The following is a 260,965-nucleotide window of genomic DNA, read 5'->3' on the forward strand; positions in this document are numbered from 1 at the left end:
GCCACCCAATCACCCAAGCTACATCCCCTTGTTCTTCTCTGTGCCTCACGCACTTACCACTCACTGACATCACAGCATGTGTGTGTGTGTGTGTGTGTGTGTGTGTGTGTGTGTGTCTGTGCACGGGGCTCTCCTCCTTCCCCATTGGAATGTACAACCCACGCACTTAGGGGCTTGTCATATTTCCTGCCATAGCTAAAAACCGTGCCTGGAACTGTAGGTTCTCCATACATATTTGTGTGATGAATGGATCAGTCTGGTGGGGGATAGATGAGTGCGTGATGAGGGCACAAGAGACGAACAAGTGACCGTCAGGAAGGCCTGGGGCAGGGTGCTGCAGCCAGAGTGGTCTGGGAAGTCCCAGAGGCCATCAGCAGCTAGGATACATCCAGCCCGCCATTTCCAAAACAGTTCAAGGGTGATGGAAGACTGTGATCAGAGACAAAGAAGGCTGCCGACAGAGGCCAGACTACCTCTGGTGCAGGACAGTGCGAGGTGGGCGTCAGGATGAACACAGTGAAGCCGCTCGGGGCCTATGCTGAAAATTGCCTATTTCTGTCTTAACAATGCTTGTCACAGAACGTCAGGGAGAAGGGGAGACTGGGCAGCAGCCGGGTCAGCTCTCCTGCCGCAGAGCCTAGGAAACCGAGTCTCAGAGAGAGCAAATGACTTTTTTTTTCCTTATGATGAAGTAAGTTGGTGGCCGAGCCCATTGTGACAGATTTTTAGACCCTCTTGGCCTCTCAGTCGCTTGAAGGATTCGGTCCTATGGACACGCCTCCTTTCTGACGAAGACTGAAAAACTTTCACACCAACTGCTGCTGAGAGGAAACGTGGCCATTAAAGAAGCCTCGTCATATTTAAATTTAAGGCAAACCTCCTGATTTGTCAGGAGACAGAGGATTTTCTAACTCTTTTTAAAAAATAGGTTTTGCAAATATCATGAGGGTTGGGACCACACTTGTGTGATTCACATTGCTTTCCAGGCGCCTGGCACATGGTGAAGACGCAGTCATTAGGGTTCACTTAATTGGTTAGGAAGACTGGAAAGCCATTGCTCTGCAGGAAGAGGGCTGGGCATTTTCTCCATTTTGCGTCCATATGTGGGAAGACGCAGGGAGGAATCTCAGACTGGCCATGGCAGCGTTAGGATGAGAAACCAAGGGATGTCCCCAGCTCAAAAACTTCGGTGATGGATTAAAACACAACTTCACCACTCAGCACTCACGATGTTTGTCTCGATTTAGAGCGTAAGAATTGCTGGTGTGAAACCTGGCAATTATTCATACCCTGGTAGAGTTCTACCCAAGCGGGTCTGTCACAAGAATTGGCCTACGAAATCTTCAATTACGAAATTATCGACATTTTCCAACTGCCATCAATATTAGCGAGAAAGCTACCTTGTTCTTAAGAGTTTGCCTCTTTCTAAACTTGCTTCTTAAGACTTCAGTTTACTTATAAATGGTTTCAATAAAGAGTTCTGTTCACTTCCAGCATGTGGGCGTTGGTCACGTGTAACAAAGGACCGCCATTTCCACACGCCCTAAGAGCAGTTCACTTCTTCTAGGACATGAACAAACTTCCTACAAGCGGAGGCAGCAAATCTAAATATAGACCCAGACAGTGAATAGCCCAGTGGAAACTGAGGACAGCACCACCCACAGAGCCAGGCCAGACAGACCTCCTTCCTGGGCCATTCCTGAAGGTTCTAATCTGCTCTTCCTCTGGCCTTAATGTTCTCCACAGGGCAAGGACTTGAGACGCAAAGGGAATATGCCAGCCTAAAGCCCAGCAATCCTCTCCGAACCACACTCTGGTCACCTGTGCGGGCCTCTGCCCAGGGGTCCTTCTCCCAAGACCGGCCCAAACCACTTTACTGGCATGCACACACCTAGACTTGAGGGGTGGCCAGACTTGGCTTTAGGAGGTGGGGCGGCCCCATGAACACACACAGAGGCTCCCAGGCTCAGGCTGGAGATGGGAGCCGGAGAACAGAGGGGTGGGGGAGGCAAGAACCAAGGAGTTTTCCCCATTCCAGTATATTCTGGCACAGAACTCCAAAGAGTCTAAAGTTCTAAGTTAAGGGGTGCCTGGGTGGCTCGGTCGGTTAGGCATCTGACTTGGGCTCAGGTCATGATCTCACTGCTCATGAGTTCAAGCCCCGCGTCAGGTTCTGTGCTGACAGCTCAGAGCCTGGGGCCTGCTTCAGATTCTGTCTCCGTCTCTCTACCCTGCCTCTGCTTGTGCTCTGTCTCTCTCTTCTCTCTCTCTCAAATATAAAATTAAAAAAAAAAAAAAATTAAAGTTCTAAGTTAAAAGCTGATCTTCCAGGTTGTTATAAAGGGTTTTTTTTTTGTTTGTTTTTTGGGTTTGTGTGTGTGTGTTTTGGTCGAGGAAGGAGGAAAGAACACACACTGTAACTTGGTTTTTGGGGTTCTGTTGGTTGGTTGGTTTTTTATAACTTTTGAATACACTAGATGGACTCCTCCTTCAAGCCCCAGTGATATTAGGACTGGGCTTGGATCAAAAGCCACTTCTCTCCATCGAGTTCTTGAGGCCACAGCTTTGAAGTACAAAGCCTGCAAAGGCTGGGGGTGGGATTGCAGTGCCCAAATCCCAAACAAGCAACCCCATTGCCACAGGGTTCACCCCAGCAGAGGCTTCCCCGAATTCGAGCTTCCAGCATCCCCCTGTCAGAAGGAAAAAGAGTTTCCTAGGGAATACGGTGAGCTGCCAAGGTCACCGGGCTTAAGTCAGCCATTCCCAAAGTGGGAAAAGAAGAAGGTTAGATCAGAGAATTTGGGTGGGGAGAAGGGAGGACGATCGTAGGGACTTTAGAAAGGCCCCAAGAGGTTACGCTCTTTGGAGTGTGATTCCCTGCAAGGCTCGTAAGACTTTTGAGAGCTGGGGAAGGAAGAAGCAGAGATGATCTGGGTTTTCCTGAACCTTAGAGCCAGTGCGCAAAGGAGTGGAGTTTGGCTCTACGTCAGCTACCGGCAGGGGTGTCTGGGTCCAGAGGAGTTCTCAGAGCCGTAGAGAAAGACAAGGAGACAGGGCACTTACAACACACGGAGCCGGCTTCTCCAGGGGGCACTGTGCCTGGGGCCCACGCTGTTTGGGGGACCCCTCAGAAGTGCTTTTATTTTCCTTTCCTTAAAACTCATAACACAAAAATCAGTATAGTAAGAATAAGTATGCATGCAATCGTGAATTCAGCCTGAATTCTATTTGTCTTTATACCAATGTGGTCATATAATTTGTAATGTTTTTCTACACAGGAGCCCACAAGGGCAAGGTGCTTCAGGCCCCTTAGAAATCAAAGCGGGGCTCCCAACAGCAAAGGCCTCGAGGGGGCTGCTGCCCCTGGGGAGACATGGCTCAGGTCTGAGGACCTCTTCGGCATTGGCCAACAGCACCAGAGCTGGGAGCAGAGCCGTGGAGGGTAGAATGAAGGGGCACAAAATACTTGGCCAGCAGACGGGCACACAGCAAGAATCAGCAACTACTGAGAATTACTGGCCACCGTTCACGTCCCCTGGCGCCCAAGAGATAGCTGACTGGGCTGGTTAAGATCATAGGCTTGAAATGACAAGTCCAGATGCCAATCCCTGCTTTGTATCTCACCCAAGGTGTGACTTTGGGCAAGAACCTCAGTTTCTCAAACTGTCAAACGTGAATACTACCTTCAGAGGGACTACAGAGCCCCACACATAATAGCTGCTCAGCGAGCGCTAACGATGGACGCTGGCATTTTCGGGGTCTGATGAGACGCAGGTCCCCAGAGGGTCAGCGAAATATCTCCCTGCGCCCCCACCAGTCTCTCCCTCCTATCTTCAATCAGCCATTCAAATTCTTGTTTGTGAAAAGGTAGACAAGAATCTCAAGGGCAAAGTAAGACAGCGGGCTTAGGGGGAAGTGGTTGTAAGGACAGTAACAACAGCATCAGCTCAGTATCTACGAGGTCTGAAAAGCACACAGTGAGGTGTATCAAATCAATACATTGTACGCCTTAAGCTACACATTGCTGTATGTCATTCTATCCCAGTTTCTTAAAAAACACACAAAGTCAGGTCTCCGGAATCGTCTGGACAGCTTCCCACCCCAGGATTGGAGAGGAAAGAGAAGGAAACAGTTGAGACCCCACTCGGAGAGAGCCTGTGAAGGTCTCCCCTCTAGCAACCTGGGGGTTTGTAATTCCGTGCACTCGCCAGATGGGTTGGCTCCTCTCCCTGCTTGCGAGCCCCCTATCTCCAGGTTAGACTAGCGAGAAACCCCAGGGACCCCCGGAGATCTTCTTGCTTTTATGGTTTCTAGGGAAGGGGGGACTTGGCAGCCCCTTCCTCTCTCCCTGAACAATTAGAGCAATTTACACAAATATGTCCCAGAAATGGTGTCGAAGCCAAAGAAACTTTCTGGAGATCTGAAATCCCCATTGGCCTCTGTCCTTTCCTACCATTCTTCATTCATCTGACTTGCACTGCAGGGCTGCTGTCTACCGAAGACCCTCTTAGCAGGAAATTAATTCAGAGAGACCATTTTTCAAACCTTTTTTTTTTTTTTTTTTTAATAACGGCTGATTTTTTTTACCTTTTTATGTTAGGGTAAAACAAAAAACAGCTACAATCCAGACCAACAACCTGTCTTCTAAAAAAAAAAAAAAAAAAAAAAAAAAAAAAAAAAAAAACTTTATTTGGACTAAAATCAACCAAATGCTTTGTTTTTAATTTCCCAAACCAAACAACATGTGCAGATCTAGGATCTACGTTTCATTACCCTTCTTCCAACCAGCTCATCCCTGACGCAGAACACAGTAAAACCAAACAAACAGGAGAGAAGGGTGTGGGCAGAACAAGGCTCATTCCTTCCGGGCCCAGCTGCCTGATTCCATCAGGCCAAGCCTGAGACTTTTGTGGTCCAGCCCATGGTTGATTATGACTTGGAGGCTGACAAGGGAGCACAGGCATCTGCAGAAGCTAGAAATCTCTGATGGCTGCCCCAAATCATTTCAAAGAAAAATCATGCCATGAGGTTATTAAAGCATCCATCAGTAGCATCGGGGCTGTGTGTAAAGAACCTCCGAATCATGTATCAAAAGATCCCAGCCTTAGAAATCCAGCAAATCATTGTGAAGACTTAAAGCCCCTTGACCAGCAGATCAACAGGGCAAGACTCCCCCTAGCCAGGGCTGGAATTGAGGGGTCCAGCCCCCCCCCCACTACTTTCTTCCATCACCCCAGCTAAGACCCCCAAGCAGCCAAGGGGAAGTTCTGGGTCTCACTCACCATGCTTCCATGTGAAATATCAGAAATCAGCAGAACCGCACTGGCTCCCCCACCCACCCTCTCCCACCCACAATCGCTAATGAACTCAGCTGAAAGTTTCCAAAGAATTTCACTTTGGGGCCAAGCCCAGAGATGGAAACTTTTAGCCTGGGAAGGGAATTTAGCAGGAAGCAGAGCAAGTGAAAACAGAAGGCAGAAGGAGGAGGTTATGAGAGAGGCATCACCGCCTCTGCACATGCAGCCCGCAAGGCCCGGCACCACGCCTGGCCCGACCTGCAATTTCCCCCCCAAGTGAGGCATCCCAGCTGCCGTGGGAATGGTGCCTTGGCAGGTAGGTGCTGGCCTCCTATCCCTGGGGCCAATATACTGGAGGCGGTCTCTGGTCTTTGTCCCCTGTACCTGGCCAACTCATCCTCCACCTTGCACCCTACTTTCAGAGATACCCCTGAGAGCTCTGAGCTGGGGACTTGCTCTGGGGACTAACCACGCCTGACCTAACGTGGAGGTCATCGGAGGGCTGCAGGAGAGGGTGCCATGGGGTCTACAGGGCCTCCTTCTGGCCCCAGAGGAGGCACTCAAATGACCAAGGCAAGAAGCCCCTGTCTAAGTGGGGAAGGTGGAGACAGGATGGCAATGTCTCCGAATAGACTTAGGCACCTCCCTGTCGCAAAATGCTTCTCTGAAGGTGGGGCCCCACACCACCTGCCAGGGCCGCTGGCAGAGCTAAGCGGAAGAATGCACGTGAAGCTCTCAGCTGGGTCTTGACACCACCAATTGACCACTGACTACCAGAGCGAAAGCCTCCGAAGCAGGGCACCATCTGGCTCTGCACCCCCAGTGCCCGGCACTCTACCAAGCATACAGTGGTGCCTAATTAATACTAGATGGATGGCCAGTCACACACTGGGACCGAGGTGGAGTGCTGCAGGACCCAGGAGGGCCACACACACACACACACGTCACCAGCAGCCAGGCCCTGGTTCCTGAAAGGTGGGAGAGATACGCATCTCTGTGACACGGAAGCTGCTTCCTACCAACGCTGGAGAGCCCAGCGAACTGAGGGGTCCCCCAGGGAGGCTGACCAGGGCAGAGGGTTAAAAGCAATAGGTGCGCCAGTTAAGAGTTCACTGTCAAGCCCAGTTCCAGAAGCCAGGCTGAAGTCAGAAGCCTCTCTTCCAGGCACACTCTGATTTGCATCACGAGGAGAGCTTAGAAATAAAGACCCCAGTGGGAGAGCTCTGGGGCCACTGCGGGTACAACCCGTCCTGTGGCCAGGAAGTGGTGTGTGTGCACGAGGGCAGAACACAGCGGGCGGAGCTTGTCATCATCAGTATGGCTCGTGGATACAAGTACGGTCTCCGTTTTACATACAAGGAAACTGAGGCACACAAGTTCAGTCACTTAACCAAGTTCCCATGGCTGCTGGGTAGCAGTTTGGATGTGAGCCCACCCCACCTCTCTGCCCCAGAGTTTAGGACCCTCATTACCACACTCTTCTGCCCTAAGAGGTAGAGAGTTTAGCTCTGGGAGTTAAATGGATTCAGTTGTCTGCCACTGCCTTAGCCAGGAGGGCGTCCTGGAGGAGGCAGGCCTGATGAGTCCTGAGAAAGCAGATGCAGGGCACTAAGCAATTCAGGAAGGAACAGGCTTCCCAGAGCAGGACCCTCGGAGACAGTGGCCAAGTGGGGATCAGGCAGCCCGTGAGCACCTTTGGGGTGAGAGGTAACAAACACCAGGACGCCCCCCAAATATCACTCACAAGCTTGTCCTGGTGCCTAGAATCATCCCTTTTAAAAACCAACGCAAAAGAAACTTGCATTCCTTACCAGTACCCTGGGATCTGAGAAGAGAGGAGAGGGTCGCACTTAGCCATCAGTCTGGTCCACAGACCTCAGAGGTGTCCACTGCCCCGGCCGGGCCCCCCGAGTCCTCGCACTCGGGCCCCGACCTGCTTGTCCTGCATCGTGGTCGCCGCCTCCCCCACTTCCCATGGACCAGCCACCAAGTAAGGGTGAACCCATGTGCCTCAACTCCATGAGCCCTTGCCCTCGCCCATCTATCCCATCAGCCTGAGTTGAAAACTCGTACACGTCCTGCAAAGCCCAGCTCAAATGTCACCATCCAGCTTCAGGCAGACTTTCTAAATTCCCCTGGGCTCCCCACCCCCCAAACTCGGTTCTCAGGACAAGAACAAGCCCTTAATGGGACGCACTACAATTATCATTTACGTATCTATCCCCTGCCCCCAACGTCCCTCCAGGAAGACTAAGCCACCCTTATGCCCCACAGAGGGTCTGGAAAGGCAAATCTGCTATTATTATTAGTGATGTATGTATTTTTATGTCTGCCTTTTTGACCGTGGTAAAATACAGAAAACATAAAATTTACCATTTTGACTATTTGTAAGTGTAGCATTCGTTGGAATCAAGTCCATTCACAATATTGTGCAACTGTCACCACTATGCGTCTCCAGAAACTTTCTCGTCATCCCAAACTAAAACACCCTGCGCCTTCAACAATAAACCCCTCACCCTGCCCCCGCTGAGGCCCTGGTAACCACCCTTCTCCTTTCTGTCTCTGAATCTGACTACCCTGGGGACCTCATCTAAATGGGACCCCACGGTATGTCCTTTGGTGTCTGGCCTGTTTCATGAAATAAAGCACCTTCAAGGGTCGTCACATTGTGGCCCGTGTCAGAATCTCACTCTTCTTAAGGCTGAATAACTTCGATTTGTATGGAAAATTGCAGGAAGATTGTTCCCGACAATATTTATCAATATGATACATTTCGTTCATCCGCCGATGACACTTGCTCCCACCTCCCGCCACGGTGAGCACAGATGGCCGCTGTGAACACGGGCATGCAAATAGAAAGGTGATTTATTATTTTTTTTTAACATTTATTTATGTTTGAGAAGAGAGAGACAGAGCATGAGAAAGAGGGAGGACGCAGAATCTGAAACAGGCTCCAGGCTCTGAGCTGTCATCAGAGAGCCCGATGGGGGCTCGAACTCATGGACGCGAGATCATGACCCCAGCCGAAGTCGGGCGCGCAACCGACTGATCCACCCAGGCGCCCCTAGAAAGGCGATTTTTGAGGGGGATGAGAAAGGACTGTGGGGTTCAAGGGTCAGGCTAGGGAAGGGGCACCGGAGGGCGGGGGAGAAGCCGCAGCTGCCCCCTGCTGCCTCGTGTCTCCCCTTTGCCAGGCGGGAGGAGGCGGCTGGGACGGCTCACGTGTCCGACACGTGCACAGGCACAGGAGAAAACCTGCCGTGTGGCTTCCCTGCGAGAGCCGCCCGTGCCCTCCCCGCATCCTCAGGTCGCCTTCCGCACAAATACTGTTAACGTGCCCATTCACGGGAAAAAGAAAACAAGGCCCGGGGTGGGGTTGAAGAGGTGTGCCGGCATCACCAGCTTAGCAAGAGACAGAGCCAGGATCAGAACCCGGAAATCCTGCTTTGGGTCTGTGCTGGAGACCCCGACCAGGGAGCTCTTCGCCCCGGGGGTCGGGGGAAGGCAGGGCAAAATGCTCTCATGCCTTGATCTGCCTCAACATCTTCCCCAAACGGAGAGGAGGAAGGATTGGAAGTCTAAGCATTTGGGAGGAATGTGGTGGAGAGGTGTCTGGCCCGCCTGGCTGGGGTCTTGGACTCAGAAGATGAGGGGCCCACGAGGGGGCCACAGGGGGTGGCTAGCCCCCAGAGGAGAAAGGGTGTAATTCTGAGGCCAGCGGGACTCCTGGAAGGGGAGCCTTCTTGGCAGCCGGGTTTCCGTGGGCCCCACTTGCCTCGGGAACCACAAAGCCAAAATGTAAAGGAATCTATTTTCTAAGGAAAACAATACTTATACATTCTGAGTAATTTCCCGTGGAACTAGGAAAAATAAACTACAACACCCCCAAATGGTTTTTTGCTTACAAATGGTTTCAAGCAAGAAGAAGTGGCAGGAGAAAATATAGGGTCAGGGGAAATGCTCTGCTGGTTCCAAACCTCAGAAACAGCCCGGAGGCTTGAGGGGGCTGGAGGGATGAGGAGGAGTGGGGAGGGGTGGGGGTGAGGAGGGCTGGGGTGTGGTAGGGGTGAGGAGGGCTGGGAGGTGACGGGGGGTGAGGAGGGCTGGGGGGTGACGGGGGTGAGGAGGGCTGGGGGGTTGACGGGGGTGAGGAGGGCTGGGGGGTGACGGGGGTGAGGAGGTCTGGGGGGTGACGGAGGTGAGGAGGGCTGGGGGGGGTGAACGGGGGTGAGGAGGGGCTGGGGGGTGACGGGGGTGAGGAGGGCTGGGGGGTGACGGGGGTGAGGAGGGCTGGGGGCTGACGGGGGTGAGGAGGGCTGGGGGCTGACGGGGGTGAGGAGGTGCTGGGCGGGTGACAGGGGTGAGGAGGGCTGGGGGGTGACGGGGGTGAGGAGGGCTGGGGGCTGACGGGGGTGAGGAGGGCTGGGGGGGTGACGGGGGTGAGGAGGGCTGGGGGGTGACGGGGTGTGAGGCGGGCTGGGGGCTGACGGGGGTGAGGAGGGCTGGGGGGTGACCAGGGTGAGGAGGGCTGGGGAAGGAACTGGAAAGAAGGAGAGGACCGTGAGGGCTAGGGTTACAGGACAGCCAACATGGGGGTGAGGCGCCCAGACCCAGAGGCCTGCTGGCTCCTCTCCTAAGACCTCCTTGCCTCCCCTCAGAGGACTCAAGAGCCATATGTCCCACATGGAAGGGGATTTGGTAGCTAGAGGGCGATCGTGGAGCCACAAACAGCATAATCTTCGGGCCAGGGCCAGGGGTCAGTGCAGTGAGCGCCGACAGAGGTGCAGCAGGGTTAAGGTGAAAGCTGGATCACGGGGCCACAGACTGGATGGTCAGGGAAGAGGAAGCTCGGGAGGGCAGGGGGGGGCCAAGGAAGGACAGCTACGTGAGGGGCTGAGATGACAAGCATCACTCCGTGGAAACCGTGAAGGTGGACACGGGTGGGTAGAGGACAGTCTGACTGTGAACAGTCACTCCGCTTTCCCGGGCTTCGTTCCGTCTCCCCAGTAAGACAATGGGTACACTCTGATTTCTCACATCCCTTCCGTACAATTCCAAATTTGACAGGGAGACAATTAGTGGGGGAAGATTTACAGAACCGGGGACCCAGAGGATGGGTACTTGAGAGCCAAGAGAACTTGGAACAGCTAACAGTCCATTTGCACTACAAATCAGACCCAGAGGGATCCTGCTGATTGATAGGGGTCGGGTTATTGACAGTTTGATGGCTCCAGCCTTCTGAGCGGCCGGCCTGCATTTGGTCTAGCAGAGGAGTCATACTGTGTCGGGGTTTCCAGGTCTCCATCCCGCCCAGGGGCAGCCTCAAAGTTTGTGTGTCCCTGGCCAGCAGCGACCTGCCTGCTCCATTTATGAAGCACTTCATGGATGACAAACCCCCTGCCTCTCCTACCTCAATGGACCCTCACAGGGATGAATCCTCATTCCCATTTGGCATATGAGGAAACTGAGGCTCAGAGCAGCCACATGCCTAGCAGAGCCAGGAATGGGCCCATGGCTCCTGCCCCCTTCCCAGAAAAGGTGGCCTGGGGGGGGGGGCGGTATCATTGTCCCAAATCGTACAGTGGCAAGGGGTGCGATGCCATGGGCAGAGATCCATCGTATCCTCTGCGTATCTCCCAACCCTTCCCCAGGGCCCACTGGAAGGTGCTGGAGACAGGAGACTCTGTGGCAAGAACACCTGACTGGGACCCAGAAGCCTATCTCCAAGGCTTCCTGCCCGTGGGCAAGTCATTTCGCCAGCCTGAGCCTCGGTTTCCTCATCTACAAAAAAAGAAATTGCACCCGGTTAGCAGTTTGCGATACTTTAGAGTCAGATCTTGGCTTCTCCCCACATGAATCTTACTCTAAACCCCAACCTAAAAACAGAAAAGGCAGGACCGTGAGTCAGACCAGAGGCCTTGGCAGGGCTAGCTGCTTATCAACCCCCCATCCATCCACTGAGTCCCTCCACTGCACCAAAAACAATGCAGAGCACAATTGGAAACCCACTTTGTCCTTCTCCACAGAGCCACTAAGGGACAGAATTTCTTGAAGCTCAATCTGGATCTCTTCTCTCGTCTTATGTTTCCTAAATGGCTCACCCACCATCAAATGGCGGTCAATTCCCAAAATTTATTTTTATTTTATTTTTATTATTTTTATTTTATTTTTATTTTAGAGAGAGAGTGCGTGTGCACGTGTGTGCACAGGGGAGAGGGGCAGAGGGAGAGAGAGAAAGAATCTCAAGCAGGCTCCACACTCAGCAAGGAGCCAACACGAGGCTTGATCCCAGGACCCCAGGATCATGACCTGAGCCAAAAATCGAGAGTCCGATGCCCAACCAATTGAGCCACCCAGGGGCCGCTCAACTCTCAAATTTTTATTTCAAGCCACAATAATGCCTACCCAACACCTACCCTTAGCTGTCGGTATTAATTGTCTATTGCTATGTTATCTCACACAGTTTCTGCAAGGCAGGAATCCAAGAGCAGCATAGCTGGAGGTTCTGGCTCGGGGTCTCTCGTGAAGTGGCAGGCAACATGTCAGTGGGCTTGCAGTCCTCTCAAGACTGACTGGAGCTGGGAGATCCACTTCCAATATGGCGCACTCACACGGCTGTTGGCTGGAGGCCTCGGTTCCTTGCCACATAGACCTTCATGACATGGCAGCAACTTCCCCCACAGCGAGTGACCCAAGGGAAAGTAGCAACATGGAAGCCACAATGCTTCTTATGACCTGGCCTTGAAGTTCCAGAACATCACCATCATTGTAGTCTGTTTAGAAGAAGCAGGTTACTGAATCTGGCCCGCAATGGGGGGGGTGTGTGCTCCTGGTTCGCTCCGTGGGCACCAGTTGCTCTACAAGGAACCAGGCCAGTGGACCGGGTTTGGGGGAGGAGTGCACAAGTCTGTTCTTGGACAGTGTAGCGGTTTTAAATTGGTCCGCAGATTCTCTCATATTCCTCTCTTCAAGAGGTGGAGATTGATGCTCCCTTAGAACACACCTCTCAGTCTGATTACTTCATCCATCCTTCTCTCTCCCGCTGGACGCTAAGCTCCATTCGAGCAGAGACCACACCTGCTTTGACTCGCCGCTGTTCGCACGACTCCTGAGCCAGTGCCTGACACAGGGGTGGTTTTCAGTGTTCGTAGAACCAATACCTGAAATGTTCTCTCAGGTACTTGCAGCGAGGGTTCTGTGACCCAGCAACTAGCTGACAGAAAAGGGTCTGCCCTCCACAGCTTGCTTCATCCTTCCTCGGCCACCCTGAAGGTGCCGACTCATCGAGTTGCCTCCTTGGGTGGACCACCCCTCACAGCCTGCAGCCTGTGTAAGCGTAAACAGATATTGGATCCCTTGTGGGAGCACCAGGAGGGGGCCTGGCCGCCTCACTCTAGGGTGGACTGCGGATCTCCCCACCTCTGAGAAAGTGATGATGGCTTTCACCCCTAGCTTCCCCGGGTGCCTGGGAAAGGCATATATTTGCCTGGCTTGCTCAAGGTTAGAGCTCCTGGTGCCCCAACCCCCAGGCTTCTCCTCAGCAGCCCTCCCTAAAGTTGGGATCAACCTTCACTATTCTCTCTGCTTTCTCTAGTCATAGGCCTCAATGTGTTCCCTCTGGTGGGATGACCCAACATCTCCCCTGAAATACCCCTCGCAAGCATTTCTAGGACCCCAGAGGCGATTTGGAAGAGATTTTTAGCTCTTTCCCTAGGATGCAGTGTTCCTTTCCTTATATCCCTGTGCTCAAATTACTTATTCATTCAACAAACTTTTTTTTTTTTTTTTTTTTTTTTTTTTGAGACCCTAATCTGCACTTGTCTCTATTTTATATAATGATGTCGAGGCAATGAAGGAAACAGACAGGAGCACTTGTTTCCATCGTGAATCCCAAAGCGTCTCAACCATTATTGTCTCCTTTCAAGTTCAGTTCCTGTTCTAGCTACCGTTCCCCACGGCTTCCCTCCAGGGAAGAAGCAACTGTGCCCCCTTGGGCTTTTCTAATATCTCCATTGTTTTCTTTCCCCCCTTCCTGGCCCCTCCCCCTCTTCCTAGGTCAGATTCGCTAGTCAGCACTTCTACCCTTTTACCCCAGAGGAACAGCTGTCCGTCCCCTCTCCAGTAACCCACCCCCCTTTTGTTTTGTCTCATCGGCATGGCTCGCCTGTGCTGCCCTCCACGAGGATTTTCTCCTCCCTAGAGGCTGCTTCTGGAGTCCGCAATGACAGGGAGCAGAGCCTTTCCCAGTCTGCTGCCAGCCCTCAGCAGAGCTTGGCCTGGGGCCTGTGCAAGCATCTCAGGAGACGAAAATCAACTTTCCTGGACCCAGCCCCTGGCTTTCCAGCGAGAGCCCACAATCTCCACAAGCCGCTGGCATACCTTCTGGAAGGACATATGGGATGGTAAAAAGGACTGTGTATGTCCCCACAGCCTGCAGGCTCCACAGGGGACCACAGGGTACGGCCTGGCCCTTCCCGTAGGAGTGGACCTGTACATTCGTTTTACCTCTGTTTTGCCGTACGAACACGGTCCATGCCTGACCTGGGCCGACGTTCGGCCTTTGGGACCCCTGACTCCCAGGGCAGCTACAATGTCACATATCATGATGACATGTGCCGTTGATTCTTCCCTGCCCAGCAGGGGACTGTCCCATAAGGCCTGACCTGTCAGGATCACATGGGCCCAGCATGGACAGGAAGATATCGTGCAGCATCCCCCTCCCTCTTATGCACACTCAGAAAGAGTCACCTACCCTCATGGGCCAGCAACCAGGCAGATGCCATCGTCCAGGTGAATGGACCGCTGGGGCCAGCCTCACCTGAGTCTGTACTCTCTTGGTCCTCTGCACTATGCTCGGGGCCGTCCGGACCTAGTTTTGGACCATCACCAGCATCTAGCCGCCCTCTGCAGAGGCTGAGACCTCATTTGGGTAGAGAGGACAAGCTGGCCAGAGAAGAGAGGTTCTCTGGGTCAGTCACAAGAACGCCCTGCAAGCGAACAAATTAGGACAAGGTGAAGAAGATCTCAGTGGGCCTCTGATGCTGGGGCAGCAAACCTGACCCCTTGCAAGCGAGGCTGTGAAGGATGCATCTTCCCTTCCCAGTTAGATCAGTTTTTAACATCCTTCCAAGCATCTCCTTCCCCAGTTAGATCAGTTTTTAACAAGGGAACATGGGTTAGCTCCGGTGCAAACCAGCTCTGAGCTCCAGCCCAGGGTGATCCAGAAATGGAAGCTGAGGAGAGAACAGTGGCTTTAGGAGACCAGTCACACTGAGAAGAGAAAGGGAGCGATAAGTAGGGACATTGCATTGAACTTGGGAACCGAGAGAAGCCTCTGAGTGGAAGCTATGGGGGCAGAAATCACAAGTAAATGATGATGGCTAGAGCATGGGAGGTGTTTCCCAAGGAGGCAGAGCGGGATTTAAGAGGAGCAGGCAGGCAGGCATCATCTTTCCTGGAGGTCAGTGCCAAAGAGAGCACCACCCACACAGAGGACAGAGTGACTCCCAGCGCCCAGATTGCAGACAGAGCACAGGGATGGTAGAGTCCTATTCTGCCCAGAACAGAGAAGGTTCCACCATGGAAATGCCAGGAAGGGGTGAAGACTAGCTTAGGAGAAGAAAGGATCCAGCCAGCCCCTCTGCTTTTGCCCATACAGTACAGGTCTTAAGCCTCAGCAGCCCTCAACCCCCAGAGACAGGCCCCATGGTACCTCCCAGAATAAGAGCCCTTACATAAAGAGCAGAGGCAAGTGGAAAGGATCTGGGGACATGTCTCAGAATGACCTCCCTCATCCGTAACAGTGAGGGGTGGACCGAGATCACATTCTGGCCTCCCCTCGTGTATTTCATCTAGGATGCTCTATTCATTGTTTCTTCTAGTGGGGGTTCCATTTCAACTTTCATTTAAAGAAAACATAACACAGCTAATGCGAATCTCTGGACCCAGTGATGCCCAAAGACCCTTCCAGCTCTGATGTGTGCCATCCTCCCCTCTGCTGCCCCCTCCTGAGCATCCCCAGGTCTTGGAAGCAAAAAGTTGATGAGCCAAGCTCCTCCAAGGTCAGCCGGCTAGCCCTCCCCTATGCATTCGTCATCTGTGATGTGGGTGCCAGTCCCTCGTGTCGGCAGCTGGGGGCATTCCTACAAGGGGAGTACCCGCCAGCCAGGAGGGCCTTTCAAGACACCCGGGAGAGACACTGGCCGCTGAGGCTCTTGGGAGCACAACCGGATGCGCTTGACACAATCCCGGAGCCAAGTTTAGCCTGCTCCAGCAGCAGATGCCCCTGATCACGAGGCCCAGCCGGTCCCCAGTGACTGGGGGAGGACAGCTTCCATTTCTGTTTGGACTGTCAAAGTGAGGGGCTTGGTTAGCAGGCACTCTAATCCCATTAGATACCCCAGGGAAGAGGTTTTTTCTGGACAAATAATCCTCAGAAGTGCTCCCACTGTATCAACTCTCTTGAAGCCTCCCACTTCCCCTCGCAGGCACACGAAGCTTTGAAGATCCCCATCAAATGAGGCTCATGCAGGTGACTGTGACCTCCTCCTGCTCACCACGGGACCCTCACTAAGGCTGCACAGATAATGGAGACAATACACAAAAAGCCCTCTCAAAGACAAATGCCCAGACAAGGGTGGAGGTGCAAATCCAAAGATGGAGAAAAAAGAGTTCACCTTCAGGGACTCCCGACTGCCTGCACCTGCGATATAGTCTCGGTGGCAGGTGTCTGGGCTGCAGCCAGGGGCGGGGCTCAGAGGCCAGAAGCGGCAGGTGCCTGAGTGTTATGGCGGAAAAGGTTTCTTGAGGTCAATGAGCATATATATGGTCAGGCTGGGTCTCCTTGGTGAGCAGCGTGGACTCCCCTCCCTCCTCTAATTCTGGCCTCATTCAACCTTTTCGAAGCCTCCAAGTCCAGAAGCCTGCCCCGTCCCCACCAAGGCAGGTGGCAGAAACTTCCCAGGCTCCCGTCCCAGCATCGTCCTCACCCAGGCCAAGCCGCTCACATGAATCAAGAGGGAGATGATGGTGTACCTGTTTCGTCTGTGAGGATTCCTCCTTCGCGAGGCAAGGGCCCCTGCCGTCCTCAGTTTATGGATCAAAATACCATGCAGGGGCATTTCTGGCCTGCCCCGCCAGGTGGGAGAGCCCTCCTTCCTGTCACCTTCCTCTTCCTTTCCCAGAACACTACTTTATGTGATGATGCTTGTCTCCTTGGTAACGGTTGGCACTCCCCCTTTCTCTCTCCCTCTCCGTCTCTCAGTGTCTCTCTCTCTCTCTTTCCCTTTAATTCAGTGCGCCCTCTCACGGTGAGGCGAGCATCTAAGAGGTCTTCTGTCCCTGGTGCTAAAGCTGTGCCCTAGGATGTTAATAAGTGTTTCGTGACAAGTGTCCCAGGTCCCTAGCCTGGTGTTTGGGAGGCTCTGGGCCAAGAGGAGCTGAGCAGAGACACTCAGTGGTCGTGCACGCGGGCTCTGCAGACAGAAGGCTGTGCGGCCCCAGGCTCCTGACGCCCCTGCTTGGGCCTTTATGTTGTTAGTCTTGTGAAATGGACATTGCAAGTCTGTCGTGCACATTAAGTGAGATGCATAGAAAGTCACTTAGCGTGGAGCACTCACATTAGCTCTTTTGTTTGTTTCAATTTTTTTTTTCAACGTTTATTTATTTTTGGGACAGAGAGAGACAGAGCATGAACGGGGGAGGGGCAGAGAGAGAGGGAGACACAGAATCGGAAACAGGCTCCAGGCTCTGAGCCATCAGCGCAGAGCCTGACGCGGGGCTCGAACTCACGGACCGCGAGATCGTGACCTGGCTGAAGTCGGACGCTTAACCGACTGCGCCACCCAGGTGCCCCTCACCATTAGCTCTTAATGTCCTTCTGATTCGAGGCAAGCGGAGGCCTCCAGGCTCCCTAGAAAAATGGGCAGTACCACGGGCAAACACCCCCCGCCTTTGTGGTCCGGCAAAGACAGTGAGGAATGGTGGGAACTTCAGGCAGGAGAGAGGGGAGCGCAGCCCCGTCACCGGGCTGACGGGACACACGTCGGGGCGGATCCTCACTACCCCATTTTACAGATGAAGAAGCTGGGGAAAGAACCAAAGCTTTTCACCAGCTGGGCTCTGAGCCCCAAACCCAGTGACCTGGCCACTTCCGCAGAATAACTTGCAAGTTTAGCATAAATCCCTCGGTTGGGGGGGGGGGTGGTGCTGGGAATGGTGACTGGAGAAGGAATCAGGAGGGGTCGGGGAACACCCCCTCCACTCACCTGACCCCCAGCAAGTCTCTGCCTGGGTGCCAGGCCTCCATGCTGACCAGTCCCATGATTCCCCCAGCTTCGGGTTTTTTCCAAATTCTGCCTTCTCCCCTCTCCCTCCCCCTGGAAAGCCATCTCAGGCAGGCCTCTCCCAAGCCTCTGTTCACAAAATTATAAGCTTCCTTTGTCCCCAGCCTCCTCTGGTTACAATAATACTCGTCGGCTCTCTGGAGCTTTCAGGGACATGGAAAATGTGACTTCACCCCTCAAGGATTTTCTGCTTTAACAAAATGGCACTGGGGAAAGAAAAAGAACGTCTCTGTCCATCCTTGATAGGGAAGGCACCAGAGCTCCCACTGCCCAGCCCAGAGTTAGGACCAGAAGCCCCAGAGGGTCCGGCAGAGACGGACGAGGGACCCTCGCTTCCCCCACAAGCTGGGTGGGCTGATCAGGGGAAACAGGGTGGGACGGGCTCGCTGCAGAGAAGTGTGGAAAGCAGGAAACTGAACTCATCCTGCCTTGCATTCCTCATCTGCCTAATTGATTCTTTCTGCACTCCGTTATTTATTCAGTTCTAGGTGCTTCAAGTGAGGTGGCTCTGGGCTCCAGCCACCCAGGCTGGGTGTCCGGGCCCTGCCACTTGCTAGCTTTTTTACTTTGGGTAAGGGACTTCACCTCTCTCAGCCTCATCTGTAAAATGAGACAACACAGCACTGGCCGTTGCACAGATTAATGAGATAATATGCTCGGAGGGCTTATAAGCATGCCAGCAGATTGTAAGTACTCAGTGACTGGTGGCTATTCATGTGTCTTTCATTCCTGAACCTTTCCCACTAGAACCGATGTGCCAGTGCTGGACTGAGCAGTACCTTCTCCAGGCACCTGCAGTCTGGAGACCTCGCCTTGGCCTCTTGAGGCCATGCCCGTGGGATTGGGCCTCGAGCAATGGGGAGGTGTCGATAGGTAGGCTGGCAGCTAAGGAGAAGGGCTCAGTGCGCATTCGCTGTGGACAAGTTGTGTAGGGGATCCGGAAGACTCAGAACTAGCAATTATAAATCGTTTCTACAATTTGAGGGATGCAAAATATGTCATTTTAAAAATGTCTTTGAATCAAGGTCGAGCTGTCTCTGAGCTCCCATACCACCTGGAGGCAGGGAATTCAGTCTCAGTGAGACACCTGCCCAGCCTCTCTCTCACCACCATCATGAGAAGGGAAGCACGAGGGGTCACTGGCCACTTGTCCCCAACGGTTACTGCTGAGAGCCCGTTCCAAGGCCACAACTGCCCCCAGGATCCCAGGGCTCTGAGGTTTCTGAGCCACCGAGTGCCAGGGAAACCCCGATCCCAAAACACATCAGGCAGTCCACCCGAGGTCCTGTCCACCCTGGGCACAGCCAGGTGAGAGGGCATAGGTCCACAGGGACTCTACCCTCAGAGGGATCACCTCTCAAAGAACTCTAGCCTCCAGAAAAAAATAATAGAATAGAATGAATAGAATAGAATAGAATAGAATAGAATAGAATAGAATAGAATTAAGTTAAATTAAATTAAGTTAAAAAGTGCCAGAAAAGACTGGTATGTGTAAGCCCTCCCGGCACTCGCCCTGCAACAGAGGCTCCCACAGGAGCAGGCTGTCTGACATGGGAGCTGGGGACAGTGCAGGGAAAAATACAAGAACAGAAAACAAACCCCCCCTTCCTCACACAGATGGATGACATGGCCCCACCTGCAAAGAGGGGCTTCCAGGGGACACACCCTCTGCACCCCTGCAAGCCCCGCCCCTTTACCGCAGGCAAGCCATGGTGGTGATACCTCAGGGCAAAAGGAGCGCTCCAGGAAGCTAAATCGTGCTCCCCTGAGCTTTCCTGATGCCTGCACTCTCGCTGTCCCCTATGCACAGGTGTCCTGGAAAGATCTGCCACGTGGGATCGTTGGCTTATCGCTGTGACCTCGCGGACATCAGGGTGACAGCAGACTAAGTGTTTGGGAAGCCGCGCGGATCTGGGAAAGGAATCTGGAATTTATTTAGGATCTACTATGTACCGGGTGGTCTCACAAACATCCTCCCTATTCGATACAACTGCACAAAATGAGTGCTGTCCCTGCCTGGTGATGAGAAGGAAACAAAGGTCCCACAGGGAGAAGAGTCAAGGTCACAGAGTTGTCCCAGCGGCTCTGAGAAGTAGTGATGGGGCCAGATTCCCACAGGTGAGCAGAGAAGCACCATCCAGGGTCCCTGGTGCCTTTGCACGGGACCCACAACTCAGATCATTTCGAGAGAAACCTTCGCTGAAATGAAAATTCAGATTTTAAAAATGCAATTAAAGCATTGTTGTTGGTAGCAGAAAATAAAACCTCTCCATTTTGCCCCACCTGGCCCCCACCTCAATCACTGGCCTGGAATCTTTTTGATTGTTTGTTTAGTTTTATTTATTTTTGAGACAGGGAACGTGAGCGAGCCAGGGAGGGGCAGAGAGAGAGAGGGAGAGAGAGAATCCCAAGCAGGCTCCAGCACCGTCAGCACAGAGCCTGACCCTGGCTCATCTCAGGACCGAGTTCAGGATCAAGAGCTCCTGAACCCAGATCTAGAGTTTAACGCTCACCTGACTGAGCCCACCTGGGCCCCCCCCCCCCCCCCGTGCCTAGAATTTTAATTCTTTTAAATGAGCATAGAAATATCTAAAGAGATGACCCAACAGTGCTGAGACACAAAGGACCAGACTGTCCAAAATGGAAAGGCCCCTCATTGTCCAATGAAAAAACTGAGGTCCAGGTGACAGGAACGACCTGCCCGGGGTCGGGCACTTGAGCACACATCTGGCCACGGCTGCGCGCACGCGCGGCGCACACACACACACACACACACACACATGCAGGCCTGCCCAGCGCACACCGGTGCCTCGACCGCACGTACACACGCAGGTCCCGCTCCTCGAGCCCACCCCTCACCCCCCAGGGCCGCTGTTCTGCTCACATGTTGGTAAAGACTGCCCCTGGTGGGCATCGGAGTCATTTCACACCTGCAGGCTGGCATCCTGAGTTCGTTTTAGGTCCTCCTTCTAAGAAAGCCCCAGTTTGCTCTGCGACTGGACTCGCACCAGTGTGGTCCGGGGTCCCTCAGGGCCAGAGAAAGATAAAGCAGAGACTTGGTGCTGCAGTCAGGGTGCCCAGGAGGCTGATTCTGAGGTGGAGAGGGGCAAGCAGGAAGTTTATGGGGAGCATTCTAGGGACCAGCGTCTGGACTGGAGAGGGTACCAGCGGGCGGGTGACCCGTAGGAGCTGACCCCACAGGAGCACTGAAGCTGGAATGGCCCCTCATCCAGATTTACCAGACTTTAGCAACATAAAAATAAAGAATATAGGCTGCTCATCTAAACTGAATTTCAGATATACGGTGAATAATTTTTAAGCTAGTGCCCCATGCAGAGGGTGTCTGGGCAAGAGGGGTGCAAGTTAAAGGCAGGAGCGAAGCAGATTGGTTATGCAGTGAGAGGGGATAAATAGGGAATACACTGAGAATAATGGGAGCCACGTTTCTCACTAGGAAATATGGAAAAGGAGAAAATGGGAATAAACGCTGGGGAAGTAGATATATTGGTGTGAGCTCAGCTTTCAATGTAAGGAGATACAAAGTGGATACCGATGTAAATGTGTGTGTGTTTGGCTATAGATATGTTTGAATATATACATGTATATATATATATATATATACACATATAGCTTGAATATTGTTAACTATTTTGGATGGAAGAGGCTAGAAGACTGACAGCTATGTTTCCCAATGTCCCTTGCAGCTAGCGCCTTCCATGTGATTTACACTCTGCCAACCGGGTGCACTCGAGGTTTTTCCAAGCAGACGTGGGGTTGTTACCGCTGGTGCTGCTTCGGGCTGGTGCACACGGCAGCGGAAGGGCCGGAATAGTCTGTGCGCAGCATCAGCAGAAGCCAGGTTCCCAGTGACCAGCTTCAGGGGCGCCCAGGCGGGGCTGGGAGCTGCCCTCCTGCCGCTGATGGGTTCAGAGCAGGTCTGCGTGGTTCTAGAACCACCAGCAGCCGGGGCTTCCCCGAGACAGCTTCCTCCTCCTGGCAATGGGAATTGGCCCATGTCGTTCTGGCGGTGATAGCTCCTTGACTGTGACAGTCACAGAACCCCCGAGGACGGTTTCTAAAGCGGTTCCTGAAATTTAAGCGAGAGTCCTGTTTTTCCAGCCCTCCTCATAAATGTTGAATTCATGTAGTAAATTCTTCCACACTCAAACTACCTAGGGTGGCTTTGGTCCTGCATCAGAACCCTGACCGTGTGGTTGTGTCTATGTCAACCCTGGACATAGACATGTAGCTGTAGAACCAGCTTATGAAGAAGCCGCTGGAGAGAATGGGAAGACTACAAACTTGGTGATATACAGGGGACAAAGTTATTGACCAAGATTCACTGTTTTGTTTTCCTCTTCTTCCTGGGCAGCTACCCCCCTCCTCCCCGCAATAAAGTATGTCCCCGGGTCTGCGTTCCAGCCGATGGCATGTGTGACTTGATGTGTGCAAACTCCGGGCCTGGCCCCTAGGCATCGCCCGGGTTTGCTCGTTATTCTGTCCAGCCGGTTGAGAAGCAGATGATTACCATGGAAGTCCCCGTGACATGTCGTTGGATCCATAAAGCGTCCATCAGACCAAATCAATGAATTGCCTGCCAACCTAGTCATCTCCCCGCCGCTGCTCTGTGAGCAGTAAGTACACCTTTACCGAGTTCAAGACATGTTTGTCTCAGCATCTAGTATTTCTCTAACAAGTGTGGTAAGTAAAAGCACACGTGAGAAAAGATGAACGCGAAAGGGGAAAACTTGTCGAAGGAAATGGGCCTGACAGTCCTCAACTTACAAAACGAGGGAATCAAGATACATGTTTACAAGTTACAGAGCAAAAGTAAAGATGCATCTTATATAAAGTTCCAAAAAAGACAAAGGAAGGACTAAAGGTAATGATATTGGTAAGAGGTGCAGGGCAAAGGGAGGGGATTCTATGAGTTAGTTCTCAGCTGCAGAAAATGACTGGATAATCTCTAAAACAATAATCAAGAAACAGGAATATATTACAGAAGAGGGAACCACAAGCAAAATTTTAAGACGGAAACATAGGGGCACCTGGGTGGCCCCATCAGTGAAGCATCCGACTCTTGATTTCAGCTCAGGTCATGATCTCAGGGTTCGTGGGATCAAGCCCCAGGTGGGGCTCCGTGCTAACATTGCAGAGCCTACTTGGGATTCTCTCTCTCCCTCTCTCTCTGCCGCCCCCCTCTCAAAAAAAGTAAAATTAAAAATAAAAAACAAAATAAAGAATAAAACAGAAACGTAAAGCTCCATCTGGAAAATGGACTTGGGATTAGGACGAATGGAGCGGGGCTCCTGGGCCAGCTTCGTGGGGGTGTGAACCAGAGTGGGGGCAGAGCCCATGCTTGTTCCACATTCTGCCGTCAATGTCATGAAATCTCAATTCTCTATGAGTTTGTCTTTGAACTTGTGTTTTGTAAGTGGAGTCCAACGGGCCTAGGGAGCGTGCCCTTGAGCAGAGAAGAGGCAGCAATAAACTTGTCCACTAGCCTTTGCTGCCCATACACACACAGCTGTGGGCAACGCCCAGTAGGCCCAGATTCCGTGGCTGGCACTCTGCCCGGGATTTCAGCAGGATTCCATGTGAGTACAAGGCGAGCTTGTTGTAGGTACCACTGGTAAGACGGGCACTGATAGCCCCGAGAGGCCACACCTTCCATTTGAACCAGACCTTGCTTTCAACCCAGAAAAAAGGAATAGTGTTCTAATAAAACACACACACCAAGGAACCGACCACATTTCTTCTCATTACCTGTTACTTTTCCTGTATAAGCCAACCAGTCATGCTGAAAAATTATGATAGAGAAAAGAGAGATGAGACCATTGAGAGCATTCTTCATTTCTGGTCACTGTGTCTTCTATTCCTGGCATTTCCATTAGATTTTTTCCTATAGTTTCCATCTCACTTTTGAAATTACCCATCTGTTCGTCCATGCAACAAGTTTGGATGATCTCAGAAACATATTGCTAAGTGACAGTAGCCAAACTCAAAAGGCCACTTGCTTTACACTTCCATTGACAGAGCATTCTGGAAGAGGCAAAACTATAAAGACAGAAATAGATCCCTGGTTCCCAGGTACTGGGGGTAATAGAGGCATTAACCGCAAAGAGAGCAGGGATCTTTGGGGGGTGTGCGGGGGGTGATGGAATAGTGTGTGTTTTTTTTTAACAAAAAGTGTATAGGTTAGTGAAAAACCTCATAGACCTGTAGACTTATAATAGTGAATTTTGCTATATACCAATTATGTGTCAATAAACATTATTTTAAACACACACACACACACACACACACACACACACACACACATCTGCCATTACAGGTATCCCAGGGGAGCTGACATTTAAGAAGGTGTCCATATGAATGCTGGTGAAGGAGAGCATGGGAACTCTCTGGCACTATTGGTTAGGAGTGCGGATCCCTGCAATAACTTAGGGAAATTGTCTGACGATACCAACTGAACCTGAACATAGGCATACACCGTGACCGTAGGCCGTTCTGTTAATAGGCTTCTACCCAAAAAGAGATTCATAAGAAATGAACCCCAAGAGACAAGTACAAAAATGCATATAGAGCTTTATTTACAGTAGCCAAAGGTGGGGAAAGCACCCTATGATTGATAATTTATTGAGCTCCACATTTACACACACTTGTGTGTTGTACACTTTTCCAAGTGTATTTGTGTTTCTCTGTACTTTATGAGAAGGCAGTCCGCCGCAAGGCATGCAAAGCCTTCCGTGCTCCACCCCACCCGCCTCCGCAGCCTGATCTGCCTGCCCCAGCTGTGCTCATGCACCGAGCACTGATTCCCCGTGCAGATGCGCCACGGCCTGTCTGCCTCCAAGCCTTCATCCACTCTGTTCCGCTGCCTGGATATTCTTCCACATGTCTGACTCGCACACCCCTCATCTGCACGGAAATCTCCACTTACATTTCAAACCCAAGTCAGATAGTACCTCCTTCCAGAAACCTTCTTTCAACTCCCACTGCACACAAGCCTCCCCCTGCAAGGCCGATTGGGCACCTCTACTGTACTTTCTCATAACCTTCTATGCCTTCGGTCGGGCTTATCAACCCCCGCACCATTGACATTTGGGCTGATACTTTTTGTCCTGAGGGTCTGTCTTGAGTGTGTTAGGATTTTTTTCCTTTTAGCGTCCCTCGCCTCTCCCCACTGGATACCAGGAGAAGGGGTCCACCCTCGACTGTGACAGCGGTCACCTGGGCAGTCACCGCTGGCTGAGAACCACTGCTCATGGGCTTTAGAGAAATAATAATACCTCCTCTTCCCACACCCGATTCAGAAACAATCGCTGACCCGAAGTCAGGAAGACGAAGATCAAACGTTACTGACAAAGCTGATTGGAGAATGTGACTTCAGGCCCGTGGCCGCCATAAACTTGCTCATATGTCACTCGAAATGAGACCACCCCCCCCCATCCCAGAGCTGAGCTGTGTTGGACAACCACGGGGCCCCCGCACACAGATGCCCAGCCACACGGGACATGTCCAACATCCTAGCAGTGTGCCAGCCCTGAGGGGGCAGAGACAGGTAGACGAGCGCCCTTTCTCCTCCCAGACCCCCTGACCTGATGAGTCCCTCCTCCTGACATGAAAAAGACAGAGGGGTAAGGAGAGAGGCCAGGATATCACTCGGAAACCGCCCTATAGAGAAATGGTTATGCCCCTGACCCCGTGTCCCCCCCATCCCGGAGAAGGCTGCGCGATGGTCAGCTGGTCTCGTCGCCTGGGTCCTGCATAGATGGAGGCCATGGTCCAGGTCTGCGTCCTCGGCGCCTAACATGGGGCCTGGTTTATGCGGACAGCTCACCACGTGCCCCGTTGTCCTTCTAATACTTGCCACTCCTGCTGTTGTAATGTGCCTGGGCCCTTTAGAGCCCCAAATTCACTCTTGAGAAAACCACTCATAGCACTGAAGCCTGAAAGCCACCACCGTCTCTCATGAGCCCTACTCCTGGACATCTCTCGCAAAGGGAGCCTGCCACATAGGAGGAACTCAAAAGTGTTTCAACCTTGACATCCAGCTGGCTGCCTGGAGCCCTTTCTCCAGCCTTGGCCTCATAATACCACCACCATGGCCACAAGGGGGCAACATCCCCCTTCCAATGCCTCTACAGCCTAAAATCAACCCTTTCCCCAGGACCAGGGGAGGCAGGAAGAGAAAGAATGCCCACTTCCCCTCCTAAAGGAGGGAGGGGATTCTGGACCAGATGACTGGCCTCGTGGCCACAGCTGGATGTCCAATGGACTCAGATTCTAACCATGATGTCCTTGGCCGTGAGCTGCTTCTCTGCGGCTTCTCTCTCCCTCCGTCCCTGGATTGCTCTGAGACTTTCTCCTGTTAAGCCCAGGAGCATGCCCAGCCCCTCCAGAGTCAGGGCAAGTGACCCCTCCAGTCCTGTCTCGGGGCCTTCCCAGCTCTGGCTGGAAAGGAAGGCCCCACGTTGACCCTCAGTCTTCTCACCACACCCACCTCCTCTCCCAGGGTGTCACTGCTGCCCTCTGCGGTCCTGTTTCCCTGTGCCACCCATGGCCAGGCCCTGGATTCTCCCCCAAACGCAGACTACATCTGGCCTTCTCAGACTCTTGGCGATGCTTCTAGGTTCTCAATCATTGGACCTTTGGACCAGCCATGCTCTAAGAGGTCAAGTGACCTACGGAAAGTCCCTTCCCCTCTTTGACCTCAGCTGTCTTGCTTACAAAGGGCACATTGAAATGAGGGATCACCAGCTCTCATGAGCCCTGAGCCCTCTTCTCTCTAGGCCTGTCCCTTGATGCTTCCCTCACTACCTCCATCTCTCCTGTCTTGTTCTTCTCTGGTCTCACAAGGACTTCTGCCTTCTCCGGACCCTACCCTCGGTAGGCTCCTGCCTCCACCCCATCTATACCTTCCTGGATAAGTCTTTGGAAACAGACAGATGTGAGTTCAAATCCTTAGATCGGCTCTTGATTGAATTATCACTTCTCTGGGCCTTGGTTTGTTTATCTGTGAAATGGGGATGATAATGGCCACCTGGCTGAATTTACTATAAATGAGATCCTATGTACCTCACACATTGCAGGCAGCCAATAAATAAACTTCCCTCGCAATAGTCCATGTCAACATCAAACTAGACATCCTCCATAAAGGACCGCTGATATGTATGTAGCTTTATCATTACTGTCCTGTGTTACAAACAAGGAAACTGAAGCACAGACTGGTCAAATAACTGGCCTGGAATCGGGGGCTGGGCAGGAGCAGAGCGGACCGGAAGGACTTTCGGGCTCCCTCTCCCCCCTTACCCCACCATGTGCTTTGCCCCCCTGTTCCACGTGCAGGTTGTCAAAATTGTTGTCTCATCTTTGTTTTTCAGCTGGGGTATCAGCTTCAGTCCTGCCTCTGCCAAGTTGCCCCCATCACTCCTTTTCGGGGGGGGGGGGGGAAAGAGGTCTATTCAACTTCTTCATTTTTATTTTTTGTCAGATTCAGCTTCTCTTTCATAAAGACCTGGGACAGGTGGGTGAGACCGGTGGCCTGGGAGTCTTCGAGGGAAAGGTGGATGTTCACACTCAGTCTCATGGGGGGGGTCCCTGACTTTGAGAGGAGGGAAGTGAATTACCAAGTCCAGGGAATGCAGGCACCTGCATTCCTGGTTCCTAGACCAGGGCCCTGAGAACAGGAAGCAGCTGTTTTCCACCTCCGTAGGAGCCGGACCCTCCAGAAACCTGCTCGCACTGAAGGCCGAGGCACAAGCGTGAGCAGAAAGAAGCTACAGAGTGTCGGGTCATTCCTAAGGACAAGTGGGAACCAAACTCTTCATTGCTTGCCTAGGAGAGACCCCGGCCCGGCCTGCCAGCTTGGCGAGGGAGAACAGCAGGCCGGCGGCAGGGCGATGGGCTGACCAGCCTTGCAGACCCAGAGAGTCGGCTCATGCAGGGCTGTGATAGGTACCCAGAGACATCGTCTGGCCCAGAGACCCATGTTAGAGAAAAGGACACAGAGATTTCAGAGGGGAATTCTCCTGGCCAGCCCCAGTGTACCCAGATCTCCTGGCTGCTAGGTCAGTGCCCCTCCACCGAGCCACACACTGTGGCCTCAGTAGCCTCAGGGCCTCAGTTCCTGCCACCACGGGCCACCTGCAGGATCTCGGCCCCATCCCCAAGCAGGTCCTTAAGAAGATCTGGGGGGGCACCTGAATGGCTCAGGGGCAGCTGGGTGGCTCGGTCGGTTAAGCGTCCGACTTCAGCTCAGGTCATGATCTCAGTCGGTGAGTTCGAGCCCCACATCAGGCTCTGTGCTGACAGCCTGGAGCCTGCTTCGGATTCTGTGTCTCCCTCTCTCTCTGCCCCTCCCCTGCTCACAGAGCTGTCTCTCTCTCTCTATGTCAAACATAAATAAATATTTTTTAAAAAAATTTTTAATAAATAAATCAATAAAAAGAAGATCGAGACCAGCTCTGATCTGCCAGGAAGGGTGATTAATGATGAAACCTCCAGGGGCCTCCAGATCTATGTCCCCGCCACTGCCCTGGAGCTTTTAATAAACAGTCTGCATCTAAGTGCCCAGCTACTCTCGGCTTCCAGCTCTCAGTTAACTGGGCCTCTCAGGCCCTTGGAAGCTGGCTCAGCCTGTGGCCTCAGTGACGCGGCCAAGAGTGCCTGCAGTACCCCTATTGGCCGCTGGAGGGAGCCTTAGGCCAGGGACTCCACTGGGAAGCCGGCCACGGTCAGACCCTAAGGCTGGAGGAGAAAAGTTCAGATCACAGAATCGCAGCCCCTTCTGGACTTCCAGAGCCCCCCTTCGCCCCCCACGCATGCCTAGGCCCCTCCTGTTTTCTGAGGTCCCTGGTCCATCCACCGGGAAAGACCACAGCGGGTAGTTGCAGCCGGTCTACCGGCCCCCTTAAGGGGGGGGGGGGGGGGGCCGAGGGGAGGCTCCCTGGGGAACAGAGAAAGAGCAATGAGATGGGCAGTGAGGGGGACTGAACCGAAGGGAACCGGGAAGGCAGCGGGAAAGAGCAGCTAGGAAGGGGATGAACGAGAAAAGAAGGAAGGGAGAGAGGGCCCTGAGGGGGGAAACTTGAGATGTGACATCTCCCTGGGCCTCCTCCCGCCTGGCCCTGCAGAGCCCGGACACCCTGCTCTGGCGTCCGCCTCGTGCACCTGCTGCCAGCCTCCTCAATACCAATCCAGGCTTTGGGTTATCAGCGCTCCGGGAGCAGGGAGTGGAGAGGAAGAAGTGCGGGGAGAGGCTGTAATGCGAAGCGAAGACACAAAGGCAGCCGGCTCTCACCTGATTTTCACCTCCCTTATCTCCACTTGGGATAGAGTCCGGCTGGTTCTAGTCCTCTGAAGGAGCGTCATTCAGAGAAGGCTTCTCCCTCCCCAGCTGACATCTGCTGATACTGCTGCGGGAGAGATCGAGATTAGGTGTCAGCTCCTTCTGCCAGGCTACCCCAAGGAGGCTTCGGATTTCCAGGACAAATCACCTCCTTTCCCGGCCTCTGCCCTGTGCTAAGCAGGTGGAAGCTAGGCCAACCTGAAAGCAGGTGGACCACCTGAGAGCAGAGAGCAAAGCCCAGGACAAGAAGCGAATTACAGTGGGTAGCAGTCAGGGTTTTTGAAAGAGCTGCCCGCACCTGCTGTCTCTCTCCACCTCCTGGTCACTCATGGAGTCACCAGTTCTGGGATTATCCTGCGCCCTTTTGAGTCAGACACCATGCTAAGCCACTTGCCCAACCCTGTGCCCCCACGCTCTGCGGTCACTCTTTCCCCAAGGGAAGAAACAAGGCCTCACGGTCTAATTCAATGACCTTCCAGGGCTCATGTGACTTGATCCGAAGGGGGATGGCTGGACTGTTGATCAGCCATTTCTCCCTAGAAACTCTCGCCCCTTTGCCTACTAACACATGAGATCTTCCTCCCGTTCTGAGACCTCCGTCCTCTTCACGGGACCCTCTTCCTCTGCTTCCTCCCCACACACCCATGTGCCCCGGTCCCACTCATGACCCTCCTCTCTCTACGATGCCTTTAGATCAGCATGAATCTCACCCCACAAATGCATGACAATCTTTTCACGACTCAGATTATCTCCTCCATCACATAACCCTGTCCGCTAAAGTAGCAAGGAACTTCGGGGCGCCCAGTACTTGAACCTTAGGTAGGGCCGCGGCATCATCTGGCCTGCGTGGCCCCAGTGAGGCTGCTCTCTGCAGTTTCTGAACCACACCTGAGACACAGGGACCTCTGTCCTGCTGCCCTGGTCCTTGTCCTCTGTACTGAGACGCAGGACCGTCCTCCTCCTGCATCTTGTCACCTCGCTGGAGGTACTGTCTAGAAGTTCATACAGTCACCCACCCCAGACCCGGGCCCTTTCTTTTCTCCTTTCTCTGGTTCAAGGAGGAGCTTGGACTGCCCCACCTTAAGTCACATACTCGCCCCTGGACCACCCTGCTGTATAACTGGGAGGAAGCAGTCAGAGTACCCCAATGCACAGACATGACTACTGGGGGTCACCCCCGTATGTCATGGCCTTCCCAGGAAAGAGGACCACTGAGCCGTGCAGCTACCCCACATGATATCACAGTAAATTCAGGACCTTGACCCTTCACTTCTAAGTGCCCGGTGAACGTTTCCACCCGGAAGTCCCCCAGCTACTTCCCTCAACGCATCCAGCCCCAAACTCCTCACCTGTCCCTCAACTCTGTGTTATCCTTCTAACCATACTTCACCGCCCCTGCATTGGATCTGTGTTTGTTTTCCAGGTCTAGCCATTGAGCATGCCCAGTGTGGCCCCAGAAAGAAGCATAGTGTAGGCCCTCACCTCCTGCTTCTGGAGCCACAGAGGGGGTCTCCTTCCCACCGGCCCTGGAGTGTGAGCCAGAAACCAGCAGCTACGCCCCACACCCACTCTCCTCGTCTTCCTTTACTAATGAGTCCCCAGAACTCATTGGACAGCATCAAAGTAATATCTCCCAGCAGCTCCTTGAGGTCAGGTGATGGTCTGGGCGGTGGCAATCTGAGCAGAAACCATGTATACAATGCAAACAATGGACTGTGTCCTTAAAGAGAAGGACATGCTCTGCTCTTCCTCTGTCTCTGCTTTCCACTAACTGGAATGCAGCTGCAATGGCAGGAGCTGGAGCCACCTTTCTGGACCACGTATAACAAAACTGAAGGACCTGTATTTCCTCGGCAACTTCATCAGTAGAGCTTCAGTATGAGTTGGAGCCTTTACCTCGGGGCGGGGTGGGGGGGACTCCTAGCACATTTAAGTGTTTGGCAATGTGGAATCTGTTATAGAAGCTGAGTCAATGTCCTAAGGGATCTTGAATCCATTTCTGTAGCATTTTCCAGCTTTGAGATCTTGGGCAAACTAATCTCCCAAGCTTTAGTGTCCTTACCCACATATAACCTGTCTCCCGGGGTCGTTTTATAAATAAGTTAGATAACATCGACTATATTCTAACATATAGCTGGCATTCAACAGATGTTGGAACAGACAGCCCAGTCATCTTTGCAAAACGCTAATCTGTTCCCACCGCTCTCACGATGGAGAATTTTCAAAACCGTCTACTGTTCTTACAACAAACACCAAACCCTTCACGTGACCAGGTGCGCCCTGCCAAACTCACCCACCCTCTTCTAGTCCAACCTCCTGACCCTCCCCACCCCCCATCAGCTCCCTTGGGCTACACTGACCTTGCAGTTGCCTCACTCTTTCCACAAACATGAAGAGACGGCCTCCCACATGCCCGACACTGTGCCGGGGCTCCAGGTACGGAGCTGGGTCCTTGCTCTTAAGGACTTCATAGTCTAGTGAGGGGGGCAGTGGGGAGGGAATCAAGTAAGTAGATAATAGACAGAGCCGACATTATTGAGTACTTACTGTTTGCCGAGTGCTGTCCTAAAATGTTTGTACAGGTGGAGACTCTCAATTCCTACACCAACCCCCGAAGTCGGATAACACCACTATCATCCCACCCTGGCAGATGTGGAAACAGAGGCAGAGCGAGGTCAAGCCACGTGCTCAGGGTCACACAGCCAGTAGGAACGGAGCAGAATCTGAACCGTGACACCACAGCCTGTGCGCTTAACCCCTTTTCTATCTGGCCTTCCACTGAATATGAAATTAAAACCGCAAAACACGCTGCCCAGAGGAGGCACGTGAGGTTCAGGCAGACTATGTCCCTCCTGCCCCTGGACCTTGGCATGTGCTGTTCCCTCTGCCTGAAATATCTTTTCTCTCCTTTTTACCCAATCGACTCCTGCTCACTCTGTGGACCCTAACGTCACTTCCTGGGGGACCCCGTCTGTGCTCTCCCCAGACCATCAGAATCTGTTTACAAACTTACTGCATGATGTGCCTGTCCTCTGGGGCACTTGTCACGCTGTAATTATATATTAGCTGCTTCTTTATGTTCCCCCCACTCTCCCTTCCGTGCTGTCATTAGACCCAGGTGCTGCAAGAGAAGCAAACACACCAGTATTGCTCAATGCCAAGCACAATGCCTGCACATAGTAGGTACTCAATAAATATCTGGTGAATTCATTGACTGATTGACTTACCCTGAGGTCTCCACCAGCTCTAGAGCTCTGTGTCTGTGAGGTTTTCTCCTTCTCTCCCTGGTGGTCTCCTGCCCTCCTCGAGGACCCCTGCCCCACGCAGCCTCTGCTCCTGATGTCCCCAACCAGCCCGAGTCCCCTGAGGGAGGAGTGATGGTGCTCCAGGTCAGATTCTACTCATGCAGGATACGAGGCTGGGGGAGGCCAGGGGCCGATGACCTTGCAAGCACTCCCTGGTTTTTCAGGACCAACCCAGGAGTCAGGGAATGGAACGGGGGCTGAGAGGAGGGGTCCAGAGCCCGGACATCCTGTCTCGATGACCAGAGATGATCTTTAAACCCCATAAAAGCCGGAGCCGTGGAGGCGGCCGTACCACCCCCACCGCAGGCATGTGGTCTGGAGTCAGGAGCCAGCTAGATCAATATCGTTGGGGAGGCTCTCAGCTACGAGTCCTTTCTGCAGCCAAGCGTCTCCCGAGGCCTGAGGAATCGTGTGGAGGAGGCCAGAGGCACAGGAAGAGGAACGCAGATGCATATTCCTTAAGGCCCTACAGCCCGGCAGCAGACTCTAGTTCATCTGCACACCCGCCCCTCGGGGTAGGCGCTCTCCCCATTTTACAGATGAGGAAACTGGGGGCCCAGAGAGGGAAAAAAAACTTTCCCGAAGTCCTAGCAAAGCCAGAACCACGCCCAGCCATGCCTGCTTCGGAGACCCGCGCTCCCTTGACAGGTTACACTGGACGAGGCTCATCTCTAGTCCCAAGGCCTGGCCTGGTCTTCCCAGATGCCCAGATCCGGCTGGAAGAGAGGCCTTTCCTAGGCTGTGCCCGAGGCCACATCTGGGATGGAGGCAGTCCACACTCCAGCACTTGCAGAGACGGGAGCTCACTTGTCCCAGAGCACACTTGCCAGTAGCTCCTCCCCACTCTGGGCTCCCAGCAGCCCCCACCTGTGACAGTGCGGGCTCCCTTGTCCCCGGGAGGCCACAGGACACAGCCCAGCCAGCATCCCGGCCTCCCCGCATCTCCACTGCTCCAAGCCAAGCTGTGCCAGTCCCAAGGCTCCTCGAGGCTCCTCGAGGCTGCAGCCCACTGGCCCTTTCCACCCACTACTGCTTGCCCATGTCCCGCGTCCACTGTGCACCGGGCCCCTGGCCTGACCTGTGGAACTCAGGGGGGTACGGGTGCTGTCCCTCTCCTCTGACTGTGCCACTCTGCTAATTAGCACAGCCAGGGGTCAGCTCGCTGTGGGAGCAGCCCTGCCCCCTTGCTGGCCTGATACCCCTGGGACGGAGTCTCCACACCAGAAGGTGAGCGGGAAGGAGGTCGCAAAGGAGACACTGTGCAGCCCAACAGGCTAGGTCTCCTGTGTGTGCGTGTGTGTGCGTGTATGTGGGTGTGTGCATGCACCCCACCCCCCCACACACACACAGGTGCATTTGGTCCCACACCTACTGTCCATTGTTTAGAACCAGCTATATCCTTTCCATACTTTGAGTTGCTTAGAAACTCCTGAGACGAATAGTCATTTTCGCCAATGAATGAGGAAAATCCAGTTCTTTAAAAGAGGAAGGCAGAATGTTATGCCCATGAGGAGACATTTCAGAGCCGCTGGACTGGATTTCCCAGGCCCTTCCCTTCCCACTCACATCCAGAGGGCCTGGGCATGGCCCTGGAGAGAGACTAAGAACAGCTTCTCCTTCAAAGAGTTCTGCCTCAGGCTGGTTGGGGGCTGGGGCAGGAGGAGGGACATTTGGGCTCAGCTCCCAAGGGGACAAGGGGGCACATGGGGAAGGGGGCCACGGGGACATCCAAGCCAATCCAGAGAGGACTTCTTCCTACTCTGGCCCTCCTCTGGGCCGTTCTCCGGGGCAGGTGCCTCTGTCTGTCTTTCTGTCTGTGGGCACACACACCTGCCACAGAGGATTCCGCACGAAGAAAGGTCTTCCACAGTGGTTCTGGAGAGAGGTGAAAAATTCCAGTGCCCCCGCTGGACCTCAGACGGATTCACTTGGAATCTCAGGGTGTGACCCAGGCTTCGGGACTTTTCAGCCAAGTTTGAGGCCAACTGAGAGACTCCTCTTCTCTGGCCCCCAACCCCATCCCTCTGCCCCTCCTGCCCTTCCGCTGATGTTCCTGCCTCTTCCACGGCTGGACTCGGCCCACGCTCGGAACACCTGGAACAACCAGGGTACTGAGTTCCAGGCCCGGGCCCCGCCCCTTCCTAGCCCCGGCCAGGGCCAGGCTGCAGAGACACCACACTCCGGTCAGCGGGACGGGACTGCGAGGTGACGCCTAGGACCGCTGGTCTCCACCGGAGACCCAGACAAGAGCGGTCACCATCCTAACGGCTCGGGTGGTGCTGAGGCAAGCCGTGCACGGAGCATCTCGGCCCCTGGGTTTGAGTCCCAGCTGTGTGACACTCAGCCGGGCTGCTCAGACTTCGGTGCATGTGCGGATTTCTTGAGGGTCTTGTTAGCATGCAGATTCTGATCTGCAGGTCTGGGGTGGTGACCAAGGTTATGCCTTTCTAATAAGCTCCCGGGTGATGCCGATGCTGACAGTGCAGGGGCCACACTCGCATAAGGAATGAAGAGTCGTCAGTGTAATAAGGGGTATGAGGAGCGCTCGCCTCCCTACCCCAGACCCTCCTGCTGCAGCCCCAGTCCAGTTCCTCCTCCCCAGGGCCGGCCCCCACCCTGCCCCCGTTTGGTCCCCTCAAAGTCAGGCAGGCTCAGCATGTCCCTCTCCTCTGTCTCTCTCATCCCCTGCCCCAGGCCCAGCCTAAAGTAACCACTTCCCTCCAGAGCGGGGTGGCATCAGAGGGTGCCCTCCTTGCTCACACATCTGGAGCCCTGGTCCCCTCCGTGGGAAGCCAGCCAGACCACCCAGCCCCCCCGAGCTCCCCGTCGGACCATCACTCATCAGAGTCTGTCTTTCCCTCCTAAACAAAACCCCAACAGCAGCGGAAGAGAGATGTGAGCTAAGAAATGCATGGACTTTTTAAGGTTCACAGCCCAGCTCCGCCAATTATCAGCTTTGTGATTTTGTGCAATCTCTCAACGTTTTTGAAGCTCGGTTTCTTTCTCTGTAAACTGAGGACAAGGACGGCCCTTATCTCACTGGGTGCAGGTGCATGAGAAAACACACATACGTGCTCAATGCCGTCTCTGGCACTTAGCAGGTTTGCTACATGATCTGCCTCTCAGAAGCTACATGACCTCTCACAGCCTTGCTCTCCTTGTCACTCTGACGTCACGACACCTACCTGCTGTCCCCATGGACCAGAATGTTCCAGAAGCAGTCCTGTGAACCAGCTCCAGGTAAACGGGTTGGTTCAGAGTTAGTCATTATGACCCAAGCAGGGTCTATCAGAGCCTAAGAGCATTCATCCCAGCATCTAATACTTGCTTGAAATATTGGGAGAAAAGAGCTCTCTACAGGGGCTGCTGCACTGGAAGGATGCAAACTGGTAGCACCGAGTGGCCATATCCTGGAGCATCTGTGGGGCCACCCCAGGGATAGAGGCTGTCTAAAAATTGAGCCAACTCAGAACCAAGTGATGCAGCTAAATTCCCCATTCCACCGTTCGAGCTGCTGGACCAGTGGTGCCTCACTTCTTGGTCACGTGGGCCAATACATTCTTTCTTTTTTTTTTTCTTAAACCAGTTTGAGGGGCGCCTGGGTGGCTCCGTGGGTTAAGCGTCCGACTTCGGCTCAGGTCGTGATCTCACCGTTCATGAGTTCGAGCCCCGCGTCCGGGCTCTGTGCTGACAGCTCGGAGCCTGGAGCCTGCTTTGAATTCTGTGTCTCCCTCTCTGTCTGCCCCTGCCCCATTCTTGCTCTGTCTCTCTCCATCTCTCAAAAACGAATACACGTTAAAAAATTAAATAAAAAAAAAACAGTTTGAGTTTCTCTCCTAACTGAAAGAACCCAGATGAAAAACTCAGTGGCAATCAGAACCAAGACCTAGACGGTGGGGACGCTGCTGGGAGAATTACAGGTGAGCCGTATGCCAGAGGCATCCCTGAAGCCCACCCCATACCCGGAGCCTGGGTGAGGCCCCCTTCATGCTCACCAAGACGCAGCAGACCCCTTCCCAAAAAACACAGTTAGATAAAGGCACAGACTTTTTCTTTCGCTTTACCATTTATAAAGCCATACAATGGGTCGCCAAGAAACAAAGCAGCTGTACAGGGGCGGGCCAGCATTGGTGTAAAATACATTCATATCCAGGGCAAGGAGCACAGGTCAGGGTTTATACAAGGTGGCGGAGGTTATAGGCACGATGATACAAAATAGAAAGGATATTTCCATCTATATAAATACACAGCCAGGGGACGGGGAGGATGCCAAGTTATTGTTTCTCCTGCAGAGGGCCTGGGAGGCGGGGAGGGGGTGGCAAGGAATTTCTTACATTTGTTTCGAATGGTGTGTCGGAGGGAAGAGAGAAAATGGGGAAACATGGTGTGCACACACACACATGTGCTCAGTCTCATGCACAAACCGAACATGGACACAGAGGAGAGTCTCAAACTGTTTAACACTGATTAGAAAACAAACTGGGGACATTCCTCTGCAATTACCTCACTGCTGAGAAGAGCCCTGGTGTGGGAAATAAACGGAAGTCCTCAAACATGCTGGGCGTCTGAGGACAGAGGAGTCGGGAGGGAGCACCCCGTGTAGCCAGTCCTCACCAACAATACTGACAATCTAGCGATCGGGGCCCTCCTGATTCCTTTCACTGCTGGGTGATACTGACCCTGACATCCCATCGCTCATTCGCTGCCTTTGACCCTAACCCCGTGTTCCCTAGAGACCAGCAAAATATGTACACATATACACCCACACTTGCACACGCACGTGTATGCATCCGCCCCGTGTAACGCCAGCCAGGAGCTCCAGTCTCAGGACCCTGGGGCCTGGGCCTGGGTGAAGAGTGGCTCTGGGACTCTGCCCCCAACCTCTCCAAGGAACCCAAGTGTGAGGAGACGTAGGGGTGGGAGGCAGCCCTTGGACGGGGCATGGACCCACTTGACCTCCCCCAATCCTGAAGTTGAGACAGTCCGAAGAAGTGGGGGAGAGCCAGGAGGCAGGGACGGTGAGCAAATGCCCCGGGCCTATCCCTGTTCTGCTTACAGACACCTCCACACCCCCTGGATGGCAGGGGAGCCTCCCTGACCTCGGCTGTGGCGCATCAGAGTACCCCCCCTCCTGAGTGCCCTTTATAAGGATCACGCTTGTCCAGCTGGCTGCTGCCTCCTACAGGTCACACGGCCACCAGGCCCCGCCACCCCTATCCTGCCAGCCTCTGACACACCCAGGGAGTCCTCGAACCCACGGGAGAAGGAATCCACACATTTTTAGAGTTGCTAGGGAGAGACTCCGACAAAGATAGGGGTCAAAAGTCCCTTCCCTAGCCTAGGACACAGTGTATTGGCCCCCAAACACCTGGCTAGATAAGGGGACCAGGGTGCCAAGACTGCAGGGCGGGAGCATTGCAGTCACCCCTGGAGGTTGACCAGACAGCTCACTTCCTTCCTATTTCCCCTCTGGGGTCACCTCTCCATTGTTCCCATGCCCTGCCCTGTCCTCCTGTTCCACGGGTGAGGAGCCACCTGGACCTCTCCCTGAATCAGACAGATGTCAACTCCCTGCCCTCTTCCCTCCAGACACATTGCAGGCCAGCCCCAGGCCCCAGGCCGGCTTCAGACGCCTGGCTGGAGCGGGGGGCCGAGGCCTGAGCCTGCCTGGCGTCTGTGTCACTGTTTCGCCGCCTCTCCTGTTCTTCCTTGCCAACTTCCCCCAGACCCTTGCCCTGCCAGCCTGTTTCAAGACCAGACAGCATTCTCCTGGCTGACACACAGATTCAACAATAACAGCAAAAAGGGTTGAGGGGGAAGGAGGAGAGGAAAGGATAGACATTCACACAATAATAACAATAATTATTAAAAGTGCTTTCTCTTAAAGGAAATCTTTGGCAAGAATATACCGCAGCGCTGTGGGGTGTGTGTGTGTGTGTGTGCGTGCGTGTGTGTGCGTGCACGCATGGGTACAGAGACCTAACCTGTGAGACATGGGAGAGCCACGGTGTGCTCCCAACCAGCGTCTGACCCAAAGGTAGGGCCGCCTGGAGACGGGGGTACCCTTCGCTATCATTCTTCTGGAAACCCACTCCTTCCAGAGGGACGTGAGGGAGTGAGCTGATCAGCTTCCCAGGATGCCCGGTCCTTCCCAGGGTCACACTAGGCTCAGGCCTGAGCGGGGCGGGCTGGCCATGCCTGGGAGGTGGGAGCTGCTGGTGGGCAGTGGGAACGCACGTGTGACGGCCCGGGGCTGGCGGCCGAAGGGTCTACCACTCGACCTGGCCTCAAGCAGAGACAGGACATCCAGGCCAGGAGGGGAGAGTCCTGGGGCCAGGTCCAGCAGGAGATTGAGATATTTACAAAGGAAGTGGGCAAGGGATATCTCCTATCTGGGAAGAGAGTCGGGGTATGTAGGGAATGAGGAGGGGGGAGATCTGGGTATCTGGCTTGAATGCCTCAGAAGGAAGAGCACTTTGGAGGAACCTCGGCCGCCAAGTGCAAGGTTGTAATCTTCAGGAAGCGAGGGCCTGCTCCCTACCTTCAGACACTCTCCAACTCCCTGAAACAGAACGTCCACACAGATACAGCTTCTTGGAGGAGAAAAAACGCAAAAGACACACCTGTCACGCACATCTGTCACACACACCCTTGTCCCCCGCAGGTTCATCCACTTGTTCAGGCCCACAGTGAGGGGGGCAGCTCCCCTCATCTCTGGGAGCTGACTGCTGTGCCCCGGGCTTGCCAGAAAACAAGGGGGTGAAGGGAATGGACGTGTGCACCCCCTTCTCACTGAGCCCCAGATGGAGTCTAGGGAAGGCCAACAGTAGGGCCAGGAGACCCCTGATGGCTCCAAGGATAAAGGCCCCCTACAGTTCAGACCTCACTTATACATAAAAAAGGGACGGGAATTGGTTTATGCCCGGGAAGGCAATAAAGCGATATGGGAAAACAATAAATACTTCTTGTCAATTTACCTATTCTTTTTTTTAACCTTTTCTTATATTTTATTAGCTTACAGATTCTGTCAGTATGTCTCACATATATATTATATATATTTATATATCAGTACAATGCCTCTCTCTAGGGAACCCCATAGGCTTAAGAAGCCATTCAATAATGGAATCCCGGTGAATTTTCTACTCTGGCTGAGTGCTTGGGTGGTGGTCTGGGGGGTTCCCAATTGCCCAGATGGACTCTCAGCCCTCTGACCTAAATGCATTCCCTTGCCCCTCTGCTCCACGGGCAGCTTGGCTCTGCTGGGGAAACCATGGCAGGAGGGGGAACAGCGAGGCTTTGGCATTGTAGGTAGGCCATGTAGATGCACAGGAAGCGGCCCCAGGAGCTCTGCCAAGGGCAGCCCGGGCAGCCCAGTAAAAATCAGACCCAGAATCACCTGCAGAGGGGGCGACGAAAGGCCACCGGGTGTCTCCCCCGGGGCCTCACAGAGCAGGTTCCCCAGGACGAGCTCCAACAAAGAGACCCTGAAGGACAAACCAGGGCAGGAAGGCTTGATCCCCGACACCCAAAAAGGCATCAAACAGGTAAGCAAATCTGAAGAAAGGCTGGTCTGGGGCACAAAACGCAAGAATGGGCTGAGGGCTCAGACTGGCCCGAGCCACCTGCCCATACCTGCTGCTGGGCCACACGCCTCTGAGAAGACCCCCAGAGCTCAACCAGCAACCCCCTTGAGGGATCTCCTCCCCAAGACTATGCACACGCACGTCTGCACCTCCCGAACCAAGCGTCCAGCCTCCCTGTGGGGGCAGACCAGGGCTAAGGCTGCAGGGCGGCCAGCCCCACTCCTGCGGGGGTCTTTGCTGGGAAGGTGCTGGCAGCACCCAGGGCCGCTAGAGAGCAAGCGTGGGGACCGAGAGAGAGTCTGCGACCCCGTGATCTTGGGTACTCTTGCTGCCCTGTCACGCCCAACTCTCACCTTCTTTGGACAGTATGCACATGCGTGTGCAAATACACGGGGCACGCACAAGTCTATGTATTTATAAGTCTGGCTGAGAGGCACATGGAAATCAATACGTGAAGATGTGGGTGTGGACACAGTATATACCCCATACAGACACCCACATAGACTGTACATCGGAGGCAGAGTCCAGAGACCTCAGGAACCTCAGGTCTACGGTACTCTCACAGGCAAAAGTTCTGCCACTTGGTGCCCATGCTGGCTCTTTTTGGTTTGCCAATCTACCCCAGAGGTGGCCAGAAAAGGATTCTCTCAATTTGATTTCTCCTTGCAAAGCGGTCGGGTTAGGGAGACAGCTTTTCCATTTACTCCCAAAATATAGATCCTCAAGGAGTTGGTCTGTCTCCTCTGAGGAGCCCCGGCCTCTTGGAAGGGGGAGGGGGGTCAGGTGGACCTGGTTAGCGGTGGAGGCTTTGGAGGCTCTGCGGTATCCATCCACCCAGGGGAATCCAAGTTATCCTCCCCCATCTTTTTCTTTCTCTAGCTCTCTCTCTCTCCCCCCCTTCCCCTCTGCAATTCACTTCCCCCTCCCCACGTTGCACTTTCTTCTCTCCTTCTCCAAAATTGGCCCAAAGTCCTCCTTCTGGATTCAAGGGTGGTCAGGATTCATGAGTCCCCGCCCCACATGCCCCGTCCCCACTGCCATGGCCCCGGGCGAGGGGTGGCGTTCATCTCTTCTGGCCGGCACTCAGCATGACCTTGGAGACAAAGTTGACGATGGCGGAGGCGGGCTGGTTGGGGTCAAGCTCAGCGAAGAGGTGGCAGGCATTGTCGGTGGTGCTGCCCTGCTTCCGGGCCACGAAGCCGAAGAGCCTGCAGGGGCAGGAGAAGGGGGTGACAGGAGTGAAGCGGACCCCAGGCCTTGGAGAGCTGCCCCCGTGAGCGAGCTCTCCTCAGGTTGAAGTCTCTCGCCACTCTTCCCGCCTCTCCCAGCACATGAGGACTGGGGCACAGGGCACAGGAGAGAGGGTTCCTCTCTCCCTTCCGCCCCGCACCCCAAAGCCAGGTCCTGGAGATAACAGGGTCATTGGTTTTAGGTAGACAGAGATCCCCCTTTGAGAGGCAGGGGGAGGCGGAGCTGGAGGCAAATGACAAGACTGGACACTAAAAGGCAGGGAGGAGACCGAAAATAAAATGGGGACATTCCTAGGCGAGCTTCTCTCGGTCCTTCCCAGCCCTGCCCCTTCCTGACTGTTCACACAACACAGAAGCACATGAATAAAACGCTGTCTGCCTGTCAAAGCACTTGGCCTCAGACACCAGGAGGGGGTCAGGGAGACAAAAGGACAAGGGGTCACCACCACCCCCCACACACACACTTCTCCTGGGCTCCAGAGAACGGGAGGGGACAGAGGACCCCACACCTGTTCCTCCCTACCCCCCACTCCCTGCACCAGGGCTGGAATGACCTGGCATTCTCTGTGCAAAACAGAGTTAAAAATATGAGCAGAGAACAGAATGTGAGCCCAGGTCCCCTCCCAGTCGGCACATTGCTAATTAGAGCGAGATGGGGAAATCGGGACAGCTGGAGATTCCGATGGAAACCCCTCTCCCCAGGACTGGACCACAACAGCTAAAATTAGCAAAGTTGGGTCCTGCTTGCCACCGACCGCACGTATACACACACACACACACACACACACACACACACACACACACACTGGGCTTCCTACAGCTTTGCTCTCCCCAATTCTGTTTCAGGGTCTGGGAACAGCTGGACCAGAGTCTGGGGTAATGGCCTGCCCAAGTGAAGGGGTAGCCTGGGTCCACGGACCAATCCCCAGGACCTCCTTTCCAGGCTGGCTCAGTCTCCTCGGTGCAGTGGAAGGCAGTAAGGGCGGACAGAGGGAGCGGCTCCAAGCTGCCGCATGACAGCGAGCCAGCCCCGGCTGCCTGGTTCTGCCGGGGTGGAGAGCCAGCCAACCTCACCAGCCTAAACAGGGCCCGCCTGCCCTCCCCTACTGTTTACTTCAGCTCCGTGGCTCCCAGGGCCAGTTCAACAACTGCCAAGTCCTTTCTCTGCTTGGGGCAGTGGATCCAGGCAGGAAACCTCAGCCCCGGGGCAGGGAGGGGCACTTGCAAGAACCTGAGAACAAGTGTCTCCTTAAACGTGGGGCCTGAGGCGCCTTGCGCACCCCTCCTTCGTCTGAGACAGGCTCCCTGGGGCTCCGCCTGGCCCAGCAAGGCCGTGTCAGCAGGAAGCTCAGCACAAAACCAGCTCCGGAATGAAGAGAATGACTTCCAGGCCTGGGACCAGCCCACTTCTGTCCCTGACCCATCTCCCCACGGTGGGGCCCAGTGCTGAATGAGCACGAGCTCCCTTAAACACCAAGTTCTGGCCTGCCTGGCTGGGGTCCGAGACTGAGAGACCCAACGACCCTGGGAACTCAAAGAAGGCTGAAGTAGGTACAAGGCAAGCTTCAAGAAGGCTGGACACCTGCGTGCTCCTTTCAGCTAATTCTTTATGTGACCTCGGGCAAGGAGAGGTGCTCCCGAGGGCGTTCACGGTGCTGACTGCCTACTGCTCAGCTCCATTCATTCCTGACCCAGGGGGCCTCACCGTGCTTCCTCCTCACTCCCCCCCTGCTTGCCTCCATCCTCGAATTTCTTCATTCGGCAAATATTTATCACCCCTCCCATACCACGAAGGCAGTCCTGCCCTCGGAGGCTTGCCATCGGTGTGGCCCTGCCTCCCTGTCCCCTGGAAATTGTCTCCTACTCCCACACCCATTTCTACCTGTGCAAAATGTGCTGTCTTTTAAGACCCATTTGAAAGTTTTAGTTCTTTCCCCAAACCTTCCCAAATCTCTCCCTGCCTAGATGTGCTCTTTTTCGTGCTTGGTACCCTTCATGTGTCGCTACAACATCAGTTTTAATTTTCTTTTAACAGGGAAAGTTCTCCTTGTCTAAAGCAATCTTACATGAAGTCCAAATACATGAAGGTGACAGCAGGATTTATGGCCATGAACGTATCGATTCAACAGCAAAACATTAACCTATTATAAAGTCAATGAGGGAGAAAAATTGGGGCTGCTTGCATGAACCATACAAAGTCAAATGTGGAATTGCAGACCATAGGCCAGCTTCACTACTCAGATTATTCCTATACCCTGTTTAGGTTTTGTGAAACTGAGAAAACGCTGATCCATACTGGTCAATAACTGCCTCTCAGGCCAGGGTTTCTCCTTCCTTCATAATGGCTCAGTTGCAACCGGAGGACCCTAGGGTTCCTGGGAACATGGTTTGAAAACCACTCCAGCACGTCAGGGCTGTTTATGCACTTGTCTTATCCACTGGGCCAATATCAGGCCTCCTGAGGGCAGAGTCAGCCTCCTGGTCCGTCTGAATGATCCTGGGGCCGAGTGCCCTGCAGACACGTGGGAAATGCTGAAGGGGTGAAGAATCAGCCAAAAGGTCCTAGGTCCATCCCAGAAGAAATGTGGACTTTCTGGGCTCCCGACTTCTGATGAAGAGGTGGAGCCCAGCCATAGGATCCACAGAAACCCACCAAAAGAGCAAGAGTAGGAATCAAGGAAGCCAGGACTGGGGCAGAAAGATCATTTGAACAAGCCTTGCCCCATGACCACTGCCTCCAGTAGAATTCCCAGCTTTCTGTCCACTTTCTCAGATCTCTGCTGGTCTGGTCCTGGGAGAGGGAAGGTGAGGAGACTGGAGGCTGGGCCTCTGGCCTTGAGGCAAGAGAAGGCAAAAGACCTGGCTGCCTGGCCAAGCTTTCCTCCAAAGCTGAGTAACCTGAGCACAAAGGCCTCTGTTGCCCTTTGCCTACCCCTGGTCCCAGATTCTAACCACCAACCCCCCACCCCCCCGGCCCAGGGAGCAGCCAACTGGCGTCGGGGGAGAAGCCACACTTACTTAGCAGGGGCACCTCCTTCTGTCTTCATCCACCTGTGGAGACAAAGATACCACAGTGTAAACCACTACAACTCCTCCCCCCAGAACGCAGCCCTGCGCATGCCCAGACCTGCAGGGGGAAAGCAAGGGAAACCCCGTTCCAGGGGGGTGGCAGCCTCCAAAGACCACGCAGGGGGAGGCATTCAGGGTGGAGAGAACACTGTGGCCTGCCTCCCAAAGAGCTCTCCCGAGTGTGAAGAGGAGAAGCGGATTCAAGGTCAAGGATGTGGCACGGGGCATGGAAGCAAGCATTTGAGTCCCTGGGAGGGGCTCCAAATTTGTGGTGGGAAAAACTCAAAAAAGTACCCAACGCAATTACTGACAGTCTCACAGGCACAGGCGGATCTTCCAGTTGAACTGTGAATACACACCCACATGCACACCCACGCCCACACATGCCCCCACACAGACTTCAGTGCTGTGAAGGTGGGTGCGAGAGGAGGCGACTACAAGAGACTTACTTTCTCTCCTGTGGATCCAGGTCACAGAAGGTGACAGTGTTGAGGGGGTAGTGTCGTCTGAAGAAGAGCCTGTGGCACAGATACCAGATAAACAGAGAATGAGTATCCACGTGACCACCCTTTGCCACTTTCCACTTGCAGGCCTCAGGCTACCCTCTGCAGCTGTCATGGGTTAACCCAGCCTCTCCCTTATGAGCAAGGTGGCCTGGGCTGCTCATCTTGGCAATGCATAGGGACATAAATGTGTCACTGAAGCATGTCCCAAATGCTAGTGACTAGGAAAAGAAGGAAGAAACTGGTACTGAAGGATGATCAATGAGGGGATGTGACAGAGGAAGGAAAGAAGCTGGAGGAAGAGCACAAGAGCAAGGGCTCTGCTCTAGAAATCAGGCACTTTTATGAGTTGTGTTTCTGGCTGTATACCCTATGCAAGCATATTTGTAGGAGGGAAGACAGATGGATGGATGGATGGATGGATGGATGGATGGATGGATGGATGGATTGGTGGGTGGGTGGAAGATTGGACAGGTGGGTGGATGACAGGTGGACAGACGGAGGCACAGGTTGGTAGGTGGACGGGTGGACAGAAGAGTTCAAGGTACAAATGGTAAGTGGGTGGGTAAGTAGACTGACAGATGGGGCACAGTGGGGAGAGCCCAGTACGGAAGCAAGTAGAAGAGTCTTACTTTCTCTGGTTGTCAGTCAGTGTGATTCCCTGGGCAGAAACTTTGAAGTGAACGATGGTGGCAGCTGGTGTGGGGTCAGCAGCCAGAGTCTCAGAAGTGGCTTTGGAGATGGCCTGTGGCCCAGTGAGTGATTCCATGTCCACAGAGTTGACGAAGAGCACGTTGCAGGCTGGAATAAACCCACCCAAAGAGAAGTCACGGGGACTGGAGTGGGTGGGGATTACCTCCCAGCTCAGCTCTTCGGGGGAGGAGTAGCTGAATGTTAGGCCAGCCTCAGGCCAAGGCATCCGCACAGAGAATCGCGGACTGCCCAGAGATAACTGGGTCTGCAGGACGGGACAGGGCAGGCAGAAGGAAAGGCCTGGGCGGGCATCCTGTCTGGGGTGGCCACTTACCTGCCCCTTGCTTCAGCAGGTCAGTGGTTGAGTTGGCAGGGCCTGAGCTATCTTTCGATTCATCTGTGGGGTCTGAGACAAAAATTTAATTCAGCTGGTAATTAAAACTCTAGAGCTGGAAAGAAGCACAGGTTCGGCTGGGCCTCAGGCAAGCTCTGCAAATACTTTGTGCAATTGATACCGCTTTTCGTAACAGGCCCTGGCAATAGGCACGTGTGTGTCCAGTCTGAACATTCAGTGAGGACTGTCGATAGTTAGCACGTGGGTTGAGAGCTCTGGAATCCAACAGTGTGGGGTGCAGACCCTCACCCCAGCACCTGCCAAGTACCTATAAAATGGAGATTGTGATGACAGTACCCATTGTGCTGGGTTTTTGAGATGTTCCATATACACTGTTAGCCCAGTGCTTGGCATAAAGCAGGACTTCAAGCGGCAACTGACATCTCTGTTGTCATTTTGCATTGATGTGTCTTTGTGTAGATCGATGAATGTCCCAATTCACTAAAGCACTAATACAGCGCAGTCGTGATTTCGATATTACTGAGAACGGAGTATTGCCTGTACCAGTGTTTCTCAGGCTTTGGAGTGCAGGCTGATTAAAACACAGGTTGCTGAGCCCCACTGGAGGGCTTGAGAATATCTGCATTTTTAACAAGTTCTCAGGGTGCCGATGCCACTGGTCTGGGAACCATACTTTGAGAAGCACTGGTTTATATAATGTAAACGTCAAACCGTTTTGTAATTGCTCAACTACTTTCATAAATTTCATAGAACTATAATTTAGTTGGTGTCTCAACTTTGTGCTTAATAATGCTACTTAAGTTGTACTTGAACTTTTAAATTAATAATGTTGGCCAATTATTAGTAGCAATTCAATGAAATGAGTTGGATTCACAGAAATTGTGAAATAATATTAGGGGTTTTGTGTATGGGCATAACCCCAAGAGCTCCAAGAGGAACTGGAAGAAAGTCCCAGAGACACTTCTGAATATCCTATTGTTAAACAGAGAGGATGGGGACCAGGTACCCAGTTTCCAGTTCCTAGACCTCAAGGTCAGGGCTGAGCATAATTTCCCTTGGGTGGGCCCTGATTCATGGGGCTGGGCAACAGAAGCCTGTGCGGTGACGAGTCTTGGGGGTCCATCCGCCATCCTCCAAAGCTGGAGCTCTTCTCTGAGAGAAGCTGGGCCTGGTGTCTCACTCAATGTCCTATATGTCCTGAGGCTCATGGGTTCCATTTGTACTTCCCACAGTCAAGAGGCCTTGCTCTTCCCATCAGCTCTACATCCCCTCAGTCAGAGAACACCCTGTCAGCCAAGCAGACTAAAACTCCAGGGACATCTTGGCCCTGTTTTCTTCCCACGCCATGAGGAACCTAGTCACTCTTCCTCTGTGTGTGCTCCCTGCTCTTTATTCACACCAACCTCCCACACGTGGGTGCCCCATGACCTAAATCTGCCCTCCCCTCCCCCTTCCTTCAGCCCTGCCCACTGATGCCCATCTCATCCTCCAGACACAGTCCTCCCCATAACTGACTCCTACTTCTAGTGCCTCCCCCCTGGGCTTATTCTGAGGATTCGCAAAAAAATTTCTTAAAGGCACCAGAGAATTTTCCAGAACAATCTGGAAAGTCAATTATGTGTGTTCCTGGAGTTAAGTTTTTTTTTAAGAACTTTTCCTTCTTTTTTTAATAGGAGATTTAAAAAAAAAAAAAAAAAGGAGGGTAGCTTTGAATTTCCCTAGATTGGCAAAATGACCCAGGTCCTCAATGCTGGCCCATGTTCTGGAGCGGCTGGCAGAGCAGACACAAACAGCAGCCCAGCTCAAAGATGTACTTGGAGAGCAAGGAGTCTCACGTTCCTACCTCGGTTTGGAATGACCAGCTTACAGGGCAGAGCCAGTGGGATGATGGAATGCTGGTAGACCAGGGCAGAGAGAGACCCTGCAGGGGGAGACAGCATGTCAGGAGCAGTGTCACTGGGAGCAGGCCCGGGCACCGAGGAGCCCAACCACCCAGCCCACTATCCATCATCTTCAGCTTCTTTATTACCCACCTCTCCCTCATCCCACAATGAAGCTGAAAATCCACTCCCTCCTTGTTAGCAATATCTAAGGGAGAAGGTTCCAGCGGCTCGCTCTAAGCAGCCATAAGGTGTCCTTTCTAGAAAGTTCCTCCCAACATTTCTCCTAAGTCCCTCTGGCTACTGGGGCCCTCTCAGGACAGTGCAGCAGAAGTATCAGAGAAATCGTGGGATCAAATCCCAGCTCAGTCACTTATTAGCTATGTGTTCTTGGGTAAGTCTAACTTCTACAAACCTCCGTTTCCTCATGTGTAAATGGGACCATAACACCTCCCATGCAGGATTGTTATGAGACCAGAAGTAATGTAAGGTTCCCAGACAGTAACTTTCATATAGTAGATGGTCAATAAAGGCAGTTGTTACAGCTGTTATTCAAATTCTAATGATAATGCATTTCGGTGGGGTGAGACAAATGCAGAAAGGAATTTGGCAGAGTGAATCAGCCACAGTACAGAGGACAGGAGGCCACTGTTCATTTCCTCTGCTGCGTCTATGACAAGGGGGACCTGGGACAGCCTGAGACACTCTAGGCAGGTGGACTGTGGAGACGGGGTTGGGAAACAGCTCACCGAAGTTTGGCTCATTGGGGCATCCCTTGAGCTTGACTCCTCTGGGGCCAGTCTCTATCAGGAAATGTCTCACCAGCTCGTGGGTCATGTCCCCTGGAATAAAGAGAAAGACATGAGGTTTGAGCACTTCTCATGGGGCCCTCCTACCACTTGCTAACATCACTTCATCCCTTCCCCACACGCAGCTCTGTGGCGGGAGAAAGGATTGGAAAGATATGGAGACCACCGCTCAAGGAAACACAACCAGAGTTCCAATAATCCTGCTTCCCTGTCCTCTGACCCCAACCATCACCAGGCCCAAGACTCATTCTTCCAAAGAGTCTGACTCAGCAGGCACCAGCTCCCCCAAGAACTATAGGTCTGTCCAGCCCTGAGTCCTTCTGGCACCTCAGGCTTGGAGGAGGCTGTGCTGGTCCAGAGCCTGGCTCGAGAGGAGGGTGTTACCTTTTTTATTCTGCTGCACGACGGTCGGAGGAGGAGATGACACCTTCATGGCCAGCCCGTAGGCCCCTCGGAAGGAGTGGCTGTCGCGGATGATGAAGGCCCCTGGCTCCTGGTCCTTAAGGAGAGCGATGGCTGGGATTGGAAGGGATGAGGGGACCAGAGCAAATAAGAAATGGATGGCACGGGCCTTGCTTAAGACTCATCGGGTCTACCGAATCTCGCTCCTAAGTTAGAATTTAAACACCCCTAAGGGTCCTCCTATGCTAAAGTTGGCGAACATCCTCTATAAATAGCCAGGTAGTAACTATTTCAGGCTTCACAGGTCATGCCGTCTCTATTGCAAACTACTCGTCTCTACCATTGCAACACAAAAGCAGCCACAAACAATACATAAGCAAAGAGATACAGTGTGTTCCACCGAAACTGCATTTACAGAAAGAGGTCCGGGCCCTGGGCCATAGTCTCCAAAACCTGCCTAACATCCACACAGATCTTCCCTGGGAGCCCGGTGGGCCTCACTCCACCCCCACAACCACAGCTTTGTTTTGCCTGTAAAATGTGCAAAACTCTCCACATCACATAGCTAAGATTTGTTCTATGACCTTGGCTGGCCTTTTACCTTGCTTGGAAAATCATGACTTTGCTACCTTTTTTTTTTAACGTTTTATTTTTATTTTTGAGACAGAGAGAGACAGAGCTTGAGCGGGGAAGGGGCAGAGAGAGAGGGAGACACAGAATCTGAAGCAGGCTGCAGGCTCTGAGCTGTTAGCACAGAGCCCAACACAAGGCTTGCACTCACAAACCATGAGATCATGGCCTGAGCCGAAGTCGGACACTTAACCGATTGAGCCACCCAGGCACCCTGAGACTTTGCTACTTTTAAGCACCCTTTGTAGGTCTACAAACCATGCTTCCGCTCCCCACAGTTCACCGCAAGGAGGTGCCTCTTACTGTCTGAACTTGATCCCAGCCCCCCTCTGTGTCCACCCTGTCCTGCAAAAAGGAGTAAGTCTTCCCAGGAAGACATGGTGGGCTGCAGCCAGCTGTGACCTCTGATGGACCACAGGACCCTCGGTGCCACCTAGGACTCACCCTGCTCTCTGGAGATCTCAGGCTTGTACCAATACTTGGAAGTGTCCTGGACGAACTTCACTTTAGCCCGTGTCTCGGGGCTGTTGTCTAAGAGAGACGGAGAGAAAAAAACAGTGTTATGGGTTGAAATGTGTCCCCTAAAAAGGTAGGTTGGAGCCCTAACCCCAGGTACCTGTGAATGTGACCTTATGTGGAAATAGGTCTCCTCAGGTGGATACAAGTTAAGATGAGGTCATGCTGGATCAGAGCAGGCCCCAATCCAATATGACCGGTGTTCATCTCAGAAGAGGAGAGACACAGAGACCATGGGGACAGTTGTGAAGATGAAGGCAGAGGCTGGGGGGACACATCCACAAGCCAGGGGACACCAAGGATGTGCCAGCAACCACGAGAAGCTAAGAAGTAAGCCTAGAACACATTCTCCCGCGAGCCTCCAGAAGGAGCCTGCGAACACCTTGATTTTGGACTTCTAGCCTCCAGCCCATGAGAGACTAAATTGTTCTCTTAAGCCACCAAGTCTGTGGCACTTTGTTACGGCAGCCGTAGGAAACTAACACAGAAAGGCAGTGTCCTCAACACCATCAGAGCCCTGCTGGAAGGGGCCTCGAGTGGCTTGCCCATCCTTCCCCTGTCTCCTGCCAGCCACTGTGCATCGCAGAGCTGCTCTCCGATGGAAAAGCCTGGCACAGCATTCTCACTGAGCTGAGGAAAGCCCTCCCTCCACCCCACCCTCTCTTCTCTCCAGAAGATCCGGACCAAACCCTTCCTGCAGCTTCCCTTCCACAGGCTAACGCACCCCACCTGCTAGCCTCTTTCTCCACTGGCTGAATTTCCCGACTTTGTCATAGCAACCTTGCAGTTGAGGGAAGAAAGCTACATTTCCATCACTTCTCCCCAAGCCCCTCCTCATGCCCTATATGAAGAGCCCGTGTTCTCCATCATATTCACATACAAAAAAAATCAGTCCTGCCCTGGAACAGAGGAGGAGGTGGCTTAGAGGCCATCTACTGTGAGTCACATACCCCACTTCCCTGGCAAACGACCCCCACCCAGACCCTTTGCAGACCAGAGATGCTTTACAGAGCATTAGGTTCTGGAAGATGCTCAGGGAGAGCACCCAGGATAACCGCTCAACTTTACAAACGAGGGAAGTGAGGTTGAGAGAGGGAGAGGGACCCGCCCAAATCACACAGGTGTGATCCGTGTGCGGCCGTGCATGAGCTTCAGCAAAGCCGGGTCGGCAGAAACCAGACTCCAGTGAAAATGCTCAGCCCTCGGCCTCAGCCCCCAGTGCACGTGGCCGCCAGATACGTTAACAGTGATGTGCACACAGTGGGATCAAAAGGTGGGGACTGAGTGCTGTGGGCAGGCCACAGGGATGGCAGTCCGGGTTGGGAAGGCAGATTCTCAAAGTTATGCTAAATCATAAATGTGGAAACACGAGAAGACAACTCCAATAATGCTTTGAGAGCATGAGTTTTATGGCCAATGGGCCTAGATCGGAAGCCATTTACTAACTGTGTGACCCTGGACAAATGACGGAGTCTCTCTAAGCCTCACTTTGTTCATGCATAAAATGGGGGTAATAATACCTACTTTGCCAGGCGGCCGCGAGGATTAAAGAGCTAGCGAATGGCTCAGAGCCTGGCACACAGCACGTGCTCAGTGAGTGGCAGAAGCTAAGCTGATAGTGATGATAATCATAACAGTAACACTATCATTATCCTCCTCCTCCTCCCCCTCCCCCTCCTCCTGCTCCTCATGGGCACCCACATCCTCATCACTGCCCCCGCACTTACTTTGAGGCCACCTCGAACTCCCATTATACAGACAAGGAAACTGAGGCCAAGAAGTCAGTGAGCCGCCCCTGGTTGTGTGCCAAACAGCTGTCAGCACAGAGATGGACACAGACATCCTACCCAGTGGGCCATGTGCCACGGCAGAGGCGGGGGCGGAAGGAGGGGCTCACCTGGCATGGAGTACTTGGAGAAGTCGGGCAAAGTGTGGGAGAAGGAGACGGTGCTGCCCCCGCTGGGGCTGGACATGCCGCTGGCCACGGGCGAGGAGGACACCTTCCCGTTGACAGTGGCATAGTTGGGGAGGCTGCCTGCTCGGTCTCCCACGGACATCCTCCGCTTCTCGGGCAGGGCTGGCGTCGGGCTCCCTTGCCGGAAGGCTGCCGGATCCGGCGACGGGGAGGTGACGGGGCTGCTGAGGCCCGGGTAGTAGGCAGGGGACACAGGGAAGGAGGGCGTAGAGGGAGCCTGGTAACCAGAGGCACTGCTCTGCCGGGACAGCGTGGGTCTCCGGTCCTCGGGGGTGGAATAGCCGCCATAGGCCGTGTGCCGGTCCAAGCTGGGGCTGCCGGGAATCACGGATCCAGGCCCTCCCAGGTGCCGGCCCGGGCTGGGGCTTCCAGGGCTGGCTACTGCATTGCCGTGGAGACCGGAGGCCAGGTTGCCTTGGTGGGCCCCAGGGTGCCGGCCCAGACTGGGGCTTCCCGGAGTAGTGGCCACACTGCCGTGGAGGCCTGAAACCTGGTGGGCCCCGGGGTGCCGGCCCAGGCTGGGGCTTCCTGGGGTGGTCGCTGTACTGCTCTGGGGGCTGGAGACTGCACTACCATGGTAACCAGTTCCCGCTGGACCCATCACCTGGCGGTGGCTCAAACTGGGGCTACTGGGGGCAGCCATGCTGGGGTTGATGGCCCGGCGGCCGAAGCCAGGACTGGGGGGGGTGTTGGTGCCCACTGTCCTGTGGCGCGCCTGAGGGCTCCCAGGCACCGTGTGGACGCCGGCCACGGTGAACTGAGCCCGCGCCTGGCTTTCTGGGGAGCTGAACTGCTGTAGTGAGTAGTCGGGGCTGCTGTAGCTGCTGCCCACGGTCGGGAGAGGAGAAGAGCTCTGGGAGCTTCTCTGGGCCGAAGGGCTAGGCTGTCCCAGGCTGCCGGAACGGAAGCCGGAACCCAGCAAAGGCTGGGTAGGTGTCCGGGGACCCTGGTCGCTGCTTTCCCCTGAGGGGAAACTCCCCACTGAAGTGCTGGAAAGAGAGGGGGCAGGTTGAGATGTCAAGATGGCATTTCATGAAGGCCAGGCTTGCAGGGAGCACTCAGCCCTCCCCCCCCACCACCTCCGCTAGCGGCAACACTAGGAGCCCCACTGGCATGAGCCAGAATGTCACCGCTTTTGCACATCACCCTATGGAACCATCAGAAGAAGAGACAGAGGCTCGGAGAGGTTAGGCAATAAGCTCACGACCACATAGCTTGTAAAAGACCAGGCTTCCAACTCAGTCGCATCTGATTCTGAAGCCCATGTTTTCCCCACTGCCCCTTGTTGACTCCTCAACCAGAAGGCAAAGCAAGGGGTCTCCCCTATGGAAACTGCAGATGGCTGTCCCCATGTCACCTCCAGCACCACAGACACTGAACACCAGGGTGGGGTCAAACCACCCGGCTCCTGTTCCTACCAGGAGTATCCCTGCCTTGACTCACTTTTCCCAGGATGCCACTAGCAACTTTGAACACTGAGAGTGCTAGACCTGGGCTCTCATTCCCAGATAGCTGCAAAAGGCAAAGACACCACATCTCAGAGCAGGACAGTTCAGCTTATTGTAAGGTCTGCTTTCCAGCTGTTGGATCTGGCCACTAATACAGCAAGCTGCCTTGCGTGGTAATGAGACCCCCGTCATTAGCAGCATTTAAGCAGAAGATGACCAACCTCTTGAATGTTGTGGTGGGAATTTCCTCCATCGGGAGGTTACAGTAGATGAGCACAAAGGTTGCTCCCAATTCTAAGACTCTGGAAAGTTCAGTTCAGAGGGGACTGTACCTGGCAGACAGCCACAATCACAGGCTCTCCTCCAAGGTTAAGGGCAACCTGGATCGTGCTTGTTAAAGTTTCCTCATGTGGGAAACAAGGGGGCTGGATCAGATAACCCTGATTCCTTCCAGACCCAAACTCCTATCCATTGTTGATATGGCGGGAGAGGCCAAGGTTGACAGGGACCCTGCATCAGCTGTAGCTGCAGGGAGGTGGCAGGTAGGCTCTGCTCTAAGAGCCCCTGGGTGGGGGGTGAGGTAGGGGTTGGGAGGGTGTCCTTACACAAGAATATGGGCCAACCTGGAACTACAGACTGGAGGGAGTCTCGAGGCCAGGCTGAGGCCAGGATAAGCTCAGGTCCCCGGCTGAAGTGAGGTGGGGGGCCAGGCAAGAGCCAAGGGCAAGAAGCAGGTCACGGGCCAGGCCAAGAAAAAGTCTACCTCAGATCCCAGAAGTGGCTAGAGTGGAATGCCATTCCTGGTACGGAATAACATGGCCTCTGAGGAATGGAGGGAGTGTCCGGCTGAGCAGGGTGGGGTCGGGGGGACTGACATGGAGTTCTGGAAGATTAACCCCACAGGAGAAACACTAGCTTCCTGAGCCCTGAAAAGAGCCAACTCTACAGCAGGAGGAATTTGAGTGAGAAACAGTGAAAACTTCCTGATGTCAGGGCTCCCTGGACATGAGCGGGGAGGGGCTGGCTAGGTTAGGAAATGTCCTTTCCTTGAAAGGAAGAATGCACCTTCTGGCTCGGAGCAGATTTCCCAAGAAGTGGAGCCGTCTGCCTGTCAAGAGGCTGGGGAGGGGGCAAGGTGGATTGAGGGTGCACGCTTGGCTTGAGGTTCCAGAATTCTTAGAAGAGCAGAAGAACGCAGCCTCTGCTCACCCGGCCACCCACACCCTGACCTGGGAGGGGGCGCGCCGTGCGGGACCAACAGAGGGCGGAGGGCCTCCAGCAAACTCAGCCACCGGGGCCTGGCCAGTGATAGTAGCAGGACATGGTTGGAGAGTTTCGAGGCCTTCTAGGAGCCCAGGCTAGGGAAGGGGGTGGACGTGCAAAGGGACGCCCAGCAGCCGTCTCCCGTCCCGGGGCAGCCTAGTCTAGTCCGTAACCCCCGTGCCCGGCACCTTACGCCCTGCCCAAGCTCACCCCGGGCTCCCTGTCCTGTGTCAGGTCACGCTCTCCCTGTTGCCAAGCCCACACCCACTCCCCCAGCTGAGCAGCGTCTCACTTTACCCCCCACAAGGGGGCTTCCCCTTCAGAGCCCTCCCCTGCCTGATTCCAGGCTTTCCTCTCTGTCTCACCCACCTCGAATGCCAGGCACCCTCCACCAACACGGCCCTCCTCACCTGCCACTGTGTGCCCTCAGCCCCCCGCACCAACACGTCCGCACCCCAGTCCTCCACCCTGGCTGTGCTGTCCTTCTAGAGTGCCCTCTCCCTCCCCCTCCCCCTTTCAACACCTGCTCACCCTCCTGGCCTCACCACAAATACCTCCAGCCCCCAGAAACCCTCTCTGCACCCCTACCCAGAAACGGTAGCCTCCTGCTGGGAGCTCCAGACACGTACATGTCTGCTTTGGGCACGTCCGACTGTCATCCTGTGACAGGCGGGCACCTAAATGCAGGTCCAGGAGAGACATGGGCTCTAGAGCCAGACGCCTTTGGTCTGAATCCTATTTCCACTACTGTTTAGCCTGCAGGACCTTGAGCAAGCTACTTGGCCTCCCTGTGCCTCAGTTTCCCCTTCTGAAAAGTAGGATCCTAAGAGTAGCATTTAGCAAAGCGCCTGGCACACTGGAAGACTCACTAGATAGTGGGTGCTGTCGTTAGGTTTTAAAGTTGGGGGAAGGACTGGTTTACCACGGTGCATGGTGGTGCACGTCCGGCACAGTTTTCTGGATGGTGGCATTGAATTCAGCCTGGGAATTACAGTTCACCCATCCTCATGCTCCACGATATTTGGCACCTGGGATGCTCTCCCAATGCACCCTGGGGGGCTGGTGTCCAAGGTGCAGCCATCTGGACGTGATTTCTACCCACCCACGCTCCAGGCAGATCCAGGCCTGGACCCTCCTCCCCACTTACCTGTCAGCACTGAGGATGGGGCTGCTGGTGGAGAGGGGGCTGGGGGAGACAAAGGAGCTTCCCAGGGTCCCGTTCCTCAGGGGCATCTCGTGGCTATAGGCCTGGGCAGGTGGGGCGCTAAAGCTCTTGGGCTCCGGGTCCTGAGTTCGGGGCCCAGCCACTGCCGTCCTCACCACCGACTCCACGTAGCTCCGGGGCTCTGGAAAGGGCCAGAAGAGACACTGAGGTCCACGAGGGTGCAGTGTAGACCCCTCCCAACCTGTCAGGGAACCCAACAGCATTTCCCCAGACTGTGGGGACAGCTCCCAAAGGACAGCCAAGCATGCAAAGGGCACTCCTCGGGCTCCGGCCTACCCACACTCCCCCTCTTCCCAGTGTCTTGGAGAAGCTGTGAGAGCCCCCACAGAGCCTTTAACCAGGGCCTCGCTCACAGAAGCTTCCCAGAAACGGACCCCAGCTTTGCCGCTGAACACAGCCATCGTAGAATCTTCCCTCCTAGAGCTAGGACACCTGTCTATAGCTGGCACCCCTTTTAGCGGCTTCTTTCCTTCAAAGACCCTTCTACCCAACCTCCAGGCCCTTCAAGGTCCCCCTGGCACCACTGGAGTCTGGGCTCTACAGTGAACCCAGAGCTCCAGCCCAGCCTTGCCCACATTCGGGACAGAGCCAGGGTTCACATGGGCTCCACCCACGCCCAGAATCCACAAACAGGCTTGCCGGCCTAGCAACAGGCCCGCGCTGGTGAGTCACGCCCAGCCCCTTCCCTGCCAAGACACACCCACCCACCTTGCCTGACACACTTAGCATTCCTCCCGAGACCGACATGACTATCCCTGTCTGGTGTTTAGCAGAGTCTCAGAATCTGGGGGGTTGTGGGACAAGTGCCAGCAAGGCCGTTCTACAGGTGAGGGCGCTGAGGCCTGGGGAGAGCGATCAATGTGTCCGGAGGTGCGGCCCGGAGCCAGATCTCCTGACCCCCAGCTGGCGTTTGTCTGACCCTCCTCCCAGACCTCTGAGGCCAGGCCTGAAACTAACTCCGTGCTACGCAGGGAGAAGAAGCAGGGCACTCGGCCTCTCCAGGGACATGAGCAGGGACGGATGATGTTCCTTCCACCTCCACACCTGGCACGATCCCGTCTCCCCCAAGAGGGACATGATCAGAACACAGGCTCACACACTACCCACAATCGGGGCATCTGCTGAAATCAGCCTGAGAAAGTGAAGAACCAGAGAATCTGTGCTGCCTTGGGTCAGCCAGGCCCCTGGAGCTTTCGCGGGCCAGGACTGTGTGACAGCAGATGGGCGGAGGGCAAGATGTCTTCAGAGGGTCAAGCATGGGGTGTTGTATTCCAGGTACGGAGCACAGGGTGATACAGCCACCTCGGTGTCCCGAAGCTGGAGTCCATACAGGCAGAGGTAAGCAAGGCCTACCCAAAAGCCCACCTCCACCAGCCAGGCCACCCAGCCATGTCACAGAAGCCCCAGGCCTCTGTCACTCCAAAGACATTGGTTCTGGGCCGACCATGCCCGAGGACCTGCTGGAGCCAGGAGACGCTACAGAGACCCTCTGGCCCAGTGCAGGCACGCGCTTTTGTAAAAGGTTCGATAGTAAATCGTTTAGACCATTTAGTAAATGGTCTCTGTGGCAACTACTCAATTCTGCATTTGTAGCACAAAGTCATAGACAATTCGTGAACAAAACAGCATGGCCGTATGGCAATAAAACTTTCTTTACAAAAACAGGCAATGGGCCAGATGTGGCCATAGTTTACTGACCCCTGATCTCACCCGTCTCCTCAGCCCAGAGAAGTGGGGTGATTTGCCCCAGAACACACAGCCAATCAATGGCCATAGGTACTAGCACTGTGGTCTCCTGATTCTCAACGCCGGCTCCCGGTAGCCTAGAGAAGGGCCAGAGCCCCACGGGGACACCAAGAGCTGGCTGTGACCCAGTACTCCAGCATGTCAGCCAGAACTATTAATAATAATAACAATGGCAATTACATGAGCAAAGGAGGAGAATGTAAGTCCCTCACCCCGTCACAGGGGACTGAGGGACACAGCTGGCCTAGGAAAACAGGCGGTCTGACCTGGAGCTGCCCTCCCACCCACTGCACACACACTGGCCAGCTAAAGTCCGGGAGCCAGTCGTTTCATGTGTCTTTAGTCTTGGGGGGCGGGGGGAATAGCTGTGTCCTGGGGTAACCCATCAGGGCAGAGGAACCATGCAACACGGAGCCCACAGAAATGGCAATGGAGACGCAAAGCCAGAGTCTACTCTCCCCTCCCATCCCTCGCCATTCTGGGTCACTCTCTGAAAACTACTCTTGTACCTTTCCAGGCTCCTGGCTTCACCCGGGTGCCCACAGTCCTCAGCACCCCTTTTCTCTCACTGGAAGACAAGGACATCCATCCGTCCCCTGGCCACCCTGGGATCCTTGCTGATCTACACTTGCAGTGCCCCCCAACCCCCTTGCATACAGTGTACCCTCGCCCAGGGTACAACCTCCAAATGGAAACAGTGGGGCTGGGGACTGAGTTCTCTTCTTCATGAAGGAAGGAGAGGAAGAAAGCCATTCCCCCTTACTCCAGCCTTCAGCTCCCTCTTGCTCTCAGCCTCACTGATTTTGCAGTTCCTAGAAACAACATGCAGTTCCCTCCCACCCCAGGGCCTTTGTACATGCTTTTTCTCTACATCAAATGCTTTCCTCACCTCCCAGTTTCACCAAGTTAATGTCACTCACCCTCACATCTTACTTCTTCAACCAACGTCAAGTTCTTGGCTATAAGGTCTCATAAACTGTATCCCTTCCCTTTGGAGTGCCATCTCAATGCGTAACTTCAAGTAACCTAATTCTGTCTCCTGATCACGTATATGCTCCATGAGATTAGGAATCACAGTACTGCGTATCAGTATATTCCCAGAGCCTGGCACAGTGACTGGCATGTAATAGGGACGTGAAATATGGAATCAATGAATCAAAGAATGAGAGAATACATGTAAAGCACTTAGCACAGTGCCTTGAGAGCAGATCCCCCTAAAATCTGCTCTTCCTCTAGCCGAGTAATTCTGCCTCTGATCATTTTTCCTCACAGGCATCTTTCTCTGAATTTCCCACCAAAGTTTCAGCAGGGAGATCAAGCAGAGCTTCGGAGGGTCAGCAAACAATGTGCTTTGGTCTGACCAGGGAGGTGGTACATGAGTCAGGGAAAATGGAACTGGCCGGGAGCCTCGCTCCCTGGCCCTCTCCCACCCCGCACCCCAGGCCACGACAGCAATTCTGACCCCCACGCTGGAATCCCAGGGCTCAGTGTCTGGAGGCAGGAGGGGGGCTCTGAAATAGCCCCTTGACTAGGAGACAGGAGACCTGTAAGTCCAGTCTGGGCCCTCCTGCCTCCTAACTGGGGCCTTGGGCCGAAGCCCCAGATCCTCACTCACAACACAGGCCTCCGTCCCACATCTGTGGAAACAATGGGTCCAGCAGAGGTGATCCCCAAGAACCATCCCCTCCAAACTCTGTGGCTCCCAGACGCACAAAGGAGGGTCAGAGGACTCGGGGCCTTGAAGTCCGAGAGTCATTTGTGCGGTAAAATGGGCAGTTCAGTTCTGCTGAGACTCACTTCTCTGAAGTGTCACCCCAAAGTGGGAAACACAACATCCAGCACCTATCAGCCTGTGGGATAATCCCCCCCTCAGAGCCTCCCACTGGAGAGGGCTTGTGGGTGCTCCTGGGCCCCAGCATTTCTGGACTCCTGTCCCATCCCCACTGCCCTGTCAGGAGCTAGGAGCCAGCAGCCGGCCTAGGGGAAAGCCCTTCCCCACCCCCGACTCCCGTAGGAGGCTGGGGAGAAGGGCAGCCAAGAGCACGCTGTGGCCCCCCCAACTTGGGGCCTGTTGCTGGTGGCCACCTCGTTCTGCAACCCCCAGGCAGCCTGGGGCTGCTGCCCAAACTCTGGCTGGTGTCCAGTGTGCAGATTCAGAGGGGCACAGCTCATGCCCACTTTGGGGGTGGGAAATCAAGGCGGTGAGTGCAAAGGAAAGAGGCAGGTGGGATTCAGAAAAGCAGATAAAGCCTTTAAAGAAAGCAGGCCACACGGAACGAGGGCCCGAGTAGGAAGTCAGAACATTTAACATGTCAGAGCTGGAAGGGACCTCAGTGCCCACCTCATCCAAGCCCCCCTGGTGGAGACGGGGACCCTGATGCCCAGAGTCACACACAGACGGCCTCGGCCGGCACCCCCTTCATTTCACCTGATGCTCTTGAATCGTCACTTGAATCCTGTTCCTAATAAGTTAAAGGTCTCCAACCAGATTGTGTCCCGCCTCTGCTTATGTCCCCTCCTATGTCCCCTGCTCTGCTTCGTGTACAACACAGAATTCATCTAAACTGAGGGTTAAGCTGGGACACAGACATGCTAACCCCTTGAAACTGTCAAAATTATGTGCACGGTGTCCCGATGCATTTGTGTGGGAGGAGATCCATAGCTGTCATGAAATCCCCAGAGGCATCCAAGATTCCAGAAAGCAGACTCCCTACCCACCATCTGTGGTAGCAAGGGCTTCAAGGGGGCAACTCTCAGCTCTAAGACTGCTGAGAAACCTGCTCTGAGCTATGCACGTGGGGCACGCCCCAGGAAGTGGGATAACGTGTGTCCCTTCACCCTCTGAGGGGGCTGTCCGCACCACAGGCAAGCTAGAGGAAGTGTCACTGGGGGAGGAAGGGGCAGGGGTGGAGGGGGGGTGGATCATCGCGAGGTGGCACCACACTGGCACCCGGAGCTGGCTACGCCTGAACCTGTGCCCAGCTCCTCGGTCAGAACTCGGGGCAGCGTCCAGGGGGACAGCTCATCACCAGGGGGTGGGGACCAGAAAGCTATGTACCTGGTCATCTGAGACCCATCAGAAAAGAGAACTGCCCCCGAGCCAGCCCAACCAAGCCCCTCGTGAACAGCCACTGCCAGACTCAGAGAGAGTGAAGCGGCCACCAGCAAAGCCACACTTACCTTTGGGAAGCTCTGTCACCACCTTCCCCTCATCCTCCTCTGAGGGAAGATGAGAGGAGAGGTAGCAGGAAGGAGAGGCAGGAAAGAGAGGCAGATGATGAGGAGGTGAGGAAGAGCAGAAAGGAGAGAGAGAGACCGATTAACAGGGATTATTTCCTGAAAGAGAATTCACTGAGAAAGAGGTGGTAGGAAAGCAGGGGTGAGGCCAGGGCGGAAGAGCCCAGGGTGAGGGGTAAGATCCACCCTGACAGGACCCTGAGGGCTCAGGGTACACAGTTCAAGGACAGCCTCGCTCCCAAGGACAAAGCCGGCCCCTCTCACGGCCCCTGCCCCCCCGGCTTACATCTCGAGCAGAAGTGCGCTGGCCGGTGAGAGGCAGCCCCAGCCCCTCTGCTCCCTGGTGACTCAGTGTCCCTGGCCATGCAGACACCTCCAAGTGGGAGGCTGTGCCGGCCGTGTGGGTCACACATGTGTGTCATTGCCCTCCTACCTGGCTGGATCAGTCTTCTGGTGACTAAGGAGAAAAAGCAAAGTTGGCCCCAAGAGCCCCAGCCCAGCCCTAAAGCCAGAGTCTAGGGAACAACCTTCTGGGCTCTGCCTGTGCAGAATGGCCACTCAGGGACCAGGGCCCTCCACTCTCCCCTTCCCCACAGGGAGGAAAGGAGCTGGGGCACGCGATAAGGAAGTAGGAGGTGTGAACTGGGAGTGTGTGTACGTGTGTGTGTGTGTGTGTGTGTGTGTGTGTGTGCGTGTGTGTATTTCCAAGTACACAGTGCCTGAACACTGGGGGATGGCAGAGCCAGGCTTCTGGCAGAGAAGGAAACTGAGGCCAAGCCTCCAAATCCCCCCGTCGGAGGACCCCGGGAGTGGCACTGACCCCATGAAGACTATAAAGGGACCTACCTGCCTCCACCCCTGCACAGGGAACCCCCACTCAGACCTGACAGTGTGGGCACAAAGCCAGGTTGCCATCTTGTTTCCAGAAGGGTCCTGAGAACCCATCACCTCGGGGCATTTTCTGATTAGATCCTGAGGCCCCGCCCAGGACCACAGGGGTCCTCAGATGCTGACTCACTCCTTTGGCCTCCCCCCCCCCCCACCTTCCATGCCCAGTCACTCACCACCGGTAGGGTGCAACAGGATGTCCGCTGGGTTGTGGGGTTTCAGGCCAAGAGCCGACAGGGGTGTCTTGGCCAGACCTGGAGGGGAGCGCACTGTGCCAGAAAGAAGAAAGGAGACATGGCGAGTGAGCCTCGGGGCGAGAGAGGTGTGGGGAGAGGAAAAGGGGCAGGAGTATGGACACCCATAAGTGAGGGCATGTCGGTGAGGGGTGGGCAACAGGAGGGGGTGCAGAAGAACCAGCTTCAGTCCCAGAAGTCGCTGCCACTGCCCTTTCCTGTCTCTGTGTTCCTCCACAGCTCCAAGGGTAGACAAAGTCAAGAAATGGAGCTGCCCCTCAGCCTGGCCCTCAACCTCAAGAAAGTAATTTCTTGACCTCAGTTGCATCGCCGTGATCCCCTTGAATCGCCACGGCTCACGACATACACACAGGCTTCTCTGGCTTTCTCTGACTTCCTCCATACTATACTCTCCCTTCCCTCATCCTCTTGTCCCCCCCCCCCCCTGCACAGTCTTTCTATACCACGCATTTCAATGGACTTAGAGAACTAAAGGAAATGGGATATCAAGACGGCACATCCTGTAAAGGACAGAGGGAGGAAAGGGATCCCGGGCAGAGCCGCACCCACCCTGAGACCCCAGGGCAGCCCTCGGCCAACCACGTTGCTTGCAAGCCCCAGGAAGAGAGAATTTCTCAGTGTGAGGCTCTCTGTACCCCCAAATCCCAGCGTCCGGGAAGAGGGAGAAGCCCCATCGCCACCATCCTTGGCCAAGAGCACTGACTCCCTGCGCAAACCCCAGGGCCCTTCGCAGCTGCCCATCTGGGTTAGAAGTGTCATGGAACACACAAGGTCAGAGAGGGCTGTCAGCCGTTTTCCCATCAGCCAAGGACGTGGCCAGTGTCCGAGCTGAACTGCAGGGCAGTGGTTATGCCCAGCCACGAGATCTCTCCTCGGTGGCAGTAGCTGCCTCTCCTAACACACCTCTGAGAAGAAGCAAAGAAGTCTCCTAGCCCGGCCACGGGAAGCGTGCAGAGGCCACAGGCCCTGAGGACACGGAGCTGCACGGATCGGCCAGGGCCCAAGCCTGCCTGCCACACGCCGTTGGCCTCAACAGACCAGCGGCCACCCTCCGATGCCTAGCACACCCACAGCAGCTCTGGGCCCCCCCCCCCAACAATCCTTTTCCCAAAAGGCAGAGAGACCTACAGGAAACAAAAGCTACAAGCTCTCAATGCAAGCGACATACATAAGTTGCTGGTGCACAGGTGGCTGCGTACATGGGTGCACACAGGAACAGTGGGAACTCGCAGGGGTCCAGGTGGGGGGCAGAGTCTATCCTCACACCATCCTTAGGTGTCGATTAGACAAATACAGCACAGGAGACAAATGTGTACAAACATACACATCTGGGTAGTGAGGCAGATCTAGGTTTGCAGGTCTCTCTCCTTACGTGCACACACACACACACACACACACTCACACACACACACTTTTGGTTTCTACCACCCTCCAGCACCCCCCCTTACTGAAAATGGTGTCTTGCAAGAGATATTTATGAAGCACTTATTAATGTTTGTCAAACGAATGAATTTGAACATGATTAGTTACGGAGGATTGAGCCCAGCTTCAGAGACCACTGCCCATGGAATGGGCACGAAGCATCTCCAGCCCACAGGTGTGCATGTGTGGGCCCAGCTGGCGTAGCAGAGGCACAGGTGGCCCAGCGACCCAAGGTAAAGAGGACAAGAGGCAGGGGGAGGTTTCTCCTGGCTCCACCTCAAGCATCTCCAGCTGCCTCGTCACTCATGCCCCAGTCCCCAGGCATCTGGCTCTTCTGCTGAGGCAGACGAGTGGGTGGCCCTGAAGCCAGGCAAGGCTTTTGCTTCCCAACAGAGAAATTCCTCGCATTTCTCCGCCCCTGTCCTCTCTCCCAACCCTGTGCACCGATGAAACCTCGGACTTACTCTCCCCGCTGGGACACCAGGGCTGGCGAGGGCAGGGCGAGAAGAATGGGAACAGGCACACGGGACAAAACCTAAATCGAGCTCAGCCCAGATGGCTTCCATCCCAAACAGAGTGATGACCAAGATCCTGGCTGATTGGACCAACCGCGAATTGGAGCAGGGGTGAAGGCAGAGGGCTGAGACCAGGGAGAGCGATTCCACGGAGTCACAAAAGGCCACAGAGCTGCCTCTTGAGCAGACCGCCCTGGGCCCGCACTGTCCACGAGGGGAGCCCTGAGGCACACACGTGGCTTTAGAGCACCTGCGCGGTGTGGCCAATCTGAATCGAGATGTGCTGCACGTGTAACACACACGCCCGATTTCAAACACTCACTGTGAAATAAGAAGGCAACACATCTCTTTGTATGACAGGTCTTTGGGGTTAAATAAAACCTGTTACTGAAAGGGATTTCATTGGCCTCTTTTTACATTTTTTAAAAAAGATTGTAACAGACCCCGTTAATATTTTTATCTTGAGGGGCGCCTGGGTGGCTCAGTCGGTTAAGCATCCGACTTCGGCTCAGGTCATGATCTCGCGGTCCGTGAGTTCGAGCCCCGCGTCGGGCTCTGTGCTGACAGCTCAGAGCCTGGAGCCTGTTTCAGATTCTGTGTCTCCCTCTCTCTGACCCTCCCCTGTTCATGCTCTGTCTTTCTCTGTCTCAAAAATAAATTAACGTTAAAAAAAATTAAAAAAAATTATTTTTACCTTGATCTACCTATTGAAACGATAATATTTTAGATATTTGGGGTTAAATAGAAAAATATTAAAATGTACTCCTCCGGTTTCCTATTATGTCTTTCAAGGCGGCTGCTAGAAAATGTCTCATCACAAACGTGACTCGTGTCCTGTTTTCCTTGGACGTGAGCTACTGCTCACGACTTGGGCCTCCTGCCTGTCCCAGATGACAGCCAACACTAGTTGTGCTGGCACCGTGGCGGGGGACTGGTGCCACGTTCCTCCCCTCCTCAGGACAGCCAGCCACCAGGAGAACATGCCACCAGTTCTGTTATCACCCTCCTCCCCTCCCCGGTCTCTCCCTCCTCTGCTGCCCCGAGCCTGCCACAGACCCCCCCTGAGTCCTTCTCAGTATTGTCCTATCACTGCTGTCCCACAGCTGCCCTCTTCCAGCTCCTCCTGCCTCTTCTATGCCACCCCTGCACTCAGACGGGTCTTCTGTTTGGTTGGAAATGCCTGTGTCCTTGGGGGATTTTGCCTCTCCAGTGAGTGCATCAGGAGGTACAAACTAAATGCTCCTGCCTGGAGACCGAGGATGGATGAGATGGGGACTCTGCCAGGCTGAGTGTTCTGGGCCTTTCTTTCCTTGATGGAAACTAAGTAGGTTGCCCGAAACGGAACAGGTGCCTGGATGTAGACATAAATGGGCATCAGGAGCAAGTAGGTCAAAGGGTATCTCAGGGACACATCGGCAAGTCACAGTCGCTTTAGGAATTGGGGGAGGCGGGGGGGATGTTGCACACGGGATGCAAAAACTCTCAACAGTTAGGAAAAATCTAGACGGTGGGAGGCCGGGGACCCCACAGAAGGTCAGCAGGATCCCAAGCCTGTGGCTGCTGCATCCGTACATGTGTGCGCGTGGACAACGGAAGGAAGAGACTGGGGCAGGATGGTGAAGTGAAATGAGTGGCAGATCCTGGCCACGCCCAGCATTGCCAGCACCTCCCCCCACACCGGGGTGCTTACTCAGGCCAGGGCTGAGAGAGGGGCTTGAGGGGACCCAGGGAAGACAGACTCAGTGAGGAGCTCTTACCCCCGCTGGGTGGTGGGCTGGTCGGGGAGGCTCCCTCCATCTCCTCAAAGGCTTCCTTGTAGCTGTGCAGATGGGGCTGCAAGAGAAGAACAGGGCAGGTAGAGGGGATGCCCACTGGCGGCCATACCCTGCAATCAGGGGCTTCCCAAGTAACCGGCCCACTAGTCCCCTCGTCAGCCCGACCACCCACCCCTCCTCAGGCAAGCACAAAGGTCAAAGGGAGATGGCCACCAATTTCTTCATCACTGCTCTTTGCAAAACCGTGGAAATCGGCTCTTTGCAAAACCGTGGGTCAGCATGGGTGGAAATGAGGGGCACCTGCCTTGGAAATACTCCACAACGGGGCCAAAGACAAGGGGCTGGGATGGGGGACACGGGTCCAGAAGGCAGTCAGGAGAGAAAAGATGTCCAAGAGCCATTTATATCCAGAGTAACTCACTAGCCTGGATTGTATCCAACACGGGCCACTCGTATCAGGATCTTCCAAGATGCACGTCTACAATGCATATTCCTCAGCCCTGTCCCAGCCTTAATACGCTGGAATCTACTGCCTCCAACTACTGAAATGTCTCAGAAGTGCAAACATTTTGACACAGAAATTAGATATCCCAAGAAAACTCTATACCTAGAAAGAATTCAACGACACTCTTGTCAGTCTCTATGATCGGGTTCGGAGTGTAGAGACTGGGGTCATCTGTGTCATACCCAGGATCCTTACCACCCTGCTAAGGGGCGCCCTTTAGGAGTCAAAGGGGGAACTTCAACCTCAGTGTTGATGTAAGAAGTGGGAGCATACAAGTTATTTAGGGAGGGAAATGCCAGCTTCCACATGCCAGAGAAGAGACATAGGGTGAGAACTGAGTTTACTGACAGGAGAGTGTCACTCAGGTGACTATTGGGCCCCTGGATAGTTCAGGTGGGCTCCACTACCCTCTCTGGCCACAGGACACAGCCCAAGGACTCACCTCTTTGGGCCGCCCTCCAGGATTGAGGGCGATGGTGAGAGCCAGCTCGGGGGAGACGCACTGGACAGGGGAACGGACCCCAGGGCTACGGGGAGACGCAGGTTCTGGAGACTGGTTCTCATACTGTCCATCGCTGGCTGCCCGCCTCCGGAGAGGGGCTGGGGGCTCTGCAGGCTGCTTCTCCCGAGCCTGCACCCCTGGGAAGAATGCAGGGCATAGAAGGCAATGAGCATATTAGGCGAGAAAGGATCGATGAGGCCTGATCCCCCCAGAGAAGGCGGTGCACCTTAGCCAGGGGCCACACTGGAGCTGGGCCTGTCTCCCCTGAGTACTCCCCACAAGCTCCCTCCGCCCGCACCCCAGGCTCTCTCTGCAGGGCGGGGGAGCTGCTAAGGTTGGGCTGGCCTTCACTGGGAATCGCTACCCTGCACGGGGCTGGGGCCCAAAGCACAAGGGCTGATACAAGAAACAGATGTCAACTCTTTGCAAACCCTGGAGGCACAGGGCCAGAGCTTCCAGGGAAATGAGGGAAGGTGGAAGGAGGAGAGACAGTCTCCAAGGTGACCGCGTCAACCGACAAGCAACATCAGGCCCGTGGGGAAGAAATTTGGAAAGAGCCAATAACGCATCATCTTGCAAATGGTGCTCCCGAGGAGAAACAAAGAAATGACTCAAGTCTTATCGTGCAGTCCCCAGCCCCAGCTGGCCCCTAGAATATCGCCGGTCTTCTCTGGGGTTCCCCACCCTTCCTCCCATGCATCTCTGAAACCTCTCGCCAACTTCCCTTCCGCCGGCCCCTCATCTACTCACCCCTTTCCTCGCCCCAAAGATGGTGAGCTTCCCACCCTCCCCCTCCCAGCAGAACAGCAGGCAGAGGGGCTGAAGTCATGAGCTCCATCTGCTTTTCTGTATCCCCTCCGTTCCACAGGCCCGGGCACGTTGGGAGCCTCGCCCTCCTTCCTTCCCACTCCGTCTTCCCACAGCTGGGCTGAGGCACGGAACCCATTGCCTCATGGAGCTGGCTCCAGAATCCTCGAAAACTTACTCCCCAGGTCCCGGAGGCCAAGACCCAGCCTGAGGACAGGCTTCTTGTCTTCGTTATCTTGTGTGAGGGAACTTTCAGCTCTGCCTTCACCACTTCCCAGGAGGGCAGGTGAAGTGAGAGGAAATGCCGGGATATACCAAAGGTCACGTAGGACGCTGGCCCCACTCACCTCATGTCAGCACATCTGGGAACGCTGTCCCACTGCACACCACTCACGCACACGCACACACGCACGCGTGCCCACCGCTGGCCACCAGAAATGTGCCAGCGCAGCCAAGCAGAAATCACCCTCCTGCAGACCGAATCGTCTACCATCCACAGTGGCGTCGGCGTGCCCCCAGGTGCCCCACCCCAGCTCCGGCCTGGCTCAGCCACTAAGGCTGCCATGAGAAGCACTTGCTGGGAAGCCTTCCTACTTGTCGTGAGCAGCAAGATGCCGAGGCCAAACTAGGGCCAGACACACACTCTCTCCCTCACACACACACACACAGTCACTCATGTCCCATTACTGGGGGCCCATCCAGAGAGCAGCAGGACTGGCATAATTTACAAAGGCACAGCGGTACCCAGATGGCGTGGGGTCCGCTTTGGGCTCCTCATTGCCCAGAGGCAGCCTCCCCGTTACCTCCACCAAGACAAAAGAGCCCCTTGATGGGGACAGTGATCCAGACTCCCAAACGGCTCTCCTTAAAGCAAAAAAGCCGTCACCTTAAAATGCCCTTATTTTCAGAATAGAAGCATGGGGGTCACATAGCCCTAACTAGGGTCTGAGCATCAGCCCGGGTCAAAGGTGCAGGCAGACCCTGAAAGGGCTGAGCAGAGCCCGGGGACCCCGCAGCAAACCCCAGGCTCCCAGCCCTCAGAGAAGCAGCAGCATCGAATGCCACTTCACAACTGAGGGTGCGCCTGCCTTCACCCCGCTTCTCCCACCTCTGCTGAGCCCCTTCCTCCCCTGGCCTCCTGGGCAGCCTCATCTAGAGCTGCTGCTCATTTCATTCCTGGCAAAAACATTAGAAAGAAACAGACATAGCCATTGATTTTCTAATAATAATTGTGACAAAGGAGGCCCATTTGAGAAAGGCTCTAGGGGTTTGGAACGAAGTTCAGCCCCAAGGTTAAAAGAAGTGCATTAGGGCCGGTTGTCAGTTCCGGCTCACCCAGCCCAGCAGCCTCTTTCTGGCAGGTCCCCGTGTCTTTGCAAGGGGTGGCCTGTTTGGGGATCTGATGTCTGCCCTTGAAAAGTGGGTCTGTTTTAATCCGAGGCCCTGAATCTCCCAGAGGGACAGAGAAAAATCTCCCCGGTTTGCTCAGAGCATCCTCCATGTCTAGGTGCCCCATATGGTGGCCACAAATGGTGGCCACCTCGCAGAGGAGAGGCCAGACTACTGGAGGGGCTTCCCAAATGTGGAGACATGAGGCCCTGGCACAAGGCAGTCAGACATCTGAGAACGATCACACCTCCTCGAGTCCTAAGGCAGGGGGATGGACAGGATGACCTCCAAAGAGCCAGGAGTCTGCAGAAGGGGGAAGACCCCGCATTCCACTCCCATGGGGACAGCCCCTCCCCCCGCAGTGTGCCCCATGGCACCAGTGGCCGGCCAGGGCTCTCGCATTCTTTGAACACAGTATCTCACTGTTGTCCCCCTTGGCAGGCTCAGATATGCCCCGGAGTGCTGGAGAGCGTGTCCCCTCTCTCTTGTCCTTCTCTATGGGAGGGGAGACAGGGCATGGCCGGGGGGGAGGGAAGAGAGTCCTACTGTTCCTCAGCCAAGCTGGGACAGCTGGACACAAGCTTACAGCCAGTGTCAGAGAGAGAACACCCCTCCCTCGTGTCCCGCAGACTGACCCATCATAAAAATACGCTTGCTCCCCACTCCCCTCCTTCCCCCCACCACCCTCAACCCCAAGACTTTCTCAGTCTCTTGAGCCTGTTCCCAGTCTGTCAGGGCCTCTGTCTCCCTACACACACACAGGCGCGCACACATACTCTCTCTCTCTCTCTCTCTCACACACACACACACACACACACACACACACACACACACTGCAAGTCTGGGCGCTGTAGCCCTAACACACATCAACACACCCGCTCTGGCCGAGCACAGCCACCCACCACCCGAGTCCCATGGACAAATGCCCTGGTGTCAGGCTTCATCACATGTCTCCTCTGCTGCCCCCGGACTGGCCACTTCCACCCCCACAGACCCAGCTCTTCTTTCCAGCCTTCCGATTTCCAAAAGACTGGATTCCTCAGCTCCAGGTGACGGGGCTGGGTGTCCGACGGCATGCCTGGGGCTCCGAAAGCCAGGGTATCCGGGAGGCCACCTGCTGGGCCAGGGCACCAGAAAGCCACACGGCGATCACACTAGCAGCCCCAGGGCAAGCCATGCCAGCTCCCCTCGGGACAGGCCCCCCACCCCACAACTGCCCCCATCCCCCGGGCCCAACTGAACACTCCCCACCACTGGGCCGAGAAAGGGTGAAGGGAGGGGAGAGGGGGCGGACAGGGGGCATTCTGCTAGAGCCATCTCCCTGTTATCCACGGACTGGGAAGAGGAGGGGCTGTACAAGCACCAGATCCCGCCAGTGGGAGCCAACAATCCCCACTGTCCCCTAAGCCTCTTCCCGGAACTGCAGCCTTCTTAACCTGGGCCTCCGGGCTTCGAGGCTCAGGGCACTGATAACAAGATTCCCTCCATAGAGCTAAAAGACTATGGGCCTTTACGTCTGAGAGAGGCCAGGGGCAGACGTTAGTGGGCATCATCGAGCAGACACAGACCCTTGATAAAGGGTCCACCATACTGGAGGACATCAAGCCACCAATGTAAAATACACATGGCAGGGCTATGATCTCTCCATTTTTCACATTAGGCAATTGAGCCCTGAGTAATTAAGAGACCTGCCCAGGGTCACAGAGATGGGTCACAGGCAGAGCCAGGACCACACCCAGGGCTTCTGACATTTGGCCACGGGTCCTAGGATCCGAGATTCAGGATGAGGTCAGAGGGCGTGCTGTATCCCCAGAGAGTAGTGTGCTCTAGAGTGGACAGAGCACAGATGTTCGCTCTTTGTCGTGAGCCTGGTGGCCCACGCAAAGCACAGCCTAGCTCCTACCGAGGCCCTGGCCCAGCAGCCTGAGTGGTCTGGCCAGGGTAGCCAGAGAGCTGGGCTGTCCTCACCCTTACTGAGCACACTCACGCGGTGGCCTGCGTGTCCACCAGGAGCCTGTAAGTTCATCTAGTCACCCCAGACCCTGTTCCCAGCAGATAAGGCCAAGGCAAAAGGCATCAGGCCTGTGTCCATGCAGAAGTGGGAGCACTCGCTCATGCAGAAAGGAGGGGGAGAGAGTGTGGAGAGAGGGAGGAGAGAGAAGTGGGTGGGGGGGGCAGTAAGGGGCTGGCAAAGAGAATGGGAAGAGATGGAAAGAAGAGAACAGAAGAGGGAAGGGAGAAAGGTAAAGGGGAATGGAAAAATGAGGACAGAGGACTAGACTGGGCAGAAGTTTGGAAGAAGCGGCCCATGGAGCAGAGAGGAAGAGAAGCTGAGAGCCATAGTGAGGGCCGCAGACTTATCAGGGGGAAGGGGCAGAGGTGGACCAACCAGAGAGGGAGGAAGATCGGAGCCGGTGGAGAGGAGGCAGCTGGAAGCTCGTGTGCCCGATGCTCTGCAGCTTGGCGTTGTATGCTGCCCACCCCCACCCCGGGGAGCCGGCAGGGAGGGGGTGAGCGGGAGAGGATGACACCAGGCAAGGAAGGCACCACACCCACAGCACAGGGGGCAGGTGGACACGGGACACACGGAGAACGCAAGGGACAAGGCATTAAACAAGACGAAACAAAACAAAAACAAAGAGAAAATCAAGATTAGTTGGTGTTCTGAGTCTAGGATCTGACCACACGCTGGAGGGAGGTGGGAGGGTGTCAGACAAGAAGAGAGGGTCTTGCTTCTCCAACGGCCAGGCGGACCTCCCGCTGTCGGCAGGGACGCCACAGCTCTTTCTTTTCTAACCCCAGCACGGGGCGAGCAGGTGCCAGCCAGAGACCAGGAGACTACAGTCCTGTCGGCCCACACCTCACCCGCCCTCACCATCGGCCTGGCCCCATCCCAGGACCTGTTTCCTCTCATGGTCACCTGCCTCTTCCTGGCCTCAGCTGTGATCCTACCAGCCTGGCCCAAGGGCCACACTCCCTAGCCTCCTAGCATCCCTCTGCCCTTCACCTTTCCCTCACACGTACCTTAGGTAACCTTCTTCCCCGGAGCCCCTTACATTTCTACTGCCGCCCAAAGCTGCTGGGCACCACCAAAAAGTCGTTAAAATGAGCCCACCTGAATGCACTAGAAAGACCTACTATGTCATCCTTTAATCCACCGTCACTGACCTCCTGACACCTCAGGGGCCGCACAGGGAACCAGGCTCCTTCACCAACCCTCTGCTTCACAAGCTGCTCCACACCAGTTTCTTGGCCACTTCGTCTTCATTCCTCGCACCGTCACATGTGGGAGGCTCTGGGACTCAGTCCTAGGACCTCTTCTGTATCCATGCTCACCCCTAGGTGCCACATGCAACGCCACACTTCACGTGACATCACATACTGGCATCATAACACCCGCATTTTTAAACTCCAACCTCTCCCCTTGGTGGTTTCGAGAGCATCCCAAATCGATCACGGCCAAACTCACACTTAGGACACTCCCCCCAAGCCCGCTCTTCCCACGCCTTATCCATCTCAGGAAAGAGCAACTCCACCCTTTAGTTGCTCAGACCCAAAACCCTAGAGCGGTCCTTGACTTGTTCACATCCCACCTCTAGCCTTGATGGCTCCACCTTCAAAACTGTCTACAACCTGAGCACTTCTCACCATCTCCACAGCCACCTCCCTGATCAATAGCGGCAGCCTCCTCACCGGTCTCCTCCCTTCCATCCTGGCCACACCGATCCTTCTAGAGCAAGTCGGATGATGTCACTGCTCTGCACACAGCACACAGAGTACCAAAGTTCTCACGATCACGTACAAGGCCCACTGCAAGCCGGCCCCCACTCCCATCACCTCTCTGACTGCATGCCCCGCTAGGCTCCTCGCATCAGGCACACCCCCACCTCAGGGCCTTTGCACCTGCTGTTCCATCTGCGCATTCCCTCGTGGCCCGGTGAAGCCTCCTCTGATCCTACGTAAAGTGCAACCACCCATCTACCCTCTAGCCCTCACTGACGCTTGACTGCTTTAACTTATCTCTATGGCACTTATCAGCAATCTGACATATTATACATGTGTTTGCTTATTTGTTTTTTGGCCATCTCCCCCATGAAGGCAAGGATTTTTACCTGCTTTGTTTACCTCCATTTTCCCAGAGCCTAGACTAACACAGACTAGGGATTTGTGCTCAATGAATGACTGAATGGGCCTCGATGCCATCTCCTATTTCCATGATGAAATGTAAATGTTGGGTTCTCAATTTGAGGTCCCAAAGCTTGATACAGGTATTTCCCTATATCTGTATTCATCCGTTATTCTTGCTTCACAAAGAGGTATCTCACTTCCTGCTTGAGCCTAAATCATCCACCTGGGCTCCTGGGCCTATATCCCCTCTTACCTCCTTAGAGACCTTATTCTAGCAACTTCTTTCTTTCTCTTACATTCTTTTTCTTATTTCTTTTCCCTCCATATTCAACCTCTGTTTCTCCTCTAAAAACATTCTCATGCCTCTTAGATTTACAAAAAGAAAAAAAGGAAAAAACAGGCTCTCAATATCTTGCTACTCTCTTTGGCTACTGTCGTCTTCCCTTTTATCACACAGCCACTTGAAAGAATAGTTGACATCCTGTCTGTACTCTCCCTGCACTCGCTCCTCACTCCTGCAGTCTGCTTTCTGTCACTCTCTACATGCCTTTGAAAATCCCTGGGGCCACCTAAGTGGCACGCCCAGTGAACTTCTCCCAATCCTCTTCCTCGTGATCCCTCTGCAGTGACACTGCAAACCCCCCACCCCTCCCCCTGGAAACTCTCTACCGTCTTCACTTCTGTGGTGACCCACTGTCCCTGTCTTCTCTCACTGTCCTGAACATTCTGTCTCAGTCCCCTTCCTCTCTCTTCTCCTCAGGGCCATTTCGTCCTACTTTTCTCTCCATGCCCCCTGACACAGAGATCTCATCCACGCCCAAAGCTGTGACCTACATCTTTGCGAGGATGACTCCAAAATCAGTAGTTCTTTCCACTCTTTCAAGCTCCAGTTCCAAATGTTTAGCTGCTTTCCATACATCTCTCCCACCTGCAGGCTCACCGTCACCTCCAGACTCAACACAGGGAACACTGGCGTCTCCGTCTCACACAAAATCCACTTGTCCTCCTAACTCTGGGCTGGTTAGTGGAACTAGCATTCTGCCCCTATTCGTGGAGCCTCAGAATAATCGTTGATATCTTCCTCTCCTTCACCCACTACATCCAATCAACTTGTAAATGCATTGGTTCTACTCCCGCGGCGTCCTTGACACTTTTCTTTTTCATCTCCACGGTCAGCACCTTAATGCAATCCCCCAACCCAGTCTACCTAATAAGCAACTACACCTCCTTAACTCAAACAAAGTCTCCTCTTTTGCACCCTTCCTGCCCAGATTCACCAGCTACATCTTCCTAAATTACAGCTTTGATCATGGCTTTCTCCCGACTAAACACAGTCATGGGTTCCTACATTGCCACCAGGTAAGATTCAAGCTCCTTGGTCTGGTATTTTAAGACCAACCAGAGGCAGGCCCCAGGCTACCTTTCTTGGCCTCTCACACTACCTAAATTGCTCTCAACCTACTATATCCATCAAACACTTCTGCCTTCGTGTCTTCACTAAAAACCCTCTCTCTCCTATGACCCCACCCACTTTCAAACTCCCACTCATCTTCCAAGGCTCTATCTAAAACCCACATGTAACTCACTCCTCCATCTCCCCAGCTGATACTGATCTTTCCTTTTTCTTCATTCCCACAGAACTTTCCCCATGTCTCACTTATTAGGGATGACTTCATTTTAAAGTTCTAGTTCTTTTTCCCCTGACTAAACTCCAGACTCCTTTAAGGATAAGATTCACACCTGATTTCCAGCATGCACTGAAATCTCTACCTCTAGAGACATCTGAGATCAGTCCAGTCACATAATCAGGATCATACGGTAACATGAACTCGACAACTCTGGCTTCTATCTCTTTTTCCTGCCTTCTTGCACTGGCTAGGGTATCCAATACAATGTTAAATGATAGCAGTGATACTAGGCATGTTTATTTTGTTCCTAGTGTAACAGGAATGCTTCTAACCTTTCACACGCAAGTGTGATGCATGCTACAGGCTTCTGGTGCCTACCCTTCATCAGGTTAAGAAAACTACCCCTATGGTCACTGAGATCCAAGCTTAAATAAGATAGGAGGACCTGTCCGATCAAAGTGGAATGAGCCAGGGATATAGTATTAAGGTACAGAGGAGGTATTGAGCCTAGGGAAGAAAAGGCAGACCTGTGGGAGACAAGCCAGGAAAAACCAGATCAGGTTCATGGCCATGAAGAGGCTCTCCCTCGGGTCTAAGCTTCCTGAGTTACTCACGCTGAAGCTTACGTTCCAGCTCCTGGCAGAAGAATGTACAAGAAGCAGCAAGAAGCGGTCCTGGTCTATTCCCTGACTCCCATACTGTTGCACGCGATGATCCTGACAGTGCATCTGTACCTACACAAGCACGTCAGACACTCTGCAAGGCAAACAGGACCCGCTGACATAGGAAATACTTCCATGGCAGGGCATGAACCAAAGAGGTCCCTTCATGGCCCTGGGGACCAAATAAATCTGTCCTCTCTATGCATCTCATCCCTTCTCTGACTGAGGTAGAGAAGATGAAATTAGGGCTGGAGACAGAGATGCTGTACCAACGACGTCTCTTCCTTCCTGTGACTCCTTGGCAGCCAAAGCCTGAGCAGCTAAGGATATGGATGTTGACAGTCAAAACCTCAGAAGCCGGTAGGAGAGAAAAGGCTGAGGGGAGATGCACTATAAGATGAACACACTTCTGGAGCCATTCAGGTATGGCTTCCTTTAGAGCAAGCTCCAGGAGAACTACACAGAAGGGTTTTCTGGTGGGGTGGGGGGAGAGAATTCACTCTGTTTCCCCAGAGAATCTGCCCCCCAGATCCTGCCTATCATTAGGCTAGAGGGTTACCATTCATCGGGCCACCTCAACTCTGTAAAATATTAAGAGGGCCACATCCCTCTCCTTTGACCAAAATCTGTGACAAAGAAGCCAGGGCCCAGATGTGGGACAAAGCAAAAGACGGCAGCTCCCTGTGGACCACTCCATAAAGCATTTCACGTCTAGAGCTATAGAGCTACTCATCCCGTGTTTGACTCCCCACTAAAAGCAATGATGTTCTCGTGGGCCAGCTCTCTAGGCGAGGTGAGACCCTGATTACCAACTTCCATGGTGTAAACACTTTCATGACGGCCAATTTGAAGTTGCTGATAGCGGAAGTGGGGACTGTGCTCTGCTCTGAAGTACAGCAGGGCATCTATGCCCCACACCCCAATCCTGAACCCAACCCAATAGCCAGCTGGCCTGCCCTCAGCTACTTCCCCAAGCTCACTGTCCATCCCCAGGGAGGGTGTCTCCTCTCTCCTACAGCTGGCACGGTGACTCAGCTTCCCCTAAATTTAGGGAAAAGGGTGGAGGGCAGAGTCAGCCTCCCAGGCTCCTCTTCTTCTCCCTGAACTCCCACCACCCTGTCAGCTGAGGGGCTTGGCACAAGGTCCCCTAGCCCCAGTCTCTAGTCCATCCCCTCCCGGCCTTACCTCCACAATGAAAAACACCCCCAGGATTTCCCACCCAGTGTGGCTGCCCCCATGGAATGGTCATAGGCTTAGGCCATTAAGAAGGAAGGGAGACCTTCTGGTCCCTCCCAACATGGCTCTGCACACTCGGCCATTTCTTGCCTTTATCTCCCCAGTGAGCTCTCTGGTCACCCCATTCTCTCTCCTCTCTCCAGGAAGATGAGCCCATTCTCTGATAGGAAACAGAGTTTGGTTCCTCAGTGCCTGCTTCTCATACAGAGCAGGTCCAAAAGCCAGGACTAACAGGACAGTTGAACAAGAAGGGGACCTTGGCCTCCCCACCAAAATGAGACATATCTTGAAAGGACCCACCAGGGTTGAACACTTGGGTAGAGTCCAAGGCCTTTAGGACACCCTTTCTATCTTTGTTATGCCTCTGAGTCTACAGAGGCCTCCCTCCAGCCTTCTCCACACCTTCCCCCTGGGAACTGAAGTCTGAGGACAGCAGGCAGTTGCAGAAAGCATCTTCCCTCTGCATAGAGAATCTGTACTCCAGCCCCAAAGTCACCACTTCCAAGAAGCTTTCCCTGATTGCCCTAGGTGGTAAGCCTTGCTTTCCCTCCAGCTCTGGGGCTTTGGTCCCCACCTCTGTCACAGCACACTTTACATTCCTGCGTAGCTGTCCCTTAACTAGACGGTAAACTCCCTGAAGGCAGGAACTGAAAGACACTGATCTTTGAATCTCAATGCCTGGCTTACAGCCTAACAGACAACGAATGCAGGAAGGGACGGCTAGGACGAGGCTCCTGACAGCCTCTCCTCCAGGTCCAAGCGGCACCTGCCAAGGGGCGACGGCTATGCCTACACCTCCTCCCCGCAGCGAGACCAACCAAGACCAAAGAGGGAAGGGGAGGGGATTCCTAGACTGATGGCCCACGAGGCTCTTACCTGCTACCCGGTGGGCCACCAGCCCCTCCAGGTTCAGTGGCTCCTCTTCTGGAGTGCGGGAGGGGTCTGAAGTCACCTCCTTTGGTGGGAGCTGAGGCTGAGCAGTGAGGCCAGGGAGAGAGGCTGGGGGCTGCTGAGGCCCTGGAGGGCTATGGGTAGTTGGAAGGAAGGCAGACGAGGAGGAGGAGGCTGGGCTCTTTGGACGGAAACTCTGGTTGGGCCCACCTGGACACGGCTGATAATCGTAAGGTGAGTAAGCCCTGCCAGGAGGGAAGGACTCCAGGGAAGCCCGTGGGGCCGGCTCAGGGGCTCCCAAGGAATGCCCACTGGGGATGTAGCCAGATCTGGACTGGGTCAGTGGATGGGGCTGACAGGAGGAGCCGGAGAGAGGCTGGGAGGACAGCGGGGAAGCCCCTGGCCAGGCCCCTGGGACACTCTGGGACTTGTGCAGGGGGGCGGCGGCCGTCGGTTCCAAATCCAGCATGAGCATGTTGAGTGTTTCGATGGACTGCTCGATCTCCTGCTGGGAGGCTGCTCTTGGGAACTCAGGGAGGCCGGGGACGGGGGTCTCTGCCAGCGGCTGGGGGCTGGGCCTGCTGGGCCCGAGACTCTCCAAGTAGGCTCTATCCTGCTGGCGAGGAGGGGGACGAGGCTGCTGCTGCTGTTGCTGCTGCTGCTGCCAGGAATTCAGGCCCCTCTGCACAGCCTCCCGGCTGCTGCCCCCACGGGCCGGAGCTGGGGGCAACTGGGGCTCGGTTTCTGGAAAGGACTGAGAGCGGAACATACCGCTGGGGTCATGGCCATAGTGGGAGGTGGTCATTGGCTGCGGCCAGGCTGGGTGGGGCCCCTCCCGCTGGTAGCCGGCTAAACCCTCCTGTGCGGAGTAGGAGGGCCGCATGGGGGCCGTGTGGCCAGCGTGGGCAGGCACCGACCGGCTGGCGGACTCATAGGCGTAGCCCCCACCGTTGACCATAGGTTCCGCGGGATAGGGCTTGTCCAGACCGTTGGTCAGTGAGGACAGGGCCTCTGGGTAGCCCCCCTCGCTGGTGTTGGTGACCCCATCCAGGGAGGACAGTGTGCCCATGCTGCCCACGCTGTGCCCATCCTGGTTGGGCAACTCGTCATCCAGGATGTCCGTCTCCCGCTCAGATGCCAAGGCCCCACCGTTGACGTGAACCTGGGCCGGGACGACATGGCGGCCAGGGGAGGGCACGGCAGGGCCCCCCGCTGGGCGGGACCGGAGATGCTGGGTATGGTACATGGCGCCTTGCTTCTCTCTCTCTACGCCGAAGCCGCTGAGCAGACGGTCCAGCTCCCGCTTCTCCTCAGGACTCAGGGCAGCAGGGGCACTGGAGGGGCCAGGGGCAGGCTCATCGGTCTTGTCTGTCTTGGTGGAGGCTGTGGAGTTGCCAGAGTCACTGCTCACGGAGAGGGTGTGCTCTACGTGGTTAGGGGTGGCCGACAGGACAGGACGCGTGGCATTGACGGCTCCGGTGCTGCCGTGCAGGGAGTCCTTCTTCTTCACCTTGGCATACAGGCTCCCGTCCAGAGGCCCCTGAGTGTGTCCCACCACCTCTGTAAGAGAGCCGCGGAGGGAACAACAATCAGCAGACGTCAGTGGGAGGCAATGACATCTCCTCCCCGAGGAAAGGAGCCAAGAGCTTCCGTTCCCTAGACCCTAAAATCTCCTCACACCACCCGAGATAGAGCTGAGGTCAGAGGATATAGGGGAGGAGGACAAAGGGACCCCTACCCCGGGCTCTTGGGCCCCAACACCCAGCTTCAGGGCCAAACAGCGAAGTCTAAGACTGGCTGGGGTGCTCTGGGAGCAAGATGCCCCAGTCCAAAGCCTGGCTCTGGTATCTCCCCAGCTTCCCAAAGACCTGGAGGTACTGGGTCAAGATGGAGTTCAGCCAAGCCAGCACTCCCCGTGCTTTCCCTCTGAATGCTGGGCTCATGGGCTTCTGGAAAGGGGGTTCAGGGGCCAGGGTGGCATGGGAAACATCTTAGGAATCCAGAACACAAAAGGAGATGTTCTCATCCAGGAAGGGTGTCCCCTGTGTCATTTTGTCTGCACACAGCTCTGGCGACCCCATGAGCAATACTTTCTCTGAAAGGAAAGAGTGAGCACTGGGTGGCTCAGGGCCAAAGGGCTGACTCAGGAACGAAGAACTTCCCCACCCAGAGGGACTCGGTGATTTCACACCCTGTACAGTCAGCAGCCCAGCTTCCAGCCCCGACGCACACACACACACACACACACACACACACACACGCGCGCGCACACACATACACACACGCACACACGCACAAGCACCTCCCCTCCCCTCACTCCGAGGCAGGCCCCCAGCTGGCAAGAAAAGAAAGTCCCCTCCCAAAAACTGCACAAACTCCAGCCAGACACCAACAGTCACACACACACCAACCACACACGGGAAAACCAGACACAAAGACACCCAGAGACACACACACACCAGCTCATAATCACCCAAGTCGAACACCCAGCAGCCAAATCAAACGTCCTGGTGTGCTCTTGAGGTACACGAGACAGGTGACCTCGAGACGCCAATCACCTTGCTAGGCACCTTTACACGCACATTATTTCTAATCCTGTGAGTCAGCGAGTTTTACACCTACTTTAGGGATGGGAGAAACTGAGGTTCACAGAAGTGAAACCATTTATCTGCAGATACACGGTATCTGGTAAAGCGAGGATTTAAAATCAGAGATTTAAAATCACTTAAAAGTCAATTAAAATGCAACTAAATTAAAAGCAAAATTGAAATCAGAACGTCAAAGACCATGCAATTTCTATTATTCCACATTCTCGTACCACACACACACACACACACACACACACACACACACAGAGTAAAATAAACACATAAAAGGCAGCAATACCCAAAAATAAATACTTAAATTTAAAGCCACAATCATTCCAGAAAATACAAGCTCCTACCATGCCCAAGGATAGGCCCTCAGGCCAGAAGTGGCAGCCTCTAAAAATAAACACTCATACAGAAGCCCACGGCCAAAAACAAGTGATCAGACAACCACAAAACAGGGACATCCTGATCAACACACACACACACACAAACCACAGGCCAACCAAATGACGTCACCGGGAGCAGGCACAGAGATGCCGGCAAGGCACACACCCCCCGGGGGCTGGATGCTCTGCCCATTCACTTGACTCTCCAGAACCATCTATCTGTCCCCAGTTTTCCCTGGGGCTTTGGGATGCCGGCCGGCAGCAGGCCCCAAGTGATAGGGGGCCAGAGTATGGCCACAGCCCTAGGCTCACAGGGATGGGGCTGGTCTGAATCAGACATAGGTCTGCATCTCCAGCGGTCTGCTCCCTGTGCCAGGTCCCCTAATAGTTGTTAAGATGCAGATACAAGCATGGCTGCCTCTTCTAAGTGGCCTGTCACCGTCCATAAGGTGTCGAAGCTACTAAAGGAGAGAGGCTGTCCTTCGTGCCATGTCCTCTAAAGAACTGGGCTCCTTGCTACACCAAATAAGAGACCCCAGCTGACTGCTTCCCTAGCCGGAAGCATTGCCGACAAGGGCTCTCCTCCACTCAGACTTCCGAGGGTGGTGCCGTGAGAGTGGGCCCCTCGCAGCAGTCAGAGGAGGCTGGAGGGCTGTCCTTCCTTCTCTCTGTGCCTGGAAAGCTGCTGGCACCAGAGAAACAGGCCCATTCCGGGGCCCTGGCCCCACTCTGCAGCTCACACTGCGAGACGCCAGGTGCCTTCCGGGCCAGGGAGCTCCTGCATCCCCTGCACCTCCTAATCCCCCAAGCCCATGCTCATGTGGTCTGGGAAGCGGGGGGGACAGCAAAGCAAAGGGTGGTGTGTCCAGTACGCTCCCCATCTGCACTTAGGGTCGAGGAGAACCGCTGGGTGCAAACCAGTGCGAACCTGTAAGTATCCTTTCCTTCTGGGAGAAAGTGGACCCACTCCTGCATCTCACTCGGGTTCATAAAAGAAGAGCTTTTGGCAAGAGAGCTAAGAGAGCGTTCCCGGAGGCAGGGAGGAAGAATTCACACTAATTACCACTACCTGATATCTCGTCCCTTTTGGCCCCTTCATTGATTCTGACAACGTCAAAATTAAGCTCATTCTGCCATGTAATCTACCCCCAAGGGGTCCACTGTTTGCAGCAACATCAGGAACAGTAACTGCCAGGCCACTGAGGCTGAGTAAGAAAATGGAAGAAGTAAAAATTGTTGAACTAAATCTTTTTTGCAAAGTAACAAACGGAAATGTCTATTGCTGTCTTCCAAAAAGGAGCCAGCTGCTTCTGACCACCCAGTGCTGGCTACATGTTCCGGGCTCTTCTGCACCTTCACTGGTCTTCCTTTTCACATCAGGGGGAGATAGTGAGGACACCCCAGACCCATCCCAGGTCTGTCTAGTCCCTGTGAGGGTTCACTGAAACCCCAGCGTGTCAGCATGACCCCAGCGGAGGCACGCACCCCCGTTCCTTCTAAAGGAGATAAAGTGCTCCCCGCACCCCACACCGGTACGCACATGCCCATCATTCCCTTCTGCCCATCCACCGTGGCCGCGTTAAGTGCTATTTAGCAGGACCACAAGAAGCCGGAACATAGCGCTGGTTTCAATCTATTAAGGCAGGAAGGGCAAAAGAGAGAGGCAAGCAGAGTAAGGAGGAGGGTGAAACAGAGAGCCAGAGAAGAGGGGCTTTAGAAAGGTGGGGGGGAGATGGCTTTGAGGCTCTAAACCTGAGGGGCCACCAGATTCAACTCACAGTCCCAGAAGCCTCCAGGGGCATGACCAGTTCAGGGAAATCCTCTCAGTTGAGAGGGTGCTGGGCATCCAGGGGCAGGGAGCAGGGGGCAGAGGAAGAACCTGCCTGGTCGGTGGGGCCGTGGGGACAGGAGGAACCTGTCACCGGCATGGGTGACGGTGGAACAGAAAGCTAAACTTCAGGGGAAACGCGAGTTACAAGCAGCCCGGAGTGGAGAGCTCCCAGCCCCAAGGCCAAGCCAGCCAGAACGTCCTGTCTCATGGGCCTTCTCCCTGGCCATTGCTCTAGGGAAGCCGAGAAGCCTGCAGTCCTTTCAAGGCCCCACTTGCTTTGTCTGACTACATCTCCTGGCTCTCCCCAGCAGCTGCTCCGAACCCGCACTCCACCCTCGACGCTGAGCTTGATTGCACCAAGAGGCCCTTATTCCACAGCGGCCGTACTCCAGATGTGTGAGTCACGCTTTTGGAAAGCCCTGAGGAAAATCCCCAGCTGACTTGGATGTGGACCTACTCCCTAGGCTCCTGCCAGCAGGCCGCGGAGGTGTGTGCGGTGCTAGAAGGCACGGCACAGGCCAGGATGCAGGGAAGGAGGGACGCATCCATCCCATACGCTTCAACCAGAATGAAAGAAACACGGGTGCAAAGGTGATATGGGTTTAGGGCAGGTGTTTCCCAATTTTGATGTTCATAAGCATCTCCTCCAGGGATTGGTTAAAAACATGTAGATTCTGGGGCCCCACCCCCAAAGATTTTCACTCATAGGTCTGGGGTGAGGCCAAAGAGCAGTGTTTTAGCTCTCCCAAGGTTCTGGGGCTCACACAGGTGGATAACATCTTGGGAAATCCTGATCTCGGTGGTCAGCACTTTGGACTCTGAGATTAAGGATCCTCACTTCTCTTACTAATGTCTAGTGGAGAAATTTTCTTGTTTAGATGTCAGGACAGATGGCCTGACCATAAAGAATAAAAGGTGCCAGGGACACCGGGGTGGCTCAGTAGGTTAAGCGTCCGACATCGGCTTGGGTCATGATCTCGCGGTCCGTGAGTTCGAGCCCCACATCGGGCTCTGTGCTGACAGCTCGGAGCCTGGAGCCTGTTTCAGATTCTGTGTCTCCCTCCCTCTCTCTGACCCTCCCCCATTCATGCTGTGTCCCTCTCTGTCCCAAAAATAAATAAATGTTAAAAAAATTTTTTTTTAAATAGCAAAAGGTGCCAGGCTGATCGAGTGCAAGAAAGAAGTTTCCTTTAGTGATGATTCAGTGAGGAGCGACCCCTCCTTGTCTAACCTGCAGACCTGTTTTGAATAGTGAATGATTTATTAAGGTTTTCAGGATGGGGCCTTTCATGATAAAAAGTCTTTTGGGTCCACATCCAGCAGAATAGCAATTCATTAAAATATATTGCCCAGAGCAGTGATGACCAACCCTTGTGGAAGAAAATCAATGCCGTGCCAATAGGAAGAGGCACCGTGCCCACCGTGGACACAGGTAGCTCAGAGGCAGACCGGGGCCCCCGCAGACCCAAAGGGAATCTCAGCTCCTTACACACGGGAGGGGAGCATCAAAGGCCATGTGTGTCCAAGAAGCAGGTGAGCTTTGGGGCACCCGGGTGGCTCAATTGGTTAAGCGTCCAACTCTTGGTTTCGGCTCAGGTCATGATCATGATCTCACGGTTCGTGTGATCGAGCCCCATGTTGAGTTCTGTGCTGGCAGTACGGAGTTCTCTTGGGATTCTCTCCCTCTCCCTGCCCTTCCCCTGCTTGTGCGTGCATGCTCTCTAAATAAATAAATAAATAAGAAGTAGGTGAGCTCTGACAAGGGCTGAGGCTAGGCCAAGAAGCAGCCTGGAGAGCAAGCTCTGGATGTGTTAACCCGTTAGCCACAGACTCTCCCTCAGCCATGGAGGGAGCCAGGCTGGGGCTAGGACCAGGGCTATTGAGAAGCAACAGTGTAAGAGCCAGAGGAGGGGGCTAGGTAGCAGGGAGGCCACAGAGATACGGTTCTGGAGAGAAGGAAGAGGAGATGTACCCCTTCCCACCCCACCTTTGTGCCAGATACACCCCGTTACTCCAAAGGATGGTCCCCATCTTAATGGCAAGTCAGCTTGCATCAACCATTTAACCACACAGAGCCCAGCCTCCAAGCCTGGCGAGCGAAGATTCAGATGCTCACTTGAAGTTTTGCTGAGTGACGAGACTCAGGAGCTACGTACCATAAGCTAGAACTGGGACATCCGGACACTATTCTCCTCTCTCTCTATTCCTCTTTACCTATTTTAACAGCTTCCATCACCCACAGAGTAAAGCCCAACCCACCACTGCTGGACTGCCAGACCTCTTCTCATCTGGCCCTTGTCTGCCTTTTGAAGCCTCACCTTCACTGTCCTCAATACTCCAAATACCCTTCAACGCACTCAATATTCATATGCTCTTTCCTCCTCTGGGCCTTGTACATGCTGTTCCTTCTCCTGTAAGATCCTTCCTTGCTTTTCTTCCCCAAAGCTCCCAACTTCCCTGGAAAACCCCTTTCTCCTCCTTCAGGTTCAGTCTGAACTGCTTTGTGACACATTCCTCAACCTAACCCTTTTCCCACAGCCCTCCAGACTGAGATTAACCTCTTCTCTGTTCCTGTTGCCTTTTTCAGACAACTACTCTAACACCAACCTCCCTATTGCTATCCATGTGTGTCCTCCCACTAAGGTGAGGGCTCCTGGAGAAAAAGCCTTTGTCTCTCCCCACACACACCCCGGTCCAGTGCCTGGTTCCCAGAAGGTACCCTTCACAATATGTTCTACGTGAACAGTGCCTCTTGGACTTTAAGGCCTAACCTGCATGGCTATTAGGACAGCTCTACAGGATGCAGTGCCTGGCACACATTATACGTTTCCTAAATGCTTCTTGCGTTATATTAAATAATCCAAAAACTTTTATATAGTCCTGTCGGCTACCGGGACACTCTTCTTCCACTGCCACCCAGGGACGAGAAAAATCAGAGGTTCAAGGTGGACCCAAGCTTCTGCCTAAGGGAAGAAGAAAGAGAACAGCACGAGAGAGGAGTGTTTACGTGGTTATTAGCACTGGCTGGGCACGGTGGAGGTGCCTGCAAGCTGGCTGAGCCAGAGCTGGACCCATGGTGTCTCTCAGAGGGCTCCACGGCCATACTCCAGTCCAGTGGACGTTAGCTTTCTTAGGTAAGGACCCTTGGGGATAGCTGATGAAAGCCGAGACTAATTTCCAAAAAAAATGCACAAGCACAAACGTCGCACCTAATTTCAGGGGGTCAACAGACCCCTCCAAGTCCATCTATGACTCTTAAATTTAGATGTATGCATCGAACAGGGTGCTGCTTCTGGGGATCCCTCTCTGGCACCCGGGATTCCGCCAAGAATGCCAGGCTCTACGAGAGACAGGAGAGCGCACCGAAAGGAAAATCTTCTGGTTGGGGGAGCGCAGAGGGGGTCTAGCCCAGAGCAGCCCACTGAGTTGCGACCTGCCCGAGGAAGGCAAGGGTGAGGAGAGGATGGTGATGGACAGGGGCATGCAGAACCTCAGGCCCATGGCCCAGGCACGACCTGGGGTCCTCCTGAGACACCCTAGCAACAGTGGCAGGGATCTCCGGTGCCCCTGTCTGTGACAGCCTTAGCCTCCACCCATGCTGACCTCCCATCCCACAGCCAGCCGGGGACTGAGGCAGCCCTTTGTTCCTCCCAGCTGCAGAGAGCTCTGGAACATCTCCAGATGGGAACGGGCTTCCTCGGGGACTCTGAAGGTCAGCAGAATTAGGGTTGAAGAGGAGCACGCAACTCTCTGGAGGGGAAGCGCACAGAGGAGACACTGCCTCTGAGATGGCAGAGAACAGGCAACAGGTGCAGCCCAAGAGACTTAGGTCCACATTGGGAGGTGTCCACAGAGGAGCACGGGCCCTTAGGCCCCGTGGGCAGGGACAGACGAGTCCACGCATGGCAAACAGACACCTGTCTCTCTTCTTGTTTCATAGCACTTGGAGGGAACCCACTACGTTTTCCGAGACTGGACAAAAGATCAGTAAGATTCCTCTCAAGGCTGCTGTCAATCTTTTCACAGGTGGCTCTGTGCCCTGTACAAGCGACCTCACCAGAGATACCCACAAACCCGCCTCTGTGGACCCAGGGAGGGTGGGTGGCCACCTCCGTCATTCCACTGAGACAAGAAAGAAAGAAGGCCCAATGTCCAAGTGGAGGCCTGGTCTCAACTTCACCCTGTGGGCCTTGAAGGTGGAGAAAGTCAGCAGTCAAAGAGAAATTGGAAAGACAGCCCCTCCCATGGGCTGCTCCAGGAAGTTAGCGGAGCCAAGAGAGCTTTTTAAACGTCATGAGGTTTTAAGCTAAAGGGTCTTAGGGGATCAGTTACTCCACTGCCCACCCCTCAGTTTTCAGGAGGCAATGACACTCAGCAGGCTCAGCGAATCCCTCCCCCTCTCCCTCAAGGTCACCCAGCACAGAGAAGTTCGGCGCTCGTTCTCCTAACGGCCTTCAAGGTGAAGATGGCTGAAGTCTGGGGAGGGCAGGGGGACTCCATTCATGGCTGCACACCAAGAACCTCACAATATAATATACGGGGCTTCATCAAGCGATGATGATAGATGTGTCCCCAGGCCTTCCTCAGGAAGGACCCGTGGCACTTTCACAGATACTATCTTACTTGAATTCCTCCAGAGAGAGGGAGTAGGGACAGAAAACTCAACCGTGACCTTTATTTCAGACCCGAGGGACCGGGGCCTGGATGATGTGTGACCTGCCGAGGTCCCACAAAGGCCCACGCCTGTGGGGCAAACGTGAACTCTCAGGGCCAGCCGCTTGACTCCAGCCTGGCCTTCAGCTCCCACGCCAGGCACTATAAGCAGAGCCTGGCGCCCCCACTCCCTGCCCTCGGCCTATCCGGGCACCAGATATCACAGGCGCTCGGGACAGTAAAAATAGCACCCGAGCCCACAACAACCGAAGTCCTTCTGCCAGGCCAGGGCGTCCGCCTGGACACTCAGGGATCCCTGGCCAGGAGGATGGTCGAGCCAATACAGGCCCTGCCAAAGTTGGGGGAAAGCCATGAATGGGAGCCCACGGGCGGCCAGCGGGGGAGTGGTCAGCACGGGGGGGTGCCACAAAGCCCCGACCACAGAATGGGGGCGGGGGTGTCCTGAATAAAACATCCCACTGGGAATGTTTCGGGAGCTAGCCATGCCTCCAGTACATTCCCTCCACCCACCACCCCATTCTCATCCTCTGTGAGCGAGGCCAGCTCAGACACTCTGCCCCCCACCAACTCAGCCACCCCTCAGACCTGAGGCGGCGGCTTTCACTCGTCCCGGGGCAGCAAGTCCAAGAGGGAGGTGGCCACCTCCAAAGGCAGCGCGGCGGGCCACAGCCCCACACCGCCCCACGCGCTTCCCTGGTCCGGGTCCACGGCAGATCCCGGTCCACGAGCACAGAAGCCCCCCCCCCCACCTCCAGGTCCTACAGGGAGCGCCACGCAGGGACACACACAACTGCCCAGCAGACACTTACCCTCTGGACGGAGAGGGAGAGAGGGGAGGAGAAATAACCACTCCGATCTGATCTCTGCTCCTTGTGCCTCAAGTTTCAAATAAGTCCTCCATGGCTGCAGCCCCAAGGCTGTCTGTGTCCTGCTCGGGGCTCCCTCAGACTGTCAGGGGTGGGAGGAGCCAGTGCCGCCTGCCTGCCCGGTCCACACGCACCACCCCTCCCTCCACTCGCTCCCTCGCTCTCTCCCCCTCTCGGCCAGCTCTGCCTCGCTCTGGCTTGTAGGAAGCCAGTGGGATAAAACTCTGTCTGTAATTTCAGCCAGCTGGGTCCCCAGGGCTTCACTTATCATCCTGTAGCTATGCAGCTCTTGAATGACATCACAGTGGCTTCCCAAGCCCTCCACACGGAGCGAGGAGCGGCGGCCAGCAGCCCGGCCCAGCTCAGCCCCAGTCCCAAACCCATCGTGGCCCCAGTGCCCAGCGAAGTGGGAAGAGCGAGCCCGGGAGCAGAGCAGCCGGGATGCTAGGGGGAGAGAGGGAAGGGCCAGAGCTCCTACGATGGTATTGAGATTTATTTCTCCAAATTTTTCCACATTTTTTTCCATTCTCAGCAAATGAAAGGCAGAACAGATGACAACAATTTTCCAGCTGCTGAACAATAAGGTGGAAATCTTTTTTTTTTTTTTTTTTCCCCCTCCCTCTCCCCCTCCTTCCCCCCAGCGGGGCAGAGTCTAGGAACCAGGACACTTCCTTGGCTTATAAAGGGGAAGAGGAAAAAAAACACAAGCCCCTGTTCTTCCCAGAGGTGACAATAGTTCTGAGGAGAGGAACTGAGGTGTCACCCAGGCCGGTCTCTGGGAGGGGGGACAGGAGCCCCAAAGTTACATTTCAGTGCGAAGCTTTGGATTCTGGCTCAGCGAACTGGACGATTTATGAGGCCCAACTTTGGGAAGGCCAGTGGGCATCTGGCCCAGGACACTGATCCACCAAGGCCACCTAAGATGCCTCCAATTGACTAGCTCTCAGTATTCAGCTTGTTGCAATCTAGAAAGATCATGAAGGGTGGAGAGAATAACTTTTCAGAGCATCAGTGACATCCACATTCAACCCCAAGCACCCAGATCTGAAGCAGGCCCCTCAGCCAAAACCACGAGAGTGCCCGAAAGTCCCACCATCATCCTGGCGTGCCCCCAAAAGTGCCAGAAAGTCCTGGTGTCCCTGACAGCAGGACACCAAACCTTAACTCTTATTTGCACCACGTTGGTGACTTATTTGCACATCAAGGGGATGTCCCAACTCTCAGAGTTGGTAAGAGATGGCCTGGGGGCTGCAGCCAGGCCATGGGGGCTTCAGGGTCTGTTGTCTCCTTGAAGACCCCAGTTAGTTTGCAATCCCAGCATGCTTCTGCATCACCCCACCCCAGTGCCCAGACCTTTCACAAGTCTGGCGCCACAGGCAGGCTCGGGAGGGAAGAGGCAGGCGCCTGGGCTGATACCTCAACCCTGGCCCCCTCCCCATTGCCAGCATCACTCTCTGGCTGCCTCTTTCTGAGACTAAACAAGGAAAATAGGAGGAAGAACAAACGTGGTACCAAATGCCCTGTACGCTGGTCTTGCCCTGTCTAACTGCATCTACAGGGATGAGACGGGATAGGCCCCTAGCCCAGTAACACAGACTTCACGGACACCATTACGAATGGGGAGGGGAGAAGTGAATTTCCACGCCTCAGGCTCCAAACTGGAGGCAGGACAACTTGGAATTTTCCCAGTGCCGGGTTGTTGGAAGACCACCATCTTGGACAAACTACTGCAATTACCCTCCTACCTCCACAGAGCCTTCTAGAACTAACCAACAAGCCCCAAGCTCCTGAAAGGGTTAAGGTTACCCAGTCCATGGACGTTCCTACCCAAACCCCACCCACAACAGTGTTAACCTAGATTTTATTTGTGTAGGACCTTCTTGTTTATCTGTACTTGTGAATCCTACCAACATCATTTTTATATAATTTTGCAACTTTTAAAATAAACTTCATATGGGGCACCTGGGCAGCTCAGTCGGTCGAGCATCTGACTCTTGATTTCGGCTCAGGTCACGATCCCAGGTTTGTGGGATCAAGTCCCGCATCTGGGTCCACACTGAGCATTAAGCCTACTTGGGATTCTCTCTCTCTCCCTCTGCCCCTCTCCCCTGCTTGTGCACGTGCACGCTGTCTCTCAAATTAAATAAGTAAATAATTAATTACAAACCTAATTTAAGCTCAAGTAGTTCTAAGCATCAATACCTATAGATACATACCGTATAAAATCTATACCTTTTTTTCCTAACAAGCATTAAAATAAATGCACCTAAAATCGTTTCATATATAATTGTCAACCTGGCCAACATAACCACACTTTGGAAACCACCGCACAAGTCCCTAGAAGTCACAACCGGATCCTACGGTTCTGTGCTACCTCCAGGGACCGGCTGCACCAGAAGCCCTGGGAGTTTTATAAAAACCCTGAACCCCTGGCCCCACCCCAGACCTTCAGAGGCAGAATTGTGAGAGGTGGGGCCTAGGGAATCTGAATTGTGAAACGCTCCCCAGCTGAGAACGCTAGGCCGCCAGGTTTGGGAAAAACTGGTCCTCGCTCTGTTTAACTATTTTCAGCTATGGGGAATCTTACTATCCCCCCAAAATGCCCACTTCATCTTTAGATGGCTGTAACGGGTAGATTTTAGCACCCTGTTTTTTCCACTAACTGGCCTTGTCGTGCCCGATGGCAAATTTCTGCCACACGAGAGCTCTGCAGATACTAAACATGGTGCACATGTCCTCCTAAGTCTCTCCTCTGACAGGCAGTCTCTCCCCAGAACCCAGCCTGGAATCCCTGCGCCCGCCGTACCATTACCTCCCTTTGCTTGACATCCGAGCACCCGTGTGAGTGGTTTTATCACTGGGAAGCAAGGGTCCCACAAACAACGCATGTAACTCTCTGACCTATATAGCGCCATACGTCTATCACCTCCCACATTCTGGAAACCACACCTTTAATAATGAAGCCTAATGTTATACCCAGGCCTTCTTGCTCATGTCACTTCAGAATCTGCCATGAACAGTGGCTAAGAACACAGGCTTAGGGGTCAAGCAGACACTGGTTTGAATCCAGACACTACCACTTACTAGCTTAGTGCAACCCTGGGCTGATTACTTAATTTTTCTGAGCAAAATGGAGTATATTAATATTTTGATCTCAGAAGGTACTGCAAAGACCGATGCAGTGCGCATACAGCACTCGGCACAGCACAGAACACACAGAGATGCTCTATATGAGGCAACCCCATATACACAACCACAACTATGACACCTGCTTCCTCCTCCCCCTTCCCTAACCCAGCTCCACCCTGAGCGGCACCTCAGTGACCCTAGTGCCCCAGGCCCAGATGCAGTATGCCTGATGCTTAAGCTTCAGGGCATATCATTTGGCCTGTCCTTTCCCTGCTCCAAAATCATGGCATCAAATGAAACAGTGATGCTGTTCAGCTAATTAAGTACCAAGACCGTCCAGTTTGGTTACTGCCAACAGCGCCTCTCCCGCCTCCAGAAATGGCTTCTCCATAGGACCATGAGGGAGGAGGAGGAAGGAGGGGCAGGCAAGACTTCGGCTGCCTTCACACAAATAGGAAAGTGCTTCCTGGAGAACTGGGCAGGGGAATGGTCGATCTGGTTTGAAAAAGGATAGACTCAGTTTTACCATGCATTCTATTTAGGAAAAAACAAACATTCTTTTCCTTCATGTAAACTGCAGAATAGAGCTACAGCAAAAATCTTTCTGGACAGGGGGTGGGGGAAGCTAAGCTAGAGATGTGAAAGCACTGTTCCTGCTTCCAAGGCGGCTGCGTGTCCCCTGCCCCCTGAGACAGTCCTGGGCAGGGCAGCTTCATGAAATATAAGATCTAGAGCAAGGATGTGACCTGGTGACCTTCTGGAGACCCTCAGACGCTCAGTAGTACTTGAGACCCCAGATTTGCCACATGAGGCCCGGCTGAGGGCAGCCAGCCTGGATGAGCCCTAGTGGTGGTCAACCCAGAGGACATCCTGAGCTCTTCACCCCCCCGCCTCCCCCCACACACCCCTGTGGTCCACCAGACGCAGGGTAAGGAAGTTTCCCACTGCTGCATTTTGGGTCAGTGCTGGAGCAGAGACTACCACCCAGGGCTCCCGGTCCCCAGAAGGAAATCCTCTCCACCACCAGAGAAGAGTCACACACGATGAGGGAGATGCCCCAAAGGGCACTGGGGTCCCTGTTATGTAAGAACCTCAAAGGTCGGGGCTCCTGGGCGGCTCAGTCGGTTAAGCATCCGGCTTCGGCTCAGGTCATGATCTCGCGGTTCGTGAGTTCAAGCCCCGCGTCGGGCTCTGTGCTGACAGTTCAGAGCCTGGCGCCTGTTTCAGATTCTGTGTCTCCCTCTCTCTCTCTGACCCTCCCCCGTTCATGTTCTGTCTCTCTCTGTCTCAAAAATAAATAAACATTACGAACAATATTAAAAAAAAAAAAAAGAACCTCAAAGGTCTCTGGGTCCCGCCACGCAAACAGAGTGGAATAGTCGAGGGCAATTCTACAGCTGAGAAAGACCATCCAAATGCACATCTACCAAATGCTTCATCCCCTGCAGACGCACAGCTGGGCCAGCTGGACAAGGTAGGGCCTCTCACTCACACTGAGGGTTCTCCAGGGGGCCTCCCGCAGCCCCCTTCCTGCCCCGTGCTTTCTTTTCATTGCCAGGTGTGGAAGATCTTTCCCAACCTGGATTTTTTTTTTGGGGGGGGGAGTATTTTGTTTTTTGTTTTTTGTTTTTTTGCTCGTTTTCCTAAGGAACAAAATGGCTGGGGTTTTGGTTTCCGAGCAGCCAATCTGGGAACGGAAACAAGAAGCAGAAAAGAGTGTCCCCAGTGAAGGGCTGCTTCACACCCTACGAGCAGGAGAGGTAAGGTCCCAGAGACAAGGGGCTGAGGGGACAGCTAGGCCAGTGGTCCTCCCCCAGGGGATGTGCCCCCCAGGGAACAGTTAGCAATGTCTGGAAATATTGTGGGGTTGTCACATCTAGAAGAAATACCATTGGCATCTGGTGGATGGAGATGCCGCTAAACACCTACAATGCATGGGTCAGGGCCCAGCAACAAGCAATTACCCAGTCCAGACTGAGGGTGTGAGAAACAGAGCTCAGGACTGTGACTCACGAGTCCTGGTTTCCGGTCCCAGCTGGGCCACTAACTCGCCACTTGACCTTGGGCAAGTCATTTCCTTTTCCTGGGCCTCTGTTTCCAAAGTGGTAAAATGAGAGAGAAGAACAAGATGACCTCTGAACTCTAAAGCTTCTCGTCCTACGCGGAACAGGCACGGGGAGGAGAAAGGCACAGGCATGCCAAGCGTCAAGTTGTCGAAGCTCAGGTGGGCAACGGAGGAGCACAGGGAGGGGCCTGCTGCCTGGGTGGGGGATGAACTCATGTCCACACACCTCCACAGCACCTCCTCCTGCCTGCCAGCCCAGGGGAGATGCAAAGCAGGGCTGACTAGAAGCTCAGGGACATGGGGGCAGGGCAGGCTCTGGGCGCCCTTCACACGGCCCCAGCCTTCCAGGGTCTCTAAGTCCCCCCACCCAGAAAGGCAGCAGACAGCGCCAGCCTCAGGATAGTATTCCCTGAGACGAGGGCAGGGGCCGGTGCGCCAGAGGGTCACTCAGGGAGGGAATCGTCAAGTCCCAGGCAGATGTCTGAGTTGGACAAGTGTCAGAGACATACCCACACACCTCTTCCTGCCTCTCCCCACTCTTACAGTCTCCCTAGAGAAGGATGGAGGGAAATGGGGAGGGGGCCATGGAACCAGAGGAGCCAAGAAGAATGGGAGAGTGCCACAGAATGGAGACCACAAATTATTTACTGTGTGTCTGCCCTTCAATGGATACTCACACATTTGCTTCCACAAATGCCCTTCAAGGGAGATACTATCATTCCCATCTTCCCAGTAAAGAGACTGAGGTTTGGAAGTTGTATCTTGCTCAAGATCACATTGCCAGTGTGATTCTGCGGGGCTCATGTTCTGCTTCCCAGAGGGGAGGAAGGAAGGAGAGGGAAGGGCAAAGGGTGAGGGCTGCGGGGGTCCACCAGGAAGAAAGGAGTGGAAAGTGACAACCGCGATGCTGGTTCGGAACGACCTGCTTAACCCTGACATCCAAGTGAGAGCCATCAACATGGTCCCCTGGGGCGTTTATGCATTTACCCTAAAGATGCTTCCGGGGCTCAAAGCATTTCTGGAAACTTGTAGGCAACTGTTTCAGGACTGGTTCAAAATTCACAAAAACGAACCCATCTCTGCACTTAAGGGTCAGTCCCCATCCTTAACACCAAACAAGCCCATGAAGTACCACACGTAACTACTGGTTATCAGACTGGCCATGCAGTTGTATCATTAGAGCCCCCATCACCACTGTGCGGTGTGCCGTGGGGTAGAGGTCTACGTGGGTCCATGAATGAGTGGTGGGTGTATGCTGAGTGGGAGATATTTGTGGTTCTCTGCACGAGTGGTGAGTATACAGAGAGGAGTCTATGCAGTTCCATGCATGCGTGGGTGTGGGTATGGGTGTGGGTGGCAAACCTGGTTGGGGCTCTGCTTTTTTTTCCAAATAAGTGAAAGGAGGCTCATATAGGCATCTCCATGGCGGTCTGCCAGGCAGCGAGTGCAAGCTCCACCCACTGGGCAGGTGTGGGCCAGAAATGAGCACTCCCTGCTGCAGAGGGACAAGCTGGACGTGCCCTCCCCCACCCCCGCCACCAGCCGACAGAAGCTACGACACCATAGGGCACAAGCCTGGACAGGACACAGAAGGCAGGGCACCACCCCCAGGCTTCTTTCTCTCTTTGTGTCACATGACAAGCACCTGCCTGCTTCTGGAAATTTCTCAAGTCCTGTACACACAGAGGGGGGGCAGGGAGGCAGGAAGGGAAGTGAAAAGATCCGAGCAGCTTTGAGCTTTCATATCAAAATCTGATCTCACTGCCCCTGGAGAAGGTGGAGAACAGACATCAAAGAACACCTGGCTGCTGACAATTTTTAAAGCCATCAGTGCAGTCCAGGGTGAAGTCTCCAACTAGCACCAGGGTATTGACGAGCTGTAAAGATGTGAAGACTTGGTCAGTCGGTCGGGGATAAGAAAGGCAGTCAGAGCTCCTGGCGCCCACCCACTGACAGCTCTTCAGCTGCTTCCCAGAAAAAGGGAGCCCCGCCCACAGCCTGGATAAAGTGCCCAGGGGATGGACAGGCTCTGGCCCTCGAGGGTGGGACAGCAGTCCAGCAGCTCTGTCATCCGACGCCGGATGCCCCGTGTCCCTGCCGGAGAGTCCTGTACTTGCAAATAATGCTTGAGCACAGAAAAGGAGGGGCAGGAGTAAAGGGGGTTTGGGGCAAGACTCCAGAGTCCCTCTTGCACTCAGAACCTTGTTGGGGCTCTGTCCGAGCGCTCTAGAAGCTGCCTTGTTTCCCCATGTCCGTGCACCATGGTCACTCACCCCATCTAGGCAGATGTGTGGGGTGGAAGGAATCTCAGAGAAAATCCAGTCCTGCCACCAGTTCCCCTTTCTCATCTCCCTCAAAGGCAAGTCGGTTCTCCTGGATGTCAGACCTCTACCTGTCGTGCGGCAGCTAAAACCCACTCTCTCCAATTCTGTCCTACATCCCTAACTGGCCACTGCACAATACACAGTCCTAGAGAAAGGCTGTCCAGCAGCAACAGCAGTAGACTGGGAGTCAAGGGGCCAGAGTACTAAAGAGCGATCCTACATGGGCCTCCGTGTACTCTTCTATGCCATGGGAAAGCACAACCAGATGATCTCTGAACTCCTGGCCCAAAGCTAGGTGCTCAAAGATCCAACTGGGCCAGATACTGAGCCTGATTCTCCTCTCCTACTTGGTCCTGCCTGAGTAGCTCTGGGCTCCAAGCTCATCCGAGGCTATCTATGCGGCAGCCATAGGGCCCCTGGGGGCTAGGACAGAAACAGTGACTTACCGGAAATCTAGAAATACACGCCAGGCTGCAGAGATGCTGAGGGCCATGCTGGGCAATAAAGAGGCTGATTTATTTTCATCAGCGAAATGCCGAAACCCAATCCCTGGAGCGAGCCGACCCAGCAGACAGCAGTGGGGAGCCCCCCACCTGGAGCAGAATGAGCTGGACCGCAGCATGCCAGGTCTCGCCACCGGGGCCGATGATGGGAGGGGACAGAAGGGGAGGCCAGCTTAGCCAATGTGGCTCCCAGTCCCTCGGGCTGGCCTCTTCCAACCCTGCTGCTGGCCTGCAAGGGTCTCCAAAATGCAGATGCAGCAATGGCACAGCCAGGCAAGCAGGCTTTCCATTTTAACTCAGCCCCTCGTTTTCAGGAGTCTCAAACCCCAGGCTGCTAAGTCCACACGCCCGCTGGCATCAGGCACGGGGTAGGGGGCAGGGGGGGCACAGCTCCTCAGACCATTGCCCTTGTGAAGCCATAGTGAGAAATGGCGGGCATCAGAATCCAGCTCTATCCCTACCTGGTTGTGCAAACACTGGCAGGTTACTTAACCTCTCTGTGCCTGTTTGCTCATCTGAGAAATAGGAACAAGAATAACCATCTCACAGGAGGGTCATGAGGAGTAAAGGAAATAATGGGCACCTAATAGCATCCCACGCATGGAGGGTGTGCATAGAAGGGAGAGGTGGACTTTCCTCCTAGTCCCTAAGCAAATTGCTGGCGGGGAGCGTCAACTAACACAACCTGTACAGAGGCCAAGTTGGCCCTTTCAAAATTATGTATGCATCTAATCTTCACCCAGCAATCCCAGTTCTACAGATAGAACTGCACAAATAAAAATGGTGTAGGGACAAAGTTATTCACTGAAGCAGTTTTGACAACAGCAAAAGCCTGGAAACAACTGTCCACATTACTTAAATACAGTTAAATAAAATACCAGTTAAATAAAACATAGTACATGCATACGGTGGAATCATATGCACCTGAAAAAAGATATAAAGGTTCTTTACGTGCTACTATGGCAGGGTCCCCATGACACATCACTAGATGAAAAAGCTTAGGCTACAAGCCAAATCCTTGCAATGGCTACCAGACTCCAAATGATCTGGTCCCCATTACCTCTGACCTCTCTGCCTATTACAGTCTTCACTGCAATGACACTGGCCTCTTTGATAATTCCCAAGCCTTCGTCTCAGGCAAGCTGCTGCCTCAGGACCTTTGCACTTGCTGGTCATCTGCTGGCAACGCTCTTCCTCAGATATTTTGTTGACTAACTCTCTCACCTCCTTCAAGTCTTTGTTCACATGTCTCCTCCTCAGTGAAGTTTCAGCTGACCAGCTTTTTAAAAAATTTCAACTCACCACTCAACTCCACCCCCATTCTCAACCACCGTTATTCTGCTCTATTTTCTCCCAGAGTGTTTATCACCTTCTAGCACGCTCTCTCATTTACTTATAATGTCTTTAAAACTTTCTTTCTCACTGCCTGTCTTCTCCCACTAGAATGTAATCACGACAAGGGCAAGGATCTTGGTTTTGCCCAGTTATATCTTCAGTGTCTAGAATAGTGATGGCACGTAGACACTCAGTGAATATTTGTTGACTGAATGAGTGAGTGTCACTGAGGATAGTCCACGTACCAAAGAACAGACGTGATTTGTTTTTTTCCTTTTTTTCTTCTTCATCAGTGGAGCAGACTCAAGGTTACCCTTACAACCACGTCATTCTCGCTCCCCTGCACTGTTTTCTCAAACGGAAGACAACAAAGCAAGTTCACAGCCACGCCAGCAGTCGCCATAACCCACAGCCTGGGCACCGCTGAGGATTGGTGCCAGGGAGGCAGGACCCGTAGAGGTGAAGATCCGGAAAAGACCCTGGGAGCTAGGCCTGGCTCTGTCCCAGTTACCAGTGTGACCTCCACCTATCCCCCAACCCCAGGGCAAAGAACACCCATGGGAATGGAGCCTGGTGTTTGGATGGTGCCGGGGAAAAGGTCCGGCCACCCACGCCTGGTGCAGTGTGGTGGGAAGAACGCCGGAACTGCAGCCAGAGGCCCAGGTTCCAGGTCCAGTTCAACAACTGGGATCATTGAAAAATGAACGGACTTGCACTCAGGGAAGCATTTTACAGAGCACCACCCAAGGTCAGGTAGTGGTATCGGTGACAACAGACATGAACTGCCGACTTACTACATATAGGCACAGAGCTAGACGCCCATAGATTATCTCAATAAATTCTCAGCCCCACGGGAGAGGTACTGTCCTTGTCCCCATTTTACAGGTGAGAACCCTGAGGCTCAGAAAGGCTAAATGATTTGTCCAAGGTCAACAGAAGGCAAGAGGGGCTCATCTGCTGCAGGATTGTGTGCTGTCTTTTCTCTGAATCTCCTGGACTGTTCTCCCCTCCTGGACTCTAGGATATGGCTCCCTCGGTGTTCCCCCAAACCCTCCACCTCCACCCTCTCCAACATTCCTTCTTTCACCAGCTCCAGCATCACACTAGCATCCCACCCACCCACCCCAGGACCAGAGCAGTGATGAGAGGGAGGTCAGTCAGATTCTACGACTTTTCTTTCCCTCCACTAGCTACACTTTGAGCAGTGTTGTTATGCCGCTTCTAGATTTGATAACGATTCTGCTTTCAATGCCGCATACCCCTTCCAGACCCAGGGCAAACACAGCCCCTCTACAGAGCCGTCCCCCAGAAGCTGCTGCTCTCCTGAGAAGCCAGGACCCCCGGCCGAGATCCTTCTCCATCTGGCTGTGGGACACAGGGGATGGTTCCGCACCCCCTCCCGCCCTCGTCTGCAGACAATTCCAGGACACAACATTCCACGCCCAGGCCAGCTCAGCACCTGCCACCTAGGAGGTGATCCATAAGTATCTGGGCAAAGAAAGGAAACAGAAATGGAAGGGAGAGAAGGAAGAAGGGAGGGAGAGAAAGAGGGATGATGGTGAAAAGTAGCTGCAGCTGTAGGAAAAAATATTTGATTCATGGGAGCTTAAGTTTCTTTCCTTGGACATGGTCAGAGTCGGCATCTTGGGGTCTTGCCAGGTCCAGCTAACTCGCGCTTGTCTACAAGTGTGGCAGGAGAGGAAGAGGGGAGGGTGGCTGACAGGGGCAGAGTGCTCTCCTCTTGCCCTGCCTGGAGCTTGATATTTGAGCACCACAGGAGGGCAGACGTGCAGCTCAGGCCACTGGCCGGGAGCTCCGGTCCGCTCTGAGTGTGGCTCCGGCCGCCTCCCAGCCTCCACCCGATGGCAGCGATTACAGAGGCCCAAAATCACATTCCCTCAGGAGGGTATTGGTTTACTGAATGTTCCACGGGCAGACACTACTCTCCTAGCCTGCCAGCTGCCTTGCGGAGCAGGGCCAGCTAAGGGTCCAAGGGCATTGGGACAAGCCCCGCCTCGCCCCACAAAGCAGGTGGCCGGCAGATGCTGGGTCAGTGGTGTCATCTTCTTACCCACAAGGTCAGGCCAACCTTCCGTCTGGATTCTCAGCACCCTGACTGTGGCAGGAAGTCAGGAGAGAGGACTCCCCTCACTTGGGGGAAGAGAAGGTCCTAGATCCTCCTCAAGAAGCCATCCCATCCTGCCTCTGTCCTTATGTCAGGCCATCCCACCCTGAGACCCATTTCCCTTGTTTCTTGACATCTCTGCCCAAAGGAGCCCACAGGACAAGAACCTGACCTCCCTACTCTAGCTGATCTGTGCTCTCACAGTCGGGAAGCTCCGCCACCAGGTGGCTAAGTCATTCCCTTCCTGCTGCAGACTAAGCTTTTGGTCCTATGTGACATGACAGAACACAGACAGAAGATTTCTGTGGCATCTTTGGGCTTCTGCCTCTCTGCCCGTCCCTGCCCCCCACCCCCCGAAATCACAGACCTGAAGGGCTGCCTTCTCCAGCAGCCAGGTTGACATTTCCCAACAAAAATCAGTCTGGCAGGCTCTTGGTTAGAGGATCACCCCCTTAAAACCCTCTGCTCAGAGGTATGGGGCAGATTATCACTCCAGGATCCTTGGAACCTTTTCGTGAATCCGTTGGGACCGCCTGTAGTTTTGCACTCCTCTCTTCCTGGTTCTTCCCACATCTTACCCAAAAGTTCAGAAAGCAAGGATGCCAAACCCGATGCAAGTATGTCAAGGGCAGATATTCACCATGACGTATAAGTGTGTGCACAGGGTGGGCGCAGGGGTTATTTCCCCCTCTGCCAAACTGCCTCCTTCCCAACTCAAAGGGGCCACCTTTTGGAAGACAGTGTTACCCGCCCTCATCCTGCCTGGCCTCGGGGAGATGAAGGGACGGACACAGGGCCATGTGGGTGGCTGAGGCAGCTGAGAGGCAGAGCTCTCTGCCATCCAGGGATCTGAGACTTGGCCTCCCTCTCTATGCAATGGGGCAGATTTTCTAGGCCAGTTCAAGCACCATCTCTAGGGCTGGAAAGAAATCAGACCAAGCAGCCTAAAGTATTTCAGGCTACCAATGAATTCTCTTTTAGATCAAGATCATTAAGTGATAGGAAGCAGTATCGATCCCTGACTCTGGCTCCAGACCCCCACGTTGGAATCCTGCCTCCACCATTTACTCAGGACATTATCTCGAACAAGGCCTTCAACCTCTCTGCAACAGCCTCAGTTTCCTCATCTAGAAAATGGGAACCCTAGTTGCAACCAGATGTTAACAAGTAAGTATTGGGATCTCAGCTGTGACAGAGGCCCCAGGAAAATGAACACCCCATTCCAAAAGTAAAGCAGGAGATCACCACACAAGGATTGCGGGGACACATCACTGACATCAAGAAAGTGAAGAGACGGGGCAACTGGGTGGCTCAGTCAGTTAAGTGTCGGACTTCGGCTCAGGGTCATGACTGCCCAATTCATGGGTTCAAGCCCCATGTCGGGCTCTGTGCTGACAGCTGGGAGCCTGGAGCCCGCTTCACATTCTGTGTCTCCCTCTCTCTCTCTGCCCCTCCCCGGCTTGCGCTATGTCTCTCTCTCTCAAAAATAAACAAACATTAAACAAAAAAAAGAAAGAAAGAGAGAAAGTGAAGAGACAACCTGCAGAATGGGAGAAAAATACTTGCAAATCACATCTCTGATAAGGGACCTGTCTTCAGAATATATAAAGAACTTATAACTCAACAGCAAATGTATAAAAAAAATGATTTTTTTAAATGTGCAAAGTATGTGACTAGACATCTCTCTAAAATAAGATATACAGTGGCCAGTTAACATGTGAAAAGATGTTCAACATCATTAATTATTAGGGAAAGGCAAGCCAAAACCACAGTGAGGTAACACTTCACATCCACTAGGATGGCTAAGACCCCAAAGAAAATAGCAAGCGTTGCTGACGAGGTGGAGAAACGGTAATCCTCAGACACTGGCTGCGAGGAATATAAAAAATGGTGCAGCCACTTTGGAAAACAGCCTGATGGGTCCTGCAGTGAGGAGACATATTTTGCCCATATGACCCAGCAAGTTCACCCCCTTGGGATCTACCCAAGAAAAAGTGAAAGTCCATGCAAAAACTTATCTATGAATGTCCACAGCAGTGTTCTTTAAAATATCCAAAAAGTGCAGGGGGGGGGGGGTGGAGGCCTGGGTGGCTCATCAGTTAAGTGTCCAACTTCAACTCAGGTCATGATCTTACGGTTAGTGAGTTTAAGCCCCATGTCGGGCTCTGTGCTGATAGCTGGGGCCTGGAGCCTGCTTTGGATTCTGTGTCTCCCTCTCTCTCTAACCCTCACACTCTCTCAGTCTCTCTCTTTCTCTCTCTCTCTCTCTCAAAAATAAGTAAATAAACATTTAAAAATTTACACAAAAAATAAAATATCCAAAAAGTGGACACAAAGAAAATATTCATCAACTGAGGTATGTATGAACAAAATGTGGTATGGCCATAAATGGAGTATCTTTCAGCAATAAAAATGAAGCAATGACCCCACTACAACCTAGATGAGCCCTGAAAATATTACGCTGAGTGAAAGGCCACGTGCTGTATAATTCCATTTCCAGGAAATATGCTGTATAGACAGATCTATAGAGACGGAAAGGAGGCAAAGGCTGGGGAGAGACATGGGGGGTGACTGCCAACGGCAAGGGGTAATGCAAACGTTCCACGATTAGATTAGGGAGATGGTTGTGCAACCCCAAATATACTAAAACTCACTGGACTGCACACTTTAAACAGGTGAAGTGCCTGTACTAAGTTATATCAATCAGTATCTTACATTAGAAATATATTAGCTGTCGTATTTTTATAAGAGACAAAGAGGGCTGAGAACTGTTCTGTGGCTCTAAACTACCTCCCACACCTACGCTTCACGGAGGAAAAGGATCAGGAAGTGGGAGATTCCAAGAAGAATTTTGGAGAGTGTTGTTTTGCTGTCAGGGGCTTTTCCCTCCTTTCGGTGAGTCTCCCGGAGCACAGAGAACGTGAGAGGCAGAGCCTGGCTGGGGCCAAAAGTCTGAAGGATGAGAGGCAGGGCTGGGGAAGAGACAGAGGGGCTGCCTTGGCCACCCCCATCCCAGGCTTGGCTGAGGCCAACTGCACTTAAGGGCTCCCGTGGGCCCAGGGGAGGGAGGGCTAGCCTGGGGCGGGGCGGGGGGGGGGGGGGCAGTGTGCTTCAGCTCCTGTCGGAGAGGGCCACCTGTTGGGCTGAACTGACATCAACACCAGGAGGAGACTGCAGGGACAAGGGACACGTGGGCCCAGAAGGGTTGTGAGAGTCTGCTAGAGCTGCGGTCGCCCACCTGAAGGAAACAGAGTGAGTGACTTATGGGGAGTTTAACAGGGGCCCCCAAAACACCCACAAAAGTGCTGCAGGAGAGAAACAGCAATCTACGCCTCCAGAATCTCCCATCAGCAAAGAGCTCAGGAATCATTATCCGTGCCTGTCTCAACACAGAGCGTGTGCAGCCTCACAACGGTACCTGGGGGACAGAAACGCCTTCCCGATTCCTTCCCTCCTTTCCTCTCTTCCCATAAGTCAGGAAAACAGGGAAAACCTAGTGATCTTCCCCCCCACCCCAAAGCTGGTGCCAGGCAAGAGCCAACAAGGGGGAAGAACTGGCGGCCTCAGGCCAAGTCCACTGGTGCTGGGCACATTTAGGGCCGACCAGAGGACCTTTCATTCCGTGAAAGTGGCTAGAAAAGGCACAAGGCTGGCCCTAATATCACTCGGGGACAGGGAAAGCACAGGACAGATTTAAGGGCTGTGGCACCCAAGGTGGCTTTATAACCACACTCTACAAGTTCTGCATAGTAGTCCCAGAACAGTAGTACCTACCGGGGAAGAGTAACCAAGAGAACATGGAGCTGGTGATGCCTGGCTCAGGGCAGGTACCAAGGCTAGCCGTCACCCAGTCATTTGCACGGCATCATTATCATCATCAGGGATACAGAGCCAAAGTCCCCTTCAGAACCCACCCTCCTCAATTCACTGATAAGGGAACTGAGAACCAGAGAGGAGAAGTAACTTTTGCGAAGTCAGAGGCAAGTCTCCTGACTCCCACGAGTGGGGTTCCTAGAACAGAGCCAGCTACAGGTGGTTCCCAGAGAGTAGAGGAGTCAGAGGGACGTGGAAATTTTCTCAAGAAGAAAGGGCGCATATATAATCAAAATCACCTCTCTGCCTTCTCTCCTCCAGTAATGCAATGATAACGATAGTAATAGTAACAGTAACAGACACAAATTACTGCCAGCATAGAACATACTAGGCACTCCATATTTCACTGGGCATGGGGCTTCAGGACTCAGGCCAAACAGCTAATGGGGCTTCTGGAGGCTGTGAAATATATATTACCTCACTGAATCTTAACAACAATCCTATGAGGAAAGAAAGTACTGTTATTGTACCCATTTTATAGGTAAGACATTTGGGTCTCAGGGAAGTAAAGCGTCTTGACCGAGGAACATTATAAACAGAGCTTAGAACCAGATCTTCTGATTCTAGATCCCACAGACTTAATCCCTATAGTAGGTATTAATCTTTTCAACGTTATTTCCACTTTCCATCTTCCATGCACCATTTCTCTGCCCCCTTTGAAGTTAGGCTTGGGTGTGTGGTTTGCTTTGGCCAGTGAAATGTCAGGCTTGGGTGTGTGGCTTGCTTTGGCCAATGAATGTCAGCAGAAGGAATATGTGTCATGTCCAGGCAGAAGCACTGTGGACATTACAGTGTCCACTACCCACTGGTATAGCAATGATGGAAACATCGATGGGATGAAGCCACCACCAGCCTGCAGTAAATAAGATACATGAACAGATTGCCATCCCACACTGGACATGCAGCATGAGCAAGAAATATGCTTTTGTTGGGGTAAGAATTTGGGGCTATTTGTTACCCAGCATAACCAAGCCTCTCCTGACTAACATAACCACTGCTGAGCTCCCCACTCCAAGTTCATGAGGTGGGAAGGTCTGAGAGGGAAGCTCAGCAGGTCCATCTTAGCTCCTCACAAGTCACAGAAACAATGATTGAGCTCAAAGAAACAGAAAGAACCACTCCTTCAATCCCTTCATTTCAAAGGAAACAAGGGAGAGCTAAAGAAAAGGAGTTACCAAGGGCACCCAGAACACAAATCCCCTGCCTCCCAGGCCAATGTCTACCCAGGCCTGTCTGTCTCTCTCTCCATGTTCCTTGCCTGTTGCTCTCTCCTTCTCACTCTCTGTTTGCTATGTCTCCCTCTCTCCCTCTTTCCTCTCTCTCAAAAAAAACAAAAAAAATCAGAGAATTCTTGGACAAGCCCAGTTCAGGTGAAGTCACCACAGACTAGGGACTCATGGCTGCCATCAGGAGGCTCTTCCCCAGCTCAGTCAACAGAGCTTGAAGAGACTCTGGGTGTCCTACAGTCACAGAGTGCCTCTCCTCACAGGTCCTCAGAGGGCTGAGATGCTTGGGCACAAAACCATACCCTCAGTGCCCCTGGCTCTGGGCAGGGGGGTGGGGGAATTGCCCACAGAAACAAAAGAGGGACTGATGGGCACCATGGAGGAACAACCCAGAAGAGGGGTGGTCACCAGCCCCCCCTTGCCATCTGCCGCCAGGCCAGGGGGCCTATCGTGTTCTCCATTTGGCCCTGAGCCATCTGCTACCTTGCCCAGCACGCACCCCCATTACCCAATACCCTCTTAAGTTGTGAGGGACTCTAAACAACTCAATGTCCAAGGGGGTTAGGAAACAGGAGAAGTAAATGGAGACAGTGAGGCAGCTCAGGCCTGGCCAACCTCTGGGCCTCTTAGAGGTGGAAGGCAGCCCACAGCGCATGGTATGGAACTCGCTTCCGAGAAGGCTCGCCCTGGAACACTCCGGAGGAATTTGGAGACCGCTCTGTGCAGCATAGGCAAAAATACAGCCCCACTCCCACCCACAGGGAGCTGGGATCTGGGCATGGGGCTTCAGAACTCGGGCCAAACAGCTAATGGGGCTTCTGGAGGCTGTGAAACGTGGTGTCAGCCAGAGCGCTGAGCTGGCAGGTTTCCGACCAAACCAGAGTAAGACAGAGACAGCCTGCTAGGAGGAGGCCGGTGGGGGGCTAGATCACTCTCCACTTCACCACCCTGGACCTTCTCTCCCTCCCCACTCAGGACCAAGGCTCCAGGCATCTGACTGCGGGCAACCCAGAAAACTCCTTCCTAGGTGTTACAGGCTGAAGTGTTTGCTCCCAAAATTCTTACGTTTAAGCTCTAACCCCCAGTACCTCAGAACGTGGCTGTATTTGGAGATAGGGCCTCTAAATAGGTAATTGAGTTAAAATGAGGTCCTATGAGTGGGCCCTAATCCAATCTGACTGGTGTCCTTATAAAGAAGAGGTCAGGACACAGACACAGAGGGAAGAAGTCAGCCATCTACGAGCTCAGGAGGAACCAATGCTGTTGACGCTTTATTCTCAGGCTTCTGGCCTCCAGAACTGCGAAAAAATAAATGTCTGTTGTTTAAGCCACACAGTCTGTGGTATTTCACTGTGGCCGCCCAAGCAGCCTCAGACACCAGGCCGTTGTGTTCACCAGAGGGAGCTACTCCCAAAGTAAGGAGTCCTGGAGACGGAGGGGCTCCCCCGCTCCCCAGCCACATGTCCCAAGGCCTGGGACCTTCTCTGATCAGAGAGTTCTTGATATTAAGCTTCCATTTGATTCTTCACCTTTTATCCCTTCCCCTTCCTTCTGGCCTAAGCGCAGGAGAGCATTACCGGTCCCTGAGTATCCATGGTCCCCATGACCTCGGTCCACCACACAAAGGCAACTCTCCTTGTCCCCTCAATTTCGGGCTTGTCCAAAGTGAAATGGCTTCCCTGGGTGGCAGTGAGCTCTCTGCCATCTAAAGGTGTGAGAAGTTCGGGGCGTCTGTGGGGCGCCTGGGGGGCTCGGTCAGTTAAGCATCCGACTTTGGGTCAAGTCATGATCTCGCAGTTTATGGGTTCCAACCCCACCTCGGGCTCTGTGCTGACAGATCCTGTTTCAGATTCTCTCTCTCTCTCTCTCTCTTTCTCTCTCAAAAATAAACATTAAAAAATTGTTTAGTAAATATAAAAAAATAATAAAGGTGTGTGAAGTTGGACAAGCACCCCAAGGACCACCCTGAATTAGGGGGCACGGGGCGCTGAATAAGCTAAGCTCCAAGGGAGGTGGAAAGGGACGGAGTCAGACCCCTGGATTCAAATAGCAACCCTGTGTCCCATCTCATGATGCCCCACGACACGACCACATTGGTGTATTCCTTGGAGCAACGGAGTCAGTACAGCAGGATATGAGGTCACGCAGATGGGGGTTCTACAAGTGAGAATTTCCTCCCCCTCTGGCAGGTCCCCACCCTTCTCAAGCCTCAGTTTCCTCACTGTGGCAGCACAGCATCAGATAGGCTCCATGACTGGCCTGGGCCACCCCAGCCTGGAAGGTCAGCCTACAGAGAACAGAAGTTCCATGGATTTTCTTCCCTTGTTTTGCTGCTGAGATTGATCAGCGATGTCCTGAGGGAGTGGAAAGTGGACCTGGGAACTGGTAGGGGGGAGGTGGGGGGTGCCGGCACCAAGGACACAGAGCAGGTCATGGAGGGTCATGTCAGGGTCTCCTGCGGGAGCAGGAGGGGCAGGGGGAGCAGGGCTGACTGCCTTCACTGCAGGGAGGGGGCGAGGAACAGCCCAGGCCAGAGGTCATCTCTCTCTGTTCCCCAGCACCTGACTCAGCGTCCCCTGCCTTTCCCCCTGAGCCACCCAACGGGCTCCAGAGGGACTGGTCTGGCCTTTCCTCCCTCACTGGGCCTGAAATAGAAGAGGCGTGCCACTTCTAGAAATGGCCTCATCTCACCTTGGACACGCTACCCTCTACCTATTTTTGAGAGGCCACCCCTCACCAGAGGCATTCCAGTGTGAGCAGCCCCACACCCTGCTGGAGGGCGGGGTAGGGACATCCTAGGACATGCCTCAGCTATTCTCTGTACGGAAGTCCTGCTAAGCACCTGCCGGGGGGCCCAACGGTCTCCCAGGTGCTGTGCCTCATGTACCACTGCATCCAATCCCTCCCTCATCCTGGGAGTCATGACAGGGCTCATCTGGTCTGCACAGGGGTGAGAGGTGGGGACCAAGGGAGCAGATTCCCCCAAGCCCGGTGGCGACCCAGGGAGTGCCATAGGACCTGGTGCCTACCAAAATAGCACAGCGGTTGGCGTTCCACACCCAGATCCGCTCTTTACCAGCGAGGCAACCTTAGGCAGGTTACTGAACCCCTCTGTGCCCCGGTTTCCCTATCCAGGCACCATTACGGTGCCATTTCACAGGGTGGCTGTGACCATGACATGAAATGGTCACTATCAAGGGCTGGGCACCACGACTGTCACATGGCAAAGCCAGAACGAGCTCCTAAGGCCAAGGAGTCTTCCCCCTTAGCCTTGTCTGCAGATGTCTCAGGTGCGGGCCACAGTCACCACTGACATGTCAGAGACACGTGAGGAGCCACAACAGGCAGCCTCCGAAGCTCTTACTCCCCAAAAGTTGCTCAAAATGACTTGTCGACTGAATCCCCCTTTTACAGCAGAGCAAACCAAGGCCCTGGCATCTTGTCAAAGGATTTGAACCCAGGTAGTCTGTCTCCAGAGGCCACATTCTGAACCCTTACGCTAAACTGCCTTTCGTGAAAATGGCTAGGAAAAGCCAATGGCACGAGTCCTGTTACGATCCCAAGTCTGTAAACGAAGAAACAAAGACCATAGGAAGGCTAGGTAATTCGACCAAGGGCAGGCAGCTCCAGAGGGGAGACCTGGGACCTGGACCAGACCCGGGCAGTCAGGCCTGAAGCACACAGGCTCACCCACACTGCTGAGACACCTCGGGCTTTGCCTGCCACTCCCAGGCCGCGACTTCCTCAGAGAACAGGCAGAGCCACCTTGGTACTAACCCTAACCCACAGAGCCCATGCCCCCAGCCCAAGGACCACTCCAGGGGACACCCAGACACCTCCCAGGCTCCAGCCTGAGCCATCTCTTGGGCACCCCAGAGTCTTGGGGGTTAGGTGTCCTTACGCCAGCTAGTACATGGGGAAACTGAGGCACAGGGACTTGCCCACAACTAGGGAGACAGGCCCAAGCCTCCTACTTCTCTCTCTTGATCAAGAAAATTAGCCAGAAGAAAATGCTTTTACCTTAGGGCCCCAGAATCTAGAATCTTCCAGGAGTGCCCCCAGCCAGGAAGAAAAGCAGGATAGGAATAATGATGACCGCTCCCACCTTATGGCTGGTTCCGGTTGGCTCTGCTTTCCCTGTGGGGGATGCAGCCCAGTGGCAGTGGGGAGCACACGATTGGACAGGCAGGGTCAGCCCCGCTGACCACCCCAACTGTGCAGCTCCCGGACCAGGCCAACCGTAGTCAGGCCAGGCTAGGCCAGGCCAAGGGAGAGGATAGCAGAGCCTCGAACTGCTTCCCTAGCCTTCCCTTCCCACCCTCCAGGCACAGGGCCAGCTTCTCAGCCTCTAGACAGGAGTCCCTCTGTCCCTGCAGGATGAGCTGACCTTTAACTGGCCAAAAGGTCCCACTGGTTCCATCCCCCTGCCTGGGGGAGCGGATGAGGAGAGAGGAGGGAGGCAAGGGGTGGAGAAGAGCCCCTAGCTCCCTCACCCTCTCCTTCCTCCTCTTTCCTGCCTCTCACGGCTGCGGTCTCCCTCCACCGGGCCATCCGCCTTCCCTCGCAGCGACTGTGTCCCCACCCTGGCCTTCCACAGCCTCTCCTTCTTTCTCCGTAATTATTTTACCTTTTGTTTGCCTGGCACTTTACTAAATGCTTTTACATTTACCATTGCATTGAATCCACACCAGGGAGAAATAGGGAGACATTGAAAATACCTTCAAATTGCCAAGTGTTCTTGTTAAAAATGCAAACATCTCCAGAATGATGAACAATTAGGCTGGCAGCCTTTGGTACCTCAGAACTAATTCATTTCATCCTCTGCCTTCTCCCCAGCCACTCGGCACAGCAGATGGTGTTGGGGCAGTGGGGAGGCGTGCTTTGGACATCGCCTCAGCCCAGTGGGGTGTCTGGGCCCCTCGGGGGAGGAAGGGAGTGGGAACTAAGGGAGGCAAGAGGAGGAGCCATGGACCTGGCAGTGTTGCCTGTAAACAACATGCTCTCCTCAAGCCCTGGGTTCTAGCCCCACGGCCACCCTCGTCCCACTCACTCTGAAATCTATCACTCACTGTGGTATCTCTAAGGTCAGAGAGATCATCTGTTTTCAAGAAAAGACCTAAAAGAATTTCAGAGTGGATTCAACAAATCCAAAATCCTGGAGAAAAAGGTGGGAGGAGGCAGGGGGAAGGCGGGAGGAGGCAGGGGGGTACAGAGAGTCAGGAGCAGGTCAGGGGCCCAGCAGGCCTGGCTCCCCCAGCCCAGCTCTGCCACAGGGCCCAGAGTCCCCAAGATGGCACAGCCTCACCCTAGGACCAGTTGCAGCTGGGAGAAGCCCAGAGGCTGGGAGCTGGTGTCTTTGAAAGGACATATCCCAGGCCGTGGAGGTAAATCGGGAGACCCTTCCTTCAAGGGAGTCCTAGTTATCCCCAAATGAAAACGGGGGAATGAGCCAACAGTCCTAAGGATGCTTCCAGATCTGCCATGCTGCGGTCCCAGGACCAAATCAGAAACGCAAGTCCATGCCAACCCCCAGACAGGCGTCTCAAGGGCTCCTGGGCTCCAGGCATGCCCCCTGTTGGAGGCCCCACCCACCGCACATATTCAAATGAACCACACAAATAAATACAGTCCATATATAACTCTCAGGGACTGAACTTGAGTCGCAGTTGACCGTCTGACATAATGTTAGGTTTTGCATTAATTTCAACTGCAGCTTACTTTTCAAATTTTGGAGCCTATTGGTTTCATTTCCAGCTCTTCGACATTTTCGTTGGCTGTTGATGAAAGCTTGTAGGTCCTGCATGCTGTGTCTACATTCCTAGTGCTCTGACCCCGGGGAACTCAGGCAGTGAGCCTGGAGAAATCTAACAGCAGGTTGAAAAGAAATCTAACAAATGCAGTGTTTGCTGCACAGGAGTTCTCTCAAGCTCCACTCAAGGCCACCTCCTCTGAGGAGCCCTCTCAGGCCACTCCAGCTGTCTAGAATCCCTCCCCTGCCAGTCTCAGAGCACTCACTGCTCACCGTAGATGGGACTCATTTAACAACAGCGATACACTCTCGTGTGGCTGTTTGGCTGCATTCTTTAGCTCTGTCTTCATTATCTATGCTCTGTCTTATCTTCTCCCACTGAACTGTGAGCTCTCCAAGGTGCCCTGGACCTCTCCTCTGCCTCCTCTTTGAACCCAGTATGGCGTTCACAGCCAACCAAGAGAGCCAAGGCCATGTGAGCAGGGGCAGTGTTGTTTGGAGAGGAGCTAGAAGCCACTGCTGTCACCTACCCTCCATGCCATCCTCTCGATGCCCATTGAAGTTGTCATAGGAATCCCAGCGGATGAGGGGGTCAGAGGTGTTATAGTCCACGGACACACTCGGCCCATTCTCCAGGTGTTCCATGCCTGAGAGGAATGGGGCGGGAGGGCAGTGAAGAGAAAAAAAAAAAAAAATCAGCAGCTAGAAAAACAGAGGAAGTCAACAGCTTCCCCAGGGATGCTCCCTAACGGACTTCTTATTTTCTTAACCATAGTGGGTGGGACCAGTAGCTTAAATTGGACAGAGAACCCAGGAGTCTGGTTTCTTGCATTCTTGAAAAGGCTCATACCAGGTCGTAGGGGTAAATCAGGACGGAACACTGAGGAATGAAGTTCCCCCCTTCCCAGGGAGAAAGCTGGAGAGCCCTCTGGCTGGGTGTCTGTCTCGTCCTATTCTGCGTCTCTAGGGTCCCTGGGTCAGTGCCAGGGGGCCAGAAAGCCTGCCCCTGGATTCAAGGGGAGTGTGGAAGAGGTTTGTGACGAGCAGCATGGGGCCAAGGACATCAGGGAAATCACAGCCATGATACTCAGAAGACACTAGGTCATTCTAGCCAACCCCCCTCCTCCCACTTAAGATGCCCTCCACTCCAGGCAGAAATCCAAGGGGAGAAGCAGTCTCTCCCACACATCCACAGAAGGGGAAGAGCGCACGAGCCCCAAGTCCTGCCTCCTAGGGCAAGTCCCTTTCCTTTCCTCTTGGCAGTCTTTTCTAGAATCTACCCAGAGTCCCACTGTCTGTAACCTAATTTCGTCTCGTCCTCATTCTGTTCTCAAACAGGATGGAGAACAACTGGCCTCCACATATAACCAGTCTAAAGGCTTAATGGCTATTATTAAAGTGGCCTTCTCATCTTCAGGTTGAACCACCTCGGGCCTCATAAATACTTCTCGTCCATCTAGCTCCTCTGCATGGCCCCCAGCCACTCCCTCCATCCACCACAGCCCTCAACCTCTGAATATAACAGGATGGTGACCTAATGGGACAAGAACAGTTTACCCAACCCAGCACCTCTTGGTCGGCTTTTTTATTTTTATTCTCCAAAGATTAAGTCATTGGTTCATGTTTAGCTGAGGGTCCACTCTAATACCCAGATCCTTTACTGCTGGCCTGCCTTGTAGCCATAGTAACTTGACAATTGTAGGGCAGATGGGGTGGAGAGAGGACAGGTTAGGATGAAAGCAAGGGCATGGAAAAAATGAATTCTAACAAGCTAATACCTTGAATTTTCTCTGGTCCATAAGAAAATACAAATTCCACTTTGCCATATTCTGGAAATCGATCATCTGAAAAGGGAGAAGAAAAGACAAAAAGGGGCAGTGAATTCCCCAAAAGGACTCAAATTTTAATCTTTCTAGACAAGATTAACATAATGTGCACATGCAGGGTTGATAATACCACATACATACGTAATGAAATGAGCCTCTTTAGCCCTAGTCCTACTTGCCTGAGATAACCATGCCCAACCATTTCTATTTCTTGTTCCACTAACAGTTACCTCTAAGACTCTAAATAATAGACTCTATTTTTATGCCACTATCTCTCAATTTACCGATTTCAAGTAATCTCCACTGATTCACCATTATGAAAATGATTAATTTGGCCCGCTAATATCACTCCTATCTCCCTTCTTATTAAGTCAATTCTTATTATTATTATTATTATTATTATTATTATTATTACTATTTATTCTGATTGCCTTTGAAACTTTAGATCCTAAGCTAAACCTCTATTTCTTGATCTGTTCATTTTCAACGGTGTCTCCTGACCCCCTACATGTAAGAGGAGAAAATTTGCACCACTCCCCTGCCTCTGCCTCTACCAACTCCACCTTTATGTTGTCTGTTATTCCTTTATTTTTCCTTGTTAAGACTGATAACATTTACATTCTGTTCTGAATTATAATGGCATCTTCTGCTTTTGCCCTCCTGGCTTCAGTCCAGGGGAAGCTCATCACTTCTCTGAACTGGGGGAATCAGTTTCCTCCTCCCCCGAGCCCCAGCCCTACTCTCTGCCCTTGGCCTGAGCCCAATCTGCACACAGATCACCATCTGTGTGATCTGTGTGGGAAGCAAACTTACAGTAGGCATGGTGACCACTCCCTGGATGGGACGTGCCAGTGCATGTCTCCATCACTGCAGAGGTCCCTTCATAGTATCACACTTGCGTGTCTCTATCTCCAATGGGACTGTGAGTTCCCTGAGGGTAGGGCCTGACTTCTTTCTCTCTGTATCCCCAGGGTCTAGCGCCTGCCTGGCACATATAGACACACAATGATTGTTCCAATGGAAGAAGGATAGACAAACATACAGATGAATAGATGGATGGATTTAGATGAGTGAGTAGATGTATGGGTAGGTGGATGGAAGGGTGGGTGGATGGATGGATTTAGATGGATGGGTGGATGGATGGGTAGATTTGGATGGATGGTTAGATAGATGGATGGATGAATTTGGATGGATGGATATGGATGAGTGGGTGGATGGATCCATGGATATGGATGGGCGGGTGGATGGATGGGTGAATGATTGGATGGATGGATGCATGGATGGATGGATAGATGAATGGACTTGGAAGAGTGGGTAGGTGGATGGGTGGGTGGATAGATGGATGGTTGGATGGATGGATTTGGAAGAGTGGGTAGATGGACGGATAGATGGATGGATGGATGGGAGGAAGGAAGGAAGGAAGGAAGGAAGGAAGGAAGGATGGATTTGGATAAGTAGGTGGATGGATGGGTGAGTGATTGGATGGATGGATGGATGGATGGATAGATGGATGGACTTGGAAGAGTGGGTAGGTGGATGGGTGGGTGGATAGATGGATGGTTGGATGGATGGATGGATTTGGAAGAGTGGGTGGATGGAAGGAAGGAAGGAAGGAAGGAAGGAAGGAAGGAAGGAAGGAAGGAAGGATTTGGATAAGTAGGTGGATGCATGGGTGGATGGGTGGATGAGTGAATGGGTGAATGGATGTGGATATGTTCCAGGTCTCAGTATGATATAGACAAAACCTCAAACAGATAGAGAAGGGAGACACCTCCCTAACCAACTCTCCTTCCCTCAGAAAATGGTTCCCCCTCTCTGACTGCCATAGCTCCCCCATTATTGCTCTTCTACCCTGTGGTATAGTTATTCCTTGCTAGGTCTGTCCCTCTACTCAGTGAGCTCACCTTTGAAGGCATCATCAAGGTCTTCCTTCCCAAAAACAACCCCGAGGTCATGGATGGCACAGGTGTGGAACTGCACACGGAAGATGACATCTCGGGCTGGGCTCCGAAACTTCTTATGGTAGCACTTCAGCTGGGTGGGAAAGAAAGCAGAGCCCATCAGGGGACTGAGGATGAGAAATCAGGTCTCAGGGAGCCTCCTTACTAGCTCCACGACTGAGAACCCAGGGCTCACCCAAGCCCACTGAGGGAGAGGTCACCAATACCAAACAGGATTTCAGAGCTATCTGGGGAAACTTCTAGAAAGCAGAATGTTGGAGGCCAATCTTGCCCTGTAGGGACAAAACTGTCCTCCCAAGAAGTTCCTTCACACAGAAAGGAAAAAGTAGGGGTGAATTTAAATTACAGGAGAAAAGACTGAAGTTAGAAGTGAAGGAGTCCTTGTCACCACGGGAAGCTAGCCCACACTGAGAGATATTTCCCTGAAGATATTCCAGACCAAGACACAGGCGTAGGAGAAGCGAGTCCAACTCTGAGGCAGGGGAATGCACAAGGACTACTGGAGGCCGAAAGCCTTTGCAGGAGCCCTGAGAGTCTATGTCCCCAAGGCTGGTGACTCACGAGGAGTGGTGATCTTGTCTGGAGAGGCAGGAGGGGAGCAGGAAGAGAGAAGAAAGGAGAGAAAATAAACAGGGAGGAGGGGCTCGAAACAGAGGGGCAGCACTCACCAAGATATCTCCCTTCAAGAGCAGGCCAGGCTCGATGGTGATGCAGATGCTGGTCTGGCTGTCTCCTTGGACATTGCTACGGGAGAGAGGCGAGCGGAGAGAAAGAGAGCTGTTGAGGGGGCAGGCAGCACGCTTGTTCCCTACTGCCCCCTGCCAGAGGGCTCCTAGGAAGGCTTGCTGCCTCTGTCCCTCAGCCCTGTGCTAGATGAGATCCTCCTAGAGGAGGTCCTGGCCCATCCCCCCACACCCTGTCCCTGGACCTCAGCCTCAGGCCCCAGGCACCCCTGGCCTCTTTGTCCTGTGGAATACCTACTAGATGCCAGATGTGTAGACAGGCTGCATGGCCTGGTAGATCCGGAGAAACGGCCGACACCCTGTAAAGGAGGGTGATGTTAGCTAAGACAGCGGGAACGGTGCAGGGGTGGGGGAGAGGGTGAAGGAAGGAAGGGCTGGGGAGAGGGGAGGGAAGAAGGGGAAGAAGGAAAAGAAGAAGGAGAAATGGAAAGAGAAAGGAGGAAGAAATACTAACTTTTCATTTGAGAGGCATTTTTAAGTTTATAAAATACATTGCCACATCCGACATCATGTGCCAGCAGGCACTGCCAGTATCTAACCCATGAATAGACTGAGGGTCAACGAAAGCTCAGGAAGTCATGCCGTCGGGACTCCGATCCAAGCATACTTTTCTACCCTCCCCGCCCCACCCCAAGGCTGCCTCTTAAGAAAAGAAGATGGGAGACAGGAAGAGGGGAAGCCAGAGGGCTCAGGCAGGTACCTCCTTTAGACTCGAAGTTGGGGATGCCATGCATGATCACGTGGTGCAGAAACAAGGGCTTGTTGTTCATTTTGATGGAGCCAGAGAGCAGGCCACTGAAGTAGTGCACGTACCTGGGGCAGGGAGAGGGGCAACTTCAGCCAGGAGGCCATGCCCTAGAGCAGAGCCATCCTGGTTTCTTTCCTGGGCTCACCTAGCTCCCCACCACCACCACCCTCCTAGACCTCCTGGAAGCTGGGGTCTCCTCCCCAGCACCGTCCTTTCTTGCTGCCTGGAGCCCCAAGCAGAGAGGACAAGCAGGTACCACTCAAGCAGGAGCGGAGTCAAGGCAATACTCTGCTTTGGGGTTCTCTGGCGCCCCCTGGTGGTCAAAATGAAAATCCCTCTCCAGCTTCACTCCCAGCCCAAAAATCAGCTGGATCAAAATTCCCCTCCACAACATCCCTGACAGGCATCGTTTAGCTGCTCACCACCGCACAAGGCAGGCTGATCAACCATCAAACACTCCAACACCCCTAAACCTAGCTTAAACCAAGCTTATGCTTATAACCACAGGCCCCAGTTCTGTCCCCACAAACCCCCAGCCACATGACAGTCCAGCAAACTGTAAGAGCTTAACAATTACAGTCCTTCACTTTTTTATATCACGCTGAAGTGTATGAAAACCCTCTATATCTGGTATTGAAAGACATCTAATATCTACTGTGTATTCCTCTCCCCAATTCTCTTTGGATCTTGTTGGAAGAATGCATCTCCACTCCTTCTAGAAGGGGAAACTAGGTCCAGAAAGAGTTGCTGGCACAGCAAGAACACACAAAGCCGGGGGTGGGTGGGGAGAGAAGGAATGCTGTCTTTCAATGCACCTGCCAGAAAGAGAGGCCCGTCCTTTTGCTGTGGATTGGTCAGTGCGCCCTCCTTTTTTCTGAATGGTGAGCTGAGTCAGCCACACCAATCACAATGAATCCTGAGACTTGGCGAGAGGCAAGGGGGCTCTTTGAGGCTGGTGGAACCAGAACCCACATGACCATGACAATGGTCCCCTCCTATCTCTTGGCTCCTTGGCCCACCTCCAGGCCTGTGGGCCTCTGTCCCTGGGCCCGGGTGGGGTCACCTCAGACTACCCAAGCAAGATAATCTGATGGGCAGCGCCGGTTCCTATTCAGCCCCTGACCAGCCCCCAGCCCCATTACTCAAACCGGAAACCTGGAATGGCGGTTCCTATCAGATCTCTGGATCGTGCCAACAGGATATGTCTGTGTGCTGGGGACAATGAGCCGCCCGGGGGTGGGGTGACAATGAATGGGGGAGTTGCAGGCAAAGCCCCTCCCTCCCTCCCTCTCTGCCCTCCTCTCCTCCAACTGCTCCCGTCCCTGCAAACGACACTGCCCAGAAGGCGGGAAAGTGGCAACAAATACATAATGAAGCCAACAGCTGCATGTTCACACACGGGCACGGACAGAATCACCCACCCATAAGCAGGTGCGGTTGCAGATATAAGCTGCAAGGCAGACAGATAATGTAAACATACGCCCGACTGCGCGCTGTGTAAGCATACGCCGTGCGCTGTGGGGTCCCCTACACTCCTACGGCTGAGAGGTAACCCCGACCCCGTGCTCCAGGCGCTCTGCTGCAGGGGTGTGACTGCTCTGCCCACTCTCTCCGAGCCACACTGCGTCATCGTAACATCATGCTCCTCTGTTTGTCCCTCTTATCCTTCAAGGTCAGGCTCGTGACCAAGGCCACCAGCCATACGTAGAAAGCCAGGGACCGACGAGCAGGTACTTGAATGACCGTTCTTTCCTCCCTGGGAAGATTCTCATTGATCCACAGCTGCTGCATCTGGCAGCCCAGCCAGAATTTTCTGCACATAAAGCCATCCTGTTTCTGAGGGCTGACCCAGAGATTGGCTCCTGGGTGCCCTGTGCCAGGTGCAAGACACCAGGTGGCCTGAGGACTCGCTTCTGCTTGGGCTTCCCACTACAATGGGAGTAAGTCCCCAGCAGAGCCGGCACCCTTCTAACAAGGCAAGAAAGATGGGGGTGATGATGAAGAATAAGAAGGGAAACCCCAGCATAGAGAGGCAAGGGGGTCCTGCCTGCCTGGTCAGTGTTCTGAGGGGCTGGAAAAATCAGTGGGATGCTTTGGCTTCTGGGCCACCGTACTTGCTGTCCCCTCTGCGTGGTGACCCCAGCCCCGCCCTCAGATGCTTCCCTTCTTCCTCTCAGAGCTCACCCTGCATGTCACCTGTTCAGAAAGTTCAGCCCTGGTGCTCACCCTATCACTCTCTAGCCCATCACGCTCTGTTTGGGTTTTGTTCCCCTTCCAAGTACTTCTCACGACCTGAAAGTTCCCTGATGGCTCATGTCCTTGGGAAACTCCACGAGACCCTGCTGAGAGGGTCAGTCCCACAGCCCCGGTGTGCAGAGTGGTGTGGCACATCACCATGTGTGGTGGGCCCGCAGCTCTGGCCACATAGGGGCAGGGCCCCCTTCCCCATCTCCAGCTCTCCCCTCTCAGCCTGGGCTTCTGACTCGCACTCACCTGCAGCCTCTCCACAGTCCACCAGCCCTGTGCTCTCTCGGCCATCATTAAACAGCACGTTATCCACAGAGCAGAGTCCCGGGCCAGCCCTCAGGACAGTGGGCGGCACAACCCTGGGGGCCCTGCCCTGACCTGACTTACAGGTCCCCAAGTACATTCTAGCTCTGCTAATACTTGCTATGGATCCTGGCCATGTTCAGTCCCCTCCCTAGGCTCAGGCTTCTCATCTGTAAAGTGGGGGTGCCCTGGATCATCATACAGTAGCTCACCATTATGCAGGGTTGGCCTCAAATCCATCATTTCTGACAGGTGTTCCCTGACCCCCTTCATTACATAGCCCCAATCTCCTCCACCAGTCTATCCCACTCTGTTCTCTTTCTTTCCTAGCACTAACCGCTACCTGAAATTGTCCTGTTGGTCTATTTACTCGTGCAATGCCCATCTTTCTTAGTGGAATATCAGCTCACTGTGGGCAAAGCACTTCGTCCTGCTCAACTAGATATCCCCAGCACTTGGAATGTAGTAGAGCACGTAAAACTTATCCAATGAATCAATGAATCCTCTCTGCCCTGCTTCCTCCCTCGGCTGCTGTGGACTCCAATGAGACCACGTGCTTGAGAGCCCTTGGTAAAATTTTTAAAGCTCTCCCAGCAGAAGGTGACCCTTATGGTAAGAATCTGTGACCTCCCCAGGGCAGGCGGCAATGACGCCAGCCTCCTACAGGCTCACCCAAGCGCGGACGCGGTCCCGCGGCCAGGACCAACATGGCATTTCCTTCTGATATAAGCTGCCTTCTTGCACCCAGACCAATGCATCCCCCACCAGCAGCCCCACTGCTCTCCATCGCTGGCTGCAGGAGCCAACGGCCATGCCCATCTGTGGGCACACACAGCTGCCCACCGGCTCACTCATGCCCCTAAGCTTACAGCACTCCAGGCTGGCACCTGAATATGCATGCTCCGTACACCCCCACCTAGGCATGGCTGTTCCACCCACTGTGGGTACGTGAGGCTAGTCCCCAAGACAGCGCGTGCACACACACACACACACGTGTGCATGCATTGGCAGTGAGCCCTGGAGACCCACCTTCTCTGGGATGGCTGACCAATGGGCACAATCTTATCCTCATAGAATCGCTTCATTGCAAACCGGTCCAGGGCCTGATCGGCGCTGCAGGGAGAGACAGGTGGTCAGAGGAGCCAACTCCCTGGTCTCCCCACCCCTGCTCCCCCAGACCTGTAGAGCCCTCCAGGCATCCTACTCTGAGAAGCTTTCAGGAAAAGAGTGCCCTGGCACTCCTGCATCCTGTATGCTGCAGGACTCAGCCCTGGGGCTTTGGAGCCAGACAGCCTGGGTTCCCATACCAAGTGTGCCGCCTCCTTATTAACCTTGTGCCTTGAGGCAGGTTACTTAATCCTTCTGAACCTGATTTTCATTTTCTGTCAAATGAGAGTGACAAGTGCCTTCCTTGAAGGTCGTTACGGTAATTAAGTGAAATAACATGTATAACGAGCTTGGCACATGTGGGCACACAGTAGGTGCCCAGGAAATGTTCACCATTAAGGAAAGATTAGGCTGGGTTAAGTTTCTTACAGTCACACAACCACCGTCTAAACCCTTCATAGAACATTCTATCTGTCTGCAAAGAGATCATTTTGAAGAGAGAGAATATAGCCCCTCTGTTCTTGACTCTCTAGCAACATCCCATCCCAAGCCCCAAAGTCCTTATTAAGGCCCACAAGGATGAGATAACTTCTAGATGGTTCTGTCAGACCCAGATCTGATCCAACATTTCTTTCTGACTCTCTCACCTGCTCACTCAGGAAAAAAGAGGGCTATTTGCCAAGGAAAAGTGGTCCCGAGAAGGTGGCTGGATGGGGTGTCCGTGGATGGGCCTGCCTCTTGAGTCTGCTGCCACCAGTGCCCCCAGTAAAGGACTCTCCTTGCTCCTGCCTTCCGTGCACAGCCACCTGCCTCAGAGCCGTGGGCAGATCCCTCTCCTTTCCGTGGGCTCCTCCACCCTGTCCCCTGTCATTATTCTGCCAGCCAAGGAAGGGAGAGGCCATGGAGGGATGGGCAGACAGGGTTCCTGCTGTCAATATTCAGAGAATGAGAGGCTCTTACCTGGCAGAAATGTTGCTGTAGTGCATGTAAGCCGCGATGACAACACCTATCCTGCCTCGGTTTCCCTGAAAGAACCCCAAACACAAAGCCTTTATTTCTAAGGCCAGCCCTGCTGCCCCAGAACCCGTCCAGAAGCCTGGAGAAAAAGTGAGCAGCAGCTGGAGAGAGGGGTGTGGTTCAAAGGAGGGAGTGGGATGCCAGGGAGGGGAGCAGGTCAGGCTGAGTCCCAAAGAGAAGAAACGCAGTTGATCATCTACCACACGTGAGGGTCCCACAAGCTCCTAACCCCCATTTCTCAGGTGCCCCCCGGGACAGGATCTACCATCCCCTAGAAAGGAGAATGCACACACACTCACCCGAGGACACGTCTACGCATGTGTGCACGTGCTCACATACACACACGTGTGTACATGCACACAAGCACACACGTACATACAGAGCAGCCCCTGCTCTGACCTTATTGTGCAGAACGACGACATTGTGAGGGTCTGCATTGAGCCAAGTGTCCATGGCCTTGCAGACGCTGCAGATCTTCTCTAGGGCTGGAGTGTGGAGGTCAGGCCAGCCAAATTCCAGGACCTGTGGTCAAAGTCATGAGTGAGAAGTGGCGGAAGCCCCAGAGACTCAACCGGGGCAGCGGGAGCTGCACCTACGCCACATGCTGGCTCCAGGGCAGCGGCCACCAGCCAACCTCGTTTCCCGCCCTCCCTGCCCAACAACCCAGAGTGGTTGCAAGGGTGTGGCCCAGAGACCCTGGCTCAGGGCCAGAGAGGAAAAGTGAAGAGCCCCCAGCCATTCACAGCTCTTTTCCAGGCCCTGACACACAAGCCATTGATTTTTCTGGCCAATCAAGAGAACCCGAAAGGGGACAGAGGGCAGATCTGAATGGCCGTCCTCAGGCTCCTCAAAACTTTGCTTAACTCACAGATCGTTAAACTAAAAGAGAACCCATGCTTGGAAAAGCCAAGAGAGCACATCTAATCCAGCCCATCTACTTTCAGAGGGGCAAGCTGAGGCCCAGAGAACTGTCACCTGCCCAGGGTCCCACAGCGACAGGCACCAGAATCCGGGAGGCAGAGCAGATATCCACGCAAAGCCCGGCACTCAGCCCGCCGAGTGAACAAGTGAAAACCAGCCATTGGCAATTCCCAGCCAGTTTAAATCCAAAATGCTTTTCAATAAGACTAAAATTCTCACAGCTCCAGTCTCACCCCAGAGATGCTATGTGCACCCGGGGTGGGGGCGGGGGGGTAGACCTGGGTAGGAAATCGCTGCATCAAGCTTTGCTGTCTGCAATTTGTATTACAGAAACCATAAATACAGTATTTTCCATGTTCCAAAGGGAAGCTGGCATAGAAAGGGAATAGGCTTTGCGAAGTGTCTCAGCCCTTGCCCCCAGATTCCGAAGTAGGAACCACAGGGAGAACCACGCTGTTCTCCTTCTCTTCCAGGCAGAGGGAAGTCCCCACCCCTAATCCACACCAGCTCACCTTGGCGTGGAGCTTTGCGATGTCAGGCCTCCGCTCAGAGAGGTTGAAAAGCTACAAGGAGGAAAAGGAAGAGATCATGAAATGGTGCTAGCTGGCTGTCTGTCCATCTGTCTCTGTCTCTGTCTCTCTCCTCCCAACCACCCAGTGAAAATTCTATCCATGCATAAGCTTACAACGGAGTCCCATCAGACCCACACATTGACCAACACGCACTCAACTACAGGTTCTCAGGATAAAGAGGAGAGAGGAGGCGCCGGGGTGGCTCAGTCGGTTAAGCGTCTGACTTCGGCTCAGGTCATGATCTCACAGTTCGTGAGTTCAAGCCCTGCGTCAGGCTCTGTGTTGACAGCTCGGAGCCTGGAGCCTGTTTCGGATTCTGTGTCTCCCTCTCTCTCTTCCCCTCCCCCACTTGCACGTGCTCTCTCTCTCTCTCAAAAATAAATAATAAAAATATTAACAAAAAAAATTGAAGAGAAGGAGAGAGAAGTACATGGACACTCCGCCCCAACCCTCAGTGAGCAGACAGACACCCAAACTGCAGGTGAGAAGGGGATGCAGCCTGTCTCATCCCATGTGCCACCCGTCCACACTGGACAGGAATCCGGTGGTGTGACATGATAAGTGTTTGGCCATCTCTGGTTTCCACTTCACATGTCAACTTTAGAATCTCATCCGCCTAAAAATGCAACAGCTCTGCGGGAGGACGCCCTCCCTCCGAGTGTGCAAATCACCCTGAGTGGCGCCTCTCAGACCCTTGACACCCCTTTCCTGGCAGAAGCCCTCCGACATCTAACCATGTCCCATAAGACTCCCCCAATCCCTGGATTTCCTGTCTCCACCTTCACCTCATTGCCCAGAAAACTCAAAGAAAACCGTGCCGCCTCCTGCCAAGGAAAGCGACCACACGGCCTGTGATGGGAAAGCAGAGGGAGGGTGGCATAGCAGAGACCCACAGAACCCTGGAATCCTGAAACTGGGAATGATCCCAGATGGCTTCCAGTCCATTCTTGGACCCTGTAACTGTACAGACTTTATTACATTAACAACAGCTACCACTCGAGTGTCCCCAACCTGCCAGCCCAATGCTGAGGACTTTACACCTAGCAGCTGGCTTAGTTCTCTCAACAACCATAAGAGGTAGGTGGTACAATTAGACCCATTTTACAGATGCAGAACCTAAAGTTTAGTGAGGCAAAGTGGCCAAGGTCAGATAGTGAGAGCAGAGCCAACATTCAAACCCAGGACTCTCTGGTGTCTGAAGCCGGGCTCTCAACGCTGCCCAACACAGCTGATGGAGAGGCGTGTCTGTGGTGGGTTCAACAGTGTCCCACAAAAATTCAGATCCACCTGGAACTTCAGAATGTGACCTTATTTAGAAATAGGGCCTCTGCTGATGTAAGTAGTTAAGGATCTCAAGATGAGATCATCCTGGATTTAGGGCGGGCCCTAGGTCCGATGCCTGGTGTCCTTATAAGATGAGAAGACCCACAGAGAGACACAAGAAAGAAGGCAGGCCGTGTGAGGACAGAGGCAGAGACTGCGGTGATGCAGCTAGAAGCCAAGGTCACTAAGGATCGCTGGGGGGCACTGGAAACCAGGAAGGGGAAAGGCAGGATCCCCCGTAGAGCCTGCAGAGGGAGCACGGCCTGGTCAACACCTTGATTTGGACTTCCAGCCTCCAGAACTGTGAGAAAGTCAGTTCTGCTGTTTCAAGACACCAAGTTTGTGGCAATCTGTTACAGCAGCCCCAGGGACCTAATGCAGTCCCCTACGCCGGCCTCTGCTCACAGATCGGGGCGGCCCCTCGAGGCTGCACGGTCTGGTTGGTGGGTGCAGCCCAAATCCACAGGCACCTCCTTGTAGAACTGAGCCCTCCCCTCGGGCCAAGGATAGGTCTGATTCCCCATGCCAGCTCTCTGCCATTAGAGAAGAGCACCCCCAGGCCCCTCATCCACATTCGTGATGTGTTCCTCCTGGGCCAGGCACCATCCCCGTGACAGCAACATTTCCACAACTCTGCCCTCGGACTTCTCAGAGGCACTGCTGCCTCCCGACCTCAGGCAAACGCCCCACCTCTCTGTGCTCCAGCAAAACCTGATTTCTAGCGCTGTCATGAAGTTTAATACGTGGAGAGCAGATAGAACAGGGCCTGTGTCGTAGCAAGCACGCAATAACATGAATTCTTGTTACTTTCTCCTCCTGGTCAACACACACATACACACGAGCACATGCATGCCCACGTGCACATATACCTACACTCATGTGCACACGCACACATGCACATGGGCACACGTGACTTGGTTCCAGACGCCTCATTCCAGCCGCAGACACACTCCTCCCAGTAAAGTTGGGCTGGGGGGGGTGAGTGAGGACTCAGGCCATGAGAGAGACTAAGAGCTCGCCCAGGGCAGGTGGGCAGGGGCACCAGCAGCGAGGAGGTGGTAAGCAGAAAGGACGGGGGGTACTGGGCCCCATCCTCACCAGGTAGCTGCCTCCATGTTTGGACTTGAGCATCTGGGCCACCTCTCGGAGGTTGCTCCGAAAGTTCTCCTCGTTGGCTGTGCTGGGGAAGGAGACGGCGATGATCCTCTCTGTGACATACACCAGGTCCAGCTCACAGCTGTCCTCTGTGGTCCGGCTCAGACTCATGTTTCTGGAGACACAGTAGGCAGAAGGGGGTTCGGATCAGAACCCTGGTCTTCAGGGCAAGGTGTAGGGATCTGTGCCCCCTAGACGCTATATGTGGCCCACAATTCCAACCCCGGAGGCTTGACTGTTCCCTGAGCACCGGAGGAAAGGGAGCTGGGCAGAGGCTGGCAAGGACCTCGGGCCATTTCCAAGCCAAACAGCGATGACAGCAACCCTAGTGGCCATCAATCCTGTCGGCACTGCCTTCAACCTATAAACGCAGAGGTCGGGGTCAGGATCAGAACCTGCCAGGAGCCCAGGAGTCCAGCTCAGCCTTCCAACGCACTGTGGCCACCTGGTCTGGCAGAAGTCTTTCAAAGGATCCTGGGACGGATCTAGTGCAGGAAGGAGAGCGGCAGGTGCCCCTGGAGCTGAGCATTCTTCCGCCTCCCCCTGCTCCCGAGCTCTAGTGTGGGCAGGGGGGTGGGGGGGAGGCTTCTCAGGGGAAAGGGCAGCTCAGGTGACAAGCTCACCTGGGCTCCAGTAAGCCAGACCACGGCGCACATTCCAGCCCTCCCCAGAGGCAGGCCGGCTCCCGCCCTTTGTTCCCTGGCTCTCCCCCACCTCTGGCAGCTCCCACCACCTTCCAGGGCTATTTCTTGGCTGCAGCCTCCGTGATTTCTAAGAGGGTGCTGAGCCTACTGCTGCGGCGGCGGGTGGCCACCTGAGCTCCTAAAGGAAGTGGGGAGCCCCTGCACCGGGTGAGGGGAGGCGGGGGCTCACGCCTTTATACCTCATCCAGCTTCTCTTCCAGCAGGAGGGCCCAGAGTGGCCCCCGGGAAGCTGACAGGAAGGGGAAATGGGTCTCAGGACACTGAAATTTCATTCTGAGGCCCACCTTACACCCTCCCTGTCACCATACCTTCCTACCCTGTCACCCGCCCCCTATTGTCTCACTTCCTCTTTGTATCCAAGGTGGGCAACATTTCCTTCTGAGACTCTTTCACTACAGCAGGGTCAAGGTGAGATGGGAGGGGCAGCAGAGAGATACCACCAGGGTTAACTTGGAACCCAACTGTGTATATAGGGCTTGGAGATGGCGGGGGGGGGGGAGGGGGGGTGCCGAGGGCGAGGTATGGCTTCTCCATGGTGACAAGGGCAGGAGCCAAGTGGTAGAGGGGCCAGTGGGCTGTGGTAAGGAGCCCAGTTTGAATTTGACCTCTGAGCCGGGCCATTCCTTGTCCCTAAGATAAGGTTCTCACTGCAGCCTTGGGCGGGCGGGGATGGGTCCAAGGCAGAACGGTGCCACCACCTGGACAACTTCAGCATCGCACCCTGCACCCACCCACCCCAAGGTGGCTCTCAGCTGTAAGGGAAGAAGATTCTCTAAGGGGCCGCTCAGGTCTGCGGGCAGCTGGCAGCCCGGCCACAACCCACTGGGGGCTTTAGCTACACACCAGCCCTCTCTGGCTGGAGCTCCATTTCCCTGGAGCCAGATTCTCACTTGTCTCAGGAGCCTCAGAGGTGAAGGTGAGGCAGAGAGGGAAGGGCCCAAGCCAGAAAAACCACAGAACCTGCACACAGATCAGCAAGGCACCCAGTCCTTGCGCATCCCTGCCCCCAGCCCCTGCCGGCCCAGCCAGTTAGAGAACTTTCCTTTTCTAAATGACCCTCAACATCAAAAACCCTGCCCACAGAGAGGACTTGGATCTAGCATAGACTATGAGGCCAGCCAGTCCCGAAGGCACACCCAAGTCTTGCCTCTTGTTGGTCGCGTGACCTGTAACAAGTCACCACACCTCCCTGAGACTCAGTTTCTCCATCTGCCAAATGGGAATAAAAATACTTACCCTGCAGGGTTGTTGCAAGGACTAGATGGGATCGTGCAGGGACATTAAAAAAAAAAAAAAAATCCAGCTCAAGGCCTAGCTTCGAGCTAGAACTTAAAACATGACCATTTCCAAGGGTATGCAGCCACCCGCATCCTCTCTCTGTGGCTTGCGCATCCGCCCACGGTCCCTACCTGTCGCTTTATGACTTCGGTCTCAGGCACCCAAAAGCATGATTTGCTGGAAACACCCACAGTGACCTCACAGCAGCACCCCCATCCCTAGCCACCCCCCCCCAACAGGCCAGGCATACCTGATGGGCTGGGGGTGGGGCTGGACACTCGGGGTGACTCTGCTGGAGCCCTAGGACAGAGAAAAGACAAGCGGCATTATGGAGGAGGCTGGCGGAGAGATGTCCCCCGGAGCATCAGGGCTGCGGACAAACACAGATGCTCTTATTTCTTGACCAACATTCCAGCGCGGGCACCCTAACATCCAGGCTACACAGCAACCTAAGGCCAAAAGCGACCAAGGCCGATCACTTGTGAGTGTGCATGCGAGCCCCCAAAGGGCCCAGCTCTCCCTCCCCCGGGAAGGAAGAAATCCCAGATGCTGAGAGATGTCTGGGCTGGTGCCATCTGCACTGAGTACACGCTCAATAAAAGAGTTTCAAAATGGACGGAAACACATTTCATCTTGATTCCCTGGATGCTGTAACCGTAACCCCCAGGGGAGAATACTGACCGCGAGCATGACAGAAGGAAAGACCGGTGACAGCAGCCTCTGTCCTGCTCTGAACCTTGACCCCCTGACCACCACCATCCCGCGATTCTCCCCTTCACAGCAGCAACAAGGGGCCATTGGAGCAGAAGTTGTGGCTTGAGAGCAGCTAGGGGCGGCGTGTACACACCGAGACCAGTGCTGGGCAGCAAGTTACCCTCCTACGGACCCACCGCCCACGGGGTTACCCCCTCACCCGCTCCCCTCTCGAGGGTTGTCAACCGGCACAAATTTAGGCAAACGGACCCCAGTTCGGGTCCCAAACAGCCCAAGACGACCCGATGGCACCGTGATGGAAGCTAAGGGTCACCCTGCCGGCCGACCTGGGAGTACTCAATGCTCTGGATCTCTGTAACATCACACGTAAGATGGGGCAATCCTTACGGAGTTGTTTGAAGATTAAAAGGAAGTATGCATATAAGGCACCTCTTCATTGTTACTGTTACTGCATCTAGTACAATTAAAAGGGTGCTTACACATACAACCAACATTCACCTCTATACACAGAGCCCTGCATCACCTCTCCCCCCACCTGTCAGCCACCTCACGTGATGCAAAATCGACCGCCCCACTTCTAGATTCCCAGGCCCAGCCAGGGCTCTCCGAGTCCATCGGCACCTTCCAAATATCCCTGTGCCTCCCCGAAACCAGCCGTTCCCCACCACCAAGTTGCAACCACCTCTTGGAGGAGACAGGACCACAGTCTACTAGGGAGAGGAGAAACTGAGGCACGGTGACTCACCCCCAAGTCCTGGGGAAGCTGACAACTGGCAGGACTCACCCTCAGACTTTGGGTTTAACCACTGAGGCCCTGAGGAGAGCAGCCGCTCTCGGCCTCCTCCAGGCCCCTGCAGGGCCGACAAGGCAGGGGCGGAGAAGCCTGGAGGCCGGGCTCCTGGTAGTGCCCAAAGTCAGGGCAGCCCCACTAAGAGGAGGTGTCTCCATCCAGCCACCCGTGAGAAGGCTGCACCCAGAGCCCCCTCTGCGTGGGCTACAGCTCAGCTCCGAACCACTCAGCCTCTGCAGTAGCAGCAGGAAGAACCAAGTGGGGCTGTTGGGGAGGAAAGTGTCTGTCTCCACAGCCCCCTGGCCTTGACAACTTGGGTTTGCATGAGTCAGGCATGGCGGGGGGAGGGGGGGGGGGCGCGGGTAAGAGGGATCATGTTTGGTTTTCAAGCCCCAAACCAGGCTGTTCCAAAACTACCCGCCCAGAGGAACACAGAGACCCAACACTTCATCCGTCTTGATTTCACTGGTCCCTGATGAGGAGTCGCTGGACCGCCCCAGGCCCCAGGCCCTGCTCCAGGCCCCGGGGCCACCCTGCTATAAATAGCCCCTCGGGTTTCATCTGTTGCTGATCCACAGCCACTTTGGAGGAGGCCACCACAGCTGCCTCGAACAACTGGAAGTCACAGCTGCAGCCGAGGCTTGCGGTGTGGTCAGGGCCATGGGTCTGGGCTCACGGAGCTGCAGGGAGACAACGTGATATTGAGGCCGGCTTGGCGAGGGGACTGGGGAGCCAAGGGGAGCCAGAAGCCTCCTCGGGCGCAGGGGTGAAAAGGAAGAACGGGACAGGAGAGCTGGATCCCGTTTCTCCACCCCCCTCCCAAAGTTACAACACTCCACATTCCTTAACCTCCCCACCCCAAAAAAGCCAGGGAAGATAAATAAAAACTTGGCCCCAACAGAGTCTGGCCGTGCCGCCTCCAGAGGTGATAAGACAAAGTCCAAGCCGGCTCTGCTCCAGGCCGGCCAGGGAAGGGGCAGCAGGGGAGGAAGCTGCCCTGGACCGTGACCCCACCAGATGACAGGGACGGGAACAGCTGGATGGTCATCCCCTGTTGAATCACTGGGCCGTCCTCTAACTGACGGGGCTTCCTGTTTTCTGCAGAGTTCGAGGACATGTGACACTCGCTGGCAGAAAGCAGACACACGGGTGACAAGCCTGAGTCTCGTGGACGTGAAGAACCACACATAGTTGTGGGGGCGGGGGGTATGAGCAAGCACGGCCTCACGCTCCAAAACACACAGGTGACCTCACGCATGAGGCCAGAGATGGGCACCCCCAGCACACGCCTCAGCACACACACCCTCTCTGAGAGGCTGGGAGCCCCCTGAGAGATCAGTCATCTCTGCTGTCCGTCATCATGCTCCTTCCCTCATTCCAAACACCCTCGCTGAGTGCCACCAGCTGTGTGCCAGGCAACGTGCTAGGCGCTGGGGACCGGAGGAGGCGAAATCCCTGACCTCAGAGAGCTTATACTGGAGCCGTTCTCTTCAAGAACAGGCATGAGACTCTGCTGCCGGGTCTCACTGGCCAGTCTGTAAAATGGGTATAGCACAGTGCTCGTGTGATCTTATGTGATTCACCTGTTCCACCTAAAGCCCCCAGGGGAAACTACCAGAGGGTTTTACAAAAAGTACTACAAAGATTTTATTTTAAAAAGAAAAAAGAAGCTCTCTGTCAGCCTGTAATCCCATTCTTCTCCTCTCTGGGGCTCTCAAAGCCCTTTGCCCATTCGGCTTTACCTCCCCCCCCAGCTTCTCCCAGGACAGAGATCAATAATACAACTTTGATCCAACTCCCTAGGCACCAAGAACGCTCCCCTACAGTCATCACCGAACCACGGTCTCGCTTTCAGTAAGAGAACAGCATGAAAGGAAGTTCCACAGCCCCCCCACCAAAACGGTGTCTTACTTCTCTACCAGGAAGTTCCTCCTAGTATCTAACCCTCACCCTTCGTCCTGCAGATCCAGCCAACTCTTTTTGCCTTGGTCCCCACTGCCAACAACCACTCGGACACTTCTGAGTGGCTCAAGGTCTGTGGCCCTAGGTTCTGTTATTTGCCACCACCTTCTCCACCATGCAGCAAGGAGCGGGAACCCCAGGACCTGGGTGGGGTTGGTTTAGAGCAACAACTGTGTGGGAAGAGTCCTGCCTGCCTTTGAGGTCCACAGACCAAACACAACAGCTCTGGACCAAAAGAAAAGCCGTTTCCTGAGCCCCAGTCCCCAGGGGGCAGAGTTGGGAGGAGGGTCCGTAAGAAACACCAGGGGCCACGTCAGGCAGCCAGAAATTGGTGCCCAATCTACGTCAGGGGCCCGTCCCCATTCCTACCTCTCCTCTGGGGGCCGTGGCCACCCCCTCCCGCCCCCACCAGCCCCTCCAGCCACACCCCTTCCTCTCTCCTTCCTGCCCACCAGCCTGGATTTTTCCAAAACAGAGTGCGACACAGCACAGCATCCACAAACCTCTCTACACACCAGCCCTGCTGGAGGAAAACAGCCATTCCGGCCCTGTGAGTCCTGGGCCACGGGCCAGGGACAGGAAAACAGCTCAACAAACAGGCCCAACAGCACGGCACTAGGCTGAGGGCCGCAACTGTGCCGCCTCTAGCACAGGTCTCCTCGCACGGGGCAGACTGCGGGGGTCCCCCATGGCTGAGCAGGGCATGGACCAAAGACCCTGGGATCACCCAACCTGAGACAGGTGTCTGGGAACTTTAGACACTAGGTTTTCCCTCCTCTGCAGCACACAGGCCATTCTAGAATCCGCTCGCTCGCTTAGTGTTCCCTTGACTAGACTAGCTACGCCAGAAGTCACAACCCTTTTCCCACATCCAGACAGGACACAACCCTTACCCACCTTGGCACACATTAGACACACGCGCATTCATCCCAAATCAACAAACTTTCCTTCTAAAAAAAAAAACCTCCCGTCCCAACTAAAGGGCCGCTTCTTTCTTTCCTGGGACCAAGGTCATACCCACCATCACGTCAAAAAGTTCTTCATGATGTCTAACTTCACTCTCTCTTGCTGCAGCTTTCCCTGACAAGCTATGTCTGGCCCAGGCTGGGGCTGGGGGAAGCAGCAGCATCAGGACCTGGCCGTAAGTGTGCCCAGGCCGTCAGGTAAAGGCTTTAGTTCACACATCATCTCCTGGCCAAGGGCTGGGAGAGCAGGGTACAACCAGATCCGAGCAGCAAACCCAGGAAGGGGTGGGGAAGGCACTCGTCAGTTCACTGAGCCCCTTCAAGTCTCTACCTCCTCATCTGAAAAATGGGACCAAGGGCACCTGGGTGGCTCAGTCGCTTAAGCATCCAACCTTGGCTCAGGTCATGATCTCATGGTTTGTGAGTTCAAGCCCCACATTGGGCTCCATGCTGGCAGCATGGGACCTGCTTCAGATCCTCTGTCTCCCCCTCTCTCTGCCCCTCCCCTGCTCACTCTTTCTCTCTCTCTCTCTCAAATAAATAAACATTTAAAAAAAAATTTTAAATGGGACCATAGCATCCACCATAGGGGTGGTGTCTGGGGATCACCAAAATACTCAATCCAGCTCCGGGCCCTTGGTCAAAATAACAGTAATAAGAATGGCTAATATTTATTGAGCATATATTATATGCTTTGGGTGCACTACTTTAGTTCGTCCTCAGCAGTAGGTACACACAAAGCCTAATTTCTGACCCACATCTCAGCCCCCAAAATACCGCAAACTTGGACAAGAGTCCCTCCCCAACATGTGCACTCCGTGCCCATAGGACCCACGCGTACCTTGAACAGAGCCTTCCCCACTAATTTAAGAGGCATGCTCCCGCTCCTCCTGGACAGGTCGTACAGCCCCAGGGACGCCTCCGCCTTGCAGGGCTGGCCATGAAGGGCTGCCCCAGGGCAATGTGGCCGTGGCCACGGGCTCACCACACAAGGGCGGCCGCCTGCAGGCTCCCGCAGCCTGAGCACCTCCCTCTGGGGCCCTCCCCATGGCGGGTCAGGCAGCTGTCAGATGATAGGGCCTCATGCCATCAACAGCTCCCCCTGTGCCAACCGCCAAAACCACTCCCTGTTCCTCTGTGGATCAGGGCGAGCAAGGATGGAGGCCAGCATAGGGGCAAATTGTCAGACGAGAGTGGGGAAGAAAGAGAAAGGCCCGACTGTGTGGGGTGTCTACCCCGGGCACATGAGGACAAGCCCAGACACGAGCACCGCTCAGAGCAGGGTCCCAGGAGAGCCCCTTCTGCCCTTCCCAGGGGTCTCTCCATTTAAGCAATTTGCCCATTGACCTCCACCAAAACTGCCCACCAGGAAGAGCCCAGAGGGGTCAACGGGCCCAGCTTCCAGCTTCTTCCTCCAGAATCAACGGCACTGAAGCCACAAAGATGATCCTGGCATTTGCAAAGACCCCTTTTTTGCAAAGAAGCAGAGCTTCTAATTCCTCAAGGTCTGATGACCCTCTGTGAGCCCAGGAGTCCTTCTTCGCCTCTGTCCTTAGTCCCTCTGCTATAGCTCTGCTAGTATCCTGCTCACCACCGAGCCAGACCTCACAGCACACCCTCGCTGCCTCCCTCCCCAGCCTGGAGCACTGAGGTCTGGCAAAGTGATGGGCAAATGAGCTCTGGATCCAGCCGAGCTGGGAGCCAAAGCCAAGACTGAGGTCCAGTATGTAAGTCCATGGGGCTTGTTCACCATTCCAACCCCTCCTCCCCTGCTCAGCCATAGCACTCAGAGACCCCTGCCTGTCCTTCTGGAAAGGAGGTAAGGGATGCTTCAGCAAGGCAGGTAGTATCCATCATCCACACCTCCAATCCCCCTGGGGCACCATGAGCCCAGCCAAACCCTTCCCTTCCCCATCCCCATACTTACGTCTTCCTCAAGGCTTTTCCGTGTGTTTCCACCCCGGAAAGCTCCTTCTCCCTGGAGACGGAGAAAAAACACAGTCAGAGAGGGGAGTCAAGGAAAGTAATCAAAGGGCACCCTCGTTTTTCACCTACTGGGATTGGCAGGGGTTGGGGGTGAGGGAGCTGGCAGAAGGGCCTCGGAGGCAACTTAGTTGTGTGTTTATCATTTCTTTGTCCACTAAAAGCCCCTCAGAGCCAACCAACCGTCTCATTTGTGTTATGATTTTCCTCTTCCCATTTTGTAGGTAAGAAAACTGAGGTACAGGCAGGCTCATGAATTGCCAATGGCCACACAATTAGAAGCCTGAATGAAGGGGGCACCTAGGTGGCTCAGTCGGTTAACCGTCCAACTCATGGTTGCAGTTCAGGTCATGATCTCGCGGTCTGTGAGTTCGAGCCCAGCATCGGGCTCTGTGCTGGTGGTGTGGAGCCTGCTTGGGATTCTCTCTCTCCGCCCCTCCCCTACTCCTGCTCTCTTGCTTGCTTGCTCTCTCAAAGTAAATAAATAAACTTAAAAAAAAAGAAGCAGCTTGTATGAGGCAGGATCTGAACACAAGCCCTCCAACTGTAAGCCCATTATTACGTGCCGGCCATTGCCAGGAGATCCCTCTCAGCTGCTAATCTCGGTTTCCACACTCTGGGACCCACCCACTCTCTTCCCTTCCTCCTCATGCAGCCTTGAGGAAATTGGAAAACTGTCTGTCTTTCTGCTAAGTCAGAAAGTTCTGTTTGGAAACATCTGCCCGGCTTTCTCACATTCTACATATTTAATAAAGAAACCCACATTTAACCACTGGCCTCTCCCACCTGCCTCCCTAATTCCCTAGCAATCCATTTCCGAACACTTAAGTGATGTCAGATGCCCAGGTCCCCACGTGACCCACAAGCCCATCACTTCCCCCCAAGTTCCCCAAGTCTACTCCAGAAAGATGTCCCCAAACACATCTGTTCACTTTCCCCCAAATCCACCTTCTGCTTTCTGGGCTTCCCACACTATGCCCAGACTGTTTCCCACACCTGCTGCCACTCACCGTGTCGGCTACATTCTTCGGGGCATTCTCAGGGTTGATGGGCTGCAAAACACAGGGAGAAAACAGTGTGAGGCCTCAGGGCGAACAGCTACAGGTTGGGTTTCAGGCTGGCTCTCTCCCCAGGGCTGGTGGCCATGAGGGGCGGAATGCCTCTTGAAGCAGGGCCCATGCCGCCGACCCAAGGCTCAGACGTAACCTGGCTAGCCCCATGCTTGGGAGGCAGAGTTCGGAAAACGTAAAATAATCCAACTGGTACTAGAACGAGCCAGCTCGACGAACCTCTCACCAAGGCCTGTGATTCAGTTGCTGACCCCTCCAAAAGGAACACAGAGAGGGTCAAGGTCATGCCTATCCCTACGTGCCAGCCGTCTTCACCTGTACTGGCTCATTTATTCGTGACGAGAACCCAGTGAGGTGGGTCCCATTATTACCTTTGAGCCCCCACTTCACAGAAAAGGACAAGGTAAATGAGTAGCCCAAAGTCATCGACTACTACTGGCCACAACAGGATTTGAACCCCATCTTGGGACTCCGCGCTTCGTGGTCTTTGTGTGAAATCCCCACAGTCCAGGATGAAGTCTGCCAGAGACTTAACTCTTCAAAGCCCCCACCATTAGCCCTGCCCCAAAGCTCTGCCCCATCCAGACCTGTCCCTAGATCTCCTGGTTTATTCCCACATTCAGGCCTTTGCTTGCGGAATGGCTCCTGTGTCCACACTCTTTTCCGACAAGGTCTCCGCCCCGAGGCCCTTCCTGAACACCCAGTATGGAGGACTCCCTCCAACCTTGGAACTCCAATAAGCCTGCTCTCTGTGCTATGTCTCTGGTCCTTCGGGTATAAATAATCTCATCATGGGAATATATCTTGTTCCCCAAATACCGTTTTGTGAGTCTTACTCACCTGCCTCCAAAAAACATTCAAAGCAGCATTTTTACCAACTCGGCTGCCATATCCCTCACGCCGGGGACTGGGATATATGTGTAGCCAGCCACCAATACATGCCGGCTGATCCTGTCCTGATGCTGATGCTGGACTGATCCTGTCCCTGATGTTGACTCCACCCTTTCCCTGCCAGGACAACATTAGTGTTTCCTACTAAAGGGATCCTAAAAAGCGGGTTCCTTGGACTCCCCCATACAGGAGAGAAACTTCCCATTCCAGATCCAATTCCTGCCTACAGTCTCGAGGGCTCTGTTTCCCACCCAGTAAAGTTCCAGGGGCCCCTGAATCACACAGAAGGACATGAGCATGACCGTGAAGGTTAGAAAGCAAGCCGTTGCCATGATGAGCAGGAACCAGCTTAGGACAGTGTCTCAGAATAGGAAACGCCTGCCCTGACCCCATTCCTGGTGAGCTACTCACCCCTGTGGAAGACAGGGGAAAGGACAGAATGGCCTCTGAAAGGTTCTGGCATCAGGGAGGAGAGCTGGGCATGGAGGAAGAAAGCCAGCTGGGATCAAGGTAGCACTGCTCTTTCTGGAAATGGCCCAGACCCCTTTACCCCTATGGCCTGGAAGATGTGAGGCTGAGGCCAAAACTTCTTTCCAGAAGATGAAACTTCCTGAGTAGTTCATGGCCAAGACAATGTGGATGGTTGAGGGAGGACAGGGCCCAGGAACAGAGTAAGAGATGGGGAGGCAAGTCAGCCAGCGCCTCCCAGGCCCCAGGTCAGCCCGCCTGGAGTCTGAGGATGACTCTGGAGAAGTAAAGATGTCACATTCTACTCCCTCTGAGCCCAGCCCCAGTCCTCAGCCACCCTCTTCCAGCCCCCACTCCCGGCCCACAGGCCACCCGGCAGGGGCAGTCTGGAAATCCCCAGGGACCGCTATCCCAGCCTGAGCTCTAGGAGCTGCCTGCTAACTGGGGCCAGGTTCTCTCCTCAGCCTCCAACAACCACCAGCCCCAACCAGGGGAGTCCTCGGCAGTGGTGCCCTGACCCTCCCACTATCCCTTCTGGTCCAGGGCTCTGCAACACTCCTGTGGAGACTGTGGCTAAGCAGGAAGGCCCAACTGCCTCCTCTCTGAGCTGTTCGAGCCTCCAGGAAAGGAGGAACACTCCAGGCAGGCTGATCCCAGGGACCTTCTGTGTGCAGAGTCTACACCACAGAACTGAGATTTGAATCCAGATCTCCCAACTCCAAAGCCCTTACTCTTAACCAGCCTGCCTAGACAGGTTGGGGGGGGGGGGGTGCGGCAGGGGTCAGAAAGGACAGAAATCGGGTAGGACGGAAAAGGTGGGGACAAAGTACCTGCCCCAGGCTCATTACAGCCCCTTAGGAGGCCCTCATCCTGCTCTGGGTAAAGCCTCCTGAGAGGCCTGACTCTGGGCAGAACAGGCTGTGAACCGGGTGGGCAGCGGGGAGGGGAGGAGGGGAGGATCTCAGAATCCCCTGGAGGGCTGTGGACATACAGGTGGCTGGGCCTTGCCCAGAGGGTCTAATCCAGTGGCCCTATGGTAGAACCCAAGAACGTGCATCTCTCAAAGGTTTCCAGGCGCGGGGATGCCACTTTGAAAACCACAGGTCTAAGCTAACAGCGTTAGCAGCCAGGGCCCCGTCCTGACTCTCTCTGCTACTAACTTGTGACCGCGAGCAGGTCACTTTGTCCTTGCTCCTCAACAGGGCTGCGGAGCGCTATTTTGTGAGCACCAAATGAGACGGAGCACATTAAGCACTTAGAATGGGGCCTGGCACTTGGAAGCTCTCAATAAATGTTAGCTGTTATTTACCGTCTCCACCCTGCACACTCCCAAGGCCCACCCTACCCCGCCTTGACCCTCCTGCTCCACCCCTCCCCAGGGAGACGAGTCAATATTAGAAACCACAGGCCTCAGCACTGCAAGAGAAACTTCCCTCCTGGCCAGCGATCATCTGAGCACCAGCCCCTCGGCCCCCACCCCTTCCCCAGGCCAGCTGGAGGGCGGCCACAGGGTCAGCCATCAGATGCCTTCGACTTAGTGGTCGACGTGCTTTCTGAGAAGATAAAAATTTCCAAAAACCCCTCCCGAGCTAGACACCCAGTGTTACCCTGCGGTGTTTGCAAATAAAGCCCAGCATGCACACTGAGCTCCCCACCCCTCTGTCTTGCATCCCAGTCCTCCCAGGTTTGAAGTCCTGCTTCTCTGTCCCCCAGGCACCGCCAGCCCTGGGGCTTCTGGGAATGAAAAGGGCAAGGGACAGGGAGCACAAGGTCAGGGTCTTCCTGAGGCTGCCCCCGCCCCACCCCCTTGACTGTGCTGTAGGGAAGCCCCCAGAGCACCCCAACCTGTGGGCCCTGAGCTGGCCGACCCAGAGCTCCGATGGCCACAGCGACCCACTCGGCCTGGGCTGTCAGCCCACCTTTGGGACATGGATACACACCCACTCAAACATTCTTTTTCCCCGTTCCCTGGTTTCGTTTTCTTCTTCGAACCCCTTGCTCTCCAACACACTATGTATTTTACTTGCTTATCTCATTTAGGGTTTTCCTGCCCCACTACAAGGTAAGTCCCCATAGCCCCCAGAGCCTGGGGCGGGGCCTGGTGCACTGTAGGCCCTCAGCAAATAGCGACTGAGTGAGTTAACCACGAGAGCCCTTCACTATCTTCCCTGGCCCCCTGACCATGCTCACCCCTGACCGTGAGGCTGGTGCCCCCAGACCTCCTGGAGCCGAGCTCTCTGACCTCCATCTTTGCTTGGATTTTGGCCAAGACCTTCTTACACACACACACACACACACACACACACACACACACACCATCCTTGCACACCACTCCTCAGAACACCAGCTCTGACAAGGACCTCAGACACCATCTCCTCCCTCCCTCCCTGTTTCACAGATGGGGAAACTGAGGTGCAGAGAGGTCTGAGTCCCCCAGCCTCTCGCGGGAAGGTCCACGGCAATACTGGGGTTGGCACCCAGGTCTCTAGACCCCACCGCTGAGCTCACCTTGCTGACCCTCACCCCAATCTCTAGCCAACCTGCAGGACGCATTAGCAGGAAGGCTCTCCCCTACCTTCCCCCTGAGGCTCAGCTGCAGAAGGATATAGCAGATGAAGCCCAGACAGGTAGGGCACCCCTCATCTAGCCCCACCCCTACCCAATCCCAGCACAAAACCTAGATCTAAGGACCCCAGGCTTTCCGAAGCTGAGGGCGGTCAACTCACACCCCTGCCAGGGGTCTTCAGGAATCCTCCTTGCCCCCAGCCAGGACAACGCCAAGCAGGTGGCAGGGTTTGGACCTGGTGCCACTTGATGGCCAAGCCTTGCTCTTCACAGATCACCCTGCTCTAGGGTCCCAAACTCTAAGTCTGCAGGCGAGGCAGGGACTAGGGTGAGGTGCTTAGGGCAGAAAATGTAAGGAGGCATTCACTCTCAGGCAGTTCAACGTGCACCCACACGACCCTGAGAGCAACATGCCTTCTCACATTTTCCACCATGGGTGCCTGACCTGCCTTACCTCTTCCTGGCCCTCGTCTGGGGATGCCTTTTCATAACATCAGCACAATAACAGTAATTGTTCATTGAGTGCTAATGATCTGGGCGTCATATCAGGTTCTTGACTTTCACGATCGTCAATCCGCATCACCACCCTGTGAGGTAAGCAGGACCCCACTTTACAGTTGAGACAGAAGGTCCAGGAGATTCAGTAACTTGCCCAACGCAGCACAGCTAGTAGGGAGGAGGGCTGGGATTCGAACCAGGCTCCCTCACCGTCTCTCAGGTTCTAGCTCCCCTCCCTGGCAATGATCTTCACTCACTGAGAGTTCCTCTCAATCAACTGCCCTCCTGTTGGGAACAAGCTTTCTGTGACTTAACGACTAATTGTCTCGGACCCTCAGGAGGAAGAGACTCCTCCAATGCACTGCCATAGGAAGAGGAGGAAATGGGCTGCAGCAGAAGACACTGAGATCAGACACCAGAGAGAACTTCCTGAATGTGAGGGGTTGTGAACCACAGGGCGGATAAGGGAAACTGCACATCCTTTCCTCAAGTTTTTTTTTTTTTTTCCAAAAAAAGACACAGGCACGCCCCCTCCATGCATGCATACCCACCCCGACTGTGTGGGCCCGAGGGGCTGGGTGGCCAGGATGCTGCCCAGGGGTTTGTGCAGTACATATTGGTGGCCTGCAGGGAGGGTGGGCTGGGGAAAAAATGTATCTGTGGGCTGCTGTTGTGGAGGAAGGAAAAGGCAAGGCAAGGGCCAATGGGGGGAGGCGGGTGGATGCCCAAGCCCAGGGCTGGGGGGAGGGGTCTGGCGCAGAATGCAGACTCAGCCTCCGGAGGAACATTCTGTCCAGAAATTCCTCACACCCTCCTCCCTTCCACCCCTTCAGCCCTCCCCACTCTTGCCCCCTGGGAGGCCTGGAATCCGGGCAGTTTTTCAGGCCCAAAAGACCCCATGACATCACATCTACTGCCATGGCAACGGGCTGTGAGGTCACAGGCAGTGCTGCCTTTCAGGAGTGGGGAGAACAGGTGGGAGCTGGCAGGTAGGGCCAGCGGGGGGCTGGGGCGTCCTCAGCCCCAGGACCCATGGCAGGTTATTCCGGGCTCACTTGCTCCATTCCAGAAATAGAACCCTAAGCAGATGAAAGGAGGGGCTGGTAGCATGAGGGAAGAGCAGAGAAGCGCCATTTCCTGGGCACTTAGAGGGGGCGTGGCCGGGATGGCACTTTACAGACCCCACAGCCCCAGGGGTGGGAGCAGGACCATCACACAGGATAAAACGAGCTGAGGCAGCAGAGGCTCTCTGGAACCCTTCTGGCAGATGCAGAAACTGAGCGTCCAGGGAGGCTGGCCAGCTCTACGTGAGCGCAGGTCTTCGCCTCAAAGCCTGTGTTTGCCCCCCACCCTTCGTGCTAATTACGGCCATCCTGGGAACGGGGAGCCACTGGGGCTGGGCATCAGCACTGGGTGCAGGGGGCTGGAGAGAGGGTGTGGAACAAGCAGGGCTAGGCCCGGCCAGGGTAGGAGGGAGGCCAGCAGCCCGGTTCCCCCCGAAGTGTTTGAGTGAAGTCACTCCAGGGGCGACATCCTCTCCTGGGCAGGCCTAGGCCACCAGAGAAAGAGAACAGGCTGGGTGTGATTAAATGGAATGTGATGCCTGATTTTCCCCGCACCCCCCAGGGAGGGGCCCAGGCAAGCCCACTCCTGTCCTCGGGCCGGCCCCAGTTCACCCCGAGGGACCCAGAGCACAGCTCCTGGCTGAGAGGGGGCAAGGGCAGGGGTGGCATGCACACACCTGGCCAGGCCAGGGGGGAGTACTCCCCCCAACACACCTCCTACCCCCTGCTCCACCCTGGATGCTATTCTCCCCTCAGCCAGGGCGCTGGGAGTCCGCTCGGCCCTTCGTCCCTGCCCCTCTGGCCACTCTTGTCGAAATCCTCTCTGCCCCCCGCCAAGCACCTGTGCCAGCCTCCCGCCACCCAGCCCTCCTCCCACAGCCCCCTCGCCACCCAGCCACACCCCACAGCTGGCAGCAGACTCAGATCCAGCTTTGGGTCACTTCCCCACTCACGGACCCATAACGGCCCTACTGCTTGGCTCATCAAGTTCAAGTTCCCCTGCCCAGCTTGTGAACTCCTCCCTCATCTGGCCACACATGCCGGGTTCACTCTGCCTCCATTCCTGCACTCAACCAGTTCCACCAGCATGCCCAGCCAGGGCCACCAACCAAAATGAGACAGGATTGTCTGGCCCCACTTCCCCTCCCCCCCAACCCCACCCAGCAAGGGCAGACTGGCCAAAAATATTTACCCTGGATTTGCCCTGGCTCCCAACGGTAACTCACACCAAGGCCCTACCCCCTCTCTGTCTCAGCTCTCCCTCCTCCTTCCCACCTCTCTTCCATTTGCTCACATCTTAAACTGGACCTGGAACGGGAGACAGACTTCCTCAACTACCACAGCACAACCTGATTGCTTCTTTCCCTGGCTCCCAAGTACCTCTGGTCAGACCCCCGCCCCCAGGCGGGCACTAATTCATTTCCACCTGATAAATCTCTCTCTCCCCCCGCCCCCACTAAACGTGGCTCCAGAGGGCAGGGCTCCTGAGGGCAAAGGCCTGACTTTGGCCCCTCCCAGTGGAGGTCCCAGGGGTGGTGGTCAGCCCATTAGTGGACGCCTTGGCCTCCAGGAACCATGTCCCTTCACAGCCCAGTCTAAGGGCAGGACCTCCACCAGGACTGCCACCAGGCACTCCCCAGAGCAGGGACCTGCCATCAGCACCGGCCTCATACCTAACAGGTATCAGTGAGTATGGGTTCCAGCAATAGACAGAGACTCTCCCCGATGGCCCCGCTGGGCCATTTGAGGTGTTAGAAAGCTCCTCTTCACATCCAAGTCTCCTCCTCTTTCTAATAACCCCCACCTACTAGGTTCTACTCCGGAGAGCAAGAGAAAACAAGCCAATCTGTCCTTCCTCACGTTCTTACTCCCATTCCGCACCCACTCCATCCATATCTTCCCCTCTCCAGACCGCACAGCCCTTTTGCACAAATTGAGATCTTCAGCCTCCCTCACCACTCTGGGAATCTTCCTTGGAATGCAATGTCCTGAGTTTGCGCTCTCCTTTAAAAACCAAGGCTCTATGGGGTTCTTCTGACATTGCTCTGTTTTCTAGAATCTCCCAAGATGGTCACTCATGGCACACAGTGCTACAAGATGAAATTTCATCAAGAGACTGGCGTCCAAACTGAAGTGACTCCTAGCCACTCTCCTTAACGGAGGGCAAGACGGCAGCACGGGGGCTGAGGGTTCCGCACACTTCTCCGGAACCGATTAACATCACATCCTCTCCTCTTCCGTGAGGCGGCATGGTGCCTTCTTCCCTCAGATCCGCCCCTTGGGGAAGTCATCTGAAAATCTCAGGGCCACCACCTCACGCCCACGAGGATGGCTGCTATCAAGAAAACAGCATTATTCGCAATAATGAATGTTAAAACATGGAAACACGGAGGAAGCTCAGATGTCCGACGGGGGAACGGGTAAGCAAAATGTGACGCACGTACGATGGAACATTATTCAGCCTTGAAAAGGAAGGATATTCTGCCAGCACAGCACGGCCTTGAGGACATCCTGCGAAGTGAAACAAGTCAGTCACAAAAGGACACATATTACATGATTCCGCTGACATGAGTCACTTGAGCGGTCAAATTCACAGAGATACAAAGCAGAATGGTGATTGGCAGGGACTGGGGAAGCGGAGGGGGCATTCTGTTTGATGGGTAGAGTTTTGTTTTACAAGACGACAAGAGTTCCGGAGACAGACGGGTGATGGTTGTACAGGAGTGGAATACTCACTTGACACCACTGCCTGCGCTCAAAAATGGTGAAGACGGTGACTCTTACGCTCCGTGTGTTTTACCACAATAAAGAAAAAAAAAGTCAAAAAATATTTTTTCAGGGCCTCACTGGACCAAACAGTGTTAAAGCCCTCTCATTCCTGTGACTCCATGCCACCCAGCCCCACCCACCTTCTAGAAGGCCTGGCACTGTGGCAGAAAAGAACTTTACAGCCCCAGCCTTAAAACGGCACCTGGCACAAGGTGGGTGCTCGGGAAATGTCTGTTGGTAGGATGGATGGACAGAAAGATGGAGGGACAGACCCTCCTTTAAATCTCGGATCCTTTGGCAAACAGGCTACGTAGGTAGACTGGTGGTTGGTGCTGTTTAGAAAATGAAATCCCAGAGGCGCCTGGGTGGCTCAGTCGGTTAAGCGTCCGACTGTGGCTCAGTCGGTTAAGCGTCCGACTTCGGCTCAGGTCATGATCTCAGGGTCCGTGAGTTCGAGCCCCGTGTCGGGCTCTCTGCCGACAGCTCAGAGCCTGGAGCCTGTTTCAGATTCTGTGTCTCCCTCTTTCTCTGCCCCTCCCCTGTTCATGCTCTGTCTCTCTCTGTCTCAAAAATAAATAAACGTTAAAAAAAAATTTAAAAAAATAAAATAAAATGAAATGCCAACGCCTGAAACTAATGTAACATTGTGTGTCAACGTCACAGCATTGACGCCATATAAATAAAAGAAGGGGGGAGGGGAGGGGAAGGAAGGGAAGGCGGGAGGCGAGGGAAGGGAAGGGAATCCCAGAAAAGTCCACCTGGTTGCATTAAGTGTTTACATCAGCAGAAAGCATCTAGGGTATCCTGGGGAGAAAGCAGAACCAGGAATCAAAAACCCCACTCCAGGGGCACCTGAGTGGCTCAGTCGGTTGGGTGTCTGACTCTTGATTTCAGTTCAGCTCATAATCTCATGGTGCGTGGGTTCAAGACCCAAGTCAGGCTCTGTGCTGACATCTCAGAGCCTGCTTGGGATTCTCTCTCCCTCTCTCTCTGCCCCTCCCCTGCTCACAGGCTCTCTCTCAAAATACATAAATAAACTTTAAAAAATAAAAAAAATAAAACCACACTCCTGACCCATCCCCCCTCCCCCACCGGCACTGCTGTGCGACCATGAACAAGTCACCTAGCCTTTCTGATCCCCAGATTGTTCCTCTGCACAATGTGTTCCTCCCGTCCACCCAGGTTGGTCTCACACTTGTCTGGAAGTGCCCAGACTTCCACACAATTCACTGTGGGTTCCGAATAGCCCAATGTCAGGGGAAGGGCTTTGAAACCCACAGGTGCCATGCAAGGGAATGCTGTCTGTCATTACTGACAGGAGTGGAGGGTGCACTGTGGTGCTGACTACTGAGTTAAAATTCCAGCTCCCCCCTCTGAATAGCTCTGTGGCCTTAGGCCTCAGTTCCTCATCTGTAACACGGGGATAATAACAGCATCCCTCTTGCTGTGTTGTCATGAAGAATAAATGAGTTTATTTTTGCAAAGCTTTCAGAACAATATTTGGCAAATGGAAAGTCCCATACGAGGGTTAACTTTGAACTACTGCTCTGATTGCTATTATGGGTGAAGCCAGCCTGGGATTCCAACTGCCCCATTCACCCCTTCCTTCTCCCCCCGCACAGACCCCGCACCGGACCTCCAATTCATTCCACGAGGCCCTTTGGAGCACCTGCCAGGGGGCTGGTCTGTGTGAGGAGAAGCAGCGCACACCCGTCTTTCGCCAGCCCAGGCCTCCTGGGTGCCAGGCTGTGTGTGCACAAGGGCTCACCATCTGGCAGACCTCGGTGGCCACTCCACTTGGCCACCACCCTCGGGAAATTCCTTTTGACCCTTATTTGTCAGAAGTTGAGAAAGCGGCTTCAGCAACTTCCAAGGATCAGGAGTGTCCGTGGCAAACAAGCCCTCTCTCCCCTCTTCATCCTGCCCCCACCGAGAGACCCCACGGGAGGGAGGTGACCCTAGGACCCTGCTGCCCAAGGCCTTGGGCAACATCTGTTGAGTAAGATGAAAACACGGGTTGAAGATTAAGCCACTTTGCCCTGGCTGGCCTGGCACAGGCTGGAAAATGTGTCTGGCAGGCAGAGGCTGGGCAGAAATCCTGTGCCCAGGATGCGGGCCCCCGATCCCAGGGGGGTAAGATCTAAGCAGGATGGGTGAGAAGGCCAGAGGGAGCGCTGGGGCCCAACTGAGACATGGAGAAAACACCACGGGCAGACACACACGGTGTGGGGGACGAGGGAAGGGGGCAGGAAGACCAGAGACCAGCTCTGCCGAGGCTGAAGGAGAGGCAGCAAATGGAAAAGAAAGGAAAAAATACATCCCACCCTTTCCTCCCTCTTGTGAACCTGCTCAAAGCACTTGCCTTGCCTGCCTTGAGGAAAAGGTGCTGAGTGCCCTCAGGGGGAAGCCAAACTTTCTCCCGGTTTTCCCCTGGGCCACTTTCCCACTCTCTGGGGACAGCAGGAGAGATTCCGGCTGGAGCTCAGCCCCCCTAAGAGACCCCCCCACCCACCCATCAGCAAGCCAGGGAATAGGAGCGACAGCAGCCCTGCTTACTGAGCACCTAATCTGCACCAGGCCCCCGGCTGCAAGCCTTCCTTCTAGCCACCCAGTGGGCACGTACTGAGCACCTACCATGTGCCAGACAGTGGGGATACAGCAATGGACACAACAGGAAAAATCCCTTGTTGACACAGAGCTTACATGCTGGTATGAGGGGGACCTTGTAAGACACACAGTGTACCAGACGGCGATACGTGGAGGGACACGGAAGGCAGGGAGGGGAGACAGGGTTGCGGGGGGAAGAGAAATCTCACACTTGTGGGAAGATCCGAGGGAGGGAAAGAGCCTTGCAGGCTCTACAGCCCTGAAGCAGCATCGTGCCTGCTATGTTCAAGGGGCAGCGAGAAGACAAGGTACCTGAAGCAGAGTCAGTGAAGGAGAGAGCTTCTAGAAGGAGGCAAGGTCAGAAAGGAAACCCGTCACGTGGACCACGCACAGGCCAATGCAAGAAACTGGACTTTTACGCAAATCAAGTGGGCAGCTGCCGGAGGGCCCTGAATCCAGATGAATTAAATACATTCATTTGCTCCTTTTATTCTCTTAACAATCTCATGCGGTGGCTGCTATTACCAAATCCCAATCTGCAGAGGGGAAACTGAGGTCCAGAGAAGTTAAGCAGTGTGTTCAAGATTGCATACCACAGACTGGGGAGCCAGGATCCAAAGGGGGTAGTATAACCCCTCACTCTTCACCAGTGCTGGGGCAGGGGGCGGGGATGTTCTGACTCAGGTGGGGGCTCTCTGTGGGCACAAGCTGGTGTCACAACAGCTTCGCCACCAGGTGGCTGACCCAGCCTCCAGGAAGGGCAGAGTCCCCTGCACAGGTGGGGCACATCACCCCGACGGAAGACAGGTAGGAGTTCCTTCTGGTATCTGACATCCTTCCAGCTGGAGTGCCAACCTGTCCCCTTTTGTCCCAACCCCTGACCCCTTCCTCACATAAACAAAGCTCACAAGACTCCAAATGGCCAGGAATCCGGCTTCTGCCCCAAGATCCCTAAAGCCCGGACCCCCCAGCTGTCCAAGACCAGCCAAGGACATTCTGTTCTCAGAGGCAAGGTGGTGGCAGTTGGGTTGAAATGATGAGACTTATGTTCCTCCTCCCTGCTCTCCACGGTGACCCTCAGCAATCCCAGAGAGACTTCTCGCTGGTGGCTGCAGACCAGGCCCACACTCTGGCCTCCTCACCACCACCTCCCCGCGGCACCCCACCCCCACTGTTGTCAGATGACGTGCGACTGGGCCCTGCGCGAATAACACTCCACATCTGGAGCGGCACAGCTGGGCAGAGCTGAGGCCCAGGAGGGCTTGAGCCAGGGGAGGCCAGAGGGGAAGGGGCGGCCGCTGCACAGAAGGGAAACAGCTTGTGAGGGCCTGGGCCTGGGGTGCAGAGGGCAGGGGCGCCGCCGAGGGTCCGAGGTGTCTGAGGCACAGGCACTTCCACAAACTTGATTTCGTTCCATCAATGACCCTCAGTGGAGGGGACACTTCTCAGCACTGAGAAGGCCTGGGGAGCATCTAGAGCAACCCCTCTCTTTGACAGAAAGGGAAACTGGGGTCCAGAAAGAGGGGGGGGGGACTGGTCCACGGTCACTCGGCCAATGGGTGTTGGAGGGAAGAAGAGACCAGGTGGCCGGACGGAGATTGCAGGATGCAGGCTGAGCGAGCGTGTAGATACCTGGAACAGCCTGGGCCTCAGGGACACCCCTGCTCCCTTCCCCGGCCCCCACCCACACCAGGGTCACCACAGGCTCCTCTGCACCAGCAAATCTGACTGCGCCCACCAGGGCCCTCCATGACACACCCCGCATGCACACGCATGCCCCGTGTGGGGCAGACCCCTCCCCCTCCAGCCTCCAGGGCCCTGCCTGCCTCCAGCACTGGGCTGGGGAGCAGGAGGCCTTCACAGGGTGCGAAGGCACTGAGAGGGCAGGGAAGAAAAGTTCCCAGTGTTCCAAATCAGCCCAGCTGGGATCAGTCTGGAACGGGCCCCTCTCCCCAGCCCACAACTCATGAGTCCTGCCCGTCCATACTTCTCTGGAAGCCTGATAGGGGAGGGAAGGGTGGGAGACAGGGAGACGGGGCAGAAAAGCAGAGTCAGTTCCAGCTTGGAGGTGGAACGGGCCACCTGAGTGTGAGCACCTGCCCAAGCAGGTGAACTCTGTGGGTCATGCCTCCAGTCCCCCTTCCTCCAGCCGAAGGGTACCTGACCCGGGACCAGGCAGGTAAAAGGAGATGCCACCCCCTGGTCCTGGAAGCCCCAGAACAATAGGCACCTGGCCAGGCCTCGGAGGCATGCAAGATGCCCTTTTATGGGTTTTTCCAAGGACTTAAGTCTCAAATTGAAATAGGAGGCCCTGCATCTCATCAGAAGGGACCTCATGACTCATTTCCTCCCAGTCCGGCTTCAGCCTTGGGAAGGGTCCCCCTCCTCCTCCTCCCCGAATTGCCCAGCACCCTCGGGGGCTTGCAGCATGCTTAGGTCTAAAGTAAGCTGTAACCAAGGAGCTGGGGAAAGAGGAGGAGAGACCAGCAGGGTAGGGAAGGGACTGTCACTCACCACCAGTTCATGGTTGGATGGAGGAATGCAGGGGGCAGCCACCTGTGGGAGGAACAGAGAAAGGGCAAGGTTAGCATCTTTCATCCCCATAGAAAACCAGGGCCTCCTGAGATCATTCCAATGGTCCCACCTCCACAGTAGACACCCCTTCCCTCAACTCAACACAATGACAATCTCCAGCTTGAGAGGCCACTGGAAGCCTGCGCAATAACATGGGAAAACGTTCGGGCAATAATGCTTGGTAGAGGGGGTGCCGCAGGAGGCAAAAACGAAACGTATATCACAATTTTTCAGTTCTGTAGAAAAATACGCAGAAGACTGGAGGTCAGTGCACCAGAATTTTTCACAACAATGGGTTGAGGTAATAAGAATAAGGATTTTTTTTTTCTTTTCTCTATGTTCTACAGTAGACTAAGATTTGTTTTAAATTTTTTTAAAAACACGTTTAAGACCTCTAAGAAAGGAGGTTCTCCCCAGCACCAGGGCATCTCACCAAAAACGGCAGTGTCTGGGGTCCCCTCAGCATGTGGGAAGCAGGCTGGCGAAGGGCCCCTGCCAGCTCTTCCCAAGGAAGCCTTGAGGGGCGAAAGCACCCTGTATGGGTGAGCTATTGTTTGTTTGGTTTTTTTTAAGACGAAATTTATTGTCAAATTGGTTTCCATACAACACCCAGTGCTCATCCCGACAGGTGCCCTCCTCAATGCCCCTCACACACCCTCCCCTCCCTCCCCCCCCCATCAACTCTCAGTTTGTTCTCAGTTTTTAAGAGTCTCTTATGTTTTGGCTCCCACATCATCCTCATCTTCCTCTCCGATGGAGGCGGGGGGTGGCAACTTGGGCCTCCAGACAGAGGGACTGGGGAGGGAGGGCTGCATTTCTCCCTTCCCTGAGATAACAACCCCCGCCCCCCCCAGCCAGGGCAGCCAAAACCACTACGCTGACAATTAGCAGGGCCCTTTATCAGAGGCGCAGTGTGTTCTTTTTTTTCTAGCCGGGACACGTTTTTCTTGGAGCTCATACCTCAATCTTGGCTCCAGTTCCCAACCCAAGGGGCCCACAGAAGGGACTAGGGGGAGGCTCTCCCTCGGGCATGAGGGTGTCTGGGCACAAGCCCTGGATCACCAAAGAGGGGGTTGCTGCCTCCTCAAACAGTGGGCAACCCCTGCCCCAGCCACCACCCCAGTGAAGCGGTAACGGTGACAGCCCAGGCCCTGCTGGACCTGGCTGTTGACGAGAAGCCACCCTCAGCCGGGCCCTCCCTCCACCTGACCCAGGCTGTCCTCCAAGCAGCCCAAGGGATCCCCAGGCTTGACACACCAGCCCAGAAGGGGACAACACATGACTGTGTGCCCTGAGCTCTGCAAGGGGTGGAGAAACTAGGGGTTTAGCATCCCCGGGTTCTTGACCCAGTCCTGTTACAGGCTTGCTGCCCAGCTCATTCTCCAGCAAAGAAGCCTGAGTTGAATCTCAGTATCTATGGACTGGTACTCAGCATTACTCCGAGATTGTGGCGAGACTCACGTATGAGGCCAAAAAAGGAACAACAGCTAACACCTGCTGAATGTGGACTATAGAAATGACAGGCATTATTATTATCAGTGCTTGACCCACATTAACTCATTTAATCCTTCCAGAAACCCAAAAGGGTAGGTGCTATTATAGCTTCAGTTGAGGCACAGGGGGCACAGAGAGGTTAAACAACTTGCCCAAGGTCACACAGCTGAGAAGTGGGCAAGATCTGAACCCAGGCATTCTGATTCCCGAAATGAAATGTGAAGGAGGACTCATCCCCTATGTTCAAGAGAATGAGGAAACATGGGGGGAATGTTCTCACAAGTTCAGGGTTCTTGACACATACCAGCATGGAGCCGTGAGTGACTGTTTTAGAAGTTTCAGGGAGGGGAGTCCAGGGCCTGGAGTGGGGTGGAGGATGCCAAGAGAACGGAGTGGGAAGGAAGGTGAAGGCCCCAGCGGAGACTGTGGCCTGCGGGGCTCCCTACCAGCCCCCCCCACCAGACAAGGTCTCAGACAAGGGACACATGGGTGTCCCCATCAGGCGCCTTCAGGGCAGGAGTCCTGAATCTAGCAGTGGCCTCCTCCCTGTCTCCTCCCGTCCCCAACCCCATTCAGGGGCTGCAGGCTTCAACCTCCTGGGGCCAGGCCCCAAGTGTCTCCTCCCACACCGCTCTACCATTTATAGGTCCCTCAGGGCCTGGGTGGGAGCGGGTGTAATCCACAGGGCAGTGCCCTGCTCTGCTCCTTCCTTCCGAGCTGGGGCGGGGCTGGGAACCTGATGGAGGGCCATGCTGCAGGAGGAGGGATGCTGCGGGCTCCGGCCACAGCATCCCAGACCCAGGCAAGTCCCTTCCGTAGCCAGTGTCTCCCATGCCATTTCACCAGGGGATCTCTAGTCTCCCATTCAGGGACCGGGGATTGAGGGAGAGGTTATGGGTACATTTAAAGCAGGGGCAGAATGGACAGTATCCTCTGAAACAGGGGGAGGGTCTCTCTCCTAGAAACATCCTCAGGCGGTAGAAATAATGGGGGTCCAGGTGTCCTGACCCCAGGTCCCTTCCCTGCTCCTCCTGAGGCAGAGCCACCCTCTAAGGATTTAGATCTGAGGGGAATCTGCGGACCCCCCAGCCAGAGGGCCTGAGGCCTGGGTGCCCCTCGTGGCCTGCTGCCCCCCAGCAGCCTCCTCCACCCGCCGCCCACAGCTGTGCATTCCAGGCCAGCCGGCCAGCCAGCCCACTAACTTTGTTGTGTGTTTCAATGTTTCTTGTCTCTCTCTCTCTCTCTCCTTTTTTTTTTTTTTTTTTTTTTTTTTTTTTGTAAGTAGAGAAATGTTTCCTTAAAAGGCTCTCTCCTTCCCTCCGGCACCCTGGCCCCTGGCCACCCTCTCAGGAGCCTGGAATGTGCCAGGGAGAGCCAGGGCCCCCTGCCACTCTGTGGCCGGTGCCTACCGCCCCACACTCCGGGTGTCAGCACTGACCACTCCCATCGCCCCTTAGGGACCGAAGCTAGAAACCTCTCTGCAGAGGGGGCAGACTCTGGGGCGTCCGCAGCGGCTCTGGGTCCCAGCCCTGTCATATCCTCGTTTCCCTGGTATCAGCAGTGCAGGATTCCAGGGCTCAGCCCCAGGAGGTCAGCCTCAGGTAAGCCTCCTCCCCTGATATACCTCCAAAACCCCATCTACACAGCGGGGGCTGAGCAGGCCTGATGCGCACTTTTCCACCCTAAGGAAGGCAACAATAAAAGCAGCAGTGCTAACGCTCCCATCACACTCGCTATATGCCAGGCACTGTTCTTCACACTCTGCATAAATTAACTCATTAGTTCCTACAACAAACCTCAGCATCCTGTTTTATAGACAAGGAGGCTGAGGTACAGGGAGGTTAACAAGCTGCCCAGTAGAGGAGGCAGGACGCGAACCCAGAAGTCTGGCTCCAGATCGAGATGTGCTCCTGCCCTCTCTGCTATGCCGATGCTCCTGTAGACGCTGGCTTCCATATGGCCATAGTCAACAACAATAGTAATGGAAAGCTCATGGAACGTGGCTGTCTGTCTGCTACTGTCCTAAGCTCTTTTCCTGGACTCATTATGATCCTACTAAAAAAATGTACAGGGCGCCTGGGTGGTTCAGTCGGTTAAGCATCCAACTCTCGATTTCAGTTCAGGTCATGATCTCACGGTTTGTGAGTTCGAGCCAGGGCCAGACCAGGGCCAATGCTGGGCATTCATCAGCCCCCTCCCCCCCCCACTAATGTTTTCTGAGTTTCAAATGTCCCTGAGCAAAATACCAACAACAGAAACACCCTTGGAGATTCCCCCAGGGATCACGAGGGTCTAAAGCACCAGACAGCAGCCAGCCAGGCAGACAAGGGCTCTCTGCATGACCTGGCCCCTGCCCTCCTCTCCACCACCACTCTATATCCATCCCCTTGTCAAGGACCCAAATCCATAAAGGGGAGGGGGGCGGATCTCAGTCCTTTGAACACACCTAGCTCTGCTCCTCCTCAGGGCCTCTGCATATGCTGTTCCCTCTGCCTGCGACACGCTCAGCCCAGCTGTCTGCATAGCTGAGTCCTTCCCACACTTCTGGCTTAGGCTTAAATGCCACCACCCCAGAGAGGCCCTCCCTGACTCCCTTAATTTACACACATATGAGCATGTGCACACACACACACACACACACACACACACACACTCCTGCACTCCTATCTCTTCCTTCACAGACCTAATTACGGTTTCTAATTATGCAGGTGTCTGTTTTCTTGTCTATGTTTCCCTTGCTAGGAAACAACCACCATGAGGGCAAGGAATACATCTTGTTCATCACACTAGTCCCAGCACATAGTAGCTGCACACTAAATACTTGTGGAACGATGAAAGACACTCAAGGCCCGAGAAAGGAAGGCACCTGCAGCCACTAGTGGTAAAAATCACTGCCATTTGTTGGGCACCTCCTGTGTGCCAGGTGCTGGGGCTAATCCTGCCACATGCCTGTCTCTCTGAGACCTTCCAGTCCTGCAGAGTCAGTAATATTGCTCCCATTTTACTGATGAAAAAATGGAGGCTCGAAGAGATCATGACACTTGTCCCCGGTCAATCTGCTGCGGAAGGGTGCACTGCAAGTGAAATCTTGGTCTGTGGGCTCCAGGCACCCGCCTGGCATGGCCCCCAGCACCTCAGTCATGAGCAAGTGGTAGGACCCGGTCCCCAGCTGGGTGACAACTCCCATTCTCAGGGCCTCAGGCTCTCAGCCTCAGTTACATAAAACCCCAGACTCCTCAACTTGCCCAACCCTTCCAAGGAGCTCCCCACACCCATGACCACCTGGCCCCTGGGGCTGGACAGGGCCACCTTGCCCCGGCCAAAACTAGAGCCACTTGAGTCTCTGACTTAAGCACTTCATACACTCCCCTTATCTCTAGCTAGTCTTTTGTGTGTGTGGTAAAATGCACACAACATAAAATTTACCATTTTAACCGTTTCTTTTTTTTTTTAATTTTTTCACTGTTTGTTTACTTTTGAGACAGAGACAGAGTGCAAGCAGGGAAGAGGCAGAGAGAGAGGGAGACACAGAAACTGAACCGGGCTCCAGGCTCTGAGCATCAGCACAGTGCCCAACGTGGAGCTCAAACTTAGGAACAGCGAGATCATGACCTGAGCCAAAGTCAGATGCTTAACCGACTGAGCCACCGAGGCACCCCACCATTTTAATCATTTTTCTAAAAAGTACAATTTGATGGCAATCAAGTGCACTCACACCGCTGTACAACCATCACCCCTATTCATTTCCAGAATGTTTTCATCTTCCCAAATAGAAATCCCACATCCTCTAAACAAGAACCCTCTTCCCCTTTCCTCCCAGCCCCTGGAGATCCCTAACCTCCTCTCTATGTCTATGAATTTACCTGTTCTAGGCACCTCATACACTGGGAATCACACAGCATTTTGTATCTGGCTTCTTTCACTTCGTGTTATGGGCTGAGTTATATCCCCCCCAAATTCATATGTTGAAGTCCTAATTCCCCAGTACCTCAGAATGGGACTGTATTTAGAGAAAGGTCTTTAAAGAGGTGATGAAGTTACAATGAGGCCATCAGTGGACCCTCATCCCTTGTGGCTGGGGCCCTTATAAGAAGAGATTAGGACCCACAGAGAGTCACTAGAGGCACATACAAAAAAAGAGGACCACGTGAGGACACAAGGAACAGGCAAGGAGAGAGGCCTCAGAGGAAATCAAACGCGCCAACGCCTTGATCGTGGACCTCCAGCCTCCAGGACTGTATGAGGATCATCCATTCATGTCTTGCACTTAGCAGAGCAGCATTCCTTTTTAGGGCTGAAGACTATTCCACCGTATAAGTACAGCACATTGTGTTTATCCATCCATCCTCGATGGACACCCAGGCTGTTTCCACCGAAGTTCTCGCTGATGCCTCCTGCACATCCCTGCCCCCACCGCTCCAGGCGCCCATCTCAAACGACACCAAAAGGTACACGGGAGGGAAGAGAAGGTGGGTTTGCCGAGGGCCTGCTGTGTAGCACTGACTGGGTGCTTTACATACATTATTTTTATTCAGTCTTCGTGACAAGTTTTTGTGGCAAATGGGCTCAGAGAGGTTAAGCAATTGCCCAAAGTCGAACAGCTAGTAGTAGTAATGGCAGAAGCAGAAGCAGCAGCATCTGGTGAGGTTTCTGTGTACATTCACTGCATGCCAGGCACACTATGTTATCCCTCACATGCCCTGTGACCTTTTCTTAAATGTCATTTATTGGAGAGAGAGAGAGAGAAAGAGAGAGCAAGGGAGGGGCGGAGAGAGGGAGAGAGAGAATCCCAAGCAGGCTCCGCACCGTCAGCACAGAGCCTGACACGGGGCTCGATCCCACAACCGTGAGATCATGACCTGAGCCGAAACCACAAGCCAGACGCCCAACCTACTGAGCCACCCGGGCACCTCTCCCTGTGGCCCTCTGGCGGTAGATAGTAGCACCCTCATCTCGCGGGATCTCAAGCAGTCTTCTCAGCAATCCTGTGGATCCAAGAGGGCACAGCTGCTAAATGACAGTGCCCGGACTGCCACCCGGGTCGGCCTGACTCTGATACCCACTTTGCCCAACGCACCATGCTGCCTCCATAGCCATACACAGGTGCCAGGGGCTGTGAGAGCAGAGAGCACTGGGGGGGGGGGGGGGGCGCAAGCAGGGTCCACGGAGCAGGGGCCTCTGGGCCAGGCCCCCAGGACACATTGCTTTTGTCCGTGGGGTGTCACACCCACTAGTGTTCTAAGACCCCCCAGGGTGGGCAACCCTGGTGTCTCGTTCAGGGCCTGGAGCTCGCTATGTGGATAGGGTTTTAACAGGTGGAGATGAGGAGAGGGCGTTTCAGGTGGCAATGATCACATGAATAAGGCACAACAGGAAGAACCACTAGAAGTCTCCTTTGGCCGGGACACGGGTGGGGGAAGGAAGGAGGAGGGACACTAAAGGACACGTTGAAGGAGACCAAGGGAAGGAGGACTGGCTGCAAACTCTTTCCAGGCAGGAACTTCCTACGGGCAACTCTGCCCAGCAAAGCAGTTATGACTTTCAGATGCTGGCACTGGAGAGCCATTGAAGATGCCTGAGTAGGAGAGGAGGCAGGGGGAAGTAAATGGTGAAACTTAAGGCAGGCAGAAGATACGCAAATAGCAATACCACTAATAATGGGGGGGGGGGGGGGGGGGGGGAGAGGAGGAGGAGCTCCAAAGCCCAGAGACAAGGGGCCACTGGGCACCCTAAAACCAAGAGGCCCTCATCCCTACCCTAACAAAACACACACTTGGATAGACCCCCACCTCCAGCCTCTACTGCTCTTCCCTCAGCCACAGCACGGAAGGATACCACTGCCCCCAACTTCTTCCCTTCCTGCCCTGCACAAAGCAAGTGGACCCTCCCCACGGGAGCCGCTGTTCACCCTTTGGGCCCCGCTCAGGGAGCCTGTGGCCAGCATGCTGCTACCTGAGCCCTGGTCACGGGGGCGACACGGCGGGGGTCAAGAATAACGCAGACCCTGACCCCAGAGGATCTAGCCCACATGCCAAGTGACTGAAGAAAGAGCCCGAGGACCCCTTGGCCGTGGACAACCCAGCACCTGAGACTTCACATTACGAGTCCACTAGGCTCCAGCAAAAAGACCACAGCCAGCCCCTATGAGCCCAGCCAAGTGGACCAAGGGATGGCTCGGAAGCCCCGTAGGAGGCAAATGTGCACCCCTCAGTCCCTGAGGGTGCATAACAGTCAGGCAGCTACAGAACGCCACAGCCGTGGTGAGGGGGGCAGCAAGAACAAGGCCAGGATGGCTCAGTGGCTCAAGACACTGGCCTCCCCTTCTGAGCCCCAGGCCCTGGGCAGGGGGGTCCTGGGGGAAAGATGGCCACTGCCCTGGCTCCATTTCCTCCCAGGCCCGCACCCCCTCCTCCAGGCCACCTGTCCTCACCAGAGCTTGCTCCCGGCCTACTCGGCTATTTCCTTCCCTTATATAGAGTTCTGCTCAGGATCAGGAAAGGAAGTGCATCCAGTTCCTGGAGGCAAGAAGGGGCCTGTTCCCAGGGACACCTCGAGCTGAGGGGGGTAGGGAATGTCCCAGCCGAGAGTCCCCTCCAGAGCCAGGGGACCGGCCCTTTCCCCAAACCCAGCACAGGCTCCAACTCAGACAAGAAATAGAAGAGAGTCCCAGAGGGCCGACTCCGGGCATTGCCCCTGGGACTCCTGCCCCCAGTCCTCCCCCCAAAATCGTCCTGAGCCATACACCTCTTGAACCACTGACCCAATCAACCTGCTCCCCAAGCTCCAGCAGCTGCCCTTCTCCTGGGTCCACCCTCTTGTCTGGGAACCTTCTCCTCAGGCCCCACTCACTGGCCTCCCAGCCCACTGCCAGCCTCTAGGTCTGGTAACACACTCAAGAAAGGGCTCTCCAGTCCGGGAAGTTTCTCTACAGGCAAACACCTCCCTGACCTCTTAGCCACACCCACACGCGGCAGCCTGACCTGGGAAGTCCAACGCTACACAAGGGGGAGAGCTGGGTGTGCCCTTCTTGTGCCCCACCAGAAGGTTCTAGCCACAGGAAAGGGGTTGCGGTGGACCTAGCAGAGCATATGCTGTGCAGCCAGCAGTCTCCCCGCTTACTGAAGCTGGTCCCCTGCAGAGCCCTTCTGGAAGATGGCATAAGATAGTACCAGATCAGCCCATGCTGGAAGTCCGGCTGGCTGCAGAGCATTTTCTCAGAAGATTTGCCTCCCCTTGAACCCCAGCTGGGACCCCGGCTCCAGCGCCCCACTTACCCACACCCACAATTAGGGAGTCCAGGAGGGCTGAGGTTGCAACCAGGCCAGCCTTAATATGATGAAACCCCAGTGACCAGGAGAATCGGAAAAGTTGAGGTCAGCAAACCTTTACTGAGCACCTACTATGTGCCAGGCCCTTGGGAGCACTAGAGAGTAAGCCAAGGGTCCAAGAGGGGCTGAGCAATAGCCACAAGACAGGGTGGGGCACGAGGCCACAGGAATTTACCGGCAGGGCTAAGAAGGCACAGCTGGGCCGGCCCAGGGCTTGACACTGGTCAGCATACTGGACTCACAGCCTTACCCCCACCCTGCCTCCGCCCCACTGCTCCCTTGCTCAGCACTGACAACCACTCTACTCCCCCACCCCTAGCCACCCAAGGTTGTTAAGCCAGAAACCTGAGTGCCCGCCTTGACTCTTCCTTCCCTTCCCTCCCACCAAGCCTGGATAATTCGTCTGCCCAAATATCTCTCCAAGCCACCCTACCCTCCAGTCCCCTTAACCACAGAGATTACTGTGAGAGCCTCCTAACTCAGGTCTCTGCCTTCGGTCTTGCGCCTCTAACCTATTCCCCACTCAGCAGCCAGGGAACTATTTCGAAAATGCACATCCAGCCCTGTCACTCTCCTGCCTGAAGTCCTTCCCGGGTCCATGGGATAGAGTCCAAATGCCCTAATATGGTCCTCATAGTCCTCAGGGACCTGGCTGGGTCTCTCTTTCAGTCTCCATTCCCCACCTCCTTGCCTCAATGCTCTTGTTCCAGCCAAAGAAACCCCCTTTCAGGTCTAATTCTGTTCCATCTAATACACTCTGAGGTACTAGGCGTTATCAGTCCATTTCCCAGATGAGGCTCCAAGAGGTCATACACTTCACCCAAGGTCCCAAGCCTCCGCTCTGCCCAGCACCACACCACCTTGCCCAGTCAGGGCCACAGCAAGAGCTTCATGGCGGGCATGGCCTCTGAGGTGGAGGGAGCAGGGGAGACAGCAGAGGTGGGAAAACAGAGAAGAGAGACCGGTCGGCTGGGCCCAGGGAGCACACGGCAAAATGGAGGAAGCGGGTCAAAGAGGGCACACTGTGCAAGGCCTGGCGGGTGGGACTGAGGCAAATGTCCAGGGCTCTGGAGTAGCCCAGTGCCTCCAGAGCCAGTGAGAGAGGGCACAGGTGAGGGGCAGGGCTGGAGGCCAAATGTCCAGCCTAAAATAGGCAGCTGCCATCGAAGGGAGTCTGGCGCTGAGCCAGGGCCGGAAGCAGAGCGAGAGGCTACCAAGAGAGCTTCAAGGAGACATTAGAAGATGGAGAAGCCAGATACCACTGAGGGGCCCAGCCTGGAGGACTCGGAGGAAGCAGGGCCTCTACCGTACAAGTGAAAGTGTCAACAGGCAGTGTGAAATGTAGACTTCAGAGCTGCCTTCTCCTGAGATTCAAAGACCAGGGAAAACCCCAGCCCTTCTTCCCCTCCTGGAGAGGGGCCATGTGTTCTGAAGCAGGGGGTGGGGTGACATGGCCTATAGCACAGAGAGCAGCTTCTAGGAAGTTCCTAGAAGAATCTGGTCAAGGAAGGGCTGTGGTCTGTGGTGAAGGTTTCAGTGGAATGGGGGGCAGGAGGGCAGGGGGGTGACCGGCATGGGAAGCAAGACCATGCATTCACTCAACAATACTGAGGAGGGCCCCTCAGTGCCAGCTTCCCAGCTGAGGGAGACAGAGATGAATAAGAATGGCCTGGCCCAGGAGGGGACCTTGGGGCCCACTGGAGGAGGCACACATGTGAACAGAGAATTATAAAAGAGCCCAGTAACTGCTATAATGAAGGTATGAAGAGGCCTATTATCTCACTGGGACTCAAACCCATCTGTTTTTCCAGAAATTACGCCCAGAGGGAGACTGCCCACCCAACCCCCCTCACTCCCCACTGAGGGTTTCTGTCCCCAGATGAGAACTTTAAGGGACAAAAGCCTTTGACCCTAAACTGTGCCAGAACAGTAAGGCAGGAAGGACGCATGGGAAAAATATCTAAGAGCAAGGGGGAAACCCAAGAAGTCAAAGGGCTCGGGAACTGCTGAGAAGCACACCAGCAACCCTCGGACATGGCAAAGGAGGCTGAGGGGAGGGTAGTGGGGGAAAGGCTGGCCTCGGCCAGGCCACGAGCTGAGAATTCTGGGGCTAGAAGCCACACTCGAGCCCACACAAACACCAGAGGCTCCCCTGGCCTTCTGAAACCAGCACAGCATCTGCTCGCGGGCCATGACGGGGGCCTCCTGGCCTCTCTCCCTTCCACACCTGCATGGTGCCTTGCAAAGTGCAGGTGTTTACCCCCTCCCTTCCCCCGTTTCCTAATATCCAAGATGCTGTTGCTTGTCTGGGGCACCATCAATTGGGTACCAGCTTTTGAGGGGGAAAAATGTACCCAACACGTACACTTCAATTGCGAGGCACATGCCAATTTCAGAAACACCAAAACGTAAAAAAAAAAAGAAAAAGAAAACCATCTCAAATTTGAAGAAAATTTTTGTTGTAACCTAAAAGTACTTCCTTTTTGAAAGATTCAGGGACACCAAAAGAAAGAACAAGGTGAAAAGAAACCCAACCGCATATTACCACGGAGAAACTTCTACATCCTCAAGGCTCATCTGTGGCTTTTACGTTCCCTGGACACCTAAAGGTCATTCTGCCTCATCACCGGACTCCAGACTGCTCTGAATCTAGCCAAGAAATGGGTAGCTGGGGGCAGATTCAGATCTCAAAGATCATACATAACACCTTCTGTTTGCGGATCCTTATTTCCAAATTCCTCAACACATCGGGAGGCCATGTGGTTTCCAACCAAAGGGCAAGAAGTGGGACAGAAAAAGCACTGAACTCAGAGTGAGGCATGCTCCCGATGGCACGTTGTCCCAGACCACCACTTCCTGAAGCCCCCTGCATCTGTAAGATGGGAGTTAGGAGACCCACTTTGCAGGGTGCAACTCAATAAAGCTGACTGTGTGGACACGATTAAAGATTCCTGGAACACAGCACCCGCTGGGTAAACATAGTCCCCTTCCACCGAGTCGGTTGCTATTGTATTATTGCTCCCGTCTGCCCCTCAACGTCTTCATTTACAGAGCAGTAAACTGCACGGTGCCCCATTCTGAGCACTGCATGTATCCCGACTTCTTCGAATCGTCACTTCAACCCCGTGAGGTAGGTTCTGCTCTCATGCCCTCTTGAAAGAAGAAACTGAGGAACAACAACAGATGAGATGAGGTTGTTGACTTACAAGGTCCCGCCCATCCACCGTTAAGTCAGAGATCGGGACACTAGAATATAATGCAAGATTCCCATCCAAAAAAAGTAATAATAATAATCCACCTTTTTCCCCTGAGATTTCAACTCCGGCTAGGCTTCAGGTATCTGAAAATGCACTCATTTAGGAAACTCCTAGGCCCCAGAAGGCAGCGACAGGAGGAGTTCGTGTGTTGGTTCCGCACAGTTGGCACCTGTCAAGGGCTGGTGTGCTGGAACCCCATCTGCTCTGATGAACGGCACCAGGAGCCCCGGAAGCAGGAATCCCAAGGGTCAGGCAGCCCAGCCTCATGTTGCTCCTTTAAATCCATCTGTGGCCGAAGCGCAGGAAGCCCCCTCTCACTCCCAATTAGCAGGCAGGCAGCGGAGACTTGAAGTGAAGCCAGCACTGGAGGCCGGCGGAGGCCTGGCTGTCACGGGCATTGTTTGGCTCCATCTGACGCATATCCACCCCCCTGCTTCCTTGTTCTCCAGGAGAACCTCGGAGATGCACACATCTGAAACCAGGTCCAGGGGAAGGGGCGCTGCAGGGAGGGGCAGCGGAAGGCCTGCCTCTCTCTACTGGGTTCAGAAAACGCAGGTTTTAAACAGGCAGGAGAGGGGGCTCACATGGGCCACAGACCCGGTGGCCCAGAGACACTGCTGATGTACGTACACACAGTTCACACGCCCTAAGGCACACACACACACACTGCACACACAGTCCTGCGGCCCACTGCCAGGTCCAGATGCAAAGTCACTCCCTAGCGCTCCCGGCCCCACCCGGAGCAGAGCTGCACCAACAGGAACACAGCAGCCCCACCAGCACACCCACAGGCAGGGGACCGGGTCCCGGAGCACAGCTGATCTGAGGAAGCCAGGGGCAGAATGACCCATGTGGGCAGACGGCAGGAGGGGAGAGCATAACCAGCAGAGGTGGGGTGGGGAGGGTTCAAGTCTGAACGCTCACCCAGATCTCAGAGGTTGTTGTTGTTTCAAAGTGCCCGCAGGAGCCAGCCCATCCACTGAGGCAGGACCAGCAGCAGATTCCCCCTGGACTCTCCCCCCTACCTGCTTCCTGCCCGTCCTTCTGGAAGAGCAGGTGAGGGGCAAGGCACACTGATGGAAGCTGGGTAGGAAGGGTCAGAAACAGGAGGGCAAGTGTACAACCATGGGGCAGATCTGATAGGAGAATAAACATCCTAAAAATCATGGAATAAAGGCATGGGAGCTGGAATTTTAGGGGTGGAGGTGGCGAGGAGGAGCAAAACAGAGCTTGGGGCCTTGACTGACACCCCCAGTATCTGAATACACTGAATGCACGGGGTACTGCAGACATGATGCCACATTTAATTCTTTCAACAGTGCATATAATAGACACATCTTCCTTTTCCCATATGAGGCCACAGAAGCTCAGTGAGAAAAGTAAGTTGCCCAAGGTCACACAGCTATGAGCAGTTGAACCCAGGATAGCCAGACTGCAAAATCTATACTCCTATAGGCAACCCAAGTCACCTGGGTGCTTCGAAGGCAAGACAGGGCAACTATGGGGCCTAGAGGGTGTGGTGGCAGAGCTGGAAGGAGTGGCTGATGCAGAGGAGCACAGAGAAAGAAGGAAAGGGACCGGGAGGGAGGCGGGGGGCATGCCACCTTAGAGCCCCAGCTCCTAAGTAACTCAGTGGCTGGGCCTCCCGGGAGCATTTCCGGAGCCCCAGACAGCCCTGCAGACTAGGAGCCACCTGCCCAGCAGAGACACGGGGCCATTACTCACTCACAACTGTTACTCACTCTTCTCTGCACCCTGCCCCCCCAGCGCATCACTTACTCCCACTCTGTTCTCTTAGAGTGGCCGAGGGGAGCCAGCAGATCTGGCTGGTTCCCTCCCCCGCTTCACTAGCTCCAATCCTGCCAGTGCATCTCCACCTGAGTCACTGGGACAGAGCCCTGGAGACTCTGGTCCACTCAACCCTGACAGCTGTTACCCTCCACTCTGTTCCAAGAAACAGAGCTGCCTGGAAGAGTGGTCAACTGGGCAAAGAACCTTCCAATCCCAGGGCTGGAAGGGACCTTCCCAGCACCTCAGCTGGTTTCCCAGCAAATGCCTGAAGACCTTCCAGGACACCCACTCCCATGCTGGATGGCTCCTCTAGCAGCCCCAAGAGGAAGAGTCTCTCTGCTCAGAAAGATCCACAGACTTGCAGGATTTCAGCACTGGTTAGAGAACTCTCCTAAGGCCAATCTGTCACCTTACAAACGAGGAAACAAGCCAGAGAGGGGACGCGATTTGCCCAAGGTCACACGGTGCCAAAAAGGGACGGGAAACAGGCCACCTGACCCCCCACACCCGCCACCAGTCCCTCCACTGCACCGCAAGTCCTGGGCCAGGCCCTGAAAGCCCACCCTCACCCCTGCCCACTGCAAAGCAGCTGCTCATCCGGAAAAGCACTGGAACTGGGAGAGCTGAAGCCAAGATGAGGAGAGAAGGAAGGAAGGGGGTGCCCCAAACAGTGGTTGGTGGGGAGCAATCACCGCGGTGAAGGGGCACGAGGAACAGTCTTCCCAGCAGACGGGGAGAAAGACCACAGGCCTTCCGGAGGCCATGCAGCTAAGAGGCCAGGCCCTCTGGCAGCAGACGATGGGAGGAATTCCTAGGGTCCCAGCTGGGGACTTGGGAGAGTCCTGGCCTCCTCTCTGCTCACCTCTCCTCCCCCTGGCCCTCGCCCCAGCTCCCCCTGCTCTCCCAGGGCTCCAGCCTGGAATCCAGGCTGGACGCGGCCTCCGCTCCCACGCCCAGCTCAGCCCAGCTGGCCACATCAGACACAGCCCCATGTGTGATGTCCGAGGCGGCTCACAAGGCACTGAAGAGCCTTCGAAGCTCACGAGGCACTGGGAAGCCTCGTCTGTCTCTTGTGCTCTCCACCACTCTGGGCACTTATGCCTGCCGAGAAGCCCCTGCCTGCCTCTCTCCCTCTACACCAACACAAGTAATGATGGTAACAGTAATGATAATCAAGGGTCACATAACATGGCCTACACGCTGGACATGCTTCTATTTATTTCCCACTTTTGACAGAAGAGTAAATTAAAGCACCGACCACAGTCACACAGCCTGCAAGAGATGGGGTCAAGACTGAAACTCAGACGGTGTGGCTGCAGCATCTGACCTTGACCCCCTCCCTGCCCCCACATTGCCACATTGCCTCATGATAGGACCTGGCTCCAAGTTAAAGCTCCTGAAATCCCTGCTTCCTCATCCACACACAGCCACTGAACTCCTGCGGTCACACTGGCGACGCTCAACGGTCCTCGTGCCTCTGAACGGGCAGCCCCTGTCCAGACACTTACCAGGCCGCTTACAGTCAGGCGGGGAAGCCTCCGCCTCCAAGTGGGCAGGCTCCTCCACCTGACTCGGGGACACTCCTGTTTGTTCATTCATTCGACAAATAGTGAGGGCCTACTGTGTGCCAGGTAGGTGGTGAAGGATGCCCCCAAAAGGAGCCTCTGGATTCCTCAGAAACGCGAGCTGCCTGCGGTCCATCCTCACCCCTACCCGCTACGATCCGTCCCTGCCGGTCTTGTGTGTGAAGCCTCGCCCAGGAGGGCTCTCTTCTGGCCTGAAAGATCTCCCAGGAAGGTTTCAGTGCCTCCTCGGCCTCCTGATTCAGGAGAGGAGGGCAACACGTGGGAAGGGAGCCCAGAGAGACGAAGTGATTCAGGAGAGGACTTCCCAGCTTGGGGTTGAGAAAGTTGAACAGAGGAGTCCAAGGGCCTTGGCTTATGGCCTGTCCCCAGATCTCCCCGGCCAGGACAGTCTTCACAGCTGCCCAAATCTCTTTCCTAAATAACGGTCTCATCACATTTCTCCCACATGAAAGCCCTTGGCTGCTCCCTTGTTAACCTGGCTCAGAAAGTCCCCCATGGCCGGACCCCAAGCAACACCTACAAGCTCTCCCCAAAGCCAGGCTTTCCCACACACAACACTCACTGAGGGCTTATCCTGTGCCAGGCACTGAGCTGACTGCTTCATAGACATGATCTCATTTTATCCCTACTATGATTCTATGAGGTTGGAACAGTAACCCCATTTTACAGATGTAGATACTGAGGTTTGACCCAAGGTCACCCAGCTAATAAGCAGCAGAGCCGGGAGGGACAGCCCCGTGTGTCTGACTCTAACACAGGACTGGAGCCACTATTTTACCCATTACACGTGTGCTACTGTGCCTTCGTGCGTGCCTTTCCCCTGTGCCTGAAGAAGTCTTCGTCCCTTCTGCTTCCTGCACAACTCCTTCTTCTCAACCTTCAAAACCCATCTCGGGGTGCCTGGGAGGCTGTCGGTTAAGCGTCTGACTTCAGCCCAGGTCATGATCTCACTGTTCATTGGTTCAAACCCCACGCCGGGCTCTGTGCTGACAGCTCGGAGCCTGGAGCCTGCTTCAGATTCTGTGTCTCCCTCTCTCTCCGCCCCTCCCCTGCTTGTGCTCTCTCTCTGTCTCTCTCTCAAAAATCAATAAAAACATTTAAAATTTTTCTTTTAAAAAACATTTCAAATGGCACCTCTTCTCCAAAGCTCTCTCCACTCCACCAGGTCATACACACCGCTTCCTGCTTGATACGCCCTCTGCATTTGGCAGAAACTGTCCATCTACTCCCCTTTGTCTCCTACTAGACCCTGTCCCCCTGGCCTTTCCAGCCCCATACCACTGGCACCTTGCCTGGCATAGGGTCAGTGCCCAAAAACAGCTTTTAAGTGAATAATCAGGGGCCTCGTGTGCCTGGCCGGATTCAGCCACGGCCACACAGCCTCCACGGTGGATGCCTGGGCACTGCCCCCACCCCAGAAGCTGACCCCCAGCCTCAAGCAGGCATCAAGTGCCCCCCATGACAGTTGAACACCCAGCTCATATCCCTCGGTGAGGGCTTCTCCCTGTGCTTGTCCACCTACCCCTCTCTGCTCAACCAGCTCTGCTGTTTCTGGGAGTCTCAGCCAGTGATTAGGGCCCTAATCAGCAGGACTTCCTGCCTGCGATTGCCAGAGGTGGGGGCGGGGCAGAAGGGAAGCAAGGTCAATCCAAGGTGAAGTCTGCAGCCTGGGATGGACTCCCGGACGCTTCCAGCCCTGCACCTCCCTAGCCCTTCATCTGACAGGTGAGGATACCAGGCCCAGCAAGGGAAGGGACACTTCCAGAGTCCAGGGACAGAGCAAGAGCACTGCTCTCCCCATGCCCTGGGCCTGTCTTACACTTCCCTTGAACCCTCTGCCCACCCCTTGACCCCCAACCAAGCCCCAAACCCAGGACCTTACCCACAGACTGCTCCCCATAAAGGGCTGCTGTAGACCAGTTGATTGCTCAGATCTGGTCAAGGTCAAGGGCCAAAGGCAAGCCCCTCCTCCAGAGGAGCAATGGCCTAGAAATGGAGCAGAGGTGAGCAAGGGCTGAGGAGGGGAAGCGAGATAGGGCCGGGTTGAGCTCAGGAACCCTCCCCAGCTGTCATCATCATCATCAACCCAAGCCCATTCTTTCTCCAAAAAAAAGCTTAATGCCTTTTGCAGCTGCAACTGGGCGGGCCAGGGGTCCGGAAATAGAGCTCACACCCCTGACCTGGAGCACCCCCAGCCTCCCTGGGTGGGAACCCGGGCTAGGTGGAGAGTGCGGCTTGGCAGGCCTTTAGGGCTGACCCCTGCTAATGAGGAACCAGAAGGTGGAGGACCCCAGAGAGGCGAGAGCCCTGGGAGGAAGAGGCAGTGTGGCCAGGACCCGCCCCTACCACAGGTTCAAAGCCCCCAGCTATGTGGCATGCAGGAAGGGCTGGGCCTGGTTCTCCCCCACCTCCCGCCAGCAAGGGACTGAACTACAGTTGCAGCAAGAGGGATGGAGGTTAGACTTCAGAGAGACCTAGGGGATATAAGACACAGCAACTTGCAGCAGTTATTTGGGGATCCCACTTTACAATACAGACACCACCCCCACGGGTATGGTCCACGGTCAAGAGAAGCCTGCCTGGAGGCCAGGCCAGCCACATTCTTGCCAGGCCTGGGAGTCTCTGATTCAGTGACTCTCATCAAGGGATGGGATAGGATCCAAGGAGGGGAGCTTGGCCTGGTTTATAATAATGCATCTTGTTTACAGTGATGGCAATTTTCTCAGCGTCCTCCATAAACACAGCTCTGCATCGGCTCCCCTGGGCAGACAGGGCCTCGGGAGGTCCCCTTAGCTCCCCGCCTCCCCACACTCACAGAGAGAGAGAGAGACAGAGGTCAGGGGGAATCTCTTCTCTAGGCTCGGATGCTAGGACCCCCTCAAGGGAAAATGACGCCACCATCTCCTCCACCCTCTGATCCCATAATGCTCCCGTCTTAGGGACGGAACAACCCCAAGAGAGAGAAAAGAGTGAACTGAGCCCCTAGAGAAACACCGGGACCACCACCAGAACCAATAATAACAATTACTCCCATTTTCTGATCACTTGCTACATGCCGGGCTCAAACACCGCTCGAAGTGTTTCCAATAAACTAACCCATTTGATACTCACAACCACAGCATGAAACAGGTACAATTATTATCCCCTATTGCAGATGAGGAAACTGGGGCTCAGAGAGGTTCAGTCACTTGCCAAAGCCACACAGTCAATAAATAGGGTTGTCTTCAGTTGAGCCCCAGCAGTCTGGCCTTCAGAGTCACCTTTTCTGCCTCACTCTAGACCTCTGAGTAAACTCAGCCCTGTTTCCGGGCCTAGCAAGTCCTCCCAGGCCCCATCTAAGACCATCACTCCTCTGCCCCTCATCAGGCAGCCAGTTAGTGCTGAACGACACTCTGCCAGGCCCAGCAAGGACCGCCAGAGAGGCAAAAGGCACAGGCCTGGCCTCAAGGAGCTCGTAATCCAGCTAGAAGACAGACGAGCACACGGGAAGTTTGAAGGACGGGGAAAACTAAGGGGTCCCATGTTCTCTGCCAGAGAAGGCTTAGGAAGGTTTCTGGGGAACCCGGACCTCTAACTGGGACTCCCTCTCACCATGGGAGCAGGACAGGACTCTGCTCAGACACCGCTGTCACCCCTCGTTGCTCGCAGGCTCCCTGGGACCACACCCTCCTCGGCTAGTCCCTGCTGCCTCCCGAAACACCCAGGCCTGAGCTACAAGCCTCCAGCCCTAAAAAGGCAGGGATTACAGAGTCCAGACTAGCCCTCGGAGGAGGCAGCACCAAGGACTGGCTGGGGCCCACCTACCACCCCACCCCACAAAGCTCCAACTCTGTGGAGACCAACCATCTCCCAGAGGGAAACCAAAGTGTGGACAAATAGAAAGATGGCCAAGGTCACTAACCAGGGTAGAGGCAGGCAAGGGACCCAGCTGCACCTCCTGCCACCTCCCCTCTTGGGAAAGTGCTTCAGGCAATTTGAGAAAAGGAAGGAGAGGAGGGCCAGGTGTGACCTTGCATAATGGAGTAGGGCACCCAGGGAGGTGGGCATGGCCCGCAAGGCTGGCAACCCTTCCACCCCACTCCTCTCGTTCCGGCTCACTGGTGCCCACGCCTCTGTGTGCCTAATGGCTTTGAAAGCTAAGAGCCAGGGCCATGGGGATACAGCACTGGGGACAAGAGTCCCTCCAGTCTCTGAAAACCTCTCTCCCCCTCCCCCAGCACCACACCCACTTGCTTTTTTCAGAGTCCAGTAACTGGGAGGGCTTTCCTCTGCCCCCCTCCAATACACATCCCCCAGCTGGACCTCAGTTTCCCTTTCTGGGGTAAGACTCATGGCCCCAGAAAGAAGCCAAGAAGCCAAATGACCTGCAGCTGAGAGCCTTTGCTGTCCCCAGCTCTAACCCTGACTTCTCTAGGCTCAAGGGCACACCCAGCATCTCACCTTCCTGCCCTTCTATTGGGTCTCGGTCAGACCAGAGCAAAGAGTATCCTAATTAAGCTGCCTCATCTAGTCCCAGCTCGAGACGAGGGACTACACTTAGACACTTGGAAAGGACTTCATCCTCAGACGAAGCCAGGACTGACTGACTGGAGGCAGAGGGTTGGCCAGGGGGACCTCAGACCCTACTCCTTCACTCTCTCCACTAAGGAGAAAAGGAGTCACAGGGGTTGTGTGGAGAGGCAGGCCGGGACGGGAAGGACGGAGCCCGGGGGGGTTCCTGAGCCTCTCCCAGAAGCCCACCTTGACATTCCCACCATGAAAAGCGCCAGCCTCCCAGGGTTTGGGGTTCCAAACCCTGTATCTCCAACCCCACAATGCCTCTCCTCTGGCAGCCTGGCACCCACACCACAGAGACACAGGTCTGGAGAGGTGACGTGGACACAGCGAGTGATCTGCTCCTCCCACACTTCTCCCGTGAAATCCCCCTGCGACTTACACAAACCACTGCAAGCTGCCCCTGACCACCCTGTGTTATTTCACACATTTGGAAACTGAGGCTCAGGTAAGCGCCAACGCGGGGATTTTCTGCATCTCAGACCTTGGCACTTCTCCTCTGTCTACTATGTCCTTGCAGGCTGGGGAGGCCCCTTCTCACGGGCTTGTGGGGGGGATGGGGGGAGGGCCAGGGTCAGGGGGTACGAACTGGGCAGGGGTTTAAGCTGCCAAACCTCAAAGCACACCCCTATCCCTAATCCTCACACACTGGCCCCCAGTTAGCCCCCTTAGCTGGGAGCATGGGCTCTAACTGCAGGGGGCAGGGGGTGAGGTCTATGGCATCCCTTCCATTCCATACCATACACAGGTCTGTGCTGGCCCTTGTGGGGTTAACCAGCGGGGCAAGGCTCAGAATAAGACAGGAAGAATCGGAAGAAACTCAGAATCCTTGCAGGAAGCAGCTGGGGCAGACCTGGCAGGAGAGTACGCGATGGGTGCGAGGGGAGAGCATCGGGCTCTCTGTTCCCCAAACACTGGCAGGGAGGAGAAGACAGTGCCCCCGCCCCAGGCCAAAGGCCACCGCCTTCCTGCTCTCCCATTCCGGGTGTCCGAGAATTCCTGACTTCAAGAATCCCAGGACCTCAGCATCCCAAGAGACCTCCAGGGTCATTTCTCCTAACCGCATCCCAGCTCAGGAATCCTTCCAAGCTGTTTTCAAGCCGCTGTCCGAACTCTCCCCAGGACAGGAGGCTCACTACCTCACAAGGCAGCCCATTCTCCTGCTGACCAGCAGGCTTGTTAAGAAACCCTTCAACAGACCTGAGCCAAGCTTCCTTCACCAAGCAAAAATCCATTCTCCCTTTTTGCTTCCTGTTCCCACCTCAGTACTAACAGGGCACTGAGAATTCTCAAACTCCAGGTCTTCTGCTACAGTCCATCAGAGGTGAGAAGATGGTCATCCAACGGCAAGGTTGGCCCTGAACTCCCCTGCACCCCACCCAGCAGCCCCCCAACACCCGGCCACCAACCCCCAGGGTGTTTGCGATTCTGGAGGCTGTGGCCCCCATGGGAGATTCTCGGCTGGGGCTCTGTGGGAAGTGAAGAATGAGAAGTACTGAGAGAGGGATAGGCAAGGAGAGGCAGGGGTCTGGAAGCAGAGATTCCCACGCCCCCTCCTCCACCACCTGATAATTCTCAGCTCTGAATCAAAGTCCTGGCTCCCAAACCTCGGGGTTCCAGGAGACCTTCCCCAAGCGGGGATCCCAGCACTGGTCCTATTGAGAGCTCTCCCACCCAGCTCCCCATGCAGACACAGGTCCCCACCAGCCCTGGGCCAAAGGGGTCGGGGCAGAGGGGGGGTTCGGCTATAACCAGTTCTGAGGTCCTGGGGGACAGCGAGGGTGGGGGAGACAGGAGGAGCCGCCAGCTGGCAGGGTTAGAAGCGACTTAAGGCCAAGTCTGAGCCACAATGGTCCCCACCCCACCCAGGCAGCTTCAGGAAGGGGCCCAGCAGAGACTCAAGGAAAGAGAGTGCTCCCCCACGCCCTCCTGACCCCCCTGCTTTGATTCTGCCACATGGAAGAAGTTCTGCAGCTTCCAGAAGGAAAACCCCTGTCCCCAAAGATTCTGGAACCCTGGTTTCCAGTTCCTCCTCTGAGCCTCACCCCACAACTGCTTGTCCTGCCCTCCCCTACCCAGCACCCATCCTGTCCCCTAACCCCATCCCCTGCAGGGAGCCCGGCTGGGGGGCACAGCAGGCTTCTCCTGGTCACCCCTCGGTCACCCCCTCCCAGTTTCCTCTTCTAAGACAGTGGCCAGCAGAGAAACATCTGGGCAGGCAGTCCTGGCCCTGGTCCTGAATTGGGGGGTGGGGGCCAGACACTGAGGTTTAGCTCTGCATAGACTCCCCCACTTGGGAAAGGGTGGCAGGCAGGGCATCAGAGGGTCAGAGGAGGAGACAGGGGTGGGAAGAGAGGAAGGAGAGGGGGGTGGAAAGCAGCTGCGTGTGTCTGTTCATTAACCACCTGGATTAGCCATTTCTGCCCAGAGGGGTGAGGAGGGAATGAGAGCTGCTGGCTGGGGGAGGGCAGCAGGGGGCACTTATGCCAGGCTGTGCCCAGGGACCCAGGGACCCAAGCTGCGGGGAGGTGAGCGCAGCGGGGAAACCCTTCCGGGCCCACTAGACCCTCCCTGGAAGCCTTGGGCGGCCCTCTGGGAGATGAGAGGTGGGAGCAAGGGGAGCCCCGAGAACAGGGCCCGGCAGCAGCTCCAGCGGTGGCGGGGAAAGAAATGAAGAGGAAAAATGCCCACGCCCATCACCTGGTCCCCTCCTGAGGCACCCCTGGTATGGACAGCAGGGAGGGGAGGAGAGCCCCGCAGACCCACAATCCCGACCACCCCCTCTCGCCCTGCTGGCCTCAGTCTCAAGCAGCCACTGACACCGGCAACTTCCCCGGCAAACAAAACTCCTCCTGACTGGTCTCTCCTGGCGGGGGACAACCACACCCCAGACACCCTGCCAGAACCAGACAATGAGGGCAGGGGACTGACAGGTCGGGCTGGGGGCTGGGGGCTGGCCTAGCCCCGGGACAGGTGACCAGGTGGGCTGACCTCCCCCTCCCCTAATTTATGTGATGGGAGGTCCTGACAGCATCAGTAGGACAGGCCAGCACACACACACACACACACACACACACACACACACACACACCCCACACTCACCTTTCTGACAGAAGAGCCACCGGGTGGGCGGGTGCCTGGGTGCCCCTCTGTCTGGGACAGAGGCAGTGGGCAATGACGGGGCAGCAGCTGTGGCTGGCAAGAAGCTGGTAAGCTGGCTGCCGGGAGGAGGGCGTGAGTAAGCCTTGTGTCCGGGCGGGAGCGGGAGCAGGAGCGGAGCTGGTCCCAGGGCCACTGCTGGGAGCAACTGAGCCAGGGCGCCGCTCGCCCGGCTCCCTCCCCCGGCGGCGGGCGGGCCGGCGGCGCACCGCCTCCTTCCCCGAGCCGGCCAGCAGCCCGCCCGCCGCCGCCGCCTTTAACCCCTGAAGCGCTCAGCCGACTCCGGGCAGCTCCTGGCAGGGCGGGCGCCTGGGGCCCCGCAATGCAGCCCCCACCTCCTTCAGCAGCCAGCCAAGGACCTGCAGGGAGGCGTCAGAGGGCCTGGGGGCAGAAGCGGGAGGACAGGTGGCAAGAGGTCCAGGACCCCACGGAAGAAACAGAGCAGCAGAGAAATGGCCAAAGGGCTGCGGGGCGGAGAAGGATGTTTGGTCACATGGCAGTAACGATGATAATAATCAGAATAACTGGCAACTCCCAATTTTTTGGAGAGCACCCTGCTCTATGCCAATCCCAACTCATTTTGTGACAGGAGACCCAGAATCTCACTTCTGAGCCCGTTTTTTTCTTCATCTCTGCTTTTTTTCTCCCGGTTGAGTGAAGGCATTTGTGGTTTTATATGCAAAAGTGATGCGAAGAGGAACTCCGGTTAATGAATTGCATGCTTCAGCTGTCTTTGAAACGCATCAAACAATAACATGGACCGATGGATGGAGAGATAAACAGAAATGTGATAAAGCAAATATACCAAAGGATTCATTATAGAACCTACCGAGTTTACCATTTAATCCTTTCAACTTTCCTATATGGACAAAATTTATTTATAATTAAAAATATCAGGGGAAACGTGATTTGAAAAGTTTGAAGATAAGTGGACAGGATTAGTTTGAGGAGAAGGGAAAAGTCATTTATTTGCAACACACCTGTTGCATGCCGGACACTTAAAGAATATTCTCTCTCTCACTTAATCTTCAAATCTCCCCTGTTATTCTAGCTGAAGAAAGCGATCCTGGAGTGCTTCGGTGACTTGTCCAAGACCACACAGGATGGTGTTGAGCAGAAAGTCGACCTTGGATAGGCTCATTCCAGAGCCAAGCTCCTCACCGTTCAGCTCTCCAGACACTGAAAGGCCCTTCTCTTCCCCATCTGGGCCAGTGACCTGCATTTCTGAGCCTCAGTTTCCCCTGCTGTATGATGAGTTTGGATCCAAAGGTCTTCAAGATGTCTTCCAGTTCTAACACTCACTAATTTTATTAATTCATCCAAACGCTTCCCCAGGAAAGTGACAGGGAAGGCCCAGAGGAGGGACAAACAGTCTCGGGAAAGATCTGGGGGCATCTAGGGCCAGTGTCACAGGGCAACGATCAGTACTTTGGAGGGCTGCTCCCCCTGCTTCAGTGACAGTGAAGCCTTGGGGATTGGGGGGGGGGGGGAGGAGTAGGGCACCTTCCCAGGACCCTAATGTGGGCAGGGTGGAGATGGAAGCATCACTGCGCCCACCCCCTGCCTCCAGAACAAGATGACTTCACCCCTTCCCAGGTGGAGAGTCTGGATTCCCAGAGTCCCAAATCCCAGTATCTCTAAACCTACCAGCCCTTGCCAGTGGCCTCCCTCCGTGAGTGTGTAGGTGCAGCCAGAGACAGAGATAGGAGAGACGTGGCCCCACAGAATGTGCCTCTGAGACTGTGGCCTGTGTGAGGAAAGAGTCTAGCCCTCCCTCGTCCCAACTCTGGGACAAAGATGAATCCTAATAGCCTGTCCTACTAACTCCCACATCCCTGCAGACCAACATCGACTCAGGGGCTTGGTTCAGCCTTGGTCAGGGGAGGGAAGTGAGAGATTCCACGTCAGCAATCTGGGCTCCCCTAAAGGTAGATGGGGAGTCTGCCACAGAAGCGGAAACCCCCTCCCTGTCTTGGGTCACGAATGGCAGACACGCCATCCTCCCCATCTCCTCCTTCCAACCCACACCCCACCATCACCCTGACTGACACCAAACTATCCCAGGCTCCCCACTGCCTACCAGATCCAGTCCCAGCACTGCAGAAGGACCCTCTGTGACACAGCCCCACCTCTAAGCCTTTTCAAGGCACCATTCCCCCTTTTCCTTCTCCACGATCAGGCCTCAATTCAAAAGCCACATCCTCCCTGGGTCCTTCTGCAACTGCCCCTCCAGTAGGCGCTGGCCCCTCCTCTGAACACTGAGGGCTCTTGCTCATACATTAATGCCGGGACACTCACTGGTTGGGTGCACTTGTCTATGTCCCAGTGAGTTGAGCGAAGATTCATTCATCATTTCCTTCCCCTTTCCTCGCATGCTGGGTACCCAGTGCAAGGTGGCCGCATAGATTCTCAGTGAATGCAGACTGAATAAATAAATGGTGGAGTGATGGATAGATGTATGGTTGGCTACAGACTGAATAAACCAACACTTTTTAATGTTTGATTCTGCACAAAGCTGTACCAAGATAACTGTTGGCAGACTTTTATCTTCAAAGCTATATAAAAAACTGACCATCAGAAAAACTGACCTTGCTAGGACTTGAGGATCATTTACACCATGTCCTTCACGCATCATCTGCAGCAGATCAGGAGGCTCTGAGAGATGCCTGCTTCAGTTGCTAGCAAGGAGCCACTGGAGGTGACACTCTCATCCTCCACCCCAATACCACCTCTCTTTCCCAGCCCTCCTGGGGCAAGGAGGCATGAATTCAGTAAGCCTCTAGAAACCGCACAGACAGAAGGTCAAGGATAGATGGGATGGGAGGGAGGGGGTTCCAAGGAGCTGGGAGATTCCAAAGAAATTGAGTAGCCTTCCCTTTATTTCTAAGAGCTGTCCCATAGCTGACCATCCACCCCCAGTCCCTCCCTGGACTTTCACCAGTATCAGTCTCAGCCTCTCACACATGCACATGCATAGTCACACACACACACACACACACACACACACACACACACACACACAGAGTGAGAGCTGCTTTCTACAGGAGACTACTTAGCCCCTATTCCCTCCCCTCCACAAAGCCCTCCTCCCCTGAGCCAGAGCAGACAAGGGATTCCCAGGGTTTTCCATCTCCCAACCCCCATCCCCTCCCTACCTCCTAAGCCAGCCCATGCCCCTTTCCCTCCTCCCTCCCTCCCTCCCATCCCCACGTGCTGGACTGCACATCTGGTTCCAGTTGTGGTTGGTCCATTCAGGGGTAGGCCTGGGGGTTTCTCATAAAACTGAATAATACCAGTGTTGGAGACTGTGGAGCTGGGGGAAGGGAGGGCAGGAGGCTGAAGGGGTGGGAGGGAGAGAGGCCGGCAGCAAGGAGGCAGAGAGAGACACAGAACCCAGAAAGTAGCAGGGCTGTGCCTGGCATCTAGCAAGGAGTCAATGGATGCTTGTTGATGGAAGATAGAAGCAGGAGAAACAGAGAGCAAGGAAAGTCAGGAGGAGAGAGAGCAGGACAAAGAGGGGGTCAGAAACAGAGACCCAGAAGGAGCAAGGAGACAAAGCTGGGGGCGCTGGGACAGGGCCACTGAGCCACAGAGTAGCCATTGAGAAGAGCAGCGAAATGAATCGTGCATGTCGGGGCCAGGTGCTGAGTTAGGCACTTTCAATGGAACAGGAGGGGATGTGACAGAAAGGAGGACAAAGGGACACACAGAGACAGAGAAGAAAGGGCAAAGATAAAGTCAAGGGAAATACTGCCAGCGAATGTTGAATCCAGACTCCCCCTGGCCTCGTGGCCCCATGGGCCAGCACAGAGTTGCTCCCGTGTTATCCTTCATTCCATTTGCATCGATACTTGAGGACCTACCCTGCACCAAAACTTTCCCGTGTGTGTTTCCGTGCAGGCCCCCATTCAAATCTGAGAAACGGCTATAAGCTGTCATTCTTATCCCAGTCTTAGAGCTGGGCTCAGAGCAGTTAACCCAAGACCACAGGGAAGCTGATGAAACAGAGTCTGAATCCAGGTCTTGCAACTCAAGGCTGTCTCACTCCCCAATACAACTGGGAATGCTGGGTGCCAGCGCTCCCTCTGGAGGTCATCGTGTCATGTGTCACGTATCCCCCACTCTTGCAGAGCCAGGTTCCCAGATCCTTCTGGAGCTAAGGGCAAGTTCCTCTGAGCTGGGCTATGAGTAGACCAACATCCAGCAGGCAGGAATTGGCTTCCCAATCTTCCTAGCACAGGGGGCAGGGAGATGCTGGAGCTACTCCCCTCTAGCGCCCTTGGCCCCCACTCTTTTCCTCCCTCTCTACCACAGAGAAGGCAGGGAGGGCCACATGCCCAGGTCCCCAGGGGAGAGGCCTTGGGCCTCAGAATCCTGCTGGGCCCATAACACAGCTGGCTGGGAGCCAGGCCGTGGGGGACACCATAGGCATTTGGTCAATGTCTGTGCACTGAGTTGCACCCTCTCCCTTCTGACCACATCCCCCCCCCGCCCCTGCAGCTAGAGATGAGCTTGGGCTTTCTCCAGGATACTTTAATCTCAGGGCCATTCTCTGGTCCTCCCCCTTCCGCGTGCCCCCCTCCCCAGAGCTGGCTCCAGAAGCCACACCCCACCCTGCTGCCCCACAGAGCCCCTCTCCTTTCCTTCCTGATGCTGGGCTCCACAGCCCAGGTCACAGGTCTCTTCCTTTTCTGTTTGTCATCCTCGACATTCAGGCCAGACTGAGGCAGCAGCAGGGGCACCCCCTCCTCACCACTGTCCCTTATTTGCATCTCATTTGCATGCATTCCCAGCATCTCTCAGAGTACAGAGCTGGGCAGAGCCTTGGGCCCTTTGCCACACACTGCCCCAGGGAGGGAGAAGCTCCAGGCCTTCCACATTCTGGTTTCCTCCTCTCTGGTTTGCGCCTGTGGTCTGAGGACAGAGGATCAAAAGAACAGGAGAAGCATGAGAAAAATGGCCTGCCAACAGCTTGCCCCCAAGACACATGCTGGCAGCCCCTCCCTCCTGAGCCTGCCTCAGTTTCCACCCAGGAAAGGCACTCGGATCCAGCCCCAAGAACCTCAGACTGGAAGTCAGGGCCTTGGGGTCCAGCCCCACTCGGCCACCAATGCCCTGGTGACCAGGGGACGCCCTTGGTCCCTCTTGGCTTCCATCCCCCCATCTGACAACCTCGAAGATCCCTCGGAAGATTGCTGGAATACGTTTCTAGGCAGACATTGGTCCTTGGCAGAAAGTCATTGCTGGTGCCAGTTCACTGCACACAAATCCCTGTCTCCCCCGAGAAAGCCAATTTTAAAGCTGTAGGGACTCTGGGAGTTAATCGCCTCTGGGACAGGATTCCTCTCAAGCCTAAACCAGCGATGGTCACCGGCTTCAGCCTGGATCCTTTCAGAGAACCCACAGCCCTCCCTCACACACACACCCACCACCCTAACCCCATTATTACAAGGTCCCTAGACTGGACAGTCGGGGAATCCCCCACACCCAGGTTATCTGGATTTCAGGAAGGTGTTGGCAGGAGCCGTGATGAAATGCTTGGAGACGAGATAGAAAGCCGAGTGGATTCCGAGCCAGCAAGCCAAGGGGTGTTGATTAATAGATCAATGTCAACTTCCTGACTTGCCAAAGGGCTCTGTCCTCTGCCCTGGCTTGTCCAACATACTTATCAGTAACTTGGATGAAGACTTAGAACCAAGGCTTACCAAGCACACAAAGGTAAAAAAGCAAAAGAAAGATGTTGAACTGAACCAAAATACAAAATTGACACTACAAACAGACCAGAATTAGTAAGGGAACATTTCTCTTGAGGTCAAGTCCTAAACTAAGGTTAAAAAGTCATAAAGTAAAAACACTGAATTGATAATAGTTCATGCAAGGAAAAGTCTAAGATTTAGCGGCAACAGAAAACAGAAAATTCAGAATTCTGCTCTCAGGAGGATATGGCTGCCACCAAAAGGCACATGCTCTTTGGGTTGCATTAATAGAGGTATAGAATCTAGACCAAAGGAGATGAGAGTTCTACTCTATTCCATGCCTCTCAAACATCATCAGACGTGTTGAGTTCTCTCCTATACTCTGTAAACCAAACAGCATCCAGAAGAGGACAGCAGAAGACACTCCATAAGCATTTATTGAATAAAAGCGCAAGAAAGGCTAAAGAGATTGAGCCCAATTTTTATTTCTGACGATAAAGAAAGGACACAACATACATCGTCCAATATTTGAAAAACTGTCTTGAGAAAGTGAGCCAGGGCAAACTGTACTGCCTACATACTCCTCCTTTGTCTCCCTGCCTCTTCATCTGTGAATTCCTTGAAGCCTGGGACCATTTCCCATTCATCTCTGAATATCCAAAAGGCAGCATCCGTCAGGAGCTGAGCAGCTGCTAAGGACGCAACGGCATCCTGACAAGGCCAGGCCTGTGGGCGCCGATCAGTAGGGAGCATGCTGGCCCCAGCCTGGGAGCTGACCTTTAGCCAAGCCGGCTGCTGAGCTGGAGAAGGCGAGGAGCCAGGCTTGTGGCCGAACGGTTGGCTCGCACATGCTGTCCCAGGCTGGCCAACTGGCCTCCCACCCCCACCCCCACCAAGACTCACCCTTTGCCACTGCTCTGTGGGGTCTGGCCCCAGATGGGCACCCTTGCCCAAAGTCTGGAGCTCCCCAGCAGCCCAGATCCTGCCAAAGCTGGATTCCTCCCCTCCAGCCCCTCATCACCTGCATGGCCTTCCCACCTCCTCATCTTCCGTGCATCTTCCTTTCTCTCACCCCCTAACCGACCCTCACCCCACCATTCCCTCTCCTTAACATTGAACCTCAGGCCTCCAACGTTCTTCGTATGACTACTTCTTGCTCTGTGCTCTGTGGCAATGGGCTGCTGAAAATTTCAGCGCTCACCTCCCCTCCCGCCCGCCATATTTTCTTAATTATATAGCACTTTCAGGGCTGAACAGAGCTGGAGACTCCCTCCAGAGGACTTTTACCCTACAGCTAATAATAATCTCTTTGCTTCACCTTGAAATGAGGGCCGTCCCTCCTGGAGTATGAGAGCCAGGGAAAGCTGGCCCTATCTTACTGAGGCCCAGGGATGGGAAGGGAAAGAGTCTAGGCTTTGGTGCCACCCGGACCATCACTGAAGCCTGGCTACCCCGCTCACCAGCTGTGTGACCTCAGGCAAGTTATGAACCACTCTGACAAATGATTACAGAGTCTGACACAGAGCATCCCCCACATCCTCCTCCTTCAAAGAAGCCTTCACCACCTCCACCCCAGAGTCCCAGTTCATCTCTCCTTCTCACGGATGTCTTAGGCCCTGTTTAATAAACACTCACACTTATTGAGGGCTTCACGTGTGCCAGGCACTATTCCTAGAGCTCGTGGATATTAACTTCAATCCTTCCAACAACCCTATGGATATTGACCATTATGAACCCCATTTTGTAGATAAGGAAACTGATGCTCAGAGACATCAGCTACGATTGCTACTACTCTCCTAACTGAAGCAGCCACAGTACGTCAGCAGGGACCTCAGGGCCTTTGCCCATCGACATCCTGTTTGGGTGCCGGGCTCTCCTGTGCCTGACAGATGCTCACTCGCCAGCCTCTGCTTTCACACACCAGGCCCTTAGAGCCCGCTCCCACACCCAGCTGAGGCTGGAAGGCTCCAATGAGTGGCAACCTGCTTCCTGTCTCTCTCCCCCCCCCCCCACACACACACATACACACACCTGTTCACACTCTCCCCAAATACTTGTTTCACAGGCTGGGCATTCCCAGCTCTTCCACAGTTTCTGGATCTTTCCACCTTCCAGGTACTCGGTTGTTTCCCTGCTTCTGATCCCATTCCAGTTGGCCTTCATTCATTCATACATTCACCCATCCATTCAACAAATGCTTTGGAGTGCCCACAGAGGGTCAGGCCAGCACCACAGGTGGATCACACGCAAAGCCAGATGGAGCACCTGCCCGCAGGGACACTTGGTCTAGAGGACGAGACGCCGAACAAACAGAAGCACAAACACATATCAGGAACAGTGCTGAGTGGTGCAAGGGGAAAGACCGGAAAGCCAGAGGGAGGAATCGCTTAGATCCTAATGGCTAATGTGCCCGTAACATGTGCCAGGCCCCATTATAAACCCCACACATGCCTTATTAGCTCATTCCCTCCCCACCACAGGCCTGGGAGTAGATGTCCTTCTAACCCCCTTCGAACAGTGGAGGGAGCTCAGACACGAGAGGCAAAGTCGCCTGCCCAAAGTCAGCAAGACAAGAGCAGAGAGGCGGGACGATAGGCCTGAACCCCAGCGGTTCTCCAAAGCACCATGTCATATTATGTCCAGGAGGTTCATGGAGGGCTCCTAAGGACTCAGTGCCCAAGCCGATGACCCACACACACATGCCAGCAGCAGCCTGACCATGCAGAACGTGGCAGGCCCACCCTGGTGGTGACCTCGACCCCATTCTGTGCTTTTTATCCATGTTCCCTTGTGCCACATTGGCTTCACCAAGATGGAAGTCACCCAAACACCAGAGCCCCAGCTTACTCTCCCACTCGCTATCACCTTCAGACATTTGACCTTTCCCCTGGTTGGCTCCCAGGGGGCTGGAGGGGCTGTCCAAAACGATGTGAATGGGGCCAGTGGTCAGCCCCTCCTGTCAGGGCTTAGCTTGAGACGTGGCTCCTGGTGACACCGATGGGACCAGGGATAGGGCAAGAAGGGCTCCAAACTCTGGAAAACAATCACCCCAGGCTCTCCCCAGGGCCACCCAATTCTGGGCTCACAAACGATGACAAGAATTTAGAGTTGACTAACCCAATCCTCTCATCATAGTTATATGGAAGCTAATGCCCAGAAAGGACAAGTAGGGAGTCCCGATGTCACCATAGGGAGGAACTCAATGCAGTCAACCCTAGAGTCATGTGTCCAGCTCCCAACCTGCATCACACTAGCCCCCAGGAGAGCCGGTGCTGGGCTTAGCCATGCGGGGATGGAAGGAGGACTGTGTCCACTTAACCATGAGGAAGGAAAGAGGGGCTCAGGCCCCTGGGGTGGTGAGGGACCCACAGGGCCAGATAAAGGACTCTTGGGCTCCAGGTGCAGGCCAGTCCTGCTCCCCACCGATGACCAGAACAGAGGCCAGGGCAGGAAGGGTGAGCAGGGCAAGGGGCAGCCGCTAGAGCCCCTCCCTCTGGCTGCTCCTCCCCAGGGACCCCGCGGGTGACTGTTTTCCTAGGAACATTGTGTTCAAGCTGGGAGTCTTGGCTCAAGCACCCTACCCTGGCAGATCTCCAGCTGCCTGTTTAATAATGTACAGCCAATCGGCCATTAACAGCAGGTTCAAAAAAAAAAAAAAAGTTTGATGGCTGTTTTTGCTGTTGTTGTTGGTTTTTTCTTTTCCTTCCAGGTAGTTGGTGATGGTTATGAGGAACAAGTCTCTTCTAGCTGGTGTCCAGGGCAACCACCGCCTGTCCAGGCTGAGGGATCCTGGCAGACCCCACCTGCCTCTGCCCACCCCGCCCACCATGCCCAGGCGCCAAAGTGCCCGCTCCCACCTCCACAGTCCTGGCGACACTCTGGGCTCGCTTCCCGGAGGCGGGCAGCTGTCCTGGCACCTGGGAGGTCCAGAGAGGCCCAGCAGGGCCAAGACAGAGGATGTGGGATGTGCTGGCAGGGGCACAGGAAGGCCAGGTGGGGGCTCAGCTCTAAATGGGCTCAGCACTCCCTAGGAATCCCACCCCATCTGGCCACAGTCAGGAGCAGAAGGTGGAGTTGCGGTATCCCAAGCAGGTGCGAGGACGTTGCCAGATGGCCAGCTCTCCTGGTCAGGACTGGGCCAGGGGGTGAGGACCCTGGGGCCTGCCTTCGTTGGGGCTGACTCATCTCCATCTGAAATTCAAGATCTGCAGCAGGGTCAGGGGAGCTGGAAAGCAGGAGACTCACAGGAGAGCAGTTAAGACCGAGAGTGGAAACTTCGGTCCTTTAAGAAGCTGAATGATAAACAGATTGGCCCTGGGCTGTCTGCAGCGGCTGGCCCAGGTGAGAAAGCCTGCCAGACTCTCCTTCCCTCTCCAGCCTGGTAACCCAGAAATAGGAACAAGGCAGTGTAGCAGGAGGGAAGAGTCCCCAGGAGCCAGGGTCTGGGTCCTGGTGACCCGTGGCCGATCTGTGCCCTCTCTGGCCTCCATCTTACTATCGGGCAAGAATGAACTGGGGGTCCCCCATCCTGCCTGGGGTCCCGACCACAGAGGGATTGCCAAGGCTAGATGTGGGGCAGTCAGAGGAGTCCATAATCATGATGATGATGGTGATATGTTCTCAGTTATCAAGCTCTCACTATGTCCCAGGCACTGCATTTTTTTTCTCTCTCATGAATGCTACCGGGCAGACACTATTATGCCCATCACCATACAGATGAGGAAACTGAGGCTTGGAGAAGCTGAGGAGCCACTTGCCCAAGTGATGGCCAGTGGGCGATGGAGGCAGGACTTGGACCCAGGCCGGCTGACCTCAGGGCTCATGCTGCCTTGGAGAGTCCAATAGAGGGGAAAGGCCCAGACCCCAGGCGCCAAGAGCCCAGCAGCCCCTGCTCTCTGCCCTGCATGTCTGGCCGTGGTTCGCCATCCAGCCTCCCAGCCTCTCATCATGCCCTGGTGGACTCATCAGCCTCCCCTCTGTCCTTTACCCACCTCCTGTCCCCCAGGCCCCCTTGGGGCCACCTGCTTCCCCCAAGGTAGCAGCGCTCACACAGACACAGCCACACAACCATGTACGCTCGCACACTCACATACACACACATTTGTGTATGTATGCACAGGTACCCAAGCACTACGCACAAGCACATGTACTTAAACTCATGCACACACACCTGTCTGCACACACAGGCAAGGAACTATGTCTACAGAATACACATGCACACTCTTTGCACACACATTCCTGTGCCTAAAGGCCCCCAAAGATCCACACTGACACACACACTGGCATCCACACACACACACACACACACGGATCCATGTACATACTTCCAAGGATGCACGCACACGCACACACACACACACACACACACACACTTGCACATAGGCACACGTGTGAGCTCCAGCCACGGGAGGCTTGGTGTAGGCACCCGTGGACTGTCTGGGCAGGCAGAACTGGACAGATGTCTGCCACGCCACCCGGGTGGTTATTCCAAAGGCGAGAAGGCCGTCGGCTAATAATACTGCAGCGCATTCCTGGCCCGAGATAAGCGGCCCCAAGCATCCTCGGCACGTTCCGGACTCGCTGTCTCACCCCTGTGGATTCCACCCACCCGCAGCGCCGTCCTGGAGGAGCCCCAGGGGCCGACGCCGCCAGCACAGACACCTTGGCCAGGAGCCTGCCACTCTCCCCTCTCCAGGGACCCCGGGCCCGCTGTAGGCCTCAGTTTCCCCCCAGGGACATGCACGCAGGGAAGGAGAAGAGGTCTGTGTCCATCCTGAGATGGAGGCTAAACTATAAGACCTCTCTGCATTCCAGCCCCAAGCTGGGCAAACACACGCCCCATGCGCCTCCCGTACTAAGTACACACCAGCCTGGCGGAGCCCCTCCTGCCAGGGGAGCGCCTCATCACCCCCGTGCTCACTACAACTCAATGACATCATTGTATCATGCAGGTGAAGGGACTGGGGTCCGCTGAGACCCCGCTGCTAGGAAGTGAGAGACCCAGAATTTGAACCCACGTCTCCCAGCTCCTAAGCCAGGGCTCCTCCTAGGACCTCAAACCATCCCCCTCCTGGCTGACTCTTAAATCATGTATTTTCAGTGCCACCAAGTAGATCAGGGACATCTTAGGGATCATCACCTTTCTCGGGGAAAAAAATCGTGTTCATTACAGGCCCAGGAGGGGGACTGTGAGTAACACACACGCAAGGGCAGTACCCCCACAAAAGTGTCAGACGTTAGGGGCTGTTCTGGGGCATCTGCAGCTGCCAGAGGCGTGACGACGGTCCCCATAACAGGGGACAGGAGGACATGAGCCCTCAAACCTCCAAGTCACCAAGGGTTTGGGAAATGGAGGTGTGAAGTCTGAGAAAGGGGCTTCCTCCACCCATGAAGTCAAGAGGGAGAGGTCTTTGGATTTTAGGGCTGGAGAGTCAGGACGAAGGGGAACAAGGGAGGATCCAGGGGATGACATGAACACACAGAGCCCTCAGGGCCCCAGAAGAAGGGACATAGAACAGACAGGAAAGAGAAGGAACAAAGCCAAGGAACCTGAGGTCCCTAAAGGAAAGAGGCAACAGGAGAGAATGAGAGATGTGGTTGCAACAGAGACTGGGAGCTAGAAAGTTCCACTGCACTTTGGTGATATGGAGCAGTCCTCATCTGAGTCTTTTTAGAGAATTAAATTTTTTTAACATTTATTTATTATTGAGAGACAGAGACAGAGCGCGAGCTGGGGAGGGACAAAGAGAGGGCGAGACACAGAATCCGATGCAGGCTCCAAGTTCCGAGCCGTCAGCACAGGGCCCGACATGGGGCTCGAACTCACAAAGATCCACACTGACACACACACACTGGCATCCACAGGCACACATACACACGGATCCGTGTATGACCCGAGCCGAAGTCGGACGCTTAACTGACTGAGGCACCCAGGCGCCCCTAAGTCTTATCTCACCTTGTAGCCTGACCATGTTCCAGGGCAGCAGTTTTAAAGTCTGTGTGTGCGTGCATACACACACACACACACACACACACACACACACACTCACCTAAATCTCAAGTGCCCCTCTGGGCAACTCAGTCAATGAGGTCAAGAGCTGTTCTGGACATGTCTCACATGAGAACAGTGAGGGCCAGCGAGAGACTGTGGCTTCCCAAAGGCGCCAGGTTTCCTTTTCACTGAAAAAAACATAAGCCAAGAAGAGGCCCCAAGTATCCCCATCCCCTCAATTCCCCAGGAGGCAGCACTGCCAACTAGCAGAGCCGAGGCGAGAGGCCCCAGAAGCAAAGGGAGAATGGAAGGAAGCAGGCCCGGGGGACTCTGGGGTGTGACTTTCCCAGCCCCGGGAAGATGGGACCGGGCAGGATCAGAGCAGCCTCCCAAGCCTGACACCAGCCGACCAGGCTCCAAGAGCACAGGACCTTGGCTGGAGATGAAGGCAGAGGGCACAGAGGCACAGGAGGTGGGGTCATGGTGGGGACTGCCGCTGAGAGAGGGGAGAGCGTTCCCACGAAGACTCGGCCATCCCAGCCACCGGCTTGGTAAGTAAGGCAGCTGTGCTTCCCAGAGCCGCGGGACCCTGCTGGCCACCCCCTTCCGGCCCCCCACTCCACACTCGACCCCCCACCCCCCACCCCCACTCTGAGCAAGCCAAGCAGCCACGAAGACTCGGCCATCCCAGCCACCGGCTTGGTAAGTAAGGCAGCTGTGCTTCCCAGAGCCGCGGGACCCTGCTGGCCACCCCCTTCCGGCCCCCCACTCCACACTCGACCCCCCACCCCCCACCCCCACTCTGAGCAAGCCAAGCAGCCTTACACGGACATCTCAGGGAGGCAGTGTTTAGCAGATTAGGCACTCTGGGGTGCTGCTCTCTCCCCACAGCCCCTCCTTCCGGAGCCCCCTCTTTTCCGGGGACAGAGCAACAGACCTGCAGGCCAAGGCCAGAGAGGGGAAGCTGAGAAGGGAAGGATAACTGAGCTCTGGATTTCACATGTAGCTGGACAGACACCCTCCGGTTGGGAGCCCGTAGGGAAACCTGGAAGGGAGAGGCCAGGGACAGAAACTATGGAATGAGGACCCATCGGAAATGTGATCACATGGCATCAGCTGATCGGCGAAGGGACAGAGGCAATAATATATGTAGATACGTGATCATTACAGAAATAGATGAGAGCACAGTTTCTAAGTTTATTTGCCTGATACACACAAAACAACTGAAACAGGACATTTTCGAAATGATGAGGGAAAACGGGACACATACTAGGTATTAGCTGCTCCTAAGAAATTATTATTAATTATGCTGACTGTGATAATGGTACTATGGTAATGTTAAAATTAAAAGTCCTTATCTGTTAATGATACAGAGTGAAGTATTTACAGTGGAATGATATAATGTCTGGGATTTGCTTTAAAAACACTCCAGCAAAAATAAGGGAGTGAGGGGGGCAGATGAAACAAAAACAGCAAAAACTGATGGTTGTCAAACACGGGTACAAAGGAGTTCATTATGCTATTCTTGCTACTTCTGTACAAGTTTCAAATCTCCCACAATAAAGAATTGACAAACACACGCACATGCGCACACACGTGGCGGGGGAGGGGGGAGTCAGCTGATCCACATTCTATGAAGTGTGGTATTCAAGATGCTGTTAGCCGGAAGCACGGCCCAACCATTTTATTTTAATACTTTTGTATATTAAAAGAAACCAAAAGTATATAATTGCAGGGTAAGCCTGTACATTCTAGCACTTAAATGAGTAAAAGGTTATAAAAGCAAGTCTTTTTATTTTTAATGTTTATTTATCTATTTTGAGAGAGAGAGAGAGAGAGAGAGAGCAAGCATGCGAGTGAGTCGGGGGAGAGGGGCAGAGAGACGAGAGGGAATCCCAAGCAGGCTCGGTGCTCAGTGCAGAGCCTGACACGGGACTCGGTCTCAAGACTGGGAGATCATGACCTGAGCCAGAATCAAGGGTTGGATGCTTAACTGACTGAACCACCCAGATGCCCTCAAGTCTTTTTTTTTTTTTTTTTTTTTTTTTTTTTTTTTTTTTTTTTTTTTTGTGACTAGGTGAGAGAGAATAGGCTGGTGAGAATGGAATTGTACAATGGGAAGGGAGAATACACCTGAGGGCAGCCGAGAGACCACCAAGCTCACCCAAACTCCCCACGGCCGGGGAAACCATACATAGATCTACGATGGAGGCATCCTGAATATGCAGCTATGCAGCCTTACCTGAGACATTGGCCACAGGGGATGGACCTACGCTGGCCGCACAGTTGAACAGCTGGAATGCAGAGACAATAGTGGAGAACAACTGCGGCTGTTTATCGAGGGCAGCCCCCCCACCCCACCCCGGCTCTGTACTTGCACTGGCTCCGATCCCTACACAGCCTTCAGAGGTAGACAACATCATACCCATTTTACAGATGGGGGAACTGTGGCTCAGAGAGCAGATGTGACCTTCTCAAGGTCCCAAGGCCAGCAGGTGGCAGTCAGGGTTTGAACCCACATGCCTCTGATGCCCACACTTGCTAGTGGAACCAAGAAGGCAGCCAGGGAACCAGCCCAGCAGGAGCCTGGGCCCAGCAGAGAGCTACAGCCCTGAAAGACATGGAGAGGAAGACAAGAACGACATGATCTGTGGGAGGGAGAGGTAGGAGAGGAGGGCTGGTAGGGCCCGGGCTGCACAATGGGTTTGGGTGTCTGAACAGTTGTTACACAGAAGTGGCAGAAAGGGAAAGACTGCGGCAAGATGAATGAAAGTCAGACACCTGGGAGAACTGGAAGGTAGAAACAGAGGGCTGTGAGCCTTGGTCAACATTTCAAAACATCACCCTTCGGAGCTTTGGGGCTGGGATTACACCAACTCAGCATGGGAATATACGCTATTCCACACCTCCTGGAAGTTCTAGTTGGTAGTCAAAATGTGTTTGATTAACAAAAATAGGAAAATGCATGTAACTTCTCAAAACATGAGGCTCACAGGGGAAATATTAATGAAAGAGTCCTTCCATTGTGCATCAAAACCTGAAACACACTTGATGACAAAGGGGTTAAGGTGGTGCCCTAGAAGGGCTATCTGCATGCCCAAGTTCTAACTTTTCAAGGCTAGGAAAACAGGCGAAGGAACATCGAGGGACACAAAACTTCTACAAAGCTCTCGGCACCCAGGAGATCCCCACCTATCTTTCCTGGCAGCTGAGATGCCCCCAGGGAGGCCCAGGCTCCTAAGCAAGTCTCACCTCCCATTCTTGCGTCTGCTCTCAGGACTAGGTCCTGAGTCCTGGGCTGGACACGCTGACCGGAGCCTAATGCTGGCTGGCGGGGAGGAGCAGGTTCTGGTCAGCAGCAACATAGGGCTTCTGGCTCCATTCATTAACTATGTGAGGTTGGGCAAGCCGTTTGACCTCTCCCCTGTTTCCCTCTCCTTCCCACCTTCCCCTGCTGTCCGTGCTAAAACTGGAATAATAATAATAGCAACTTCCTCACAGGGCTGTTTTGAAAATTCATTGGCATGATCCGTGTAATGTGCTTAGCATGGAACCTGGTCCTAATTGCTTAATAAGTGGTAACCACTGTAATTATGATCATTAACTATCCTGTCTGAGATCCACAGTTGGGCCCTTTGGCACTCAAGGCCCTGATGAGCCTGGACCACAGGAAGCGGCAGGGTGGGCAGCAGCCCTCAGGACAAAGGAGGCCGAGAGGGGAGAGCAGGCCAACCTCATCCTCTCCAGGAATGCGGCTGGCGGCTGGGAGGGTGGGGGGCGAGGGGAGATGCCTCGCCGCTGAGGTCAGGCCCTATTTGGAGCTGGCAGAGTGTTTATCACCCTCACGTGTGAGGGGAGGGGGGGCGGTGGGGATTGGAGAGGGAGAGGAGGGGAGGCGGCTGCCGGGAGGAGGAGGGGGAGGCCTCCCTGAGCGGAAAGGACCTTCACCTTTGCCGGGGTCCCGGGAAAGACCACAAGGCCCGTCCGCTCGCTCCGCGAGGGGGGTGGGGCAGCAGGGGTACCGGCTGCACACATCAGCCGCCCCCCACTCGCTGCCTCAGCCCGGAACAGGACGTCCACCCCACAACAGGCATCGTTTCCAAAGCTCATCACCACAACCCAGCAAGCTAGAGCTCACCATCCTTGTCTCACACATGAGGAAACTGAGGCCGGGGCTGCTGAGGCTCCCTGCCGAAGGGTGCCTGCTGACACCAGTCGCTCGCTGACCCATCACCCTGCCCCTCCAGACACACACACCATCTGTTCGGCCCTGCCCTGGCCCAACACAACCTCTTCTATTCTTGAGATTCCAGTTAAGGGGCCCCAACTGCTCCTTCGTTCCCTGCTGCCCCTTTTCTGGCTCCCCACCACCAGAAGGCACCCCCTCGGAACCAACCCACCTCACTCCAGCTGCTGCTTCAACCTGTTACCTCCTAGACTGTCCTCCACAAAGACCAAGACAACTCCCTGGTTACCCTCCATGGTTGTGGTCGTACCCACCCCTCTACTGAAGCTAGAGCCACCCTGGGCCTCAGTTTCCCCTTATGGAAAGGACAAGTGGCCCACAGGGAGGGAGGGGGGATGCCAAGACCCCAAGGGCAGGGGAGAGCCTTGGGGATATATTTAGAGCGTTCCTCTTGCATGAAGGCACCCTTCTCCCTAGTTTCCACGTCTTCCCCAATTCTGCGAAAGCCGGACCTCTCTCCCTCCCCCTCTCTGCCACCTACAAAACTTCAGTGAACGCAGCCCTGTTAGAGAGACTTGCTCAGTGGCTCTAGCCTCCTTGCTGGTTCAAATCCCAGGCCTCTCTGAATCTCCACGCATTCCCCACCCACGCCCTAGGATATTTCACACACACGCACGCGCACACAAGCACAAACACATACACATGTGTGCACGTGCACACACGCCCTGTAGCCGCAATTCCTGCCTGGGCTCTGTGGTTACCCACTGTGGTCTCTCTGATTACCATCTCCCATACCGATCAGATCAGACAGAGGAACCGCTACTCTGCCAGGGCCACCTTAGCCTCTCCCAGAAGACAAGGTACTGCGTGTTTCCCTGGAAAACTGGCTGCAAGTCCTGGAAGGAACCGGAAGCCAAGCCCTGTGGAGGGGGCGTTCCCACTCAGGCTTCTGAAGCAAGCATTTAAGATCCTCCTTCTGGGGCGCCTGGGTGGCTCTGTCAGTTAAGTGTCCAGCTTGGGCTCAGGTCATGAGCTCACGGTCCGTGAGTTCGAGCCCCACATCGGGCTCTGTGTTAACAGCTCCGAGCCTGGAGCCTAATTTGGATTCTGTGTCTCCCTCGCTCTCTGCCCCTCCCCCACTCACAGTCTGTCTCTCAAAATGAATGTTAAAAAAAAAAATGAAAACAAAGTGAATATCGAAATAAAGCTAGCCAAATGAATTTTTTGGTTTCCCAGGGCATATAAAAGATAAAAGTTATGTTTACACTATAATCTATTAAGTGTGTGATAGCATTATCTCCAAACATTTACATAATTAAAAAATATTTTATTGCTAAAAATGCTAATCATCTCAGGGGCGCCTGGGTGGCACAGTCGGTTAAGCGTCCGACTTCAGCCAGGTCACGATCTCGCGGTCCATGAGTTCGAGCCCCGCATCGGGCTCTGGGCTGATGGCTCGGAGCCTGGAGCCTGTTTCCGACTCTGTGTCTCCCTCTCTCTCTGCCCCTCCCCCGTTCATGCTCTGTCTCTCTCTGTCCCAAAAATAAATAAACGTTGAAAAAAAAAATGCTAATCATCTGCGCTTTCAGCAGGTCATAACCTTTTTGCTGGTGGAGGGTCTGGCCTCAATGTTGATGGCAGCTGACTGATCAAGGTAGTGGTTGCTGAAGGCTTGGGGTGGCTGTGGCAATTTCTTAAAGTAAGACAATAAAGGGTGCCACCACAGAAGTTGACTCTTCCTGTCACGAACCAATTCTCTGTAGCACGTGATGCTGTTTGATAGCGTTTACCAACTGTAGAACTTTGCTTATCACTGGAGTCAATGCTCTCAAACCTGCCACTGCGTTATCAAGTACGTTTATGCAATGCTCTAAATCCTTTGGTGTCTTTTCAACAATCTTCACGGCATCTCCAACAGGAATAGATTCCATCTCCAGAAATCACTTGGTTTGCTCATCCCCGAGAAGCAACTCCTCCCCCATTAAAGTTTGATCCTGGGATTGTAGCGATTCAGTCCCATTCTCAGGCTCCACTTCTCATTCTAGTTCTCTTGCTATTTCCACCACATCAGTAGCTACTATCTCCCCTCCCTTTGTAAAACTCAACAACGACAACAACAACAATACCTGCAAAGCACAATAAAATGAGGTGTGTCCCTTTATACCTCCTACTGCTGTTTCTGTGAAGAACCTGACTGATATAGTGAGTAAATAAGAGAGGTCAAAAACTATGGATCCTACCAACTTAAATGAACTCCCAATGGCCACAGTGGGGTCAATTCAATCCAAATAATAATAATAATAATAATAATAATAATAACGATAGCAGTGGATTATAACCTTTAAAAAATGAACATCCAGGTTTCGCACTGACATAAACAAATAACTGTATAAATAAATAAGGCATAAGAGACAGTAGAACAAATAGAGACAGGAGAATGTTGAAGAACAGACGAATTCCATTTATAAATGTAGGAGGAATGATACAAATACAAAATCAAATGAACTCAAACTAAGAGACCTTCTGTAAAATACCTGACGAGCACTCTTCAGAAGTGCCAGAGTCACGAGGGACAGAGAAGGACTGCAGAATTATCCCTGCTTGGTGGAGGCCAGGGAGACACAGACTAAATGCAATGTAGGATCCTGAAGTGGATCCAGGATCCGAAGAGGGGCAGTAGTGGGAAAACCGGCCAAATTCGACTAAGGTCTGTGGATTAGTAAAAGCATCAGATGAGTGTTAATTTCCTGGTTTCCATCATTGCGCAATAGTTCTGTAAAGTTGTCAACATTTGGGGAAGCTGAGAGAAGGGTATATGGGAACTCTTTGTCCTATTTTGGCAAACTTTCCGTAAGTCTAGAATCATTTCAAAATTTAAAAAAAAAAATGTAAGTAGGTTCTAAAAAAGACACAGATTAGGGTTCAGAATGAGAGCCAGAGGGCAGTTAAAGGACTGGGTCTTTGGGAGGGAAGAGGGATTCAACCCGGGAAGGTCCCCAGCCTCAGGGAACCCGAGGAGGGGGCCCTCAGACGAGAGGAGGGAGAAGGCAGACTGCTCCGAGTGCCAAGGAAACGGATCCGGCTTAGACACAAGGTGACACAGGCGGAGTCCCCGGGCCTTCAGCTCTGGGATAATCACCCAGAGACAGACTCGGCATCTAGTGCTCATAGCCATGATGCTGCCACCACCACCACAGCTGTCACAAATTGCTAGCCACTGCCCACTAGGAGCTGAAAGCACTCTCCATTATCTACTAATGTCATTCTCACTACCACCCTGCAGAAAGGCCTTTATGACCCCAGATTATAGATGAGAAAATTGAGAGGGACACTTGGGTGGCTCAGTCACTTAAACCTCTGACTTCGGCTCAGGTCATGATCTCACAGTTCATGGGTTCAAGCCCCACATCGTCCCCCGCCCCCTCCAACAGCATTGGGCCTGCTTGGGATTCTCTCTCTCTCTCTCTCTCTCTCTCTGTCTCTCTCTGCACCTCCCCAACTTCCACTTTCTCTCTCTCTCTCAAAATAAATCAAACTTAAAAAAAAAAAAAGATGAGGAAACTGAGAATCAGCGCACCTCAGAAAATGATCCAAGGCCACTCAGCTATAAGCGGGGAGGCAGAGAACAAACCCAGCTCTGACTCCCGAACTCCCAAATCTTACAACAAAAGAGACCTTGACTGTCTCCAGTCCAACCTCCCTCACCACAGCACAAGATGGCTGCTGAGAGCTCACCATCTCACAAGACAGCCGAGTCCAGTGGGAACCGATCTAACTTTCTTCCCTGGAGGTTAAGGTTGGCTTGGTAAGACAGAATTTCCTCCACCCAACCTGACTGCAGACTCTGTCCTGGGACCCCAGTCACAAAGCAGTGGCAATGACACTAATTGCTGGTATTCACTACTGCTCTAGTACTTTCTATGCATTGACTCGTGTAACCCTCACAATTACCTGATGAGGCAGGGGCAGATCAGAAACCCAAGTCACAATGAGGCTAAGCAACTTGCCCACTGTTGAAGAAGATAAGTCAGATGCGGGGTCGCACCCACGTCTCCAGATCAGACCCTCTCCTCAAGGATCTCCCTAAGCCTCGGTTCAATTCCTGGGTCCTGGTTCTACCACCTTCCTGGCTGTGTGAACCCACTGCTCACCATCTCAGCCTGTTTCCTCCTCTGTGCCCTAAGGGATTACATTAATGCCTACCTTTCCGTGTTGTTGCAAGGATTAGATTAAATGGATCCTGACCACGCAAGGAGAGAGGATCTTTGTAAGCCAGGCTCTGATGGTGGAATTCAAGCCAGTGTGATTTTCCGAGTGCAGGAGAGGGCACTGGAGCTTTTAAGCTGTTCCTCCAATCACGTATGACCCATGAGTGACCTTCCTCCCTGGCTTCCTTAAACAGAACCCAGTTTGAACCCAGACACCTCTGAACACCCTCGCTCGGGTGCCTCAGCCCAGCAGGTGGAAACAGGCCAGGGGGTTAATCTGTGACTCGCTCTGTGCTTTCTTGTGCCTCAGGATATATATACCCCCCTTTTCCTAATGGTCCCCTGCTAACATCCCACCCTGCTTGCTGGCTCCAGGGGACAAATGACCAAGTCACTCATGTCACTCATCAGCCAGAGCGCAGAACTCTCAGAGAGAGGGAGCGGGGCCTCACAGCTCCTGGGCAGAGCAAAAAGCAGGGTGCAGGACAGGGGGTCAGCAGGTAGCCTCAGGCAGAGGAACCAACGTGGGGGCAGGATAACAGAGTGTGGGTCACTGTCATTCTTCTGGAGCTGGTGGGGCCTGATGGCTGGTGGATTTCTGGGGCACTTAGATGTTTGTTATCCTTGGGTCTCAGAATAATAGAATGACTAAGAGTTATCATCTATCGATAAAGAGCCTATCACATGCCAGGATTTTACCCACACTTTCTCTGATCCTTACAGCGACCTTGCAAGGTTGGCTGGTATCGATGTCGCCATTTTTATACTGGTGAGGAAATCAGATTTCGGAGGTTATGTGACTTGTCAGACATAACACAGTTCATGTAAGTGGCAGAGTCAAGATCCACCTGGGCCCAAGGCCAGAGAAGCTCCAACTCCACCGGGCCCCCCTCTCAGGCCATGCGGGCTCCGGAAGCTGTTCTAGGTCAACGGCTTGGGAGGCTCAGAAGGCTAAGACAGTCTTGGCCCCTAGAAAGAGCAATGCAGGAGAGAATACCGGGTTCTCCAGAGGCAACTCAGGATGCCAGGAGGCAGAAGCTGTAGTTCCTAGCTACCGGGCTCACCATGCCCCAGGAGCGGGGAGCCCAGCCCTCCCTCACCCTCTGTGCTTAGCCAGCTCCAGGAAAGACTGCTAACTCCCAAGCTAAAAACTGGAAGCAGTAGGGGAGGCTAGTGTGGGCCAGGGGTCCAGGAGTCACCCCGTTCTCTCCCACACCACTGACAAGCCTCCTAATCTTCACAGGGCCCTCTGCCCTCTGCCCTCACACCACGGACCCCAGCCCTCACCAGATCCCTCATGCTTGCTCGTAGTGGGAAGCTGCTGGCCTCTGTTCCCTCCCACATACCTCACCACGTGTCCTGTTTCAACAAGACCCCCAGGATTTCCCTCTCCTTTCTCCCTCTCTGGCTCCAATTTGCCCTCTCTCCCTGCTCTGGGCTCCCACCCTCCCCCTTTCTCACTCCTCTGTTCTCTCAGAGGCAGCAACCCCCCGTGTGATGTTTACACAGCCTCAGAGTCAGAAACGCTGAAACCCATGAGACCTTTTGGGAGCCACATTCCAGGAAAATGAGAAGCCAGTCACAGCTCAGTGTCACTTTCTGCCCCCCCACCCCCTCGCCTCGCCCCCTCCCTGCCGGTGTACGTGTGTGTATGTGTGTGTGCACTAACTGCTTATGACACACTCCAAGCTAACTTATTAACTCCTGAAGGTCCTATACTCTATTACCTCAGCAAGAACTTTAGGAAGATGAAGTAGGGGTGTGAGGGTTGTTACAACTTCTTGCAAATTTTTATAAAGCAGAGAGAAAACAGCTTCCCGCCCAAGACCTACCTTAGCCTTGACTGGCACCCCAGGAGAAGCAGAAGCCAGGAGAACACAGAGCCCAGAGGAACCAGTGGCTTGCTCCTAGGGGGCCTGCCCCCAGGAAAGTTGAGGAGGAGTTTCCAGGTGCAAACATGGGTTACTCAGGTGCTGTCAGGGAACCCCAGCATCGGAATTGTTAGGAATGGTAGACAATAATGCACATCCCTGGACCCGAGCCCAGTCTCACTGAATCAAAGCTGAGGGTGGCAGGAATATGCTTAACAGGCTCCCCAGATGATGCTGAGTTCCACTGACAGGTGATGTGAGAGAACCGTGACCCATGGCTCTTCCCCTTAGAAATCAGAAAACAAACCTCGGCAGCAGAGAGTAGAGGCCGAGAGCAGAACAGGGGAGGTCCCCTGCTGCAGTGAAAAGTGATCAGGCTTTGGAGCCCCAGGTCCACTGCCTGCCAGCTTCATGACTGGCACAAAGTATTTCACCTCAGTGTTCTCATTTGAGAGTGGGGCCAACTGCACCTGCTTTATGTGTGTTTTTTCAGGGATTAAATGAGTTGAGGGTCAAGTAGCCACCCTGCAGAGGACACTCAATAAACAGCGGCTTTAACCAAAGTGATTGCAACAAAAAATCCTGTAAGAGTAAGAGAAAAAGCAGATTCTTTGAAAAAGCCAACAGAGTTGGCAAAACATCCAGGTAGACTGACCAAGAAAAAAAGAGAGAAAACTCAAATTACTAGAATCAGAAATGGAACAGGAGTTTGGGGCGCCTGGGTGGCTCAGTCGGTTAAGTGTCTGACTTTGGCTCAGGTCATGATCTCACGGTTCGTGAGTTCGAGCCTCACGCCAGGCTCTGTGCGGAAAGCTCAGAGCCTGGAAACTGCTTCAGGTTCTGTGTTTCCCTCTCTCTCTCTGCCCCAAACCCCACTTGCACGCTGTCTCTCTCTCTCTCTCAAAAATGAGTAAATGCTTAAAAATTTAAAAAAAAGAAAAGAAAGAAATGGAACAGGAGACATTCCTGCTGACCTCACAGAAATAAAAAGAATCATGAAGGAAGACTATAAACAACCATATGCCAATAGATTAGATAGCCAAGAGGAAATGGACAAAATCCTTAAAAAAAAAAAAACAAAAAAAAAACAAAAAACAAAAAAAACAGGGGCGCCTGGATGGCTCAGTAGGTTGAGCATCTGACTTCGGCTCAGGTCATGATCTCGGCAGTCTGTGAGTTTGAGCCCACATTGGGCTCTGTGCTGACAGCTCGGGGCCTGGACCTCAGCTTTGGATTCTGTGTCTCCCTCTCTCTGCCCCTCCCCCACTTGTGCTCTGTCTCTCTCTGTCTCTCAAAAATAAATAAATGTAAAAAAAATTTTTTTTAAACCAAACTTCCAAAACTGACTCAAGAGGAAACAGAAAATCCAAGTCGAAGAGCTCAAAGTTGCAATCAAAAAACTATGCACAAGGGAAAACCCAGACCCAAAGTGCTTCACATGTGAATTCTACCAAACATTTAAAGAAGAACCAATACCAATTCTTCACAAACTCTTTAAAAAATTGGAAGAAGAACAAACACTTCCCAACTCATTGTATGAGATCCTTATTACCTTGATACCAAAACCAGACAAAGACATTACAAGAGAAAAAAAAAAAAACTAAAGACCAATATCTCTTATGAATAGAGATGCAAAAACCTTTGACAAAATACTAAAAAATAAAGCCAGCTACATGTACTAATAATTATGCACCATGACCAAATGGGATTCTCCCCAGGAATGCAAGGCTATTTTCACACCTGAAAATCAATTAGTTTAATCCATTCTATAATACAATCCATATCAAAGAACAAAAATACAAAAACCACATAATCATCTCTATAGATGCAGGAAAAGATTTGACAAACTCCAGCCATATCTCATGATTTAAAAAACACTCAACAAATTAGAAATAAAAGCAAATGCCCCTGACAAAGAGTATCACCAAAAAACCCCACAGCTAACATCATGCTTAGTGGTAAAAGACTGAATGCCTCCCCTAAGGTCAAGAACAAGATTAGGATTTCTGCTCTGGCTACTTCAAGTCAACATTATACTGGAGGTTCTGGCCAGGACAATTTGGGGGGAGGGGGGATAAAAAAAAAAACACTCAGGTTGGAGAGGAAGAAGTGAAACTATATTCACAGGTTATATGATTTTGTATAGAAAATCCTAAAGAATCCCTTAAAAAACTATTAGAACTAATGAGTTCATCGTGTTGCAGGATAAATCTCCAACATACAAAAATAATTGCATTTCTATACACTGGCAATGAATAATCTAAAAATGAAGTTAAGAAAACAATTTCATTTAAAGAAATCCATTTCTTCCATAGAAAAGATTAAAATACTTAGGAATAAATTTTACAAAACATACTCAGAAAACTACAAAACCATGTTGAAAGAAATTAAAGAAGATCTAAATAAACAGAAAGACATTCCATGCTCATGGATCAGAAGACTCAATATCATTAAGATAGTAATACTCCCCAAATCAATCTATAAATTCAATGCAATCCCTATTAGAATCCCAGCAGATTGCTTTTTAGAAATTGATAGACTGATCCTAAAACCCAGGGACCCAGAATAGCCAAAGTAATCTTGAAAAAGAACAACACAGAAGACTCACACTTCCCAATTTTAATATTTACAACACAAAGCAACAGTAATCAGAATAGTGTGGTACTAGCATAAAGACAGTCACATGTATCAGTGAAATAGAATTAAGAATCCAGAAATAAACCCACACATCTATGGTCAAGTGAGTTTTGACAGAGTTGCCAAGATCATTCGGTGGGGAAAGAACAGTCTTTCCAACAAATGCTTCTGGGACAATTGGACAGCCACATGCAAAGGGATGTAGTTGGACCCTTACCTCATACCCAATATAGAAATTAACTCAACATGGATGAAAGACCTACCTGAAAGAGCCAACGCTATTAGACTCTTAGACGAAACATAGGGGCAAATCTTTATGACCTTGGATTCGGCAATGAATTATTAGGTACGACACAAAAGCAAAAGTCATAAAAGAAAAAAGAAATAAATTAGACTGTATCAAAATTTTACAATTTTGTGAAAAATGAAAGGACAACCCACAGAATGGGAAAAATATCTCAAATCATATCTGATAAGGGACTTGTATCAAGAACCTATAAACAACACTTACAACTCAATAATAAAGACAGATAACCCAATTTTTAAATGGTCAAAGAATCTGAACAGACATTTCTCCAAAGATGATAAAGCAAATGACCAATAAATACATGAAAAGATGCTCAACATCACTAGTCATCAGGGAAATCAAATCAAAACCACAATGAGATGTCACTTCATATCCACTAGGCTGGCTATAATCAAAAAGTCAGATAAGCAGTGACAAGGACATGGAGAAATCATAACCTTCGTACATTACTGGTGAGAATGTAAATTGGTATAGCAATGTTACAGGTTGAATTGTGTCCCTCTAAAAAGATATGCTGAGGTCCTAATCCCCAATACTTGAGAGTGGGGACCTTATTTGGAAGTAGGCTCTTTATAGAGATAATCAAGTTAGGATGAGGTTATTGTTATAGGTCTTAATCTAACATGACTGGTGTCTTTATAAAAATTTGGACACAGAGATAGACACAGAGGGAAGATAATGTGGAGACATACAGGGAAAATACCACATGAAGACAGGATTGGAGTGATGGATCTATAAGATAAGAAATGCCAGAGATTGCCAGCAAACCACCAGAAGCTGGGAAGAGGAAAAAGATTTCCTCTACAGCTTTCAGAGGAACATGGCCCCGTCAACACCTTGACTTTGGACTTCCAGCCCCTAGAACCGTGAGACAATAAATCTCTGTTGTTTTAGGTCACGGGTTTTGGTACTTTGGTATAGCAGATCTCGAAAACTAATATAAGCTACTTTGAAAAACAGCCTAGCAGTTCCTCAAAAAGTTAAACAGGGTTACCATATGACCCTGCAATTCCACTCCTAGGTATATACAGTTGACCTTTGAATGAGGGGGTTAGAGGCACCAACAGCCGGCACATGAAAATCCCCATATAACTTTTGATTCCAAAACAACTATACTACTAATAACCTACTGTTGACTAGAAGCCTTACCAATAACGTAGTCAACTAACACGTTTTTTACTCAAAATTAGCACACATTTTATATAGCATATGTATTATATACTGTAGTCTTACAATAAAGTAAGCTAGCGGAAAGAAAATGTTAATTAAAAAATCATAAGGAGAAGAAAATACATTTACAGTACTGTACTATAAAAATCTATAAGTGGACCCATGCAGTTCAAACCTGTGCTATTCAAGGGCCAACCGTATACCCATGAGAAATGAAAACATACGGTCACAAAAAGACTTGTACGTGAATATTCATGACAGCATTATTCATAATAATCAAAAGGTGGAAACAACCCAAATATCCATCAACTGATGAACGGATAACCTCACACAATGGAATGTTATTCAGACATAGAAAGGATGTGCCTTGAAAACATTATGTGAAACGAAAAAAGCCAATCGTTAAATGAACACCATACATTCTATTATTCCATTCATATGAAATCTCCAAAACAGGGAAATATGTAGAGACAGAAAGTAGATCAGTGGTTGCTAAGGGCTGGGGCAGGGGTGGGGGGAAAGAACAGAGAGACTGAGAAGTAACAGCTATAATGTACAGATTTCTTTTCAAGGGGACAAAAAGGTTCTGATGTTGATGGTCACAGAACACTGAATATGCAAAAAACAAAAAACTTAACTATCACTTTAAATGGGTGAATTGTATGGTATGTGAATTATACCTCAATATACTTGTTACCAAAGAGAGAGAGAGAGAGTGACCAAGAGGGAAAGGATGGAGAGAGGTCTCCAGAAGCTGCAGACCACTGGTTTTCAAATCTGGTCGCAAAGAGGACTCGCCTGGCAGGCTTTTACTTAAATCAACTTTATTGAGACAGAATTTACATACAATAAACACATCCCTTTTAAGCATATAGTCCAATGAGTTTGACAGATGGATACATGTGCATAACTACCACCACAACAAAGATAAAGAACATTTCTATCACCCAAAAAAAGTTCCCTCACACCCTTTTGCAGTCAGTCTTCCTACCACCCCCGGGGCCAGAAAACTACTAATCTGCTTTTTGCCACGACAGCTTCATACTTCCCAGAATTTCATAAAAATGGAATCAGCCAGTGTGTACTTTTGTGTCTGGCTTCTTTCACTCAACAGTGTTTTTGACATTCACCCCCAGTGCTATGCGGAACAATGGTTCACTCCTTTTCATTGCTAAGTAGTATTCCACTGGGCCATTATATCACAATTTCTGCATTCACCTGTTATTGAATATTGGGGTTTTCCCAGGTAGGGGCTACTGTGAATAAAGCTGCTATGGATATGCACGCATTTTTGTGGACATGTTTCCATTTCTCTTGGGTAAATACCTTGGAGTGGAATTGCTGTGTCAGGGAGCAACCGTGTATGTAACTTAATAAGGAACGGTCTGTTTTCCAAAATGGTTGTACCATTTTACACTCCCACTGCTAGTTGCCACTTGTAAAAATCCCAATGCCCGGGTCATGCCGCAAACCAATTAAATCAGACTCTCTGGGGAGAAGGACCCAGGCATCATTATTGCCCCCTAGGTGATTCTAATGCACAGACAAGGTCTTGAAAGCCAGTGCTATAATCTCAGGTGCCTTGGGGCCAGCAAACAAGCAAAAGACACATTATATTCCCCTGCACCATTTCCTGATGCCTCCTTGATAATGGAAAGAAGAGAAGAAAACATAGGCAAGCATCTAGTCTCGAGTCAGCTATGTTGGTCTTCCAGATTCTCCCCACCTTTCATGAGTTAGGAGAAGGCAGAAGGAATGTAAAATAATAAATATTGGGACACCTGCGTGGTTCAGTCGGTTAAGCACCTGACTTCAGCTCAGGTCATGATCTCATGGTTCGTGAGTTCGAGCCCTACATCAGGCTCTGTGCTGACGGCTCAGAGTCTGGAGCCTGCTTTGGATTCTGTGTCTTCCTCTCTCTGTGCCCCTCCCCAGCTTACATTCTGCCTGTCTGTCTGTCTGTCTGTCTCTCTCTCCCTCTCAAAAATAAATAAAACATTAAACATAATAATAATAATAAATATTAGCAACTTTTTGACCACTTGATTTTGAGCTTGGCACTACAGTTGGGTCATCACTCTCAGTGCTCACAAGAGTCCTACAGGATAGGCCCTATTGTAATCCCCATGATACAGATGAGCAAATGGAGCTCAGAGAGGTAAAGCAACTTGCCCAAGGTCACGCAACCAATTATACATGCAGTCAGGATTTAAACTCAATATTCTGCCTCCAGGGCCAGAGAAGACTCAATGGGTCCCAAGGCATGAAACACACCCACCCCCCACAACCCTCAGTCCAACTATACCCGGGACAGCAGGAGAATTCTCCAAGCCTCCAACACAATTGTGAAGGAAAGCCGCAGGTGTGTTTATGAGAGAGTGGTAAAGGTGGTGTATAATATGACTGAAAGGTGGGGGTTAATTATGGGATTTCCTTTCCTTTCAAGCTTAAAGGACGGGATTTAAACCCCTTTGGGACAGGGGAGGAGACCAAGTCATTGCTGGTGCTCGGGACAGGGAAGAGCCAGGGTCTGGGAAGAGGGAAGGAGAGAGATAAAGAAGCAGGAGGCGAGTGGGAGCTGCCTGGAGGCTGAGGAGTGGGCAGTTTGCCTGCCCGGCTGCCTGGTCCTTTCATTTAACTCTTCTCTGACCTGGGAACGGGTGAGGAGCACTTTGCTGGAAGGAGCCGCTCTCTTCAGCGGGGACAGCTATTTCAAAACAAGGAGCAAATCAGGAGTGAGAAAAGCATTTCTCAAAAATGTATCTGGGGATTAGGGAAACCGTGTGGGCTATGCAGGTACTCTGTATTATCATGGCAACTATTCCGTAAATCTAAAACAACTCTAAAATTACAAGTTGCCTTTAAAGTGATAGATAAATGGGGCGCCTGGGTGGCTCAGTCAGTTGAGTGTCTGACTTCAGCTCAGGTGGTGATCTCAATGGTTCGTGAGTACGAGCCCACATCAGGCTTTCTGCTGTCAGCGCAGAGCCTGCTTCGGATCTTCTGTCTCCCTCTCTCTCTGCCCCTCCCCTGCTCGTGCTGGCGCTCCTTCTCTCTCTCTCTCTCTCTCTCTCTCTCTCTCTCTCTCTCTCTCTCAAAAATAAATAAACATTAAAAATTGTTTACATAAATAACATAATAGATAAACAGATGATACATAGCTAGCTACATAAAATGTACCTGGAGGTTGTGGCATCATAGAGCAGGGGAGCAAGAAGAAACACAAAGCAGAAGAAAATCTGCCGTGTATATATACACTGTGCGTGTACTGAAATAAAAGTGGGAGACAAATCCTGGGCCATCCATTTTAATCCCTAACAGGAAAGAAAAAACTGGGGACAAACAAGGGCCCCATGAGACACAGGGGTAGGGACTAAGGGAGGCTTAGGACCACTTCTTTCAAGAGATTCAGAGCCGGGAGCTGGAGGGTGGTGTTTGCATGCACTATGGGGTGTCTCCAGTGCCCAAGCCAGCCCGCTCTCTGTCTCTCTCTCTCTGTCTCTCTCTCTGTCTCTCTCTCTCTCATTCTCTTCCCTTCTCACCTGCTTCCCATCCATGGGTCCAAGAGCAGGGCCAGAATCATGCAGAAGACCACTGGCCCTTAGCCAAGTTGGTTACCCTCCCCAGGCCTCAATTTTGGATCTATAAAATAGGACTACCATGAGTCCAGCCCACATCACAGAACCGAGAAGATGAGTGGAAACATTTTGTGTGTTGCAAAGATCTGTGTAAATCCAGATGATTCAATGTTCATAGCACGTCTGTTCATAATAGCCCCAAACTGGAAATCACCCAACTGGCAATCAACAGTGGCATGGATAAACAGGTTGTGGTTTATTCATATGCTGGAATACAACACAGCAATTAAAAAGAATGAACCGCTACAGTGTGCACGCACACAGATGAGCCTCCCAGACCTAATGGTGAGTGAAAAAAGTCAGGAGCAAGAGTCAACATACTGTAGGAGTCAATTCGTGTGCAGTTCAAACAGAGGCAAGTAATCTGGGACGGTACAAGTAAGACTAGAAATTACCTTTGGGGGATACTGACTTGGAGGGGCGCATAAGGGCACTTCTGGGTGCTGGAAATGTTCTGGATCTTGATCTGGTTCATATATAGGTATAGACTTGTCAATGTATACTTGATGGTACATAACTTATACCTCAGCTAGAAAATGTAAATGACTAAAATTACTATGTGGAGTCAGTCTCTGTTGGAAGGTAAGAGGGCTTTTGGAGGGAAATTATGAACCCATTTGCTACTCCTTCTTTCCTGCTCTCACACCCTCCCCTCACCACCCCCCTCCACGGCCTCTCTCTAAATGGGAACTTCTTGTCCCTCAACATTCCTTGATTCTATTCCTTTACTCCTTCATTGGAACCCCTACCTCTAGAATAGTGGGGTCAGGCACTATTCTAGAAACTTGAGGGTGCAACCTAACTCTCAGCCCTCCTTTGTGCAGTAAACAGGTATTTAACATATACTTTGAGGCCCCTCCTCTACCAGCACTAAGCATTTTCTCTCAAGCAGGTCCAAGTGGTAAAGAGCTGGCAAAGAATATCTGGAATAGATAACCCTTCTCCGCCTGTGGTTCAAGAAAGGAGAAAGCTGTCTACTAGGTGCTGGTATCCATTTATTCCTCTACAACAGAGCCCACATAGCTGGAAGGCAGCAGGGGTAGAGTTGAAACCCAGGTATGTCTGACTCCTACATCTCTGCCCTTCCCAACGCTCTCACAGCCCCCCAGGAGCCAGATCCACCGTGCCTTCTCTCTGGGCATCTGTACGGTCAGCCTCCAAGGTGGCCCCCACTGATTCTTGCCTCCAAGTATTCGTGTCTTTATATTGCCCACCCCCCCCCCACAATGAAGATGACCTATGCAACCAATAGGATATTGTACAAATAACAGTATTTGCCTTCCAAGGCTAGGATATAAAAGACATTATGACTTCCACCTTGCTCTGCCTTGAATTACCCACTTTGTGGAAGCCAGCCGCCATGTTGTAAGGACACTCAAGCAGCCTAGGGAGAGTGCCATGTGGTGAGAAATTGAGACCTCCTGCCAACAGCCAGCCCCAAATTGCCAGCCACATGAATGAACCACCATGGAAGCAGCTCCTCTAGCCTCAGTCGGACTTTCAGATAACTGCAGCCCTAGCTGACATCTTGACTGCCACCCCATGAGAGACTCCAGGCCAGAATCAGCCAGCCAAGCCACTCCAAACTTTCTGACCCATGGAAGCTGTATGAGATAATAAATGTTTGTTGCTGCTTTAAGCTACTAGATTTGGGGGTTGTTTGTTATATCATATTGCTTCATATAAATAATATAGCCCCTCTCAGCTCAGAGCCATGGGTTCATGCTGCAGGAACAGTCTGGAAGGTGGCATGTTAAGGGGTCCAGAATGATCCACTCACCAGAGGGGTAGCCAGCATGGGCTGAATTTGAGAGGACAGGAGAGGACACACATCAACAAGAAATCCCCAGCATGTGCGAGAAGGACTGTGAAATAAGAAATCAGGCAAAGCAGAAATCCTGGCACCTTCCTACCTAGAAATTTCTTACACACTCCATCTATCTCAGTAAATGGAACCACGTGGCCAGTTACTCTGGCCAAAAACCTGGGAGTCATCCTTGAGCCCATTCTCTCTCACATACCCAACATCTCATCCATCAGCCAAGCTCTGGGCTCTACCCCAGAATGTATCCCAGACCTGGCCCCTTCTCACTGCTTTTCCTGCAAGCACCACGGCCTAAACCACCAGCCCCCTTCACCTGGCCAACATCAGCAGCCTGTTGACCCATCTCCCTACCCTACTCTTGTGCCTGTTCAAGGCCAGAGAAGTCTCCTCAGAATAGAGATCAGATCATGTGGCATGTGCTCAGAACACCCCAGGGCTACTATTCTCCAGCAAGACATGGCCTCCTTTCAAGCATAATAAGCTCATCTCACCTCAGGGCCTTTGCACTTGCTCGTTCAATCTTCCAGATCATCATGTAACATCATCATTTGGGTCTCACCTCATGCAATACTTCCTCTGAATTTTCCGGGGCCACACTAACATAATCACTCTCTAACCCACTGCTTTAGCTCATTTCCTTCATAACATGTTTACCTATTTACTGCCTGTCTCCCCCAGAAAAGTGTCAGTCCCGTAAGGGCAAACACCTTATCTATCTTATTCACTTCAAAACCAGTGTCTGTCTCTTGATGTCAGCTCAGGTCATGATCTCACAGTCACGAGATTGAGCCCCACATCAGGCTCCATGCTGTGTGTCAAGCCTGCTTGGGATTGTCTCTCTCTCTCCCTCTCTCTCTGCCCCTCCCCCACTCATAGTTGGTCTGTCTCTCTCTCTCCCCCCCCAAAATAAATAAATAAACATTTTAAAAAAACAGTGTCTTAAAATAAATGTGTTTCTTACAAAAAAAAACAGTGTCACATGGAAAGAGTTCAATAAACATCTGTTTAATGAATCCTGTCTAGAGGTAAGGGGGTGGATGAAATGACCTCCAAGTTGATCTGGCTGTAAAATCCAGAGGACAGAGCTCTGCTGTGTGCTCTGGGGCTCACTCACATCGCCCTTCCCAGCAGAGGAAAAGGCAGGGCGGTAGTAAGAGCTGTGGTTTTAGGGGAAAGACTTGCCAGCTGGGTGGAGCTCACACCACCGGTGGGTCCCATTTCCTACAGAGGAAAATCCTCCAAAAAGCTCCTTCTGTCTGCCTGGCCACTGCCCTGCCGGGCCACCTCTACCCTCTCGGTTGTCGTCCTTGGCTGGGCAGAGCAGGACTGCCGCAGCCTGGTGGATTCTGAGCTTCCAGTATTTTCAAGAATTACCAGGCAGGCTACACCCCCCCCAGAAGTCATCTTTGGCATCCCTCTGTCACCCCCCAGGAGGCTGCTGTACAATAGGGAACCCTCTTCTGTCACACCTCCGGACCTCTTTCAGCCCCTGTTCACCCAGACTCAGACCCTTCGTTGCCAGTATGTTCATCCCCTTATCCTAGTTGAAGGAATCCGCTTCCATAAGAGATGGAAAGCAAAGACGGAGGGGCAGGTAAGGATTAAGGAACGTCAGCAAGATCGGATATTTAGAAGGAAGCACAAAGGTCCAGGGACAAAGATGGGCGACGAGTTAGACTGTGAGACCTTGGCAAAGTCATCCAACCTCTGGATGCCTCAGTTTGCTTATTTGTAAAACAAGGAGAGATCTTTCAGCCTGCTTTACGCGGTGATGGAATTAAAAGAATAAAATCAGACAATGCACTGAAGTGCTTTCTAAAGCCTGAAGCACCGTACAAACATCCATTGTTATTAAGAGAAGCAGGTGCAGAAAGCAGGAGAGAAAGGGAGTAGACCGGGAGGAGGGAGGAAACAAAGGTTCTGGAGTTAAGGGTGGAAAAGCTCTGCTCTGGACGAAGAGAACAAGGAGGGAGACGGAGGGAGGAGCGGAAACCCACTGCCCCCGCCTGAAGAAGGCAAGGCTGGGAGAGTCAGAAAAGCAGAAGGCACCTGGAGGGGCAGGACCGTCCTCCTGTGCCCATTGCGAGCCGGGCCGTTGGCACCTCTGCTACGAGGGCACTCCCCCTCCCCCACCCCCACCCCCGGAGTTCACACACAGATGGGGAGATGCCCCCAGCAAGGCCATGTACCCTGCTTGAGCAAGGTCACTCCGGAAGAAGTGGATTCCCTTGCAGACCTGCCTGCTCCAGGGGCACCCTTCCCCAAAACAACAGTTGGCTCTTGGAGCTACCCACTGATAATAATCAACTACTCTGCTCTTGAGCACCTGCCTTATGTCAGGCACTGGACTGCGCACTTCACACGCATTATCCCATTTTATCCTCATAATAACCTTTTCTTACCCCATACCCTTGAGAATAAAACAGAGGCTCCGGGAGGTTAGATGCCTTGCCCAAGGTCACTCAGTAAATAAAGAAGCAGAGCATGAGATGTACTGGATCCTGGGCCTCAACTGCCCAGTACTTCTTTTTGAGACATCCTCCCTCCTGCTTCCACTCAAGGAACTCCTTCCTGAAAGATCAGGTGTGAACGGCAAAGGTGGGGTGAGAGGGCAGGGAGGATGTAAGTAATGATGGGGGACAATGCAGAGACGGGCTGTGTTAACAGGTAAGGCAGGGCATTTCCACCTCCAGAGAGCTGAGCCCATCTGACAGAACAGCTGCTCTCCCAAGTAATCCATCATAATCCATTACTCCAAGAAGCCAACTCGTGATCCATCACTCCTCGGTCCAGGCCTGAGAGGATGCAGCAGGGCTCCAGCCAACCTGGCCAACCAGGACCCAGCAGTCCTTCTGACCTTCTTGCCTCAGTTTTCCTCTCCCACCAAGACCAGCCCTGAAACACTGATGGGGAAACTGAGGGCCAAAGTGCCACCTGGCCAATAAAGAGAGTGGGATGGTCTCGCAGGAGATTCCAGGCCCAGGGAAACCCTGACCTCCAACCTCATCCCCACTTCTACCTACCCCGTTTTCCCGCCCTCGGGCTCTTTTGACTGTGGCCCCCATCCCGAGTTTTTCCAGATTGCCCCAATTGGGCCAACCAGGGCTCTGCGTGGCCCATGGGATAACTGAAACGCGTCCTCCTCCTCCTCCTCCTCCACTCCCACAATCACACCCCCCCCCCCCCCAAGGGAAATGCCTTCAGAAGCCCCTCCCTCGGAGCTTGGTCCCCGCCAGCCACGTTCAGGAGCTGCGGAGACCCCGCGCGCCGTGGCCCCCATCCAGAGCCCCCGCCCCCCTCCCCCCAGTCCCGGCCCTCGCCTTCACCTTGACCCGGGCCGCTCCCGGCCCCAAAGCTTAGCATAAACAAAGAGCGGGGCAGGGGACAACCCGCGCACCGCCCCCGGCCCGCCGGCGCCCCCGGCGCCCCCGGTGCCCCCGCTCCCGTCCCAGAACCCGAACCAGTCCCGTCCCCGAGCCCCCCCGCAGAGCCAGGCGGCCCGCGGCCCCTTACCTTGGCCTGGCATTTCCGATGACAGGAGAAGCTGCAGACTGCGAGAGGGCGAGACACAGAAAGAAAGTTTAGCCGCGAGGTATGAAATGGAAACTCCGGCGAATCTCCTCCCACCCCCGCCCGCACTCCGCGCTTGGGAGGGAAGGAGGGAAGGAGGGAAGGAGGGACGGAGGGAAGGAGGGAAGGAGAGAAGGAGGGACGGAGGGAGGAGGCGGCGGAGGGGGGCCGCTGCCGCAGCTCCCCGGGGCCCGCGGGGTGGGAACGCCGGGGACTGCGGACCCTCCGGCTGGGGAGGCACCGAGCCCCCATCACCAGAGCCCCTGGGGCAGGCCTGCGAAGGTGGGAGGAACAGGAGGAGGGGAGGGGGGGACAGACTCCCCCGCTGGATCCCTGCCAGGGGCAGAGGTGGCCCGGACCCAGGCCCCATGCCAGCCGTGCCAAGGAATAACGGGGGCCTTCTCCCCTTACACACACACACACACACACACACACACACAAACACACGTGTGTGCGCGCACGCCAGGAAGGCAGTCGGCACCCCAGGAACCACAATCGCACTCACTCTCCACTAGAGAGGGACACACGAACCCGATTTACAGTCCAGGAGAAGACCGGTGCACACACACATTCGCATTTACACCCATACACACACAGACTCACCCATAACCACTTATACCCGTACACTCAGCCAGACGTGCAAACATAACCATATGTACACATATAGCCTCACACACACTCACACTCATGCCCAAGGGAAACCTCTGACTCAGGGACACCAACACACAGCCTGACACGGACGTGTAGACACAGACACACGGACAGATGCTCACACAGGCTCACAAACTTCTTGTCCATCATTTGAAACACACACACACACACACACACACACACACACACACACACACAAAGGACTTAATTCTGCCCTCCCACTACCAGAAGCTGGAATCAAATTTCCTCTGGGGTTCCCTCCGTCTGGAATGTCCCAGCCCTGCCTGCCCCACCCACAGGGCCCTCCACCCTGGGGTTTGCTGGTCCCCTCCCACCAAGTCCCACAGATGGAGTGAGGGGTCTCCTGAGCTGAGCTCCTACACGGACTTGACCTTATTTGCTACCCACGACCTGCTGAGACAGTGGGTTAGCAGCACTGGTTAGAGAACAGGGGTCGGGGAGGCAGGGGAGCTGCTGCAACCCCAAATCCTTGGTAGCCACAGCCAACTGCCCTGACCTCTTGGATCCACAGTTCCTCTAATCCTTTTCTGTCTTTGAGCCAACTTGATTCTCAGCAGAATGCAAAAGGGGAGACTGAGGCACAGAGGAAGGCCCAGAGTTGCCAAAAGAGGCTCTGGGGCTCTCCATACCAAGGCTTCTGATTGGTCTGTGGGAGTGGAAGTCCAGAGGCACAATGGGTGGAGCCTAGGATTCAACCTTGGCTATTGGCCCTCCTCGCCTGGGACCTTGTTCTCCCAGAACCTAGCCCTGGCCCCAGCTCAGGCCTGTGACTCAGCTGCTGCTGAACAAGGCTTTCCTGACCCCACCAGCCACCCAGCCCAGCTCAGGGACTTCTCCGCCCCTGGCCACACCAAGACGTATCCACCCCTGGCCACCCAAAACAAGTCATGCCCATCTGCTAGCCTTTCTGCTTCTCTGTCTCCCCACTCTCACTACCCCAGCGTGGCAACTCCCCTTCAGACTCCCCAGCCCCACCCCCACGCCTTCTTTTCTGGCCTCAGAATATGGAATTGAGAAAGCCTCAGGCTGAGTGTGGCCTGAGCTCTGAAGGCCTTTCCAGCCAGACCGGCCCCCCACTGGGCCACTACCTCCAGCCTGAAGGAGCTTTCCCCTTCCTCTGCTAATCAAATCCCAGGCCTTCAGGAAAAAGTCCTGGGCCCCTCATCTGGAGGCCTTCCTCACTGTTCCCTACCTCCTTGCAGGTATCACCAGAGAGAGCATGTTTCCCATCACCTCCTTGGTTCCTACAGCTGTGGGCTCCTTCAAAGGAAGGATCTCTCTCTCTCTCTCTTTCTCCCTCCCTCCCTCTCTCTCTCTTTCTCTCTCACACACACACATACACACATACACACACACACACGCGCACACACACACACACACACACACACACACTACACAGTGCCTGGTATACAGTAGAGGTTTAACAAATGATTGATGAGTTGGACCTGACTGAAGATCTCCCCTGGAATCTATGTACACCCCCATTTAATCATTCCCACCCCACTCTCAGCCTTTCCCTGAGCTATACTCTGCCCCCAATATTTAACTATCCGTTAAAATGGATCCCTAAGTTATCCAATCTGGGCCTCCTGATCCCAGTCTAGATACCAACAGCCAGGATTCCATCTTCCTCCAGTATCATACTGCATACCTGACAGTTCACAGAATGCACCAAACTCTTGCCTGCCTCAGGGCCTTTGCACTTGCTGTTCTGGCTGCCTGGAACACTCTCCCTCACCCCAGCCGTCTATTGTTCCCCAAGCCAAATCCTTCTCCTACTTCTAGAATCCACCACAAGCCATCTATCTCCCCAAAGAGGCTTTTCCTGACCACCCAAATTACATTACGTACTTCCAATATTCTTTCTCAGTGGTACCCTGATAATTTCCTTCTTAATACAGTTCACAGTCTGAAGTCAACATGGGCAATTCCTGCTCATTTATGAATAGTGCCTCTCCCTACACTAGACTCACCAGGACAAGGAGCATGCCTGTCTCATTCACGCCATATCCCCAGTAGCTAGAACGGTATCTGCTCCAGCCCACAACAGCAAACAGCAGCTTTGTGCAAATTAGAAAAAGGCTTACCTTGTGAGCAAACCAACCCCTTGGACACACAGCTGAGTAGAGTATCTTTGTGGAAATGGCAAGGAGGTGCCTTCTCTCCAGGCAGACCCCACTCTGTACCCGAGTGTGTGGTTTGGAGAGCAAAGAGTGGCTGCTTCCAGGGCTCCCTCGGGTAGGCGCCCTTGGCAGTGAACAGCCTGCATGACCATACAGGGCAGCCCTGCCTATCACACAGTGGGCAGACACTCCACAAATGCCCTTGAATGGAGGGCAGATGGAGAAATCATCGGGCAACTGCAGTACAATGTTCTGAGGGCTCCCTGCGTGCTGGAATGCAGAGAACTTGCCCTTGAAAGCTCTACAGTGGGGAGCAAGGGAAGACCTCCCCCAACCCCCCAGAGCCCAGAAGACAAAAGCTCGGCAAACTCAACTCAAGTGGCAGGTTCCAAGCAGCTCTGCTGAGAGCTTTTGACACCTTAGGAGCACCTGCCCACCACTCCCCAAGGAGGCCCTCTTGCCCTGAGTGCCCTCCAGGGACTGTGCGCTCACAATCTTAGTCACCCCTTCTCAGCAACCCCCCACACACCCGGGGCAGTATTTCCTACTCTGACTTGCACATCCCCTCTGCTGTAATTTGAAACTTGAGCGTGACATTCTGCTGGCTTCTCACTTCCCAGATCAATGGCACCTCCTGGAACCCTCTCCCACAACGAACAGGGCTGCTTTATACACCCAACTGAATATCATCGAAAGGCTGCTGTGTGACTTCTGGGGCTCAGTCATCAAAGGCACTGTGGCTTCAGCCCTGGTCTCTTGGATCACTTGCTGGGGCAGAAGCAAGTCCCGATGCCACGAGGCGCTATAGAGAGGGCCATGCGAGGAACGGCCGCGGCCCCCTGCCACCGGCCTGCGCCCATTTGTCAGGCACAGGCCCGGGCCACCTGGCAAGTGGATCCTCCAGGCCCTGTCTGTCAGGCCCTCAGATGACTACCGCCCTGGCCACAGCTTCATGAGGGACCCAGGGTCCAAACCACCCAGCTAAGTCACACGGGAACCCCTGACCCTCAGAAACTCTGTGACATAATAATTGCATATTTATTGTAAATTGCTAAGTCGGGGGATGATGTGTTAAGTAGCTACAGATAAACAACACAGAAACCAGGGCACAGGATCCCTCAGAAAGCAAGAGGCTAAAGGCTGTTGCTGGGAATTGAGGCCAGAGGCCATCTCCTCAGTCCTGCCTTGCATCCTGGGACCAGCATGCTCCTCCCCGTAACCCCTTCTCCCCTCTCCTTACCCTACAATACGATTAGTCATCCTGTCCCAGAAAGTAACTCCAAAGAGGCTGTTGGATCCCCCTTTTCCTGCCAGCCCCCCACCACTGCACCAGTTCGGGCCAATTATCCTTCCCTGGGTCCCGTCTCCCCTCCGGCCTTGTCCCCCTTCAATCCATAGAACCACAGACCATTCTCGAGTGCAAACCGATCGCATTTATACTCCTTCTTAGAAACACCTGGTCCAGCACCTCAGCACGCTTATAAGGCCCCGCACAGGCAGGTCTTGTCTTCGCCTCCAGCCACTGCCCCAAAAGAGATCTGTTGCTGCCACAGTGAACTCCCCCAAAGGACACTGAGGCTAGTAGGCCTGAAATGGTGAACTCATATACATCCTCTGAGGCCCAGTTCGAAACGCCCCTCCCTAGATGATCAGGCACTCAAAGGCACCTCCTCTGTGCTCCCAGGCAGGTCCTGTTCAACTTGGCAGCTTGGTATCCTGCCCCTTCTCCTAGCACAGGGTCTGACATACAGATGGGGCTCAACACACGTGGAGTACACTTAAAACTGGAAAAATTCTCCCCAGCCCAAACCACTGGGACTGGGGCTGATGTTCCAGGGCAATGAAACAGACACAAGAGAGGGTAGGTAAGCCCTACTTTTCAGCTCAGCTCCTGCTGGGAAAGGGCAAATAGGGACTGTGGTCAGTGCTTTCCGAGTGTGTCAGTACAAATATCACCTATGATCCAACCTGGTCCAGCTCTCCATCTACCCACTTACCTACCTGGCTGCGTGTAGACTGGCTCTCAGCTCAGATGTAGGTCGTGCTCTGTGACCTGGGACAAGTTACTTAACCACTCTGAGCCTTAATTTCCTCATCTATAAAATGGGGGCAATAACCATATCTACTTTACAGGGTTGTTATGGGAATTAACTGACTCCCTATATGTGGGCGACCCACAGCATAGCAGCTTTTCATCCCTGCTGTTATTATACTGGAGAGCCCCCAACTCCTAGTCAGGAGGCCCGGCTTCCGGTCCCAACGGCCATCATACAGTTGTGTGACGTGAGGCAAGTCATTCCCACTCTCTGGTCCCCACCACGCCCTGCTGACTCACACTCATTTGCCTACATTACCCCTGAAGTTCCCTACATCACTGAGCCCTGGAACAGATGGTCCTCAAGCCCTCTTCCAGCTGTGACAGTCTGTGTTACCCACTGGTCTCCCCACCAGTCACCACCTGTCTCTTCCTCCCTCCAGCGAACAGCGAAGAAAGCAGGGGAAGCCCAGGTTCCAACCCTGCACACATCCCACACACTGGAGGAAACACCCAGCCTGTGATTGACATGGATGCCCACTCCACACTGTACCACACCTCACTGAGGGTCAAGGGCAGGAATACGCCAACCTTCCCAGCCTGATGTCCTCCGCGCTTGAGTCCTTCCCAGATGCACATCTCAGGATCAACCCCACCTGAGCGAACCGTGGCCCTCCCCAGCTCCCACAGAAGACAGTGGCCTCTGAAGCCAGTGACTCTGCAAGATGAAGCCCCCTGGGGAGGGATCCCATCAAACCAAAGCTCCGTGCAGCCCCCAGAGTCCCATCTCTGCCCATGGGTGTCAACAGGGACCCCCACACAGCAGGGCACCTCCCCTGCCTTCCAGGCTCCTGATATACCAGCTGCCTCCTGATACACCACCCGGTGGCCTAAGAGGGAGCTGAGAGCCCCATAGTGTAGAGGGGTCCATAGGTTACCTTCTGGGGTGGAAAAATGCACCCCCAACCCCAGCCCTCAGCCAGCTCCCGCCTCACTGGCTCACTGGGCTGCCAGGACTCTGTCCTGAGGTGGCTTCCTGCCTCTCAGGAACACAGGAAGCCAACATTGTTGGGATCTAAATGGCCTTTTCCTCCTGGCCTCGGCTTGGAAAATGAGCACATAGCCTCAGTGTGCACCTGACCCCAGCAATAACCGCCCACACCCCCAGTGGGCCTCAGCTTCTTCCCCAGCTGACAGAGTGACCAGCCCAGCCACCCACCTGCCCACCCAGCCTAACAGCCCTTCCCTGCTCTGCTGATCTCCATGGCCTTGGGCAGGCCATGGTACTCAAATAGTTGTTCAACATTATTCTAGTTGTTTCTATGAAGGGTTTTTTTTTATGGATAAGAGTAACATTTAAATCAGGAGACTTTGAGTAAAGCACATTAACTTCCATAATGTGGGTGGGCCTCATCCAATCAGTTGAAGGCCTGAATAAAACAAAGACCTCCTCAAGCAGGAAGAAATTCTGCCAACAGACTAGTTTAGAACTTGAACTGCAATGCCCTGGGTCTCCAGCCTGATGACCTACTCTGCAGATTTTGGACTTGCCAAGTCTCTGTAACTGCATGAGCCAGTTTCTTAAAACAAATCACCTACCTATCTCTATCCATCCATCAACTACCTACCTATCCATCCATCCATCTATACACACATCCTGTTGGTTCTGTTTCTCTGGAGAACCCCAACTAATACAAGGGATGGTCAGAAGTACGGGCGCCATGAGACTTTGAAGTTGAGCGAGAAGAAACTTCTAGATCATCCCGTCCAGTGCTTTTGAAACTTTCATGCACATGGACTCCTATGATATTGGTTACCATCATGCGCATGGACTCCTTTGATATTGGTTACCATTCAGGAATGCTCATTCTGTACCAGGCTCTGTTCTGAGCCCTTTATGTGTACATATTATCTCATTTCATCCCCAAAGTAACTCAAGGAGAGAGGTGTGTGATGTGTGTCATTTGAAAGGAGAGGTAACTGAGGCTCAGAGGGGTTATGCGACCTGCCTAAGTTCTCACTTGTAAGCGGTAGAGCTGGGATATGAATTCAGGACGCCTGGGCTAAGTACAAAACCACCATCCATTCTGCCTCCTGATACATTTAACTCCCACAACCAGAGCTTTTCTGATTCAAATGGGCAGGGGCTCCAGAGTCTCAGCCCCTCAAGCCTTCCCTTGGATTTCTCCTTTTTCCTACCTTCTCAGGCCCCTAAAGTATCTCCAAAAAAAAAAAAAATTCAGTTCCTTTGGAGAACAGTTTAGAACCTCTAATCCAGTCCAATCCCTCTTTTAGAGAAAGGGGAAAGTCAGGCCCAGAGAGGTTAAGTGTCTCACCCAAGCTTACACAGCCAGACCGGAGCAAGCCACAACAAGAACCCGGGGTCTTTCCACCCTACCAGGCTGCCTCCAATGATTCCAAAGAGGTCCTCAGACACAGGGTGAAAGCTGTCATTGTCAGTGAAATAACAGAGGAGAACGAGCTCCCTGAAACAAGTTTTCCCCAAATCCAACCAGTAAGGGCTTCTGAGTAGGCTTGTCCCACTGAGAGGTGAATTGTCTTCCCCGGGTACATCCCACTCTGGGGAGGCAGCAGGAACCTCCCCTGCCTTCCAGGCTGGTCAGTGGCATTGAGAAGGGAGGTAGTCTAAAACTAGGCCTACATCCAGGCCCAGATGGCAATCCTTGGGCTCTGGAGCCGGCATTTTGGTCTCTCCTCTCAGCTTTCAGCCTAGCAGAAGGCTAGAGCCCTTTAGCAAGGCCCTAGACTCCCTAAAGCACTGTCCCCAAGGACCTGGGGGAAACCCACCGTTTGACCTGAGGAACTCATAAACATCCCTCCAGACCCAGCCTCCTTCTGCCTTCCCTGATGAAGCCTAACAGGAAAATCTCTGCTAAGTCAGAGACAACCTTTCTCATACACCTCTGTGTCAGCTTGGCCACATGTTCTGTGATTGTCTGATGGCATGTCTGTCTTCCCAGGTCAGGGGCTGGGTCTCGGCACCAGTACCTGGTACAGCGTCTAGCCCAGAGGGCCCTTAGTTCACGACTGCCAGGTGGATGTCCTTGTGTGTGCAGGAGGTGAGGTGGCAACCTACACTGGGAGACTTATCTAGCCTTTACAGACTCCAACAGAGGACTTTTCCAGGCCCTCCCACTGGCCGGGGCTCAGGGAGCATTCTTGGTCCAGCCCCTTCTCTACAGTTGAGGAAACTGAGTCCTGAGTGGTGACGTGATCTATCTGAGGTCATACGGCCTGTGAGTGGCAGGGCCAGACAGAGTGCCTGGACCGCTAACAAAGGCCTGGGGCCTCTTCTCCTCCCATTGTCTCATCCATCTGTCTCCCTCACAGGGAGCCTTAGTCCAGAACACTGGTATTCATTTTACAGCCACACACAGAACCTCAGTGTTCCTCGCAGTAACCAACCCCCCAGAGACGCAGGACAGGGTTTATTACTAACCCCATGGTACACAGGAGGAAACCCCATGGTACTCAGGGAAGGAAAAGACTGGTGACAGTCTCACAGTGACCTCTCTGCCTGTATATCAGTCATACTTATTCCCAAATGTCCTGCCACCTTCGTTCTTTGCCTGCATTGTCCATCTTTGAGTCTCCCCGTCCAGAACTAGACCCTAGGTTCCCTGACTCCTTTCCCCATCCCCATCATCGACCCCAACCCCTTCAGCCATAGTACATTAAACAGTGAAATGCGGCAGGCAGGGAGCAGAAGACTGGTCCAAGCTATAGAGCAGGTCAGCCAGAGGGAGACAGGACAAATGCCCCCATTTCTCTAGATCTAGGAAAGTGCCCTCACTTTCCATGCCTGCACTTGGAGTGCCCTCAGCACCGCAAGGAGACTGAATTCAGAGCCTTGATGTTCCATGCACCCCTCCACACTCATCACCCTCAGCCACTAATCCAGAGAATGACCATGTTGTAACCCCAGACTCGAAGACCAAAAAAGGAACCAGAGAGCACCACAAACCCTTCGGTTTGGGCTTGGTGAACAAAACATGACCTGGGTTTTAGTCCACAATCACCCCCTTAGCCGGGGAACAACCTGTACAACCATAGCTGGTGGCCGCGGATGGATGGGTGGGTGGGTGGATAAGGGGGTCTGTCCATCTTGTGCCACCTTCTGGTTCCAAAACACAGAGAGTTGGCCCACTCCTGTATCTCTCACCAGCAAGCCCAGTGGCTCCAACCCCGTCCCCAGGCCTGGTGACCCCAACCCTCTGCTGAGAATGCACATCGTAGTCTCCTGTAGAGCTGGGAGTCTTCAATCCTCCCTTGCTGGGCCCAGCCCCAGCCCTTCCATGGCCCAGTCCTGACACCTGGTGGTGCCTCTGGGCTGCAGTCCTGGCTTTCTTCCCACTTCTCAATAACTCATTCAGAGCTGCCAAACCAGCCTGGCAGCTCACTGGCCACCTGCCCTCCACTCTGGTTCACACCGGCAGGGCCAGGCTCCGAACCAGGTAAAACCCAGGTCTCACCTTGGCGGCCTTCCCTTCCCACAGGTTCACATCCCCTCCTCAACCCAGGCCTTCAAGCCAGGTCAACTGGGGAACTTAGGACTACAGACTATTACAGAATTTGCAGCCAGAGATGTGCCAAGGTCAGACACTGAGTGCCAGACTTCCTTCTACCCCACCCCTGTTCTGCCTCCTATCAGAGGAGTGCTGGCGGTCTGGGGTGAAGGGAAGGCACACCAGGGAAGGAAGGAAGGAACTGGTGGGAGGTGGAGGGAATGGAGGCTCAGGGGCTAACTTCAGCAGGCTCACCCAGCCGGGTGGGGTGGGGGCGGTGACGCAAGCAAAATGGAAAACGCCGCCCCCAGCAATCCCCTCCTGACTCTCCCGGCTCCCACCCTAACCCAACACCGTCCCAGCCGGACCTCTTGGGAGGAGGGTGACACCATGCGGCTTACTTTGGTACTGCAAAAGTCCCTGTTGGCCTCCTAAATTCCTTCCGGGCGTCCCAGCTCTTCAGTCAAGGACCATTAACCTCTGCCCTTTGCGCATAGCAGGACGTGCCTAGAATGCCTCCACGTGCACATTCGCACACACTCACACATTCCCATCCACCCACTCCCCCCTCCAACATACTGCTGAAACTCCTTGTCTAGGAGGACTTCCCTCCCCCAGAGAGCACACCCCCGACAACCCCACTCGGACCCAGCCAGCTGTGTGCCTTGGCAAGAGACTTAACCACTCTGAGCCTTGGTTTCCTCATCTGTAAACTGAGGGCGACACCAGCACTTTCCGGAGGCTGCGAGCCCTGCAGGAGATCCATGTGAGTGCTTTCATACTAAGTGCTTTCGTGATTGCTCCCTAGGCTCTGATGCCCAGCTTCCCAGCCCCACCGAGACTGGCAGGGAGGGAGGGGAGAGTCCGGGTAGAGCCACGTGAGTGAAGACCCTCGGGCAAGAAGGAGCCTGGCCCCTCTGGTATGTTTGATATACTTGGCGTATTCCAGAACTGAGTGAGGTGCAGCCGGGGTGAGTATGGGCTTGGGGGACAGGGCGGATGGGTCAGAGAGCTGGCACAGGGTGGATCCTGCTGGGCCTAAGGAGTCAGTGCTTTGTCTTGAGGGTAGTGGGGGCTCCCAAACCTTTTCCCAGGGAGCTGACATGACCAGATCTATGTGGAGTCCCACTCGGAGCTGGTGAGGACGGTGGATTGGAGAGGGCGGGCCAGGAAGCCAAGAGCTGAAGTCAGCCCTCCGGATGACAGGTGCTGCCAGCCTGAAGTGGAGAGGCTCAGTGATCCAAACTACACTGGGGGCCCTGGCGATTGATGGGAGGCAGGGTGGGCAGGAGAAGGAGGCATCTGGTAGGGCCGCTGGGCGGGGGGGGGGTGTCAGTCACTGTCACTGAGACTGTGCGCGGGGGCCCCCTGCTGATTTTACTGTGTGATCTGGGGCAAGACACTGACCTCTCTGGCAACAGTCACAGCCAAATCCCAGGCCGTGTCAGAAGCACATGAGAACAGTGATTGAAAAAGCCCAGAAGGGGCGCCTGGGTGGCGCAGTCGGTTAAGCGTCCGACTTCAGCCAGGTCACGATCTCGCGGTCCGTGAGTTCGAGCCCCGCGTCAGGCTCTGGGCTGATGGCTCAGAGCCTGGAGCCTGTTTCCGATTCTGTGTCTCCCTCTCTCTCTGCCCCTCCCCCGTTCATGCTCTGTTTCTCTCTGTCCCAAAAATAAATAAACGTTGAAAAAAAAAAATTTTTTTTAAAAAAAAAAAGAAAAGAAAAAGCCCAGCAGCCGCCAGGCTCTCCCCCAAGTCGGATTCAGAGCCTCTTGCACTCCTCCCTAGCTTTGGCGTCTTCCTCAGTGCCAGGCACACATCCACACACCATCCCCATGCGACACCCCTTCTGCGTGCCTCCTTCATATCATCCACACGCATCCCGGCCATTCGCTCACAAGCCACAGGTCATGCCCGTGCCACCCACACCTGCCAGGTACCATCCACACACACCCACAAGCTTGCCATCTGGTGTGCGTAGCACCTCTCCCCACAGGAGAACCAGGCACCAGGCTAGGACCCCGAGGACATCTGCCCCGGCCCCAGGCCACCTCGTTCCCATGACAGTGCTCTCCCCACCACCCCCTCCCCCAGAGCCTGGCCAGCTGCTCACCTTTGCAGGTGCAACCCTCCCGGGTGATGGCCTGTCGGCAGATACCACAGGGCTTCACCTTCTTGAAGGTCTTCACCTTGAAGTGGTGAGTCTTGGGGGCCTCCAGATCCTCCGGCTGTGTGGGGGAGAGGCACAGTGATCAGGCCTGGGCAGAAGACCGAGGAAGGAGGCAGAGGGGACTAGGGGACAAGTGGGCAAGGACTGGGGAAAAGGAGAAGTGAGAGCCCCGTCAGGGGTGACAGGGCTGGGCCCATTTCTGGGAGGAGGTGCCCCAGGAAAGAGAAAGCTGAGTGTGACCCAGACTCCCACAATTAGGTGGGTCAGCCTACCGGGACACTGATTTTAAATGGATTGCTCAATACGGTTTTACACGCACATACCGCATAACCACACCCCGGGAGGCTGTCTCATGGCCGACCCGGTCAATAGCCCCCTAAGGTAAGTACTGTGGCGACTCCTTTCACCAAAGATGCATTTTGCCGGAGCTCTAAGCTTCACTGTGAGGTTTCTGTCACTCAGGATTAATCCTTGGGGTTTATCCACACAGTCGCACAGAGCAGCAGCACCTCATTTTCATCACCGTGTGTGATCACAGCTAATTCCTTTCCCTGTCCGTGTCCCCATGTCGCCAATGTGCCACGTCCCTCCATTCTCTCTCACCCCCATCCCTACCACCTCCTGCCCCAGCCCGGGCTTCTTCCATCTTTATTTTTGGTTCTTTGCACTATGAAAATTAAATCTCCTTTTTATTTATTTATTTTTTCACATTTATTTATTTTTGAGAGAGAGAGAGACAGAGGGTGAGTGGGGAAGGGGCAGAGGGAGAGGGAGACCCAGAATCCGAAGCAGGCTCCAGGCTCTGAGCTGTCAGCACAGAGCCCGACGCGGGGCTCAAACTCACGAACAGCTAGATCATAACCTGAGCTGAAGTCGGATGCTTAACCGAGTGAACCACCCAGGTGCCCCTTTATTTATTTATCTATTTATTTATTATTTATTTATTTATTTATTTATTTATTTATTTATTTATTTATTTATTTTTAAGTAGGTTCCACACCCAGCACGGAGCCCAACACAGGGCTTTAACTCACAACACTGAGATCAAGACCAGAGCTAAAATCAAGAGTTGGATGTTTAACCAACTGAGCCACCCAGGCAGGCGCCCCTTAAACCTCCTTTTTAAAACGACAGCACCACACACATGCGATGAGAGGCAGGCTGACAGTCCAGCCTTCTCTGTGTCCGACCGGCCGTGAGCCCCGAGCCAGTCACCAGCCGCCGCTGCCACAGGCCTCGGTTTCCTGCTCTGGATGGCACGAGGTTGGGCACCACACCCTCAAACTCTGACAGTCTGTCCTTTGTAACCACATATGGGAACACACTCTAAGCCACAAAACCCTGCACCCACACTGCCTAGGACCCCCTCCTCCCATCTGCAGCCCTCAGCCCAGGCCCAGGCTCAGGGAGCTTCCCGTGGATGCCCTGGGAAGCCATCCCTGCCCACGGGCACCATGCCTCTCCAAGGCCCCTCACCCTGGTGTCCAACCTGATGCATTTCCCGGCTTTGGCAGCAGGGGCCGGCAGAACACAGACATCGGCAGCTCCCTCACCCTGCGCAGGGCTCCCTGACACCCCTCTGCACACACATGGCCACACACAGAGACACAACCTATAGCAGACCCTGAAGTCCCAGGGGAGGGTTCTTCTCTTCAAGGTCCCCCTCCTTGTGCCCTGCTCCAGAGCCTCCAAGCGCTGACACAGGGGCCGGAGGGGGCGACTTGTGTGTTCAGAGCATCCCAAAAGCTAGCAGGTCCAGGACTCCTCTCTGAAGACACTGCAGTGGTGAGTCCTGGGGGGCAGAGTGAGGCTGAGCCGCGAGAGATGCAGAGAGAAAAAAACAGACAAAATGAGAGAGACACAGAAAGCCAGAGAGACAAAGAGGCAGAGAGATAGAGAGGGAAAGAGAGAGACAGAGACAGAAACTCAGAGTCGGAGAGACCGAGAGACAAAGATAAAGACAGAGAAACAGAGAAAGACAGAGAAAAACAACAGAGAGTCAGAGAGGAAGAAGACAGAGATAAGGCAGAGACAAAGGCAGAGATGAACAAGCACACACGGAGAATAAGAGAAATTAGATAGAAACACACAGAGGCTGTAAAGGGAACCAGAGAATCAAAGGGCAGACAGACAAAGGGACACAGGAGCCAGCTTGAATGGGCCCCCAAACGCTAACTCTGGGAAGACTTGAGCATCACAATACAGAACGATAGCAGTGGCCTAAATGAGCCCATGCTGATATGCAAAATACGTGAAAAAATTCACAGTGATGAGAAACGCAATACTTACAAATCTCAAAGCACCTCACCACACCACACTTTTATAAATTACAAAGGGAAAAAAGTCACTTTTCCCGGCAGACTCCACGTTAATCAAATGATCAAAGCGAACATCACCAGTAATGGGAAGACTGGAAATTGTGCACCATGGTGGACACACACTGAGAACAGAACATCACTTCTGCCACTTGCCTGCCGAAGAGACACAAGCTGAATCTAATCGTGAAGAAACATCAGGCCAACGCAAATCGAGGCACAGTCTACCAATTAAATGGCTTAGAATCATCAAAAGTGACAAGGTCACAAAAGTCAAGGAAAGATGGAGGAGATTTCCAGACTGATGGAGTCTAAAGAGATAATGATTGCCGAAAGCAGTGGCTGATTCTGAACTGGATTTTTCCCATGCCCATAAAGGACGTCAGTGGGACAACCGGCCACACTTCGGTGGGGTCTGAGGAGGACACAGTAGTCATGTATTGATGTCAGGTCCCGGACGTTGATGGCTGTGTTGGGTTAGGCAGGAGAAAGTCCCTGTAGGAAAATCAGGAAAGCATTTAAGGGTGGCAGGGCATTGTGTCAGCAACTTACTCTCAAAAAGCTCAAGAAAAAAAGTTCTTTGCACTGTATCTGCAACTATCTCAAGTTTGAGACTGTCTCAAAATTCAAAGAGACAGGCAGCTAGAGATGGCAGGGAGGCAGGATGGGTCAGAGACAAAGCCCAGGGCAGAAGTGGCAAGGGCAGGGGGCAATGGAGCCAGAGTGGTGCCAGAAGCCCAGCAGTGCCCCCTAGTGGCTAAGCCCAGCAGCAGGGCCTGGGTTCTGATAACTCCAGCGTGCTGGGTCCTAGGAGCTGTGCTTCCAGCTTCTTCTGAGGATGGGGGCAGGACATGACAGGGCACTGTCCTGCTCTGGACCTCATTCAGTTGTCCCCCAGCCCGCAAGGAGGGTAGGTGAGCTCCCTCCATTCTGAGGTCTCACCTCCCCTGTTTTCCCATCTGAGCCCCTGGCTGGCAGCCTTCCAGACAATCTCTGTCATAGACATTCCAGGGAGGGGGCCCAGCCCAATGTCAGACGCAGCAGCACCCCCTGGGCTGGGGGGAGGAGCAGGAAGGGGATCCGGAGTTCAATTTAAGGCCTGTCTGGGGAGGCAGGCAGGAAGCCCTTAAGCCCAGTCTTTTCAGGCCTACTCTAGCCACCCCCTAAACCGCCTCTCCCACCCCACTGAGTCAAGCAGGGCCCCCCCATTCCGATTTATCCCCCAGACTTCTCCACCTACACCCCAAATTCAGCCCTTCCCCCAAAGCCGGCAGAAAGAGACCTTCTCCCCAAAGTACACTTGGAGCAGTGGAATCTCCCAAAAGAGGGTCCTGGCTGCCCAGTGAACAGATGGGGAGCAGGCGGAGCCTTCCAGACTGACAAGCAACCGCCCAGACTTCTCCCTTGGGCCCTGGGCTTGCCTGCTCTGCCTGCCCAAACTCATAAATGTGAGTTTACAAAATCTCTCCCCACACAGGCTTCGAGAACAGGAACAGGGTTTCAGATACACTCGGGGCCTCACTCGCGGCCTCTCTAAGCAGCCTGTGGGCGATGGCCCAGCACACTCCTGCCCCTCATCCCCACCCCATTCTGGCTCTCTGGCTCAAGGAGTGCTGGGATGGGAATCTCTAGGCTGGTGACCTTGAGAACATCAGTGACCTTCTCTGGTTCTCACAGGCCCCAGATAGAAGTGACGGGTTTGGACAAGATCCTCTGAGTATAGACAGAGCAGGGGAAACAATGGGCCCGTTTGAGATGAAGGGATTGGAGGAACGGAGGGCAGGACATGCTCATGGTGACACAGAGAGATGTCTCATGAGGTATCACCCCTCTGTGAGAGTCTAGGGAACCCAGGTGGGAGTGAGGAGGCCAGCTTGGCCAACCCCAGGCAAGTGGCTCCAGGCTGTGACCTCCACTTTACAGTATCGGCTCACCGGCTAGCCAATGGGTATCTGGCAGTTTCATTGAAAGGGTCACCCACAGAGGTATGAAGATTTCCCAGTTTGCTGGAGGAGAAAGTCTAGGGTGGGTGAACCTTATGTCTTCAAATATCTGAAGGAGCTGTCACGGTAAGAATGAACCAGACGTGATCTATGAAGTTACTGAAAACAAAACAAAACTCAGTGGGGGGTGGGCAGAAGTCACAAGGACACAAGATTAGACTCAAGGGGGTACGAGAACTTCCCAACGACCACATGTTAAAATCCAGGCAAAGAAAAAACATGGGAGCCGGGTACCTTCACTGCCTTCCCCCAGAGTTACTCTGCAGATACAGGCAGAGGATGTGAACGAGCCCGTGAAGTGCAAAACTCTGTGCGGGGGGTAACCACTTGTTGTGACAGTGCTCATCATTTTTCCTGACAGGTGGCAGACAGCCTCACAAAGCACTCCCCACCCTTCCTAGCTGGATTAGCTCCTAGAGGGCCTGGGGGAAACTAGGGGGACACAGAAGACACAACAGGAGCTCCCCGATCTCTCCAACACCCACTTCCCTCAAGAGCCAGAGCCCGGAAAAGGGAAGGGGTCCCAGCCCAGAAGCCATACTTCCCCACCCTCGGAGCCCAGAGCCCCCTGCCCCTGTGACAAGCCCACCCAGCATCAGAGGGCTTTCCTGGGCCTCAGGGGGATCCTCTCTTTCCCACCCTCCATTCAGCCAAGCCTGCCTGCCAGATACATCCCAGCCAGAGGGGCGGGGCACATCTGGCTGCGACAGATTTGGCGGGAGTCCTGGGCCCCGGGGTGGGAAAGGCTGATTGTTGGTTCCTCCCTGCCCCGTAGGGGCAGAGTGTGATGGCGTGGGGGTGGGGAGTGAAAGGGGATTGGCAGCCCTAGGGGTCCTCCAGCTCAGGCGTTCCTGCCCCCTCCAGAGAAAATTCCCCAGCCCTATCCCCACTAGCTTCCCTATGCCCTGAGGCTAGGAGCCCTGGAGGATGTGGCCAGAGGGCAGAAGTCTACGGCCAGTGAGCCTCAGGGAAGAGAGTCACCAAAAAGCAGGCCTAGGGCAGGCCTTGCCCTGCTTGCTGGCCACCCACCAGTCCACGTCTGGCAGTCTTCTGCTAGGCTGCCCGGCTGGCATCGGCTGGCATTTCTGTGGAGGAGACTCAGACTCCCCAAGGAGCCACAGGCTGGCATCTGGCAGACCCCAGTCACCTCAAGAGCAAACTTCCCCCAGCCCCACTTCCCTTCACATACACACCAAAGTTCCTTACCCACCCACCACCACCTGCAATCTGCTAGCCAGCTAATGGCCCTGACAGTGTTCTTGGTCGCCTGGGTGGAAAACTCTGAGTCCACCCCCCAACTCCTGGCCCTCCACCCTCCAATCCAACCAGCTGCCAGACTCTGAATTTGCTTCCTGAACACTCTCAGCCCTCCTGTACTTTTTGATTCCAGGGCCGTTGTCCTATTGAAGGCCTTGTCACTTCAACCCACGGCTACCGCAACAGCCTTCTGGTCCCCTGACACCGGGCCCCTGCTCCCCACATAGCCTCCGTGCAGCCTCTAAGGAGCACAGCTCTATGAGGTCACTGACGCCCCCACTCCCCCCAGAATGCTTCCATGCCTACCCATGAATCCAAGATGAAACCCGGACTCCCTCAAGCCAGCCGGGGAAGCAGCCTTGGTCCGTAAGCAGCCCACCCCGCCATCTCAATCCCCACACCCTACTCCCCGACTCCCTGCCCTGCGTCCACCTCTGAGCCTCTGCTCTGCTGTTGCCTCCTCCCAAAATGCCCGTCCTCCCTTCTCAGCTGGCCAAGCTTCTAGGCTTCTGTCCTCATCCTGGAAGGCCTCATCCAAACCTCACCCCCTCAGGGAGATTTTCCCCATACCCTCCCCCACACACCACCGGCTCAGATTCAGTCTCTCCACTGCTGCCTTCTTTTGGTGTTTTGAAAAGCGTAAAAGCGCTGGAAAAGCATGCTTGTTCCGTGGCCGTGATTCACCGTTTGTTAATGATGTGCCACTTGGGTCCGCGCTCCCTCTCCGTCTCTGCCCCTACACAAGCCCCACTGATTCTCACACGCAGGAAGTTCCACACCAATGTGGTACTATTATCTAATATTGAATTCATATTCTCATTTCCCCTTTTGCCCCATTAACATCCCTCAGAGCTGGGCCATTGGTTTTGTTTTTCTTTTGCACTCAGGATTCAGGCAGAGCCCTGTATTATATTTCGTTGCTAGGTTTCTTTCATCTTCTTTCATCTGGACCCATTACTCCTCCTTTTGACTTCCCTGTTTCGAAGACTCTAGGCTCTTTGGCAGGAGGTCCCTCAGGTTCCTCAGGATTCAATTCAGGCTAAGCACCGCCCCCCACCCGCAACCCAGGTATCCCTTCCTCTCCTGGTTGTGTTTTCCTGGGGCTGCATCATAGGACTCTGTGCAATGTGACTGTCCCTCCCCTCCCTTGTTAGCTGGGGGGCCCCAGGCAAGTGTTTTGAACCCCTGTCTGCCTCACTTTAGTTTAAATGGGCTGATAATAGTAACCACCCATAGCTTGTGAGACAATGCCTGAAAAGCCAAGGGAACAGCACCTGGCACATAGTAAATGCTCCCTAGGTATGGCTACGTTTCACCTTGTCTGTCACTCCTGCGTGTGTGTGCGTGTGTGTGTGTGCGCGCACGTGTGCGTGCATGCTAGACTAGCTCCCCAGGTACACGTGTCTGCCGGTACTTCTGCTCTATGTCCCTCAGGTGCTGGAACAGTGTGATCCCTAAAGAAGGAGCGAATTGAATGGAGTTGATGCCTGGCCTCAGTTCCCCGTGTAATTGTACCCCACTGACCTGCCCTCGGGGAGAGGACACAGGTCACCCCCTTCACCAGCCACCGATCCAAGCTCAGAAGAAAGCTCTCTGACTGTGAGTAGCCCTGCATCTCTGCGGAGGGAGGAGGGCAGGGGGCGGCACTGACTGAGTTCCTCCCAGGTGACAGAGGAGCATGGGAGGCGTGGGAGCCCAGGACTCAGCCCCTGACTCGGTCCCCTGAGCTGAATGATCTCTCCCCTCAGTTGGCCTCTCTCTGCCCCGCTCGGCTCCTTCACAAACCACATCCCAACGCTCCTGATCAACAAGTCCCAGGTCCCTTTTGGTGCCCACCCTTCCCGGGGTGGAAGGACACAGGGATGGGATAGTCTGAGCCACATTCATGGGCTAGTGCCACGGCAAGAGGCTGCCACGGAGTCCCTCACAGTGACGATGAGGTGAGGAGCTTACTCCAGACACACAGGTAGGGCAGGATGGAACAAAGATTCGAATCCAGGTCTGACTGAGGCAAGGTCCCAAGTCCCTAGCCACCTCACTGCCATCATCTGTAACAGTGTGCCGGAAGTGGCCCGTCCTGGCCATCTCTAAGAGCCCTGACAGTCACATCGTCAGTGCCCCTCTACCCAAAGGCCATATCCTGGCTAGTTGACCCTGTCCTATCCATCCACAACTATCTTCATTTGCTGTACTTGGACTTCCGAGCTCTCAGCTTCACCTCTGCATTAAAGGCCTCCCAAGAGGCCTTTCCTAACACCTCTGCCTCTGCCAATCCAGGTTAGGTACCCCCTAACCTACACCACACAGCTCCCCCTTGGCAACACCCATCTTATTGTAATCATCCAGCCCAAGATCTGCAAGCTTCTTGAAGAAAGTGGAACCCCATCATCATCCATGAAATGGATGGACAGCAGTGGGTGGCAGTGTGGGTGCCAACATGGCCCAATGGCCGGACGGTTTCTCCATCACACACAGTACTTCCCCAACACCAGCCGTACCCCTCGCTGCTCGCCCCCAACCCCCTTTAACCAGAGCTCCAACACCCCTCACCCCGCACCGGCCCTCACCTTCCCTGTCCAGGAACACTGAACCCAGCTGCCATGTGGCCTTCGGCAAGCCACCTACCCTCTGTGGGTCCCCTTCACCATGGCTGGAAACTGGTACTTGTTGTCCCTGCCCTTCGTGCCTTACGGAATCACACTGAGGTTCAAACGAAATTGTTTAAGTCAAGGAACTGTACACAAGAAAGGCAGAGAGAGGCAAAATAACTTGTCTGACCACCACAGCTATCCAGTGGCAGAGTCAGGATTTGGACCCAGGCAGGCTGGCTCCAGAGGCCGTGTTCTGAGCATTGTGTGTGCTGTCTGCAGGGGAAGGCCTTGATTGTTCTCTGCCTTCACATCGTTCTCCTGGCCCCACTCACATCGACTCCATACACCCTACCCTGAAGGAGTCCCAGAGTGGAAAGCCCTTGATGGGGGACCAGGAGACCCAGGTTCTGGTCCTGAGTCTAGCTTGCTGGGTGGCTTTGAAAACATGCCATCTTACGATAAGAACTGACATGTCTTGAGCCCTGACTGTGTGGAGACACTGTGGGTCTATTAGCTCATTTGAAATCTAACAACCCTATAGGTAGGTGGGGAAACTGAGGCACAGAGATGTAAAGCTACTTGTCTAAGGGCACACAGCCAGCAAGTAGCAAGGCCAGGATCAAGGCCAGGCACAGCACTGTCAGCCAGCACACAGCACTTCCTTTGAACACTGCAGAAAGACAGTGAGGTACTTGTCTCTGACTTTGTGCCTCAAACGTCATTCCGAAAAGCTTTGCCCAAGGAGGGGTTTGTTTCAGACCCTGGTCAGTCTCATCCAGCCCAGCCTAGGTCCCAAACCCTGCTTATCAGGAGGCCCCGGGTGGGCACAGCCCTCACGGGCAAACAAAACTCCAGAGACAGCAAATTCAGGACGAGGAGGTCAGACTGGGGTCTATGTGGCAGAAACTGCACGCTGAGAACCTGAGGGCTCGTGAGGACCCTTCTGAAAAAAATATGTGCTTAGCACTGGGAAGAGCATCAACTCCAGAACAGAGAACACTTCGTTGTCTGCAGCTGGAAATGGCCTCAGAAAATACTATCCACACTTCTGCGAGGTCCAGAAAAGTCGAGTGGCCAGCCAGAGGCCACGTGGCTTACTCAGGGCAGGGCCTGGGCGCCCTCGCCACTCCCCGCCACGGCCTTGTGTCTCTTTCAGCCCCACCACCCTTGAGGCGTTCCTTCCAGTTCCAGAGGATAGAGTGGCTCTAACTCAATCGGCATAACACCAAAAAGCCTCAATTAATGGGCATGTATTATTTTCTAAATAAACCATACTCGGATATGTAGAAACAAACGGGAGCATTTGATGAGAGAATCGAGTCATGCAGATTATGTAGCTCTGCCCCTCAGCTAATAAAGTGATATTTGTTTCATTCCTAGAGCTTGTGAAAACTATACCCTGCAGATACGTTGCTTCTTGGATGAAACATCTGTAGCTATCCCTGTCCGGGAACATGTGCACACATAGACAATCATGCACTCACACTAGGGCACATCTCTTCCAGACCATGCCTCAGTTTACCTTCCTAAGCTGCAGACCCAGCTAGTTCTTGGCCCCAGGCCCTGGGCAGTCGGGAGCCTCAGAGGTGGGGTCCCGGCCCACAACAGCCATCCCAGGTAGATCCTCCCCGCACATGAGATCTGGGATACAGGGGATCCCACGAGCCAAGGTTTCCGAGATGGGGAAGGACCAGCATCTACTGAGCACCTACTGTGTGCCTGGGTACCTGATCTTTTGACATACATTACCTCTGTGCTCATCCCAGCTATACAAGGTGTGTTTTATTATTCCCACTTTACAGATCAGGAAACTGAGACTCACAAAGGGAACTGTTTTACCCAAGGCTGCCCATCTAGCAAGTAATAGAACTAAGATTTTAACTGAGGCCTGTCTAGTATCAGAGTCCACGCATTTCCCACCGCCAGGTGCCTTTCAAGCCAGAAGCAGCCCCCCTGGCAAGGTCTCCAGGGCTTCTGTGCCCCATCTCCATAACTGGTGCCATCTACCCCTCCATTCCCTGCCACAAACACACACCCCAGTCCCACCAAGGGCCACCCAGAAGAGAGGAAGTTTGCCGGTACAACTACCCGTGCAGCTGTGGGGGAGTGGGGAGACAACAGCCTGGACACGGCCAGAACGGGGCTCTCGGTCCAGTCCACACTTCCCTAGACTGCAGCCCACCCTGGCAACGGCCACCCCCTCTGCCCAGCCCACTCCCTCAGCTCTTCCCCATCCCGTAGACGAGTGCCCATTGGGCTGTCCCATAGGGCCAGGAGGGACAGGGCTGGGAAGGCACCAGGAGAGGGGGCAGGGGAGGGGCTTAGAGGCACCAAAGTCACAGTGCCCGTACCTCCCTTTGGTCAACAGCACCTTCTCCCAACTCTTAGAAAGGACAGTAAGATCCATAGGGCACACATGCCTACCTCTCTGCAATGCCCCTTTACCATCTTCATTTCACCCACGGGGAAACTGAGGCTTGTCAGGATGAAGGACTTTCCCCACGACCTCTGAGCAGGGGTGGCCCTTCCTCCATCCACAGCAGCCTATCATCCCTGGAAGTCTAACTGCCATCTGTCCCCCCTGCAGGGCTCCCCCACTGCCCACCTCAGTCCTCAGCACTGTAAGCTCATCTGAGGGAAGCTGGAAGACCTTAGAGAGATGAATTTGGCCAAAGCTCCCATTTTACAGATGTCAACATCAGCCCAGCAAACCACTGATGCATCCCGTGTGCAGGATGTTCCAGGCACCCTCAGTCTACTATTCAGACCCACGCCTGCCCCAGAGCCCCACACTCCACCCAAAGCCCCTCATCCCAGCCCCGTCTCCCACCCTTCCCCCCTCTGTCCCAAGTACACCTGGCTACCCAATTCTGATGCCCCATGGTTGCCCTCAGACTGAGCTTGCCTAGGGCCTGGCCAGAACAGGGAAAGGGGCAGGAAAGGCCACATCTGGATCTGGGTCTAAAGCTCCCTCCCCCAAAACCAGTCATCACTCTCTTTGAGACGACATGAACCTCAGCCAGGGATGGCTTCCCCGCCCTCCTGACCCCTGTGCATGCCTTCGCCCAGCCCAGACAGCCAAGTAGCCCCTCTAGGGAAAGGGTCTCCTGCCCCTGCCCTCACCCCTCTTGCAACTGCCGGGACTCTCCCAGCCCCCATCTCTCCCACGAGGCTTTTAACCTCATCGTGTGCCCCCCCCCCAGCCCTGCCTGCCCACACCTCAGCACCCTCACCTCAACCCACACCTTCCTCAACCGGGGAGGAGGATGAGGCAGGGGTTTCCTCCCCTGGGCAGGAGGGGAGGGGCGGCAGGGGTGTCCGTAAGGATGGGAGGCCTAGAGAGGAAGGGATGGCAGTGGGTAGAGGCTGAAAGTGAGTGGAGAAGGGACAGAAGTGATGGAATCCCAGCAGAATTCTTTGCAGCCAGGCTTTCCCAGGTTACATTTGCTAGGTCAGTGTCTCCTGTTCCCTGGGCCCCTAGCACAGCCACCTTCTCCAGTTTGGGCTGAGCAACCCAGGGGGTGAAGAATTTCCCCCCCACCCCTCCCCAAGATGGCAGGGGGTGGGGGCGGCAGGCAGGAGAGGCCCCAAAAAGAAACAAACTTCTTGTTCTTTCTTCTACTTGCAGCTCCTGCACTCAAGTGGAGGCCAGAGAGGTAGAGAGGGGGGATGTGCCAACCACGAGAACCAGGGCCTAGGCCCTGTTGATGGGGAAGGACTACGGCTGAGGGCCTGCCCAAGTCAGTCTGTCCTTCTGTCAGTTAGAGGCAGAGAGGCCCTCCGCCCTCACCACCAACCTCCATTCCCCCCCAAAGACCCGACCACCACTGGCTCTCAGCCTAAGGATAAGACCGGGGGTGGGGGGTACAACCTCCTAGCTAAAGCAACCAGACCTACCCAGAGCATGCAGGACAGACAGATCCACGTCATCTTTGGTGGGTCCCGTCGCTCGGGCCAAGCCCGGAGCCCCCCTGAGCTCACAGCCTTCACGGAGCAGGCAGAAGGCAGCTCTGAGAATGAGGCCGCTGCTCCTCCAGCCAGCATCTGTCGGGCCTCTCGCCCTCCCTCCCTTCCTCCTCCTCCCCCCACTCCACCCCCTTGTCCCAGCCTCCAGTCTCCTCCCTCCTTCCAGGCTCCGCTGGTGGCTGGTGGCTGGTGGCGTTGGGGGTCAGAAGCCCTGCTTTGCAGGGGGTGTGAAGGAGATGGGGCAAAGGGACAGCTACTGGAGACAGCCCCCCCACAAGCCATCACCGTCCACCCTGCACTCCCCACACACACACCTCCAGACATACAACCCCGGTGAGCCACCAAAAATTCCTCCACCTTCTGATCTGATGCCGGTGGCCTGGAGTCTGCTGTCCTCACTGCGGAGCCCCCCTCCCCACCCCCAGACCACTGATGAACAGACAGACAGACACAGTCTGTATATCCTGGGGTTCCCTGGCCCCATCCCATCTCTGAGTACAGATGCACGTTCTCCCGCCCTGGAAACGCACATTTATTCACACACACTCAGCCTTAACACAGGCCTTAACACAAGAGAAACCAGGCCAGAGACTGTGGGAGAATGGCCCTGCCTCCAGGCTGTGGATTTCATTCCAATTTTTTCCTATTTTTTTTCCTTCTTTCTTTCTTTTCTCCAAACATCTGTCCCAGCCCTTCCTGCCCTTCCTAAAGGGAGCCCCGCTCCAGGCTCCTGCAAGAGTCTGTTTTTCTTGACTGTACCCTGGGCCAACATTTGGTTTGCATTTCCCCACTTCCTCCTCCACCTCCCTGGCTCCCCCTCCCTGGACCCGGTTTTCACCTCCCACCATTCCACCCACCTACTTCTCCCCCACAGTGTCCCCCTTCCTGGCCAGCCCTCCCCTCCCCCCACCTTAGCTCGGGGCAATAGTTTGGGGTCCAGAGAGGGGTAAAAAGTAGGGTACAGAATCTAAGTGTATTCCCAGGGAGCACTGCAGGCGAATCCAGCAAAATCTGCTCAGGCTCTCATTGTCTGGATCCACCCCCCCCCCCCCCCCACCTTTCCCCCAAAGACTTTCCTCTTTGAGCTCTGGCCGAGGCTGGACCAAGTGAGAGTGGGTGGGGCTGGTGAATCACCCATCCTGCTTTTTGGAGCCTTCCAGGGGAGGGAAAGAAGGCTCGGCCCCACCCCCTTCTGAAGACACACACATCAGGACACAGAGTCCAACTCACATAAACACTCAAAATGCCGAGCACAGGGCCCCACCCAGAGCACTCTGAGACCATTTTCCTGGATTGAGTAACCTGGCAAAAAAGTCCTCTCGCTTGAGCTCCTATGCACATGCACGAGTGCGCTGTATACGCCCCCGGCCACATGTACAAAGGGTTACAAATTCCCGGCCTCGCTCCCCCCCTCACCCAAGAGCATGCCCTTGCCACTCTCTGTCAGCACCACACACAGTGCATCCCCAGGGGTCAGTCTCTACAACCGGCCTCTCCCCTCAGCCGGACCTGCCCAGCAGGTATGTTGACTCCCAGCCCACAGTCCAGCCAAGACATTTACCTGGGAAACTCCAAAAAGAGAGGGAAACATTCACATTTCCTCTGGGGAAAGGCTGCCACACACAGAAACATGGGTTGTGCACTGCACAAGGGACTGACATTCTTATCGTTTGGTGTTCTAAGAAGTCAGGGGAGGACACTGAAGTAAGGTGTCTGATTCTGGTCCTTCCTGGAGCAGGTGCCTAAGTCTTTGTTCTGCTCAGGGGGATGGGGTGAGGAATCAGGAGTCCCTGCTCCTCCTGCTCCAAGTGCTTCTGCAGAGCTACTGAGATGCAAAAGGTTTTGCCCCCACACTGCATGCCCTGCAGTGTCATAATACCCTTCAGCCCCCTCACCCCAGCCACCTCCCTACCAAGCCCGTTGGGGGCATCCACAGACAGACACTCCTGCAGACCTTCCCACCCTCTGCTGACCCAAGCGTAGGGGCAAGCAAGGAGGAGTGGTTTGCAGGAGGCCTCTCTGAGCGCCTGGAGCCCACCCACCCCCCCCCCAACCACCACCACCAGCCCTGCCAGCCTTCCCACCACTTCAAGGGCTCAGCCGGCCACGTCCTGACACCCCAGTACCCACGCCCACCCGTCCCCCCTGCCTGCTCCCACCGCCCTCATCTGCTGGCGTCACTAGAAAATGTGCCTCCCAGCAGCTATCACAGAAGTTCTGAGAAATTACCTTGCAGCTTCCCAGAAATGCTGGAAAACAAAACTGAGGACCAAGTCACAGTGACAGCAATTTGTCTGCCTCCCACAAAGCCCAAAGGGGCCCTGCAGCCTCTAGGCCAGCGCCTTCCCCAGTCCTCCCCAGCTGGGACTAAAAACAGGTGGGAAGGGCCCTAGTGCCACAGGTCCCCTTGGAAGAACCCTCCCCCAGAAGGCTCCCATCTCTCTTTTCCAAGCCTCTGGGGGTCTGTTCCTGTATCTTAACCTCTCACTGTTGGGAAGTCCTTCCTGCTACCTAACCACCATCCAGCCAGTTTAATGTTAAACTCTGCCACCTGAGGTGTCTTTAACTCTGCAACGACCCCTTGTCTGGGGCTCGTTACCCATTATTCATCCTGCACAGCCTGGCACTCCCTCCCCCACCCACGCAAGGGGAGAGCTCCTTGGGCAAGGACACGTCCTGTGCTTTATATCCCCAGAGCCTGGCATACAGCAGGTACCAGACCTGATTAAAGAATGAATGAGTCAATCTGTCAATCAATGGGTCCTAACCTATTTTCCTAGTTAGCATCTAACTTCCCAATCCTTCCCTCTCTCCCCCTCTGGCCCCCTTGAAAAGGCCTTGGGCAGTCCAGCCTGCACACCTTTGCACATGCCCACGATACCCACCCATCTTCAGTACCGTCTCTTCCTGCCACCCCCTCCCTTGCCTCTGAGCTCTCTCAGGCTGCAGACTCTCAGGAGGCCAGAACACTCGTGCTCAGTCTGGGGTTCCCCGCCTCGCGCTTGCACCAGGGTCTTGTCTGCAGCAGACATCAGGTACACGCCAGCGGCCTGGCTGGATTTTCCAGACTGGGATCTCAGAAGCCTCAGAACCTGCCACCGCCCTGTGCCACACCACCCCACTGCCTCCCCACTGCTGTGGCCTGGTTTGTGTTCCACTCGTCTCCCCCACCTGCACGCAGAGCACTTCCTGCTAGTGGGTCTCCAGATCCAGACCCAGCAGTCAACGGAAGAAACAGTTCTGCAGGCTCTAGGGCCGGCGCCGGTCGGAGGTGAACTGAGCTGACGCGGAGGGATGGGTGAGTGAGGGCAGGAATGAAGCTAAAAAGGGCTTTATAAGCCTGACACTCTCCCACCCTCAGTTGCCTCACCTGCAAAACGGCCGAGCTGATGGCCTCCAAGGCCCCTCTTTGATGCCACCAAGTTCCCTCCAATGAATTCCTCCTATCTGTCGACACTCATCCATCAAAAAGTTCTTCCTGTTGTCCAGCCCATCTCCGATGGTGGCACTGAGCCTTTCCTCTGTCACCACCAGCACAGACGTGAAAGTCATAGACCATCGGAGGCAGAAAGACCCTCTGGCTCAGCTAGCAGCCACAGTCAGGGTGACTAGAAGGGCCACAGGCCAGAGCTCTCAGGGGCACTAGAGAAGGCAAAGAAGAGGGGTCTCTGGTGATCTCGAGACGGCAGCCCCAGCTAAAGGGGACACACGCTTCTCAGTGACAGCCACTGTGGCATCAGGGACGTGAGCCCATACCATCAGATCTTTGATCTGCCGAGAGAGGCCCAAATCTATATTATCGTATAAAGTCTTTTTACCAAATATGAACAAAAAAGCAAATTTCACCACGCTGGCTTTTTTAAAGAAACCATTCTGTCAGTCAAACATATCCACTGGGAGAGTCTGGTCTTTGGGGCACAGCTGACCTCATCCAGCTTCCTTGGTTATCAGATGACAGCCCTGCAGTGGAGGGAGGTCACAGAGCCAGCGGGTCAGGAACAGAGCCCCCAACCTGTGCGTCCCAGGCCCCACACGTTCTCCTAAGCAGCCTGCCTTCCGGTCACTATCAGACCAGAGTCCAGCTTTCAGCTTCCTACCAATGCCACAGCCCACCGCCTTCCACGCAGGGGCCGCTCAAACCATGGCCTTCTTCCCAGCCGGTCCCAGAGGCCTCCCATCAAATAGGCAGGTGCACTGCCGGCTCTGGAATTCCTCTCCGACGTCCAACTGCAGATCCTAACACCAAAGCACTCGGCAACTGTATCTGTCGGCTTTCGTCCCCTCAGCCTCTGCCACGCCACCTCTGGTCCCGGGAAAGATCACTAGTAGCTAATTTGGCCCTTCACTGTGGTATCGTATGTAAGACTCCTACCAGCTCTCATTTTACAGATGCAGAAGCTGAGGCACAGAAAGGTTCAGAGTCACACAGCTAGTGTGTGTGAGAATGGAGACCAGGGCGTCTGACTCAACATCTCATGAGAATTGAGAACTTTCCTGCCGCTCCTGTAGCAAGCAGTACGGTCACCCAGGGACGAGGGGTTGAGGTCCCATGTTGTGGTGACATGTGAGCTCTCTTGCCACCCCCTATCAAAGGGCTGGCACTGCAGCTCCACAAAGGGGTCAGCTGCCCAGGTCTGGCTTCGGTGGGAGGTGCAGGGGGCAGGAAAGAGTGCTGCCGCACAGTTCAGGGTGAGACTGACGGGCTGGGCTCCCTTGTGGCTCTAGAAGAGGCAACAGGAAGAGAAAGGCCACAGTACCAGCAAGCCCTGGGGCCCGAGACGGGTGAGCACAGGGTCTGGCCCCTGCTGCCCAGAGAGCCTCCTTTCGGGTAAGCCATGATTCCTCACCCTGCTTCCCACCGGCACACACACGCTTGGCCTTCGAGTTCTAGGGTGCTGGAGCCCTAGCATGCCTCCATGTACCACTACGCAGGATGTTCATCGCACAAGGGTGCAGCCAAGGGGCGAGGTGGGGGCTGAAGTCCCATCCATACTCCAGTCACCAAGCCTGGCATGGGCTGCATCAGTCCGGAGCATGGGGCATCCATCCCAAAGCCCACCAAGGCACCCTGTGGGCTAGGGGAGGCCTTGCCTCTTGCCCCCATGACTACCACCCCTCGAGTATGAGATGGAGGTGGCCCCCTTGCATTCCAGAAATCTGGATGCTTCCTGAGACAAAAGGTGAGGTTCCAACCCGGCCCTGCCTGGGCCTCAGTTTCCCCAGCTGACATAGGAAAGGGCATCATTCACATCCCCTTCCCCTAACCTCCCCTCCACCAGCACCCTAGGTGGGGACAGAGTCTGGGCCCAATCCCAATAATTTTTAATAAAATCTCTCCCAGAGCTCTACTCAATGATCTTGATCTCTCCCCCAGCTCTAATTTCCTGCCCGACTCAGGCCCTCAAAGGCTGGCTGGAGGGAGGTGACTGCACCTGCTCAGCCAGCCCCTCACCCCCCCACCCCCACCACCAGTGCCCAGTTCTAATCCTGGCCCAGGAGGAGTTCAGGTCACCCTCTACCTCTGCAAATGAGGAGGGGGAATTGCTAAGCAGCCTGGGGTCCGACTGACCTGGTCCTGGGTGGCCATTGCCCGCTGCAGGCTGCCTTTTCCCAAATGTGAAAACCCGACTCCGCAGCATCTGAACTCAGAGCCCACTGGACCGTGGATGGTGCTCTGGTCCCGTGCTCCACAGCTGCAGCGGCTGCCTCCCAGCCAATCACTGGGGACAATGCATTTTGCTAGAAGATTTCAAAGCACACCTTGGGTGACTGGGGCGGAAGCCTGCTGGCACTTTTCCCCACTGCGGAGTGGCAGAGAGGGAAACTGAGGCCCAGAGGCAGCACCTGGGAGGAGGAGCTGAACATTCAATTCCCTATGAGGGGGAGAATAGATACTGGGAGAAATCCCTCCATCCCCACATACCCCAGTTCTGGCCTGTCTGGAGGTCTACAAGGAAGGAGACCCCTGCTTGGAAAGGCACACTAATAAAGACAATATCCGTAATTTTTATGGAACACTACTATGTAGTGGGCACTTTGGTAAACATTTTAAACGTACTGCCCCATTCAACCTTCACAACGACTCACTGGGGTAGGTAGTTTCATCATCCCCATGTGACTTGTGTGAAAACTCGGGTCCAGCCAGATTAAGCACCTTGCCCAAGGTCCACAGCTAGTAAATGGAAGAGCCAGAATTCAGAGCTAGGCAGACGGGCTCTGCAGCTGGCACTCTTAATTAACCAGAGTGGGGTACTACACCCCTCTTCCCCAGTGTGACACGGGCCCTTCCAGTTTCTCAAAGGAATGCAGAACAGATCAGAAGATCAGTTTCCTGCCATAGGACCCCGAGTCCCTAAATTCCTTCCCCTCATTGGAAGCTTCCACGGGCTCAAGTCATGCCCTGGGGATTCTCTCTGCCCCTCCAGGGGAGAATGTGAGGTTACAAGCGGTTTTTCCAGTTCCCTACTCTGCTGGCCACCCATGCCCCCACCTCCACCCTTTCCCCACCCTCCCCCTTACACGTGCACACACACACACACACACACACACACACACACACACACACACAGAGGCAAACACACCCTGAAGACATTGTCAAGGATCCTCTCTCCTCTGGGAGGATCCCAGGATGCTCAACTAGGACACACCCACCCATAGCACTGCATCCCTGCAGACCCTTCCACCTTCACTAACCCAGCTACTGCCTCCCGCCCCCATCCTCACCCTGTCCTGTTTCCCGGTCCTTCCATCTACTGGGATAGCCCCTCTGAGTCCACCAGCCCCTCACACCCCACTTCCATGTCACTCTGCTCTCCCCCAGCCTTAACTCTGGCCCCTCCTCAGTCCGGTGGGGGAAAAGAGATGTTTCCAGGAACTAGTCCTCCCTTCCCACAGAAACTTAGGAGGGATGCTTAAACCCTTAGATAGGTTCCTCTGTGCCCAAATCCCCACTGCCTTCCCAAAGACTATCCTTCAGACTTCTGACCAAACTTAAGGTGCGCTTGGGGAGGGGCAGCCACTCCTCCTTCATGTATCCGTACTGCATGGGTAGGGGCCCCCCCAGGAGTCCCCAAACTCTGACGAAAGCCAGGCTAACAATGGTCAAGACGGTGGTGTCCCTGAGGGTGGGAGGGTGACACACTGGCCCCCGAGCAGACCGCTTGCCCGGAGTGCCTGTCTGAGGGAGGGGTGCAGGGAGGGGACAGGTGCCAGGTGAGGCAGAGGACTTTTACCTGGCTGCGGAGGCAGAAGCGCAGGGGCAGGAGGCAGGAGAAGAGGTACTTGCCCCATCGGATCACGCAGGAGAAGCACCAGCTCAGACGAGGATGAAAGACCCCGGGGGGGGCAAAGGCGGGGAGAGGGTCTGGGCAGCGGAAAGACGATAGGGGAGCGAGTTGGGGTGGTGGGGAGAGGAGGAAGGAGAGAGAATGCCACGGGGTCTCCCGGAACCTGAGAGCAGGAGAGCAGCGCGAGTGCCCCATCTAGCGGGAGGAGCGGCCCCGACGTGGCTCCATTCCCGGAAGCCCCTGCGGGAGGCGCCGGCCGCTGCTGGGCGCTTCCACCCTCGGGGACTTCCCGGCGGCTCCCTCTCTCCTCCCTCGGCGAGACGGAAGGGGCTGCTCTCGGGCGGGAGGGGGGGGGGGCGCAAGCAGCAACGGAATTGGGAGGCTCGCGGGGCCGCGCGGGAGAGGCGGGTCGGGACCCGGCAGAGGCGGTGCCAGGCGCCCGGCGTCCACCTGCGAGGAAGGCACAGCGGCGCTGGGAGGCTGAGCGGCGGCGGCGGCATTGTGCTCCGAGCTGCAGTGAGTGTGCGAGCCAGCGTGCGTGTGGATTCCCTCCAGACCTCACTCAATTCCCATATTGCTCCCCAGAGCATAATGTGATTAACTTAAACGGAGGCCACCGGCTTCCAGCACAAGCAGAAACATCCTCGAGCTGGGGCATGCACATGGGGACGCTGAACACAACCTGAACCACCTGTCCCAACTCACCACCAACCCCTGACCCTGGCCACACCCAGACTCCTCTACCTGGATCTCTCTCCAGCCAAGTCAGGGAGGGAGGGAGCTCTGAGCATCCAGAACCCGCACAGGTTGGAAGGAACCCTACCTGGAAGGCTGAACCAGCTCAGATGAATGAGAGTGGGACAGGCTGCCTCTGGCTATGGCCGAGCCTCCTGCTCAGGGTTCAGGGCACTCCACTCCCCATCTTCACTTTCTGTCCTGCCCGTGGCTGCCACTAGAGCCGGGACCCACCTCTGCCTCTGCTGTGCTCAGATGATGAGAACCGAGGATGGGTCCTCGCAGGAATATTGTTCGGGGTAACCATACTGTGACCGTGGAACGAGGAAGAGGGAAGAAGAGGGAAGAAGAAGTGAGGGGGGGTGCAGGAGAGGGAGAGAGGGAGAGAGACACAGAGACACAAAGGCAAAGACAGACACACTGGAGACCCACTGCCAGACCACAGAGAGGTGGACAGGCAGCCATGAGCTTTGCCCCTCTTTCTGTTGCTGCAGAGAAACGGGAAGGCAGCCAGCCAGCCAAGCCCAGAGAGAAAAGGGGCGGGGGAGCTGTGCGCTTGCAGGACCCTGCCAGGGCCTCTTCCGCAGCCACAGGCCACCAGAGGCAGCTAGGGACCCCGCCCCCAGGGCCCCCATGGCCTGCACTGCCCAGCCAGGCTTCCCTGGGACCATCTCAGGGCCATTTTTCTTGCCAATGCTGTCTCCCTATCCCCTTCCCCTCACCCCTGTCCCAAGCTCTTCCCTACTCCAGCAGACTTCTCAGGCCCTGCCCCCTCCCCACTTCAGATCCCCACCAGGAGACAAGGCAGTGGGGTACAGTGCTTTGGGGGAGATTGGGCAGGGACACAGTGAAAGAGAAGGAAAAGATCCCAGCCAGTGCATGGCTAGTAAGAGAGGGGAAGACACACATCAGGGCCCTCAGCCCCTAACAATCCCCCAAGCAAGGGGACCACCATCACCCTACACACACAGAAGGCTCTAGGTGAAAGCTGGAGGGGGCCTCAGGGGGACACTACACACCCACTAAAGAGAGCCCATCCCCCTAGCTCATGCCCGTGACCTCCAGCGAAGGCCCTGGCACTGCTCAAGCCTCTTCCAGGGCTGCAGAGGGGCATTCCTCTTCTCAGGGGATCCGGCAGTCTCCACAGCCTCCCCACCGGGGCACCAGAGAAAATGGATAAAACGTGAGACATGAGGAAATGGGGCTTAATCCATAGGGAGTGGAACAAAGTTTAATCAAAGAAATCACTTGTTGCATTTTTTAAATAGGAGGAAGTCCTTCAGATAGGGTTGGCTGCTGAAGGGTGGCCCTGCTTGGCAGAAAAGAGGACAAGATGACTTTCTCTTAACAGCATCCTTAAGTCTTCCTGGCACTTAGGACATGAAAGGCACTCATCAAGGACACTGAAAGGAAAGAGGGAGGGTGGGAAGAAAGAGTAGAAACTGATGGCTAGACCTAGCTCTTCGGAACAAGGAGATCCGATGAAAAAGGCTCAAAAGGACAGAGTCCTTCACTTCATCCACTGCCCAGCAGGAGGTGTCCTTAAACCAAGGGACCCTCCAGAGAGGAACGGAAGAGTCTGTGCAGCTGACAGGGACAGGCAGTCAAGCCCATCACTGCCTCCAGCTGCTCCCCAGCTCTCCCCTCTCCCCCAGCTCCTGGCCTAGCTTCATGCCCCACACCTCAGTTCCTGAAGATTAACCCTGCCCCCGTGGATGCTGCCTTGGTGGGACCCAGAAATGTGGCCCTGGGAGTTTGATGCCTCGTGGGAAACCACAAGGTGTCTGTTCGGCATTCACCACCAGAGGAGGGCAGAATCCTGAGAAGAGCAACCGCAGAATCCCCAGAATCTCCTAGAAGGTTTTAGCAGGGACCCCTTTGCTTCCTCTTCCACCAAGGCTCTTGTGGTTTTGCAGGGGGGGAGGGGGGGAAGCTGAATCCCAAAAGGTCTCTTAATCTCAATTCCCTTCTCCTGAAAAGTAGTCAAAGCACCAGAAACTGCATCCAGTACCCGGTGGTGTTTAGTAAATCTTCCCTCCTTCTTCTTCTTCCAGGCCCCTGAATACTGGGGACAGATGCAAGGCTCCACAGAATGGACCAGACACAGATGCTCAAACACAGTGGACCACACATTAGAGCCAAGGCATGGAGTGAATGAGGGGCCAGGATGAGCCTGGGTGGAGTTTGGTCCATCAGAGGGCCTCATATCAGAACCCCAACCTTTCTACGGTGCCCATGAGGGTGCCGGACAAGAGCCCCCAGACTCCTAACTCTCCCTCCCCATTGGAGCTTTTGAAAAGCTAGCCAGCATCCTCAGAGGATTAACCAACCTTCCAATGACTGCTTCCACCCCCTGCCCCCCAACTCATGTGATGTGGCCCTGCCCAGGCCTCAGTGGTCCCTGGGCCTGACTCCCAGCCCTGCCACCCTCCGGGACCTCCACTATTCCTCCCTCTTCCTCTTCTCCTCAGCTAGATTCCAGACTAGCAAACTAGGCTGTGTTGCGGGTCTGGCCAGGACTTGAAGGAGGAGGGATCTCTCCTCACCCCACTCTTGTTCACACAACCCAGAGACCCAGATTCTGAGTGCAGGCCAGGGAGGAAATTCCAGAGACTAGGTGAGACGGAAGCCACGTGCACAGAGAGGGGGCCACTCTGGGCTTTTCTCCCCAAGTTTTCCCTGGGTCAGAGCCAGGAGGGCCTACTTTTCCCTTGAGTAGGAGAAGAATGGGAAACTTCCCAGAGGCAGCCAGCAAAGGTGTCAAGGAAATAAGAGAGCAGGTCACAGCCAGTAGCCCCCTGGGGACAGGCCTTGGGAGGAGGGCCCACTGGCTCAGGGCAGGCACAGAGCCTCCTCTGTCTCAGGCCCCCAGGGTCACAGTGCCCCCAGCTGGTTTTGTCTGTGGGGGGACAATGGCGGCTCCTGTCTGGGGAGAATGGCTTGGGCATCAGATCGGAGGCTCCGGGTCTTCTTTTCACACTCAGAGAGAGATGCACAGAGGCCGCTCCCCAGGGACCTCCCAGCCTTTCTCCTCCATCAGATGGGGACGGCTCTGGCAGACCTGGCTTTCTCACTACCAGTTAGTTTCAACACCCTCCCAGCCTCAAGGAGTCCTCTTGTGGCCCCCAGGGGGCTCTCACTTGGTCTCACCTCCCAGGCTGGTTTCCCCAGGGTCCGGCACCACTTACAGGGACTTCATGGGCTGCACCCATAGCTACACTGCACAACCATCTACAAGATCCAGAACTCCAACATTCTCCCGCCATGCGACAGAATAGGGTCCCTGCAGAGATGGGGTCCCATCTCATGTGGGCTCCAACGTCACCTCCTAGGTTCCCACCTCCTCGGACAGCCCCATTAAAGTCCTTGCCTGCCCTCCCCCACCCTCAACCCCACATTTCTTCATAGCACTTAGTGCCTCTTGTTGACAGATTTGCTCACTTTACTAACTCATCCCTTCCCCACCAGAATGCCAGCTTCCAGAACACCTTGTCAGCAACTGCACTCCCCGCCCCCCCCCACCCCCAGCATCCAGCACGTGGTCGATGGGCATACATTACTTGGTAGATTGGTTGGTTGGTTGCATGAATAAAAGGAAGAAAGGAAGGAGGGAGGGAGGGAGGGAAGGGAGGGAGGGAGGGAGGAGGAGGAGGAAGACCATTCCTACTTCCAGATCCACTAGATCCCTCCCCCAGCCCTGGATTATGGGCCAGGGGGAAGTGTACTTTCAAGGGTTGTTGCAGCTCTACAGCCAGGAAGGTGATGTCTTTATGCATCTCCATTATGCATCTCACCCCTAACTAGGGGACCCTGTTCCTATTCTGAAACAGCTCCCCAATATCCAGTCCTGATTCGAGGTACACTTGAAAAAGACCTACTACCTTCTCCTGCCCCCGCCCCAACACACACTCAGTTTACACTTGAGGACACCAAGGCCCAGAGAGGTAAAGTAACTTGTCAGGGGTCACTCAGCTAGACAGTTGCGGTGCTGGAAGTGGATCGAGGCCCCCCATTCTTGGTTCATTGCTTTTCCATAGCACAGTATTGCAGACAGGAGGAGAGGAGAGAGAAGGGGGAGGGGGAGGGGGAGAGGAGAGGCAGGAAATGCTCCTCCTCTTACAGATATCCCAAGGAGGTGAGTCCCTAAATTCTCTCTCTCCCTTTCACCCCCTAATCCAGGTCTCTGACCCCCGACAGGCAGGAAGTTCCTCCTGATATCTAGCCTCCATCCCCCTCTCAAATTCCAAACCGTTTCCTCTTGTACTGCCTTGCCTGGGAAGGAGAAGGACTTGGTCACTCTCTTCTGCACAATGAATGCCTTCAGGCTCTGGCAGCTCATTATTCAAGCCCCCATCCCCACCCCACCCCCACCCCTCTCTATTCTGCTGGATGAGAATCCTGGGTCCTCTGGGCCCCTTTCCAAACGACTTCCATCACCACCCAGCAGCTGACATGATAAACGGTGGTGCGTGGGGGAGGGGTGGGACAGACCCAGAGCCATGAAGAGTATTGATCCCTTGGGGAGCCTAAGGCCTGGTCTCCCTCCCAAGGCAGGCTAGAGGATGGTGGGGAGGGGGGCGGGTGGAGAAGGAACAACAGGGGCCCTAAGGTCATCCTGGTTATCCCTCTGCCCCTGGGGTTTGGGTTTGCAGGGCCCCATGTGGAAACTGCAGACCAGGAGCTGGGCAGCTGGGTCTGAGCCCAGGCTCCTGCATGAGATTAAAGCAGGGACTGTCTAATTGATTCTGATGGAACTGGGAGAGGGAGGGAGATGAATGGAGAGCACAGGAGGAGAGACAGAGGAGGGGTGCGGGGGACAGGGGAGGGAAAGGGGGTTGGCAGAGGGGGGGCCCAGTCTGGGAAGCCCAATTGCATCAGAACTAGCTAATACAATTACCATTCACCTCCACCCCCACCCACCCCCCATACGGCCCCTTTCCCTTCCTGGGAAACCAGCCCACTGACTGGCCCGCCCTTGAAGTGGACAGAGAGGGTGGTGCGTGGGAGAGGCACAAAAGAGAGGAGCTGGGTTAAGTCCCCCAGTCCCAGAACCAAGATGACACGGAAAGGCAAAGACAGGGACAGAGACTGGCAGACAGCTAGAGACATCCGGAGACAGGCAAACAGAGTCAGATACAGACAGATAAGCAGATCCCTGTCTACCCCCTATTCACCAACAATCTCCCTCCCATCCCACTCCTGGCACCCCTCACCATGCAAACACACACACACACACACACACACACACAGTGCCACTTCATCGTTGGGCTCCTTTCCCTGGCCCACCCCTGACAACAGAGTGAAGAAATGGGAGGGAGTCCAAGAAAAGGGACCCCAGGACTCTCAGGCTCCCCACTCTGCCCAGGGCCCTCTGCCTACACCTTGCACTCCAGGGAAGTGAGTAGGTCAGGGAGGAGCCAGGTCACTGAGACAGATCCCAGGTGGACCCCAAGACGAAACTGAAGACAGGAGGGGGAAACGGAGCCTCCAAGAGAGACATGCAAAGACAAGAAAGGCACTGGGGCTAATATGTCAAACACAGGAAGTGAGAGAAAGACCCTGTGAGTGGGGAGAAGGAGGTAAGCCAAACTGAAAGGCAGGAGGCCAGCAGGAAGACAGGGAGGCAGGGAGGCAGGTGACCAACTCACAAAGGGCCACAGCAAAGGTCCGGCATTAGGGGAGGGGAGGAGAGGCAAGGAATAGACCAAAGAGGAGAGGAAGCACAGGGTGCCACCTGCCAGCCAGCCAGGGAAACCAAGGCACAAAACAAGGTCACATGGCCTTATACTCAGGCTCCAGAAGCAAGCAAGGGACTCCCGCCAGGGCCCAGCTGCAGCCCCTGTGGTCAGGAGCCAGATCTGGGCCAAAGCTCTCAGGGCACTTGATTCCTGACTAGGAGGAGGCCCCAGCTGGCCCAGGGGCCAGGCCCAAAACAAGCTCCTGAGGGGACCCAAGCCCCACCAGATGCAAATTCTTCACTACTCCACAGATGCCAGGAGGGGTGGCATCTCAACGCACCCTGGCTGGATCCTGCACCCTCTCGAGGCTAGAGGCCCTCCAAGGCCCTGCGGACTTCCATTTGCTCCCCTGACCGGAACGGTACGATATGGCTTCCTCTTCCCGCTCCCCAAAGGGTCCCAGACCCTCTCTGTGATCCACTGAAGCCCAACTTCTGGCATGTTCTATTCTCACTCTGGTAGCTTCAGGGCAGAGCAGGGCTGGCCCAGGTCCCCGGCAGACCAGAGAAGAGGAAGTTACTGATGCAGCCCCATGGAAGGATAAGCAAAGTCATGAGGCCGTGAGGGGTGAGGAGTCAGACCGAAGGACAGAAGACAACATCCCAGACACGGCTTGAGCACAGCGCTTCTGGGAGCCCAGCATGGTCTGGAGAACGGGTACTGCTGCCTTTGCCTTTCTTACCTCCCAGTGCACTTGAGAGCATGCCAGGGGAAAATGTACAGGAAGAGTCACCTCCCAAAGGAAAGGATACAGGTACAAAGGTAGCAGAGCCCGGGGTCCAAATCCTGTGTGACCTTGAAGAGATTATTTCCCTATTCTGAGCCTGTTTCCTCTTCTGTATAATGGAGACTAGGATCCTAACCTCATGGGATAGTTGTGAGGATTACATTAAATGTGAAAACGCCCTGGGGTGACTGTCAAAGCAAGTTCAGACCCCCCCACCAGACAGACGCTCCCCACCAGAACCCTCGGCAAGAGCACCCTGTCTGGAACACACAGTCACACCACCATCTGGGGAATGGACACCCAAGGAAGAGGAGCCAGGATGAGCCAAAACAGTATTGTTAGGAGATGTTGGAAGCAGGCCAAAGGAGAGGTAGAATGGGGGCACAGGAGCCCAGAAGAGGCCAGAACTCAAGAAGAAAGAGGGATTGAGGGATTTTCTCAGGCAGAGAAAACAGAAGAAAAAAGCAAACAGTGAGTTCCTGAGCTCCCCACCCACACTGAAGATAAACATGAGGAAATGGGCCCAGACTGAAGCAGGAGATACTCAAGTTAGACAACAGGCAGAACTTCCAATGAAGCACCACACCTACGGAGAGACCCCCGTTTTAGCCCCATTACTCCCCCACTCTCCTCTAAACCCCAAATGAGGTCTGAGTCTTCAACTTTCTGTTACTCAGCATAAAACCTCAGTATTAGAAGTCCCTGCTCTCCTTAGCAAGAAAATAGGCCAGCCCTGATTCCCTGGTCCCCAGATCTCCAGACTCATTCAGCCCAGCCATCTCCATATGGATTCTCTTGCAGAAACCAAAACTCAGTCCCACCATCCGTGGCCATCTCAGATGCCTGGAATGGGGGACCAATTCCCACAGAGACATCTACTCCTAATCCCTCAGAAACCCCTTCTTCTGCCTCAACCAGGCCTTGCCTGGGCCACTCAGACCTGGCTCTGTATAGCACCGACTGTCCCCTTCCTTAAGTTTTCTGTCTGGGAGGCAGAGTGAAGGGGGCACAGGCTGCCGGTGGAAGCAGGGGATGCGGGAAGTAGGGATGGGGGGGGGCAGGGAGGAGCCCTTCATAGGGAAAGGTTTATGGAACCCCATTATTGCTCCTAAAAGTTTGTAAGAAAGGCCTGGGACTTGGTTAGAAAGGAAGCAAACATGCGCCTGGAAATAGAGGAAGACTATAGCACATACTCACACATACATACGACACATGCCCCCGCAGGACAAAGTAAGCATCCCAGAGGGTCAGGTCCAGGCCTGGTACCCTGTAGACAACACAGGAAAGAGTGGAAGGGGGTGGAGCTGAGTACCCACCCAGGAGGAGAAAAGTAGGTGCTAAAGGAACCTTTTGACCATTATGGACCCCAAAGGACACACAAGCCAGTATGCAAATGAGGTTGCCTGACAGGGAATTCTTTGTCTATGCTTGACCATCATGAGAGGTCAGTGTTGGGGTAAGAACCACCCCCAGGGCTCCACCTCAAACCCCTCACCTCCCTGCAGGAGGTCCCTCTCTCCCTCCAGCCTTGGGCCCCAGAGAGAGGGCCACATAGGGCCTCTCCCCACCCTTGGGTCTCTTTCTAGGTCCCCAAAGCTTCTCCTGTCTCTGCCCCTCACACCCCAAATTGCCTCCTTCCACGAGGGGCTTGCCCCTTTGCCCACAGGAGAGGGACCCTGCCTCCCACGGAGAGAAGCTTTCTGTTGATAAAAAGAGGAAGAGAGGCCCGAAAAGGGAGATCAGTTCATCAACAATCATAGGGGCAGGTCAGGCAGCAAAGCCCCCTGGGCTCACTGAGGGATCACCCCAGTCAGCCCTCTGCCTTGCTGGAGATCTTTCTATATAGCCCTGGCCCACCAGGTCCCCTTCGGCTGAAAGTGCTTCTGAAAGGGAGACCCCATCCTGTTTTCTGGCTTCACAGCCCTGGTTGGCTGGGAAGTGCTTCCAGTTGTCTGACCTGCTGCTGTTTTCAAGCTGGATTCACACTTCACTGTCCCTTCAGTGGCCTCCAGGCCATGCTTACCATAGGTGATACCTAAGACAAGAAGGGAGAGGAGACTCTGCCTCTGGGTCCCAGGAAAGGCTGTGTCTTCCAGCCCTCCTGACTAGCCACATAGCCTCCCTGCTTGCCAACTAGGACCTTTTTTTTTTTTTTTTAAGATTTTATATTTAAGTAATCTCTACACCCAACATGGGGCTCGAACTCACAACCCTGAGACCAAGAGTCACATGCCCCACCAACTGAGTCAGCCAGGCAGCCCCCCAACTTTGCTTTTCTGCAGGTGACAGCAGCCAAAGCCCAAGAAACAACAAGGATACTTCCGGTGACATTGGCCAATTGAAGACACACATTTACTTTTGCTCCCTCTCGAAACTCCTCTAAAACAACAGCAAAAAGATTTTTTTTTTTTAATTAAAGCAAAAAGTCCAGAGGACAAATAAACAAAAAACAAAAAAAGAAGACGCAACCATGGAGTGCCATTCAGCACAACACAACCACTACCGGAATAGTCAATTCCTTCTGTTCCAGTTGGTAAATAGCTCCTGTGCCCCCACCCTCCCAGTCCTCTGGCCCTCCCCTGGACCTGAAAGGGCTAATTCCTGGCCCAGGAGGGGCCTCAGGAGGACCGCTCTAGCCTCCCAGCCCAGTCACCAGAATCGCTTGTTAAATATTTTGATTATCACCCCTGACAACACTGTCAAAAATCTGGGAGCTGGAGGGCAGATGGATGAACAGGATCTGGGAGCCTGAGAAAGCTGCACCCAGAACTGCCTGCAGGAAAAGCCAAAGCTAAGAAGAAGCCGCCAGACCCTCGGGCACAGAACCCTCCAAAGACTCCAAATTAGTGGAGGCAGATACCTTTGGGGGTGGGGATGAATGTGAACTTAAACTAGAAGATATGTAGAACATTGGAGAAGCAATTGGTTTCGAGATCCTGTCTCTGACCCCCAGCAGAAGGCAGGAGGTTTTATTCCCTGGAGAGGGTAAAACAGCAGGCCCTCCCCAGGGGCCACCAGGCCCAGCCGACAGTGTGAGTATTGATAGGAAAAAGGGGGTTTAAGTGTTTCCTGAGAATGAGGCAGCCAGGCCTGTACCTGCCCCCCAGGCAGAGAAGTGAAAACTTCTCTGGGGATCTGACAAGCCCAGGAGGAGAAACCCAGATAAAGACAAAAGCTTCCCCAATGCAGTAGCCCAGCCAGGTCCCCAGGAGTGAAGCCCTCGGTGGATCCATTTCCAAGAGCGAACCATCAGCCTGTTAGGGTCCCATTTGAAATATAAGCCAAAAACTCAGGCTATAGGCATCTAAGGAAAGCTTAGAAGAGAACACCTGGAGGAAACAGGTGGGGTGCGGGGAGAAGAAAACTTCAAGATAAAGTTATTAACATTCACAGAGGCCAGAGAGGAAAGTGCATCTATGAAACAAGAACAGGAAGGAAAAACAATCAAAAAAGTTCTTGGGAATTAACTTAAAAGAGCAGAGCCCAGGGGCGCCTGGGTGGCGCAGTCGGTTAAGCGTCCCACTTCAGCCAGGTCACGATCTCGCGGTCCGTGAGTTCGAGCCCCGCGTCAGGCTCTGGGCTGATGGCTCAGAGCCTGGAGCCTGTTTCCCATTCTGTGTCTCCCTCTCTCTCTGCCCCTCCCCCGTTCATGCTCTGTCTCTCTCTGTCCCAAAAATAAATAAACGTTGAAAAAAAAAATTTTTTTTTAAATAAAAAAAAAAAAAAAAAGAGCAGAGCCCAGACTGAGTCCCTCACTAGGCGCTGGTGCATACCTTCCCCTTTACCCACCCCCCACACACACTGGCAGAAGGCCAGGCCCTCCTCTCCTAGAAGCTCTGCACACCCCTCAGGGCCCCAGAGTCCACGATGGGAGCGACCTGGAGACCTGGTGAAACGAGACACAGGACACATGGAAGGATCCAAGAGGCCAGGAAGAGACGAGGGTCCAAGGCCTGGGGCTGGAAAGGGACAGAGGCTGCCAGCTTGGTAAGCTTGTAGATGGTCCCCCTGGAGCCCTGGCAACCACTGACCTAGCAGCCACGCACCCTAGCAATAGCCCCAGATGTGGAAGGCCCCTCCTACAGGCAGGGAAAGCGGATGTTCAGAGAAGTTGAGTCACTGCTCGGGGTCTAAAGCAAGACAAGCGCAGTGCAGGGAAGGAATGTGAACTCTTGCCTTAACTCAACCTTCGTGCCACAAAACCATCTAAGGCTGCAGTGTCTATGCCTCCAGTCTGAGAGGCTCGACATGGGTTCAAATCCAGGCCATTGACACTTACCAGCTAGGAATCCTGGGTTGATCCCAGCACTCAGTTCACTTCTCTCTGACCACGTGTCCACCCGCCAGCACCAGAAAGTCCCTCCCAGGTGTCGCTCGGGCCCACGGCCCTCCAACCAGGCTTCTGGCTGCAACAGGGTGGAGGGGAGGCCCCAAGGCCCCAGCAGAATATGTGCCCCAAGGAGACCATGAGAGACCTGTGGTTGTGGACCCTGCCTCTGCCCCAGACTGCCCTGAAAGCTCCCCCAAGCATGGTCTATTTTAGCCAGATCTCAGCGGGCAGCGGCCACCTGGTGTTATTCTAGACCATGGGGTCAGCAGGCTGGCCAGGATAAAGGGGAGCCAGGGCTGAGGCTGCGGAAATGGCACCCCTGGGAGGAGACACCCACAGAATGAGGGAGGGCAGGAAGAGCAGAGCCCAGGGCAAGGAGTCAGGGCCAGGGAGGGCTGAGTCAGGGGCAGACATCCAGAAAAGGCTAGGATACTGGGATGGCAGTGGGTGACAAGGCCCCCCTGGAACTGGCATCGAGGGGCAGGAAAGGGAGTCTGCCTTGTTTCTCCTCCATGAGAGGGGGCAGTACCAAAGGAGATAGATGCCAGGCTAAGAAAGAGGGCTGGGCATGGACAGAGTGAGTTGGAAGACAGATAAGGGGAAGGGCAGGGAGAAGACAGACAGACAGACAAAGAGATAGAAAAACAAGGGAAGGAAAGAGCTGGGTAGAGGTGGTGAGGGGGACAGAACCCACTCGTGGGGACAGTCTGGTCCTCACTTCACACACACCCCCAGACCTGCTCGCCTCCTCAAAAGCACCTAGTCTCCTTTCACCCACCAGGGCCTCTCAGCCTTGGAGTAGAGGCCCCGACACCGCTTGGCATCCCTGAATCCTTTTAAGATTCCTCCCTACTCCCAAGTTACATGTAAAAGTCACCAGGCTCAGACATGGACGTGAGCACGGCACGTGCACAGGCACACACACGCACCCACACGCACACACATGCACACACAGACTCCTGGGAAGAGATGGGACAATAGAGAGGGGAGAGAGGAGTGTCCCTTCGTCCCCCTGCCCAGGCTTAGGAGCTCAAATCCACACAAAGAGCTTCACAAAAGGCCTCTGGCTCCCAGAGGAGGAGATAAATGGGGCGGTGGGGGGAGACCCCAGAGCTGGAAATACCCATCGGTGGGTCTGGGAAGCAAGATGGGGGGCTGTTCTCACAGCCAGAGAGGCCACAGAAGCGTTTAGGGGGAGGGGGAAGGGGGGGGGGGGGGGCTCATGGGCTCAGGAGGCAGGGAGAAAGCTAGGACCAGAAGTTGCTTCCTGGAGGAGGCAGTCAGAAGTACTAACCTGCCGGAGGCATTGAGAGAGAGATAGCTGGGCTTCCTTGCCCAGCCTGAGTGAGGGGGCAACAGGCCCAACCCTATACTATCCCCAAAGAAGGCAGGGAAACCACAGACACTCCCATTCCCCACCCCCCTTCCCTATGCTGCCTTGGGTCTAGCTGGGAGAAGGGTGAGTACCTTCTTCAGGGCTGAAGGCCAGGCTGGGGTGAGACTGAGGGGTCCCAGGAGAAGGACCAACCAGTCAAGCAAGACATGGCCTCTTGCTCCAAAGAGGCCACTGGGAACGAGAGGAACCTCTCCTTTGCTCCTACTGCACACCCCCAACCTGTACTGTCTGGGGGTGGGGGGAAGAGGGGGGTGGTATCCTGCTCAGAAGAATGGGTAAGAAGCAGGAGAGAGGCCAAGTGCAGTGAGCCAGGAATCCTAAGACCTGGCTCGCGTCCCAAAGACACTAACAGCAGTGAGGCTGTTAACAGGTCACCTCCCAGGGCCTCAACCTCCCCATCTGTGAAATAGGGTAACGATGACTGCCCACATCAGAGTTCAGGGTTGTTGTGGAGGATCATGGAGGCTCTTTTATTTTTATTCATTATCATTATTGATAAGCGACCTCTGACTTGCCAGACAAATCAGAGATCCCAAGCCCAGGGCTCTCCCCTTTTCCTACCCCCAATTTCTACTTTCTGGGAGGAATTCTCAGGTGAGGCTTCTGGCCAGCAAGTGAAAGGGTCACCCAGATGATCTCAAAGCCTCCTTCAAGGGGAAGAAGGAAACTAATGTTTATTGGGGGCCTACCACGTACTAGGAACTTTATATACGTTAGCCATCTCAATTTCCTCACTAACCCTGCAAGGTAGGTGCTATCATTCCCATTTCCCAGATGAGGAAACTGAGGCTTACAAACTTATCAGTGGCAGAGCCCAGAGCAGCCCAAGCCCTGGGCCCATGCTTTTCTACCACAAACCCCCCCTCATTTCATTGCCATAGAGTTTTAAGCTCACCCGTCCCTGCCCCTCACCCCCAATCCCTGTTCCTCAGAGCAGAGCTCCCAGAACAACCTCCTCCCCGAACACCATCCCCAGCTGACCTCAGGATTCAGGTCTCGAGACTGCAGAGGGTGACAAAAGAGGGAAAGGAGATGCCAACCAGAACAGTGTGGACCAGCTCGAACAGTGCTGCCTGTCCACTGGTCCCAGGGCTTGGCACATACTATGAAGCTGGCTCGCTCAACAGCCTGGCGAGGTGGGCCCTGAGTCCCACACTTTGCAGGCCGGAGGAAGCCAAGGCTCAGAGGCACTAAAAGTAGCTTTTCAGGGGCACCCAGCTAAGAAAGAGTTAGCAAGGACTTATCCAACTGCCTGTCCCCCAGTCCCTGCTCTCTCCACTACCTGGCTTCCTCTCTGAGCGGAAGCCTTGGAAGAGGCAGTGTTGAGTTCCACAGGGAGGCCAGGAGAACTGCTTCAGAATGCAGAAGAACCACAGAGAACCCCCCACCCCAGTGCTACTTCCAACACGCTCACCCCCTACTGGCTTTGTGCAATTCCATTAAGAAGCAAAGGAATAAATTAGCCCTGCTTAGCATATTGAGTGGCTGGGGTTCAAGAGGCCGTCTGGGTGGCTCACACATCTCAATGCAGTCTGCCAGCAGCTGCAATGGCGGAGAGGCGATCCGGGCAGTGGAGGGAGTGGGGGGTGCAGTCTGGCCAGGCTGGGCTTGCTCCGACCTCCCATGGATGGCCTCAGCTCAGTGCCCAGAAGCACTTGCTCCTGCTCCAACTTCATTCCCTTAATGGTGTCGCAGCTTGGCACCTGCTCTCCGCACCCCTGCCCCATGCTCCCGCCAAACCTGGGCCAGCCCCAGAGGACACCTAAGGGTAGTGTCACGGGTAGTCTCAAGCTGCCCATCCTTCCCCAGGACAAACTTTGAAGTGGATGGCTCTGTTCAGGGGGGAAGAAGAGAACAGCATGACGCAGAATCCTGCATGCACCTACAGGACCCTCACTGGCCTCATGCACCCATGCCTCAGTTTCCCCCTCAGCACTGAGACACCCTGAGCACAAAGGAAAGATGGGGAGGGGAACAGAGAGCTGTATCAAAGGCCAGGTGGGTCATCTGTCTGCCTCAAGCAGGATCACTCTATTTAGCCTAAGACAAAAGGTTTTTTTTTTTTTAATGTGTTATTTATTCTTGAGAGAGAGACAGAGCATGAGCAGGGAAGGGGCAGAGCAAGACAGGGACACAGAATCCAAAGCAGGCTTCAGGCTCTGAACTGTCAGCACAGAGCCCAAAGCGGGGCTTGAACTCACAAGCCATGAGATCATGACCTGAGCTGAAGTTGGACGCTTAGCTGACTGAGCCACCCAGGTGCCCCAACCTGACTAGGACAAATGATATTAACTTGACAGCCAGGACCCAGCCTGAAGCCAGGCCAAGCAGGCCCAGGCCTGGAAGGGGACAGGACAGCCTGGGGCCCAGTCTGCTGCCTCCCTCCACATCACTCACCTCCACACCAACCCACCCCACACCCCCAGAATCAAAGACCTTGTCCTCCCCCCCTGTCTCCAGGCCCTGGGGCAGGCCACAAGAATGCACCTTACAGACCCGCGGAAGGAACGGGACTGACCAAGGCCCCACTTGAAATCACTACCATGCTTGCCGAGGTCACGCACTCAGAGCGCAGGGACAATTCCAAGGCAGCCTTGTTCCCGGCAGACACGAGACTTTTGGCCAACTTTGGTTCATGGATTCCCTATGGGCTTTTGCTCGGTGAGTGCACAGAGGTCTAGGACACTTCCATCCAATCCTGGCTCCCTCTGCCTCTCCTTCACTCAGGGTCAGTCTTACATGGCCATCTGAAAGCTCTCTCAGCCTACCCTGGCTCCTTTCTTTCACTCAGGCATTTCCCCTAATAAAATCTTTACACATTTAATCCCATCTTGTTTCTTGGAGAACTTGGACTAATGCAATGACTCAGTAACCATAACAACAGCAACAATAGTTACCGTTCATTGAATGTTATTGAAATGCGCCACACTGTTCTAAGTGCTTTTAAAGGCAGCAGAGGGTATCAAGGCACAGAGAGGTTACATAAGGTGCCCAGTGATGCACAGCCCTGAAGTGGCCAAGCCCAAAGTTGGCAACAGTTTGACCACAAAGGCCTCTGTGTAACCACTACTCCATACTGCCTCCTCTATAAGAGAGAGCCCACCCATCTGGGGAGAGAAAGAGGGTAGAAAAGGGAATTGAAACTCTTGAGGATTGGGCAAGACAGACACGCAGAAAGAACTGAGCTGAAATTTAGAGACAGAATGAAGGCACAAATGAGAGCCAGAAGAGACTAGGAGGAGAGCCAGCTCTGGCCCCCAAAGAGTCCTGATCCTACAAGCAAGAGCACCTCACCTCCCCAGGGCAGGGACGGGCTGAGCTCTTGGACCACAGGGAGGAAAAGAGGAAGGAGAAGGTGGCCCTGGAGCACTTTCCGACCCCACCCACTTCTTGCCATCCTTGGCCAACCACCCCCAACTCGCCCCCCTTGGGCATGTGATGAGGGTGTCAGCCAAGGGACTCCTCGCAGTGCCCAGTCCCTGGAATCTCCATCCCTCCCCACCCCCGCCATTCCTAGTCCTCTATCCCTTCCAGGGCAGAGCCAACAGGGCTAGCCCAGCCGGGTCTCAGGGTCCCAACAAAGCCAGGCCTGTCCCCTGCCCAGCCTCCGTGGGAGTGACGTCTGGGCTGGGCAGCAGGTAAAACTGAGCCAAAGGGACATGGCAGAGAACCAGGTGAGTTCCTCCAGGTGAGTTCCCAGCTTAACTCTTGACCTGCCAGACCAGAGTTCTCGGGGCTGCTGGTTAGGGGATGAAGGGGTCGGCGGAAGTGAACTCAGGGACAAAGAAGGAAAACCTCTACGCACCCACACACGCATGCACGTATGCTCGCATACACACACCCATCCCCGATTGGTCTAGTCGCATAAGAAAGACCCATCACTGGCTCCAGGTACACCCCACACACCTATCATCCATCTTCCACCCTGTGCTGGGGACAGTTTAAAATGCAGACTCGGGGCGCCTGGGTGGCGCAGTCGGTTAAGCGTCCGACTTCAGCCAGGTCACGATCTCGCGGTCCGGGAGTTCGAGCCCCGCGTCGGGCTCTGGGCTGATGGCTCGGAGCCTGGAGCCTGCTTCCGATTCTGTGTCTCCCTCTCTCTCTGCCCCTCCCCCGTTCATGCTCTGTCTCTCTCTGTCCCAAAAATAAATAAACGTTGAAAAAAAAAAAAAAATTTAAAAAAAAAATGCAGACTCCACCCCCTCTCCACACATCCGGCTGAACCTTCCAGGGGTTCTCCATGACCCACATAAGACTGAAGTCCAGACTCTTTCGCTTGGCATTCAAGGCCCTGCCCACACTGACCTACCTCTTTTCCAGCTTCTGATCCAGCCTCTCCTCTCCCTACCCTGAGGGTACCACACACCTTCACGCCCCTGGGTCTTCCTCCCCTCTGTGTCAGTGAACTCCTATTCACCTTGTAAGACCCAGGTCAAAATGTCACCTCCTCTGGGAAGGCTTTCCAGACTGCCCCAGGCAAAGTAGGCCACCCCAGTTCTAGAACCAGGGGACGGCTTATACAGACCTTCTGGCACACTGCCTCCAGAGGATGTGTTTAGACATCTTTCCCGCCGGCCCCCAAACTGGGCCTCCGAATGGAGGGTGAGGACTTACTGGGGAAGACCAGTATGTGTGCTCAGGACCTGGCAGAGGGTGGGTGAGTGGGAGAGAGGAAAGGCGATGGGCGCAAGGAGGAAGGGTGCACAGGGAAAAGAGAAGGAGGAACGGACGGTTGAGAAGACAGGTGAACTGAGAGGGGAGCAGACAAGGGAGAACCGGGGAGCTTCTACTAGGTGCGGAAGGCACATGCCACACAGGGCACCGGGGCCCACGGGACATCCCACAGAAAGCTTTGCCAGGCGGCTCTGAGGATTGGGCCCAAGGACACACCAGGCCATCCTTGACTCCTTGGCTTCAGCCGTGGCACGGGGAGTGGGCTGAAGTAGGGTTTGATGGGGACACCGAGAAGTTCCTGAGAGGGGGCGGCTGGCAAGAATGCCAAGAGGAGCTGGACGGAGGCAAAACTTGTGCTGAGGCCACAGAACAAGCCCCTGGGCCCCCTGGTGATTGCCGCCCACTGCTAACCCCAGGAGATCACCAGGGTCTTTCTCCTCTCCGTTCTCTCCAAACCTCGGAAAGGCCTCTATCAGCGGATTTCCAACCATGGCTGAGCTTGACCAGGGGAGTCTCCTCCTACCTCCCGTCCCATCCCCACACCCACACCCACCCACGGGCTGCCCAGAGGAGCTTGGGCCCAAGACAGAGTGGGGATCACAGCCTCCCAGGCAGAATAGCTCCACCCAGCGAAGCAGGCCACACCTGCCCATCACCATCCCCTGGGCCTGGCCTCCCCGGGGATTCCCTCGCCTCCTCTGGGGTCTCTCTACCTGTCCCAGTCTCACAGGCGGTCATCCTTCCACTGGGCGACCCATAAGGAGCCTGCCTTCTGCTAAATTCCTAGGATACCAAGCTCTCAAAAACTGGGCTCTGGTCTAAAAATACCAGCTCCCAGACCTACTAGGGAGACAGAAATCACCAGAAGCACCCCAACACTCTCACATCTTTGGCCAGCAACAAACACTAAAGCTGAAATCCCTCATCCCCTGCCCCTGCTCTGGGCCCTCAGGCCACTCAGGCTGAGAGAGGGAGGGGCTGGCCAGAAGCACCAGGGCTGCTGTCTCTGGTGGGAAGGGAGTCAACTTAGGGAGCAAAACTGGGACGATCAGCAAGGGGACTGAACCCTGGACATCGCCTGGGTTCGCTCTGCTCCCCACCACTTGGCTTCTTCGCAGATGGCAGCCTCTGCTTCCCACCCACAGGCCGCTGCCCCTCCAGGGGCTGCCGCAGCTTGCCTGCCCTTGGCATCACACTCTGTCCTGGTGCCAGGGGCCCTTGGCAAGTTCATACATCAAACAGGGAGGCAGTGGCTGGCTTCCTGCCCTTGGGGAAGGAGGAAAGGTTGGAGGCGTGGCCACATCCTCAGCCTCACACCCCCTTGATCCACCAGGGACCCAGATCTGCCCCTAGAGAGTATGCAAGTCAGAGGTGGTCAGCTCCCACCCACCCCTACTTCAATGCAGGCCTCTAAAGCTTCTTCTTCCTTCCCCTCCCACCCACTGTAAGAGGGAGGGAAAGATGAGAAGAGTTACTACAAAGGGACGTACTAGGGGGCTAGAGAATCTTCTCCACTTCCCCAAAATGTCTCTCATCACCCACAAATGCCTGAAGTGCTCCCCTTATAGAATGATGCCTCTGATTCTTGAGATGCTGGGGTCTTCCAGAGACACCCATCAAAACAGAGGGATGGATTTACCAAACGGAAATTAGAACCAGGGGCACCTGAGTGGCTCTGTCCGTTGAGCGTCTGACTTTGGCTCAGGACATGATCTCATGGCTCGTGAGTTCAAGCCCCGCGTTGGGCTCTGTGCTAACAGCTCAGAGCCTGGATCCTGCTTCAGATTCTGTGTCTCCCTCTCTCTGCCCCTCCACCACTCGCACTTTCTCTCTCTCTCTCTCTCTCAAAAATAAATAAACATTAAAAAAAGAAGAAGAAAAAGAAATTAGAACCAAAAGGTAGGCCCAAAAATGCTCATAGCAGTGCTTTTCACAATGACCCCAAACTGGAAACAACCCAAATGCCTGTGAATAGCAGGATTGATAGTGTATTTTCACCAGATGGAACACTACCCAGCAATGGGAAGGAACCATCTACAAACGAATGCAAGAGTACTGATGAAATTCACAACCATAATGTTAAGCAAAAGAAATCAGGTACAAAATAACCCCTATAAGTGCTCACGTATAAGAAGCTCTGAAACAGGAAAATCTATGTTGTTAGAAGTCAGGATAGCAAATAACCCTTAGAGGGGACTTAGTGACCGGAAAGGGGCAGGGGGAGAGACTTCTGGATGCTGGTAATGCTCCATTGTTGGCTGTGTTCTGGGTCATGGGTATGTGGGTGTATTCAGCTTGGGAAAAGTTTGTGCACTTTTCTGTATTTATGAAACACTTTATATTTATGAAATACTAAACTGAAATCGAGGAGTGCCTGATGAGGCTTTATCAGCTACCACTTCTGTAAAATGAGGGGGTCAGGTTCACACACACCTCTGCCTCATTGCAGCCCATTTCCAACCCATCTCCGTATCTTGTCCCTTCTCTGCCTGAATCAGTCTCACCCTCACACCCTGATCCCTCCCCAAGACCAGCCACTTCGCTAACCTAAACCACCACCATCTCTCACCCACAAGCCTGCATCTCACCCAGATGACTGGGGGTGACCCATCTCCCCCCGGCAGGTCTCCTTGCTCGACCCCCCTTCCCGCTTCCAATCCACCATCCAATCAATATCCACACCACGTGGATGGCAGAGCCCATGGGGAGCCAGGCGCAGCCAGAAAAAGCCTCTGTCAAATCCCATGAGGGCTCCCACCTCTTCACCTCAGGACCTTCAAGTATGCCGTTCCCTTCACCTAGAATGCTTCTCTTCCCTACCTTCTGCTCGCTAAAGATGACTTCCTCCACCTTGCCAACCTAAATCTGATCCCTCTATTAGCTCCCATTACATCCTTATTTCTCTTCCATGGCTCTGTTTCGTCATGTTTGCGCTCTGTTCTGTCAGTCCCACTGCATCAGTACCACATCTGAAGGCAAGGATAGGGGCTGCCTGATTTCCTGCTCTCTCCCCAGCTCCCAGCTCAATCCCTGGCTTATAGCTGGTGCTCAAAACTGCTTGTGGACTAAGAGACTAAATCTTAATTGTTCCCACCAAAAACATAAAGAAACGATAATTACGTGACTCAGTAGAAGCATTGATAGAAGTGTTAGCTGACGTTGCGGTGGCGTTCATATGGCAACATACAAATGAATCAAACCAACCCATCGTACACCTTGAACTTCTACGATGTTATATGTCAATTACATCTCAATAAAAATACGTTTTTTAAAATACATCAACATACAGTGAAATAAACCCTATTAAAAGCTAAGCAAATAAATACCCTAAAACTCCCCACCAAAAACCCTCTTGTTGAATAAATGAATGGCCAGGCCATTGAAGGCAGCCTTTGGGGAAGGCAAAGTTGCCTCTGGGAACAAAACTTCCACTCGTTGGGGGTCAGGACGCCTGGGCTGTGGTCCTGACTTTGCCACCCACTTGTTTTATGGCCTTGGGCAAGTCATGCCTCCTCTCTGGGCTTAAGCGTGCTCCTCTGTGAAATGCAGGGGTTAGCTGTATCAGGACCACAGACGGTGATGGTGGTGGTGGTGGTGGTGGTGGTGGGTATACGGGAAGGGGTATATGATGTGTGTATACACGCGTGTGTACACATGCCCGTGCACATTTTCCTAGCAAGAACATCCATAGCTTTTACCAGATTCTTAAAGGGATCTGTGGCCTCAAGAAGTTCAGATCCACTAACCAAGATCCTTTTCAGCTCAGGGCAGTGGTGGGGGGTGGCGGTTATGATTATATATAACTAGAGAGAAAGAGGAAATAATCCAGCCTACAGTAGACAGAGCTAAAGAACTCCCGTCAGGGGTGAGGACCGCACAACAGGAACACAGGGGAGGCTCTAGGACTTGGCCTCCTGGGGAACTCCTAAACTCAGCAGAGCTCTGGGCAGTTGGGCAAAAGCCAGACCAACTGACCCGAGGGGCTGGTTTTTTGAGAGAGGAGGCCGAAACGATCCAGAGTCTCCTCCCTCTGCTCCTGCCACCATCTGACAAGCACCCACTTGCCTTGGGATGCAGCAGAAAGCGAGGAGGCGAGGTTGGCACCTGGAGATGCCCTCCAGGCCCCTTGGCACCCAGGTCAGAGAAGGTTTGGCGGGAATGCTCAGGAGGGGTGCCAAACCCCACCTTCCCTTCTCCTGAAGTTGGCAGGCTGACATGTGGAACCAAAGGAGAGCTTAGAGCATAGGGTAATCGTGGGACCCTCAGGAGGCCACCTAAGGGGTAGAGGGCCTACACCTCCAGGCTCCAAAAACCCAGGCTTAGGGCTCTGAGGCCTGGGAACCAAAGTGGACAGACCTCCCCAGAGCAAAGAAGAGGAGCACGCCACAAATTCGGGAGGGAGGAGGGGAGTGCTGTGGATAATGGGGCCTGGTGGGGGCGGGGGGGAGGGGTGGACAAAGCAGGCCACCAGAGGGAGGAGGGCAGTGTGGTGTGAGCAGAGGACAGCCTGCTTAGGGGAACGAGTTGGGGGCAGCATACAGCAGGGGAGAGGGCAATATGGCCTGGGTGGGAGGGGGCTGCCCAGAGGGGAGAGGAGGACAGCAAGGCTGTGGGTGGAGGAAGTGATAGGAGCCTGTGGCCCAAGGAAAGAAGCTTAGCATATGTATTGGAGGGGGACAGGGGGAACGTGGTCAGTGGCAGTAATGGTGGCATGTCAGTGGCAGGTCTGTCAGTGGGAGAGCCCTGGCTGGGAGCCCAGATGCCTGAGTAACTTCTAAGCCCTGACTCCGGAGGGGAGCTCAGAGCCCAAGAGATGTTTATCCACTGCAAGAACGTGGTAAACGCCCCCTCTAGTGAAGCGATAAGCAGCCTGGCTGTTCTTTCCTGGGTCACCGGTCTCCTGAGAGTTGCAGTATAAATGGGGGGGAGGGGTGCTGGTGAGAGGAGAGAGCAGCGGGCAACAGCATGCCCCGCTGGAGCCAGGGCTAGGGTAGCAATGGGCAGGGGCTGGGACTGGGATGGAGTTTTGTCCCGCAGATAAAGGAGCCGGTGAGTCATGAGCGAGCGCCAGGCACTCTCAAGAGGCCGCTCAGAAACCAGCTCATCCGAATGCAGACAGACACTTGTCCCCATCCCTGTCCCTGTGGCTGTCACACACCCACGCACTCACTCCCTTCCCCCTCCTCCTCCTTGATCACCTACCTCCAGTGCCCCTGGTTTCTTCCTCCTTCTCAGCACCGACTGCCTGTCCCTGTCCCTGCCCACCCTCAGGTGGCCCCCCGGAAGCCACCCCACAGCTGCCTGCATTGCAAGTGCAGAATGGAGGGAGACAGGGGGAGTCAAGAAGAAGCACCAACAGAGAAAGTGAAGTCCAGAAGGGTCTGAGACAGAACAGATAAAGGGGAAGCACTGTGAGCGCACTTCCCCCTGAAACCTTCGAGGAGAGAGGAGAGTTCATGAGGCTCTGAGGCAGAGAGGAGTCCTGATGACCTCTAGAAGGGCCCAACAGTCCAGGGGTTGTGCCATGTCATTTCCACTCTCCAGACCCTCTGCCCTTTTGCCAGGACTGAGAAGCAATAGTATGGGATGCCGAGCTGACACGCTGAGGCCTCACCCTACCCCGGGGCACTAAAGCTCCCATCGGAATCACACCTGGGCCACCAGCCACTATAAGGGCTAGGGCAACACTCTGCCCCACCAAGCCTGTTCCTCACCATGATGGGTCATCACGGGGATGATCAGGGCTAGGGCTTGGGGAAGACAGAGTTCAGTCGGTAAATGCAGCCCCATGTTTTGCACAGTGGAGTATAACCACGAATATGCTATAATCCTGCCTTGGAGGGACATCCGGTCAAGCGAGACAGAAAGGTCACCAGCACATGCGTGCGCGCGTGCGCGCGCACACACACACACACACACACACACACACACACTGGACTTCACTGGCTGCCTCAGTGAAGGGGAAGAAGGGCTGGGATATGGCCACAGCGTACATTTTGAGTTGCCCAAACACCATGTGCCCCAGGTGGAGGGAGATAAGACACCAGCATAAGCCAAACCCTGCCCAGGACACAAATCTTAGGAGGCTGCAACCTTTCCCAAACAGGGAAGTAGGCTGGGCTTAAGCAGGGAGCCTAGAGCAGGGTTATCTAGTCCCTAGTGACCC

At 54.1% G+C, this 260,965-nt stretch overlaps 1 protein-coding gene across 10 annotated transcripts; it reads right to left on the minus strand.

The window, feature by feature from the left end:
• Window positions 1-36,343: 36,343 nt before the first annotated feature.
• On the minus strand, window positions 36,344-217,839 carry TNS1 (tensin 1). Of its 10 annotated transcripts, none has more exons than XM_030327632.1 (35): window positions 217,725-217,839; window positions 206,199-206,236; window positions 146,928-146,969; window positions 133,492-133,533; window positions 132,426-132,476; window positions 126,318-126,367; window positions 124,029-124,200; window positions 121,548-121,598; window positions 120,514-120,636; window positions 120,058-120,122; window positions 119,020-119,103; window positions 115,393-115,505; window positions 114,931-114,991; window positions 114,618-114,693; window positions 113,893-114,022; window positions 111,941-112,006; window positions 110,693-110,809; window positions 77,471-79,045; window positions 71,330-71,413; window positions 66,685-66,881; window positions 65,720-65,795; window positions 61,948-62,040; window positions 61,317-61,340; window positions 60,827-60,865; window positions 55,823-56,021; window positions 51,887-52,953; window positions 49,918-50,004; window positions 48,826-48,957; window positions 48,382-48,474; window positions 47,596-47,673; window positions 45,732-45,803; window positions 45,337-45,505; window positions 44,651-44,719; window positions 44,151-44,183; window positions 36,344-41,090 (listed from the first exon to the last, which is right to left on the minus strand). In XM_030327632.1, the coding sequence occupies exons 7-35, from the start codon at window positions 124,194-124,196 to the stop codon at window positions 40,946-40,948; spliced, it is 5,286 nt and encodes a 1,761-aa protein (XP_030183492.1). In that variant the 5' UTR covers window positions 124,197-124,200; window positions 126,318-126,367; window positions 132,426-132,476; window positions 133,492-133,533; window positions 146,928-146,969; window positions 206,199-206,236; window positions 217,725-217,839; the 3' UTR covers window positions 36,344-40,945. The 10 variants fall into 10 exon arrangements, with proteins under 10 accessions (XP_030183492.1, XP_030183502.1, XP_030183497.1 ...); XM_030327642.1 differs by lacking the exon at window positions 217,725-217,839 and adding an exon at window positions 209,015-209,097; XM_030327637.1 differs by lacking the exon at window positions 71,330-71,413.
• Window positions 217,840-260,965: the final 43,126 nt, after the last annotated feature.

Source organism: Lynx canadensis, chromosome C1, assembly GCF_007474595.2.
Source record: "Lynx canadensis isolate LIC74 chromosome C1, mLynCan4.pri.v2, whole genome shotgun sequence".
Lineage (NCBI taxonomy): Eukaryota > Metazoa > Chordata > Mammalia > Carnivora > Felidae > Lynx > Lynx canadensis.

Excerpts from the sequence above, each read along its gene's own strand:
- TNS1 (XM_030327640.1), bottom strand. The coding sequence starts at position 131,375 with ATGCCTCTTAAATTAGTGGGGAAGGCTCTGTTCAAG. Across the intron at positions 115,506-119,019 it reads GGTCAGCCATCCCAGAGAAG|GTACGTGCACTACTTCAGTG; the intron begins GTGGGTCTCCAG and ends TCCCTGCCCCAG. Across the intron at positions 61,341-61,947 it reads CCTGTTGCACCCTACCGGTG|TCACCAGAAGACTGATCCAG; the intron begins GTGAGTGACTGG and ends TTTTCTCCTTAG.